This window comes from Notolabrus celidotus, chromosome 11 (assembly GCF_009762535.1).
Source record: "Notolabrus celidotus isolate fNotCel1 chromosome 11, fNotCel1.pri, whole genome shotgun sequence".
In the NCBI taxonomy this organism is placed as follows: Eukaryota; Metazoa; Chordata; class Actinopteri; order Labriformes; family Labridae; genus Notolabrus; species Notolabrus celidotus.
Genome location: NC_048282.1, coordinates 5,906,116 through 6,149,212, shown reverse-complemented (window position 1 = coordinate 6,149,212; position 243,097 = coordinate 5,906,116). Strand labels below are relative to the sequence as shown.

Here is a 243,097-nt window from a genome sequence, read left to right as displayed (position 1 = left end):
CAAGAGCAAATGAACAGCCAGCCTCATGATGATGGTGATCCAGGCTCAGTGAGCAGATTGGTTTCTGGTACAGGCTCCTGGTTGAATGATTTTATCTTTAATGATCATGTTTAGACTTTTGTTCAGTGTATAATAAAAGCAGCTTTAAGGACGCACAGACTGTGTGAAGTGGTTTCAAAGAGGATATTTTGTTGCACTGTGTCTGGCCAACAAAGCCCTGTATGTTAATATGAAGACACGTAATGACTGCCTTTAAAACAGTCAGTGTTTATATCATGTGTTGCTACAAAAGTCTGTATTTTTCTTTGTATAAAGAGGACCAAAGCCCTGATGATGTAATTCAGTTTCTATATCTAGAGATGTTCAGGTATTCAGATGTATGTACAGCATATTTACAGCCACTCTCGCCTTCGACCTTCGATAGCAGCTTTGTAAATGTAACTTTATGTCAGCATGGACAATCATGTTTTTACTCACATACACAAACAAAGAGAGAGAGAGAGAGATAACTCTGATGAAAGGAAACATGAATGTGAGGTTCTAACCTTTAATAAGTGTGTGTGTGTATGTGTGTGTGTGGGCGAGGGGCTGGCGTGTGTGTGTTTTGAGGGTTTTTAGGTGAATATGTTGAGTAAGGTTTGGTTACGTCCCAGTTTAAAGAAAAGTATGTGAAACGTGGAAAAAGCAGGACGAGGAAGGACGTAGAGATATCGAGCACACCATTGCCGTGAAACATTTAGTGTTCATTCACTGATTTTAAGTTCATAAAAACTGACTGATACACATACAGTAAACAAAGCAGGCAGGTAGACACACAGGTGAGGCGATGAAGACTGATGTATTTAACCAAAGAAGAAGCACTCTTGTATTAATAAGCTTTTATCCAGCTATATTTTTGTACTTATTACTTCTTATATTTGTACTATGCATTCATTTAGTGTGTTGCTGTTTTTGTTAAACCCATGATAAACACGACTTGTATTACAGTGATAATATATTGTGGTCTGTTTCTTGTTCTCTATATTATGTAGTAATATATTTTCACAAGCAGCTATAGGACAGTGTGTGAGACATCAAAAAGGAACAATGTTTGGAAAGGATGTTCTGCTCTTTGTATGCCAAAAAAATGAAGAATAGGATTAAACTGAAATTATGTGGTACCTGAAGCACTTCTGGGTCTGTTGTTATTTGGTGTTAATCTATAAAAAAAAATGAAAAAAGAGGATTAGACTGAAATTTTATTTTTACAATTTGAGAAAAACAAATACTGTGGAAACTGTAAAAAAAAAAAAAAAAAAAAAAAAAGTACAAAAACAGATAGAGGGTGTTAACATGGAAAGAGGAAATCGAGACAAATTCCTTGGTGTGATAATAGAATACATAAAGCATGTCCAAACTAAAGTCTTAGTTCGCTATTAAGATATGAATTAAATAAATAACCATTAGTTAATAGAATTAAAACTTTAAATTACATTTAATAATAAAGGTTTTAATGAATAAAAATTATTTAACATAATTAAAAAAAACGTTAAATGATGTTTAATAATGTTGGTTTATTAAATGAATAACAATAATTTAATATAATTAAAAAAAACTTTAAATTATATTTGATAATGATGGTTTATTTAATGAATAACAATTATTTAATATAATTTTGAAAAACATTAAATTATATTTAGTAATGATGGTTTGTTTAATAACAATTACTAAATATAGTTTAAAGTGTTTTATTATATTTAATAAGTTATTCAGTAAATAACCAGTTTTATATGATTAAAAAAACATTAAATTGTATTTAATAATAGTTATTCAGTAAGTAGATAACCATTATATAATATGATTAAAAAAAGAATAAATTATATTCAATAATGTTGATTTATTTAATAGATAACCATTATTTAATATCAGTTATTTTATGATTTATATTTAATAATGGTTATTTATTCAATTTATTAGTTATTATTATAGGCTCTAGTTTGCTTTAATTGCTATAATTTTCTTTGCACTGTCTACTTGCTACTGTGACACTTGAATGTCCCCGTTGTGGGACGAGTAAAGGACTTTCTTATCTTATCTTATCTTATAATAATTTAAAGCCTCTATTTTATTGAAAGTAATGCAAAGACAACATAAGAAATGCTCAACTGTTGTATGGAAAATGCTTGCTCATTTAAAACATACCAGCAACAAAATTCAAACTAGTTGGTAAAGGAACATGTTTACCATCGTGTGGCATCAACTCTCTTTTTAACATCACTCTGTAAATATCTGGGAAACAAGGACACCATTTTCTGGAGTTTGGAAAGTGAAATGTCAAATTCTTTTAGCTGCACAACAGAGCATATCTTTGTCCCATGAGGTGCAAACTGTTTTCAATGAGTGAGAAGTCAGGACTGCAGGCAGACCAGTTAAACACTTGGGACTCTTCTACTACAGAGCCATAGTGTTGTAATACCTGCAGAATGTGGTTTGGCATTGTTTTGCTGAAATATGTAAGGACTTCTCTGAAAAAGGGATCGTCTGAATACATACCTATTGTTCAGCATTAATGGTCCCAGACTTGACCGAGACTACATACTAAATAAACACAATCAGTCAATGAATTAATCAATGGTCCTTGGGTTGCAGAAAAAACTCAATTATTTTTAAATAATTTGCAGATTAAATACTTCATTAAATATCCATTTTATGTTATTAGGTGAAGGAAACAAGAACAGGCTTTGGACAAGGTTGGTCCTTTTTGCAGAAAAATGTTACAAATCTGAATCAATAGATTTCAATAAATATCTTTCTTTATTATTTTTTGTAAGTCAATTAATTGTTGCAGCTCCTAACATTTTTCAAAAACAACAACAACAACACAGCTGTTTGTTTTTATTACTTTTATTATTCACAACTCATTTTCACATCTATTAAGAACTTTTAAAAACACTAGTAAAATTGTTCATACAGAAATTTACAAACTATCCCTTTAAAAAATAATCACAATTCTTCAGTCCATTTGTGAGAGCCATGAAGTCAAACTTATGAGAGAGATCTAGAAAGAACAGAGGCTTTAAGAGAAGTCCTTGAGGAACACTTGGTCATGTAAAGTCAGAGGTGATGATTGGAGCTGCAGGAGGAAACATACGAGAGAGGGAGATGCGGGATGTATAAGTGTGGTGGGATGCAAAAGAAAGTTTGAGCACAGTATCTCTCTCTCTTGTATGAACCTGAACTCTGAATCTAATATGCTTATAGTCGCTGTCATGAAAGGTTTCAGGAATTACCTTATCCATTCATCGTTCAAAAACATCTAACTTGTTCAATGCAGTTTCCAACTCAAGGAGCAGGTAGCAAATTAATGTGTAACAAAATGTCCCAGTTTCAAGGTGCAAATACTAAATAATCCCTGCATTCATTCCAAAACAGAACCAGCAGGTCGGCTCCTTCTCCATTCAGCAGCCTCTAGTAAACACAGTGTTATAATACAAAGGTCATTCAAGCTTTGCAGAAGAATTTTTTCCTGATGTTGCAGCAGCATCATCAGCAGCAGCAGCAGCAGCAGGAGGAGGAGGCGCAGACAGAGCTCTGCAGTGTTTTTAAAGGGATGACAAAAATGCTGTCCGCGTCAGCTGAGACTGTCGCCTGTTCTCCGTGAAGAAAAGCTCCTTTCTGACATTACTGCCTACTAAACAAGGCCACAGTGCTCGCTGGCAATGACTCATTCAATCTTCTTCTTCTCTGGTTTTACCGCTAGAACATGTAACTCATTCTGTCTGAAACAGCAAACATTCAGGCGATCATGAGCCGAGCTAACACGAGTAAAAAACAACATCTGATGCTCTGTGGAAGGAAATGTCTAACAGCAACCAAAACAAACCACTCGTCTGTTTCCTCATCCGTGTTCTGCCTGAGCTAAAAAGGAAAAGCACCTTTCATATTTCTGCTGCTGGTGGAGAGCAAATCCATCCTGGAGTGTGCACCATCATCTCTCCAGCCTCCGTCCGAGGAGTGACCCGCCTCCCTGCAGGGCTCACGGCAGAGGGGTGCCGGAGGTGCTGGCGGTTAAGGCAGGTGAGAGGGTGGAGGTGTGGTGCTGCTGGACGTCTGTGGTGTTTGAGCCGCAGTCGATGTAGCGATACGCCTCCAGGCTGTTCATGGTGGTGTGCACCATGTTGGCGGTCGTCACAGTGGTTCTGAAAGCAGGAAACGGGACACAGAGAGTGAGACTACAGACAAAACAAATGCAGAATGTGACAAAAGAAATGGTTTTAAGACGGATTTTCTGAGAGCTCTGGGTTTCCACACCGCCCCGCCCTTCAGCCGACAAGCAGCAAGTCTCCGGTCTGAATGTGAGCTCAGGTTGTGACACTTTTTCCACCCTATAATCACCAAAGTAAAAATTGGACCTGCGTTTACCAACAGTGGGTGTTCTGAACATTTGCAAACTTCAGCATGTTCAGGACAGAAAACACTTCATCTCTACAAACTGATGTCTTCATGTCAACCCTCTAGAACACAGCATGCAGGCCTGCTCATCATATCTTAAGTCTCTAAAAGTAGTATGGGAGGTAGAACCTTCAGTTAATAAGCAACTCTCCTTTGGAATCATCTACCAGTCAGGGTCCAGGAGGCAGACACCCTCTCTACTTTTAAGAGTAGGCTTCAAACTTTCCTTTTTCTTTTTTTTTTTTTCATTTATTGTCTGACTCACTGGGTTCTTTTTTATTAATAGGTTTTTATTGGTTTTATATTTCTCTCTATTTTTATAGGTTTCCATTTTTTTACTCCATGACATTTATTTATTACTTATTACCACATGAGAATGTATTTATTGCAGAGACCTGAGTTCTGCATTTCGTTCTTTCACGTCCACATGGTCAGAATGACAAATAAAGTGTCCTTGTATCCTTGTATCACTCCTTGCTTTATGAGTGTGTTGGTTGGTCTTCCTTGTCTTCATTTAAAAAACACATGGCGTATACTGATTCATAAGTCTACTGCAGATCTGTTTCTGTCATACCTTCAAACCTACATCAGACAGAAGAGAATGAAAATTTATATCTCTAGTCCCAGTATCTTTTGTTATTGTCCGTTACAAAGGTTAGGACTGAGATGGGAAAAAGGTATTTAAGTTTGCTTCCCCCTTTACCGAAGGAATTACAAAAGAAGCTGAAACTTAAGGAATTGATCTCATTGGATGCTTTTAAGTGAAACTTTCCTTTTTGATAAAGCTTATAGTTAGAGTCCCTGAGCTCCCTTATCTCGAATGTTCCTCTGGATCTCTGCCGTAGACGGCCTGCTGCTGCAGACGTTCCAGACTCCAGCTGATACAACTACTACTATCTGTCTCACCACTATCATCTCTCTCTCTCTCTCTTCATCTCCCTCTATCCCTCTCTCCAACATGGTCTCAGTGTGTCTAACATGAGTCTGGTCCTGCTGGAGGTTTCTGCCTGTTAAAGGAAGTTTGTCCTTGCCACTGTAACTTGCTAAATGCTGCAAAGTGCTCTGCTCATGGTGGATTAAGATGAGATCAGACTGAGTCCTGTCTGTCAGATGAGACTGGATCTGATCCTGTCTTGATGTTGGGTCTTTGTTAATAATAGAACATAGAGTACGGTCTAGACCTGCTCTGTTTGGAAAGAGTTTGAGAATAACATTTGTTGGGATTTGGCGCTTTATAAATAAAGATTGATTGATTGAGATTGATTGATGCAGGTCTAGTGCACAATCAGTTGTAGATCAAACATTTCAATTTGAGTGACACATTCCCCGACTATGTCAGCAAATCAGCCTTTGAATTTCCCAGTTTCCTTGAACTCCTCAGATGCCGTCATCGACTCCTGTTTAATGAATAAGTGTTTTAAAAGACGTTGTATTTTTCTCTAGAGGACAGGCCTGACAACATCTGCATTATACCTTTTAGAAATCTCACTTTTACATACACTTTTTACTTTTACAAATCTGCATCAGGATGTTATTTTGACAAAGTTTAGAGCCTTCATTTAAAGTAAACTGAACTACATTAAATCATGTTGCTTTTCTGGATTCATATCATCAGAGTGATCATGAGTGGAGCCTCCGTGTAACTATATATCTGCAGATAAACTTAGACCTACTCGTGACAGATGAGGGAGCCAAACTCTGAGGATGTAACGGACAAAGAAGTGATGGCGTTCATTCTGCAGAGATAAAAACAGCTCAGGAAGTCTGTGCTGGAAGTCGTTTCACTCGAACTGCTGACTTCACCAGAATTACTGAAAAAGTAAGCATGCATCCTCAGAGGAAGATCACAGATCAGCATCAGCTGAAATAAAACATAAAGGGTGTTCAGTTTTTAATTTCTTAAAGTTAACCTAATTCTTTCACTCAAAATGCTACCACTCACTTTGGAGCTGAAAAAGGAGATATGATGGATCTCAAACATGTCACATAATGTGCACAGCTCTGAGTACGTCATGTTTATTATAGAGAAGCTTTTTTTTCACACTCATTTTGTAATAATTCACTACTTTCAGTCACTTCCATTCTGTGTATTCATGGTTCCTTCTGCCTGAACCCTGAGACAAATTGAAGTTCTGTTTCTCATCCAGTCATTTCCTGCAGGAAGTCTGATGTTGTAAGATCGTCTCGTGTGTTTGCCTGCACGACACATGAAATAAACCGTGCCTCAACCGTATGATGAAAGTGAACGTTGTGTTCAAACTGGGGTGTGAGAAACAGAGAACATTTGAAGCACTGTACTAAACTTGAGTTCAGTTTTCCATTACGTTTCTACTCAGCCACATTCAGAGGTTAATAATGAGAGTTTTACTCAGCTATGAAAGAGAGACCCTGGATATTTACAGAAATAAAACATATTTATAGAAGATGATTTTCTAAAACAAGGAGTGTTAAAATGCTTCTTATAAAGATGTTCTAAAAAAAGAGAAATTCTCTTCAGTAACTTTTTAAAGTTCATTTAAAAACTGTCTGTGGGGTTTAACAGCTATGGAGTGAGGTGTGTTTTATAGACTGCATTTCTTTTAAAAGATAAAAAAACATCTTTCACATCAAGTCTAAGGAAGAACCAAGCCCACTGGAGAACAAAGATGGCATCAAGCTTGCCAAAAAATTCTAGCACAAGGCCCAACACCTCCTCGGACCACTGTGTCACCATGAGTCCAGACAAAATGACCCAACCCTCACCTGACACTAAAAACTGTCGACACAAAGGTTTAGACAACGTCTACATGCACCTACCTGACTGTTCCTAAACCCAACAACCATGTGAGTCACATTGAAACAGCAGTAAAAGAATGAAAACAACATGTTAATAAGAATGAAACGTAGCAGTTTCTCAGATGAAGGAGATACTTACTGCATGAGCACCACGATGTTGTGGACCTTAATGCTGGGCATGGTGCAGAAGGCACTGAGAGAGAGAGAAACAGAAGAATGAGGATTTCTACACCGACGTCTTTACAGGACTGAAGAACAACTCCAACAACAACATGTTCAATTCAGAGACTGCAGAAATAATGGATGTAGTATCCGTGACGTCACCCATCTGTTCCTGAGCGCCCCATTTTGAAGCCAGTCGTCGGCGGGAGCCATTTTGGAAATACTGAACTCAACCTAACTTGGTGTGATGTAAAGAGGCGGAGTTTGAGCCTCCTTGCTAACAGCTATGTGTTGCCGCCTGTCAGTCAAGTCAGTCATGTCCTTATTTGGGCAAAAACTGGTAATCTTAATATCTTCTGAACCGTCACGTTAGAAAAAAATTCACCCCCCGTACAGTGTGTGCTGATAGAGAAATGAGCTACGTAGACTGAAGCTGTTTTTTGAACCAGGCTGTTAACATGTTTATTTCTGCTGTAAAGATCGTCTTCTTTGAATTGGTGTGTATGTGGTTTCCTGTGTTTCTGCAGCCAGCCTCTAGTGGACGCTTGATGAATTGCAGTTTATAACACTTCCGCATGGGCTTCATATTTTGAGACCGGAGGTTGCCGACTGGTAAAATCATAGTTCTTCATCTTTACTCTCTTTACCTGCAGTGTATGTCAGATTAGATCAGATTCCTTTATTGTCATTGTTATTTCATACAACGACACTCAAAAAGGGTCAAGGTACAAAGTGTGTCTATTTTCCACCTTATTTTTTAGCTTTAGTTAAAGGGACACTTCACAAAATATACCCATCAGTCCACTAGTGATGAGTGAGACTGGACCTAGGAGACAGTTACCTCAGTGGATCTGACCGGATCCATTTCAAAGCCTGGATCTTGATCTCAGAGGACGACGGACATATATAACATGACAAAACTGCTTTACGAATCTCAACATTACATTTAGCATTTCTGCCTTAGACGGCATGCTGCTACAACTATTACTATCAATCTCATCACTATCATCTCTCTCTCTCTTCATCCCCCCTCTATCCCTCTCTCCAACTCGGTCTCAGCAGATGTGGGTCTAACATGAGTCTGGTCCTGCTGGAGGTTTCTGCCTGTTAAATGAAGTTTGTCCTTGCCACTGTAACTTGCTAAATGCTAGACCTGCTCTGTTTGGAAAGAGTCTTGGTATAATTGGGATTGATGGAGTGAACTGTCATATTCTGTTTTTTTTTTTACATTTCAAAGATAGGAGATATGGAGAGAGTTGCATTATGGGAAGTATCAAGAGTTTTTGGAGCCTGTCCCATACTCAGGACTTGAAGTTAGGATTATAATTAAGTCTCTGCTGCCTCAAATTTGACTGTTCTTTGAATAATCCATCTCTCACATGCTGACCCGCTTTTTGAAGCCTTTGACTAAAGTAGTTGTGTTTCTGTTTCAGCCACAAGAACACGCCACCCAGTAAGACTCTGCACACAATCTGTGTTTCTACATGACGCCGAAAAACTGTTTGGACAAAGTCTGAGCAGAGACACTTACTAGACATACGGTGCGCTGGTGCCGATCTCCACAGTGACTGTGTAGTTCATCTGCAGGAGAGAGACACATGACAAACAGAGCAATGTCAACATTTCATCATCTGGAGACACTAACTCTATGATCAACAAATACATCCTCTATCAGCTGAGAGACGAGGGGGTGAGATCATGTCTAAAAGATTCATCTGAGAGCAAATGAATCAACCTTGAGAGAGACATGTCAGAGTGCAATGATGCAACGTATATTTAAAATTCAGCATGCTGTTTGTTGCTTTGAGCAAAGAGGAAACACTCCACTGATGATGTAAACCTTCAAAATATACCATAATGTAAATCATCATTTGAAGAAAAGATCCAAAAACATCTGCAGCCTTCATCAAAAGTGACAGAGACAGATATAATTACTGTGTACGTTCTATCTTCAGCTTCAGATGTGTGGTTCTCGTGAGTATTCTGAGGAGCAGGGTTGTGCTTTTGAACCAGTGTTTAATAAACCACAGCTCATGAATGCACGATGATCAACAGTGTGGCTAAATATAAAAAATGGAGCTTTCACAACACATAAAACTTGTGTAAGTCGGATTAAGTCATGCTTGCTTTTGTTCTTTCTTTCTTGGAATTTGCTGGCAGGAGGAGTAATGGGATATTTGCAGACACAGGTCAGGGTGAGTTTGTGTTCTCGTTCTAAAGTCTTCGAGCATGAAAACCTTGAGGAGCAGAGTTTTTACAGTAAAGCTGCGAGCTCATATGCGAGTCTTATCAAACAGAAAACACATCCTGTTCCAGACACACCTACACGTGTGCTGCACAGTTATGATACCTTTGTTTGCTCGCTGAACTCTGAACGTTCACCTCAAGCTGCAGCTGTTGTTGGTACTACGCAAACAGACAGTGTTTACACTGAAATATAAAGAGTCTTATTTATAGGACAGGGCCTTACATAACAGCAAACCTGCCCAGACTTTCCTTTATTAAAGTGTTACAACTTTAAATCTCTACACACCTCATTTAGGTTGTTTTTTTTACTCATTCATTCACAACAAGATGTGCAGGTGAAGCTGATCTTTGTAAGGAGATAAAATAAAGCTCTCATGGCTTTCACATTTTTACTTATAAGTATTTGAAACCATTTACTTCCCTTTGTTTGGATACTTACTGGTTGGTCTAATACTTATTACCCTGATATGATCAATTTTAATTTGAAGCTGTTGCATGACACCATATATAAAAGCTTAAGGGGATGAATCATAGACTGTATAAATAATGGACGTAGGATCCGTGACGTCACCCATCTGTTTCTGAAGCGCTGTTTTGAGGCCAATCATCAGAGGGAGCCATATTGCTGTTGTGGAGCTAGTGTGAGATAAAGAGGCGGGCTTTGAGCCTCCTAGCCAACAGCTACAGTGTTCCACCTGTCAATCAAGTCAGCTGTGCCTCTCATGATGGGAAACTCGTAATCTTAATAACTTCAAAATTGCCGGGTTATGAAATGAGCTATCCAGACTACACTTGTCTTTTGTAGCAGGCTGTGAACATGTTTCTTTCTGCTGTAAAGATCAGCTTTTTTAAATTAGTGTGTATGTGGTTTCCGGTACTTCTGGAGCCAGCCTCAAGCGGACACTCGATGAACTGCAGTTTTTAGCACTTCCGCATTGGACTCATATTTTTAGACCGAAGGTTGGCGCTTGGGCTGAATATAAATGTGACACAATGTAGTGTCTCTTTTCTTTGGCTAGAGACTTCTGCTTTATGAATTCATCTTCTCTTCTGTACCTGAATGTCACTGAGCGGCAGGAGCGTGGTGACGTTGTGTAGCTGCTGAGTCCCGATCACCGTCTTCATGTAAAACACCCGACAGCTCACACTGTCCACCCACACCGAGAAGAAGTTTGGGTTGCTGAGGTTCAGAGTGCTCTGAGGACAAAATAATTAATTTCAATAAACATTATGCAACATGTTTTTGTGACGATTGTTTGCTCAAATGAAACCCAGAAGTTGGGTGTGGTGGTTGGAAGAACATTTCAAAACAGAGCAAGTAATAAAAACTGTACAAACTCCAACAGTCTGCTTTCAGTGACACAGGAGGAAGAAGGAAACATTTGATTCAGCAACACTGCATCACAACACAGGTTAGAGCTTAACTAGTGTATACATTAACTCAGGATATATTCAATACATCAGGCGCAGACTGTGAGGTTGTTCTGTATCTCTGAAACGTGCTTTCCACTCTGCTAATCATTAATTTGTCAACACATGCAAAGTAGCAGGGAGAGAAAGATCAGGACTGTTCTGAAAGCTGATGACTGACAGAGGATCTAAAATATATCAGAGCAGCTTTGGTCATATAGTGGTGGAGCCTAATGTGAGTTTATTTCATGGGGCCAAAAATCCCTGGCATCTCCCCTGCAAAAAAGCACTTCTGACAAAACTTAGCAATAAAAACAATTCAGTATAGCAGCTTCATTTCTCATTTCTTCAAACAGTCTCATCAGTTCATCACCTGATCATAAAACCTATCATCTGAATGCATGAAAACAAACTGAACTGTACATGACCTGATATCTGTCAATCAAATACGATTTCTTATAACGCAAATATGAGCAAGACCCGGGAGGAGCTGGATGGCGAGCGTCTGGTGGTCAGGCGCTCCTCCATGGGGCCCGGTGAGGCTCAGCTCGAAAGAATAAGAAGGAGCCGCCACCCTGTGGGCCCACCACTCTCAGGTGTAGGCATGGGGGTTGGGTGCGTAAAGGGCCGGGTGGCAGTCTGGGTATATGATCTGGGCATGCTGATCCTCGGCAGCATAGACAGCATCGCTACTGCGAGCTATCCGATCCCTGTACGACCAAAGTGAGAGCTGTGTCCACATACTTGGCACAAAGTCAGACACGTTCTCACTTTGTGAGTGCGTGTTGGCCTCCGCCAGGGTTGCCCCTTGTCACCGACCTTGTTTGTAATTTTTATGGATAGGATCTCAATCGATCTCAAGAAGGTGTTGCTGGGGAGAGGGATGTCTGGCTCAATTTGTTTGGACTGCTACCTCTGTGACCCGACCCCAGATAAGCGGAAGAAAATGGATGGATGGATGGATGGATGGATGGATGGACAAATATCAGTTTGAGTAGAGCTGCGATAGTTATTGTACCAGTCGTCCTCTATCAACTTAAACTCTAAATATGATTATGGATTGAGTCTTTGAGCCAACTGATTCAATGTTCTCAAACTTTGAATGTTTCTCCTGAGTTCTCTTTAATCAGTGTTTAGATTTCAGACAAAACAAGTACCTTGAGGGTTTTTCTTCGGCTTTGGAGAACACCAATCAACTTTTGTCACTATTTCCTGACATTTTGCAAAACCAGCACATGACCAGATATTCATGAAACAATCCTACAGATAACAGAACAATAAAAAAACCAGACAGTATCTGCAGCCTGAAGTTTTAGTTGATTGAATTTCAGAGATGTGTTAATCAGACTTTTAATTGGAGGCTGCAGTTTGTTTAAATGTCAGTGTTTTGTTCACTATACAGTTTTAAGACAGCCTCCAAATGAAGTGTAATTATAGCAACACCTCTTTGAGAGATTTCCAGCCTATAACTGGACTTTCAAACCTTCATTAAATATAGGAGGAATTCTGGATTAGACTTCATTATTTTCAGATTAGCTCACCTAATAAAGCAGCAACAAGGTGTAAAGAGCTTTAATGAGCTGACCTACCGTCATGTTCATTAACACCCTCTGATTGGAGGTGTCGAACTGTACAGTGACCGAGTGTATCCCGTCATCTACGACCACCACGGAGCGAGGGAAGAGGAAGAAGGCCCCGAGCGAGGACGCCAGGAGACACAACACGATGGACAGGACCACGTACAGCTTCCTATGACACAACAATGAGCCGTACTTAGTTTGTCTGATAAGCAGAAATCAATGTACCAAAGTAAACACAAAGACACAGATACATATGGGAGTCTGCTGACGTACGTTCTTTGGGGCTGCAGCCTTTGGTCGCTGTATGGGATCAGTGCAACCAGTTCATTCACTTGATCTATGAGACAAAGAACAACAAGTCATGCAACACATTGATTAGTGTTTCACCTTCATATGTTTGACTCCTGGTTTAACCTCTGAAGTTACATAATGACAGTGTATTCCTGAACACTAGAAATGCAGAGACTCTTATTTTGAAAGCAGTGTAACAACTTCACTGGAATAAAACACGTGCAACGATGAGACCCTGACTTCTTCTAAATTAGTGTGAAAAAGTGACATGATGAAACACTTACTGTTTTTGTTTGTGATATTATAAAAATAAAAACTTGAGATTGATCAGCTTGACATGTTATTTTTCAGCACCAATCAATCAAGCTTTGTTTATATAGCACCTTTCAGAAAAAACAAATGCCATTCAAAGTGCTTTACCCCAATTTATTGTTTTTAATCTCTCTGTAAAGTGGCCTTGATGCTGAGAAAGGCACTTTTAAATTAAATATTATTATTATTATTATCATTATTATTATTATTATTATTATTATTTACAGCGGTTGAAAACAAGAAGCAGAAATAAAATAATGGCAAGACATATTAAAAAACAAACGTGGATTTTAAAATAGAGACTAATGCACACCAACAACAATAAAATGTGTAATTAAAATAAAAATACATTTCAAATCAAATCAAATTAACATTAAGAATATAAATAATTTAAATAAATAAATAAATTAAAAGGGTAAGGATACAAGTTGAAAATAAAATAAAGGCTTAAAATATCAGGCATAAATAATAATCATTAAACAAAATCATTAAAATCAATATAAAACATTACAGTGATATATATTTTTAAACCCTGCATAAAATCCAGACTGAAAAAATACATTTTTAGTTTTTAGATTGTGTCAACTCCATAAAAACTGCTCTTTTCCTCTTCCTCTCAATCAGCTCTGCAAGAAAGTTGTGTCCTTTTTCTGGTTTTCCTACATGTTTCATATTCTTCAGAGATTTGACCTTTGCAATAAAATGTATCTTTCATATATGTGCAATGAATTATTTTGACCTGAAATCAAGTTTACAATTCAGTTGCATTTGGCATGAATTAATATATTTCCACACTCATAAGACTCTAAATGTGTCCAGGTGTTTATTACAACTCCTCTAAGGCTTTTTTATTCCCTATAATAACATTACACATCTGTTGTTTCATAGATTTGGATAGATTATTATAGATTAATTTATTTCCATAGATTATTGAAATCAATTCATGTCATTGACATACTGCCCAGGACCAGCTCTGGGAACAGCAGCTCAGTCTGTAGGGAATTGACCCGAGGGTGGCAAAGTCTGGAAATGTAACATGTGGCTGAAAAGGTGCCATTTCACACCCTGAGCTGAGCTGTCCTAGATCAGGCACTTAAAGACCTGATCACTGGTCCCTGTGCAGCCCCCTCACTCTGACATCTCTGCATTAGTGCATGTGTGTTTGTATTTCTGTCTAGTAAATTAATGGATTTTCATGACTTGAAATAGTGCATTAAGAGGTCTCTACAAGTATGATGTCCTCTCCTTGTGTTAGGGAATATGTTAATGATTCCAGCAGTCTGTACTTACATGATATTCGTCCCGTGCCCTGACATGTTGGACACGTTATGCTGTCCCTGCCGGTGAACTCCACATATGGAAACTGTGCTATATCCTCCTGTCTGCTGATCCCATCCAAAGAGTCGTTATCGGAGTCTTTGCGCTCTTCTGTCCGACCACTGTTCTTCCTGTCCGGGAGGAGCGACAGGCTGCTGTCGCTGCGGGACCACCTCGCCCCCATGGTGGATCCACACCAGAGGATGGGTCAAGCCAGAGTTTCCCTGCCGATTACAGCCCGCCTGCAGGTGGATGGAAACAAGATATTCAGTTCAATACAATTCACCTGCAAATGACAGAGAAACCCACTTTGTTTACCTTGAGCTGACTGAGACCTGCTCCTTTAACCCACCTGTTATGTTCGTTTCTCTGGAACAGCAAGAATCTTCCTGGATCAATTTGATCCGGGACATATTCAATTATCCAAAAGCGTCAGAACCCCAAAAAAATCACAGTAAACACATTTTATAAATCTAGTTTTTAACTCCATTACTAACCATTTAAATCAAGATTTAGTCCATCGGTGTTCTTTAATTCTCACAGATCATGGTTCAATGACGATAACTCACTCATTTTTCATTCAAATTCATGTAAAAACTTTTTTTTAATGTACATTGGAAAGCCCTAAATATAAATACAGCAGTTTTACATGACATAGATTTTTGTTTATTTTATTTTACACTTTGAATGTTTTATGTTTATGAAGTGATGTTGATAAATTAACACGACACCTCTTCTGCCACATGCTGCCCAGATTTGTATGCTGCATTTATCTGGTTTGGAGGCACATATTGTCTAAAATAGGCTTTTAAAAGGGTCAATTTGACCCGCAACACAACAGGAGGGTTAAACCAGCTGACGGATTCAATTTTAACGGTAACGAATATGAGCAGAACGCTGTTCGAAGTTAGCTAGCCGGCTAGAACAAGATGTTCAGCAGGTGAACCGTTCAGTGTGTGCATGTCTGTGTGGTTTTTAAACGTTGTACGTAAAATAACACAAACTTCACTCACCTATTTGTCCAAACCTGTTACACGTTGCCATTCTGGAGTGATCTAAGACCCGGCGCACTCCGCGCTCTGTGTTCTTCTTCTTTGTCGTGTTGACGGTGGTTAAAGGTGCGTTACCGCCACCCTCAGCTCTCTGTCGCTCCAACGTGGAGCTACGTTCATAAGCTCCCTTCATGGGCTGTCGAAATAATCGGACAAAATGGTTTCCCACTGGGATGATTCACGTGGAGGCTCTTAAAACAGCTGAGTCAATGTTAGAATCCGACTTGCAGAGTTGACAAATTTGGCATGATTTGTCTCAGAAACATGGCGGACTTAAGTCAACATTTTCTTTATCTCGCATTAAAATGTTGAATTTTGACCACCTTTTCTTTTTTTTTCTTTTGTTTTATTAAGCTTCTCCATTATACATATATTATGGAAGCCCGTTTCTGCCAGCTAGCAAAAAAAATATATAGGAAAAGTATCAAATAAATAAAAGTTAAGTCATAATTATGAGATACTTTCTCATAATAATGAGATACTAAGTCATAATAATGAGATACAGTCATAGTTATGAGATACTAAGTCATAATTATGAGATACTAAGTCATAATTATGAGATACAGTCATAGTTATGAGACACTTTCTCATAGCTATGAGATACTTGGCCATAATTATGAGATACTAAGTAATTATTATGAGATACTAAGTCATAATTATGAGATACTAAGTCATAATAATGAGATACTAAGTCATATTTATGAGATACTTTCTCATAATAGTGAGATACAGTCATAGCTATGAGATACTTTCTCATAATAATGAGATACTAAGTCATAATTATGAGATATGTCTAAATGGGCTTCCATGTGTGTTGTGCCGCAGCTACAGTTTGAAGGGGCTGAGACAAAGCTTTGCAGACCTTAATGGATTTCATCATTGAGGACTACTTTAGAAGTGGATTCACAAATGGTGAAATAACCTTCTTTAGGGCGTCCATTGTTTTCAGTTAAAGTATCAATTAAATAACCCACGATGATGAGGGGTTTATTGTTACTTTTGTATGCTTCTAGTAATATCATTTTGTGGGGTTAAATTGTTGAGTGATGCCAGTATGCATTTAAAAGCTTGTGATTCACTTTTGTAAAAAAAAAAAAAAAAAGGTTTGCAAAACAGTTTTTGAAGTCTATAAATGTTCCTGATTTGCTTCTTTTTGGTTTTTGTGGTTATTTTCTTTACACTTTGGAAGCTGTTAGCTTAATTAGATAGAAAATGTAGGCTAGGCTTAAATAAGCATTTTGCTTCTGCCTTTTTAGTCATCACTTAATTTTTGAACTAATAAATATCATGTCAACTTCTTCATTTGAGATATACTCACCTTAATTTGAGTTGTATTGTAGCAGCACTGATCTAGGTTTAAGACCATCATGTACTTGAAATAAGATTACAAAGTTTAATTTGAGCATTTTGAGATATAATGTCTTCTCATAGTTATCTGGATATACTAATATTCAGTCAAGTTGTTTTTTAGGATAAGCCAGCTATGCTCTAAAGTAGGTGTTTCAATGTGTGCATGTAGTTTGAGGATGTATATTTTAATCTGATTTAGAAGAAACAGTGACTGAAAACTGTAACCCATCCTTAAAAAAAACAACTTTTCTTTCTTTCTTTCATTCATTCTTTTATCAATGGAGCTGTTTTCTGATAGATTCTCCAATAAAATGCATTTACTTAAATGAAGTTAAGTGTTTGTATTAAATGAAGATCATCTTCAACAAATAAGATCTCAGCTTTAAAAATGTATGAAATGTAAAATAAACAAAGTGTGAAAGTGTCTGCACTGTGAAAATGATTGTGTTATTTAATGACTGAATAAATTCTACTACTATCACATTATGTACTTTGAAATGGTATAATTTTTTTCCTGCTAAATATTAGAGTTGTTACCATTTTATTCATGTTCTTTTAAAGAAAAAAAAATTACAATAAAGAAAACGTGTAAAACATAAAGCTGGATGTCAGTTGTCCTTCAGTGTATATGTGATGTGATTGTTGGTGGAGTTGGTTACAACACAAGGGGCACCAGTGGAGACCTTGCCTAGGGCACCAAGTCGGTTAGGGCCCGGCCGGCTCTGAGTGAGGCACATGTACAGACCTTCACAACAACACTTGACAAAACAAAGACAGCAACATAGCACTATAAGTCCACAGACCAATGTGTATCTATATACCACCATATCCATATCCACCACCTTTATTTATTCAATGATTTGCCAAATCTTTATTTAGATAAAAACAGTGCAGATTATTAATTACAATAACATATTTTGCTAAAAAATGTATCCTTTTATCTTGGAAAAGTCATTCCCCCCTAAACTTTAAGACATTCCTTGATCAATTGGCACAATTTTTACCCCTAGAGAAATTGAAAGATGGAGCAAAGACAAAACAGAGGACACATTTTTCAAGACCTCTGGTGTTGGCTCCTCTCCAGTCTTGGGGAATGTTTCTAGAGGAAACATATAGTGGGGGATATGGATTTGGCCACCCTATCAATTGCGTCGTGGTATAAGATTATAATTGTTAGCAGGAACCCACTTTAAGTTCCCTAGCTCACAACGCTAGGAACATATTCTTATTGTCTCTGTGTTGTTCTTACATTCAGTCCATAAACTAGTGAATACACTGGAGTCAGAAGACCGTCCGAGGAACACGTGAATGCAGCATCACTTTGTTGCCTTCAGGTGACCTACGTACTTTTAAGTATCCAATAAATAAATGACCATAAAATTGTTGTTATTATCAAAGTTTCACTGCATTGGGGAGCTGATTTGGCTAGGTTCATGGAGCAGGTACACTTTGTTCAGTGTGCTGTGCTGGTCGAAGGATTGAGTCTCAGTCCTGACAGGGTGAGGTGCATGTCCTCTCCATCTGTCCCCACATTTCCTGTCTCTTTCAGGATTTCTTATCCAGTAAAGGCTAAGAGCCCAAAATCTTATCTTGAAAACAAACAAACATTGCTTTGTATCATATTTAAGTAAAGTCAAGTGTAACAGAGTTGGAAAGCTAGGGGTGCAGGTTCTATTATTATCCAAGCAGTTGAATACAGATTAAACATTCACAAATCTCAAAAGCTAGTCATATTCAAAGTTGTTATTTGGTTTTATTATGAGTGTACAACAAGTACTTTGAATGATTACGACACTTTGCGCAGCATTTGAACGCACCATGCTTTTTGCCGTTCGATAAGATAATATTAGCTGGAGAGCTCACTGCTGCCCTCTGCTGTTATGGAGAGATGTCTAAAATTAATTTAACATTATATATTTACAAAAGGGCTGGACAGAAAACAATTTCTGAACATATTAAAACATGTTTTTATTAATTTTCAACCCCAGCCTTCATTACATCTGTTTGTGCATTCCTCATTTCAAAAACATGATGCTACATTAAACCTCAGTCTGTCCTTGGAGCCTCCTCTTCAGCTCCTCATTCTCCCTCTGCAGCACTTTATTCTGAAAGGAGGAGAATGAGAAAGAGGAACAACTGTTGATAACTGCACGAAAGAGAATGAAAACATTCACATTGTGATCAATTCACCTTTATGTCAGCTCTTAACCTGACTTGAAACCTCTTAAAAAAAATGTGTTGTGCTAAATTAGGATACAGTGAGAGAACTGGAACTGATATAACAGAACATCTAAAGTCAAATTCAAAGTGGAACTGACCTTATGTCTGAGTGCTTCCACCTTTAGGTCTCGTGCTCCTCTGATGTTTTTGGTCTCTTTCTTTGAAGCTCTGAAGGAGTCCCCGATTAACGACACCAGCACATGAGACTGTGGAATATTTAGAAATGCACATAAACCACTGAACTGTTCCTGGAGGGGATGCAGAGCTGTTAGACTGATACTTACAAACTTCTTGCTCTGGAACAGATAGCAGTGATATGTGTCTGCTGTAGGGGGCTGAGCCACAAAACCAAAGACTTTGGGTGACAATGGGACCACGGCACAGAAGGAGATACTGGACAGAGGGCACGAGTACAACAAGAACTGAGAGGGGGAAGCAAAGTCAGAGTATCAGTGATGATTCAAGGCCAGAGACAGGGAGAATTAAAATGTAATTCCTCGCAGTAATAACATGATGAGAAGTTTTCACCTTGGTTTTGTTTTCCAGAAGGTCGATCCCGCTCAGGGACAGGAAGAGGTGGACTTTGCTGTTCTTGGCAGCCTTGTCTGGGTTGTATTTCTCTGGTTTCTGATGATGAGAGAGGATTGATTGCATCGTTGAGTCAACACTTGTACTAAATAAGGTCACATACAGCTCTAAACAAACTGATGTTTTCCTCTAGAACACAAACAGTATTGATGTCTAGATGAAATACCAAAACTTACAGAGCATTTTGGATAACAGTTTGAGATTTTAGCTGACTACACCTTGATTTATGGACAAAAACAATGACAGATGTATGATATCTTGGGCACTAAAAACAACACAGAATACACAACATTTGCTGAAATATTGGAAGCTCAAACATCAGCACATCTATTTTGGAACCAGGACAGACAGCACAGAGGGTATGTGGTTGTTACTGACCTTTAGGCTCTGAATCGCTTCATCCAGGACTTCTAGTCCAGCAGGGCGATCCACCTCAACTCGACCAAGAAACTTCAGGTTGGAGAAAGAAAAGCATGTGAAGAAAAATGAAACATGGTGTTTTTATTTAGGTTACATGTGGGCCACAGAAAAAGACAGCTCTGTTATGATGGATTAACATTGATGGATAACAAAATTAGTCAACTTGGTACTGGCCATGTACAGTCATGGCCAAAAGTTTTGATAATGACACAAATATTACATTTTCACAAAGTCTGCTGCTTCAGGGTTTTAGGTGTTTTTGTCAGATGTTTCTATGGTATAATGAAATACAATTAGAAGCATTTCATAAGTATCAAAAGCTTTTATTGAGAATTACACAGAATTCATGCAATAAGTCAATATTTGCAGTGTTGAACCTTCTTTTTCAAGACCTCTGCAATTCTCCCTGGCATGCTGTCAATCAACTTCTGGACCAAGTCCTGACTGATGGCAGTCCATTCTTGCATAATCAATGCTTGGAGTTTGTCAGAATTTGTGGGTTTTTGATTGTCCACCCGCCTCTTGAGGATTGACCACAAGTTCTCAATGGGATTAAGTTTCCTGGCCAAGGGCCCAAAATCTTAATGTTTTGTTCCCCGAGCCATTTTGTTATGACTTTTGCTTTATGGCAAGGTGCTCCATCATGATGGAAAAGGCATTCTTCATCACCAAACTGCCCTTGGATGGTTGGGAGAAGTTGCTCTCGGAGGACGTTCTGGTACCATTCTTTATTCATGGCTGTGTTTTTAGGCAAGATTGTGAGAGAGCCCACTCCCTTGACCGAAAAGCAACCCCACACATGAATGGTCTCAGGATGCTTCACTGTTGGCAAGAGACAGGACTGATGGTAGCGCTCACCTCGTCTTCTCTGAACAAGCCTTCCTCCAGATACCTCAAACAATCGGAAAGGGGATTCATCAGAGAAAATGACTTTACCCCAGTCCTCAGCAGTCCAGTCACTGTACCTTCTGCAGAATATCAGTCTGTCCGTGATGTTTTTACTGGAGAGAAGTGGCTTCTTTGCTGCCCTCCTTGACACCAGGCCTTCCTCCAAAAGTCTTCGCCTCACTGTGCATGCAGATGCACTCACACCTGCCTGCTGCCATTCCTGAGCAAGCTCTGCACTGCTGATGGCCCGATCCCGCAGCCGTAACACCTTCAGGAGACGGTCCTGGCGCTTGCTGGACTTTCTTGGGCGCCCTGGAACCTGTTTGGCAACAATTGAACCTCTCTCCTTGAAGTTCTTGATAATTGGATAGACGGTTGACTGAGGTGCAATCTTACTCGCTGCTATAAACTTCCCTGTTAGGCCCTTTTTGTGCAATGCAATGATGGCTGCACGTGTTTCCTTGCAGGTAACCATGGCTAACAGATGAGGAACAATGGTGTCATGCACCATCTTCCTTTTAAAGTGTCCAGTCACTCAATCATGACAGATTGATCGCCAGCCTTGTCCTCATCAACACCCACACCTGTGTTAATGTGTGTGACACCTGTGTGTCATTGAAATGATGTTAGCTGGTCCTTTTGTGGCAGGGCTGAAATGCAGTAGAAATGTGTTTTTGGTGATAAAGTTCATTTTCAAGGCAAAGAGGGACTTTGCAATTAATTGCAGTTGAGCTGATCACTCCTCATAACATTCTGGAGTATATGCAAATTGCCATTATAAAAACTGAAACAGCAGACTTTGTGAAAATGAATAGTTGTGTCATTCTCAAAACTTTTGGCCATGACTGTAGACCCAAAGGTTCACAGAGACTCTAAAGCAGAGCCTTCACTTTAAGGACTTTAGCATTTCTACTTTAGAGAGACAAGAAAATAACAAATAGACGAATGAGATCACGAAATGGCAACAAAGAGATTCAAAATGAAAACGAACGGGCAAAATACAAATCATGAGGGGACTCAGAAAGCAACGAAGCCCTAAAAGGACATGATTACAGAAAATTATATTTTCTCTGTTTTCACAAGATAAAAAGTTAATTTTGTCATTATCTCGAGAAAACGAATCAAGAATCAAGAAATCTGTATTGCCAGGTGAGCTTGCACACACAAGGGATTTGATGTGGTGAATGGAAGACTGGTACTTCACAACAACACAGTAAGGACATAAATATAGCAACCTAAAAACTAACCTTAAAAATTCTAAGTAAAAATAAAAATATCATCGGTACAAAGAAAGTTATAGAAGTACTTTTTAAGACATGAATAAGTTAACTTAGCCTAAGCCAGAAAAAAAGTGTGTTTTCTCAAGATCTCAACTTATTTTTCTCGTGATAATGGGATCATTTATCTCATTTTATCCAAAGAACAAAGCTTGTTTTTTGTGTTTTTGATCTTCAACCTGTAAGATAAATGTCTCACAATGTTTGTGACAAAAAAATAAATAAAAATAATGATAATTAAATAAACTGTTAGCAGGCCTTTCCTATTACCTGAAGTTTCTTGGTAACCATATGTATAAATGTGCTCCTTTTATGTTTGGTACGGAAGCCCTAAAAGGACATGATTAATACATTTTATTTTCTCTGATTCCTCATCTTATTTTTCTCGTTTACTCAAGAAACAAAGCTTGTTATCTTGAGATAATCAGACAAATAAGTTGGGATCTTGAGAAACCAAGTGAAAATGATATGTTATTTATCATGTCCTTTTAGGGCTTCCATAGAAAGCCACAGAAGAGTCCATTAAATAGAGAAACAAACTGAGCATAAACTTCAGCAAAACAATAATAAAGAGACAAATTAACCACGAATGAAGCAACTGCAAGTTTTCTCTATGATCTTGGAGGGATGGGGCCTTTTCATGTCTGTGCCCAAAACTTCAATGTCTCCCAATCCGCCCGTGTACATTGATGTCACATTAAAGTATGACAGAATAAATGCGGTGTCACTGACAGACTGGATCAAAAAGATGAAGCACTGAACATTGTTTGACTGTCTTTAAAAATCACAAATTAAAAATCAGAAAGAGACTTTCAGCCTCCAGAGTCGTGTTTACCTTCAGGGAGAAGGAGATCTCGTTGTCGTCCTCTGAGGTGTCGCTCATGGTGACACTTTGATTTCCAAACTTTACCCTGGAGCAAAATGTAGAGATAAAGATTAAAGATGAACATAAATGTTTCTATCACTAAATTCTTAATCATTTATAAAATACTTGAAATGTTTCTCACCTTTCACAGAATGACTCTGCTTCTTAACGCATTACAAATGCTGGAGTGTAAAGTCTGTTGGAGTTAACCAGTAACCAGCATCTCTTCCTTATTGCCTTTTATCAGATAAACGGGTATATCCTGGAGCTGCCTTTAAGTTTATGATGCATCAAACGTCCATTAAGCACAAACGATGTTAAGAATAATTTTAAAATGAGTCTAAGATTCTTAATCTCTTCTTTTTAAAACCTTCATACTTTGATTTAGTGTTAACTCAAAGAAAAACAAAGAAGGAAATTGAAGAGGACGAAAAATCTGAGAAACACTTGATAACCACGATGAGCATTAATGATACATATTGATTTTCTCTTGATAAATTGATGATCAAAGTGGTTCAGCTGAAGTATCATCAGGGTTTGTTGTTTATAAGTTCGTTTATGTGAGCTTCTTACTTCTTATGAAGGAGTAGTTGCATAAATAAAAACTGCGTGTGTCCTGTAAAAAAGCACATTTATTTGTAAGAGCATCCTGGTCACTGTGAGGATGTTTGAAAACTACCAGGGTTAATTGCTAAACACTACCAGTCAAAAGTTTGGAAACACCTTCTCATTCAAGAGTTTGTATATATCTTAATTACTTGAAACACTGTAGATTAATACTGAAGACATCTAAACTATGAAAGAACATATATGGAATTATTGAATGATAAAACATAAAAGTGTTAAACAAAGCAGATTCTGTCAATCAATCAATCTTTATTTGTATAGCGCCAAATCACAACAAACGTTATCTCAAGACGCTTTTACAAACATAGGAGGTCTAGACCACTCTATGTCAAACTATGAACAGAGACCCAACTTCAAGACAGGGTAAGACTCAGTCTGACCCCACCTTAATCCATCATGAGCATTGCACATCGCAGTATTTAGCTAGTTACAGTGGCGAGGCAAAACTTCCTTTTAACAGGCAGAAACCTCAGGCAGAATCAGACTCATGTTAGACAGCCATCATGCCTTGACTGAGTTGGGTCTGGAAAGACAGATAGAGGGGAGTAAGAGAGAGAAGTGATAGTGATGAGACGAGTCGTAGAAGCTGTTGCCGCTGAAGTCCAGCACGTCCGTATCAGCTGGAGTCCAGATCGTCCGCAGCAGGAGGACGTCTACGGCAGCTCAGAGGAATCTACGAGACAAGGGAGCTCTGGGACTCCAGAAAGGTCTATGGTTAGTAACTTTAATGGGACAGGGAGAGTTAAAGTAAGTGATGAAGGGGTTGGGGGGAAGGGGGTGAGCTAGGATCCCAGTGTGTCAGTGTGCCAGTTCCCCCGGCAGTCTAGGCCTATAGCAGCATGACAAAAGCTGGTCCAAGCCTGATCCAGCTCTAATTATAAGCTTTATCAAAAAGGAAAGTTTTAAGCCTACTCTTAAAAGTGGAGAGGGTGTCTGCCTCCCGGACCCTGACTGGTAGATGATTCCAAAGGAGAGGGGCCTGATAACTGAAGGTTCTACCTCCCATACTACTTTTAGAGATTTTAGGTACAACTAGCAAGCCTGCATGTTGGGAGCGTAGAGTTCTAGAGGGGTAATAGGGCACTATGAGCTCTGTAAGATACAAGGGTGCCTGATTTTTAAGGGCTTTGTAGGTTAAAAGAAGGATTTTAAATTCTATTCTACATTTTATTGGGAGCCAGTGTAGAGAAGCTAGCACTGGAGAAATGTGCTCCCTCTTCCTAGTTTTAGTCAATACTCGAGCTGCAGCGTTTTGAACTAGCTGAAGAATCTTTACAGACTTATTGGGGCAGCCTGATAAGAGGGAGTTAGAGTAATCTAACCTGGAGGTAACAAATGCATGGACTAGTTTTTCTGCGTCGCTCTGAGATAGGTAAAGTAGCCCCCTTTTTCCTTCATGACAGCTTTGCACACTCTTGGTATTCTCTCAGTCTGCTTCATGAAGTGGTCTCCTGGAAAGGTTTCTAATTAACATGAGCCTTGTGAAGAGTTCATTTGTAGAATGACTTTCCTTCTTAATGTGTTTGAGACCATCAGTTGTGTTGTTCAGAGGTAGGGTTAGTACACAATGGATAGCCCTATTATGGCAAAACCAGATTATTTCATAGTTTTGATGTCTTCAGTATTAATCTACAATGTTGAAAATAATTAATGTAAATAAAAACAATTGAATGAGGAGGTGTGTCCAAACTTTCGACTGGTAGTGTATATGTTTCTACTCTGCTGCTTTGATCTGATGTCTGTTAATCTGAATGAGGTTACCCTGTTAACCTGTCTTTGGTTGAACATGTTGTTAATGTAGGATACAATAAGGATTTAAAATACTGATACTGGAGGCTGCTGAAGTATTCCTTAGGAAAGACATACAGATACAGACAGGCTCCATCACCTCCAGATAAATCAAAGAACGTATACCTCACAGTAGTTTAAAGGTTGTGTGAATTGAAATAATTTATTTTCAGATCTTCTAATCAGTAGTGCCGTCCTTTCTTGTAAAAAGTGAAACCTAAAAAAACAGCTGCTGCGACTGGAGACTGTTTTCTGTTCTTCTGCAAATGTCACGTTTCAGGCTGAGCTGTTTTTCATTCCAGTCTTTTCTTTCGGTTTATTTTTAACTTTAACATGTTCAGGATGAGTGAAAATAAAAATATGGTCATGAGTGACTCCAGCCAAATATGTGGCTAAATGCAGCGTTTGTTCATTTAAGTTTTCATAAGCATTGACAGATTAACTTGGATCAGCTCGTAGTTATGTTGCTATAAGCTTAAGACTGCCAGGGGAACTGGGACACTGGGATCCTATCTCTCCCAATCACTTCCTTTAACTCTCCCTGTCCCATTAAAGTTACTAACCATAGATTTTTCTGGAGTCCCTGAGCTCCCTTGTCTCATAGGTTCCTATTGAGCTCTGTTGTAGACGTACCCGACTCCAGCTGCTACTACTACTACGACTGCTATCCATCTCATCACTTTCATCTCTCTCTCTCTTAGTCTCCTCTATCCCTCTCTCCAACACGGTCTCAGCAGATGTGTGTCTAACATGAGTCTGGTCCTGCTGGAGGTTTCTGCCTGTTAAAGAAAGTTTGTCCTTGCCACTGTAACTTGCTAAATGCTGCAAAGTACTCTGCTCATGGTGGATTAAGATGAGATCAGACTGAGTCCTGGATCTTATCCTGTCTTGATGTTGGGTCTTTGTTAATAATAGAACATAGAGTATGTAAAGGGTCTTCAGATAACATTTGATGATTTGGCGCTGTATAAATAAAGATTGATTGATTGACAGATACACATGAAGAGACACACAAAGAAGTTCCATACCAACTGTATTTAATCTGATGTATTTAACGCCCAATCATTCATTTATATATTTATATATATTTGTATTAGCAAGTGCTTACAATGTCGATGTCTCAATCAGAAGCTCGTGGACAGCCTTATGTCAACAATGACGTCAAGCAACAAAGATGGAGGATGATGATGATTGTGGTTTGAGAGGACGTGAAGCAAAGCCTAAAACAGAGGGGAAACTCCAACACCTGATTGTTTGGATTACAGTCGTGAGATTAACTTTGACAGGAAAGAACCGACCATGTTTCACAGAGGAGATGAAGGTTTTGGTCTCAATGATGAATAATGAGGAGTTATACAAAAACCACACCTTTCATCGACACTTACACCCCGAAAGTTCAGGAAACAAACATTCACCTGTTATAACCTGTGGTTTTATCTGCGCTACGCTCCCATCTCTCCAGAGAGGGGAGGTGGAACTCTAACTAAATTGCACTGCTGTCTTTTATTGGTTTGATTTAGGCTCGGTGTTGCTGCACATGTTTGAAGAGGACAGAGACAGACAGACAGGTGGTCAGTGGAATCTGTAGATGACTGAGAGCACAGAGGTTTCCCTTTTTTAAGTGTGCTTCAAGTGGATGGGGGTAGAACTGCTGAGATGAAAGCACCGTCCACTCAGATAGAAACAGACAACACAGAGCCTTCACTACGTCAGGTTTTCTAACAGATGTGACCCTCAGTCAGGACACACAAGGCTCTGCTCCGTCAGTTTCTATCTGTGCAGCCGGTGACGTGATCGTACGCTCAGATAAGTCTATGAGTCGTTGACGGACATGCCGTCCATGGCGTTGGGCAGGTCTCCCTGCTGCTTCTTCTTCTTCCCTCCTTCCTGCTGCTTCTTTGCTTTCTTTAACATCTCCTGATCGATGGGAGCGGGCTTCACAAACTTGATCATCTCTGTTAAACCTGGAGGAGAGAGGGCAGAAGATGGTTAGAAGAGAAGAACATTTAAACCCTCAAACAAATAAAAAAACTCAAATACAAAGATAAAATTAAAACAGTGAAGAACGTAAACACCTCAAAACGTTTCACATAGGAATATTATCCTTTTTTCTATTTTACTCTCTAACCAGCACATCTCTCAGACTGTATGTAGTTAGCGTGAAGCTAAAGCTTGTCAGCTCAGTGTAACACAGAGAACATCACTTTGGTGCTACATTTTATTTTTCATACACCAGCTGATGAATCAGCGGCTTGACTCAGCAGTGTTTCTCTGACTTCTGTGCTGTAGTCATTGTGAAGAACATTTCATAATGTGTCTTAGGAGCAGACATCATTATTCTGTATTAGGAGAAGAGATGTGTGCGCAGTCATACTACATACTACCTTCAAACCAAGTTTGTAGTATGCAGTACGTACTGCATACTACATTCGTAAGTAGTATGTAGCAGGTGGTTTCGAAAACAGCCATAGTTTGCCTGCAGACTCTGTGACCCCGTGTTTAACCAGACCACTATCAATTTCTGATAGTTAAATTCCCACTAAACAACCAGTCCACTATCTGTTTGGAAGACCAGGAAATCTTTTAATCTGGAACTCCCCTAACTAGGATCATTAAAGTTTATTTTGCATAAAAGAAATAATGAAAAAAATGTGATCATGTCTTCACGTGAGACTAAAACGCCACCAGAATTACATATTTCCTTCACCAACTACCCCCTCATTGTGTAAACTTTATTTTATGAACCAAATCCTTTCGTGTCATTTCTCTTTTTAAGTAAAACACAAGATGTGAAGTCGTTCTTACCAGGAGGCATAAACTGCCTGAGCACCTCTGGAATAACGATGCCCTCTTCGGTCTGGAAATTCTCCAGGATGGCGCACATCACACGTGTGGTGGCGCACATGGTTGCGTTTAACATGTGAACAAACTCCGCCTAAAGAACCAAACAAGGACAGGAAGTCTTAAGAGGATGCAGCTACAAGAGGAACAACACATCTGTAATAAGGTGAGTTAAATCATGTGATACAATGAGCCAGAGTCACATTATGGATCAGGTATCATGACAGCAGTAATAACGGAGCAGGCTCACCTTGTCCATCATCTTCTTGGTCTGCCCGTATCGGATGCGGAGACGTCTGGCCTGATAGTCCAGGCAGTTTGAGCAGGAGACCAGCTCTCTGAATGCACCAGAGCCGGGGAACCAGGCCTCCAGATCCAGCTTCTTACTGGCTGCATGATTCAGGGCACCTGTAATGACAAAGACCAGCGTTTAGAAGGCAGCGTGCAGCTAACCCTGTGTTTCTGTGAGGGTTCAAGAGAAGCAGAGGAAGCTGATAAGTAAACCCTCACCTTTACAAGAATGTATTTAACACAATCAACTAATTAGCGGATGATTTTCTGGATTAGACTTCAGAGTCAGTCGATAGAAGTGTCAGAACATCAAGAATAATGCTCATTTGTTGATTTCTTAAAAAAGCAGCACAGTCTCATATTATAGAATTTAGAAGGACTTAAAGGATCAGAGTTTAGGCTTTAGTGACATCTAGTGGTGACTTTACAGACTGAATCAAGGCGCTCTCTAGAGCAGGTGTTCCTAGAAAGTAACTGTTGATCTGCACGTTTCTTCTTAAGACTCGTACAGGTTTTTCTTCACGGTGCATTTTGTTCATTATGGTGTACCATATATGGCGCACACTTAGAAGGATTAAAAGTAAAACACATTCTCCCTGGACACAAGGGTTCAGAGTCATTAAACAAAGTTCAATGTTGATTTGTTACTGAAGTCTAAACCATGATTTTTCCTGCAGCTGTTAAACTGTGATCATTGTGAGGCTCATGTAGTGAAATGCTCTGAATCTGCTTTTATTTAGGTGCTAACACTATTTAGCTGTGCTGGACTGAACACAGAAGCATTTTAATCATTTAATTGGCTAATTGTTTCAGCTCTTTCTACGCCAAGTACATCAGTTCTTTAAAAGTAAGTTCATTAACAGCAGGAACCTTCTTAAGTGATTAGTGGTGAGTCTCTGTGTCAAACTTTTTTATTCTGATACAAATTTAGCCCTGAGAAAAGTTGTGCAGAATCATGGAGGAACAATCAGGCGTTCAGAGTTTAACACAGACTCCACCAGATCCGTGTCCGGTCTGTCTCTGATCTGCTGCGGTCCGGCACTGTGCTCTCTTGTCTGTCAACACCCACCGGTTGAGTTTTCAGAATGCAGCACAGAGCAGGACCGCAATCACTGAATCAAGGATTCTCCTCCTCCATGTTGTCTTTCTGGTCCTCTGAAAACCTCTGACCTGTTGACTCCAGGCCTGGCTCCGCTCATCATGACGTTTTGTTGTTGTAGTTAAGTGAAATACGATCTGGTGATAACACAGAGTCTTTTATTCTGAAATTAACTGGATGTTTTCATTTTGTTTTGGTGCCTGACTTCCTGTCCCACTCCATCTGCTCTGTTGAGATTGATGCGTCGTGCTCCGGCATCCGGGAAAAATAGAAGTCTTGCTGGAACGCAATGGAGCGGATCCAGTGGAAGTTAACACATTGACTAGAATAGAAACCTATCAGATCCGGTGCCGTGATTGATCGGAGACAGATCAATTCAAAACATTCATGTCTTGTATAAGTCTTCATTGTCTGTCAGACTTACCAGAGACGATGTTCACAATGCGATAAGGAATTCCTAGAGACTTATAAAACTCCTCCGCCGTCCCGATCATCTCATCGAACATCTCCCATGACTTGTCGTCGTGTGGGGAGGCATAGACAAACTGCTCGATCTACAAGGGAAGAGGGATCACATTACTTTGGTTAATTAAAAAATAAATGTATTACCTATCACACTTCCTGATTATCTATCTACAATCATTCTGATTCAAAACACTGAAGATGCTCCTTGCAAAGACTTATAATGTAAATTCATTCATCTGGAAAACTGAGATTTAGAATTTTCCACAACTGACCTTCTCGAACTGGTGCACCCTGAAGATCCCGCGGGTGTCTCGGCCGTGGGAGCCCACCTCCTGTCTGAAGCAGGTGGAGAAACCTGCGTAGCGGATGGGCAGGTCCTCGGGTTTGAGCCACTCGTCCCTCAGGAAGGCTGCGATGGGCTGCTCTGAAGTGGCGATGAGGTACTTCTCATCGATGGAGGAATCGTCGGACTTCTCGCTGCCCTTACCGATGACCTGAAGGGAACACGAAAGAGGGACAATAAGTTCAATAACAGGGTTCACGCTGTCAAGAAAGTCCTGGTTCAGTCATTTTAAATCACCAGTAGGTTCTCAGAGATGGTAAAGTTTTGGAAAAAGTGACATCCAGACAGTTTTAGAGAGAAAAAGGAGGAAACTGGATTTATAAATAGTCTGTCATCATCGACTCTGTGCATCTTTTTGAAATCATGCATGAGGAAAACAGTCCTACAGCGTGTGTCTGTAGTGCAGTGTGGACAATAAAATGAGTTTCAAATAAAGGGGGTGAGGTGCTGCAGAGGTCCTTAACACTGAGACTGCTAAACCACCTTGCTTGGGAAATCCTTATATCACATTACAAAGAAATGCAACACATGCATCGTGATATTTATCCTACCCATAACTTCCTGCACTCAGCCCGACAAGTTTCAAAATCTAAAAATATGATTTGTCATGAGTCATGAGACAATAATGCTGCCTCTCCAACTCAATGATCTCAACCGTGACTAAGCTCCTGTAAACAAGCCACACTTTAATATGTGCAGTAGTTACGGTTGACATAGAGACAACAAACAACATCGCATGGAGACAAACATAACTGGTTCTTTGGTTTTGATGAGGCTGCTGTGGATCTGTTGAATAGTGAAACAGCGCCCTCTTGTGGCTGATAAAAATTGTCACATTAAAGCTTCACGGTGGCAGGAGGAACAAATATAGTCAGTACGTTTGAATTAACAGAGTACAGGAGTTGAAAAACAGGTTTAGGTCGTATTCAATAGATAGGGAGGATCAGTTCTTTAAATCCAAACTCCAATAAACTCCAAGATTAATTCAATCTAGGACTCTTTGGATTTGGAAAATCTTTATTGTCCCCAAGGGGCAATTTGGTTTGCAACAGTAGTCCCACACACTTCATACACACACAAACAATACACATAATAACAAACAAGCTCACACATTTAATTTAAATACATAACTACATAACTCCTGTGGATGACATCATTTTTTCTGCATATGAAACCATAGGTGCCACAATCCTATGTGGAATGGCAACAACTCTACAGTTTCAGACATGATGTCTACCAAAACTACACTAACAGAGCATGGTTATATGGACCAGGGTGAGTCTCAGGTCTAAACAATGGTTCTTGTGTAACGTCTAAAAATTATAGAATGTATAAATAATGGATATAGTATCCGTGATGTCACCCGTCTGTTCCTGAAGCCCTTGTTTGAAGCCAATCGGCGTCGGGAGCCATATTGGAAATGTTGAACTCAACATAACTTCTGTCGAGCGAATGTGATGCAAAGAGGCGGACTTTAAACCTCCTCACTAACAGCTACAGTGTTCCCGCCTGTCAATCAGGCCAGCTGTGCCTCTCGTAATGGAAAACTTGTAATCTTAATATCTTTAAAATTGCTGCGTTTTGAAAAAATTCACCCCCCCTACCTACAGTGTGTGCGGATCAAGAAATGAGCTATCCAGACTACACTTGTTTTTTGTACCAGGCTGTAAACATGTTTATTTCTGCTGTAAAGATCGTCTTCTTTGAATTGGTGTGTACGTGGTTTCTGGTACTTCCAGAGCCAGCCTCAAGTGGACACTCGAGGAACTGTAGTTTTTAACACTTCCGCATTGGCTTCAATTTTCGAGGCCAGAGGTTGCCGCTTGCTAAAAATTCATAAGAAATGCTTCATCTCTTTCTTTTAATGTTCAATGTGGCACAATTCAAAACCCTGCAGGACAGAGAAGTCTTCTTCCTCTTAACATTGAGGTTAAACTGAAGACAGACCCAAACACACAGACACCTAATTGAAAAGTTAACCAGAAGAGTTGAAAAATCCAGTTCACGTTTCTCACCTTGTAAAGCTCATCGTCAAACTGGCTGAGCTGCGCGACTTCCTGCATCACCTCCTTCCTCATGAAGAAGGGCGTGTAGAGCATGGTGTAGTTCTTGCTGTGCAGTATCCTCAAGGCATAATTGATCAGAGCCTGCTCCAGAAAAACCAGCGGCCCCTGAACACAACAGAAGAGAGGAAAATATATCAGCAGCTGTTTTTTAATTTGTGTATCTCAACGGCTCGGTCACGGTATTTGATTCAAGAATAAAAAAACAGGATTATAAATGTGAGTGATTGTTCTTCTCTTCAGTGATTTGTTTGTTTATGTCCTTTATTTTAAATCTGAACTCACCTTCAGAAAGTAACCTCTGCTCCCGGCTACAATAGCTCCCTTCTCCCCTTCAAAGCCATCGATCATGACCACCAGGTCAACATGAGAGTACTTCTTCTGCACAGTGCAGTCACCCCAGGTACGCTCCACCTTGTTGTCTGCGTCCTGTCAGGAAGAAACAACAGGGAAAGTAAGAAATATAAGATTAGTATTTAGAGTTTGAGGTAACATAGGTACTTATGCACTCATATAAACCTCAGAAAATAAAGCAAACAAGGGAAATTACAAATGTAGGAAAACTTTAAAATTAAACTTCATATCAGATTTTCAGTCAATCAGTCTTAATCTACATATTTAAGCTATCTTATGAAACTTTGTAAACCATATACTAACATATTTAGAGATGATAGCCTAAAATATTAAATGTGTTCCTGCAATCTGTATCAAAAAATGTCATTATTTCAAGTCCCTTGAAAACATAACCATGGATGCACATCATGAAAACAAACCAGAAAAGTACAGATCATAAACTGTAGCACAACTATTAAATACACTGCAGCAGTGATCGGGCAACATGAGTCTGTCTTGAATATTACATTTTTCTTTTGAATTATTTGTAAAAACACGTTCTATATTTAAGACAAATGCAGGGGCCATAATGTTGATTTTCTTGTCTTATTTGTTAATCATGATTATTTCCTTCTAAGGTTGACTTCAGTTCCGGTTTTGGGTTCATGGGTGTGGTATACCTTTTATCTACCTGTGCAGTTGTGTGGCGGGAGGCATACGAAGAGGGTGAGTGGATTTGGATATATTTGTTGATCGCCATCATCATCATCATTATCACTGTTTATTTAGATCTTTTTTGGTATTGAATTATTTTGAGTCTTTCGTTAATAAATAGAAAAACCTTTCATGGATTTTGATTTTGATTTATGGCAAGACCCGTCATAAACACGAGCCCACTTAGTCTCAGCGGCACTTTTCAATCTTAGCCGCTTCAACAAAGTTCGCATTTTTTAAAACCAAGGTGAGCACAATCTTTCTACAGTGTAAGGAAGTATTAATGAATCTCAGTTTTTTTTTCAGACCATTTTCATTTAAATCCCCCCAAGAAATCCTTGTACGGGCAGTACTGTAGTCTTTGATCCATAAAGCTGTCTAAAGTCTGATCCTTTTAAACCTGTACCTGTATCAAGCTCTTACCTCATCATTGCTGATGGGTACAGATGGATGCAGAAGGTTTCCAATCTCCCTCAGGTACTCGAAGCGCTCTGCCTCAAACTTAAGTCTCTCACTGTCCGTCTTCTCCACGGCCTCATCCACCAACAGACGCACCTTCTTGATCTGAGTTACAGTGAGGGCCTGACAAAGAAAAATGCAGACATGTTAGAGGAGGAGGAGAAGAAAGAAGTCAATCTGTTAACCTCTGCAGAAAAACGCTGCCACGCAGATTAATTTATGGACGGTCATACCGACAGAGTGTCAGCCGTTAGAGACTCCAGGTTCTGCGCTTCTTCAGGTACGGAGTCGTCATCTCCAACTGGTTCCTTTCTCTGCGTTAACAACATAACAAAAGAGTTAAACAGAGGAACATGAAAGTTAAATTCTCAGGTGTAGTTTGTAAACACATCTTTTCACTCCACAGAAGAAAAAAAAACTAGGGATGCACCGAAAATTTGGCCATCGAAAGATTTTTATTACCGAAACAGAATGTTGTGATGACGCAAGCAAAAACCGCGGCCAGTACGCGCTTGTCTGGATCAGGGCCAACATGTCTGCATCCATTCTTCCTTTAATTGCAGCACTAAAGCGTCTTCTAAGTAAAGAGGGTGAGACGGACCACAGAATGAAAACAATGAAAAGTTCACTCTTAGAGTCTGTCAGCACACGTTTCACTGAGATCTATTCAGATCCTCTGCACTTCATCGTGACTCTACTTGATCCGTGTTATTAAGATCATTACTTGGATGTGGGAATAAAGCAGAGCGCACGAGAAATGATCCAGGCCGATCCATCAGAAAAATGGGCTCGTCTCTCTGAACCAGATGAGGGTCATGCACCCTTGTCGTCTGATATGTTTTTTTTTTTTCCTCAGAATCAGCTTTATTCGCCAAGTATGCTTGAACACACAAGGAATTTGACTTTAGTAAACTGTGCTCTCTTTGTACAAGGCATAGGAATAGGAATAAGAATAAGAACTACAATACAAAATAAAATAAAAATATAATAACAATAACCTTAGCTATAAATACAAAGAAACAACAAATAGGCTTGACTAATATGTACAGGCTAAAATAATATGATAAAGTGCAGTGGTGAGTTGCAGAGGTAGTTTTACATTATAAAAATAGAAGTTAAATAGTACAAAAAATAGAAATATGGAATTCTGCTTGGAGAATTGTTGCATTGTGTATTTACATGTATATTTACAGAGAGTATTGATCTGACAGGTATGACACTGTTATGGTTTAGTGTTCATCAGAGTGACAGCCTGGGGGAAGAAACTGTTCTTATGGCGGGTTGTTTTGGCACACAGTGATCTGTAGCGCCTGCCGGAGGGGAGGAGTTTGAAGAATTTGTGTCCAGGGTGTGAGGGGTCAGCAGTGATGCTACCTGCCCGTTTCCTGGCCCGGGACCGGTACAAGTCCTGGATTGGGGGCAGGTCGACACCGATGATTTTTTCTGCAGTCCTTATAGTCCGTTGCAGTCTGTGTTTGTCTAGTTTGGTTGCAGAGCCAAACCAGACAGTGATGGAGGTACACAGAACAGACTGGATGATGGAGGTGTAGAACATGATCAGCAGCTCCTGAGGCAGGATGTACTTCCTGCGTCAGCTCAGGAAGTTCAACCTGCCCCAGGAGCTGCTGATCATGTTCTACACCTCCATCATCCAGTCTAATGTTTAATGAGATCATAATTTTAGTGAGGTTAGGTAACAGTCAGAGCCATAAATGCAATGGTAGGGGAGACCGGGGACAGCTGTAACATTTTTGACATTTCTGTCTGTAACTTTGAGCTCTTTTAACCCAGTGTTTTCAAACTGCTATACAAACTAGCTTCAAGTGTCTGCAAATAAATGGCATAGAAAATGCCTGTGCAAAACAAACAGAAAATGCATAGCTTAGTCTCAAATCCAAGGAGTGAAATGTTACAACTGTCCCCGGTCTCCCTACAACTAATTGGCGTAATAATTTATTTCGGTTTTCATCCGTGGTTTCCTCATTTTCGGTTTTCTGCCAAGAATTTTCATTTCGGTGCATCCCTAAAAAAAAGCAACTATTTGAGTGTCCAGATGCTTTCTTACTTTCATTTTCTCCCCGATGCTCTTGCTGCAGAGGTTCTTAGCCTTGTTGAGGTTGTCTGCAGTGAAGCGGCCTGTAAGGAGATGACAAACAGTGAGTGAGAGAGTGCATGGGACAGTGTGTGTGTTTGTGCCTGTGAGCTGCAGAAGCACCAATAACCAAGTGACAGAAGCTGGAGGCAGTGCCAACATCGACATTCAATAAAGAATGATAATAAAAAGGTGATTAAAACAGGAACAATGCACTGATAACATCTTTCATTATCAGTCTGAATCAAACAGAGTCTGTGTCTGCACCGCAGGGCGAGGTTGACTTGGCAGGTTGGAGGCTGGGATTGCATCAGATTGCACGTTCTTACCCGGCATCGCTAAGCTAACCTGGCATAAGCACGTTTTGTGTTTATATCTCACATTAAAGTTACCCAAAATACAGAGCCTGGAAGCTATGGATTAAAATCCTTATAAGTAAGTACAATTCACTACTAAGTGGGAACCATATGGCTCGTGAAGGTTCCCTGAATGATGCTAAGTGAGGTAGCATTAGCCCCACTGTTCTCTTCGTATGTTTGAACACAGCACCAGACTCCCATTAAAATATGCCTTAAAAATGTTCTGTAACTTAATAACAACTTGTTTCGTCCTTTAAACTGGTGCTTCTCATATAATCATATTATGTGATGTCCATTCATAAATACGGCACACTTTATAAGCAGCAGGATGATAGCTGTCCTCATAATCAGTTAACTTTGTGAGTGAACTCTGCAGTGAAGCTATCATCATTCAGCGTTGACGTTACAGCAGGAGGAGCAGGAGGGTGAGTCTAAATCTTTATAAAGATGTTATCATTAAAGGATTTCACAGGATTTAAAGACGCCGGTATATAACAGTGTGTTCAAAGTATACAAAAAGTATGTCTATGTTTCCATATAGGATGTTAAAATGCTCTTTATTCCGAGATCAAAATAAAGATGTGAAACTTTGAATGGAGTTCTGCGAAAGCTGACGTCACTTTAACATTAGCATTAGCCACCGCGCTAACGTTAGCTGCTCTGACTGGAGCAACAGGAACAAAAGGGACACTCACATTTCCTCCACTCTGTATCCGAAGCGATCAGTTTATCAACCAGGGTCACGTCTTTGAACCTCTTCCTCTGAGTTTCACGGACGGCTTCAGGGTCGCCGCCTTTGTCGGTCCGAAACAGGTCCAAGTCGAGCACCATCCTTCCGATCCTTCCACGCTGTCTGTCAGAGGAAGTGTGGAGGTGCTCACTACGCCAGGGCGCATGCGCATCAAACAGGGTTGCCAGATCTTGTTGCTCAAAACTGCCAATCCGGAATTTCGACTTGAATGGTTACTGATTCATACATAAAGGCCGATTTGACTTGATTCAATTCGATACAAACTTAGAAAAGAGTATGATAATTTCATAGTTTGTTTTAAAGATAAACTATAGTTAATTATAGTTATAGATAACTATAGTTATGTCTTATACTGTATATGAATCTATGGTTTGATATATAGTATATCATATACTAAATGAGTTTCCATATGTATTAATAAACTAATATTTAAGTGAACATTCACACATCCAAAACATGTTTTTGCCTTATTTGCACTGTTAAATATCTATTGTACAGAAATATAATAATATAGCACTGATATCCTTAATACATTAGGGGCATATAAAAAATAAAAATCAAGAATTAAGACTACTACATGTTTATATTTCAGAGAGGAAAAAATATATAGAAAGACATACAGAAATAAATAAAGAAAGAAAGAAAGTAATACATACACACATACAAACAGACACACAGACCGACCGATAGACAGACAGACAGACAGACAGACAGACAGACAGAAAGAAAGAAAGAAAGAAAGAAAGAAAGAAAGAAAGAAAGAAAGAAGATTGCAGGTTTTCCTCCAGCCTGGCAACCTCCCTTTATCATTAGAATGACACATTAAACAAACAGTCATAACTTGTTGAATATTAATAATTTTATGATCCAGTGGAAACTTCTTTCAATCAAATTTTATTAAATGACAAGATAAAGAAAATATACATTTTATGAAAATATAATAATAAAAGAAACATTTATTGACATCAGCGTGAAACAGCCAGGACCTCTGAGTCCACCATTATTTATGAGAAGCACACATGTATGAATAAACTATAGACATGATTGTAAACATGCATGCATAAGGGTTTGTAATGTACTTCAATGCAAACATTCTCAAAGGATAACTTCAATAATGTACAATACTGAAAATAAACATATTTACGTCCTAATAGCTTTTAATGACTTTGAAAAAATAAACCTTTCAAAAGACTAAAATAGCTTTCATGAGCATTACTCACATTACTGGTGAAAATCCTTCATGCACGCACACACAAATGAAGCATGTTAACACATTTCAGAGGTCAGAGTGCATGGGTGCTGCTTCTAGAGCCATCAGAGGCGGAGGCGATTAGGAGGTTTGCTTTAGGAAATATTAGCAGCGACAGTCATTGCACTAGCCACCCTGTGTGGGTGTGAGCTTATGACTTCTTCTGTTTGCTGATATGTGTGGCCATAAAGTCTGTGGCACATCATAAATGTCTTTGTTCTTTTACACGGCAGAGGACCACCAAGAACACAGACAATATGAATATGATGTGTTTACTTCCCTGCCTCCACAGGGTGACGCCTATTTGACCTCCTTTCCACCCCGGCCTCGTGGATCGCCTTCTGAAGAGCTGCTCCAGCCGGCAACTTGTTAAAGCCTTCCTCTGAGATGCTGCTTATCTTCAGGAAACCCCCCGGTCTGTGCAGAGCCACTTTGTGAAGGTGAGAAAAGAGCAGCGGTAGGTCTCTTGCGAGCCTGTAGTGAGACACCAGCCTCAGCTCTGTGGGGATGTCTGTCTCTTCAGAGTGCTCAAAAATGACTGACATGTATTTGGAAAGGTCCTGACCCCTGGCTTTGGCTCGGCCCACCTCCTCTCCGACAAGCTGCACGGCTACATCAGAGCTTAAGGTGCTGGGCCCAAAGTCTAACCATCTTTCTGCCTCTTCGTCTTCAGTGCCGTCCTCTTGCTCTGGAAGCTTAGGTTTGATACTGAGGCCCTGAGAACAGATGACCAAGATGAAGTCGCTCTCCCGGATCTGTCGACAGTACCAGGCCATACTGCCCTCCCCTGCAACGCTCATAGAGTCCCACAGATCCAGAATCACCTGGGAAGGAAAAGAGAGAACAGCTGAGCATCAAAGAGATCTAATAACAAACGTAACCCAATGCATATTGTGGTTTATACTTCTGTGATGATGATTACCTGAGTGGCCATGTGCTGCTGTATAAATGCCCCTAGCTGCATGACAGCGTTGATATGAGCAGGGCCGTCATTGCTGCTGTAGCACATCAGAAGACGAGGGGGGCTCAGCCTTTGACTTGGCAAAGCCACCACTTCCTCCTGAGTACTGCTCTCTCGATCCTGAGTTATAACATCTGAGAGAATGACAGTAAGTGAACCTGTTGGCATTTATTAAATACAACATATTTTACATGAAGTATTTGGTCTGTCTTTGCACCTGGCTTTATGTTTAGTCTCTTCATGTGCAGTTGGGGCCTCCTTCGAGTGAGAGCAGCCAGGCAGACTACAAGTATGGCCACCACAGCCAGACACACTGGAAGCATCAGAGCCAAGGAGGGAGTGATGGAGAGTGGCGAGGTTCCTCCTGAGGATTAGATCATTCAAAGACAGATGTTGAAGAAATAATCTGACATTTTGGGACATTTGCTTTGGATGTAGTGAAGCCTAACTTAGCAAAAGAAACATGAAGCCTGGCTCTTATTTAAACATGCATACCAGCGCCTATAAAACCAGCACACTGGCATGAAATGATATGCAAAAAATATTTACAGTACATAACTCTGTAAAAATGACAGACTTATTGATGTGTGTTGTCGTAAAAAAACTGCTACAAGAATAATCCTTGATACCTTTTTTAATATGCAGGACCTGAACATTGAATTTCGTCCTCACTGCGTCCACCTCGTTGGCTGCAATCTGTGACACAAACATGTTGAGCAGGAAACTTCATTACTGACTTCTGAAACTGCAACAAAATAATCTTAAACCTGCAATTATTCAACTTTTTGCCCACTTGGGGGCAGTGTAACTCACTTTCAGAGTGATAACATTTATAACAGTATATTTGTTAAATGTGTTTGCAAACAGGAACCATTGTTTCTTTAGGTTCTGAGTCACATTAGCATAAATTTGAAGCACCTGATGAAGGAATATTTAATCTCCTTTTAGCTTTGATCAACTCTTGACTGAGAACCTGGGTCAGGCTTTGTTCACTTGCTAGTTGTTAACCTCTACAAGGTTCATGGTATCTCTTTCTGAGATTAACACATGAACAGCTGACTGCTGCTAGTAGTTCCACAAATTTAAGCAACAACAGAGAAACAACGCACAACGGTTCTGGACCAGCAAACATATATGAAGGGGATTAAAGATGAGAGGAGCCACAACACTGAGGGAAAATGAGTTTGGATTTCATGGCGTTGGAACACTTTGACAGTACATGTCATATCTTATCCACTGTTCATGTAAATATACTGATAGGTCAGCTTTGATAAAATGTCCATCCTCTTAAACACTTTCTCAAGAGCTTTCAAACCAGGATTCACAATATTGGATCTTTGCACATACCTGATACCTCCCTCACTACCAACACATCAAGTCTCTCCAGTAGCTGAATAAACAAATTCCAATCTTGAACCTGCTGAATTAGTTTTAATTTAAGAAGGTAAAAAGTAATTATCAGAATTAGTTAAATATAATTATCAACTCATTTTGGATCGCAGGTCTTTGAGTAATTCAGAACCTTGTGTCTTGAATTAAATCCTCACACATAACCCACTTAACAGTGGTCCCCAAACTACGGCCCGCGGGCCGGATACGGCCCGCCTCCACATTTGGCCGGCCCCCTGAACAATAGCCTACCAGAGACGGTTATTTGGTTATTATTTATTTCACAAATAGTATTATTTATTTCCTGACTTTTTTCTGTGAAGATCCCAGAGAGGGTTATTTGGTTATTATTTATTTCATAAATAGTGTTATTTATTTCATTAATAGTGTTATTTTTTATTTCCTGACTTTTTTTTCTGTGAAGATCCCGGAAAGGGTTATTAATATTTTGTTATGTGTGGCTTTCTGGAAAACAATAAATGTTTTACGTTTAGGCACCCCTGCGATCGTCACACTTTTTCTGTTACAAACTGACCCCGGCCCCCATCAGAGAAGGGAAAAGTTATGTGGCCCTCACAGGAAAAAGTTTGGGGACCCCTGGTTTAAATGAACTTAATTTGATTTTCCATGCTCAGGGTTCTTTTTGCTGCTGGACCAATTCAAATCATTCAGATTTATTGCCATTGAGTTGAAGAAAGTTGTCTGCCATCCATGATTTTATTTCTGCAAGACACTTGTGAAGGATTGTCATGTTTGACCGGTCACCAGCTCGGATAGGGAGGTAAAGTTGCATGTCATCAGCATAAAAATGGAAATTGACATTATAATTGATATTACATTGTCTGTTGCTTTCCTGATGGAAACTTTTTCTACTTTACCTAGACATAAATGATCCTTTCTGTTGAATTTGCTCACTTCTAATCACATGACATTTTTTATAATAGACAAAGTGTTTTCAAAGTGGACACATGCCCAGAAGAGCAGAAAAAAAAACTTTCCATGTTGGTGGAAAAAAGAGACAATTATATTCTTATTGAAGATTTCTAAACATGCAGACTGTTTGTGTTATGAATGGTATAACGTCATCTGAATAACAGCTCACCTATTTCATTTTAGTCCAATATTTATTACCTTGCACTTTGCACTTCATTTGGTTGTACATGTTACAATGACAATAAAGATATTCTATTCTATTGATGCTCGATTTTAATAGCTTTTCGGCTGATATAAATGGCGCGCACCTCTATAAACAAATGTGTCTAATCCCTGCAGTGGTCAATAAATGACACTGTGTCTTATCACAGGACGCGGTGGAAAGCTCCAGGGACAGTCTGAAGTCAATCTTTTGGTAAAACTAAGTAGATAATGCATATATCAGTTTCTTTGGTTGAAACCAGTTGTAGTTTTTAAACACATCCCAGCCACTACATAGGGTATAATTGATTTTTATCTTACCTCACAGGTGTAATTGGTTCCTTCTTGAAGGCCCTTCAGCTCGTAGCTGTGGTGAGTTTTGTTTTTGGATGAACTCTGAGGAAAATCAAATTAATATTTAGATCACACAAAATAAAAATATATAAAAACAGTTAAACCAAAAAGCAATATCAATGTGTGCAAAAGCTGAATCCACTCACAGGAGTGATGTCGGTGTATTTCTTCATGCCGTTAGCGTAGCACAGTGAGAAATAGCTCCTGATGCCCAGGTTTGGGGGAGCCAGGTTAAAGGTCACATTGACTTCCGTCCCTTCCTGCTCCACCTTGATGTGTTTAGGGTACCAGTCTATAAACCAACAAGAAGATGTTGAGGGATGAAAAGATGATGTTACAAATCAGAAGAATCATGAACTCATTAAACAGAATTCTTGCTCCAAATGTTTGTTCAGAACTTTGAGAAATTAAGAAATTGACAAATATGTTAGCTCACCTTTTTTGCACTTCTCCAAGCCATTCTTCTCTGCACATGCTGCAAAATCACAACATGCTTGTTACTATAAATTCACCACTGTTCCGACAATATTAATGCTTAAATACATGACAAAAGAGGAGAGTTAAGAGAGGACATAGTGTATGATATCATAATCACTGGGCTTTTTACCCCAGCTGACACATGAGGAATTTCATTTTTATTTTTTACCCTAAAGCGACCATAAACTCTGGGAATCCCACTGAAACTGCGTGTGTTCTCTTTTAGTTTGAGTGTGTGTGTGTGTGTGCGTGTGTGTGTGCGTGTGTGTACGATTATTGGAAGGAGTCTCACATCGTGTGGAGAAGATCTTGCTCTGGTAGAACCTCTCCCACTTCTCAGGCACAGGCAGAGCCATGACGGTGATAGCATACTGAGAGCCCAGAGAGAGGCCGGAGAAGGGGTCGGACTTGTAGACCTGCATAGTACAGGAGGGATCATTTCCTTAGTTTTCTGTACATACACTCCATGCTGTCTTCACATCAGGTGGGATACACATTTCCATGTATAGATCATTAATAGCAGAGCAAAACATGCACTCATGTAAAATCTCATATATGACTATTACATACAGATATGACAACAAGGTATATTTGAAACATTAGATGGGCCAAACTAAGTTTGTGATGATTATCAACACTGCTGATAAAGATAAATGTTGTGTTTGATGGTTTCCTCTTTTTAACAATGCTTTCTACAAAGACACTGTGTATCGTTTTAAATATTGTATCATGTTGTTTTCAGTTTTCTACTATTTAACAAAGTAATTTATGCCTCTAATACTTCATTTATTTATTGTCTTTTGTTTGTGCATATATTTCTTACACACAAGACATTCCTTAAAAACAAAAAAAACATTGTGTTATAGCTGGTTGTGCAGTAAAACAATGGCCTGATATAATGTGTAACATTATCAGAAATTATGTCCACTTATGTCTTTCATGGGAATAGGTTTTCTTTTGTGTAATGAAACATAATCACTGCTGAGAGTTTGACTCTATCTCCTTCAGAGAGGGAGCCTGGGGCTCCAGAGTTTAAAAATGTGGTTATTTGATATTGTGCAATCATCCCCTGGTGAACACTGATAACACTTTGTTTTTATGTTTTAGAGCTCCTCGTCATTTTTTAATAGGACATTTGTTTTAAGGATATAAATCTATTAGATCTGATGTTTAATATCTTCATACAGCTCCAAGTTAACACTTTATTACAGGCAAACAAGACACTGTATCTGATACTGTTATGTTTCATTACATTTTCTCTTTGGCATCATCTGATTTTAATTGCATCCCCCTCATAATCATCAGTGAGTGAGGAGCTTCACTCAAGTTTACCTTTTATTGTGGGAGTTGGCCCATTGATCAGATATATGCAGGTTGAGCTGTTTGTGTGAGGGCGCACAGCTGTGAGCACAGTGTGATGGCGTGTATGAAATGGTATGCAAAGTCCTCCAGGACATTCTCATAACGAGAAACTACAAAAATGAGAGGCTCCTCTTCTTATGTTTACAACTCTGTATGATCTTTAGTGTAAAATGTACAGCTGTTTCACTAAAGGAGGATGATGTCACTGTGATCTCAGCCACAATACAGCAGAATTTTACAATGATCATTGTGTTATTTTTGAGTATGTTATTCAAAAGATGCCAAATGTCTTTTCTGTAAACACTGGTGGAAAAATACCAAAATATTAATGTATTCACAAAGCAGGTCAATCTTTGTCTTTTATCAAAACTCAAAATTATCCATAAGCAATGCTGTCAGTGAGAGCTTCCAAGAGACAAAAACAAAACAAGTGGGCCCCCTCTTACCTTTTGAGCGTGTGACGCCGGGAGGGAGAGGTTACGATGGAAGAGAAAGAGCTGACAGGCAAAACTCGACCCTCCCAAAGTCTGTAATAACACCTGAAAGCCTCGCAGGAAGGCGATCCCTGCAGCATCAACAAAAGAACAGAGAGAAATCAGTGTCACAGTCTAAGCGGCGGTTCATCTTTCAAGTGGTATGTATGCTTCAATGTCAGATACATGTGTGCTACATGTGCCACACTGTTTCAGTGCATGCACAGTCAATTTAACCGTGGAGAAAAAGAGCTGTCAGCCATCAAAGCCTGAGTCATACAAGGGCTTTTTGAATGAGCTGTCTCGTACTTTTATTTAATTACATTTAAACACTATTACTTAGTGTGCCGCCATGAGAGACATCTTGTTTGTGTCAAACCCTGATATGAAAATTACCATGGATGAGGTAGGTTTGACATTTTAAATTAGTTTCAAACTGGTTCAAGACTTAAAACCAAACAGACCACACTCTATTTTAGGACAAGCTGTGATGTGCGTGTTTGAGGTTGAATTTTAATCATCATACCATAGTAACTGGGCTTCCAGGACACAACAATGGTGTCAGATTTGGGGTTTGACTCTTGCACTAGCTCAACCTTCACATCATTGGGTGCTCGGACGTAGTGCTGGCAGAGTTCAGGGTCTTCTTTTCCAAGCAGATCAAAACATGGCTTTGGAATACAACCTGAGGAGAAAGAAGAATGAAAACACCGGACTGTCAAAGAGAGATTTTCAGAATATTGTGATCTCTAAACAGAAGCTTTCATTTGTGATATGAAAAGAAAGAGGATATCGAAGCAAGGTCTCAATGCTTGCATTAAGGAAATATGATTACAGTTGCAGCAGTGACAATAAGTTGGAAGCTTCTCAAACACTTGTCGTTGGATTTCATGAGCTGTAAAGTCATAACACAAGTAGTAATTGTTTCTTCATTGCTCAGTGGTAACTGATCCGTCTGTTCTTTCTCTGTTTGCTTTTGAGGCTTACCAAATCCTTAGAGGAAGTGCAAACAATGTGACTGCGGCTAGTTACAAAGCTCATACTGTGAAGTGCAGCTTTAAGGAGGGCATGCTGGATAAAGACCTTTAGGGCAACATGTCCCTGCTGCAGTTATATGATTGATCACTGAGCACAGTCAATGCTGTGACACACTTTCTCAGTATATTAAGTCAACAGACGGTGAAATGTAAACATATGCTGGTAGCCTGGGAGAGGACGGTCTGTTTGAATCAATCTTACCTCCAAACATATCAACCGTCTTAAAGCCCAGAGCCGTCTTGACGTCTGATGTGGTTATTCTGCAGTATTCACATCCAGGTTCTCCCTGCAGAGCAAACAATAAACAAATAAACACAAATAGAAGAATCAGTCTTGGCACTTCTCTTGGTTTTTGTAGGATCTGATGTTTAAATCTGAGAATGCATTGAACTGGAACATATTTATGATGATAATGGAAACCCTGTTATGGAGATATACCAAAGACAACATGAAGATATGTTTAATTCAAACACAACATTGGATTAAATCCACAGTGAAACAACTGGACTGTGTGTGTGTGTGTGTGTGTGTGTGTGTGTGTGTGTGTGTGTGTGTATGTCGTGAGTAATGGATATTTAAGACATCTCCCTCAATCATGTGGACAGAAACCGAACACCCTCCTGTCAAACAACTCCTGTCCCAAGATCCAAGTCAGAGTGACTGAGGCCAGATAAAATCAAACTTATTATATTTTACATTTGGAGCAGGTCTTGACTTATTTTTTTGTTCAAGGCAACAGCAGAGTGAGAGCTCTCCCTTTTAACAGGCAAACATCTCAAACTGAATCAGACTCATGGTGGACAGCAGTCTGCCTTGACCGACCAGCCTGAGGGAAGAACTTTTTCAACAGCTGCATCAAAACCTGAAGTCCTCTCTATTCAGTTTTTTATGTTTCCAACCCCTGTTCATGGTTTTGTAAGATAAAATGGAGAACACACTTCACATGAGAGCTTCAACCAACATGCTTATTGGATGGGTGAGGGGAACATCACTTTATCTGTATTTTATCTGATCCAGGACATGAACCAGCAGTACTGATACCTATCCAAAACTCGTACTGATACTGACCTCAACTCTCAATCAATCAATCAATCAATCTTTATTTATATAGCACTTTTCATACAAATAAAATGCAACCCAAAGTGCTTTACAGCGACTGAAAACAAGAAAGAAGCAGAAATGAAACAATGGCAAGACATATTAGGGAAGATAATAATAATAATGATAATAATAAAAATAATAAGAATACAAATTAAAAATAAGAACAACATAAAATAAAATACAATAGAGACTAATGCACACCAAAATAAAATATGTGTAATTAAAATAAGTTAAAGCATCAAAATTAAGAATAAAAATAGTTAAAATAAATAGATTTAAAAGGTAAGGATAAGAGTTGAAAAGTAAAACTAAGGCTAAAAATATCAATAAAACTGAGTAGATAAATAAAATATAGAAAAGTTTAGACTTTTAGACTTTAGACTTTCCCCAAGGGGACAATAAAGTCTAAACTCTACCTCAATACTGACACTTTTCTTTAGCATTTTTAGCTCCAGTAGTCTTCTGCTGTATTGAACCAAATAGGCCAGCCTTCACTCCCCATGTGCATTATCGAGCCTTGGCTACCCATGACCTTTTCGCCAGTTCACTAGTTTTTCTTCCTTGGACCACTTATGGTAGGTCCTGACAACTATGAACCAGGAACACCCCATAAGAGCTGCAGTTTTGTAGATTCTCTGATAACCAGTCATCCAGCTGTCACAGTTTGGACCTTGTTAGAGACGCTTATATCCTTACTTGCTCATTTGATAAGGATAAATCAAGATAATGAATGCTGTTGACTTCACCTGTTCATGGTCAGAATGGTTTGGCTGGTCAGTGTGAATGCATCATTAGCACATCAGGCCAAGTCTAAAGACATCTAAGTAAACGCAGGCACAGAGCACTGAGGTGCATAAGGGCACGCCTTGGCAGAAGCCTGATCCCTGCTGTCATAGCGAGCCTGAACAAAAGGCCTCGCTGAATGAGTGTTGATGTCGTGTGGATACTTTGTTGAGCTTAGTGTATGCACAGTGTATGTGCCTGTGTTTGTCTATGACTGTGGAGATGCAGAAAGATGCTGTGGAAAAGAATTTCCCCATGGGGACAAAAGTCTAAAAGTCTAAACTCTTATATATTTTACAAATGTTGGCAATCACTGGACAGACGGTTCTATAGTTCCGGTTCTATCTTTTTAAGCTATTACCACAACTATGTTTTAGAATAAACCATGAGGTATCATCATAGACCTTTCTGGAGTCCCTGAGCTCACTTGTCCCATAGTTTCCTGCTGCTGTGGACGTGCCAGACTCCAGCTGCTACAACTACTACTATCCGTCTCACCCTGGTCTCATACTATCATCCCTCTCTCTTCATCTCCCTCTATCCCTCTCTCCAACACGGTCTCAGCAGATGTGTGTCTAACATGAGTCTGGTCCTGCTCGAGGTTTCTGCCTGTTAAAGGATGTTTGTCCTTTCCACTGTAACTTGCTGCAAAGTGCTGTGCTCATGGTGGATTAAGATGAGATCAGACTGAGTCCTGTCTGTAAGATGGGATTGGATCTTATCCTGTCTTAATGCTGGGTCTTTGTCTATACCTGCTATTTTTGTGTAGTGTCTTGAGATAACCTTCGTTGTGAATTGGCACTTAAAAATAAGTAAATTAATAAATAAATAATTTAAAGAAAAATAAATAAAGTTTGATTGATTGACTTGGTATTGTGGTTTTAGTTTACCCATACCAAGTCAATCAAACTTTATTCATTATTTATTAATTTATTAAATAAGCAGAGAAAATAGGACATTTTACAGACACAAAAACTGGAGTCTATCCACTCTATCTGTCTCCAAAATGAAAGGTGGCACATGAAGTAAACGTGATGGAGCATCGTATTATAGGACTGATGAATGGACATTAAAATATCACAGACTCTGACAGTGAGGAGGCAGAAAAACAGAGTCAGGAACAGAGTGTTCCCTGTTTGCCTTGTTTCACATCACCATCAGTGGAAATGTTCAGCTTAATGTGACCTATTGCACATATAAAGAAGGCTACAGACCTGATTGTTTATATTGCACAAGCTGTAGGTGCAACAAACTATAATCAACTTCAGAAATATAACCATTTAAATCAAGTTTAAATGACTGATTTCTTCAGTCAGCAGCTGTGTTATGAGTGGGATGGTGTATAGTGAGTGGGCTGTTATAGCCAGGGAACCCCTTCCTGAGGCAAGACTTTAAAGCAAACCGCTCACTTACTCTCCATTATCCCTGTTGCACCAGTCTGCCCGTCACCAGCAGGTATTTGGTGGTGGGAAAGCAGCAGGGCTCTTATGTCTCTCTCTCTCTACTTCTCCGTTTTCACTTTTTAGCCGTTATCAAGGACATATTTCTGTCACAATTTATGAGTAAAAGCAAGTGCTACACTGTGAATGCCTGGAAGGAAAGACTAAAATTTGCACTCTTATCACCATATTTAAGAATCACCTGGTGCCCCCACCCTGTAATAGCAGGCTTTTTGTAACTGCTTGGAATGTGACAGTTTTAAAAAACTGTACAGACTTTTGCCCCGAGATGTGATCCCTTAAATATTCTTGCAAGCTTGAAACTAACATACAAAAATTCAACAGTAGTTTTCTCAGGGTTTACATGTTCATACTTGTTTGTCACCAAAAATACTAGAACTAAAAATTATTTATGATGATGATGATGCTGCTTGGGTTTTTGACAGCTTCTCAGTCGTTGCTCTCATTTAGGATTTGTGAAGACGGGGGAGCTTGAGAGCAGGGCTGGGAGGAATATCAAACGTATATAGTTAACTTGAACTGTTTGTAAAGAGTAAAGTTTCTCTGTTGTGTAAATCATTCCAACTTTAGCAGACCAGACTTGGTAGAAATGGAATAAGTATTAGACTTTAACATCTTCATAAGGAGCAGGCCCCCTCTAGGGAGGCCGCCATCTTGCCTGGCCATGTTCCTACAGTCGCACAGAACGAACAAACTAGTTTGTGTTATTGTGTTTAGTGAGTGGCCACTGAAAATGTGGAGACAAATACGAAGAGAGTGGTTGATGTGCGCAGAATAATTTGTATCTTTACAAGTATTTGATTCTAACACAGGACTTCCACCAGATCCATGTCCGGTCTGTCTCTGATCCACTGCGGCCCGGCTCCGTGTTCTCTCATCTGTCAACACCCACCTGTTGTGGTTTCAGAACGCAGCACGGAGCAGGACTGCCAGACAGCTAGAATCATGTGACCGACCACTGAATCAAGGATTCTCCTCCTCCTCCTCTCCTCATCCATGTTGTCTTTCTGGTCCTCTGAAAACCTCTGACCTGTCGACTCCAGGCCTGGCTCCGCTCATCATGACGGTTTGTTGTTGTAGTGAAGTGAAATACGATCTGGTGATAACACAGAGTGTTTTATTCTGAAAATTAACCGGATGTTTTCATTTTATTTTGGTGCCTGACTTCCTGTCCCGCTCCATCTGCTCTGTTGAGATTGATGCGTCGTACTCCGGCATCCGGCAAAAATAGAAGTCTTGTGTATCTGATCCGGAGGACTCTGACCTGCCGGATCAGAGACGCAGCCGGAATGCAACAGAGCGGATCCAGTGGAAGTTAACACATTGACTAGAATAGAAACCTGTCAGATCCGGTGCTGTAATGGATCAGAGACGGACCGATCACGGATCTGTTGGAATTTGGCAGTGAAAAGGATCGTATCTATCATCCAGCTTTACTTCTGGAACCTCACCAACAGGAGGGGGGAGTAAGGGAGTTTTTCAATCTGGAAACTGACCGCTACATATTGTTGAATATTCAGATTTCTACACACTGTACCTTTAAGAGAAGGTCTGACAAACGCACTGTCTTAAACAAAGTTTGATTTGCAGACATCTGCACACAGTCTACTTTACTGGCTTTCATCCACACTGACAGCCCTTTCAGAGAAACATCTTTAAGCAACACTGAGCAGATAGCTTTCCTGTAATCCTGGATACATGTGAAGTGGGTCCAGCCCAGCGTCAGCTGCTTCTGGTTTCTGTCCTGAAACTATTGCTGTCAGATCAGGAAACTGAAGCACTTGAAACAAATGTTAAGTAATGAAGGTATCAATCATGCTGTATGTTTAGGATACTGTGATGATTGAGCCAAACCAGATGGAGGAGGAAAAAGCTCTCATGAGTGTATCTTACGTCCAAGACAGTAAACACTGACGCTGATGAGATAAGACATGTACTCACTGTGGGAGGAACAAAGAGAGCACAGCAAACATGTTTTTCTCTGGTTCTACTTCTCATACATTTGTGTTTGAGTCAAATAAAAAACTTGTATAAAACAGTTGACTGATGGATGACTTGTGAGACGTGAAGCCAAAATACAGGCTTGATTGTGCTGGTACTGACGTCACACCATTTGTGCTACCCGAAACACACATTGAACATACCGATATAACATTATCGGTCCTTCAGGTCGGTACAGTCCACAGCAGAACAGTTTCTTTTGTTGATTTGAAGCAGACACTCAGGGTTGTAAAAGGCCAAGGACTCTTGTGTTAGCGTTCATTATGATTTCTCTATTTGTTCTTCCTCTGCTCTGTAAATCAGGTACAGGATGCTGCAGGAGGCCACATAGCTGCCAATCCATCAATCTATCTTCTTTGATGCATCAAATAAATAATCAAAAGTAGATAGTTCTGAAAATAATGAACACTTGACCTGTACTTTGATTTTCTAGTTTGACCCAGGGGGGAGCTCTGGCAGTTTTGGCTTCAGTCAGGGTAGTCGTTCCATTGTCAATGATTTCAAAGTCTATGTTCACATTTCTTCCAGTTTCCAAAATATGAAAAAACCTTTCAGCTCCTGTGATAACAAAAGACACAGTATTTTCAGACTGCGAATCATGCAAAGATCAAACGAGTTCAAAGTCATTCTAAAACAAATGAATACTTATTTTGTAGCCTGGGGAGAGATCAGGAATCAATATTGGGCAGGATAAAAGTCTGATTTAAATTCAGCTTTCATGCATCTTCACGTGTTTTCTTTCCCAGCACGAGCTGTGCCTGTGTTGACATTCAACACCCACATGGATTTACTTCTTTTCATGTAGAGATGCTAATTTCAGGAAAATGTTGGAGTGGTTTCTTTCATTTTTCTGTAGCTGTACTGTATGTATGCTGACAACTTGCCCTGCAGGTTTAGAGACCATAACTTGAACAACAGGCGGAGAAAATAAGAGAAAGAAATACTGCATCTGCCTCAGGCATGTTTGTGTGTGTGTGTGTGTGTGTGTGTGTGTGTGTGTGTGTGTGTGTGTGGTTAACATTGGTAGCTGAACTGTCAGGTTAGGTAATGACCGTCACAAAGTCTTTGCAACCTAAATGGTCTCTTGCACGCAGACGGACGAGTGAACATAATGGACCTGCTCAGCATGTTAAGAAATGTCCACTGAAACACACACAATGTGGAAAAACTGCTCAACACACACACTCACACACAAACTGCATGACTACCTCTGGAGGCTCATTTAGTTCGGCTGAAGCAAACTCAGTCACACGCTCTATTCACACTTTGATCCTCCTGTTTGTGTCTGATTTTGAGAAATGAATATTGACAAAAGTATCGCACACATCAACACCTGGAAATATGACTTTATATAAAACCTTCTGTGGTTACACTCACACAAGAGATGAAAGAAACCTGATACAGAATCAGAGAAGCTGGCACACGGTCAAATCATCTGTGTGTGTAATTCAAACTGCACGTTAGCTTCAAGAGTTCAGCAACAGTTGTCAACCTCAAACCTCCCTTCACGGTTTTACTGACGCTGAGCGTAAACAACTCTGAGACAGAGACTGCAAAACAATATTGAGACTCAAGTATGTGTCATTAAACTTTCTGCCTGAAGCTACTCTTTCAGGTCTTTGTTGACGATATTTATAACATTTTGCACGGAATAACAGCAGCTCAAAGCCAAACATGTGCAAGGAGAGACATTTTGTCCTTTTCAGCGTTGTCATGAAAAGTGTCTTATTAAACCGGCAAAAAAAGCAATGCAGGAAGACGAAGGAAGTCCTGCACAAGATATAGTGTCAGCGTCCTTCTCTGAACCTACCGTGAGTTTTAACCCTGATGCCAGAACACATTATGAGACTGTTGGGAACATGATTGACTGTTTTTATGTGTTTGTATGCGTCAAGGTAAGACGCTTAGATAAGGCCATAGGGGCTGCCAACATCAATAAAACATGTAAGAAACTCAGAGCTGCTGAAAGCTCTATAACAGAGCGTTCGGTTTGTGTTGATTTTGGCGCCCCCTGTGGACAAAGCAAGCGGCAACCTCAGGTCTAAAAATATGAGTCCAATGCGGAAGTGTTAAAAACTGCAGTTCATCGAGGATTCGCTTGAGGTTGGCTGCAGACGCACAAGAAACCACATACACACCAATTCAAAAAAGACGATCTTTACAGCAGAAATAAACATGTTTACAGCCTGGTTCAAAAGACAAGTGGAGTCTGGATAGCTCATTTCTTGATCAGCTCACACTGTACTGGGGTGAATTTTTTACTAACACAGCAATTTCAAAGATATTAAGATTACATGTTTCCATTATGAGAGGCACAGCTGACTTGATTGACAGGCGGAACACTAGCTGTTGATTAGGAGGCTCAAAGCTCGCCTCTTTACCTCACACTAGCTCTACAGAAGTTAGGTTGAATTCAACATTTCCAATACGACTGCCACCGATGGTTGGCCTCAAAACAGCGCTCCAGAAACAGATGGGTGACGTCACGGATACTATGTCCATTATTTATACAGTCTATGGGACAAAGTCACACCTCTAATCCTTTTCTGATCTTATCCTGTACCAAAACTCTCAACCTGCTGTCTTTTTATAGTCAAACGTATCACTTGCGGTAGACATTTGTTGTTTATAACATTTTTAAAAAGCTGTGTCTTCAGAATGCTGTCAATATAGAAACCAGAGCTCTTGTTAAGGGCATCTCTTTGTTGTGTATCACAAGACATTGATTATTAATACGTTTTTCTCTCTATGCCTTCATCTTCATTAATGATGTATTGATCTTTATTTAAAGCTCCAGTCTGTAGTGGAGTACACACAGCCTTTGTTTCCTTTTTCACAGCAGAGTTTCAAAGAGTGATACATTTAAGTGTTAAAGAGTGATACATTTAAGTGTTAAAGAAAAGCAGGATGTGATTGTTTTTTTCTGTTATAAACATGACTAACACATGTACAGGACAAAATGAGTACAGAAATATGAGGTACAGCTTTGTCCACACGTCACAGGAGCTTCAGAACTCCTGGCAGCCACTGGCTTTTTAAGTCCCTAATTGTGTTCTTGTGATAATTTCAGCTTGTTGCATTTATTGCCTATTAGACATTTACCCCTTCTAGTGTGATTTTAATAACTTATTTATTTATTTTTAAGTTATACTTTTTTGGCACTCTCGCCTTTAATGTACAGGACAGCTGAAGAGAAACATGAAATGCGGGGAGCAGAGAGTGGGGGAGGACATGCAGTAAATGGTCAAGGCTGGAATTGAAACTGCGACCTCTGCGACGAGGACTATAGCCTCTGTGCATGGGCAGGGCTTGGACCGCTAGGCCACCAGCACACCTATAGTGTGTTTGTAATGAATGAGTGTGTTTTACCGCTGACTGCAAAAACAAACCGCCCCTCAAAGGGTTAATAAAGACAACATTGAAACTTGAACTCTAAACATCACTGCAGCAGATTCAGCCAAGGATTCTTTTTTCATTAAGAGACTTTTACATCTCTTTCATTGATAGTGCTTTCAGAGTTAATCTGTCTGGGCAAAATCATTCATCATAAAGTCACTGACATATGAAGTATGTTTTTATTCTGCACACACCATTAGGTTTTGTTCTGCTGCCTCATAAGAGATCCAGACCACCAGGTTGTGAACCACAGCTGAAGATTCAGTCCAAAGATTGTATAAAACAATGGACAGAACAACAGCTCCCCCAAAGTGAAGCCAGAGGTTTTAGAGCCCCCCCTGGTGACTGGCTGTAGTATAGGTTTTCATGCTCACCTCCTGCACTATGACAGATGCAACATGGGTCAAACCAGAACATGAAAATATATGCTTATAGAAACATGCTTTCCTTCGTAGCAGTTAGCTGTTATCATCTCGGTTTATGAGCAAGTGTTGAAATTTTGAAGGAGTTAAGTTTGAATTTGTTAGTTGATGTCAAAAAGACGATTGGTTGACGGCTCTTTTGCCAAATACAGACTCCTGTCGCATTCTCTGGATCAGCAGAGTAGAGGAGTGAGAGAAATCGAAACAAACAAAAAAATCAGAGTCCTTCACCTTTCAAAAGTCACAACAGTCCACTTCAAACGAAGACATGAATCTGTTCTACTTTGGACTCTACTGACCTGAGGGATCTTTGCCGTTTCATCGATACATTAAATGTGAATTTTTAGCCAGATTGCTAAAAACTCATAATATACAGTAAATGCTTGAGACCAAATTCAGCAAGTTATTTTTGTTGCTTCCTTTTTTCTTCTTAAATGAATACATGATGAAATAAACTATCACTTGTCTAAAGACTTCAAGTTTCTCAATAAGATCTGTCTTCATCTGATCAGATGTGTTGTGGTATCAATGTGAAGCAGCCACAGGCTGGGATTGTTAGAATTAAAACATACCTGGCAAGTCTTCTAACCACAGTTATACTTTGTATGTTGCAGAATTTATAAGACCAGAGCCAATATTAACATAACCCAAGCATTACGGACATGAATAAATTAATCTAACATCAGCTTCAAACACGTTTTATGTTCTTTAATTATCAAAACACTAAGCTCTGGTTGGTTGTCAAAGCTCTGAAGTGCTCAGCAGCTCATCCATAGCAGAACAATGTAAATATGCCGATGGAGAAGCAGCACGTTCAAGTTCAGGTCAGCTGTCATCTTTAAGTGTTTTGAGCCCGACTACTTAGAAACCCCGAGGTGAAAGGAGGAAATGAACGTAGTCGCTTAAGAGGACAAGCCTGCTTGTGTCAACAAAGCAGAACCCGTGTAAATGCACACAAGTTGTAAAATCCGGCTCACCTGTCGTATACAGTCCAGGCTGCAGTCCTGAGGACGGATGACAGCGTCTGTAACATCCTCCTGAGCCTGGAGCGGCCACCCAAGAGCCGAGAGATGGTAGAAAATTAGAGCTGCCTTCCACATGCTGCTAGAACCAGCGCCACATTGTCCAACTGTGAGCTCCAAGAACTCAAACTCTCATTTATACACACTCAGACTGGACTGAACGACTCTCAGAGCAGCAGAGAACTGAAATCTAGTGTCAGCGTCGTTGATGGTGCGTGAGAGAGTGACAGGACCCTGAGAGGAAGGAGAGAGAAGGAGGAGGGGAGTGGTGTCTTTAGGCTACGGGTGGAGGCTCCCTGTACATGTTTTAACAGTGACGTTGCCAGACTTGTTCATTCTGTGCTGTACGAGCAGAAGGCAAATGGCAGGTTTGGCTCTCAAGTGCAATTCATGATTAGAAGCCTGAGCCAGAGAGCAGTCTTCATTTCACACTCAAAATAAACATAGAAATAATCACAGCTTTTCAACAGGAGGGAACAGCCTCCAAGTTTCAGCGCCAAATGAATAAACGTTTGTTTTCAGTCCAGAGAATAGTCATAGCCAGGGTTCATTTATTAAGCACAGATGCTAAATACACGTTTATGAGCTATATACACATAAATGAGGGGCTGTTTTATTTCCAGGAAACTTTGTATTAATCCAAACAGGAACCACTAGCATTTGAAACAACTAGTAAAACTATCCTTTAACAGTTTCCCAAAGCTTGATACAATATGTTACATGGAGGAAAACAGGCTGCAAATATACATCAAGAGGTTTGCTGAGGGGATTCCAGAGAGAGGAGGAGACGGCTGCTTCACCGGATCTGTAAAATAAAACAAACAAATTAGAAGAAGAACTCACGGGGATTAAAAACAGGTCAAAACACAAGAACATGAGACGTGTCCCCGCGTCACCTCTCTTCTGGAAATGATTTGATCACATCAGTTGAATAGTGTAATATGATTGCAGCTGTGTTGTAATATCTAAGCTTCAGAGAACAGTATGTATTTGCCAGGCATCTGGTTAAACTGCTGCTCTGTCATGGCGTGCCCGAGTGGAAGAAGTTGGCAGCTTCACCATGGCGGGGAGGATTCTCTCCGCTGCTCGATGGCGCCACACACAAAGAGCTGTTTATCCAGTTTCACCACGGGAATAATTAAAGATCATTCTTATAATAGTTTCATGAAACATTTGTTACGAGCTTAAACACAGGTTAAGAGTGCAGATCATTTCAGTTTCACATGAGCGTGCCATGTGCTTCTTAAACTGCATCTTCTTACACTTTAAATCCAACATCAGGATCACTCTGTAGATATTAAAATGCCCAGGGATAGTCGGTATCAGCTCTTCTAACGTGGACCACATGCTGGAAGTAATTTCACAAACAGAACTGTTCCTATGTGGTGCTCGCAAGGTGGTCCAACAGGATGTGTTTTGCAGGCAAACTTAGGATTTGTGTTGGAGAGAAACATAAATGTGGTCCACAGACACCGACACTTTTAAGTCTTTCCAAAGATACCCTCTGGAAATTAAGACCTGGCATTATTCAGATATCCCGTATGGATCTTTTTAAATTAGGCCACAGGAAAGAGAAACCCTCTGATGAACCGTTCCCCTGTGGCACGCAGAGAGAGAGAGAGAATTGATGTGCCGTCCAGACACCTGTCAGACAGGTAATTTACAGATAGACTCTTTCCACAGACCAATAAAACACACGCCTGACCTGAAATCTTACTGTATTCTTTTACATTCCTGAACGTGCTCAGAGCTGAGATTTAGACGTATCATGAGGCCAAACTGAGCGTGAAATATATTCATTCAAATACCAGCATGATCACCATAGCTCTGGAACTCACAGACTGCTTTTAAAGTTTATTGTACTGCTTTAACTCTTAGACTTATTGGATTATAAATGTTACCATGTTGGTAGATTATCATAAAAATACCATAATATAAGGACATGGATTATACAGTAACTTCATGTCCAGTCTGGAGGTAAATGACAGTTGTTTTTCCTCCCTGCCTCTCATTTGGCTCCTCCAGCTGGACTTAAAAGCCGTCTTTACTCTCCATCTGTGTACCCTGGAGCTCCTCAAGGTGTTTCACCCCGATACAGAAACATGACAGTGAGGTTTCAGAGAGGTCAGAGTCACACAGAGGTTGAATTCCTCAACATTTCAGAAGAACTGAAGACGCCCTTAGAGTACGCAGCTTCAGTCTGTCGTAACACCAGCTGCCTCTGAGTCACTGAATATCTGCACAACATTATTAATCTTGGAAAAGCAAATTATCAATTAGTCGAGGAAATCAGTTCTGGATTTTATAGGAAACACGTTCCAGGTGTTTTCTTTGTTTGAAGAACAGATTAAACATGCAATGGAATAATCTGAGTGATGCATGAAAACAGCTCTCACCGTGTATTTGTCCCATTTCTTCTCCGGGTCGTACGGCTCCCAGCGGCTCGCTGGGAAGATGTGTTTGTTCTTCTCGTACCAGCTCCTCAGCACCACTTTACCTGCGTGAGACTTGGGGTGAAAAAGGAGCCCTGGGTTAACATGACTTATAAATACCAGCACAGTAAAGTGACAGGATACTTTACTACGGGGTCACACAGGTGTTCTCCACAGGGCGTCTTAATTTCTTCAACATCTTGACAGTTGATTTATTTGTATTTTTTGTTTTGTAAGAGCTGCACACAAGCTGAGGAATATCTAATATGACTCAGTGAGCATGGAGGGGACATCAATCAGCTGCAGCCTGTCATTAGCTCATTGCACAGTCTTTGTGCAACAAGTGAAGAAGAATGAACTGGATATCAATATTAGTAACACACATCTGTCACAGGGATAATGAACCAATGTTATTATTATTATTATCATTATTATTAATAATAATAACTCCAAAATTCAGCTGCTAGAATGCTGACAAAGACCAGAAAGAGCGCCCACTTCACACCAAAAGTCTCTGCATTGGCTTCCAGTATCTTTTAGATTTTAAGATTATTTTATTGGTTTTTAAATCTCTTAATGGTCTTGCTCCTTCTTATTTATCAGATTTGCTTTTATCATATGAATCAGTGAGAGCCCTCAAGTCTTCAGGTAGTGGACTTTTAATTGTACCGAAAGTTAGAACAAAGACTCACGGTGAGGCAGCTTTTTATCATCACGGCCCAAGCCTGTGGAACACCCTACCTGAAGATCTGAGGGCTGCACAGAGCATCAATATTTTTAAAAGGAAACTCAAGACCGACCTTTTTACTTTATTTATTTATTTGTTTATTTATTACCTTGTTAAAAAATGTGTCACTTTTTATCTATTTTATTTTTATTTATTTATTTATTTATGTTATTTATTTATTTTAAGTAAGGCATCTTATTTTCTTTTAATGTTTTAATATTTTAGTGTTTTATTATCTTAGAAATGTATTTTACTTTGGTGATTTTAATTTCCTGTGTTGAGTTTTAACATCTTATTTTACCTCCAGTGTTTCCTCACTAAGATATCATGAGAGTGTTTCCTCAGTTCGTTCAGCAACTTTTTCTTTCTGTTGCGTATATTGTGTTCTTAACCTTAGGATTGTTGGTGTGGGTTTGGGGTGGGGCTGGGGTGGGGCTGGGATTAGGATGGAGGGGTCTTTTTATTTTTATATATAAATATATACATATTTTTTTTATTTATTCTATTCTAAGTTGTTTTTATGTTCAGCACTTTGTGTTACAATGTCATTGTATGATTGGTTGTGTCACAACTCACACTCCTTTCAGCAACATGGCACTCAGTTTAAAATGAGTTTTTTTTTGGATGGCAGAAAATGTGCATGAAGAAAACACAAATAAACATGAAGGAGAGCGACCATGAAACACAGCGGGGTGAGGAAGTGAACCAGGGAAACAGACCTAAACAAGGGGTTCTGATGAGAGCTTGTCCAGTTTATAATACAACATGTGAAAAGAAGTGTGCTTTCCATTTGGTCATTATCTGGATATGAATTCTTCTACATGCTGTACTAAAAAACTCTCAGAAAGCTCAGCTGACAAGTCAAAAGTAAGATGCACAAAATCAAAATATCAACAAAGTCCTTCGAGTTTGAGCTGCCCCCTTCGTGCTAAGCATACAGGTGCAGCTGATCAGACTGACGTCAGTGAGAAACCACACAACAGAAGCTGTCAGAGAGCTATTTTGGTCGCGTGTGAATCACTACAGATCACCTGTGGATGACACACTTTGAAGCCATCTCCTGCCTCTCTACCTCTCATTGATGGTGTTATAACACCATCAGGAGCATCAGTGCAGCATGTATTTGAATTATAAATCTTAAAGTCAAAATCATGAAGTAGTTTTCATTTCATTCGTTTGATTAGTATTACATTTGAACATGGACCTAAACATTTTCTGAAATGTCAAATAATGGGTTTTTAGAAATTAATTATGATCATGATTAAGTTTTGAAAATCTGTGATTAGTTATTATATTAAAACAATGAATCCCCTGAGAGCCCGGATATGAATAAAAAACACTGTTTGAGGTCACTGTAAAAGTCTGGAGGCCCCTGTGAGGAACTTTGTTTGTATCAGTGTTGGCGCCCCCCGGTGGACAAAGTGCTAACTCTAAACCCTGCAGCTCTTGTCCTGCACACCTGTGCAAAAACCTCTCAACCTGCACCCTTTTTTTAAACACCCCTCATCATGCATTCGTTCAGTGGAAAATCTGTGCTCCATGCTGTAAAGTGCCACACCTCACACCTACCCCTTCTCAGCAGATACAGGCATTCAAATCAGACATGTTGCTGATGGTCTAATTTAGTTTTGTAGGTCATAAAGAGGCATTACTGTTCTTTTCAGTCTGTTTCATGTCCAGCTTAAAAAATCAGCACAGGAGCTTTAAGAAAATTAAAACAGCTTTCCTGCATGTCAAACGAGAAATGACAAAAATATTGTAGTAATCGTTTGAGAATCCACATCTCACATTTAGTTTAGTTAGCATGTGGGTCAACATAAGTCATGATCCTTCTTCCTGAAAATGAAATCCTCACCTCGTCTTTCTCCACGGTGGCGTCATTCACCAGCCGAATGTCATCGTGGACGTCAAAGCTAAAAAGAGGACCTGGTGAAAAAAAGATGAACTGAGTAAAAAAGGCAGGAAGAGACTTCACAGACAGAAAACAACAAGTGAAAACAAATTAAAGTATAACTAATGTCTGTGTTCACGTACCGGATTTGCCTCTGGCCTTGGTCACAATAAAGTCATAAAAACTGTGGTGCTGGAAAACATAAACACAGGAAGTGTGATGAAATTCATGATGAACACATCTGCTGAGAGAATACAAAAACAATACTTAAAACAGTTATGACAGTGATCAAAGAGTGAGTCTGAGTACACAGTAATCCTGCATCACACCAAAGTCCGGAACTCAGAGAACAAAACTGAAAAGACATCTTGGCCTTTTCTTTTTATCAGTGTACTCAGCGTTACAGCTTCACTTGTGTCTGAAGGATACCTGTGCACCAGAGTGAACGTACAGAACAAACACGTCAGCTGGAGGTGTGAAATCAGCTGCTTCACTTAAACCATAAACTAAGAGGAGTGACAGAAAAGTCAACACATTAACTAAACAGAGTGAAACCGGGTTAAACCCTGGACACACAGGGAGTATGTAATGTACACACATAATACTTACATGTGGGATTATCAAATCCTCTTTGATGTACATCAACTGCTCAACTCCAGCAGACCTACACACACAAAAACACACACACACACACACACAAACCGATTTTAATACATAGTCCACTATTTTCCAAGTGATAGTAAATGAAACAAAGTTGGAGTAAAATAATAATAATAATAAATAATAATAATAATAATAATAATAATAATAATAATAATAATAATAATAATAAAAACAATGCATTTATTTGAATAGCACCTTAAAAAACAAATGTTTACAGAGTGATTTGACAACCAAAGCATGGCAGAACTCAGATGACAAAGGAGTGTAGGAATACTAACAATACAAAGGTTAAAAAGAATACATGCAAATTAAACAGAATGAAGTGCTGAGACAGTAGACCAATATATCATTATTAAAGAGGTTTTTAAAAAATAAAAAAAATAAAAAAGTAAATAAGAATAATTAAATAAGTAAATTTTTTAATAATAAGTAAACAAGTATAAATAAGTAAATACATAAGTAAGAATAATTAAATAAGTAAAGATAAATAAATAAGAATAAAGAAGTATGAATAAAGAAATAAATAAAAACAATTAAATAAGTAAAATAAATTAATTAATAAAAATAATGAAATAAGTATAAATAAATAAATACATAAGAATATATAAACCAGTATAAATAAGTAATTACATAAGTAAAAATAATTAAATAAGTAAAGATAAATAAATAAGAATAATGAAATAAGTATAAAGAAATAAATACATTAATAAATCAATAAGAATAATTAAATAAGTAAAATAAATAAGTAAATAAAAGCATTAAAGGACAATACAAAGGTTTTAAGAAGAAGAAGACATTACATCAGAGAAAATAGAAAATGGAAATGAATAGATTAAGAACATTAAAATAATAAATGAAAAAAGAAATAATAAATCAATAAATAACCAATTCAAATTCTAAGGCCGCGGGATGGCTCGTATTTAGTCAGTATTTCCCCAATGTAGCTCGAGGTGAAATTAGCTTTAATGTGGTCAGTCAAATCTTAAAATCTATTCTAAAACACAGAGGAAGCCAGAGGAGAGAAGAGAGGAGAGTAGGGATGTGGCAGGAGAGTAATTTATTGGTGATACCAGTGAAAAGGGAGTTACAGTAATCTAATCTGGAGAAGATGAGTGCATGAATGACAGTGGCTGAGGAGGGACATATGAAGTGTGTCTGTGCTGAGAGAGATTCATTAAATAGCTCTGTACCTTCTGAGTCCCTAATTAAAATCAGAGACTCTTACATTCAACTACCTCAAAGAAACACTGACGTGACCGAAGATTAACACAAAAATTGTAAGAGGACATTTTAGGTCTGGTTATATTTCTACACTGGCTTCCTGTCTGTCAGAGAATAGACTTTAAAATCCTGCTGATGGTTTATAAAGCACTGTTAGGCCCAAAATACATTGCTGATCTGCTACTACTTTATGAACCACCTCGACCTCTGAGGTCATCAGGTACTGGTCTGCTTTCAGTTCCTAGAGTCAGAAGGAAACATGGTGAAGCAGCGTTTAGTCATTATGCACCAAATATCTGGAACACACTCCCTGAAAGCTGTAGGTCTGCTCCAACTCTCACCTCTTTTAAATCAAAGACTAAGACCTTTTTATTTGCCACTGCCTTCCTATCTTAGATTATTTTAACCCACTTTAAATTAAAATTTTAATGTAATTTTTAATATATTTCTAATTTTCCTTTTCTTTTCTGTTTTATCATATTTGTCATTTTAATTGTGTTCTTTTATGCCTGTCTGAATGTCTCCAATGCTTTTAATGTTTTAATGTAAAGCACATTGAGTTGCCCTCGTGTATGAAATGCGCTATACAAATAAAGCTGCCTTGCCTTGCCTTGCCTTACTCCTAAATTACCAACATTTGACAGGAGAGACAGCTGTGGGGGACGGCTGTGACTTTTCAAGACCATGTGCTTTAAAACAGTACAGTCTGTCATTTTTTCGCTTGACAGTAATAAACAAAGAAGACGAACCAAAACCATTTTAACTTTCAAATTTTTAACTGAAAGCAGCTGTGAGCAGAAAAGAGAGAGCGAGCAGCTGTGGTTGATTGACGGGGAGATAAAGTAAAGCTATTGTTGTGCTTCTTCCTGCATGGCGTGTGTCTCTGCTGCACCCTCCGTCACATCCTCTACGTTAACTGTTATCAGGTATGTTTAAATCTCTTTGGCTTCTCTTCAGGATGAGCATGTCACATCTATGTTTGCTGCAGACATACTGAGAGCAGAGAAGAGAGACAGCGATGTCACCTGGTCTCTGTCTGTATTTAGTCAGTCTGGACCTGAAGACTGTTGTCAGGGAGCTTGCAGCAATGTTCACACACCTTTTCTGGATTCTGAATAATAATTCAGGGGGAATATTGACTTTTTGGCACGCCATTCTTCCAGGAAATCGCTTATTTTGCCTTTTATTACTATCAGCAGTGCGCCAAATGTTGGTGGGTGTTCTCTGACTTTCTCTGGAACAGCGCTGTGCACAGCTTGAAAATTAAATGAAAATTAAATGAAAATGAACCCTTTTGAACGGAGATCAATTCGTGTTGCCTTGGTATCAGAACAGGCATCAATATTGTTTGATTTCTACTCTTGATGTATCAAAGTTCAGAGTTCTGGTATCATGACATCCCAGGGTGTGACAGCCCAGAAGCACTGAAGGTCCTGAGCCAGAAGAATAGTGTGGAGTTAAAGCGCTCATATCAGTTCACTTAAAACTTTGCCTGGAAACATTTAAACACCGTTATTACCCGGCTGTCTTACTGATCTTCCGATTGTGTAAGATACCTTGATTCTGATTGGTCAAAAGCCTTTGACAGCGGTTATTAACTTTCACTAACATGAGCAACACCAGAGAAACTGATCACACGTCATGTCAAATCAATCCTTGGAAAAGAGTTCAGACTCATTTAGCTTAGCTTGTTGACACCATAGACCGTAAGGTAAGGTAAAACCGTTAGCTTCCGTTAGCATCATATTGGTAAACAATGAGGCTAAAACGTTAGCTTCAGTTAGCATGCTAAATCAGCTACGGATGTTTACATATTGGATCCGGTCCATCAGTATGATGAAGGAGCGGAGCAGGTGAGAGAAACTTTAGGTTAGCGATCTCTACAAAGAAACTTAAACCATGAGCGGTGGTGATGATAGCAGCAGGGTTCAAAGTTGTGACATTAGTTTCTTTTTAAAGGTGTGTGAACCACAGAGCTCAGAGAAGAAGGAGAGCTGAATGAGGACAGTTTCATGTTTAATCCACCGCAACAGGCAGAGAAGAATCCATCACCATGGAACGATCACTGAGGAGGAATCACTGGGACTATTTTTAAAAACTGTTAACATAAATCATTTAAATCAATAAAATAATCTTTAATCATGTTTTTACCAACGTGTTTGTATTGTAAGTTATCAGCCGGGTAATAAGCAGGATAATGTATGTATGTAACCATACATTATCCCTTTCATGTGACCAATTAAGAACTACAATAACCAACAAATATTCATCCTCTTTTCATTCCTGCATGATGTTTTTTTTCTGCCACCCACTCATCAGCCTCAGTGTGGCATTCATCGAGTACACTGTGTTTTAACTGACTGTTTCTGCATGAAAAAGCACAGCCCCCTCAATATTTCTATGTGACTAGTCAAAACCCAATCGACAACAGCAACACTGCAAAGGGCTGTGATGAAAAAGTACATGATTCACTGGCCCCCATTTAAGAGGCTGCATTTCTAACGTTCACTCTGTGGAGGAAAATATGCTGGTATGATGTCTTGGCTAAGTTAAAGTGTAATGAGATCCTCTGTTTTGAGGTATGATAAGCTTTCTGGCTCATGGACCTGTGAATCAAACTGAACCTCCCTGTTTGGACTACATTGTTTATTACAACACTTTTTTCAGTCTCAATCCGAACATACTGCCAACATCATCTTCATGCACTCTGAATCTTGTTTTTTATGAAGGACTCTTATAGTCGGGGGATTTTAGCCCATATATGGCCAATCTGGGAATAAATTCCATACCAAAAAATGTCTTCACCAATGTGTTCATAAAGGTCTCTAATAACACATATTAAAAGATTTAATCTCAACTCCTGTAGCAAAATTATTATTATTGGTGAAAATTGAACATGTTTAATTCTGCCCTCAGCAGTGTGTGAGGGGTCAAACTAGGGGTTATTTGGGATTCTGAATTCAGTGCAAACATTTATCTTGCACAAAACCATAGTGACCACCTGATCAGCACTCTGTATTTCACTTTCATCACCTGTTGTAACTGATAGATTCCTCAAGTCTGACATCTACCTCAACGTCATCAACTGTCTGATCATCAGTTTCTTCATCAATGGTTCAGAGAGAGACAGAAGCACTAGAGATGCTGACTCCATTCTTGTCACTGAGGAAGCAGTGTTTATAATTTTATATCTCTGCTTAGTACTTGTTACTTGCAGCTGCAAAGCCTCCATACCAATTTCCAAACCCATGACTGGATGCAGGATCCCGGAGACAACAGATGAATAGAAGGGGTTCACAGTCATGAGCCAGTTCCAACACTAGATCTAGTGGCTGTTAAAGGAGTTCATCCAATTCACAAGCTGTATTTGTGATGGAGGACTGCAGCAACCATGCAGTTGCAAAAATAATGGTGAGAAGTGTATCTCAGCATGCAGAAGTTGTACAGGCAGTGCATGATAAGACCCTTTCCATGATGTAGAGTCTGGAGCAGACCAAAACCAAGACTCTTGAGATATTGGACTGTGCTGTTTTTTGACAGTATTGTTTTGTAACTAGTATTTGAGATATTGAAATAAACACATAGAACTACTTTTGAATGTGTATGTAAAAGTGGGCGTGGCTGTTTTCCACCAAGGAGTGTTTTTTGTGCAAAATAAATGTTTGCAATGAATTCAGAATCCCAAATAACCCCTAGTTTGATCCCTCCACAAGCTGCTGAAGGCAGAATTAAACATTTAAAATGTTTCACCAATAAGGTTCCAGGTACCCAAACTTTAAACAGATTTTGCTACAGGAGTTAAGATTACATATTTTAATATGTGTTATTAGAGACCTTTATGAACACATTGGTGAAGAAAATTTTTTGGTAAGGAATATATTCCTAGATTTTCACAATTTTCCCTAACTATTATGGATTTGAGAAACAGATAGATTGAGAGTACTTCTCCATTCCTTGAAGGTTCGTGTTTTATTAAGAGCCCTTTCCCCCCCATGCCTCACCTGAGCTCACTGAAGTCCTTTCTGAGGACCTCCAGGGCTCTTTGCAGGAAGTTCTGGATGGTGTTGCCCTTCTTCATCTGCCAGAAAAACACACATAAAGACATGAAAGAAGGCTTAAAGAGAGGGATATCTATGTAGGGTTCATTTGTAGTTTCAAGAAAGTACTATTTTTCACAGCATGCAGCTCGTCATGTTATACCTTAACAGTCTTACGATGTCCGGAGCCATCCCAGTAGCTGAATGTGATCTCAATCTCCTCGCCTGAGGACAAAGATGCACGCTTAGCTTGAAGAGTTACTGTGCATGTATATGTTTATGTTCAAACACACACACAGAGGGAAGGAATAACTGTCATAAAAACAGGGATGCATGTGCTTCTGTCTGACACTCACTCTTAATCTTCTCCTGTTTGAGCTCCCATTCCTGCCTGAGCTCCTCCCTGAGACGATTCTCCTCCTCCTGAACACAAAGGTAGAAGAAAGGAGAGGTTTTCATGTTAAATTAACACTTCCTTACAGATCAGATAAAAAGAGCCCGTAAAAGTCTAAGATTTACAGCTTCAACACTGTATTAACCACATAGACAGCCCTCTGAAATGATGTGTAAAACCTCTAGCCACAAGTGCTTCATGGGAAAAGTTTTTCAATCACATTTTTTTCGCTATGTAAGATTTACTCTCCACAGAGTCTGTTTGTTTTGATAAAATACAGCTGAGGGAATGATTGCGAAAGGATATTTCTGGTTAGCCTGGTTTCCACAAGTTAGTTCTTGCCCTCATTATCATTCGGTTTGTGCGTTTCTTTTGCAGCTTTCCAGATGAAGAAGGAGCCAGATTAACACGTCATTATCTGCCTTTTCAAATTACACTTGATTAATCCCTCTGAGGCAAAGTCATTCTTTCTCACTGATGTAAACACGAGAAATATTTGGATGTAAAGATATGCATCAGTGAATTCAGAGATGCAGACCAGAGGTAATGGTCTTTAGCTGTTAAGAGCCCCAAAACTTTGGAGCAGACTTCCAGGGAAGATCCGACGTGCAGAGTCAGTCCTTTGTTTAATTTCATTACTCGAGGCACATTTCTACAGAAAAGCTTTTATTCATTTAATTATAACTTTGATTTTATTGGTTTGTTTTATAAGTTTGAATGCTTTCAGATTTATTTTATTTCTTGGCTGCTTTTATAGTTTGCTTTTCATCAACCAATGTGAAGCTCTTTGTTAGCTGTACTGAAAGTTTATAAGCAAAGCTTGGGGTCATTGTCTCACTCAAAGGCAGATCAGCAGTGTTCAGCGCCTTCAAATCTACAGCTTAATACTCCAATCTGATTGGTTTGTGGTGGACATGACCAGGCCATAATATAGACTCTATAATAAATGGACGTTATATCCGTGACGTCACCCATCTGTTTCTGAAGCGCTGTTTTGAAGTCAATCGTCGGTGGGGGCCATACTGGAAGTGCTGAAGTCAACATAACTTCTGTAGAGCTAGTGTGAGGTAAAGAGGCGGGCTTTGAGCCTCCTCGCCGACAGCTACAGTGTTCCCGCCATACAGTGTGGGCTGATAGAGTAATGAGCTATCCAGAGTACACTCGTTTTTTGAACCAGGCTGTAAACATGTTTATTTCTGCTGTAAAAATCAGCTTTTTTGAATGGGTGTGTATGTGGTTTCTGGTACTTCCAGAGCCAGCCTCAAGTGGACACTTGATGAACTGCAGGTTTTAACACCTCCACATTAGCTCCAGTTCTCATGGACGGAGGTTGCCGCTTGGGCCATACTCAGGGTTGAGACAAGTCCACAGAGACTGAACTACTTCAGACCTCAAACCACAAAAAAAAAAAACAGAAAACTTAGATTTAATGTCCCACAAGTCTTTCTTTGATTTGTAATATAATTATAAACAGCTTCATGCATCTACAAGACCAGAGCCAAAAATCGGAATAAAAACGAGTCCATACTCAGTGCTCTGGTGAACGATGAACTGAACCGCTCAGTTTGCAGCTCATGAATGGGAATGTGATTCACTCTGGAGGCAGAGAACGACCGCTCGGCATCGAGAGTTACCAAGAGTTACTGAGTGCTGTGTTTACTGTAGCTGAAGTCAGGTTTACAGCAACTGATAGGCATTCAGCATGGCTTATGCGTCTAGTAATCCAGATGTAGTGAGCGGTACCTGTGAAGCAGCTGTTTAAACATTTGAAGGAGTTTTATAATTGAATCAGGACAGACTTCAACGTGCTTGTCTGGTTTTAAAGAGGTGTAGCTTTTAGAGAATGAGGAATAGTTCACTTTAGTGTTTGTTCAGAGTTTCTTTCCCCTCAGCTCTTCTATTTTAAAGGATGCTCCCCATGTATCGGGGCGATAAAATCGGATCCTTTAGCCAAATATTCAGCTGACATGTCAGAGAGATAGATGTGTGTTTCTAAGTTTTCATAGCTGCAGATCTTCTTGTCTGTTACTCTTTATAACAGTCTATAATTCTACATTAGAATACATTAATTCATGTAGTTTAGCAAATGTCAGTGATTAAGGGCTGGAGACTGAAGCACAGGAGGCTCTACTGAAAGAGAATATCAATGCAGCTAAAAAGTTTTACATAAAACTAGTTTATTTTTTGGACCATGAACTTAGTTGCACATTTAAAAAAAAAGAACTATGAACTTTAAATAGTTCCTTTTAGTGTGAACTGGCACAACACTGCCCATAATCACAATAATCTGATGACATCACACGGTTAAAAATGACTAAAACGTGTGATCTATCCCTCCGACAATGAATGAATGAATAAATAAATAAATAAATATAGTGGTGAACTTCCGCCTCACCTCTCTGTCTCGATCAGGAAGGAAACTCGTGTCCACGTCTGGATTTTTCCCCAGTTTCTTCTTCTTGACTGGAGAGTCTGTGAGACAAAGACAAACTTTAATAATCAGCCGGTCATACCCTGTTTGTTTAATCTGTACAATAATCTAAGTGTAAATCAATATCAGGGGATTTCCAGATTCTACGATCAAGGACAGTCTGAAGTTAATCAATACTTATTATTATTATTATTATTAACTTGTTGATATTTAAGTCATATTTAGGGAGTGTTTGAGGTGGAGAGAAGAGGACAGAGAGGATTCCAGATTTGGCTTTTTATTTTAATGATCACTTAGAATCTTATTCAGACTCCACAGATCATATAACATTTACCATTTCATTACATACTGAACAAAAAACTCAAGCATTTGAAACCCCCTTTGGTTTAATACTCACAGTCCTCCTCCTCCTCCTCCTCTTCTTCTTCTTCTCCTTCGTCATCAGGATTAAAAGATAAACTGGCTATTTTCCTCTTCTGTTCCTCCTTCCTCTTCTTCTCTTTCTGCTTCTCGAGTTTACTGCAAACAGGAAAACACAGATCAGAATGAAGGTAGTTAGCAGGTGACACGCTGCAGAGCGGAGTATTGATAAGGATGTAAGTCTTCTTATTTTGAACCCTGTTTGATGTAAATTTAACGATCAGTGCCTCCGTTCTTTGCAGACACAAATATAAGAAACAGTTAAGTATCAGAAGCCAAATGGAACAGGGTGTTTTTCTCTTGGCACCTGGTGATGGATTGTCCTGTATCTTGGCTCTGTTGTGCGAGTTGTGACGTCGGCTGGACTCAAATCATTGTTTGTTTCTACGATTGCCTGGTTATGACTGTTTTCACTGGCAAAACAGAACTTGAAGAATGTTACTCCACGCTGCGAGCACCACAGCAGCTGGGGGAGCAGCGTCAGTGCATGTAAGGACAACATACTGGAATCCGAGAACTTGGTTTTAAATGAGAGGAAGACTTGGAAACAGGCACAAAAAGATGAGAAGTGTGTCCTTGGAGCCCTCTCCATCTCCTCTCATTTTATTTAACCGGAGCAGAGCCCTTTGTTTACATGCTTTGATTTTCCATAAATCATCTTTAATGTCAGTCTGTGTTGAGAGGCCACACTAAATATGGAACCGCTTTGGATGCTTTTAAATCCCTCCTTCTACACAGATGTCCGTTGTTCTGAACACCTTTTAAATAATAAACATATGACAGTAATGACTTCAAAGGCCTTGCACAGAACTGTACAGGGTCTGTGCTACATTCATATTCTACTGTCATTATTAATGCTGCAAAATAAATACTACTTCATCATTCATGTTGTTGTTATTGTAATAAGAGGGTTCACATAAACTCCTCGCAACAGATGAAACATATTGTACGTGCTTTCTCACTTAGCAGACGTACATTAGCCTTTTGTATGGAGGCCTGAGTGTAATGTCCTTACTTTCACATCACTTTGATGCAGTCAGATGAACCTCAAGCTAGTTAATCTGTGCTGATTTAGTGATTTAGATTAATTTTGGATTCAGGAGGGAGGGAAGTGTTGGGAGCACAGGTGTTGAGTAATACCCAAGCGGGAACCTAAGGTCTTGAAATATGAAGCCCATGTGGAAGTGTTAGAAACTGCAATTCATTGAACATCTGCTTAAGGCTGGCTGCAGAAACACTGGAAACCACATACACACCCATTCAAAGAAGTAGATCTTTACAGCAGAAATAAACATGTTTACAGCCTGGTTCAAAAAATGACTTTGGACTACGTAGCTAATTGCTCTATCGGCACAACCTGTACGGGGGTGAATATTTTTATAATGCGACGGTTCAGAAGATATTAAGATTACGAGTTCTGCCCAAATAAGGACATGACTGACTTGATTGAACACTTTAGCTGTTAGCTAGGAGGCTAAAGGCCCGCCTATTTACCTCACACTAAGTTTGGTTGAGTTCCGCATTTCTAATATGGCTGCCACCACCGCTGATTGGCTTCAAAACAGCGCTCAGGAACAGATGGGTGATGTCACCGATACAACGTCCATTATTTATACAGTCTATGATAAAACCTGAAGATCAGCAGATAGACATAAACACTTTGAGTCAAACTAATATGCATTTTTGACATTTCTTGATTTGATGCACTTCTAATTGTTGTCACAATGTTGAACAATGTAAAAGCACATCACACACTGTTCTAAAAATGTGGAGGCCTAGTGTCAGAGCTGCTGGTAAAGAGCTGAAATGAGTTTGTTGGGAGACTTCCCAAAAATAATATTCTAATTCATTTTAAACTTCCTAAATATCTATAAAAACTAGGGCTGGGCGATAATTCGATAACGATAATATGGTGATATCATTTCTCTCAATGTAAATATAACAAATGTTCAATAAAAATTGGATATAAATAAACCTGTTATTACACCCCTCAACCACTTAGACAGAAGAAGAAGATGGCATTGAACAGCCAATCATGTTGCAGGGTGGGAGGTAGGCGGGGCTGAAAGACGTTTGGAGCGGAATGTAAACACAGCTGAGACGAGACAGTTAAATATACTTTCAGGATGTGGGGAAAGGAAGAGCACAGAGAAAACTTCTGCTGTGCATTTCTCACACGTTTAATGTCCACTATGACCGTAGGACAACTGAACACTGAATAACCATGACGCATTCACTGCACTGTGGGAAACAACATCACTCTCCCTGTAACCCTTAGTAATCTTAAAGGGGAGAGCACAACTCAAAACAATACTCTACCAAAATGATACACAGTACACAATTTGATATATCATTGTTGTATATTTAAATCAAGTTGTGTAAATTATCTGAAAAAAAGTTGAATCTATAAACTAAAACTTCACAAAAATCTCATCTTACATTAAAGACCTGCTTCCTGTTAGCACTGTCAGAAATGATGGATTCAAGAAGTTTATCAGAAAACTAAATCCAGATACAAACCAACAAACCGTCTGGTATCTTCAACTTTCACTCAGGAGCAAAAGTCTGACTTTAAATTTAAATGAAATAATGATTTGATATTTATTGGGATAATTATCAATATCGACTGTTCTGAAATATCTTATTGTGATAACATCATTTTCAATATCGTCCAGTACTAACAAAAACACACTGCATGTATCTGCATGTGCAATATTTATCACAGGAAAAAACCAACAACTGTGAAATGACATCAGAACAGAACATCTTACTCTGAACTCCAGCCGGTTGATCCCCTCAACCCCTCAAACCTGCACTTTCACAACATCCCATTAGAGGAGACTGCACACATGGTGCATAAACAGTGTGGTTACTGTATTAGAAAAGCAAAAGTAAGGGGTGATGGAGGGGTCAAAACAGGAGTGCCTTTAATCTGTAAGTTTAGGGGTAACACCACCTGTGTCTGAAGCATCTGTCAAGTTTGTAACACAACTTAACTATCATACACAGCTAACTAATTTAATAACTATATTTAACTAAGTATCTAGATCTAACCAGACTCTGAATGTTCCCAACATTAACCATGTCTCCAACATGCAGGTATGAGGACAGGCTGTGGGAGCACTTATTTAGAAAATGCAGAGCTGTACAAGAGCATATGATTCAACAACCTCTCTCTGGGTTGGAGTCAGTGCCCACTTTGTATCCATCACTAACTGATAACCTGACATGCATACTCACTGCACACAGGGAGTTTAGATTACTGTAGTGCAGCTCCATGAGAGTACTGTTATAGAGGAGCATATAAATGGACTTTGTAAATGGTAAATGGGCTTGTACTTCTATCTCTTTTCTAGTCTTTCTGAGCTCTCAAAGCGCTTTTAAACTTCTCATCACCCATTAACACCACATTCACTCACTGATGGTAGAGGCTGCTATAGTAAGGGACCATCAGTGTTAGATAATCTCATTCATACACATTCGCACACTGCCGAACAACAGCAGGAGCAATTGTGGGTTCAGTGCCTTCCCCAAATCACATCTTCTGTCATTTATGCAAACTGTTATATGGAATAACACACCACAGTTCTTCTGTGATAGACTAAAATATTCTGGTTTTAATCACAGGTATACGACACGTCGTCATGTGAGTACTAATTATCTGCTAACACCAAGCCCTAGAACTAACTGTATGATGAAATCTGTTCTTTTTAGAGGTTCCTCTGCCTGAAATCTGCTCCCCATCCACATTAGATCAAAAACAGATTTATTTTGAAAAGTCTATAAAAGAAATGCTGATGAATCTCTCATGTATGTTATCACTGTTTTGAAACTTTTTGATTTACCAATTTTTGGTGCCAGGTGTTTGTGATAATTTTGTTTTTGTTTCCATTTCTTTGTTGCTTAAAGCTGGGGTTGGTAATCAGATTTAGATACACTTTTTGTTATACTGGTTAAAATGATCTTTGTGTCCCGATGGCGATCAATACATAATGTGTTCTTAAAAAAGAGGTAAAAAAGCTGCTATCTACAGCCTGAATAAACCTGGGAAAACACCAACCAATCACCGTTTTTTGGGTGCCAAAATTTCAAACCATTCAAATCCTGTCCTGCCGTTCTGCCCGCCTCCTGTGCGTACATTTCCCCAGCGTTCACTCTGAGTCCCCGTCCCCTGCCTCTGCTTCCCCTGACTCTACTGACTGCCCCTCTCGCTCGACCTCAGGCCTGTCCCCTCTGACCTGATGAGGTGGTTTGCTCAGGACTGTAGTCCGGAGTCTAAAAAGCTCTCACCACGGGGGCTCTGACAAGCAGAAGAAGAATTAATGACATTTAGTAAGTCCTACTGAAAATGTAGATGTACTGTAGCGTCCGTCCGGGCGCTGTAAAGATGATGAGCCGATTCGTGAACACGTTGAGTTTTACTAGCCGGTCACTGTCGGCCGTGATTACGCCAACCAACAAAACAACAATCAATGTTTGAATGAATGAAAAACTTCTCTTGTCTCTCCTCTCTCCAGCTAGCACACTCTACACCTCTCCTGATGCATTCACTAACTGTCAACACTGTAGGAATTAAGAACATCTACACTGAACATGTTTAACAAACAGTAGAGTTGTTACAGTTTTATATGTGTTATAACTTTTCTCCTGGTATCGTGTCACCAGTACAACTGGATAATGCTAGAATGACAGTTGTGAGTACTAACAGCAGCCATGTTTGCTTATGTTTTTAACTTTCACTATGAGAATGACTGGTTTTGAATCAGTCACCATCATATGGTCACAAATTAGCACTCATGCATGTGAGCGGGGGGGCGCCGTTTTGGAGGAGCCCCAAGGGAAGGAGGGGAGGGGTCAGACGGAGTCCTGAAGACATGCTACATTCAAATTCATGCTAGTTCTCTGAGACTACCAACCCCAGCTTTAATGCTCCTCATCGTTTATTTTCTATAATTGGCTGCTATTGTATTTTTGTTTTATGGATAATGTGTGATTTTAAATGATTGTTTTTCTTATTTTTGGCTTGTTGTGTGGACCCCAGGAAGACTAACAACCACACTGTGGAAGCTAATGGGGGTCCCAAAACAGAATAAAGAATAAATGATTGACAATCGACTCTACCAACTGAGCCACAGCCGCCCCACCACTCCAGTCTGCAGTGTAGTTCACTGAGCTGCTCTGTCCCAGCATGTTGTCATGATTAAACGGTTACAAATCGCTTTTAATAATCACTTTTATCCAAATCATCACACCCTCCCTTCCTCATATAAACTCTCTTTCTGTGCTGCATGACTAAAACTCTCTTTTTCATCTTTTAACACATTTCATAAACATAAAAAATGGTCGTTTATTTGCATGAAAACAGGAGGTGAGATCACAAACGATCATGTGGAGGCACATGTTGATGCCAGATGTAAACCAAGGTACTTAAAATTGACCATAAACCTGTAAACATGTTCGTTTTTAAATCATCTGCACTACAGATGATATGTTTTGTTGTGTTTTTTGCTATGGTGACATCTGTTGTCTGATGTCGTCTGTTAAATGGACCATTACTTCATGATTGGTCTCTGTATTCAGGGTGTTTAGAATACCTATGATCAAACAGCAAAGAGCGTCATGCTCTTCGTCAGCAGCTAAAGCTAAGTGGAGGTGAGGGTCAGTCGTAGTAATAACTCACAGCATGAGCTCCTTCGACTGCTCCTTCTTAGCCAGCTGTTTCTCTCTCTCCTTCACCAGCGCCTCCTGCTTGGCCTTCATGTCATTGAGTGTGACCAGACCTGATCCAGACATAAAAGACAGACAGGAATCAGGTCCCAATATTCTCTCACTGATGTTATTGCATATCAAAAACACAAGTCAGTACAGTGATTAAGAATTGTGATGGTTTCAATAACAACACCTGGACTATCTGGGTGACTCTTAAAGACCCTTTCAGACATTTTATATGTTTAAAAATCCAAAATTTAAGAGAAACAGATGGAATGTGAGTGTATTTATGCAACCAGGTTGAATTAGCTTGAAAGACAGTTTAGCAATTCCGTAAAAACATCTTTATAAACAGAAAACACTTTCTAATCGTACACTCGGTCTGACATTTAAAAATGTGAGTATTGTGTTTAAGTTGAGCAGTGTAGTTTAAATAAGGGGATGTATACATACCAACAGTGCTGGATTTGAGCTCGGCCTCGACAGCATCATAATGAGCTGAGAATTTCTTATCAATATTAGACTTCACCATGTTGTCCTGCAAACAGAAACACAGACAACATGGTGTTCACAGTTATTATCAATCAATCAATCAGACTTTATTTATAAAGCACTTTTCATACAATGATATTGTAACACAAAGTTCTGTACATAAAAATAATAAAAATAGAATAAATTAAAAATATCAAAAAATAAAAAAAGACAAAATAAGAAGACCCCCACAATCCATATGTAAGGTTAAAAAAAAGATATATGCAAACATAATAAAAAAAACAACATTTTTTAAATTAATTAGAATAAAAAATAAATAAATATAAAAATATAAAAAATAAATAAGAAGTTGCTGATGAACTGAGGAAACGCTGTCATGATAACTCAATGAGGAAACACCGGATATGAGATAAGATGTTAAAACTTAAGATGGGAAATTAAACTCACCAAAATAAAATACATTTCTAAGATAATAAAACAGTAATATAATAAACCAGTAAAAAAAACTAAGATGCTACACTAAAAGTAAAACAGAGTACAATTATTAAAATGCTGAGAGGAAATCTTTAAAAATCATAAAATGTTAAGATCTATTAATAACTAAAGTAAATAAATAATAAAAAAATAACCAAACAAATAATATACATGCGTCTATAATAATTTAAAATAGGACAGTATATAACTAAAAAAATAATTAGAATTTGAACTAGATAATGAATAAATAAATATAGATGAAATAAAACTGTTATAAGAATAAAACTCAGTTCAAAGTGAGACTAAAAAGGTCGGTCTTGTTTTTGTTTTTTAAAGATGTTGATGCTCGGTGCAGCCCTCAGATCTTCAGGTAGGGTGTTCCACAGACGAGGACTGTAATGATAATTATGAAATGCAACACGTGTTTTGGAGTGGAAGATGAGGGTCTTTTAATTCTACATGTAAATTATTTATAATTCACCTCAATTTAGCTGAGATGTAAGGCCTCAAGTGTTTTTAAAACCCCAGGACATTGACTAAGTTTACTCCAAGTGAATGACTGCTAGGGTTAACTACAGTGGCTGGGAAGTGCAATGCAAATTTACAAAGGATGAAACACTTTTACAAAGATGAAGACAAATTTACATTTTATATAATAAATGTACAAAATCAGAAACACTTTTACAAGCGCCGGAACATTTTTACCAGTCCCTAAACAAATTTACAAACTGCAGATTCACACAGAGATGGAATGTACCAACGATTTTCAAAATAAAAGCTGTCTCTTATATGACAATGTGCAACAGCCAGGGAATTAGGCGACGTGTCCACTGCCGCCGTTCGATTCCCTGGCAGCGCCTGTTTTCTATGCTTACTCTATGTGATTCAGTGTTTCCAGCGCTCAGTGCCCTCAGCGTCAGCTGATTTTAGTCACAGCGCTCTCAGTTAAAGACAGTTCAACCGACCAATCAGAAACAAGAAAGAGCGGGACTACTGCAATCATCTTTGTCAACATAATTGGAGGAGGTCCGTGTGGAGGAGAAAACACTTGTCTTCTGGAGATATAATTTCCTGGTTTAGAGCTGCTGGTGATGCTCTTGCACAATTTGTATCAATATTTGTTTGAATTAGAATGCCTTTATTGAATGAGCAAAGAGAAAGCGAGCCGGATGCGACCCTGGTGGTGAAGCTTTCAGCAGTGTGACTGCCCCCTGGTGGCTGGCAGCAGTATAGGTCAAAAACTCTGTCTCCTCCATTCATTTGAATGGGGGAACAGCCAAACTTTAAAAAATAAATACACGTGGTACGAATGTTTCTCACATCCGTATGCTGTGGTGATATGTAGTTAGTATGTGACTGTTTTGTGTTCAAGGCCTCTTTTTTCTGAAAAGTTTCTTTGCCGTTAGTTATTAGAGTTTTAAAAAACGGGGTTTTACTTCCGGGTTTGCTTTGATTCACAGCCGCCATAGAGTGAAACTTCAAAGGACACCCAGCGTCTTGTGACGTTACGCTGTAGAGCGGAGCTTGTTACAGTGGCTTTACAGGCTCTGGCTTTACAATGGCGGCGCCCAGGAGGGGGATTTTTTGGCTTCAGAACCGTACAACGGGAAGAGGCGGAGCAACGCTGTCCATTTTATTTACAGTCTCTGGCAAAGAGCTGCTGCACCCGTGCAACACTGCCATCTTCCCTACTTTGAAAGTTTCATGGTTATTAAATTAAAGCATGTATGAAGCATACAGAGCACTATTAAAAAAGACCTAACGGGACTCGGAAGTGTCATGTGACAACCTTCGTTACCTAGCAACAGTAAACGCTGGTGGGAAGCGTGGGAAGCGCTCTGAAATTGAGGTTATGGGTGCTTAGTGGAGACTAAATAATTGACATTAACAACTTCAATATGTGTTCCTGACAACACAGCTATATCTGGTTTGGAATTTCAAAATAAAAACCATTGGAAATTTAGCTCATACATTTATTTTGAAAATCATTTGTACATTCCTTTTCCTTCAGAATCTACTGTTTGTAAATTTGTTTTTGGTATATGTTTTTGCTCATGTTATTCTAATTTATAAATCAGAGCTTATAAATCAATAAATTTGTCTCCAACTTTGCAAAAGTGTTTCAACCTTTGTAAATGTGCATTGCCCTTCCCAGCCACCGTAGTTTAGTTAAGGGTTTGACATTAAACTTGGTTATGGTAAAGACTGAGAACCTTCACAGTTAAGGTAAACACTAAGAAGTCTTCATTGAGTTGGTGGACTAAGTGGTGACGTAGTGCCGTCGCAAACCACAAGGGTCTTAGAAACGCGGTCCCAGTAATGGGGTCCTGCATCTGCAGTTTCCGGGTCTGCAGAAACAAGCTCAGAGTCTCCAGAGTCCAGCATTTTGGGAACAATGCCATTCACTCACGTAAAACCATCCAACCCATCTCGAATAAAAAGTCCCAAACCTCAGCGATCTTCTGCTTCAGCTGTTCGAGCTGCTCTCTCTCTTTCTCTCGTTTCTTCATCAGCTGCATGGCTCTCCCAGCCTCACTCGCAGCTCCTTTATACTGCGCCATGTTGGTTTCTGTGTCTCTTTCTTCCTTACACGAAGTTTAAAGACACTAACAGCGCAAAGAAAGAAAAACTTCAAAGAGAAAACACTTATTTAAGCACTACTGTGGAGGCAGACGATTCGGTAACAGTAACAACAAGAAAAATGGCTGCAGCGAAGTGCATTGTGGGTATTATTTATGATGCATTCACGGGAGCAGACAAGCTCGGATTTTTTTGTTTTTTACTCAGTGATATCTGTTGATATGGTTATATTTATAATGATCATTACAGTCTATGATCATAATGCATGTTGTTCCAGTCTGCGGTCCTCTGCAAACACATGACACAAGGGGAAAACAAATAATTACAGGGAAAAAACGAAGACTTGCCTAGCCTGAGCGTATACAGTCTATGGTGCAGAGCTCTTATAAACTTTCTTATATGTAAGAAAGTCAAAATATTTATAGAAAGAAGGAATAAAATTAGATATAAGTAAAATAAAATAAAGATAAAATACAATAGAATAAAATAAAATACAATGAAATAATAATAATAAAGTATATAATAAAATGAAATAATAAAATAAAAAAATAAAAAATGAAACTTAAAATGAACTTAAAAAAGCAGTTGTTGTCATTATATGAATAACTGATGTTACTGTGTACTCATGTCCATCAGTGTATACTGTCGCCTTTTTATTCATTTTTTTTTAATCGAACCTGTATTTTTAAATCACCTGATGCTGGAATGTAGATAACTGGAATGTGTTACCTGTTTTCCCTGTTTGTTTTGGTCACCAGGTGTGCTCGGGCCTGAATTGGTTTTATGATCGAAGGCTCATGATCTGTCATTTTCTTTTTGGATCCGGAGGTGCCTTATGGTGCTATACACTCCATGCCATTGAACTAAAGTGGACTAATGTAGTGTTTAGAGACTATTGTGTTGTTTGTTGTCTCATTTGTTGTATTTTGTGAGATGTGTTTTACTTGTTATCATTTGTTTTATGTTGGGTCCCCTACCAAAAGCTTTTGGAAGCTTATCTGGGATGTCCCTTTTACAAGTCTTTATTTTCTTCAGTTGACTTTTGGATTGGTGTCCAAAGCAAATCAAATCAAATCAAATCAAATCAAATTATGAAATCCCAAGGGCACTACTGAACAAAGACCCAAAAATGGCAATGATGTTTCCATAACTCAAATGATTGAGGCAGAATGCAACAGAGACAAGGCCACCTAATTAATCAAGGTTGCAAGGAAGTACTTACGTCCATACTTACATTTGTAAGGATACAAGTATTTTCTAATCCTCATAAAGTTCTAAAAAAGTTTTTACAATGAAAAAGAAAATCTTGTGTTGAAAAAAAGCCCCCATCCTTAAGACTTGCAGTGTAATCTATATATAATTTAATTTTCATAAAATCCAAACACTATTTTACATTATGTAAATCACTGAATGACAAGAAAATGAAGAATGTTTACATTTTGATGATCTTATTTAGTGAAACTTTTTCTTTACATCTTTGGGGGTGTGTATAATCATAAATGGCTTAACTAAAGTATATCTCATCAGAACAAAAATGTAGATTAGTTCCCTTAAAATAAAGACATAAATGACGTTTATCAGACTGTTTTTATTAAAAGCTTTATACATCTTATCTAGACTTATTACTACTACTATTACTAAAACCACAAATTCTAATTCTGATTATCATAATATTTGGCTCACATGTAGAAAAAAATGAAACAGCGTTAACATAACAAAGTTGCAGAGTAATACCCATTAAAAAAAAAGCTTAAAAAATAAAAGACATAAATATAAAGTCATACTCTCACATTCACCCATTCACTCACTCTCACACAACGACTCTCTGTTTGTCTCACGTTTATCAAACATGCTCTTTCTCTCTGATTGGACGCCAGTCTTTTTTTGACAGCAAAATGTTGATTTGACTAAAGCAGAGTGCCAGAGACGTGCAGAAGGGAGAGATGAAAACATTCACAGCACAGAAACACAAAGACCGCACACATGGAAGGAAGGTGTGGCTCAGCTCTATGCAAGGCACCAGAAACCTGCAGAGAGAGAGAGAGAGAGAGAGAGAGAGAGAGAGAGAGAGAGAGAGAGAGAGAGAGAGAGAGAGTTAATAAGATAATTCTGTTACAAACCTTTCTGCTCTCTGTCAGAACAGACGCAGGAGAGAAGACAAACATATTTATCATCAGACGTGAATCTCTTGGCCATGAAAACTTTAAGCTTTGTCTAAAGTGCATGGTTCAGATGTAGAGCATATCCAACTGCATTTTACTATCTATATAGTGCAAATCTAGGTGCAAAGAAGGATGCAGAACACAAAGTGATTGTTTTAATGGAACATTTGAAAGTAGGGCTTAAATCCACCACATACATTATAATGCACCATGTGAAAGAGAACTTGGCTTTAAAGGGAGATTATACTGATTGATTTGATTATTAAACCTCAAATTCTCCAAAGACAATTAATACAACCCCCCTGCATCTAACGTTGGACCCACACACAATCAAACCAAAAGTAGTATGGGAGGTAGAACCTTCAGTTATCAGGCCCCTCTCCTTTGGAATCAACTACCAGTCAGGGTTCGGGAGGCAGACACCCTCTCTACTTTTAAGATTAGGCTTCAAACTTTCCTTTTCGATAAAGCTTATAGTTAGAGCTGGATCAGGCTTGGACCAGCTCTTAGTTATGCTGCTATAGGCTTAGACTGCCGGAGGGAACTGTCTCACTGACACACTGGGATCCTATCTCACCCCCAACCCCTTCATCACTTACTTTAACTCTCCCTGTCCCATTAAAGTTACTAACCATAGACCTTTCTGGAGTCCCTGAGCTCCCTTGTCTCATAGGTTCCTCTGAGCTGCCGTAGACGTCCTCCTGCTTTCGACGCTCCAGACTGCAGCTGATACGGATGTGCTGGACTCCAGGGGCAACAGCTACTACTACTCGTCTCATCACTATCACCGCCCCCTCTATTTCTTATTCTCCTCTATCCCTCTTTCCAGACCCAACTCGGTCTCAGCAGATGTGTGTCTAACATGAGTCTGGTTCTGCTCAAGGTTTCTGCCTGTTAAAGGAAGTTTTTCCTAGCTGCTGTAACTTGCTAAATACTGCAGATGCAATGCTAGTGGCGGAGTCTTATCCTGTCTTGGTTTTGGGTCTCTGATCATAATTTGACATGGAGTGGTCTAGACCTCCTATGTTTGTAAAAGCGTCTTGAGATAACGTTTGTTGTGATTTGGCGATATACAAATAAAGATTGATTGATTGATTGAAACTACATAAAAAGTGTAACTACGTAGCTTTTAAAAAAAGTGATCTTATAATTTATAACAGTTTGGTATTGTGTTAACATAGTGTATTCCTAATTGACAGTATTTTATGAGTGACTGAGCATCTTTCTGTGTCAGACTCTGTGTTGATGCATGACGGAGCTTTTTTATTTCATGGTCGTACCAGACGTGTAGACAGGCGAGAACAGCCAGGACCATACCACAGAGGAGAGCGAAGGGCACCGCAAACAGCAAGGTGAGGCAGTGGTATGTACAGATACGAGTCTTCTCAAAGCCAGCGACGCTGTAAAGCCACACCCGGTCATTACTCTGAAGGGAGGTTGGCTCCACCAGCACGTTACTGACCTCCACCTGCAGACAAGGAGACAGACAGAAGGTGGTATAAATCAAGTCCAATCTGTTTTCTAAAATGCAAATTAAAGACAAGATAGTTCACTACAGTGCTCAGCAACAAGTGGGACAGATATGTGATTGACTTTGGAAAAGATTGATGCAAAGAGAAAAAGAAGGCTACAGTAGTTTAAATTAAATTAATAGGATGAACAGCCTTCCTTTAGTCTTGATTTCTTTATTTTTTTAATTGCACAACTTTACCTTCCTATTTCATAATTTTCACATGTTATCTCATAATTATGATTTACTTTCTCATAATACTGAAATCATCTTTCTTCCCGACACACTCCTCATTTTAATGCACAGCGCCCACCTTGTGTAAGTAGTGAGTGAAGTGAGCCCACATTAGCGCCTGTGGGTGTGTTGTTCTTAAAATGAGGAGTTATCAGTAGCAGAGGTGGTGCATTGCCGTCTTGAGGAAGCAGAATGCACCTGGGCCTTAGACCAACAAAAACCTGGTCCAAAGTCTATAGTCAGGGGTGCAGCACTTTCCTTTCTTTATGATTTGAAATGTATTAGTTTTTACAAACATTCAATTAAAGACACACAAATAGAGACAATACAATAAAAAACCAAACATTGAACAAAAAAAATGGAACAAAACAAAAGACAGAGCAGAACAAACAAACAAGAACAAAAACTAAATAATTCCAGAACAAGCAGACAAAAAACATAAAATTGACAGATTATTTACAGCAAGAAACAGTGTGAACATAGCAACTTGTCTAATGTGAGAAAAAGATCATACCATGTATATACCTATACACAAATTCATAATTATGCACATAGGCACATGTATATGTGCACATATTAAAGAAAATTGAAAATAAATAAATAAAAAAGGGGATGAGGGGTGGCTCTATTGGTTTTAAACACTTTTAAACACAAAGAGAAAGACAAAAGAGAGAAAAGGGGCTACTACGTCCTCATTTTTTTCCTTACGGGCTGTTAATATGAAGGAGAAATTTTTCCCACTTAGTACTTTCCTGATATTTGGAAGATGCATTGGTGACATAGTAAGATGGGTGTAAGAGTTCACAGTGCACATTCCTTTGCTTTTTTAAAAAGTTAAGAAAAGCAGAGCAGCTCTCCCACTTGTGATAAAAAAACACAGAGAAAAATATCTCTTTCTGCAGTTTGTATGGTGCTTAGACGGAGTCCTGAGGAAATGCTACATTCAAATTCATGCTTTTTTTCTGTGACTACCAACCCTAACTTTAATTGTAGGCTGTCGATTTGATATACAACATACCCTGCCAACATATAAAAAAGGTGGACATACAGAGCTGAGTCAATGGCATCTCATTTTTTCATACTTTACACCTTAAGTGCAGTTAAAGAAACCGCTGACCTCAGAGATAAAGAAGTCATAATTTAGGACCGACACGTTTTGTTTCTCTTTCTACACTAAACCAAAACAGTTCCACTGCTGTGAAAGACACCACAGGTCGATAGAGAGACATAGAGTTAAGGAGAACCTTTAAGTGCTGGTTGATGCCATAAGGGTCTCTGTTGACAGGCTGAGTGGGTGTAGGTGTGGGTGTGGGTGTGTGGATGGATGTGGCAGTAGATGTGGGAGGTGTCGGAGGTTTGGGCCCTGGAGTGGAGGCTTTGGATGCAAACTCTGGAGGAGGTGGAGGAATTTTGATCTCCTCTTCTTCTTCTCCTTCATTGTCTTCTTCACTGTCATCATCGATCTTACACTCCACCAGACAGTCATCGCTCACCATCATCATCCTCACTGAGGGGAGAGGCACATGCAGACGTATGAGGAAAGATGGAAATAAACACCAATTAATACTCAGGGATACACGCATGCTTTCACACTCTTCTGTCCTGTATTAAAATACACACACTCATAATGCCAACCAGTGTACACACACACGCCCACGCCCACGCCCACACACACACACACACACACACACACACACACACACACACACACACACACACACACACACACACATAAAACACTTCTGCAGCAGATTACAGGCATGTTGAGTGTAACAGCAAGCTGAGCGCTGGTGCTGCCACCTGTTCTTAGCCCCCAAAAAGAAGCCAGACCAAAATCTGTAAATAGCTGCTGGTTATTTTGAAACCCCTTTTTTAAATGAGAGCGCTACAGAATAATCACTCTGTCAGTTTCCATACCAATATTTGTATATTTTACTTCAGATTTGAGATACTCTGAGTTGATTTAATAACTTTAATGAACTTTCATTCATATGATTAAAGCATACATCATAGAGAGCAGGAGCTGCAAAGTTACAACCACGGGCGTTATTCATTGTCACTGAGAAATCATTGTAGTCCATATAAGATAAAGACAGTGACTGTAGTAAAGGTTAAAGAATGTCTGACCTACCTTATTCAGTGTGTAACCTAATCTTGTATTAATAAAAGAGAGGGGCAGGGAGAATCCTGCTGAAAGAGCTAATCCAAAAAGTGAATGCGATCAGTTCAACCTCCTAATCACAATGATCCTCAGGGCTTATGAGAGCTCACACAGACACCTTCAGTGCGCTTGACACTGACTTAGAGCAGCAGACGTGCTAATGTGGTACAGTGCCCCTTATTACTTGTGTGTGGGTGGTGTGTGTGTGTGTGTGTGTTGAGTGGCTGTGGGAAGGGGTTATTTTAGGAGGAAGGGATGGGTCTAAAAGATCACCTTACAGTGCTTGGGTGCAGTTGTGACACAGAAACTGAAACAATGAGTTACACACACGCACGTGCACAAAAACATGCACACACATACACGTGCATGAATGCTTTGCACAAAATGATGAGTCAGAAAAAAAGCAAAGATTTTTCTAAAGGCTGGCACAAGGTTTTGGCTCGCTGCATGGGAGGGTACTTGTTGGGGATCCCCTCATAAAAATACTAAATACACTGCAGGAATACAAAAGAACCACTCAGCTTCCGAACATGATATTCTTCTTCTGTGGTAAGTTTCTGGACCGTAACTTATAAAAATAGAGAGCAAACATGCCTTGAGATCCTGTAAGATTTTTTTTTGGCTCAGTCCCACTTAAGGGACTTTCCCCAGGGATTAAACCTTTGGATGAACTCACCAGTTCCCAATGAAGGACCAGGGTCTAAATTAAGTTCTGCAGACATTATTTTCCCTTCAAAGAGTTCCTGTTTGACGGACAGTCCAGAGGTAGCCGATGAATGCATCTCTTTATTAAGAGAGGCGCAGTGTGCATTCAAGCATGTCAGGACTGGTCAGGATCTTATGGTAACAAATTAAATGTATTTCTACTCACACTGAAAGTCCCACACAGTCAGTCCAGATTCATAGTTTGGAGTGAGGCAGTCATCCTCATATTTGAGTAATGGGGACTCAAATTGGACTTGACTCTAGGGAGTCTCGACAGACTCAAGGTTTGGTGACTCGATAACAATGCTGGTCGTAAGCTTGCACACAAACATTGTGTTAAAACAACGTCTGCTTTTCTGTACTTCAGCAGACTTCTTCACTTAAATTTCATTGGATGTAACACCATGGCTTTAACACTTTTTGTCCCTAAAGTAGACTAAAAGTTCCAGAGGGGTCCAGCTGAAGACATTCACAGCTGAAGTGGGCTGAAGTGATATTATTTGTTGTAGTGATTACACCTGGAGACAATAGTTGGTGGCTTATTCTTAGGTATCCAAAACAGCAAAAAATAAGTCTTTATGATCCAAACTTCAATTTTTCAGTGCTGTTTGCCTCTGGTCTGGAGCTTTTATCATCTTTCACAGAATAAAATAAAATAATATACCTGAATTAAAGATGAGGGCTTAAATAGATAAGTTTAAACTTGTTATTAGATATACAGTGATGATTGAACATTGCATTTAATGCATTAGTTATAGGAGCTTGAACATTTTGGGATCAAGTCCCATAGATCAGGGGTTCCCAAACTTTTCAGTCTGGGAATCCCAAAAATATAGGTGCCAGAGACTCGTGACCCCCACTGTCCCTCAAAGTTATTTAATGTGGCTTCATTTAGCTGGTCGGCAGAAAATGACCCTACCTATATGAGCATGTGTCTGTGTTTCCTGTACCGTTATGAATTAACGTACTGCTACTGATGCTTTTGATAATTCACTGTTCACTAACCCTAAACTTCAGAGTCATCTGGCAAAAAGAAAGGCAGAAAACTCATTACATTTTCTATTTTCAAGGTTTTATTTCAAGGTTTTATTTTAAGGTTAGCTACTATTTTTGTCGATGTCTTTATTATAATGGGTAAAATATACTGTTTTTAGATAACTTAAAAAAAATAATTCTGGAGGACATCTCACGACCCCCCATTTGTGCCTCGCGAGCCCTCCAGGGGGTCCCGACCCACGCTTTGGGAACCCCTGCCATAGAAGAGGCAGCTGTCCACTGCAGATCCACCCTTGGATTATAGTAATTTAGCTGTTTAAATACACAGACAACCTGTTAATCATTCATCACTTTTTCATCTTTATTGAATTCATATTTTACCACATATACAGTTGGACACAGTAAATTTAGTGACATCATCAAAACAGTGATCCAGAATAACAGGATGTTAAATCATAGAGGCAGAATCAACAAAAAGATAAAAAGGTTTCAACTCCCATGAAGCCAATACTGAAACACAACAGATGAAAGATGCCGCATGTAAAAACATTTCAAATGCTTTTGGAGTCAAAGTAATTTCACATGAAACTGCAAACATCCTGTAACACACATTTGAATGGTAATTGTGCATAATGCTTGTCAGGGGGGCAAAATGTATATTTGAAAGAGACAAGAGTTTCAATCCTGGCTCCAAATATCGTTGTTGCATTCACAGTTTAAACCAGATGAGGTCATTAGATCCTCTCTCTGACGCAGGGGCCATTTTGGCTCTTGAGGCTAGGGCACAGTTTCCAGTTGAAGAGTCAGTAAAACCAAAGCCCTGAGTAAACATCTCTCACTTATACCAACAATACCAAACCTGAGCTAGCCCGTCTCTAACTCTGCAAAAGCCCTGAGTTTTGGCCTTTCATTGGGCCATGTATCACATATGAAGGGGAATGTGTTTACATCTTTCTGTGTGTATGTGTGTGTATGTGTGTGTTTGCTAGTACTGCATGCTGCTATTAAGTATTAACCTAACTGCTTACACTTCTCCCATCTTACATCTGTGACCCAAAATGTTCAATATTAAAAAAAATCTAATCTAAAGTTCATTTTCACATGAATAAATATAAAAATAATCAATTTGTGATTATTGATGAAAGAAAATTTAGATAAAATCCAAATTCTTATAACACTATAGGCCTATATCCTCCTTTCACTGATAAGAATGACAGATTAAGTCAATCAAAGCCAGCTGCCTGATAAACTAGCAAGCCGACTGACTGCTGTATCATGTAGCCAGCTAACTCCTGTTAGCTAAAACAACAATGTCAAAATGATTATGACTCAACTATCTAGCTGCTTCTGTAAAATGACAAAGTAAATAAGATCCTGTTATTCAGCTTAGCAAAGATTATTCGTTGTTTTCTCCTGTGCTGGAAAACTAGCTTAGCAGGGTTGTGAACTTGGTGTAAGTACACATGGCTAGTTAATTAGCCTTGTTAGTTGACCAGATAGCTAGGTAGCATGCACAGCCTGGTTAAGCAGAGGCTCAGAGTATTTCAGTTGACTGACTACTGTTGCTTTATAAATAACTAAACCAGTCAAAACTACACTGTGAGTAAGATACTTCGATTTAAAATGCTTTGACTTTGTTGTTGCTAACAGGGGCTAACTGGCTGATCTGGTTGCCGTTGTTCAGCTAGCTAACCATTTTCATGACCTATGATATGATATAAAATGTGAACTGATAAAAAGTAAAATTGTAAAGTACAGATGATGAAAATAATAATATCCATGATAAAGTAAACATTGGAACTAGCAGGAATTTGTAATAAATAATGCAATTACAATTTTTAATATGTGGAATTTTTGGAAGTTTCAGAAAATAAGGGTTCAATTTGACCTCATTTAGGCAATTTATGACTCTTTGGTCACAAATTTAAGGTTTTATATTGGAGATGCACCGAAAATTCAGCCACCGAAGTGCATTTTCGGTTCTCGGCCGAAAGACTTTTATCACCAAAACAACACGGCCGAAACAGAATGTTGTGATGACGCAAGCAAAAACCAAGGCCAGTACGCGCTTGTCTGGATAAGGGCCAACATGTCTGCATCCATTCTTCCTTTAACTGCAGCACTAAAGCGTCTTCTAAGTAAAGAGGTTGAGACGGACCATGGAGTGAAAACAATGAAAAGTTCACTCTTAGAGTCTGTCAGCACACGTTTCACTGAGATCTATTCAGATCCTCTGCACTTCATCGCGACTGTACTTGATCTACATTATAAAGATCATTACTTGGATGTGGGAATAAAGCAGCGTGCACGAGAAATGATCCCGGCTGCAATGGATGCAGAGAACCCGCTTGGAGACGGAGAAGCGCACAGTGGAGGAGAAGAAGAACAGAGCGCAGAAAAAAGGACTGGTCTCTCTGAACCAGATGAGGGTCATGCACCCTCGTTGTCTGATATGTTCAATGAGATCCTTGATTTTAGTGAGGCTAGTACACAGTCAGAGCCATAAATGCAATGGTAGGGGAGACCGGGGACAGTTGTAAAATTTTAGACATTTCTTTCTATAACTTTGAGCTCTTTTAACCCAGTGTGTTCAAACTGCTTTACAAACTAGCTGCAACTCAAGTGAGCATGTGCAGAGTGAGTCAGGTGATTCCTAACTTGTTCCTGATTGGAGCACGTGCAAGTGTTACAACTGTCCCCGGTCTACCTAGAAATAATTGGCATAATAATTTATTTCGGTGTTTCAGTTTTCAGCCTTGGTTTCCTCATTTACGGTTTTCGGTTTTCGGCCAAGAATTTTCATTTTGGTGCATCCCTATTTTATATTGAACACTTTGGGAGAACATAAAAAGGTCACATTATTTTGTTTTATCACAATGCAGAGTTTTAACCTATCAAGTATTTTCAAGTGAAATTAATGTGAAAAGTAAAAGATGTAAAGGCACTCAGGCCCGGGATGAGTTCTCATTTTGTAAAAAAAATATCACTGTTAGGGTGAGCTAGTCTCAGATCTGCCACTATGGGGCAGTGTAAGTCTTTTGTTGATGTATGGCAACTGCTTTAAAAAGTCAGTCTGGTGGTATCACTGTTGATGTCACATCCCTGATTCTCCCAAAATTGCAAAAAGCTTCGAGAACAAAACCAGACCAAAACGTAAAACCACCAAAAACCAGCTGGAAAACAGACACACTGGACATACAGTAACACGGCACCGAGACTAGTGGCACTATGAGATGGCAGAGACGCAAATATTATACACCTGTCAAAAATAATTCAAGATCTTCCCCAAATGTATTTCTGGCATCAGTATAATTATTAATTTTAAACAATAATGATTCCAGTCATCCTCTCCTCTCTCTTAGTCCACCGGTCTGAATAGGGCTCGTCCTCTGAGGCCAAATCCTACTTTTTTGGCACTGGGGCCGGCTTGAGGAAGAGAGGAAGTGGAGGAGGCAGAAGATGGAGCGGGGACGGCAGGGGTGGCGAGGGCGGCGAGGGCGGACTGCTGCACAGGAGGCTGGCGAGACAGGAGCTCCTTGAACACAGAGTTCATCTGACGGCTGATCATATCCTGAGAGAGCGAGAGAAGAAGAAGCAAATGGAGAGAATAATCAAGACATGTAAGGTGAAAAAAATGAAGCCTAAGGGACTTTTATTTAGCGAAGCCTGAACCGCAACAAAACTACCATCCAACACTGGACCTTCTCTGTTCCATTAAGAACTTCAAATCATATTGAGCTCATCAGAATATAACAATAAGACACTGTGGCCAGATTTACATTTGACCAGGCCTTACCATTTCATGTTTTATATAGCTGGGGACTGTGCAGAGGGGTCAGGTGTGGAATAGGCCCTCATAAATTCTAATACCATTGCAAATTGCTTCACTCTGATTGAATATTTGCCTTTTTAAAGGTGGGACTTGGGGATTAAAATCAACTATTTGGGCTTTTGTTATTACTTAAATAGTAACTTTGGGGGGCGCCGTTGGCCTAGCGGTCTAAGCATGCGGCCCACATACAGAGGCTATAGGCCTCATCACAGCGGTCACAGGCTCGACGTTTGACCTCTACCATTAGCTGCATGTCTTCCCCCGCTCTCTGCCCCCCACATTTCCAGCTTAGAAGATTTGTCATGGGATAAAGGGTAACAAAAATGGTTGGATATTGTGTTACTTTTGAAAGTTAACAATTGACCAGCTCTTCTTTATGCTAGGCTTAGACTGCCGGGGGGACCGGCACACTGACACACTGGGATCCCATCTCCCCCTCTCCCCCCACCTCCCCATCACTTACTGCAACTCTCACTGTCCCATAAAAGTTACTAACCATAGACCTTTCTGGAGTCCCTGAACTCCCTTGTCTCGTAGGTTCCTCTGGATCTCTGCCATAGACGTCCTGCTGCCGTGGATGTGCCAGACTCCAGTGGCAACAGCTACTACTACTACTATCCGTGTCTTCACTATCATCTCTCTCTCTCTTCATCTCCCTCTATCCCTCTTTCCAACATGGTCTTAGTAGATGTGTGTCTTAAAATGTTACACTGCTGAGCTCCTTCAGATCTACGTTTACTTCGTTTCAAGCATATCAAAATGTTACAAATTGTTCAAGCCACCTGTTTAAATGTACAATATCCTGCTGTGCTAGCTTGTATATCAGGATTTCAGTCGTGTATATATCAGCTTGCTTTCACTGAAGAAACAAAAATAGAAGTCACAGGGACAAGTGCTGGAAAAATTGATTTAAAGAACCCTGCATCTCAGCTCTAAGCACGCTCTGAGAAAAACCCAGAGCCAGCTCCTCAGAAATGTGTGTGTGTGTGTGTGTGTGTGTGTGTGTGTGTGTGTGTGTGTGTGTGTGTGTGTGTGTGTGTGTGTGTGTGTGTGTGTGCGTGTGCGCATGTGTGCGTGCGTGCGTGTGTGCGTGCATGTGTGTGTGGTGGGAGATTATCTCACTGAACAGGTCCTGTAGTTTAGAAAAAACTCTAACTAGTGTTGTCGACATCCTCAGACAAAGTGTTCTGAGTCTGGTCCTGCAGGAGGTTTCTGCCTGTTAAAGGAAGTTTGTCCTTGCCACTGTAACTTGCTAAATGCTGCAAAGTGCTCTGCTCATGGTGGATTAAGATGAGATCAGACTGAGTCCTGTCTGTAAGATGGGACTGGATCTTACAACAGAACATAGAGTACGGTCTAGACCTGCTCTGTTTGGAAAAAGTCTGAGGATAACATTTGCTGGGATTTGGTGCTTTATAAATAAAGATTGATTGATTGACTCAAAGTAATATACCATCTGTATGATAATTAAACATTAGTAGTTAAGTTAGACATGATGAGTGTAGCTAGAAAGAATAAATACATTATTTTTATTTATGTGCGCTCACACACATACTTCATGCCACCCCAGCATAAGTCAATGCCTCAGTTGGGCCACCTCAATCCAAAATGTTCTTACAAACAGATGCCTTTATAGGTGATATTGAATCTGTTGAGTCTACTGGATTTCAAGTATTATGGTCTGAAGAGTTCTCAGTCTTTCTAGAAATAAGGTCCTCAAAGGTGATGTGTTCCCCTGAGTCCTCTGTCCTTTTTTACTTTGTGACATTATGATGAATCACTGACCTTGTCAACAGGTGCTCTCTCTGCCTGACCAAATGGAGGTCTGTCTGTAGGTCTGAAGCCAGCCTGTCTCACAGTGTCCAATGTGTGTCTTCTCTCCTGAGACCTAAATGACAAAAGTAATAGAGGTAAGAGGAGACAGTGATAACTGACCTATTAAAATAAACAAACTTTATCTGAACCACGTTTGATGCTTCTTTAGGAACACGTTTTTCTCATTGTTAAAAATGTCACGATTCATATCATTAAACATTACAGCTACTTTCTTAATGTCTGTCACATATTACATTTAGACCAGACTCTCTCACCTGTCATTATTTGTCTTTCACAGCTATTTGGCAAAACTGTCACTACCACCACTGTAATGTAATACTATTTCCTACTATCTCACTGTGCACAACACTGTGAGGGTGCTTTTCATTAGCTGCTGTGAATTAATTACTCTGCAAATTTAGTGGGAATGGTGACTCAGCATTTCTACTAACTAAGTGTTTATGCTTTCCAACTTGCAGTAATTTCTTGGGGCCAATTTGGTGCAGCGGAAACAAACTGTCTCAAAGTGACACTGACTGAACTTGCTCGTGAACTTTTGCCTTTAATAAATCTTGCAGAGAAATTTGACATCAACACTACTTTGGATTTTTTTTCCATCCATCTGATAGATGTAGTTTTAGCAACTACAAAGAGCCAAAATTTGCTGAGAAGCTGAGGTTGGGCACAGTAAAGTGTCTAACTTTAAAAGCTAAAATCACTGATGTATAAAAAAGTAAGTTTAACCTTTTATCAATGAAAAAGGATAATCCACTCGTGATGAAGTGCACAAACAGATGATTAAAGTGATCAAAAGAAAATAGCATTAAAAAAAAACCACGGAAAGCCAGCTCACCCCCTCTCTTTGGGAGCGTGCCTATGATCCCACATTTTGACATCTACTGTATAAGCTCTGCTTCAGCCGAAACCCTCTCCGATCAGCTCATCTTATTTTTTCTTGTAATGATTGTGATTGTGACGATTTCTGCTGCTGCTAATTGGAATAAAATTACTCATTCATCCATTCATTCATTTACTATAAAGTGCTTCCAAAAAATCTTGTGGCAGGATAGGGCTTCAATTTGTGTAGGAACACAAGACCTAATTTTGAAAATGTCTAGAAATGTGGGACATAGGGCTGTGGGAACATCGGGATGACCACCTTCCACTCCAAACAAAAGAAAACAGGTGGCCTAAATGAACTGAATATCCCCGCCCCTAATACATGACCCATAAACAACCTAATTAACTGACCCCACAATAAAGTATATCATAAACAAACAACAAAAATAACACCACAAAAAATAAACAAACAAAAACCTACCCTAAAGATATTTTAAACACTTGAATCCTTCATGGCTCCTACAGTAGTTAATATGTGACTTCTCATGAGTGAAATATTAAATATAAGTTGCTAAATACTTCAGAAGTTATTTGAGCTTAGAGCAAATTTAGTTTTTGTTGGTGGTGATAAATGCCGAACATTGGCTTTCTTGAGCTTTTGCACAGAAAGCTGATGGGGGTGATGAAAGTGTGCAAAACAGTGCAAATGTTAACTGTTCAGAAAACAGAAGCTGAAAGACACTGTGTGTGTGTAGTGTTTCAACATTAATAGTATCACCTGCAGGATATCCTGACTTTCATCTTCGTGATAACTCAACCATATCCTATTTTCATGAATTATACAAACAGACATGCTTGGTGTCCGAGGTGTGTGTCAGTCTTACACTGGCAGGTGTCGTGTGGCGGGGGAAGTTGGCTGCTTTCGATTGGGGCTCCCCTCGCTTCCTCTCTGTCTCCCGGGCAACGAAGCACTGTCACTGTTCACCCGCATCCTGTCAAGATGTACACACGGGCTTCGTAACTTTGCATTCTGTGCATTCATGTGCGAGAGTCCGTACGATTGTGTGTGCGTGTGTGTGCCGTGTGCAACAATGTGAAAGTGAGCACTTCTGTCTGTGTGTGTATTCTGCTGTCTACATCTATTGCTACATGTGTTTGGTGGTGTGGATGCACTTATACATCGCAGTGTGCATTCAAGTATGTTTGCCTGTGTGAGTGTGTGAGTGTGTGTGTGTGTGTGTGTACCGAGTTGTGTTCTCCATCTGTGGATCTTCTACTGTCAGGTTTCCAGTGCTGCCTCCTCCTCCTCCTTCTTCTCGTTTCCCTCGCTCTGACCTGAGGGAGAAGAAGCAGAGAGATTTATATAAAGCTTATATTTCACTTCAGAAAGTACAACCAGTGCTTGTTTATATATAGGATACACACTGAGTGACATGTAGCTGTAGGTGGAAGCAGGAGCAGGAGTTAAATTAGGAGTGAACCTTGTCTTTACATAGATTTTATTTAAACAAAATGATTAAAATAATTATTTTAGTTGTCCTTAATTTTAAGATGAGTTTGTATTTTTGTGAATTTGTCAACTCCTCGTTAATACAACATGCACTAACCTGTGTGAATACTGTATTAACATGGCCAGAGTAGAGTGTGCAATGTATTTCAATGCAAAGTGAATTAAATATGCTGTTTAAAAACCCACACACACCAGAGAGAATATAAAACTAAAATCAGAACACTTTGTCTGAGGATGTCGACAGCACTTGCTCAAGTTTTTTCTAAGCTACAGCACCTGTTCAGTGAGATAATCTCCCACCACACACTCACACACACACACACGTACATACACACACATTTCTGAGGAGCTGGCTCTGGGTTTTTCTCAGAGCGTGCTTAGAGCTGAGATGCAGGGTTCTTTAAATCAATTTTTCCAGCACTTGTCCCTGTGACTTCTATTTTTGTTTCTTCAGTGAAAGCAAGCTGATATATACACGACTGAAATCCTGATTTACAAGCTAGCACAGCAGGATATTGTACATTTAAACAGGTGGTTTGAACAATTTTGAACATTTTGACATGATTGAAATGATATGTTTCTCAATACTTTTCAGGGGAACCAATATCTGGAATATTTATTCCAATATGTCTAAAAACGGTTAGTCTTCGTTATAAACAATGCTTGAAAAAACTTTTAACAAGTGTTATTTAATGATACTCATTATGCTCAACCACATACTCATAGACAGGTATCCACACACATCATATTAAAATTTTGTACCTTTGAATTCTGTTGATGTTATAACTGTATTTATATTAATTGTTATTTTGGTATACTTTTGTGTTATTTTATTTTATTTTTAGTATCAACTTTTGTCTTTATGTGTGTCAATTGACTTTATTTTAGTTAGTTTTAATATTAGAACACTATTTGGGTGGAAGCTTCAAATAAGCTCTGAGTTTTCTGTCTCTTCCTGCACTGTATATTATTTATCTTTGCTCTTTGTGTGTGTATTTTTTTAATTGTGCAAATATATGAACAATTAACTAGTAAAAGAAGATAATTTTTTGTCTTTTTTAAGATCTTTTGGGGCTTTTTGGTTTTATTTTGATAGGACAGCATGAGAGAGACAGGAAATGTGAGGAGAGGGAAGAGGGAATGACGCGCCCTGAATAATGCCGGGACCAGTAATTGATCAAATATCCACAAATGTGAAATCAGTGCAGCTCAAGTTGCTGCCTGAATGAGCTTGTAGGCATCGCTCCATAAGATGAATAATAATAATAATTGATAGGATTTGTATAGTGCTTTTCTTGGTACTCAAAGTCGCTTTACATAAAAAAAAAATGAAGCAAATAAATCAAACAGAACAAAGACAGAGGTGGGGCGGGAGTAGAGGCTATGCGTTGTAGGCTTTTTTGAACAGGTAGATCTTGAGGTGGTTTTTGAACGAGTGAAGTGAGTCAGAGTTGCCGTTGTGTGGAGGGAGAGAGTTCCAGAGTGTTGGGGCAGCGATGGCAAAGGTTCTGATAAACAGTTTTGATTACTCTTATGAAACCTGCCACTCTAATAGTTACTCTTTCTGATGCAATAAGACCACAGTCCAACAATTTGCAGACTTTATATGAATATGAATCAAACAGAGATATACAGTGCTCAGCATAAAGGAGTACACCCTCTTTGAAAAGTAAGATTTTAATACATTTCTCAATTAACACAAGAATCATTTCAAAAATGTTGGCAAAACTGAGTGTCATAAAACATTTGCTTAACTCATATCATTAAAATAAGGTTAATAATATAACTTGGATAACAAAATCTTCAGTTTTACTCAAAATAATTGTAGCAAAAATGAATACACCCCACAACAAAAACTGCTATCTAGTATTTTGTATGACCTCTATGATTTTTAAGGACAGCACCAAGTCTTCTCGGCATGGAATGGACAAGTTGCTGACATATTGTTTCATCAACCTTTTTCCATTCTTGGAGGATGACCTCTTTTAGTGCCTTGATGCTTCATGGAGAGTGATGCTTAACTTCTATCTTCAGAATTCCCCACAACTGTTTGATTGGGTTCAGATCAGGAGACGTACTTGGCCACTGAACCACTTTCACCCTGTTCTTCTTCAGACATTCAGCTGTGGCCTAAGATGTGTGCTTGGGATCATTGTCATGTTGGAAAAGTACACGACGACCAAGGGCACAAAGTGATGGCAGCAACTTCTCTTTCAGTATAGAGCAGTACATTTGTGAATTCATGATTCCATCAATGGAGTGAAGCTCTCTGACAACAGCAGCACTCATGCTGCCCCACATGAGGACACTGCCACCACCATGTTTTACTGTAGGCACTATGCATTTTTCCTTATACTCCTCACCTTTGCAACGCCAGACAGTTTTGAAGCCATCAGTTCCAAAAACATTAATTTTGGTCTCATCACTCCATAGTACAGTTTCCTAGTCATCTTCACCATTATCAGCGTGGGCCCTGGCAAATGCTAGGCGGCGTTTTTTATGCTTGGGCCTTAGGAGAGGCTTCCATCGTGGGCGACACCCATGCAGGCCATTCCTCTGCAGTGTACGCCGTATTGTGTCACGGGAAACGGTCACTCCAGTTTGACTTGCTACCTCTTTAGCCAACTGCAGTGAACTTGCATGGCGGTTTTCTTCAACCCTTCTCATCAGAAGACGCTCCTGATGGGGTGTTAACTTCCTTGGACAGCCTGGACATCTCTGAGAGATTATTGCAATTCCATCCTTTTTATATTTCTGGATCACTTTTACTACAGTATTCTGACTGATGAGTAAAGCTTTGCTACTCTTCTTGTAGCCTTCACCTTTCTTGTGTGAAGAAATTATTTTCTTTCTCAAGTCTTGTGAAAGTTCTCTTCCATGTGGAGCCATTACTGACAGCATAAAATGGGAGGGGTTTTATTTGTTAAGTAAAGCCCTTTTATAGTCAAGTGTCTGCTGATGAATTATTAGACTCACCTGGGGTTGAATTCTTGTAAATTAGAATTAGTTCAAGATTTAGCTTTGCTCCTAAGACTTTCATTGGGGTGTACTCATTTTTGCAACATGGTCTTGGATTAATTTGTTAGAAAAATTACTTTTTTCTGTGCTCAAATTAACAAATCTTATTTGCAATCAATGTCCCACATGTGTGGGAGTATTTCATAGTATTGTATCCCAAAAAAATACTGATCCTGAAAAAAAACTAAAGGTTTTCGAACAAATCTGTTAAGGGTGTACTAATTTATGCTGAGCACTGTAGAACTCAAAATCCACTGTAATATCTGCTTCAGTCATTAAGGAGTCATTAAAGAGTAGAATCGTCTCTCACCCATCCAGCACGCTGATGTACTTGTGAGGGATCAGTCCCTTAACTCCTCCAACTTCTCCTCTCCACCAATCACAGGAGGCCTTGCTGTGAAGGATGATGAGTTCTCCCAGCTTGAAGGACAGCTCTGCAGGAGACCGCGCCACGTAGTCGAACATGGCCACTGCCTCCCACTCTGTACTCGCATCCAAACACACAACATGATGACAGTCAGATTAGGCACTCCTTTATTCATCCTTGTTCATGAATGCCTTTATGGTTTGTTTATGCGCATGACATTTCTTTGGAAATGGTAAAACAGTATATTTATATAAGGTTTGGTTTGCGTGCACGCATGTGTGGTGTAGTCAGTGATGCATAGCCCATGTGTAATAGGAATGTGCCTGGGATGTGGGTGTGTGTGTTTGTGTGTTTGTACTGTATGTACTCACCATCCTCACTGGGCAGATGCTCAGTCTCTCCATCTCCCTCCTCTGTGATTGGCTCACTGCAGACAGGCAGAAAAATCTGAGTCAGTGGTCATGCATTGTTGCTCTTCTGTTTGACACTCTGTCATCCCAAAGCGCCTGTTTAGACGAGCCTTCATGTTTATGTAATTGCACATAATACCTCATATTGCTGTGAGTTTTCTCGTATGACCCTAAAACCTCAGTGTTTAACACAAAACAGACACACAGAGCTTGTTCATGAGGAGATTTTCATGTTACTGCAGACTAACATTCCCCCAGAGCTGTTTAGTGGGTGTTGGAGATTTTCATGGACACTGTCGATAGGCTGGAGGCTCGTGTTCGATTGAAGTGAGCAATCAGCTTAATAGTATTAAGCCATTTTTACACAAAGCATTGCAGTCTGTGCAGAGATGCCTTTGGCATGGTGTAGCATTATGGTACAAGAAGATGAGCCGTGAAAGAGGAGCGAAGGGGGAAGCTGCTCTGTGTTCTTGGATTCCTCTCAGAGTTGAGTCTTAAACATGACCAACAAATCTCAGGAGCAACACGAGGCTGCTGCCAAGAGCTAAATTTACTGCAAGGCATCCAAGGACATAAAGTATATTCTAAAAAAGCAAAAATTAGATTTAGTTTTATCTTAAAAAGGAAAGCCAGTTTGATGGCATATTCAGGTTAAAGTGGTTTAACCATACAATCAATCTTACCAACTTATTATAGACAATCTGGTAAAATTCAAACAGACAAGTTGAAAATAAAACTACATCCAAAACAATATATAATAATCATCATTAAGCTATTAACAGGGGGTGAATAAATAAACAAAAGGTAATCATTCCCTTTTAAAAAGTGATACCTGAAAATCGCAGCATTCTGCTGTTTTCCTAAATTAGGATTAGCTAACGGTAACGAAGTTATCAACATGTCTCTCCAGCAGGGGGCGACTCTACTGATGGAAAAAGAGTTCGAATTGGCCAGACATGGATGAGAAATGACCATTCTTTCCTCTCCCCCTTGATCTACATCCTGTACAAATATTTGCCTCATGATTTTGTGGTCTGAATTGCTAGGTAGAAGTTTTTTCTTACACAGTGTTTGTGTCAGTTTGTAGTTCATGGTTAGCATGCACATGGAAAACTACTCTCTAACATTTGGTTCTAACACCAGACACTCTCAGGAGCTGGATTCCTTGGTATGGATGTTTCATTTACAGACTTTATTTGACACCTAAAGTTAGCATCCGATTTGATATGTTACTGAAAGACTAACATATACAGCCTGTTAGCTAAACTGTGAATGCTGCTAGCTGATTACTTAACGTCTGCTATAGCCCCCTGCTCATTTTCAGCTCCCGCCTCAGGAAAAATATACAACCATTACACTGCAACAATGCTGAAGGCAACGGGAGACGTCATGGTGGCTTCTACTTATATTAAAACTATGATTATAATCATTACATCTTGTTGTTGGGTTTAAGGCTGTTTGGATCACATGTTTGATTGTCTCCCTGTTTGGTGTTTTTTTTGCTATTGTGTCTTCACATTATCACATTGTTTGGATTGTTTTGTTGTCTGTTGGCTCTTCTGCTTTTTTCTCATGTATGCTTTTGCTTATATTGCAAAGCACTTTATAAACCCTTGTTTTGAAGGTGCTATATAAAAAGTGATTGTTATAATAAATTTATCGATTAAAAAATAATAATAACAATTCTAATTAATTTTATGAAATTATACATTGAAATGGAAACCTCTTTTTTCCCAATCCCTACATTGTGACTATTCAAAAATGAGTTGTTTACAATGTTGGTGTTTGACTTGTGAGATAATTCAGCTGCATCATGACAATGTCAGGGCTACATACTGACATTTAAAGCATTTATCAGAACTAATCTCCATGTGGACAGATGTCAGAATGTACAATCCGTCAGCTCTGAATTTTGTAATCAGAAGTGTTCTGGTTTTCATTTTAAGTATAAGTCATTGATTGCTTCCCAGACTTTTTCTACAGGGCCACACGCCATACACACCTACACATAAACATGTTCATGTACAAGAAAACACACTATCAGACCAAGCTGCAACCTCCGGCCACGTGAATTGAAGCCAATGCGGAAGTGTCCAAAACTGCAGTTCATCAAGTGTCCGCTTGAGGCTGGCTCCAGAAGTACCAAAAGCCACATACACACCAATTCAAAAAAGCTGATATTTACAGCAGAAATAAACATATTTACAGCTTGGTTAAAAAAATTGGTGTAGTCTGATAGCTCCTTTCTCAATTGGCACACACTGTACGGTGGGTGAATTTTTTCATAACGCTGCAATTTCAAAGATATTAAGATTACAAGTTTCCCATTACGAGAGGCACAGCTGACTTGACTACAGGTGGGAACACTGTAGCTGTTGGTGAGGAGGCTCAAAGCCCGCCTCTCTACGTCTCAATCGCTCGACAGCAGTTATGTTGATTTCCGCATTTCCAATATCGCTCCTGCTGACGATTTGCCTAAAAACAGCGCTTCAAAACAGATGGGTGACATCACGGATACTACGTCCATTATTTATACAGTCTATGGACCAGACACATCCTTTTCTAACAAAGTCTGTATATTCAGGGTTATTTGGAACATTGTCTGCTACAGAATTGAGACTTCAGTGTGTGACACTGAACTGAAAAACTCTCGTAGATGGAGGTCAAGCTGCGGGCGAGGAATGACTCATCATTATTTCTTGTCTCTGTTATAGAAGTAGTGACATTTAGTGTGGGTTCAAGTCAGCCAGCAGTTCTTTCCTAAAGTTATCCATGTAAAGCTGTGTGCATTGTTTTTAATAAGTCTTGCCATAACTCCAGGCGCCCCCTTGGGGTGACATCCCACAGTTTGTTTCAGAAGTATGTGCAGTATGCCTGAAAACAGAGGGTTGGCTGAACAATGATTTAGCTCTGATGTCTTCAAACACTGGATGTTAATGCGGCTGCAGCAGATCTTAGCTGCTGAGATATCATCATAACTAACTAACCACTTATGTCAATGACGGCTCATCTCTCACCAGTACTCCTGCTCCAGAGTCATGTGCTTCTCATAAACCGGGCCCGGCTGTTCTGATTGGCTGGGGAAGATGGCATCATGTTGGAGGAGCATGGTTTTGACAAGCTCATTAACCTGCGGCTGCCTGGCAACAGCATCATCAGAATCCAAACCCCTCAGCAGGCTGGGACCGAAGCAAACAGCCAAGTTGTAGGGCTGCATCATGTTCTCATCACTGTACTGAGACACACTGGGAAAACACACACACACACACACACACACAAACACACACGCACACATGCAAAATGTTATCTCATTTCAAGGGTGTTAAGTGTAACAACATAGCAGGTATAAGAAGTAACTGAGTATTCCACACGGTGTTATCTTGAAGCTTACTGATTGAGGAAAGCGAAGAGGTAACGCATCACGATGAGGAGTGGTCGTGGGAACGTGGAAACAATCGCTTTAATCTGCGCCGCTTTCTCGGTCACTTCCTCAATTTCTGAGCATGACAGAGAGAAAAGTAAAAAAAAGATCCAGATAACAAGATGAGTAAAAACCAAAAATAAAGCAGCTTGAACAAGTTTTGTTTGTTGTGGTTACAGTTTCGCCTACGCCTGCAGCATTTTAAACCGTGTCAAATGCACAAATCACCTAAAATTCTGACTGAAAGAAACACTGTGACAAGCATTTAAACTACTGAGATGAGGTGCCTGGGCTGATTTATTAGGCTGCTGAGGTATTAACAAGATTTAAACAACTTGCAGGCAGGTTCATAACCTTGATAAGCCATGCAAATTGTAGCTTAGAGTTTCTGTTTTTGGAAAATAAAATCATTTACATGCCGACAGGAATAGCAAAGAGACAGTGAGAGAGGTAGGAGTGGAGCTAAAAAGACTACGACTATACGGAGGTGATGAGGGTGTCAGTATAGCTGCAGTCACCCTTTAATGCCGCTGTTTAAGTAGAAAGCTTAATCAAAATTAGCATGTTTATTTTTTCGTGGTATATTTTCAAGGTTTACCCACAATCTACCTCACGTGACACGATAAATCAGGCAGTATAAAAGCTTTTAAAATCCAAAAGATCCACAAAAATGTAATGACTGAAACAGAATCACTGACACAGACGTGGAGGTTACATAAGGGGGTCTTACGGACACACTCCAGCAGCTGAGAGTAGCTGTCATAAGGGAAGAGAGGAGGCTCCAGGCCCCTGAAGTACAGCTTCAACACGCCAGCCACAGAGTCCAGGTCACACTCACTGTCAGACAGAGGATCGTCTCCTACAGGGAGCAAAACACAGGAGTGTGAGCGGGACAGGATCCATGTAGAAACAGAGGACTGGGACAGCATTCAGTGCAGGAACAAGACAAACAGTTTACAGCTAAGAGCAGTGGGCTGGATAAAAAGGACAGGATATTCCCATATGAAGGAAAAAAGTGTTATTTGAGTTATTTTTCATGTTTTTAACTCATCTGTCTGCCCTGTATGTTTCATCAGGTGTTCCTTCCTCTGAAGTGTTTGATCACTGTGAAAGATGTTGTTTCATAGTTTATTACAGGACTTGGGTAATGGCTATGCTGGGTTCAAACACATTTTTGAATAAAAGTTGAAGAAACACGCAGATCCAAGCCTAAGAGGGCAGGTGCTGAGTGTCACTGAACAAAACAAAGACAAACACAGCTCCAATGTTCCAGACAATTTATTTCACCAGGTTAGTGACGTATCGAGCAGTTTTGCTCTTCATCAGACTGGAGTAACTTTGTACAGCGCCATCTGCTGTGTGCTGTCTTTGTCTTGCAGTTTTGTGTTTTTTTTGTAGTTTTTAACTCTTTGTGGAAGTGTTAAAAACTGCAGTTTCTCTAGTGTCTGCTCGAGGCTGGCTCCAGATGTACTTGAAACCTACATGTTTACAGCCTGGTTCAAAAAAATTGGTGTAGTCTGATAGCTCCTTTCTCGATCGGCACACACTGTACGGGGGGTGGATTTTTTCATAATGCAGCAATTTCGAAAATATTAAGATTACGAGTCTTCCAATGAGAGGCACAGCTGACTTGACTGACAGGCGGGAACACTGGAGCTGTATAGGAGGCTCAAAGCCCGCCTCTTTACCTCACACTAGCTAGATAGGAGTTTGGTTGGGCACCAGCCAACGATCGGCTTCAAAACAGCACTTCAGGAACAGATGGGTGACGTCAGTGATACTACGTCCATTTATTATAAAGTCTATGGGTAAAAGGCGATGCCTGTGCTGATGAACCTTTAGAAAACAATCACCAGCTGTGTAGTTTCCCTCAGCTCCAGAGAGCGTGTTTTAGTGTCTTTGAGCTCATTGTTTTGGCTCACTCTCTGCTTTCTAGGGATTGCTTTCAGCTGAAGTGTGCAGATATTCTCAGTGATAACCCTCCAAAATCACAAAGTCTGCAACATGTCCAGCGCCAAACAGCAGGCAGAATAAAAAACAACAACCAAAGCGGGACTTGAGTCGTAAAAAGACAGATATTTCACTCAGGAGTTAAAGTAGAGCCAAACAGAGCAAAGACCATGAACAGAGACATGTACAGTCAGACACCAGTTTTTCTCCTTTGTTCCTGATAACTTCATCTAAAGGTATTTTTCAACAACAAGAACTTTACCCCTGAACTACGTGCATTTCGACCGGAGGAACCAGGGTCTAAATTTAGTTCAGGGGTAGATAATCTCTCCCCTGAAAAGCCCCTGCAAGGGGGGTAGTACTTTTCAAAGGTCCCAGTACTTTCGGAAAGGATTTTAAAGCCGTGTTGAAACGTCTTTGCTACTCGCACTTATCTCCTCTCACGTGTTGATTCAGTGAATCCATCTGTGATGAAATATAGCACCATCTAAAACAGCGCCAGCTGAGTCTCTTCATGCTAACAGGCTAACTGTTGTGTCACCTAAAGCATCTGTGAAAGGGATAAATGTTTTAAATAACTTGTTACATACTGCCAAACTTAAACAGTAACACTTTGTTACATAACACACATGACATACCTTTAAATATGCTCATCATTAGATCTTCATCAGTGCTGACTCATTTGATATGCTTTATTTAAACCGCTGCTTTTCACCGCCCAGTGAACGGACTCATTTTCAGACTTTAAGTGACTCTGAATTTCACGCCAGCCAAATCAACTATTCAGCAGAAGTCAGTGGAGCAGCGACGAGGTCATTATCCTTCACTTGCTTCTCACCCCCTGGTTACGTTCACTGAAGCATACAACCATGTTAAAAGTGTTACTCCTGCAGGAGTAGGCCCGGGTTTGGCACAGTCACCACCTGGGTGCTCCATATGTTGGGAGAATTGGAGACAGTTTTAGAGCCGAGTAATAGAATTATGAGTGTGAGATTTCAGGGGCTTGTTCAGCAGAGCGTTCTCTTACACGTTCAAAATTTGTAAGGTAATCCTTTTATAGACATTAATCCATTCAAGTGGTTAGAGAGGCTAAGAGAGTGAGCGCCTGAAGACGTGAGTGTGAGATCTGGAATATTTATGTAGAAATGAATAAATAAATCTTGTCTAGTGCAAAAGTGATGCAATCTCAGAAGCTCATTTACCTCGTTCAAATGCATCTCTAATGAGGTTAACTTCCCGCTGTGACCCAGGAACTCTGAAGATCCCTTCATGGTGTAGGCCTGTGAACACACAAACACACACACATCATATTCCATGGTCATAGGTGGCCGATCTTACACACACACAGTGCTGCACACACATAAACAGAAGCTTCCACATACCCATTGTTTGTGCCCAAAGCTCTCTCAGCACGGCTCATTGCTAATGTTATAAAAACTGACTCACCGTGAAGGTTTATGAAACGGATGCAGCTTTCAACCACCACAGGAATCTGCTGCCCAGAGCTCTGCACAAGAACAGGTGAACAGAGAAGGAGAGATGAAACACTGAGAAACAGAGTGCAGAAGGAGGAGGGGAACAAATAGCAGCCATTATGTGGGAAAGTAGCAATGCAAGAAAAATTAGGTTAAAAAGGGAAAATTAGAAGGGAGCTAAATAATACTCAAAGGAGTTTTTGTGTGTTTTGGTTGAAACAGAGTGGAGGTAAAATGCTTCATGGCAAAGACCCCTTTGGTCAAAATGGACGAGTTCTTGAAAGAAATTCAACGAGACTTTAACTCGATTGAAAACAAGTTAATAGTTTGGTTGCTTTTCAATGAGATCCATACTATGTAGATATTCAGAAAACCTGATGAAGTTTGCTGCAATTTTTTGACATCTAAAATAAAGAGAGTCTAAAAATACTGAAATCAGTCTTAAATCATATCTTTAGTTTCAAGAAATAGGCCTAAGAATTAAGAAATCAGCCCTTTAGATGGTGTTCTGATCTTTTCCATGTTTTATGTTGTGTTTAATGCTGAACAGTTGCATGATGGGTAGTGTTCAATACATGTCATATGTGGTTTTCACTGGCATGTGGTGCCCTGTCTATCGATTTGGATTAATGTTGTTACTGTTTTTGATTATTAACATTACTGAGGAAGAAAAATGGGTGGAGCACTTTAGGACGAAATTTCTGGAAGAGGCAATAATGTGTATTGAATTGGTCGTATTATATTGTATCGAACATATCATATTGTAATGTATCAAATCATATCATGTCCATTTGTATCAAATTGTGTCTCATCTTATCATTTCAAATTGTATCACATTAAATTGTATCGGGTCACATAATGTCATATTTTTTCATACCATATCATAACTCATCGTATCATAACATATTGTATTGTGTTGAATCACATATTATTTGGTATTGTCTCATGTGCATAGACTGTATTATAAATGGAAGTAGTATCAGTGGCGTCACCCATCTGTTCCTGAGCACTGTTTTGAAGACATCTGCGGCGGCAGCCATATTGGAAATGCTGAACTCCACCTCACTTCGTCCGAGCTAGCGTGAGGTAAAGAGGTGGGCCTTTAGCCTTTTTGCTAACAGCTACCTGTCAATCAAGTCAGCCATGTCCTTATTCGGTAAAAACTTGTAAGTTTATTATCTTCAAAGTTACTGAGTTATAAAAAATTAACCTCCTGTACAGTGTGTGCTGATAGAGAAATGAGCTATTCAGACCTAAACAGTTTTTGTACCAGGCTGTAAACATGTTTATTTCTGCTGTAAAGATCGTCTTTTTTGAATTGGTGTGTATGTGGTTTCTGGTGCTTTTGCAGCCGGCCTCAAGTGGACGCTCAATGAACTGCAGTCTATAACACTTCTGCATGGGCTTCATATTTTAAGACCAGAGTTTGCAGCTTGCTCATGTGTGGTTGGGGGGTAGCTACACACTCTTGTAACTGTGTATTGATATGAGGATAACACATAACCAGAAGTTTGTTGGCTTTTTTTTTTTTGTAATTCAAGCAACAAATATACAAAATAATTTGATCTTTTATTTGGCTGGCATAAACTTTTCCTCCTTGTCAAGTGTGGAATTTCAGAAATGTCAAAAATAACCGAACATAACAAAGTGTCATGTTTGACAGATTTATAAAAATTTTATTTCATGAAACACAATGATATTCAGAAAGCCCCCTAAAATTTGGAAAGTATTTAAAACATTCATAAACATGTTTTTTTTTTTTAAGTTTTTTGTTTTTGTTTTTAAGTTTTTGTGTCTCAATTAAATATTGTGTACTTTTTTTACACAACTTTCCAAAAAATTATTTCACCAAAGTCGTTGCTTTTTTCTGAAACAGATTCAGTGAAAAATATTGAATTTTCATTGTTGCACTTTGAGAAGTTTTACTATCTGAAAAATTTGCTATTTTGTTGTATAAAAAATATATATATCTTTTTTTAAATTAGTATTTATTGCAATGTTAGGGAATGTGAAAATTATTATTTTTTATACATTTTGCTATGCCTGCATTTTTTTTCTGAAATGTTTTGGATATTCCGTTGTGTCCTGTGAAATACCTTGTTCTTTTTTTTTTTTATTTCATTGTATTTATTTATTTTTTGTCCTTTTTCTGAAATGTTGCTGCGTCCATCAAAGCCAAATCCCAAAATGTGCAGACAACAATCCGAGGACAAAACCTCAGTGTCTTAACGTGGCTCTGGTAAATATGGGGAACAGCCAACAGCCAGCATGTGGTATCTAAGATTGTGCTTGGTACCTGTGTCCGAGACATTCTCCTTCTCCTCCTGCATGAAGCCGAGCACAGCAGAGACGAGACGGAGAAAAAGCAAGAGATTAGAAAAGACGGAGTAAGAAATAAGTGGAATAAAGATTAAGAAGCATTGGGAAGAGGCGCACATAAGCACACACACACTCAATCGAGGAGTTGAGAGAGGAGGCAGCAAAGAGGCCAGTGAATTTTAATCCTTTTCACCAGAGAGGAGGAGATAAAGGGGGGGTTGAAAGGAGAGAAAGCCAGCAATAAGCTATAAGCATGACCGTACACACACACATGAAGGCAGCAGGAAGTACACGGGGGGATGGACTGTCAGTTTGTGTGTGTGTGTGTGTGTGTGTGTGTGTGCTGTGAGAATCCCCCTCCAATTCTTCTCCTCAGTGTAACAGGATTTTCTAAATAATTTCCTCTGGAGGTTTGAGCAGCGGTGCGGTGCGGTGCAGCAGGCAAATGAAACCAGGTAAAAACAGGGAGTGTTTCAGCTTCCATTCAATTTGCATGTGAGTGTGTTTGACTGTTACCTGTATGTAGGAGACTATGTCTGTGGTGAAGAGTGTGTGGCAGAATTGGGAAACAGGTCTGGACTTCCGAACACGCACTGACCGAGCACATTGCGTTCTGGGAAATATAATGAATAAAAAGCTTAATGCCAATTGACACTTGGATGTCACCACTCAACATAGACTTGTTCTTGCTAATTGCCTTCATCAGAAACACTTTCATCATCTCCCCCGTACAAAAAGAAATCTCTTTACATGATTGAAAAGAGCCAAAAACAGAAGTTCAGTTCAAATGTACTCATAGGTTTCCTCTCCTCCCTGTCCTCTCTGCTCTCTCCATGTCTCTGAGCCTCTCTCAGTCACACTCTCTTTAGTCTTGGTTTTGTAAATGCTCCTCTTACCTTGAAGGATCACTGTCCACAGCCTCGGCTGGGAGAAACATAAAGAAAAACAGGTGAGACAGGAATGTTTGGTTCAGGCACCAACAATGCACAGAGATTCTACACTGCAAGGTCTATCTCTAGGGAGTACTAACACAAACATTGCTGAAGATATATATAACCTGTGCGTGTAAAGACTTCAAGATATGAAATGTAAGAAACTCTGAGGATGTTTACTTACACACAGTTTACAAAAGCTTGTCAGGCCTCTATAGCCCACTCTCATCTCTGCTGGAGACTGAAGACTCAAAGCTATGAGAGCTACTATGAGCATAAATGTACCCAATTAGCTTCACCTGTCTCTGGTCAGGTTGCTGTTTGAGTAATGAAGGATGGAACTGAACAAGGAAGATAGATAAGGTAAATAAAAAAAATAACATCTCTGCTTCTGCTGCCATCTTTTGATACTTCAAATAAATAGATACATAAGTTAATAGCACTCTGGGGCTAACAGCCTTGCTTAAAAGAGTTCAAACATTTTTTTTTAAATTTAAAAGTGAAAATCAGTGCTGTGGAGCTAGTCCACTTGGATCCTGATTTTGAGTACACAAGCCTATTTATTATTTTAAATAGGTCAATTTCATTGTTTTTTTCTTTGTTTTTTTCTTTGTATAAAGCCCTGATCCTTTATCAGTTTTGCACTTGCTGACATGTGTATTCACTTTTCATCTTTTTCCTGCCAGAATGTCTGCAGAGACACCACATCTCTACAGCAAATTAAAGAAAGAACTGTGTAAATTGTTGGATCTGTAAGAGTACCATCGAGAAGACTGGGACAACCTCAAACTTAAACAGACATCTGTACTGGATGCACCCAGAAAGGTAAGTGAGATGCTAAAGCTAGCCTACTTGGACTGGTGATAACGTTACTGTGAAACAACTTCAAAGTGTCTTTGCTGTTGCTCTCCCTGCCTTGGCTTTTCATGTATGCACATTAGAGAGAGAGGAGGTGTGCTATCCCTGCCTCAGGCTCTGGTGTTCCATGTACGCACTTGGAAGGGTGGGGATCTCTCAGAGCAGAGTCATACAGCCAAATAAAACGCATAACATGCAAAAAAGTTGCTGTCGTAGTGGACGTTCCAGACTCCAACAACTACTACTACTACTACTACTATTATCCATCTCATCACTATCATCCCTCTCTCTTCATCTCCCTGTATCCATCTCTCCAACACGGTCTCAGCAGATCTCTGCTCATGGTGGATTAAGATGAGACTAGACTGAGTCCTGTCTGTAAGATGGGACTGGATCTTATCCTGTCTTGATGTTGGGTCTTTGTTAATAATAGAACATAGAGTATGGTCTAGACCTGCTCTGTTTGTAAAGAGTCTTCAGGTAACATTTGTTGTGATTTGGATCTATATAAATAAAGATTGACTGAAATAATAATTCTCTTTGATGAGAGTAGTTCTGAATGAATGTTAATTCATGAAATGTGTGTTCTACAGTTGTATAAAGTTCCCACTCAGTCAGCCCAGGATCATACAGTGAATAGTTTGGAGGGAAACAGTGGTCTCCTTATATAGCCGGGAGTATAGGAGGCTCTATTCAAACTGGACTTGGATTCCTCTTTGGTGACTCAGACTGGACCCAAACTCAAGGTTTGGTAGCTAGACAACAAACAGGGGCCAAAGCTACTAATGGCATCAACACAGATCCTCTATATATTTAAACAGTGGCAACATTCCAAGAATTAGCTCAAACATCATGTGACGTGTCTGTGTGAGAGTACCTTTCTGTATGGCATCATGTAGAAGATCATGTTTGGCTTGAAGTTTGAAGGTCAGAGAACTGCTGATGAGGAACTCCTTAACTTTCTGTGAGAACATACCAAACAAAGTGGTTAAACATTCCAGTTTACCTTGAGGAGATTAACAGTACGCTGCAGAGACAGACTTTGTTTCTACTGTTAATAAAAGTAGAATTAATCTGCAGAGGTAAACTCACTGCTCTGTCCACAGGGAGGCGCTAATATCAACACAAACTGAAAGTTCCTCACAGGAGGAAGTATTTCCATAGTGCTGCACCCACTTTCAGTTCACTTTCCAAAAGCCTCGTGACCTTAAGTTCAATGATCTGGAGCTAATGTATGAATTTGTGAACTCACAGTAAAATAGTAAGTCTCTGTCTCCTGCTGATTGGCTCGACGCTTGGCAATGGTGAGTTTTTGGATGGTGTTTCCTCCGGGGGGCTCGTGTGATAGGGTGCTGGGCACGTCAGGGGAGGGGTTGGTGTCACTCTCACACATGGTGTCCAGCAGGGCGCTGAGTGTGGCTTTAAGGGTTTTACTGACCTAAGAGAGGTAAACAAAGTCAGTCATTCATTATGTCTGATATTGTCTCTTATCCTCGAGACAGACAGACAGACAGACAGACAGACAGACAGACAGACAGACAGACAGACAGACAGACAGACAGACAGATAGACAGACATATGGAAATAGGAAGTGAGGATAAATAGCTGACCTCCTCTGTTTCCAGGGTCACGGAAGCGAGTCGGGACTGAAGCTGTTGGAATCTGGTCTCCAGCTCGTACCTCACCTGGCTCTCTGCACTCACCTCACACACCTGAAACACACGCACAAATTAACATTTATCAGCGTGACAGGTCATCAAGTTCAAGCCAACAGGAGTTCAATTTGAGAGAGAGAGAGAGAGAGAAAGAGAGAGAGAGAGAGAGAGAGAGAGAGAGAGAGAGAGAGAGAGAGGAAAAACTGTGTTGCTGTCAGTCATTGATGTTTAAAGTGAAGCTGTCTTTAACAGCGTCATCTGCCTGTAGTCTCTGTAAAATGTAATCTATCTGACTTCCTTGGACCTCGTACACCTGTATCCGAGGAACCCTGGTCTCACCTGGTCTCCTTCATGTGGATGGTAGTTGAATCTAAATGGAAGGCAGAAGGCGGAGTCATGTTGCTGTAGCAAAGCATCTCTGTCTCCTCCCTGGTCCAGGGACGTTACCGCCGCATCCAGCTGCCTGAGCCCCGTCTCCTCCGTCTTCTGAATGCGCCACCTACTGGACAGGTAGCACCTCATCACCCTGTCCACGGAGAGGTGGAACCCCAGGTCACAGCACTGCCAGGACGGAGGGAGAGAGGAGACGGATTGAGGGATGGAGACAGGAAAGGAATAAGAGAGTAACGTGACAGGGATTGATAAGTTGGGGAAGGAACAGAGGATAAAAGATGAAAGTAATAAAAAGAGATTTTTTTTTTTAGTGGCACAAAGAGGTTTCTCAGAAGTCCTCCAGGTGGTCTGAAAGTCTCACACTGAGGCAGGAGCATAACACAAATTGCATGTTTCTTACGTCGATGAGAGTGCTGACATCCTGCAGGTAGTACTTGTTCATGGCTGCGTTGGCTGCTGCGAGATTCAGCAGGTAGTCATTACGAGCCTTGGTACACTTCAGCTGGGTTTCCTGCACTCTGCCATGCCTCTGTGCAAACACACACACACAGATACACACACAGATACACACACAGATACACACACAGATACACACAGATACACACACACACACACACACACACACACACACACACACACACACACACACACACACACACACACACACAAAGTAAGGGAAGAGAACACAACCAAGATTAAAAAGTGATCTTACAATGTCTGGGTGCTTTAGGTTTAATTTTCTGCATGTAAGTGAAAAACAGACACATAAGGGGAAAAATGCATTAACAGCATTTTGTATTCTGTGCAGATAAACATGCTCAGAAAAACAACAGGAAACTGTTCTGTAGAAACCCGCTTCAAAACTTCCTGTGATCTGTTATCCCTCCGTCTGTCTTTCTGTCTCACACACCCACACACTCATTACTTCGGAGGACTTCACATTGACTTATACTCACATCCTGGGGACTTACTCTAACCGTAACCAGAACCACAATGAGCCCAACGTAACCTCTAACCAAGCTGTCACCTTAAACTTTGAATAGTTTAAACTTTGGGGTCCCTGTTTAAAAAGATTTATGTCACCAGCAGCATTTTCTCACTTTCTCCATTAATCTCTCAATCTTCTTCACCGAGCTCCGTCTCTGTCCGCTCGATTGGCCGAGGCCGAGCTCAGCTGACTTGCCGGTGTGTCTTTCCTCCAACCGCTCGGCTTCCTTCAGCTTCCCCTCGGCGATCAGACAGTCTGTGTGGTACTGGTTGTACGTCTTCAGAGCCTTCATGACACATAACAGAAACTCAACATCAGCACTGTCAGCATGCAAACAGTATCATTACTTTATACTGAAGTATTAAAGTCACATGAAACGCTCACCATCTGCAGCTCTGTGGTGACCTTTAACAGTTCATCTTGCATCTGAATGCCCACTTCTTTGCTCTGAAATTTGAAAAAGATTGCAAAAACATAAGACGCCCAGAATATACAGGAGCAATCATGCTTAAGCAGTGCTTTGAATCCTAAATACACACATATTTGCTTTTCTCTGGTTTGCATCTGCCAGTTGTAGCCTACTAGTTAACCCTCTATAAGCTCTACCTTCATACTTACAGAAAACAGAGTGACATGATCTCATCTAACCCTTGGCAAGAAATGATGATCCAAAAGTACTGAACTGCTTCTTCAAATTGAATAATGGACGTAGTGTAACTTTAGTACAGAAGCCCCGGGAGGTATAACAGAAAAACTATTTGGTGATCAATTCTGAAGGTCTTATCTAAACAGTTTTCTCTTCCATGTTAATGACTTATGATCAAATGAAGAACAAAGAGTTGTAGAACAAGTTTTGCCACTTTGGTAAAAAGAAGGAGTTCTTGAATCATTACAAGGCCACACAGAGGAGAGACTAACCACACTCATTGTACAAGCTGAGTTTCCGGATGTGCAGCTGCTACCAATGCCACCACATGACTTCTATCTATAAGTGCTGGGCGACAACTTCCGTGACCCTGCAACAGTAATGCTGGTGAGAAGATTGAGGTTGTTGGTGCTGCTAGCACAAACAATGGTGTTAATGGACACATGCCCTTATATTTTTGCATAAAGAAAAAACACCTGAAAGAGTTTTTTATGGAGGATTTCTATTTTATTTGGTTGATTAAAACATAAAGAGAAGAGAAAACATTCCAGAAGAGTAACTTTTGGTTTTCCATGCTCAGGTGTGTTGTTGTGCTTCTCAATGAAGCCTCCAAATGCTTCAGTTCACATTTGCTCCTGGCTTTTAAAAAGGACTAAAAAATTGTATTTTTCCCTACAGTAAAGTTTCATTATTTCAGCAGAGCATAAAGCAGCTAATATTTCTTAATGCATGATAGCAGGTTACAATGTTTCATACAGAATAACGCTGTGCCTGTTACAGAGGAAGTGAGTATGAGGGAGAGTCTATTGATGATATTGAAATATATCACCCCATTTATTCTGCTTTATTACAGATTTCATATGAGCTTATTCTATATATTAAAGGTGACATATCATGCAAAATTGACTTTTTAATGGTTCTTTACCTGAAATATGTGTCCCTGGCATGTCTACAAACCCCCCCGAGAATGAAAAAAATCCATTCTGCCCCTGTTCTGATTTCTACACCTTTCTGTAAATGTGTGTGAAACGAGCCGTTTCAGACTTCCGTGTTTTTGTTACGTAACAACAATATCCGGTCTGTCACGGAGTCAGAGCTCGGAGCTTGTTCAGCCCATAGACTGTAGTAGCTGTGTACCAAGACACACGTCTACATACTGACAAATAAAACAAGAAACACTAAATCTGTGACCAATCCTTCAGAAAGGTCCTGCTACAGGCACATCTCCGTCAGGATCAGATTCTGGATCAGATTCAGAGGGTTGAAGTGATGGGATCTCTGAGCAGCCGTGTATATTCAGCCAACATGTGAACATTAGATCAACATGCAGGAGAGCAAAGGGCACACCCACTTCCTGAGGGGGCGTGGTCAGAGAGAAAACAGAGTGTTCTGAGGAGGACTGAAGAAGAGGGCTTTTCAGGCAGACCAAAATCTGATTTCAAAGTGTTTTTTTGAGCATAAACTTTAAAGACATGTTTTGGGGACCTCTCAGACCGATATATATTGATGAAAAAAGCGTGATATGTCACCTTTAATCGTGCTTATCTCCTGCAATGTATTTCAGTGTGTTCACAAACTACTTTATTTTGCTCATCTTACAGCCTTTCAGTTCTTTACAACACACACACAAACAAACACACAAACACAGCAGTGTGTCCTGCCCTGCCTCCTTCCCTTTCTGTCTGTCTCTATGTGTCTGATGACAAAAAATTATCAGCAGCAATTTATATTAACATTCATATAACACATAATGACGCATAATCCGTTCCCACACAACAACACAACATGCATATTTGAACGATCCAACAATGATCCAAAAGTAAATTAGTGCAACATGAGCACAACTTCTAAACCAGTGGTATGATGAGTTGCAGGTTTAACATGAGACGGCTTCCGTGATTGAGTGAACAGGAAGGGCGTACTGTAGCACCTCTCTGTCTTTGACCACCTGCAGCAGAGCATGTCGCCAGAGACGTATAATGTAAGAGTCCAAGATGAGGTGAGATCATCATTCATCACGGATTGCAGTCTCATTTGGATGAAAAATATAAAAAATGTCGACATCGTACAAGTTCTTATGAACGAGGGTGCATCTCTCTTTTGACCGTTATACATTTTAAGATTTTTCTCTCACTTGCCTCTTTGTGCTGCCATGACTGAAACATAGCGATGACCAAATAACTATTTGAAAGCAGCAAAAAAATATAACATTTCACGGTTGATGAATGATATTTGGTGTAATTCAAATGCAGCCGTTGCCTCTTGTAGTCTACTTGTAGTCTTAATTGGTACACATGCATGGACCCACTTTGATGGCAGCAACAGCAGACTCAATACAGTGTAGAGAGTGATTTTGGTAATGCTCTGCTTGGCATAGCGCCTAACAACACCTCTTAGCTGCTCTGAAGTGACTGTTATGGCTTAATTAAAATTCTGCTCACTTGTCAACTATGAGAAGGTACAGAGAGCGTGTCTGACAAGCTGTAATTTTTAGCTCAATGAGTATGTTCACGTTTTTCAGATGAATGAGACTGCAGATGCCACTGCGGTACAAAGACAGATAACAGGAGAAACACACGGAGGAGGTTCAGAAGAAGATTTCTGTTCAGGGTCTGTTCAGTATTGGCTGGCAACTTACAAGTGGAGTTATTTCAGTGTTGTGCTGTAATACAAAATTAATCCGGCAGCACTGAAAAAAGTCCATGTTTATGAATTTATGCATAGAGTCTTAGGCTTTCTAACAGGATGTAGAGCTGACAGTGTTTAGCACTCTGGTTGTTTATTAGTGTGACTTGATGTTCGTGTAATAATCTGCTTACCCTGTCGCTGACAGTCCTCAAGAAATTCCTGAAAGTAAGTGAAATCATTTCTGCAATGTTCGAAAGAAACAGCTCCAATGTGAAATTAAAAGAATCCTTCAATCTTATAACCTTTTTAAAGTGTTTTATGCAGCCTGTTAGTATCAGCAGTGACATGTGCAATCATTTCTTCTGTTAATTCTATTTCTAGCAGAGATATCTGAAACACAGGAACTCTGTTGGACACATCTCTACTATGCATAGCCACATAAAGGTCAAAGCTTAACATTGGGTTAGGACTCCAAAATGTCCTTGACATTTATAATGGGCGAATTTTAACGACATTCAGCTCAGTTTTTCCTCTCAGACTCATAAAACATGTGGCCAAGTCTCCCCTCTAAAGCAATAAAGCCGCCCCCTGAGGGAAACAAGTCCAATCATCAGCCGAACCCTGAAGCAAAATAAACTCCCATTCTGCCCATTGAAACTCTGTGCTGCGTTTATGAGCTGCTTCGATGAATCTTTAACTCGTATGCTTAAAAGAAAAAGATGGACAACATGACAGCTTCCCAAAAGAGAAGCCAAAAGATTAACCCCCAATTTATACAGGGAGCGTGTGCGCCACGTTCCATCAGCGCCATGGGTTTGCTTCGACTGACGGCACGCGCCCTGCTACACAGGACGCGTGTTTGGAGCATAGCACAGCTCAGAGCAGCCAGGATCAGCTGGGTCCAGTATAGAGAGAACAACATACAATCAACAGGTTACAGAAACTTTCTGTGGTTGAATCATTTGGAGAGTATTCCATTGCTTTGGTGCTTTAATCATTTCTGAGAATGCTGCATAACTATAAAGATTCGATTTTGCAGGTTTAAATGACTTTAATATGAATTATTCTGCTCTATTTTGTTGTTCTGTTACCTTCTGACACAGTTATCATCTTAAAGTCCTGATGTGGTCGACATGGATCTGTTGCTTACATCCATAATCGATGAGTATTTCTGATCCATACGATCTTTTAAATGGTCAGGAGTCTGTGTGGTGTTTTATTTTGAAGGTAAGCAGATGTTGAATGCGATCCACATGCCTGATTTCCTGTCCAGGTCAATCTTCACTGTGCAAGTTTACGCGTGCTGGGCATGGGCTCTGTCAAAAAAAGACTCAATGCGTATCTCTGGCGGAGCAGTGCCGAGGCATGCTCCTGAGACAGAGCTGAGTGAACAAGAGCGTTGACTAGAATGGAAATATTGGCTGTGCCGTGAGTGACGCGGCGCATCCTGTACAAATTGGGAGTTAGAGCTCTCCTTATGGACTAGCTGCAGTAGCTATAACATGGGATTTCCACCATATCCCCTGCGGTCCGGCTCTGTGCTCTTTCGTGCGTCAACACCCACCGGTTGCGTTTTCGGAACGCAGCAGGGTTCATGTGACCAAGGTTTCCCCATGGCAATCACTGAATCAAGGATTCTCCTCCTGGCTCTGCTCATCATGAAGGTTTGTTGTTGTAGTTAAGTGAAATACGATCTGGTGATAACACAGAGTGTTTTATTCTGAAAATTAACCGGATGTTTTCATTTTGTTTTGGTGCCTGACTTCCTGTCCCGCTCCATCTGCTCTGTTGAGATTGATGCATTGGCAAAGATGGAGGTCTTGTGTATCTGATCCGTTGCGTTTCGACCTGCTAGATCAGAGACGCAGCCTGAACGCAATGGATCCAGTGGCAGTTCACACATTGACTGGAATAGAAACCTATCAGATCCGGTTCGTGACGGATCAGGGCTGGACCTGATACGGATCTGGTGGAATTTGGCCGTAAGTCAAGAGCAGCCTCCTCCATATCAACGAGGGGGCATGATTTCAACTTTTCAATCAAAATACATGTCAGTATAAATTGGCCTTGGCCGTGGGAAGGTAAAGAAGAAGAGAGTGGTTGATGTGCATTGATGGACGTTTTTGATGGTGAAAACTTGAGAAATTGAAGATCATACTGATCATGCATCACAAGAGATTCTTGTCCTCAAAAGCCACCATTGTGTTCTGTCAGGAGGGGTGAGCAAGGGAGCATTTCTACGGTGGCCCTGAAGTGCAAATCACAACTGCAAATCAGAAAACACTACGACATTAACAACACCGGAAGAAGTAGGTACCCTCGGGGTCAAAGGATAGACCAGTCCAATCAGCGACGAGTCATGTACCTACTTCTTCTGGTTGGTTAATGTCGTAGTGTTTTCTGCAATTTTGCAACAACTGAGAAAATACAAGGAGGATTACAACCAAGGAAAGGAGTGATGACCTTCAAATAAAACTCAGATTTGCATGGATTGTTTGCTGTGAGAGGGGGACTGATGTGATCACTTCCATCTCCTCTGCGCCTTTCACTGACTGTGTTGCATGTTTTCAGTGTTTCTGTTTCTACATGCGTGTGACCTCACACCAAACATCCACTCACCCGTTTGTGCAGGCGGTGTGTGTCCTCTGTGCTGTGTGCCAATCTCTGTGTGAGTGTGTTGCAGCAGGTGTCGCCCAGTGCTGCGTGTTCCCGGCTCTCCAGACGAGTCTGAGTCAGCAAGACAGACCAGACCTGACACACAGACTGACCCCATTGCTCCTTCCTGGAGAAAAGCAGACATCCTCACTGAGATATGAATACGAACCCCTCTGAATCTCTCGAGTAATAGAAAAGATACATTAAAGTTCACACACTGCGCACACACACACTCACTTTTTAGTCTTGTGGGTGAATCTCTCTGTGAGTTTGTCGAGGGCTCGCGCATATTCAGCCTCGATGTCTCCTCGACGCCGGAGAAACTCAGAGAGGTCTGAGAGCTGCTGCTGTTTCACATCCACCTGAGAGTCTAAAATCTTGATCTGGTCCGTCAGCTGGGCCCGCAGGTCTGACACAAACACAGATGGACACGTAGAGAGAGATATAAACACATGGAGAAAGGAAGGAAGAAGACAGTAATTTAAGCGAGGACATGTTTATAAGCCCGCAGCTGTAAAAACTTCTGATCTTATCTTCTGTCTGAAGTTTAGTTGGAAGACTCTGAGATAAGATTTGTACAAATTTTGTATCGGTGAAGAAAATCCTCGCTAACTTTAGGAATCCTTTCTTATCTTTCTTCATCCTGTCTTATCTCAGTCTCACAAATCTGAAACACTCAGCACTGCTGCTTATCAACTCTTTGGTCTGTCACCTAGCAACACTGCTTCGACTGTCTTACCAAGATAAAAAAAAAAAGGAGTCTTAAACGAGAAAAATCATTCATTATCAAGACATTTTGTTGGTTTGAGTAAAACCAGAGCTGAACAAAGGGATGAATAATTTATCTGAGAGTGTGTGATTGAAAGTGAAGGTGAGGCAGCTTCAACCTACAAGTTACCTTACAAGACGAACATTACAGATTAAGATTTTTAATTGAAATATTTCAAAATGTCAGGCTTTTGACTCCTTACAGAGAAACATTACGACATTGTGCACAAAGAAAAACAGGACTTATGGGGCACCTATTTTGCTGAGGCGTAAAAGCGTGCACACATGAACCTTAAGGTGCATTTTGACCAAGAGTTCCAGGGTCTTTTAGCCCCCAGAATTACTTTACCGGGAACTAAAAGGTTCCTGTGCCCCCAATGGTGTCTGCATTTTCACCGCGGGCTAAAGTCCCGGTTAGATTGTGCAAATCAGGCCAGTGACGTAGTAAGTAAGTGCACTACACCACCAGACCAGTAGAGGGTAGTAAAACAAAGACAAATGCCATTCATCACAGATGACACCATAGAAGCAGACGGACAGGCAGGTATCATTATGAGCTACACAACAGTTAGCCTGTTAGCATGGAAGAGACTCAGCTGGCGCTGTTTTAGATGGTGCAATTTTTCATCACAGATGGATTCACTGAAGACGTTTCAACACGGCTTTAAAATCCTTTTTAACTCAAAAAGCCATGGCAGACGACCCTGGTCTCTCCTGTCGAAAGGCACGTGGTTCAGGGGTAAAGTCCCTAGTTCCAAGGTAAAGTTCCTGCGGCCGAAAAACACCTTGTCATCCCAGTTCACATCCAACTTTTCTACTCTAATCCACTTCCCTATCCTCTGAATAAAGGCATGACGGAGACCAAACATAATCTTTAAAAAAGGAGAAAAGAACGATTCATGAAATAGACACAGACATAATTTTGTCTGGGATGTATTCTTTATTAAATCAATCAATCAATCATTATTTATACAGCGCCAAATCCCAACAAACGTTCTCTGAAGACTCTTTCCAAACAGAGCAGGTCTAGACCGTACTCTATGTTCTATCATATCAACAAGATCCCAACATCAAGACAGGATAAGATCCAGTCTCATCTGACAGACAGGACTCAGTCTGATCTCATCTTAATCCACCATGAGCAGAGCACTTTGCAGCATTTAGCAAGTTACAGTGGCAAGGACAAACTTCCTTTAACAGGCAGAAACCTCCAGCAGGATCAGACTCATGTTAGACACACATCTGCTGAGACCGAGTTGAAGAGAGTGATAGAGGGAGAGGAAGAGAGAGATGAAACGCAATGATGTATGTTTATGCATGCATGAGTGTGTTGGTATTCAAAATTGTAATATACAATGCACAGAACAACAGCTATTTTGAGTGAAGCCAAAACTTTGAGAGCTCCCCCTGGTGGCTGGTTTCTGTATAGGTCTCCATTATAACAGATGGAACATGGGTCGAATTCAAGTGGCTGCCTCTGGCCGCGAGAACTGAAGCCAATGCGGAAGTGTTAAAAACTGCAGTTTCTCGAGTGTCCACTTGAGACTGGCTACAGAATTACTGTAAACCACACACACACATTTTTAAAAAGACAATCTTTACAGCAGAAATAAACATATTTACAGCCTGGTTCAAAAAACAAGTGTAGTCTGCAGAGATCATTTCTCTATCGGCACACACTGTACAGGGGGTGAATTTTCATAACGCTGCAGTTTCGAAGATATTAAGATTACAAGTTTTCCATTATTAGAGGCACAGCTGACCTGATTGACAGGCGGGAACACTGTAGATGTTGGCTAGGAGGCTCAAAGCCCACCTCTTTACCTTGACAGAAGTTTGGTTGAAATCAACATTTCCAATATGGCTCCCGCTGACGATTGACTTCAAAACAGCACTGCAGGAGCAAATGGGTGACGTCACAGATACTACATCTATTATTTATACAGTCTATGGTCGAATAAGAAAATGTCAAATATATTTTTCTCAAACGTGCTTTCTGTCACCATAGTTAGTTCTTATTATGAGTCATTCAATGTTAAAAAGATAATTGATTGACAGCTCTGTTGACAAACAAAGCTCCTGCAGTGTTCTTTAGTGGATTAGAATATTACCGCAGGAACGATGAGAGAGAACGTAACGCACACTCACACACGAGTCATCAAACTTTCCAAACTGTGAGTGTCTGCTTCAAGAACCTCTTCCGCTGTGGACTTCACCCTCCTGAGGGATGTTTGATGTTTTATCTTTTAGTCCAAGGTGTGTTTTGGTTGACTCCATCATTATAAAGAAGGTATTTTGGAGCTGGAGGTGGACTGTGCATTCTAACATACAGTCAATGGCTGTGTGAATCTGAATGTATGCATACTGTAAGTGTGTCTGTAATGTGTGCAAATTACCTGTAATAAATATTGAACAAAAAATAATTCATGCATATCACGCCTGCTCCCACTTGCAGATGCATACTTGCATTTAAAAAAGCGTACAGTATGGATTCATACAGTCTGTATGAATAAAACATAATAAGACACTGTACTCACTCCTTACTCTTACTGCTGGAGCTGGTGGACAAGATGACAAACATGTTTTTGTGGAATATAATCTAACTATAAAGAAACTTCATTGAAGAAGATATGGTAATTTCTCCTCTAATCCCATATGTCCCTACATAATTGCGTAATCTACACAGTCCCTCAGGGGGGAAACACAGGGAGCATCATGCTGTCACGTCTAGGTGGGACTTCCTGAGTTGAACTGAGATATTTGACAGAAAGATACAGATTACTGCACACAGCTCACAAGTAATAACCCAGCATAACCTCATTTTATACACATGAGCTTGTAAGCAAACACAGCTCGGCCAGCAGTGACTTGGCCCTGCGCTGCACTTTGGTTTGAAAAGGCTAATACAAACATCCCACTCTCAAATAACATCCCCTTCTCTTTACTCTCCATCCTCTTTCTCTCTCCTCTGTTACTACCTGCTTGTCTCTCTCCCTCTCTCTCTTCTTCCTCCCTAATCTTCCGACCCCTGGTCCGCCCGCTCCCTCTTTCCCCTCTTTTTACTCCTTTTCTCTGTCTCTGTGTGAGTACACAGCCTAAGGCTGACTGGATGTGAGGAGACAGCATCACTAATACTGGCTATAAATACATTCTTGTAGTACAGTACAGAGTGCTACCCAGCCACGGCATGCATCCTCAAAGACAGAGCATAAAGAAAACGTACACACGAGAAAATCTTGCAGCAGTGATATTAATGGTTCTCATGTTTTCTTTGATTGAGAGTACATTAGCGCTGCAATGATTAATCGATTGATACAATTGTCGATGAGAAGAAAATTAATTAGTTTCATAATTGATAAGTCGCTTCAGGAATTTTTTGATTTGTCAAATATTTCACAAACATCAAACCTTTGTTTGCTCCAGCACAATAAATGTTCAGATTTGTACTTCTCCTTGCCATTCTTAAAGCTCCTGTGAGCGACTTTTGGACAAAACTATATCATCTTTCTCTTTGATGATTTTGTCATGTGTCAGTGATGTGGTTCAATAAAGTTATTCTCACAGGTGAATTTCACATGTAGTCAATGTAAGGACCTGATTAGATGCAAGTTGTTGTCTGTATCAAGCAAACGGAGCAAGTTATTCACGCGACACAAGCAAGCAAACACAAAATATTCCACTGTTCAATATGTTGAAATTAGATGTGTGTCTAACATGAGTCTGGTCCTGCTGGAGGTTTCTGCCTGTTAAAGGAAGTTTGTCCTTGCCACTGTAACTTGCTAAATGCTGCAAAGTGCTCTGCTCATGGTGGATTAAGATGAGATCAGACTGAGTCCTGTCTGTAAGAATGGGACTGGATCTTATCCTGTCTTGATGTTGGATCTTGTTAATAATAGAACATAGAGTACGGTCTAGACCAGCTCTGTTTGGAAAGAGTCTCCAGGTAACATTTATTGGGATTTGGCGCTATATAAATAAAGATTGATTGATTGAAATAAGGCAAGCAAGAAATGGTATTCCGTACAATGTGAATGTTGGGAAATGCTACTTTTTTCTAGGCTGCATAAACATTATACAGAAGTGACAGCATGGACAAAGGAGACACCAGACAGATCGTTAAATCAGCAAAGGAACCTATGGCAAATTGAAAATGTATGAATACGTTAATTCCGTTTCCCTGTAATGCATGCCATGAAAGTATCCAGAACTGTTACCTGTTTACTGAGATACACTGACAGAAAGAAGTGTATAATGCAAGTTATGGATAACTGTGGAGCTGTGGGTGGAGGTTACACTATAACTGCAGCTAATCGCACTTAAGCTGATACTTAAGCCAAGTTGTCATACTCGGACACCGATATCTTGAACAAGATATTGAACGCTAATAACAAGGTGTGAACACATCAAATCTCCCCCTGCTTTTCTGAAAGAGTCAAATGTGTTGCTCACTCAAAATTAAAACATGCAGTGAAACACTGTAAACAAGAAAGAGGCTGTTCTAGCAGCATGCTCGTCTGACACCTACCCTGTGGCAGCTTTTACAGGAAATGAAAAGAAGGTATATAGAAACTGTCAATCTTGTTCGTAATGATCTTAACTGCCTTTACTTCCGCTCGGCGGTAATGTGAATTTGTATTGGGCGCTGTTAGTACCAAAATAGAAGCTTCATAAAGCGATACAGATATCCTAGTCGGTCAGACTTCTACGGGTTACTAGCTGGACTGCCCCCCGTAAATGTTTTAAAGATAGTTATGGAGGCCAGTAAGAGATTTCACAACACTCAGAGACAGTAACAAAATTAAATGTGAAGAAGATCACAAATGTTCTTGTAAATGTGATAAAAAAGTGACTTAAAATTCACCCTACATTTTTATGACGTTTTGGAGCTCAAGGTGGAGAAATGTAGCAGTTATTTTCAGTGTGCACAACTTTACAAATGGAGCCCCATATGCTTATGAATGAATAGATTTCATATTATTTAAATTGATACTTGAAACACATTTATCTCCAACAAGGAGTTCTTTTCAAGATGGTTAGAAAAAATGTAGTACAACAGGAACACATCAAATCATCACAAAACTAAATAAAATATATAAAAACAATGAATACGGCCAGACGAATATCAACACTCTGTGTCTAAAGCTATGATAAAATACTGAAGAGCAACAACACTGAAGAATAAAACTACACTGAGCTGCACAAATGTGCTGCAGCCCTGTGTGTGTGGTCGACTGCAGAGCGGCTGCTCACACTCATGCATGAATGCTCATGTGCTGCCTTATATGCATTCATGCATGCAGGTAAGCACAGCTGAACAAACAGAAGTGGAATAAGGGATGCAGACAAACACAGACGTACCCATGATGTGGACACATGCACATGCAGAGTGTCTTACCTTTCATCTGAGATTCGTACTCTGCCAGACTCCCCTTCTCCCTCCTCAGCTTTCCGTGTGCTGTCATCATCTTGACCCCCTGACTCTTGTTTGTCACTGAGACCGTCCTTCCTGAACCCTGATTCTTCTCGTATCCTCAGTCAGCCACTTCTGAAACCCTTTAACCTCAGCGCCTGCTCCGGCTCTGTAGTCCGTGACCTTTCACCCCTGACCCCTTGGCCTTGATGCTCTACAGCTGCGTGCAGCGCATCGGCATCAGTGTTGATCTGCTGCTCTCTGTGGGGATGTCAGTCGGGTCGATATGTTCAAGGAATCCCCTGGGTTGCTGATATGAGTGCTGATCCATAGGTGAGCTGGCCTGAGGAGAAGACAGAGGGATGAGAGGATCACGGTAAGAGAAGAAGAGGATATGAATTACAAGGGGACAACGGGGGGGCATGAGAGGGAGATTTACTGAGACCAGGATGAGAAAATGAGAGAGCCAGAGGAACGGGACGAATGAGGCCAGGGTGACAAGACAGAAAGAGACAGTGACACCAGAGAAGGGAGATTTAATAGGATGGACAGCAGGGATGGGGGGCAGAGCGCATAATGGACAGTAAGAGGGCAGAGTGATGGGGATGAGAGGGAGGAAGGATGAAGCATGGGGGAGGGGAGGATTAGAGGTGATGAGTAATAGTCATAATGAAGGTCTTTCATTGCCTTGAGGACTGAGGTGGGGGATGTCCGTGAAGGTAATGGTCTTATATAGAAACAAGGATCTCCATGAGTTTTGTTCACATACTGTACTGAACTTCACATTATTTAAAGAAGTATGAATATTATCACAGTACACTGTAATGATTACTCTTTGAGGGCTCAGATACAATCAATATTTGATTGCAGAAAAGGGAAACCCCACCGCTCTCATCCTTCAAAGTAAGTTGACAGAACATGAAAAATACTTTCCAGACGGGGAAATTGTTCTTTTATATTTCTTTAGATTCTGGAAAAACTTTGATAAGTTTGAAAATTAAACTGCAAAGTGTAAGTATTTCCACCCAACTCTTGTTGAAATGTAAGCTTCTTCAGTGTCATGTAACGGCCATTATAACATACATTTAACATTATAACTTTGTTTAAGAGTAGATTGATTGATTGATGTACTACATTACCCATGAATCTCAGCTGCTGTTATAGAGGACGAGTCTTTAAATGAGAGCTTTATCAAATATCAAATTCAAATGGCTTTGTCGTTGCAGATAAAACATACATGAATCATTTAAACTGAGGATTGCAGTATCTTTAAGAATAGGTTTTAATATTATTTTATTGGTTTTTAAATCTCTTAATGGTCTTGCTCCTTTTTTATCAGATGTATCATATGAGCCTGTGAGAGCCCTCAGGTCTTCAGGTAGTGGACTTTTAATTGTACCAAAACTAGAACAGAGACCCACTGTGAGGCAGCTTTTTATCATCACAGTCCCCATCTGTGGAACACCCTACCTAAAGATCTGAGGGCTGTGCAGAGAATCAACATTTTTAAAAGCAAACTCAAGACCAACCTTTTTAGTCTCGCTTTTAAATGGGTCTTACTATATATATTTATTATAAAGTTACAATTTTTGTGAATTTTAAAGTCATATAATGTCTTATTTTAAATTACTATGCACACACATGTATTATTTATTCAGTTAAGTTCTGAATTTGTATTTCTTTTTTAATTTAATGTTGATCATTTCTTATTTATTTAATTATTAATCAGATCTTATCATCTTATAATTCTTTACAGATGACCTCTCAGAATTTTAATATTTAATTCTGTTTTACTTTTCTGTATCAACTTTTAGTGTAGCATCTTCATTTATTTTACTGGTTTAATCTTCTAGTCTTTTATTATCTTATTAATTTATTTTAATTAATTCTTATTTTATTTTGGTGAGTTTAATTTCCTGTGTTGAGTTTTAACATCTTATTTTACCTCCAGTGTTTCCTCATTAAGATATCATGAGAGCGTTTCCTCAGTTCATCAGAAACATATTTTTATTTTATTTATTCATTTAATTTTTATTATTATTACTATTATTATTACTTTAGATTATTATTTTAGTATTTATAATTTATTCTATCGTATTATTCATATTATGATTTCTATGTACAGCACTTTGCGTTATATTATCATTGTATGAAAAGTGCTTTACAAATAAAGTCTGATTGATTGATTGATTTTTTGAAAAATCTCTAGTTAGCTCAATCTCTATTTTTGGTATATATTACAGCATTCTGAGATCTTGTGAGATTTTTTGATTTGAAATAACCAAACGACTAGTATTCAAGGACTTGGGTTATGTAGGGTCACAACAGGTCGACTGTTGGTTGCTATGTAAGCTTGGAGGCAGAGACAAACACTAAGTCACAGTGCAATACTTAGACTCCGTTATAGCAAACGTCTGCATAGTCAGCACACTGGGGTTCCTTTAAAATAGCTAATCAAAAATAGTCAAGTGGTAAACTTTGTGTGACTTACCAAAAATGAAAGTTTGCTATGTGTGATTGAGCATCAGATTAGGTTAATATTCAATCCTCTGTCAGACATCCATCCACAAATAATGTGCCGTGCACTGATGTGAATAGTTAAAGGTGACATATCACGCTTTTTTCATCAATATATATTGGTCTAAGAGGTCCCCAAAACATGTCTTTAAAGTTTATGCTCAAAAAAACACTTTGAAATCAGATTTTGGCATGCCTGAAAAGTCCTTTTCTTCAGTCCTCCTCAGAACACTCTGTTTTATCCTCTGACCACGCCCCCTCCGGAAGTGGATGTGCCTCGGCTCTCCAGCACGTTGATCTAATGTTTACATGTTGGCTGAATATACAAGGCTGCTCAGAGATCGTACTTCAACCCTCTGAATCTGATCCAGAATCTGATCCTGACGGAGAGGCGCCTGTAGCAGGACCTTTCTGAAGGATTGGTCACAGATTTAGTGTTTCTTGTTGTTTTATTTATCAGTATGTAGACGTGTGTCTTGGTACACAGCTATGAACATGTAGCTATGTGGCTATGCTAACTAGCGCTAGCACTTATCCATGATAAATAAAAATCATCCACTAGATCTTCAAATCTGCAGACGTGGGGAGTAAACCCGACCTTTGTGTTTATTAAGACAGCCTACAACAAGCATGCCTCCCTCCTAAACTCCTTGTTAGCACACATTTGTGCAGGTAATGAAAAACGGGGGAGGGATTCAGTATTATTTTATACAGTCTATGGGCTGAACAAGCTCCGAGCTCTGACTCCGTGACAGACCGGATATTGTTGTTACGTAACAAAAACACAGAAGTCTGAAACGGCTCGTTTCACACACATTTACAGAAAGGTGTAGAAATCAAAACAGGGGTAGAATGGATTTTTTTCATTCTCGGGGGGGGTTTGTAGACATGCCAGGGACACATATTTCAGGCAGAGAACCATTAAAAAGTCAATTTTGCATGATATGTCACCTTTAATGTTATTTGATGTGTGCATTAACAAATGCTGGTGAGCTAGTACACCTAACTGATTCAGAGAGGAGGTTTTAAAAGGGCAGAAGAAGTCACCCGTTGGTCACTCTGATTTGTTTTCATGGTTAAAAGTGAAAGAAGACGTCTGCAGTGTGGGAGAGTTACACGGTCTCTGAGAGAGATCAACCACGTGTTTGTCAGACATGTTCCAGTGACACTTCAGGAGGAGGGACATTTTCAAAATCTATTTTGAAAAACAAACATGAAGAACAATCCAGAAGAAGTAATGCAAAAAAAACAACAAAAAAAAAAAACTGTACAGGAATTGGGAACTGGTTTAGTTGTTATTTCAAACATTGGTGTCTGTATCGGCCCTGATTTGCACAATTGGTCCATCTCTATCTGCTACGCTCACAGTGGAAACAAACCGTATGATTTAATTATGTGACAGTAAGACAATTAGATTACGTTACATTAGCTGTGATTTCATGCATCCATCTTAACTCTGATTGAAGATGTAGCATGGATGGATCGTGCGTTAGTCTTTTTCAATTACTTCCTTTAATCACCAACCAATTATTGTTTGATGAGCTCCCTGAAGATGGACATCTTTTTCTGTTCATCACTGTTATTGTCTCTATTATGTGTTTTTTTTTTTGCTTTAATCGAGCAATTTGACCCTGTCTTTGGACCATGATGGAGGGAATACACAGTAAGAACTAGTCAGGAAGTAACCAGGCTACATGGTTTACCCAGTACATTTCTTTTACCACTCTATGTTTTGACTCACAGATATAATGATGAGCCAGATTGTTGGCTCCATGCAAACATAGAAATCTTCTGAAGACTTTTATCTACAGAAACAGAGGTGCTGACAGGGACCCCAGCCCATTTCACAGCTGTGTTCACTTTATTAACGGTAAGCATCGTCGTAAAACCAAGAGGAACCGGTTTGGAGAAAATGTAACATGTGACAAATCATATAAAATTACAGGTGATGTAGAAAAGGGCATGTCCAGATTTAAAGACTGAGGGCACTGACTTATGCAGGGGTGGGTTACAGTATGTATGCACACAGACATGAATGGATAGCATTTATCAACCCTTTGTCTCTCCACTGATCACATATTACCTTAAGATATTATAAAGTGTTGGTATCTCACAGAATTTATATTCATGTGCAAAATGTTTAACTTTAAAAAGTAACATAATACTCAACTCAACTTTATTTCTATAGTACCTTTCATACATACAAACATGCATCCCAAAGTGCTTCACAAGAGAGAGACAGAAAACAACAGCAATGGTAAAATTATAAAAGGCATGATTATAAATAAAATCAATACAGTAAAATAACAAAATAAGTAGTAAAATAAGGTAGAGTTAAAAAAATCTGATGAATACAAGAAGTGAATGGATAAATAGATAAATAATTAAATAAGATAACTAAATGTTAAAGCAATGATTATAATAATAAAGTAAAAGAGTGGCAACATATAAACATTCTAAGTTAAAATGTTTCAGCCCTCATAAAGAAGATATATGTTCAAAATCATTTTATAAAGTACTTAAAAAATGTAAAGCGTTGGTCCTGAAACTTAGCCAATAAATGTATTTTTCAAAGTTTGTGCATCTGTCTGATGAAAAAGATGTGTGAAGTATTTTTCAACAATTCAAAATACGAACAAAAGAAAATGTGTAACATTTAAATGCAAATACAATGACAAGCCGCCTGTTGTAACCCTATCAAAATACTTTATTGGCCTGAATACAAGATGACCTCACTTCAAGACTTATTTAAAAAAGGACCCTCTGATATCAAAGTGTACTGCATTCATTTGTGAAAAACCATTCCTGTTTTTCTTAATTAAGAAAATAATTATCTCAGAATTACAAGAACATTTTTTGAGAAAAAATGAAAACCTGATTTTGTATTCCCAAATAACAAGATAGAACACCTAAGTTGCATTATATGGGTAGCTATAGTGTTTTAAACTTAACGCAGTCGTCTCTAAAAAAACACATAGCCAGACTGATATGTTTCTATTGCATCATCTCACATCTATGAAGCTTACTATATTGTCTCAGCTGACCCTGGAGAAACGCTTCAACATCCTGCAGATCAGAAAGAACCTTATGAATGAAAAACTGCAGAACCCTAATGCGCCAGTGCAACATCAACAAACTCATGTTATTATGATTTTTGGTATAAAAAAAGGATGATCAAATAAGCTTGGTTAAAATGGTGTTAACATTGAAAGAGTGTCAGAAGCTATATTTCTGGGAGTGATAATAGATGATAAACTGACTTGGAAACCACATATAGATTATATAAAGAGGAGAGTGTGTAAATGTGTTGGTGTTTTAGGCAGGGCCAACGACAGTCTGAATTCTGCTTCTCTTCATATTTTTGTACTGTTCACTTGTTCTTCCATATTTTAGTTATTGCTCGGAGGTATGAACACTTATATGACTTATATTAACCCTTCGTATGTGTTACAGAAAAGATCAATCAGACGTTACAAATGAGGTGAATGTTAGAGAACATACTGAAAGTCTGTTCATCAGCTCACGTGTTGAAATGTAAAGATCTAGTTAACCTTAAAACATTATTAGTTATGTTTAAAGTCAGAAACCGATCATTACCTGAAAACTTACAGAAGTTGTTTGTGTTTACATCTCATGAGGAGGCTCATAGACGGGAATTTAATGACAAAAGTCCATACGCACGCACTGCATTAAAGCAAATGTGTGTTTCAGTTTATGGAGTTAAACTTTGGAGTTCTCTGGAGGATGATATAAAATGCTGCTCAAATATTTTACAGTGTAAAAGAATGTTTAAAGGTAAAGTAATGGGGAACTACAAACTCATCCAGTAAATCTGTATTTGATTGTTTCAGTGTTCATTGATGTTTTGTGAAAAGAGAAGGCGATCACTAACGGGTTAGCTGTTTGGTGTACAGTAGTGGTAGGTTATGTTGTAATTAGAGAGGGGCAGGGACTATACGTTCTTCTTCTTCCTGCTCCTATTTGTTCATGGACAGTGAATACACTACTTTGTGAAGATGTGTATCAAATAGTTGTGAAACACTGAAGGAAGCAAATACAATTCTAATGAATGAATGAATATTAATACCAACATTAACAATACTATGTTACTAAAAGACACGAGTATCCCGCAAGGCCTAAAACCCCAAACCCAAAATAATATTGTAAGTAACACTTCATCTTATACCCCCCCGGTACTGTAGAGGTGAGTGACACCTGGTCTCAGATATGAGGGGTGCACTTGCTTCAAGCATAAGTGGCACCGTTTACTTTTGTAACAAATACTGACATTTAATTGTTGCACCCCAAATACAAGACAATCCTCACTTTTTCAGGTGTATGTCGATGGAAAAAACTGTCTTATATTCCGGTCAACACAGTATTGACTTTAAGAGAAGTCCTGTCTCTAACAAGACTAACAGCCAACCACAGTTTAGGAGTTTGGGGGGTCACCTGGGGTGGCCAGTTATATTTGGAGAGACCAGCCCCTGAGTGTAGATACAGAACCTATGAGAATGAACGGAGGACTTAAAAATGGGAATATTTCAGACTCTGCTGCATCATTTGGATCATTTTTAATAGGTCTTTTGCAAGTCTCCATGTTCTCTGGTTAATATAATTATATACTGTTAATGAAGTTCTAAATTACTGGAGGCTTCACAGGAAATGAGGTCTTGTTTTGAATTACAAAAACTTTGATGCTGTTAAATGATTTTTAAAAAATGAAGATGAACTCCCAAACAGCTATTACAGGTTTATAAAACAAGTCCTTTGTGCACATGCCCACACTGAATACTTACATCGCTGTGCACAAAGGAGCTTGCATGGGTGTTTATTAGACAGCATATAAAAAAAGAGAAAAGTTCACACACAGTTTATTTAGCTTTTTACTTTCATACAGGAAAACAAAGACACACACAAAGACACACAAACACACAAAAGCAACTTCACTGCCCACATCCTGTGGCAATTTCACAACAGGTTTCAGCTCTCTGCAATGACTGCCAACGGGTGCCGCTTTCACTGGGAACGTTGTTCCGCAATCTGCCTCGAGCTATAATTTGGGTTTAGTTAACACCATAAACTGACCAAAAAACAAACTGGCTTCAACACTAACTTGGTTTAATGTGGCCAAAATCTAACCTGATGTAATGCAGCTGCAGAGATTAATATTCAGTCAGTCAGTACAGGTTTAAAAAGGGGGAGTTTAAAATGATGATGATGTTGTGCATCAGTTTCACTTTGAACTAAAGAAATGCTGCTGGGTCTGCAGTCTCGTTTCCTTTCCCAAAACTGTGTGTTGGATGTGATCCAGACACACTTCAGAGACAGAAATAGCAAGCAAATTGAGAAGGGCAGAGAACAAATGCAGAGAGATATCTGCAAATGAGACTGTGAGGGCCCCGAGACCTCTGAGACTCCGGGGGCCTTCATCAACGTGCGACCTTAATCTGCACAGAACAAAGCCAATAAAAATGATCTGAGGGGGAGAGAGAGAGAGAGAGAGAGAGAGAGAGAGAGAGAGAGAGAGAGAGACAGAGAGAGAGAGAGAGAGAGAGAGAGAGTGAGAGGAGGGTGAGAAGAGACTCAGCTAAAGACCAGGGAAAGAAAGGAGAGAATGCAATTGACTGAGAGGGGGGAGGAATGAAAAGGGCAATGAGGGCGGAGGGAAGGAGGTTGTAGGGTAACCGTGTATTGTACTTAAAGCCAAGGTCAGTGTGAAAAAAGAGGACGTTTGGTGCACCGTGTGGATATGCAGCACATTGAAGATAAGAGAGGATACGTGGTGAAGAGTGCAATAGATCCTTATTGCTTCTGAGGGGATTTTCTGTTAATTTCACTGAAGGAAAAAAAAAAACAAGCACCAAGCAGAAGCAACACAAGTAGGACATTGTGTTTGAAGTTATGGTCGATAATATATGGGGATTTCCTGACACCACTGAGAGCCAACCACACTGTGCCAAATCAGCCCCGTTGCTGTACAGAGTGTTATCTTGTGACATGTTTTTCCAGATCCTCTTAAAAAAAAAAGTTCTCATTGTTTTGAGCAGCTGTCTCCTGATCCCTGAAAACTCTGGACAGAACTAAAACTGTCCAAACGCAGCATGAAAGGTCAAAAACAAAAATGCATGGGTGTTAGCGGGACCCTCGGCCAAATGATCTCATTTCCTGGTTACATGACTTTGGGGAAGTATGAGGTTTCAGCAGCACAGACCAACATCTCTATCAGTGCAGCATGATCACAGATAAATGTGAAATGTTGAAAGGATGCATGAGAGCGACGAACACGATCTTATGCTAATCTTTGCTGTCAGACGTGCAGCAGCTGTGCTATCAGTGCTCTCCACACAAGTCAGGTAGAGTCAGGTGTGACACTTATTTGTGTGACAGACTGATTGAAGAGGCTCTCAAAGACACAAACATGAACGAGAGGGTGCACGATGCAATTAATACTCCAGAGAGGAGCAGGGAGATGAAGAGGAAACTCTATTTGATGTACATGAAATGCTTTTATCATGAAAGTATACGACAATAAAGAGCTATTGGTACTGTGTGTGAACTGTGTAGGATGTAGCGTAGTTATATTGACATGAAGCGTAATGGAATTAGCTTGAATAATCACCGACAACCAGAACCTGTGCTGTCAGAGTTACAGGTTGCAGACCTCATCATGACCTGAAATTGTTTCAGCAGGAGATGAAAATGTGTTTAGTTTACAGAAAGGGAACAGCGTCTTGGATCTGTCGTATTGCATTTAAATTCAGTTATTTCAATAGGCATACAGCATCAGCGTCGGTGCAGGTGCCTCCAGTGAAAGATTGTTAATTCAAGGGGATACTGAATCTATTTTACACATCAAAGTCGGTTCATGCAACTCAGCAAGTACCGCTCAGCCTGAGAAAATACTTGCATAATGTCTGCAGGGAAATCTCCAAAGCCTAACAAAATTAACCTGATAGGTTATCTTCATTTATAAACAAACAGAATATCAACAGAGCGAGTGGCACACATTGATCAGTTGTCCTTCTATCCACTGCTGCCAAAGGAGTGAATGCATCTCAAATATGGACCAGACCGTCATGACATATCGCTAACAACAAGAGCTACATAGGAAGATAGTTTCAAAAATAGATGGAAGATCACTTTAAAGCTAGGGTTGGTAGCCACGGAAAACTAGCATGAATTTGAATGTGGCATTTCCTCAGGACTCTGTCTAACATTATCATAGTGAAAGTTAATAACACAAACAAACATGAAATGTACGCGCAGGAGGCGGGCAGAACGGCAGGATGGGATTTGATTGGTTTCATCATTTGGCTCCTGATGGCAGGGATTGGTTGGTGTTTTCCCAGGTTTACTCTGGCTGTAGATAGCAGCTTTTTTTCACGTCTTTTTTAAGAACACATTATGTATTGATTGCCATCGGGACAGAAAGATCATTTAACCAGTATAACAAAAAGTGGATCTAAATCTGACTACCAACCCCAGCTTTAATTCAAATCTGAAACAAATGTCTGATGATTCTGTTTCTTTAATGTTTAATGTCCTGTGTTGCTTTTCTTTCACCTATTTCAACCCTTAGTATCATCTTTGACTCTCCCCTCAGTTTTGATAAACACATAAATTCCATTGTCCAATCATTCTTTTTTCAATTAAGAAAACCATCAAAAGTTCTGTCATTTTTATCAATCAAAAACCTGGAAACAGTAATTCATGCTTTTATTCCATCCAGGTTAGATTTCTACAATTCACTTTACTCCTGTCTCTCACACAATAACCTCGATTAACTTCAACTGATCCAGAAGGCCACAGCCAGACTCATAACCAGGTCCAGCAGGAGAGAACACACCACACCTCTTGACCTCTTGACTCCCTACAAGCCTTCATGTAACCTCAGATCCCCCAGTAGGTCATTACTAACTATCCCACACTCAATCCTAAAAACCAAAGGTGATCGAGCATTTTCAGTTCAGGCCACGAGGCTGTGGAATGACCAGCTGGAGGAGATCCAGGAAGCTAACACACTGTTGTCTTTTTACAAACTCACTATTTTAGACTTACTTTTATTGATTTTATGGTTTATTGCTTTGATGCCTGTTTTATTACTACTGCTGGCTAATGATGTGTTCTTAATTACTGCTTACTACTTTTTAAAAATTGTTTGTATAGTGCTTTGTAATTTGTTTTGAAAAGCGCTTTATAAATAAAGTTATTATTATAATTATTATTTTACAAACTTCTACCAGCTCCGTCTCACCACTGATCAGACCAATTCAAACAGTCTAAATCCAGAACTGACAGGACAGCTGAAGAGAGACAGGACACGTGGGGAGCAGAGAGAGGGGGGAGACATGCAGCGAATGGTCGGGGTCGGGAGTCGGGCCAGGGACCGCTGCAACAAGGACTACAGCCTCTGTACATGGGGTTCGCGTAAACTGCTAGGCCAACCGGCTCCCCAGCGATGATAATATTTGTGCACGAAAATCCTAATCCTGCTTTTTTTTATACGTCAAGCATCCTTCCAGTGGAAAATGTAACCCATAGGTTTTTGGGCAGTGATCTGTTCATCACTTCTTGTTACATTCACCCCGTCGCAGCAGTTTCAGTTAAGAAAAATAACTGTACAGAAATAATGATCTTCTTGTTGATGGTTTTGTTTGTTATAATAGGTGACAAAGAGTCATCTGTATTCATTTCAGTCTGTTTCATCCATCCATCCATCCATTATCTTTACCGCTTATCCCGTTCGGGGTCACGGGGGGCTGGAGCCAATCCCAGCAGACTTCAGGCAGAAGGCTGTGATGGGCAAACAAGGCAAACATGGAAAGGCAGACAACCATTCACACACACTCACACCTACGGGCAATTTTAGAGTGACCATTAACCTGGTAAGCATGTTTTTTGACTGAGGGAGGAGTTGAAGTACCCGGGGAGAACCCACGCATGCACAGGGAGAACATGCAAACTCCACACAGAAAGGCAACTGCCGGACAGAGGACTTGAACTAGGAACATTCTCGTTGTGAGCCAACAGCGCTACCCACTGCACCACTGTGCAGCCCAGTCTGTTTTATAACCAGCTCAAAAATACTCACAGGAGCTTTCACTACAACAACCCCGATCCAAACACAGCTTGTGTAGAATGTTGAAAATTAATTTAATTTTATACAAATTTAAATCCTATATTTCATTGAAATTGGTGCAAAGACAACATATCAAATAGTGAAAGTGAAAAATATATCTTCATTTTAAATTTGATCCCTGCAACAGGTTTTAAAAAGTTGGGACAGGGACAACTAAGCACTGAAAAAGAGTGTAATGCTGAAAAAACACCAGAGGGAACATCTGCCTACTAATGAGGTTAATTTGAGGTTAGTAACATGGCTGGGTTTAAAAAGGACACATCAGAGAGGTTGAGTCTCTAAGAAGTAAAGCTGTTCACCGCTCAGTGAGAGACTGTTTGAGCACACAGTTCAGTAACTTCAGAATAATGTTCCTCAGCTTAGAATTGCAAACAATTAGAGGATTTCATCATCAACAGTGTTTGATACCATTACATGATTCAGTGAATCTGGAGACATCTCTGTACAAAAAGGACAAGGACGAAAAAACAATACTGGATGGCTGTGATCTTCAGACCCTCAGGCTGCACTGCACTCAAAACAGACATGACTCTGTAGTGGAATTCACTGCATGGGCTGAAATCACCTTGAAAGGCTATTTTTTTGTGAACACAGTAAACGCTGCAGGTTAAAACTATACCATACAGAAAGACCGATATATATAAACACCAGCGACTTCTCTGAGCCTGGACCTATTCAAGATGGACTGAAGTGAAGTTGAAAAACTGTTCCGGGGTTCAACAAAACTAAATTTGACATTCTTTTTGGAAATCCTGGACACTCCTTCTGCTGCTCAAACTGAAACTTTTATTTAACAAAAGGATTGTAGGCTCGAGCTAAATGCTTCTACACAAGGTTAAAATAGGTCAACTGTGTTAAACAGAAATATCTTTGTTTAGTTTGCTGAGATTTAACACACACACACACATACCGTCAAACCAGCTTAATCACTGTGATGAAGTGAGGGAGAGTTTAATTTATTGCTGACTAATTTAACTTTCATTTTGAAGAGGAAGAAAGTATAACTTCTTCTTTAATGAGTCACACTGGCTCACTTTCAGATGAAATGTACACGACAAATTAAATTCAAAGCTTGTGTTTTCCCGAAGGCATGCTGCTGCACAACACTGAAGCCGATCTGCTTTGAAGCCCTGGAAGCTAATTCACTGCCAGCTCGTTCATTGGCTGCTGGATTGCAAAGCAAATCTGAATGCAGCTCGTATAGCCAACCTGATTGCACTACAACAGGTAGAGCGCCCTCATACTGGCTGTGGCCCCGGGTTTCATTTGGAACGTGTTGTGAGATGTAGGGCGATGCAAGATTAGCTATGCAAAGTAGCAAAATCCAGATTCATCTTGTCACTGGCAAACTTTGTGTCTTGTCAGTCTCTCTGCGTTCTTCTGTAGCTTTTCACTTGTGCTGCAGCTGCTGCTGTAACAAACAGGAAACGGTATCATGGTACGCTTTACAGAGGTTTTTACTCTGGCACCATCTGTACAGAATTACTCTGTACCTGCAAATCCCTCCCAAAGTTTTCAGCAGCCGCTTAATCCTGGTTCTCAACACTGCCAAAACAAACACCAGAGGGACGAGTAGTTTCAAGGTGGCAGTGAAGAACTACACAAAATGCATCACATAAGAAAAAGTGCAGCTGCCAATAACTCAAGCAGTGCACACATAGTGTAAGGGGGAAATTTATCGAGAGAGGGTGGACATTAACTGTGTCTGGCATTGCAGCGTGATAGGTATGTTTTACTCTAAGTATAAGGTGCCTTTCAGATTCTGGCATGCTACCTAATTGCAGCAGCTCTGAGGACAATTTGGCATCAGACTGAGCTACAAATTAAAGCCAAAGGACACAGAAAAAAAAAATCCACTGCAGTGGACATTTCTGGGGTTCCGCTGTGGTCAAGTTTATGTAGAGGGTCCTTTACAGGTAATGTTGTTGCATGCATACCTGCAAGTCCTTGCAGAGGGCAAAAACAGGGAAAAAAGCCAAATGAAAACATTTGTGGACAGTTGAGCGCTGTGAGCCCGAGGAGCTGAGGAGCCAACAGGCCGGCCCCATCTGCATCTCCTCAGGCTCAGTGGAAAACACCTCTTCCTCTTCATCAGCCTCTCCACTAAACTCTCTATGGCAACATTCATAGAGGTCGTGTTAGATTAGATTGAACTGCCATTTTGATTCCTGATTATACTGTAGTGCTGGTTCCATGAGAGGATCTCATTGTAAGAAATAAAGTTGGGAAGAGTAACCAGAATATACTCTCAAAACTGTACTTACAGGGACGTTAGAAAATAGTTATACTTCACCCTTTTACCATTTTCTGCTACTCTTAGTTTTGAAGCCAAGTTTTGCATCTTTTACTTGATGACATTTAAATATAATGCAACACTCAGAATTTATACTAGGGATGGGAATCTCATGGTCACTTAAAATAAAGTGTTAAACAACACAATACAATATAATATGATACAAGATAGTGCTACACCATGATACAATATGATATGATAACTACAAGTACAGTACGATACTTTATGATACGATCCAATACAGTACGCTACTTTATGATACAGTATGATATGGTACAATACGATACGTTACGGTATGATAGTTTATGATATGATATGATACGATATGGTATGATACTTTATGATACGATACGGTACGATACTTTATGATACGATACGATATGATACTTTATGATACGATATGGTACGATACTTTATGATACGATACGGTACGATACTTTATGATACGATACGATACAGTATGATACGGTGCAGTATGATCAAGGGAGAGGTTCCAGTGGCTGGTGGTGAGGCTTTCAGCAGGGTGACTGCCCCCTGGTGGCTGGCTGCAGTATAGGTCAAAAAATCCATCCAGTCAAACTTTAAAAAATAAATACACATCGTACGAATGTTTCTCACATCCGTATGCTGTGGTGATATGTAGTTAGTATTTGAATGTTTAGTGTTCAAGGCCTCTTTTTTCTGAAAAGTTTATTTTTCGTTAGTTATTAGAGGTTAAATAATTAGGTTTTACTTCCGGGTTTCCTTTGATTCACAGCCGCCGTAGAGGGAAACTTCAAAGGACACACAAGACAAGGACACGTTACGCTGTAGGGCGGAGCTTATTACAGTGGCTTCACAGGCTCTGGCTGCACAATGGCGGCGCCTAGGAGTGGGATTTTTTGGCTTCAGAACCATACAACAGGAAGAGGCGGAGCAATGCTGTCCAGTTTTTATTTATAGTCTATGGGTATGATACGATACGGTACGATATGTTACGATACGGTATGATACTTTATGATACGATACAATACAGTATGATACGGTACGGTATGATAGTTTATGATATGATATGATACGATATGATATGATACTATATATGATATAACTACAAATACAATGCGATACGATTTGATACGATACAAAACATATTAATAAGGTATGATCCAATTTGTTACAATATGATACAAAGGGATAGGCAACGATACGATACAATACATTATGATTCGATACGATACGTTTCAATACGCTTGAATAGATACATTTCGAACATACAGGTTTATACAATATGATACATTAGGATAGGATACAATATGATATGATATGACACAACACAATTCATACATGGCCAACAATATCACGAGACAGTTCTTCTGCACTTAATGGCTAATTGCAAAACATTCAACAATGGAAGATCACAGCTTCTCATTTGCAGCAGATGTCCCTAAAAAGTAAAATGCTAAGATTCCTCAGTGCCCCATGAGGAGTACTTTGGAGTCTTTCTTCTCTAGTTATTAGAATATCAATATTTGGTGCAAGGAACGCAATTATTTTTTTACCTAAGTCATCACAAGAGTACACTGCTGTATCCATATTTTGTCACATCCTAGCGTGTATCATACAGAAAGCATAAGTGGACACATCCAGATTCCAGTAAGAAATATTTTGAGGCCTACTAAATGGCTGGTGAAGTGGTTCTGGAGAAAGACAGTGTTCATATTGATGACACATATATATGTGTGTTTATAAAACCCTTTCCAAGTGCAGTAAGGAACAATCGCATGATTTTGAGTTAACCAGATCATAGCACCTAATCTGACATAAGTCAGCTTGGTTCTGGGTTTGCAAACTGTTGCTGCAGAGCCAATATGCAGAGAGGACAAGATGGTGACACAGAGCCAGCTCAAAGACAGCATTACTCTCATGCTACTAAAGTTAACATCACAGCAACAACATCTTGGCATACTCGAAAGTAAGCCAAATGTCCGTGGGCAAGAACTGTGACTCGCTCCAAGCCACTTTGTTTGTGGCCCACTTACAGAGCCAGGACTGCGTAGGCTTGGAGACAGGACTTTTTTTTGCAGCACACACAGATTGGACAATAAACAGGCCGTGATGCAGAGACCGCCTGAATCGGTGAGAGTGTTTCGGATATAAATTGCATACCCTACCTTCAATGTAGCTTACTAATTATTATAACTTAAAAGAGGTGCAACATTTCACAACCCCTCCCTCCTCCTGATAACTCAGTAAATAAAAAGACAAGGCTGAGTGTTTGACTGATTTGCTCATGTTGCATCAAATTTTGTGGAGATTTTTTATTGCAGTCTGATTTTTTTTAAATTCATAATGCCTTGAAGAAAGAGCTGTTCAACTATTATTCAGCAGCAGACTATGCAGACTTGTTTTTTTATTTAGATGGGGATTTTCAAAAGAGCAGCACTTCATCCTGTGAGCCGCATTGTTGTGATTAATATCAGTGTTGACAGTAAGCTACAAGTCAACAGATGGTGATTCTCCTACTGTGTGTTTAAGAAACTGCACCTGACGCTGAACCTCCCTCTGGGATACAGGTAAAGAGGAGGTAAACTTCAACTCATCAAATAAAAGAGAAGCTTTTATAAGAGCTTCACATGTTAGAAGGCTGCTCTGTGTCATTACCATCACAGTCTTTGTTGTTGCAATGGCACAAAGGAACGGCTACTTTGTGGATGAGAGGGCTGTTTAACCATTTGCTCATTTTACAACGACAAAATGTGCGTTAGCTATCAATAAAGTGGGTGATAAGGAGTGCGTCCAGGGGATGAGGGGTAGAGGTGGTGTGTATGTGTGTGTGTGTGTGAGGGGAGGGGGGGGGCATAGGGAAGCCCAGGAGTATTGAGTTATATTTACATTGGCCGTAAATCACCCCATATGGTCAAGGCACTGTAGCTCTGCTCCACACAATGGCCACATAAACACCTCAGCATCATTACAAAAGCATGTAAACACACACACACGCACTTACGTACGCACACACACACACACACACACACACACACACGCACTGAGCATCAACACTGAAAATGGTGCACACATATTACATAATTGATATCACTGACTGTCAGTGGCCACATCCATTTGTCCACTTAGAAAAGCCCAAGTGAATACAGTGTCCTCTTTAAAAACACTAAACTAAATATAAACACATTTACTTTAGTCACGCATGTACACACGCATGCATGCAGTTTTACACACACACACATATAAACACACAGGTTGTTATTGGATTCAAAAGCAGCATGACAGCCGTACATACCTCACTTTGTTGTCCTCTGTGTCTCTCTTTCTGTTCGTCAGTTCTCCTCCTCTCCTCTCATCCCTCGTTCTCTCTATCACACACACAGAGAGCAGTGTTTGAATCTGACAGATTTCTCTCAGCTCAGTACACCCCCCCTTTCTCTCTCTCTCCCTCTCCCTCTCATTTCACACACACACACTCAAAAACAGCCCTCCCTCCTTCCTTTCTTTCTTCCCTCTCCTGCCAAATATGCCAAATAGCCTCTCCTCTCTCGCTCTCTCACTTGCCTCTCTCCTCCCTGTCCCTCCCTCTCTGCCTTGTGAAGCACTGCTGAAGCCACAACCCAAGCCACGCCCCCTGCTCCCCCCTCTCCTCTCGGCAGCTATAAATACCGCTGCTGCTATGAATATACTGTCTTCCTCCCTCAGCATCCCTCCATCGCTCCAGCTCTCTCTCTCTCTCTGGTCTCCATCCATCCATCCCTACACTCCTGCACTGCCCTCCCTCCCTCCTTTTGCTTGCTCGCTCCATCCCTTTCTCTCTTGCAATGTTTTTCTGATGACCTTGTATTACTCGCTCTTACGCCACAATCACATGACAGCATCCCTTCTCTTTGCATCGTCCAATGCAAAATGCAACCGTTTACACACACACACACACACATACACACATGCATGCTTCATGGAGTCATGTCCTCAAGCAGCTGCATCAATGCGCACACACAAAAAGAGCCACACACTTGCAGAATCACATGCACAGACGGCAGCGTGTCGTACTAACTGTCTCCTGTGTTTCCTGTCTGTTGAGCCGGATGTGGCTCTTTTTCCTTTGACAGCTGAGAAAAACACTTTGATTGAGACACAACTCATCACCTTGTACTAAACCTACATCTTCACAAACTCACTGTACCTTAATTACTAATTGTGCTGACACCTGTTCAACCCTGAATGTAGTGAAATGAATGGACGTGACTGTCCTTGTAAATGCATTGAGTGGGAAATACATCTTTAGTATCATCACGTTAAATTAGAAATGAGTGATCAAGGTCTTCCTCCGAGCATCCTCTTCTCTTAGGTAGATTCTGCAACCTATTTATCACACACTGAGGTTTGAATGCTTGGAGAAAGACCCATTAATCATCTTGTACCCCTGTACGATTTAAACCACTACACTGTGCAGGTTAATTCACCTGCAAAATAAAACAAACAGTGGTTGGATTCATTTTGTACACTTACAGTAGGTATCATGAACATTAGGACAGCATCATGTCTCTGCTTTTGCTCTCTGCCAGCAATATTGTCTGGGAATGAGGTTACTAACATCTGGTGCAGGAGCGTTATGCGCACCGAGGGTACACTTTAACGGAATCAAATCTTCGCCCGTAGGCTGTATAGTATGTCACGGACGTAATTAATCCTTGGATTGCACCAGCGCCGCCGCACTTAGACTTCACAAACAGGACCAGTGAAAATGTGAGCAGCAGAAAGACAGAGAGGCTTCTACCTGATAGAAAGGTGGTGTTTTTCTGCCAATATTTCATTTCATTTTTTTTCCATTTAATAATTTATCGAGTTGGGACAATGCACATTAATCAACATTAATGCATTGAGCATCAATGTTAATGTGCCTGACTTAGCACAGATGCTACATTAGATCTGTAGTCCCAAGGCAGGTACCTACACAACATAGACACAGTAAGAGTTTAAAACCTGACAGCTACAAATTATACGTTAGACAATTACAAAACAAAACACAGGCAGACAAAATCAAGACTAACAAAAACTGGCAGACAATATCAAGACTAACAAAACACAGGCAGACAAAATCAAGAATAACAAAACACAGGCAGACAAAATCAAGACTAACAAAACACAGGCAGACAAAATCAAGACTAACAAAACACAGGCAGACAAAATCAAGACTAACAAAACACAGGCAGACAAAATCAAGACTAACAAAACACAGGCAGACAAAATCAAGACTAACAAAACACAGGCAGACAAAATCAAGACTAACAAAACACAGGCAGACAAAATCAAGACTAACAAAAAACAGGCAGCCAATATCAAGACTAACAAAATACAGGCAGACAAAATCAAGACTAACAAAAAACAGGCAGCCAATATCAAGACTAACAAAACACAGGCAGACAAAATCAAGACTAACAAAACACAGGCAGACAAAATCAAGACTAACAAAATACAGGCAGACAAAATCAAGACTAACAAAAAACAGGCAGCCAATATCAAGACTAACAAAACACAGGCAGACAAAATCAAGACTAACAAAACACAGGCAGACAAAATCAAGACTAACAAAATACAGGCAGACAAAATCAAGACTAACAAAACACAGGCAGACAATATCAAGGCTTACAAAACACAGGCAGACAAAATCAAGACTAACAAAACACAGGCAGACAAAATCAAGACTAACAAAATACAGGCAGACAAAATCAAGACTAACCAAATACAGGCAGACAATATCAAGACTAACAAAACACAGGCAGACAAATCAAGACTAACAAAACAGAGGCAGACAAAATCAAGACTAACAAAACAGATGCAGACAATATCAAGACTAACAAAACACAGGCAGACAAATCAAGACTAACAAAACACAGACAGACAAAATCAAGACCAAAAAAACACCATCTGACTGAATTTAGTCCCAGGCCTAGGTACACTTCAGTCTCCCCCAGTTATAGAACTTTAAAAATGAGACAAACGTCCATGAAAACTTGGTAGTTATCAAGGTCAAGAATGCTAAACTTTTTTTTGAAATATTACAATAATAAAAATGAAAAGGTTTCCTATCCAAAATTTTAACAGCCTTCTTGAAGAGACACTTGATGGGTTTCAAAGTACATTCTAGAGTTTTAGTATACAACAGGGTGCAAATGCATTACCAAATAAGGTCACACAATCTGGTTTGATGAAAACATCTTCTGTTTTATTGTCAGGTGTGAACTATCCTGGGTGCTGATGCAGATTGCATGATACAGAAGAGCCATGTCCAACCAAAAATGTATAACAAACAGAGTTTTTTGCAGTATTATTAATAAGAGTAACAATAGCTTCCATAAAAAAGAAAAAGTTGTTATGTTGTATAATAAAAACGGCAGAAAATGTGAATTTAATGGAGTGTTAATGATTTTATTTCCAGCTCACATTTTCTCCAAACTGTTTGATGCAAAGTAGGCAATTATGAGTCATCATCTGAGCATCAGTGTGACAGTGTGTGTCTGTGTGTGTGTGTGTGTGTGTGTGTGTGTGTGTGTGTGTGTGTGTGTGTGTGTGTGTGTGTGTGTGTGTGTGTGTGTGTGTGTGTATTTAGGATTAACTTTGTGAGAAAGATTGAGTCAAACCCTGCTGATGGCCAAACTGAATCTATGAGCTTGTTTGAGAGGATGTTGCAGGAGCACGTGCAGGTGTGCTTTCAAAACGTTTCCTGTTTGCCTGCGTCAGCGCGAGGGCCGCTCTCAGGTCGTGTGCTTTGTCTGCGTGTGTCTTCAAAGAGTCTGCGAGAGCATTGCGCAAGTCCCAAGGGGCCACCAGGTTTAGACGGAGGAGAAAGTCGACCAGCTGGGAGCGAGCGTTGCCGATGAAAGAGTGTGAGAGGAACGATGGGAGGCCTTTTCCTCCTCTCATGGTGTAGAGGGGGACTCGGACCATGCCTAGCACCTGAACAGAGAGAGACAGAGAGAGACAGAGAGAGAGAGAGAGAGAGAGAGAGAGAGAGAGAGAGAGAGAGAGAGAGAGAGAGAGAGAGAGAGAGAGATGGAGAGGGAGAGAGGGAGAGGACAGGTGATGAGGAACAGAGCATGAGATTGGGCAAATGGCTGCAATCAGTCACTCTGCAAGGAGGACACACACACACACACACACACACACACACACACACACACACACACACACACACACACACACACACACACGTTACCTCCAGTCCATGATCTGTCGCGGTGGAAGCAGACGCTCTCTCCATCTCTCTAATCTGCTCCTCATCCATCTTCCTCACGTAAAAGTGAGTGATAAGACCAGAGAGGGGTTTGGAGGAGGATTTAGAAGGGGCATAGCGGGCATCCACATGATCCTCCACTGACATAGGAAGTGCCACGCCCACCTCCTCCAACAGTTCCCTGCTAAGCCCCGCCTCCAGGGTCTCCTCCTGTGGGTTAACGAGCCTGAGGTGTGGGAGGAGGGGTCAAAGGTCAGTGTCAGCTGTATTTCTCCCGAGAGACTCCTCATGTGCAGGAGTGAATAAATCAAGCTGATTGAAAAGCTCATTGAAGTCTAGTTTGCTGCTGGTCCCGCCTTTGGGATTGAGCATGACCACAAGTCATTGGAGAGTGAAGGTTCCAAACGGTCACAGTCTGGGACAACACAACACAAGATGAACAATATGAGCATGTGTTCAACTTAAGAGTACAAGAAATGAGAATATAGCCGTCAGTGAGAACGTATTCTGAGGAGTTGGATGCATGCATTAACCCAAATATGTCAAAGAACCCTCTTCCTATCCGTGCATTTTTCTATGACCTTTCCCAATCAGCATGTATTCTTTGCTACCTTTCTATTAGGCAATATTAATGTATATCATACTGTTGGGCAACTGCAGAGTCTCACAAGAGCAAGCTAGATTTTTAACCCTCTGTAAGCATTAGCCCATTTTCGGTCATTCTCAATTTGACGCTATGTTTTTTCAAAGCTAGCGGCGTGATTTTGAAAACTGTGGAGTTTTTTGGATCAATTTATTTTTAAACAAGTTATATGATACGTTTATTGCAATCAAGTCTGCACAATTTACTCATGATGGTGGTGTTAGGACAAAAATGGCTGCATTGAAACCAAGCAGAGAATTGAAGCCCATGCGGAAGTGTTAACAACTGCAGTTCACCAAGTGTCCACTTGAGGCTGGCTCCAGAAGTACCGGAAACCACATACACACCAATTCAAAAAAGCCGATCTTTACAGCAGAAATAAACATGTTTACAGCCTGGTACAGTAGTACAAATAGACAGTCAAAAACTGGCATATAAAAAGCTTAAAATTGTGAAAGCATAGTTTGTTTCTATTCATGTTGATGAATGTCATTCTTTGAAAGATATTTTTCCAAAAATTAAAAAATATATCATTCTATGGCATATTTATAACAGCTTAAAGCACTGCCCATTTTTAACTTAAGGCCAAAATCGTAACTTTTTAAGATCTGCTAAAATAATGAAGTCATACAATGCGTGTTGTATTGACTCACAAAAAAAAAAAAAATCCAGTTTTAATTTTATTATGCAGGAGATAATACTTTTTTTTCATCCCAATAAATTCCCCTCTCTGGCACTTTAAAACGTGGTAATTAAAAGGGTAAGTTTAAAATAAGTGAATTTTCACTTTGTCTCATTAATGATTAAATTGATTAAACATTTTTTTTCTTTAATTGGAACGTTTCATTAATGTATGACATATTTAGATCATGTTAATCCTAGAACACTAACGTTGGGTGGTTTTCACCCATGAGATTGTGGTTATTTGATTTTCATTATGTTGCTTCTGTCTGAGTTGCATGGGTCCATGGATACCTTAATGCTGCTCCGATGTCACCCAAGGTAGGCCTGTTTCCCTTCTAACATCCCTGTTTTTTTCAGCAGGCACATGTTCCAGTGATTTTCACCCAACGTTAGTGATTGAGAGTAAATTCTTTGTTTATCTCTCCCACAGTTATCAGTGATCCAGGGAGACTGTGCCTTCACTGGATAAGGCTCAAGTGTCCCAGGAATGGGGGGCTCAAAGAACAAGTTCCCAGCTCCATTATTTAAAAAAAATAATAATCATTATCATTAATGATTCCCTAATTTTTCACTAATTTTGGAGCATTTGCATGACATTTTTTTTGCGTTTTATGAGATGTTTTATATTGGGAAATACAAGAGGAGTACTTCAATTTGCAATGTATTGTTGTACTATGATATATTTTGATGTGAATTACTTTTTATCAGATATATTATATTGGGTAAAATATACCAGATGTTAGTGATGGTGTTACTAAATGTTACGTTAGTGTTCTAGGGTTAAGGCAGAGACCATTTTTGTCACCATTAAGAACTTTAACATTATATTTTCTTAGGGCTTACAGAGGGTTTTTAAAATATACATTCAAAAAGGCACCCTATAAATAAAAGGCCCCTCCTAACTTCTGGTGCAGGACGAGTTCACATTGGAGAGCCGTAGAGATGAGTGCAGGGCATTGTCATTGTCATATATCAAACACCTTTTTCTGCCCTTGTGTGACCAACCCTCCAGCAGTATCTCATGGAAGACTGAGCTTATGCACAGGGAGGAGGGGATAGGACGAGGGCTAGAGGTGAGCAGGCAGGAAGATAGGAGGGCAGGGAGGTAAGCTATCTAATCATTTCAGTTAGTCTGGATTAAATTAGAACATGAAACATATTACAGCCACAGACAGGTGAGTCCTTTCAGAGCATGATAATGACTAATTTCTCCTGGGATGTAAATATAATTTTATAGACTCATTTAGAATCTTACTGTCATATCCACACTACACACTGCCACTAAGCTAGTATTTAAGTATTTTGTGCGCCAACCGTGCATGCAGCCAGTTAGAGTCGCTCCTCTTCGTTCATTCTTCTTTCTGATTGTTCTTCTCTTTCTTCATCAAACTTTGTTGGATTTGTTGAAGTTGTGACCACTTTTGGCTTTTCTTGGTGAGAGTTGTGGACTGTTTTTAACGATGAAATCACCAACTTTAACTTTTACTTGCATTACTGATGCCCGGCAACCCTGCTTTGTTTTTGTTTTTGTTTTTACTCATGCTCAGCTGGTTGAGCTGAAGCCAGCCGGCTCATCGGCCAAACCGCTGGATATTCCTGCAGAACTCTGGAGATTTAGGACGCATAGAGGCAGAGGAGGCATAGAGCTACAAGGGAGGAGAGCTGGTTCAAGAAGACGGAAGTTTATGGAGAGGAGATAGAAGCCGTGTCTCTCCTCTCTCATCATGGGCAAAATGAGATCTCTGGATAATAAGATGGACAAGCTAACTGGACTAGCCAGGAGTCAGACGGAGTTTCACGAATGTAGCATGGTGTGTTTCACAGAAACGTGGCTGCATCAGGATATTCCCGACCACAACGTCTCCATTGACGGCTTCCAGACTGTCCGGGCAGACCGGGATAGAAGCAAGAGCGCTGTGGGCCTCCGAACATATTATCTGCACAGGGAGATCTCACATGTCATACTGGTAGCAGTTTACATCCCCCCTCTGCCAACCCGACTACGGCATCCAACGTTCTCAACGCTGCCATAGCCAGACTCCAGACAGACCCCCAGAGTGCCCTCTTCCTCATCTCCGAAAATATTTATTTTCTACAGAGCTTATTATTGTATTTGTATAACTTATTGTGTATACAGCAACTGTAATGACTGAATCTCCCCCTCTGGGATAAATAAAGTATTTCTGATTCTGATTACTTGAACATACTCAACAGCCCACAGAATCACTTCTGACCATTCTTCACATTTGTTCCTCTCATTTTTATCCCATTTGCATGTTATCATGGTTTCTTTGAACCATTTGTCTGCCGATTTACATTATTTCACTCTGTTAGAGATTGATGTCCAAGAAGATTTGGCAGTGAGTAATAGAAATCACAGATACAAATGCAGTTAGTACATTTATATTCAGCAGTCTGGTAATTACAGGTTTTGATGACATGTCAAGGTAACTTTTAGGAGAGACTGTGACTGTGTGGATGTTTGTTGTCTGTACTCTAAAAAGGTGTGCATCATTTGTTCAAACTCATGTGGGACGAATATACGCTCACAAGCTTTGGATAAACATACCTTTTTCACATTAGAGGATAAAACAAAAGCTGCACCAGGAATGACTCACCCGCCAGGGAAACCCAGCAGACCGTCAAAGCGCATCTGCATCTGTGGGAAGTGACAAAGTAAGACTCACACACTCACACTCACACTCACACACACACACACACACACACACACACACACACACACACACAGATGCTGAGGGAGACAGAGGAGGTTTTTAAACACGAACAGACAGGAACATTGAGAGCAAAGGTGTACAGTACTTGCACATGCAGGGACATACAAAACACACATTCATACACACGGACCTTACCAAAATGATATGTTTAATGGGAATTCTCTCAAACAGCAGAGTGTTTGTGTCGCAGTAGAACAGGACATGGCATGCATGTTTGCAGCTTGAGTTTTCCAACGCCTCCTCCCTCGACAGCTTTCCATTCTCCATCTACAAGTAAAAACACAAACAAAGTAAATTACTCACAATCACAGCTCAGTGCAAACCAATCACTCTGCATGTCTGCCTATTTGACATGTGCTGACAATGTAACATACTCACACTTGATCTCTATGTGTTTCTTCTCTCCTCCATAAGCTGAAAACAGAGCTGACTGAACCAACTGGCTCAATACTGTGCAATACTTTGGAACCAGGAAGCTTAAAGGAAGCGATTTATGATTCAGAAATGTTTTGGCTCCCTCTGCTGGTTTGGAGTAAGCTGACAACCAGGAGACTCCCTGACCAGGACTGAGTTTTGTTTGTGATCTATTAATTCTTTAACCATTAAACAAATATTTCATAACTTATAGAAGACAGAGTATTTGTTTGAGTATACTTTCATATCATTTCTTCCATTTAAACTTTTTCTTCTCCTCCTCTTTCTTTAAATACTTTTATTTTCTTTGTTATATTTTTGGGCATTTTTGCCTTTATTGATTGGACAGCTGTAGATAGACAGGAAATGTGGGGAGTAGAGAGTGGGGGAAGACCAAGCAGCAACCTCAGGTCTAAAAATATGAGTCCAATGCGGAAGTGCTAAAAACTGCAGTTCATCAAGGATCCGCTTGGCACAGCCTGGTACAAAAAACAAGTGGAGTCTGGACAATCGCTCGACAGCAGCAATATGGCACCCACTGATGATTGGCCTCAAAACAGCGCTTCAGAAACAGATTGGTGACGTCACGGATACTAACTTCATATTTTATACAGTCTATGGGGAAGACATGCAGCGAATGTTCGTGGTCGGGAGTTGAGCAGCCGAGCAGCCGACCTCTGCAGCAAGGACTATAGCCTTTGTATGTGGGGCGCTTAGACCGCTTGGCCACCAGCGCAGCAAACACTTTAACCGGATTAAAAATGTTGCTATTTAAAAACAACCAGTGGTTATAAACAGTAGCTTTAATTTTTTTTTTAAATACCACGTTTAAACCGCTTCATCAATGGTATTTAACAAAATATGATCTGCATAAAGCATAAATTAACACTGATGTGTCTATTTCTGTCAACTTTATGGAGAAAAACATCTTTATATCTGTTTTGGGGCTTATGTATGTTAACAAAAAGGCTCTTCTTTTTTTGGCAGCCACACCAAATGCTATTGTTCAGTTCATTTTTCATTGTAAATTTATATGAAATTTTGAGATGTCTGATTAAAGATAAAAAAAACAGTGCTTGTCTTGAGTGTACATTTCTTGTAAAGTTTTTTTGAACAAATAGGACACAAAGAGTGAGCGTCTGATCAGTCCTGTTCCTCCACCGATTCTCCACAAGAATGTGTACTCTCGCCTCTCTTGTTCATCCTCTACACAAATATGTGCTGCAGCAGTAGAGAGGATAGAACCTTTTTAAAGTATGCAGGTGATTTTGTTGTTGTCAGTCTGCTGCAGGACAATGAGACCTCCGATAATCAGTGGTATTCTTCCGTGGTGTGAGGACTCTTTCCTACAAATCAATATCTCTAAAACTAAAGATATGATCATTGATTTCTGAAGACACACCCACAAACAGGAAGTCACGACCATAAAGGGTCAAAATGTAGGGTGTGTCCAAACATGCAAGTATCTTGGAACTTTAATAGACAGTAAACTGAACTTTGATAGTAATTGTGAAGCTGTGTGTAAAAAGGGACACCAGTGATTGTTCTGTTTGAGGAAACTGTCCTCCTTCCACACAGATACAACCTTGATGACCTTTTTTTATCGTGCTTTTATTGAATCTGTTTTATCTTTCTGTCAGGTGTGATGGTTCTGGAACCTGTCTGTGAAAAACAAGAATACTTATAGTCAAATTGTGAAATGGTCCAGCAGGCTGATCGGGGAGTCACAGCTTTATCCAGAATCCCTTTACACCTGTCAGGTACAGAGGATGACTGGCTCTATTTTAAACAGTGACTCCCACCCATTAAATCATGAATTTTAGCTTCTCCCATGTAGACGGAAGTATAAAGTCCCAGCATGTTCCAACAAAAGACATAAAAACAGCTTTGTTCCAGCAGCCATCAGTATTATCAACAAGTTAAAGTACAATCAAGTTCTGTACTATTCATGGATCTTTTTTAAACCTTGTTTTCCTTTATCTTGTTTTCTTCTAGTGGCACTTTCTCACTTGTTTTTATTGACTTATTGTCTTTGTTCTTATTGATCGCTCATTTCTTGTTTTTATTGAGGGTTACCTTTTTTATTAGCCTACTGAGCACGTTGTCACTTTGTTTGTCATGATTTGTCCTGTGCTGTTTGTTGGTTTGATGTAAAAAGGAGGCTGACACACTGCAAACAAAATCTACCTACGGGTACAAAAATAGTAACCTTGAAACTTGAACAGCAAAATTCCATATTTACACAAATTGTATCAAACAAATCACCATTACAATTTACAAGAAGATTCAGAAAGAGGCCTAACTAAAATGTATCAAACCATATTGTTTTACTCTTAGTTGTGCAAGTTTTATGAGATTAACCCTCCTGTTATGTTGAGGGTTAAATTGACCCATTTAAAGGTCAAAATCTAAAAAAAATGTTAAAAGTATTATTTCGCTATGGAACTTCTTCTGCTTGGCTTAATTAGCGTAAACAATATATATAATGAAAATGGCTCAATTCACACAGTTGCAACATGTACATTTGCACTGCATAAAAAAATTCAAAATGTAAAATAAACAAAAATCTATGTCATGTAAAACTATTGTATTTATATTTACAGCTTTTCAATGAACATTAAAAAAAGTTTTAACTTGAATTTTCACAAAAAACAAACAAACAAGTGAGTTATCCTCATTGTACCATTATCTGTGAGAATTACAAGAACACCATTGCATTAAATATTGATTTAATGGTTAGTGAGGGAGTTAATAATGAGATTTAAAACATGTTTATTGGGATTTTTTGGGGGGTTCCGACACTTTTGGATCACTAAATATGCCCTGGGTCAAGTTGACCCAGGAACACTATTGCTGTCCCTAAGAAACAAATATAACAGGAGGGTTAAAAACAACTTTTATCAGAGTTTTCTAAATGATTTTATCATTGTTGGAAAAATTACAAAAAAAAAAATGTTAGGTTGTTTTTAGCAAAGACAGTAAACAGTTATCTGCTTTGGTCTGACAACAATATAACACTTGTACTCTTTCATGTATAAAAAAAAAAACCAAGTGTCATTCACAGAAATACACACCTGCAAAACAAATAACTCTACTCTACTCTTCTCATTTGACTGAAGTGCTTTCTCATACTTCAGTCAGCACTTTTAGCACAGTAAGTTACGTCTGCCACTGCTTCACCGGACTTTGAGAGTGGTGACGTACTGAGCTCTGATTGGCTGAACAGCGGAAGGGTTTCCGTCTGACCAATCACAGCCCTCGACAGACCAGCGTGTAGGGGCTCGTGAAGAGGAACACAGCAGATGTGGACTTTCATACATTTCAGTCGGCTGTGTTGATACTCCTCCGGCTGGAAGTACGCCTCACCAGGTAATGTTACTCAGTTTTACACACGTTCATTGTGTGTTTGCAAGCCTTTCGAGCTGGAAGCTAAACTCTGACAGCTAGCATGAAGTCGTATAGCTTATTAGCTGTCGTAACAACCTGCCTGCTGTTTACATTAGGTCGGTGCAGGTCGGTGTTAGCTAGCCACCTGGTGAAAACTCGGTTAGCAAAGGAGTGAAAGGTGCTGTTATTCTACTGTACACACTCATATAACACAATTATTACACAGGAAGCAGAAGTTTTCGTTATTCCACAACATAATTGAGCGATGCATGTGACTTAAAACATGTGAGATATGTTCATTATAGTGTATTTTAATTGTTTTAAGTCGTTTATTTCTCATTGAACTCAAACTAGCATATCAGCTCTATTTCCAAATTGACTCAGTGTTTGAATACAACAAAACAGAGCTCATCATTTATATGAATGTATATAATAATGTTTCCCTTCAGTGATCTGTCATAACATTGGCTACATGGTTTATTTACATCATTACATCTTCCTGTGTGTCATATTTCAGGTAAATCAGAATGGCTCAGGGGATTCCAGACAAGATGATGATGAATACAGATCTGATCAAGGAATTGGTGGATGTGGCAAAAGATGCAGCACTTCTACACGGTGTGCTGATGAGGATCAAAGAGACCCCCAACTCCTCAGAGGTAATGACTGGTTTAAGCATGAATGATGTTTATATGTTACTAGCCTTGTTCAAGATGTCTTCAAGCAATGCGAGAGAAGTCTTCTCCCCACAGCTGAGGGGGGAAAGAAACTTGAAAATCCAGTTTATATACCAGATTATCAGCCCATTACTCTGTCTTCACACGAAGACCACATACGGCATTGAACTACACAGAATATGAGATTTAAAAAAGTCAGAGTTTTCCCAGTCGAGTGTGTGTGTGCAATTTAAATGACTTAATTTTCTCCTTGCTTATAAACAAAATCCTTTAACATGTTATTATAGCAGAATGAGACACGCCTATGACTGCAGGGCATCGCTTCCTCAGGCAGCTTCAGTGAAAATGTTTCATTGAAGTTTTTTTTGGAGCTTTTGTTTATAAAGGCAGGAAACTTCTGCTGAATTCCTCACATGCCATATCCAGTGATTGCATTTTGTGCTGCAGCTCTCTTACTTTCATTTCCACAACTTGTTTTTCAGTTGGTGACCTATGCTCCATTCACGCTCTTCCCTACACCCGTGCCTAAAGCTGTGTTCCTCCAGGCTCTGGCAGTGCAAACTCACTACAACATTCTGGTGGACAAGATCAGTCAGGATCCAGACTTTCTGCAGGAAGCTCTCGAAAGGTATCATATGAGCCCCAAATAATCATCACAACTCCAGCTGTGAGGAAATATGGATAAACTGTACAGTTTAAAAAAACAGCACAGCATAGAGTATGAGAAATTCCCCTCCAAATCTCATTATAGTCACATTATCTGAGTGAATCTGTGGAAGCTTTTGTAAAAAGAATTGCCTCTTGGTTTGAAGACTTTAACAGTGTGTCACTCTTTGCTTTTCAGCACTATTACAGTTGATGATTTCACAGCAAGGTTGTTCAGGATCCATCAACAAATCCTCAAAGAAGGAAGGTCTCAGGTAGGTCTACATTTCTTAAGATTGATTATGTAGAGCAGGGGTTCCCAAACTTTTCAGCCCGCCACCCCCAAAATATAGGTGCCAAAGACTCGTGACCCCCACTGTCCCTCAAAGTGATTTAATGTGGCTTCATTTAGCTTGTCTGCAGAAAATGACCCTACCTATATGAGCATGTGTCTGTGTTTCCTGTGCCATTATGAATTAACCTGCTGCTACTGATGCTTTTGATAATTAACTGTTCACTAACCCTTAACTTTGGAGTCATCTGGCAACAAGAAATGCAGAAAACTCATCACATGTTCTATTTTCAAGGTTTTATTTCAAATTTAGCTACTATTTTTGTCTATATTTTTTTACTTTACCGGGTAAAATGTGCTATTTTCAGATAACTTTGAAAAAAAAAACATTCTGGAAGACATCTCATGACCCCTCATTTGTGTCTCGTGACCTCCCATGGAGTCCCTACCCATACTGTGGGAACCGCTGATGTAGATTAGCAGATCAATTTGAAGTACTTGTAAATGGCCCAAACCCCTGAAATGAAAGATTTACTATCGTTTAAAAAAGGGAGAACAATCTCCATCCTTCTGTCCTGCTAATTGCTTCTCAGTGATCTGACTAGCTCTTCCCTCTCCTGCATCCTAGTCTATTGTCTTGGGTCTTAATCGATCTGACTACATGCTGGACCAGAGAGAGGACGGGTCGTCTTCTCTGAAGCAGATAGAAATCAACACCTTTGCTGCCAGTTTTGGAGGTCTCTCTTCAAGCATGCCAGACGTACACAGGTGAGTCTATCATTAGAACATCACAGGAGAGGCTTCATGTGTGTGTAAAAATACTGAGATTGATGAAGGAACTCAATCGATCAGGAGTGCCAATTAGGGAGTTAAATTTCAATTATTTCCATGATTGATCTTTGGAAATGTTAACGATCAATTATCGATTAATCATTTAAAAAATGTAAACGTTTTCCATCAAAAATAATGCCAAATGCGTTTTTTCCCCTGAATCAAATTTTCTTCATGACACAGCGTATATAACTGACAGCATTGAATAGCTACGGATCATATTGAGGTGTTCAAAATGTTGAAACACGCTGAATATCAACATGTGGAGCAGGCTCATAATCTCATAACATGCAGTCATAAAAGTGAAGACTCAGACTTCAACAAGTGAACTGAACAGAAACATATTTCAGACTCACAGTTAGACCTGAAGATATTTGTCCGAACCCGAACCCGACCCTAATTGCTATCATTTTATACGGGCTCGGGTCGGGCTCGGGCTTGCACGGTAGATGAGCGGTCAGGTGAATCTGGACTCCCCTCAGCAAGCAGTCGTGCGTCAACGGCACGAGCACAGGCTCGCACGTAAAGGGATTATATAGGACCTGTATAAGATCGCATCATTCCTCTGGCCCAAATTTAACCAGCTGAGAATGTTGTCACACTCAGACAGGGAGGCCGTACATGCTCATGCCCGCTCTCTTCTGCAAGCTGTGCACGGTGCTGCAGGTGCACAACGAGATGTGGAGACTTGAGACCCAGAGCTCTCCAGAGACGAGCGCGCTCATCCTCCGGCAAAAAGAGCAAGTTTTGAGGAGTGGGAAAATGTACAGCGAGGTGACTGGGAAGACGACGAGGTATCTCGCTACATTAAAACGACTGTCATGGAAGATGAAACTGATGTTTTTGGCTGGTGGAAGATCAACAGACCTACCCAAAACTCGCAAAATTACCCAGATCAGTAATGAATAATGTCGGGGCAGTCGGGCTGTAAACGGGTTCGGGCTTTAAAAAAATGTAGGTCATTCGGGTTCGGACGGGTTCGGGCAGAATTCTGTCGGGCTCGGGTCGGGTCGGGTCTAACTTTTAAGGCCCGACTACAGCTCTACTCACAGTGTCCAGTTTTCTGTCTACTCGTTCTTATTGAGAAAAATAAGCATGTGAACGTGGTCAGGTGTCAGCCGGGAGCGCAGCGTGGTCAGAATCAGTCCGGCGGCGGAAAAAGGCGCTCGTGGAGACCTGTCATTCAGCTGCAGCCACGAGCTGAGCGTCTCCGCTGTGCTCAACACCTTTAGTCAGCTGATTCACATCCAAACATGCTTTAAACTTAAAACACCTCCCTGATAGCTGAACCAAATATGAGACCACATGGTGTTTGAAAATCAAAACAACAAAATGTGTTTGAGGAAGTTCTTAACAATCACTACTCGATTAATTGTTGACATCCCAAGTGCCAATTCATTATAAATGCTAGCTCACTGCACTTTACAGAAAGAGCGACTCAAGTTTATTGTAACATTTAGTAGGGTCTTAAAAATAATGTGTCATCTTTGATAATCAGTATTTTTCCAATCAAAGTGGGTCATCCCAGGCTCAAAGTTTCCCCAGGCGTCAGATTTGGTCTACTTACAAACATGTCGAACAGTCTGGTGCCCCTTTAGGCCACTTCTTGTTGTGTGTTAAAAAAAAAGTCTTTTCTAGTGGCAGTGTGAAATCTTCTGTCACAATCTGTTTTCAAATAATTTCTATTTGCTCTTACGTTGTTTTTATTTTATTGTGTATTATTTCTTTTATTTTTTGTGTGTTTTTTAATAATTAACAGTTTTATGTTTTTTTTAAATGATTTTTTTTATTTTAATCTATTTTATTTCCTGAAAGCGTTTTATGTTGTATGTTTTGACTTATTCTACCTCACTGTGCAGCACTTTGCTAAACTTGATTTAAATGTGCTTTATGAATAAAGTGGATTGGATTGGAAATAAGAAGTAATAACTGTCAGAGGGAGAATCAAAGACATGTTAGAGAGACATGACGTATAATTAACCGGGCTTAATATTTCCTTTAATATTTTTCATGCTGCTCTGCAGACACATTCTGGGGGTGGCTGGCAGACTGGAGGAGAGCCAGTGCATCCTGGACAACAACCCTGCAGCTGGTCTGGCCAGAGCTGTCGCCAAAGCCTGGGAGCTGTATGGATCAGAGAAGTAGGAGCTAATTACTTCCACTGTAGACGTTCTCATTGAACTCCATGTCCTGTCTTTTCATGACACTCAATGTTCACTGTAATTTGCATGATATCAAGTGCTGGCAACAGTGACGGTACTGACTGAGTCCAGAGTATAATCATCTGTCTTTATGAATATTCATACTGTTAATGTCAGCTCGTCTCACTAATACCATCACCAAATGTTGGAAGGACTGTAAAGTTTGTCTGATAGAATATTTTGAGTAACATCAGACTACATGGTGAGGGCTGAGTTTGATTTGTTTAGAAATCCATATTTGATTGATGCTTGAGCTGAAACCGTTTGAGAGAGAGCGTTCTTATAGGAGTGATTGTTTTCATTTTGCAGGGCGGTCGTCATGTTCTTGGTAGAGGAGTGCCAAAGGAACATCTTTGATCAGCGATACGTTGAGAGCGAGCTGTGGAAGAGGTAAAAGGACACAGGCCTGTCTTTGTCTGATGCTTCCTGAGCACGAGGAATATGTTCGAAATGTAAAGCAGTCGGTCTGTGCGCTGAATTGTTTCACTGTAATCAGCTGATACCGTAAATGTCTTTCAGAAACATTCCCACAAAGAGACTGCGGTTTGACGATGTTTGTAAAACAGGATCCCTTGATGAGGACAAGAGGCTCTTCGTGTAAGTCTGTTCATTTTTGTTAAGAGTCATTAATAAATGAGGTTTCATATTTTATTGCTAAATTAAACTGTATGTTTTATAAAGCAAATAGAAGTAATCTTATCTGTGCATTGATGTTCCTTTTTTAGTGATGGTGAAGAGGTCGCAGTGGTGTACTTCAGGAATGGCTACATGCCCCAGAACTACACATCTGAACAGGTCCGAGCTTTAATCCTTTTTTGTGGCTGCACTCGTTCACATCCTGTAAACATTTAGCTGAACATGGACATGAGCTGTGGTCTGAAACACTGACTTTTCCTCTCCTTTGGTGCCACAATGGATAGAAATTGTCAGAATAATAACTCCTCTTATTTTGCCAAATGTAAATAAATTATCAATCAATCATCAATCAGACAATGACATTGTAACACAAAGTGCTGTACATAAAAACAACTTAAAATAAAATAAGAAATAAAAAAATGATCCTAATCCCAACCCCAGCCCCGACCCCAAACCCACCCCGTAACCCTAAAGTTAAAGCTGGGGTTGGTAATCAGATTTAGATACACTTTTTGTTATACTGGTTAAAATGATCTATATGTCCTGATGGCAATCAATACATGATGTGTTCCTAAAAAAGAGTGGAAAAAAAACTGCTATCTACAGCCGGAGTAAACCTGGGAAAACACCAACCAATCACCGTTTTTTGGCTCCCCAAATTTTAAACCAATCATATCCCGTCCAGCCGTTCCGCCCTTCTCCTGCGCGTACATTTCCCCGGCGTGCACTCCTCCGAGTCCCCGTCTCCTGCCTCTACTTCCCCTGACTCTACTGACTGCCCCTCTCGCTCGACCTAGGGCCTGTCCCCTCTGACCTGATGAGGTGCTTTGCTCAGGACTGTAGTCCGGATCAGAGTCTAAAAAGCTCTCACCAACAAGCAGAATAATTAATGACGTTCAGTAAGTCCTACAGAAATATATATTTATTGTAGTGTCCGTCCGGACGCTGTAGTGATGACGAGCCGATTCGTGAACACGTTGAGTTTTAATAACCGGTCACTGTCGGCCGTGATCACGCCAACCAACAAAACAACAATCAATGTTTGAATGAATGAAGAACTTCTCCTCTCCTCTCTCCCACTCACACACTCTACACCTCTCCTGATGCCTTCACTGACCGTCAACACTGTAGGAACTAAGAACATCTACACTGAACAGGTTTAACAAACAGTAGAGCTGTTACAGTATTATATGTGTTAGAACTTTTCTCCTGATATGGTGTCACCGGTACAACTGGATAATGCTAGCATGATAGTTGTGAGTACTAACAGCAGCCATGTTTGTTTGTGTTTTTAACTTTCACTATGATAATGTTTTGGTGAGGACCAGTCACGATCATATGGTCGAGAATCAGCGGCCCTCGTGCATGTGAGCGGGGGGGGGGGGGCATTGTTTTGGAGGAGCTCTGAGGGAGGAGCTCTGAGGGAGGAGGGGAGGGGTTAGACGGAGTCCTGAGGAAAAGCTACATTCAAATTCATGCTGGTTTTCCCCCAGCTTTAAGAACACAATATATGCAATAATAATAATAATAATAATAATAATAATAATAATAATAATAATAATAATAGTAAAAATAAAAAAGATAAATAAATGAAATATAAAAAAGAAGTTTCTGAATGAACTGAGGAAACGCTCTCATGATATCTTAATGAGGAAACACTGGAGGTAAAATAAAATGTTGAAACTCAACACATGAAATTAAACTCACCAAAATAAAATACATTTCTAAGATAATGAAACATTAAAATATTAAACCATTAAAAGAAAATAAGATGCTATACTTAAGATAAGTAAATAAATAAATAAAATAATATAAAATAAAAAGTGACTAAAATTTGAACTAGATAGTAAATGGATAAATAAAGTAAGGTGATATAAAACTGTTATAAGAATAAAACTCTGTTAAAAGTGAGACCAAAAAGGTCAGTCTTAAGTTTGCTTTTAAAAATGTTTATGCTCTGTGCAACACTCCTGCAGTCAGTGTGTCTTACTATGTGTAATAGAACATGTGATTTTATCTGACTCTGTATAAGCATGTTATTAAAATATATGGTTCAACAGTTGCTTCAGATTAAACTTGCTATCAGTTGTCCCCGTGATGTAACTCTTAGCAAAAATCAGGCATTACAAAGGAGTAAACTTTAAAGGCACAGGCAGGTTTAAGCAGGAATAAAAACATTTCTTCACAGCTTCAAATTTAAAAGAGAAAGAAAGAAAAATAATCAAGTGTCCTTAGTTGATTCTGCTGGCCCTCCTCTTATCTAAAATAGATTAATAAGATAATAAAACACTGAAATATTAAACCATTAAAAGAAAATAAGATGATATACTTAAAATAAATAAAATAAATAGTGACTAAAATTTTAATTAAATAACAAATAAATAAAGTAAGGTGAAATAAAACTGTTATAAGAATAAAACTAAGTTAAAAGCAAGACTAAAAAGGTCGGTCTTGAGTTTGCTTGTAAAAATTAAACGCATTGTTCAGTTGCATAAATTTGCATCTAATTCATAAACACAGAACTATAACACACTATTAAGCTAACATCACTGGTGGCTATTTCATCAATGAAATAACATGAAATGATGAAACCTGACTGAACATGAGAGGACAAGAACCGACCTTAGAGTTCAAAGTACAAGGTTCACTTTATTGTCATTCAATCATGTTAAAATAATCAGGTATAAATTATGGACGTAGTATCCATGACGTCACCCATCTGTTTCTGAAGCGCTGTTTTGAAGCCAATTGTCAGCGGGGGCCATATTGGAAATGTTAAACTGAACCTAACTTCTGTCGAGCTAGTGTGAGGTAAAGAGGCGGGCTTTGAGCCTCCTCGCCAACAGCTACAGTGCTCCCGCCTGTCCATCAACTCAGCTGTGCCTCTCAAAATGGAAAACTCATAATCTTAATACCTTCTAAATTGCCGCGTTATGAAAAAATTCACCCCCCTACAGTGTGCCGATCGAGAAATGATCCAGACTACAGTCGTTTTTTGTACCAGGCGGTAAACATGTTTATTTCTGCTGTAAAGATCGGCTTTTTTGAATTGGTGTGTATGTGGTTTCCGGTACTTCCAGAGCCCGCCTCAAGTGGACACTTGAGGAACTGCAGTTTTTAACACTTCCGCATTGGCTTCAATTCGCCCCGCTGGAGATTGCCACTTGATAAATACGTAACCTATAAACCTAGAGTAAATGAATGAAAAAAACGTTGAAAACATGCATGTTAAAAAGAAAAGTGCAGTTGTATTTGCATGCTGTCACAGCCGGTAAATGAAGAGGACAGACTTGGACAGACTTGGACAGACTTAAGTCGAGAGTTCAGTTCATGTTTCTCTCTGAGCAGCTTGAAAACTCTCTGGTGTGAACACTTCCTGATAGTATGACTGTGTCCAGCTCTCCGACTCAGTCGTCTGTCACTGTTGTAAACACAAGGTCACATGTTCTCTGCCCACCAGCGAAGGAAAAGTAAACTTCTTTCTGCTCTGCTGCGCCTCTGTTTGGTTAGGAATGTTGTCAAAGCAGGAGCAGGAATCTAATGCATCAAGAAGGCATTCAGTCAGAAAACTGTGAAGTCCAGATTGAGCTTCTCTAAGCTTGCAGCCTCAGTGGATGCGGAAGCACTGTAGTGCACACGGATAGATTTCACCGCTCTGTGACGTTATCACAGCAGCAGTCTTTATTTTTGAACTGAAGGGAAGTTAAATACAAACAGTGGACAGACAGCCTTTGTTTCATGGCCTTGTTTCTTAGCACTACTCATTTCTTTTTTTTTAGCCCCTCTGGGTGAAGTCTTATTCCTCTCCGGCAATGAGCAGTTTGATCAGCAGAGCCTCCAAATTCCCAGAATGCCTTTCACTCAACTCAACTTTATTTATATAGCACCTTTCAGACATGTGAACATGCAGCCCAAAGTGCTTCATAAAATAACAGAGAGACAGAAAACAACAGAAATTGTAAAATTATAAAAGACTTGATTATAAATAAATTACTTAAAAATAAGATAAAATCAATGTAGTAAAAATGATAAAATAAGTTAAAGTGGAAAGAAAGTTTTAAAATGATGTAGAGTTAACAAGATCAGATGAATACAATAAATAGATAAATGAATAAATAATTAAATAATATAAATAAATGTTAAAGCGAAGATTATAATAAAAATGCAGTCCAGGGCTAAGAAAAAACATTACTCCAAATTAAAGCCAGATTAAAAAGGTTAGCCTTAAAGGCACTGTGAGGAGTTTTTCACCAGCTGAGAAACAGACTGAAACCAACACTGATGCCTCTTTATGACCTTCAAAAGCAAACAACAACACTGATACCTTCTCTGTTATCATTTTTAATGCCTTATACCACTCAGTGGGGGTAGGTGTCAGACCACATGATTGACATTTGACTTTAGAAACATCCTTTTTTCGGCTGTTTTCATGGCAAATAATCACATTGAGTGATACATCTGGCTGTTATAAGAGAACAGGGTGAGGTTTTTGTTGAAAACACTACTTTTGCATGTACAGAACAAGAGATAAGAGGTATCACTTTGTCCACAATGGGGCACCAACATTGATATTAATCAAAAGTTCCTCACAGCAGCTTTAAGTTGACTTTTTTACATTTTTTTAATTTTATAATTTTTATTTTATATGCAACAGTGCAAAGATATAAAAGTGCTCGATATTAAACAGAACATAAAATAAAAGAAAAGGTAGTTTTTGAAAGCAATAATTAAAATAAAGTTATTTTTATTTTTATTACACGAAAAAAGGTTAGAAATAGACGTTAGATTGTCAAGAACGAGAAAAGAGAAAAACATAAGAGAAGAGAGATTTGTGAAGGGGAATTCTGAGTGTGTGTGCAGTTCTATGAGTGTTGGTGTTTATGAGCATGTTGTAGTTTGATAAGTAGTAAAAGGTATTCATATGTGGACTCTAGAAAGCTTGTGTTCTGCCACTGCAGATGACGTGAGGGCGTGGTGGAGGGAGGGGCTGTTGGTACCAGCAGGCTGGTATTTGTCAGGCCTGGCTCTTAAAGCTGGGGTTGGTAATCAGATTTAGATACACTTTTTGTCATACTGGTTAAAATGATCTTTATGTCCTGATGGTTATCAATACATAATGTGTTCCTAAAAAATAGTGAAAAAAACTATCTACAGCTGGAGTAAACCTGGGAAAACACCAACCAATCACAGTTTGTTGGCTCCCCAAATTTTAAACCAATCAAATCCCGTCAAGCCGTTCTGCCCTCCTCCTGCGCGTACATTTCCCCGGCGTGCACTCTTCCGAGTCCCCGTCTCCTGCCTCTACTTCCCCTGACTCTATTTACTGTCCCTCTCGCTCGTCCTCGGGCCTGTCCCCTCTGACCTGATGAGGTGCTTTGCTCAGGACTGTAGTCCGGATCAGAGTCTAAAAAGCTCTCACCAACAAGCAGAATAATTAATGACGTTCAGTAAGTCCTACAGAAAATGTGTATGTATTGTAGCGTCCGTCCGGACGCTGTAGGGATGGCGAGCCGATTCGTGAACACGTTGATCTTTAATAACCGGTCACTGTCGGCCGTGATCACGCCAACCAACAAAGCAACAATTAATGTTTGAATGAATGAAAAACTTCTCCTCTCCTCTCTCCCACTCACACACTCTGCACCTCTCCTGATGCCTTCACTAACCGTCAACACTGTAGGAATTAAGAACATCTACACTGAACACGTTTAACAAACAGTAGAGCTGTTACAGTATTATATATGTGTTATAACTTTTCTCCTGATATCGTGTCACCGGTACAACTGTATAATGCTAGCATGATAGTTGTGAGTACTAACAGCAGCCATGTTTGTTTGTGTTTTTAACTTTCACTATGATAATGATTTGGTGAGGACCAGTTTTGAATCAGTCACGATCATATGGTAGAGAATCAGCGGCGCTCGTGCATGTGAGCGGGGGGGGGCGTCGTTTTGGAGCTCCGAGGGAGGAGGGGAGGGGTTAGACAGAGTCCTGAGGAAATGCTACATTCAAATTCATGCTGGTTTTCCGAGACTACCAACCCTAGCTTTAAGTTGACTTCTTAACTTTTTAAAAACACCCGGAGAGCTCGCTGTTCTGATGTCCAGAGGCAGAGAGTTCCACAGCTTAGTGGAAAAACTGAGGCAAGAAAGGCTGCACATATCTTGGTTATTAACATGCAAATTGAGAAAATCCTTTAATTATCTTATTTTGATGGAAAAGAAAATGTCATCACATCATAAAAGCAGACATTTCAGAAAATGTCTGAAAATCCACACCCCTTGTTGATCTTTCTAGAGAGCCACTATCCAGTCAGGTGCGATCCTAAACCCAGGATCCGGGTAGGGTGTTGGAAATGAGTCCTCCACTGGGAGTGTGCATGCACTCAGCACACCATCATGCTTCAGTTTGACCTTTTTTAACCCTGTGGTTTTTTTGTCAGCTGTCTTTGTTAACACAGCTTTCGGTCAACGAGGCCTCACCCTAAAGAATGAAGGGAACGTGTTTTATCCCGCACAGCCACTGTTACGACCCCCTTTTGAGTTCAACAGCCAGACGTGATAGTATGCAGTACTCGTGTTGTGTCAGTGAAATAGCTACCTTATGGTTTGCTGTGGATTCAAAACTCTGAATCCAGAGACAATCTATCCTACAGATTTGATAGTTTTTATTTCTCATGTGATTAATTTCTGTGTTAAGTAGAAACTCAATAGATCTTAAGGAGTCAGTTGCATTCCACAGAATTCTGTTTCTCTGCATTCCAGTATCTGTGAAGCAGGTCTGAAGTTGTTTGGAGCTCTTGGCTCTTTAAAATTCTCTGCTTGTATCAGAGACCTAATTTTTGTCTCCCTTTTTAAACCATAGAGTTGGGATGCTCGACTTCTGATGGAGCGCTCCCGGGCTGTGAAATGTCCCGATATCAGCACTCACCTGGCAGGAACCAAGAAGGTCCAGCAGGTTCTCGCCAGACCTGGAGTTCTGGAGAAGTTCTTCCCCGACCAGCCAAAAGTAGTGGAGCAGATCAGAGCGACGTTTGCTGGCCTCTACACTTTAGACATGGTGAGGAAACAACACAAACTACACTGTCACTGTTTGTATTCTTGTTGTGTATAAAACATCATATTTTGAATTACCATGCACTTTAAAACTTAAGAGTATCATGCTGGTGCTTCAGTTTCCTCATGCTTGCCTGTGTTTTATGTCCTCTGTTGTTGTTGTTGTTTTCTTCAGGGACCAGAGGGGGACAAGACCGTAGCAATGGCTTTTGCAGCTCCAGACCGATTTGTCCTGAAGCCTCAGCGAGAGGGAGGAGGTACGATGACAGAGACATCTGTAGAGATGAATCGTGCAGCAAATCCAAAACCACAGTTTTCTTCAGCACATGACAAATACTTCATGAACGTTTTAAAGATTGGAAGTTCAAGTTCAATCAATCAATCAATCAATCATTCAATCTTTATTTGTGCAGCGCCAAATCACAACAAATGTTACCTCAATATGATTTTACAAACAGAGCAGGTCTAGACCGTACTCTATGTTCTATTATTAACAAAGACCCAACATCAAGACAGGTTAAGATCCAGTCCCATCTTACAGACAGGACTCAGTCTGATCTCATCTTAATCCACCATGAGCAGAGCACTTTGCAGCATTTAGCAAGTTACAGTGGTAAGGACAAACTTCCTTTAACAGGCAGAAACCTCCAGCAGGACCAGACTCATGTTAGACACACGTCTGCTGAGACCGAGTTGGAGAGAGGGATAGAGGGAGATGAAGAGAGAGATGATAGTGGTGAGACAGATAGTAGTAGTTGTAGCACGTCCACAGCAGCAGGACGTCTACGGCAGAGATCCAGAGGAACCTATGGACCTAAAGGTCTATGGTTAGTAACTTTAAAGGGAGAGTTAAAGTAAGTGATGGGGGGGGGGGGGTAAGTCCTGGAAGGTTGATTGCAAGTCCAGTCACTAAGAGTAGGTGTCAAAGTCTCATTATGACAGCTGTGAAGTTGTCAGAATTCTTACTTAAAGCTGGGGTTGGTAATCAGATTTAGATACACTTTTTGTCATACTGGTTAAAATGATCTTTATGTCCTGATGGCAATCATTACATAATGTGTTCTTAAAAAAGAGCGAAGAAAAACTGCTATCTACAGCCGGAGTAAACCTGGGAAAACACCAACCAATCACTGTTTTTTGGCTCCCCAAATTTTAAACCAATCAAATCCTGTCCAGCCATTCTGCCCTCCTCCTGTGCGTACATTTCCCCGGCGTGCACTCCTCCGAGTTCCCTTCTCCTGCCGCTGCTTCCCCTGACTCTATTTACTGCCCCTCTCGCTCGTCCTCAGGCCTGTCCCCTCTGACCTGATGAGGTGCTTTGCTCAGGACTGTAGTCCGGATCAGAGTCTAAAAAGCTCTCACCAACAAGCAGAATAATTAATGACGTTCAGTAAGTCCTACAGAAAATATATATTTATTGTAGCGTCCGTCCGGACGCTGTAGTGATGACGAGCCGATTTGTGAACACGTTGAGTTTTAATAACCGGTCACTGTCGGCCGTGATCACGCCAACCAACAAAACAACAATCAATGTTTGAATGAATGAAGAACAACTTCTCTCCTCTCCTCTCTCCCACTCGCACACTCTACACCTCTCCTGATGCCTTCACTGACCATCAACACTGTAGGAATTAAGAACATCTACACTGAACACGTTTAACAAACAGTAGAGTTGTTACAGTATTATATATGTGTTATAACTTTTCTCCTGATATCGTGTCACTAGTACAACTGGATAATGCTAGCATGATAGTTGTGAGTACTAACAGCAGCCATGTTTGTTTGTGTTTTTAACTTTCACTATGATAATGATTTGGTGAGGACCGGTTTTGAATCAGTCACGATCATATGGTAGAGAATCAGCGGCGCTCGTGCATGTGAGCGGGGGGGGGGCGTCGTTTTGGAGCTACGAGGGAGGAGTGGAGGGGTTAGACGGAGTCATGAGGAAAAGCTACATTCAAATTCATGCTGGTTTTCCAAGACTACCAACCCTAGCTTTAACATTATAATAACAAGAATAATTACTATTATTAATTAAGATAATTCATTTGTATATCACCTTTATGAAACAAGGGATGTTATAAAAGTGCTTTGACATTTCAAGCAAAAACGTACATAGGAACAAAGCAAGACTACTGTCGTGAGCTACATGAGCTCTGAAGTCCTGCCCTTAAAGGTATGCCACATTAATTATCCCATGTTTGTTTTAGGTAACAACATCTATGGATCAGAGATCTGCCAGGTCCTGGAGGGAGTGAAGGAGAGCTCAGAGAGGACGGCTTATATTCTCATGGACAAGATCAACCCCGCACCGTCACAGAACTACCTCCTGAGACGAGACACTCCTTTAAAAATCAGCAACTGTCTCAGTGAGCTGGGAGCCTTCGGAGCTTATGTCAGGTATGTTATCACTTTAATATAAAATGATGAAGATATTCAGAAATATATATAAACATTCACTACCATTATACGATGTTTCTCTGTTTCCTCACAGGCAAGGTAAAGACGTGGTGATGAACGAGTGTGTGGGTCATCTGCTGAGGACCAAGAGTTCAGAACACTCAGACGGAGGCGTAGCAGCAGGAGTGGCAGTGCTGGACAACCCTCTCCTGGTCTAACTCTCACCTGCGGGCGGAGGTTCTGACGAGAAAGGGTGCGGATGGTTGATGCCGACAGTCTTATCAAGGCAGCACTTTAAAAACACACTCTTCTCCTGCTACGACATGAAACACACTCGGACAGTCTAGGCCCCGTTGCTGCTCAGATTATGAAGGTATCATTCTTCAAGAATTCCTCCTTTCATCAGAGGTGTTGTAGTAAAAATATGTCAGTAATATTTCTAGTGCAGCTGCCGATATTAACACCTTCAGGGCTCCAGAGGGGTTTGTGAGGACCATGTTTGTTGGTGGTTTTTGATATCATGATGTTTCAGTTCAGATGTGGTGCTGCTCTTCAATACGTGCCCAAGAGATTAAACACAACGAGTTTAATGGAAGTATTTTTTTATTCTCTGCTTGGCTTCACAATCAAGTCCCCTGATACACAATAAATGCTGGAGGCTTCATTTACCTCACATTTAAAGATTGACTGTTTTTATTAGACATTAAATTTAACACATCATAAATCAATACTTTTGAATTTAAAGCCACTTTCTTTTATCCATCACTATATCCACAAATGAATTGACCTCTCCTGGTAAAGAGTCTCCATCTTGTGGCTCTTCACTGTTAGTACAACATGTCAGGTTGTGTTCCCAGGAAGCAGTCTAAGCTCAGCTTCTCCTGACACTACAGCGTATCTCAACACTCCTGCAGTCCCTGAGCTGTTTCTGACGACGTGTAATAGAAAATGTGAGTTTATCTGAGTCAGTATGAGCCTGTTTTTAGAGTAGATGGTTCAACAGTTGCTTCAGATTAAACTAAATTAAGCAGGAATAAGAACATTTATTTACAGCTTTAAAAAAGAGAAAGAAAAGTAATCAAGTGTCCTTTGTTGTTTCTGCTGTCCCTCCTCTCATCTTTATGTCTCTATGCAGAGTGCTGCTCCTTTCATGATTAAAATGAGCAACTTAAAACCATTCGTATTAAATAATTCCTTTCAAAACTTTAGTATCATCTTTTAAACTCTTATATACATTTTTTAAATCATCTTTCAAGCTTTTGAGTTATAGATTGTTTGTTTTTATTTACAAACGTTGTCGTTGAATTATCTTTAATTTGAGGCTCATAACTTTTATTTTGAAAAACCTAAATAGGAATGTGAATTTCGATGCTTTTATTTTGAAGTTAAAACAGCATCATTGTATGATGGCAACATTTATTATGATTTCTTCACCCTGTAATCATTTAACTGGTTAAAATTCTCTGTCACTTTTGAAAGTTTGAACAACAAGAAGACGATCATTTATTTTTATAGCTCCTCTTATATGATACATGTAGTTCAAAGTGCTGATTGCATTCAGCATTTACAGATTTTATATTTAATTTAGTCCATAACGGTTTCATTAAGGGTTAAAATAAATAGTTCCAGTACATCCAGGATGCACTCCAGGATTACTGATGTAAATGTGTTGGAGAGGGAGATTTTTATTGATGATCTTAATATATTTGATGAAAGGAACTGTTGTACCAAATGTCACTGGACCAAAATGTTTTATTCAACATGTTGAATAAAAGGATAAACCCTCTGTGCGCAGCTGTTCTTTCACCCTCACATATTCAATAACCATTACCATGTATGTGCTGATTAAATACTGTATTGAGACCACTTCATTTACTACCATACTGAATGTTGATACTCTGCATCTTCCTTATTTTACATCAGTTATTGGATATTGGACGAGGCATGTTAGCTAAAATGTTCAAGCTTTTTTTCTATTTCTATGTTGATGATGATGACCTTTACAGCAAGTTAACTTCAGAAAAACACAAAAATAAATCATTTTTTAATTTTTGTATTCGATCTTTGGAAATATTCTAATAATTTGGATAGATTTCTGATTTCCATGAGCTATAAGCCATAATCAACAAAATTATTACAAAAACAGCCTGAGATAATTCACTTAGCATCTAATACAAATAGAATATATGAAACTTACCTTTTACTCCTACTGTGAAGAGATTTAAGTGTTTATGAAACAGACTGATGTTAACACTGATGCCTCTTAATGTCCTCCAAAGCCTGAGATAAAAAGGACAGATGGGGAGCGAGAGCCAGCACCTCACTGGGGTTATCAAGTGGCCTCCTCTTGTCACTGAGGTTTCCTTTAGTTTAGCCGACGACACCTCAGAGAGACTAAACAGTTAACTCTGGCATCCCAGAGCAACTCCCCTCCATGCCAGCTCCCAATGTCCATCATATTCACTCGCAGAACACCCCAATTTAATAACCCAACCCATACAGTACTGCCACGTTCAACAGACCCAGGCTCTGTACATGCAAGCTCCTGGTAGTGACAACACCGATACTACCTACTCCACCACCTGTTCCCTAGAAGCACCCATCACCCAACATACAGCAAGAAGAGTCGCAGTCAAGAGTGCAGATAGATATCAGAAGACAGGGGAGGCAGAGCCAAGATGAGATGCCGGTCTAGGCTATCACTCATCCTCGCTGGCCTAGGCTGTGTGCTCTATCTCCACCTACTGAATATGTCCCTAATTCTGTTTTGGCCCCCAGCTGTTATTACTCCTCATCCAGATCCACTGACTTGTTTTCACTGCTTTGTCTGACATTTCCTTTACTGTCTTTCTGAAATTCTCTGTAGTGAGAGAGTTGATGCTACAAACCCTCTACATCCTACTTCTATATTTTATATGGTATATATATATATATATATATATATATATATATATATATATATATATATATATATATATATATATATGTATATATATGTATATATATATATATATATATATATATATATATATATATATATATATATATGTATATATATGTATATATATATATATATTCTAGACACTTCCTATCTCAGAGCGATGCAGAAAAACTAGTCCATGCATTTGTTACCTCCAGGTTAGATTACTGTAACTCCCTCTCATCAGGCTGCCCCAATAAGTCTCTAAAGACTCTTCAGCTAGTTCAACTAGCAACGCCTCAGCTCGAGTATTGACTAGAACTAGGAAGAGAGAGCACATTTCTCCAGTGTTAGCTTCTCTACACTGGCTCCCAATAAAATGTTGAATATAATTTAAAATCTTTCTTTTAACCTACAAAGCACTTAAAAATCAGGCACCCTCTAATCTTACAGAGCTCATAGTGCCCTATTACCCCTCTAGAACTCTACGCTCCCAACATGCAGGCTTGCTAGTTGTACCTAAAATCTCTAAAAGTAGTATGGGAGGTAGAACCTTCAGTTACCAGGCCCCCTCTCCTTTGGAATCAACTACCAGTCAGGGTCCGGGAGGCAGACACCCTCTCCACTTTTAAGAGTAAGCTTAAAACTTTCCTTTTTGATAAAGCTTAGAATTAAAGCTGGCTCAGGCTTGGACCAGCTCTTAGTTCTGCTGCTATAGGCTTAGACTGCCGGGGGAACTGGCGCACTAACACACTGGGATCCTAGCTAACCCCCTTCCTCCCAACCCCTTCATCACTTACTTTAACTCTCCCTGTCCCATTAAAGTTACTAACCATAGACCTTTCTGGAGTCCCTGAGCTCCTCTGAGCTGCCGTAGACGCCCTCCTGCTGTGGACGTTCTGGACTCCATTTGATACGGATGTGCTGGACTCCAGCGGCAACAGCTTCTACTACTCTTCTCATCACTATCACTTCTCTCTCTTACTCCCCTCTATCTGTCTTTCCAGACCCAACTCGGTCAAGGCATGATGGCTGTCTAACATGAGTCTGGTTCTGCCTGAGGTTTCTGCCTGTTAAAGGAAGTTTTTCCTCACCACTGTAACTAGCTAAATACTGCCATGTGCAATGCTCATGGTGGATTAAGGTGGGGTCAGACTGAGTCTTATCCTGTCTTGAAGTTGGGTGGGTCTCTGTTCATAATTTGACATAGAGTGGTCTAGACTTGCTCTGTTTGTAAAAGCGTCTTGAGATAATATTTGTTGTGATTAGGCGCTATTCAAATAAAGATTGAGTGATTGATAAAGATTGATTGATTCTACTGGACAAACCCTGACCTTCCAACCTCGCTGAGCTCTGTTTCTGCTGCCAACTCAGAGTACCTAAGCTTATTCCTTTGATACACCTTCTCCGTGACTTCCTCCATGTGTTTGTGCACTGGTGTGAACGGTCCGTCCTCCAAATGAATGTGGTCAAAACTAAAGAGATGTTTATTGATTTCCGGAGGAGAAGGCCCATCCCTTCTTCTTCTTCTTCTTCTTCTTCTTCTTCTGCCCCACCCCCATATGTGATTAAGGGTGAGCTAGTGGCAGTAATGCAGGAATATAAATATCTCTGAACTGTGCAAACCAGCAGTTTTTTTTTTTTTAAGAAAGTTGTGAAGTTTTAACGTGGATCTGACTCTAATGAAAATGTTTTATTCTGCTTTTAGTGAGTCTGTTTTAACTTTTTTTATGATCTCCTGTGTTTGCCCCCCCCCCCAGTATTAAAAACAAGACGAAGCTTGTCAAACACCTCAGGCAGTGCTGCAAGATCACTGGTGCCTCTTCTAATGACCTTCATCACATTTATAAAGTGAGAGCCATCTCCAAGGCAAAGGCTGTAGTTATGGGCCCCCAGCACCCTTTACATGAGAAGTTTCAGATGCTGCCGTCAGGGAGAAGGTTCAAGAATCAAGTAATGTAGTAGCTTCATTTTTACTGGCCGCAACCATTTCAATTCATCATGTACGTGGTTAGGTGTAGACTCCAACACTTTTCTGTTAGTCTCTGGAGTTTGACTGAGTGAAAGATTTAAAAACTTACATAGATTAATAAAATACATCATAATGAGAGAAAAAAAAATGTATCAGTCTGACAATATAATATAGCAACACAGAAAAGGCAATCAAAAATATGTTTAAATGAGTAAAATAAAATTAAAAAAAGATAAATAAAAGAATACAGATTTAAAATATATACAAATGTTACAAATGGTTTAAATAGCGGTAATTACAAGCAGTATTAAAGATGTTTCAGTAGTGACAGGTTGACATGGTTTGATTATGGTTGTTCATGACAGATTAAGCAATTTAATAAATACATATGGTTATGTAATATGACTGTATGAAGAGAATAGTAAAAATGTACTATATAATAGTACCATGATCAGTTGCAGTAAACAATAATAATGTAGTATGACATAATATAATATAATATAATTAATTGTATATAATAATATGATGTAATATGCTGAGTTGTCTTTAAAAGTGTGTTTTCCACTGATGTGTTTGTAAGTGGATGGCTGACCAGCAGGGGGCAGTACAACCAAAAAAATGCTCAGCATCCGGTATAATCATATCAAAATATCTGCAGAGTTCATACCAGGCCAACAATGCAGCAGGGTTCATGAGTCATGTGCATCGTGCTCACCATAAATGTCAGCAGTGTATGCATATTTTCAATTCAACAGTACACCCCCCTGATGCATCACTAAACAAGGAATGATACTCCATTTCAGATCCAAGCGGCTCTGAGAGACCTTTCTTAAATGTAACTGATGCATTTAGAGTACTTTGCATATATAATGTAAATCTTTGACTGGTTATGAAACAGGGTACACTGGTGAAGGAAGCAATTTGATCCTTTGGAGAAAAAGAGCTTACATTTGATATAGCTGATGTGACGACGTTAAGACTGATTTTGAATGAGACTGAAATGAATACTGATTTTTCTACATGAGCCGATAAAGACCAGGAGTGAAAAGATTGATTATTTCCATGTAATAATGTGCAATGCTTGTTAACGTGGTCACTCTGTTGGTGTCGGCACGCTGCTAATTCAAAACTTGATCCAAAAAGGCGACTGGACTTGGTGTAAGACGGCTCAGTTTATACTAAAGAAGTTCAAATATCTCTCAGCCAATCAGAATGTACCGTTTTCGATGGTGATGATGTAAAAAATCCTCAGCTCCTCCGGGTGGTTCCTCTGCGTCATCCATTTAATCCTTGAATTACACAATACCTGGTATTAACCGTAAATCCAAATACACCCCTGCTCTAAACAATAGCACCCATTGAACCTGAAGTATTCCTGCTCCTTTGTCCCTCTCTCTGTTCCTCCTCAACAATAAGAAATCTTTTGTTTTTTAGCAAGTGTGACACATTCCAGGACTCGGCCCAGGTCATCAAACAGAGACAGAGGTCATTGTCAGTGAGAGCCGTCAGCACCGGAGGATCTCCCACAGGAAACTCTGCCAGGGTCTCAGAAAAATACCTCTGTGTTTTGTTCCCTGAAGCTGCTGTTGTCCCGTGGAGAGGGTGAACGAGAGGCTACGGATCTGAATTTTGGCAATTAGCCTGGTTTAGATTAGTGAAATTTGGACAGCCTTAATCCTCAGTGTCATGTGAATGTTATGGGAAGTGAAGCCGGTATAAACTTGGGAGTCTGTCATCATGTTTTATTTGTACTGTCAGGACGCGTGTCTGTATAAAAACAAGAGACTGCACTCATAAATTACAAACCAGAGTCAAATAAGGACAGCGGTCATCGGCCTGCTAATGGATTGCATTATGCTCCTCCTGATTTCCACTGAATTACATTTGTAGGGTCTGTAGAGGGAAACGCTTCAGCAGAAATTCAAATCAATACAACATTTCCTCCCGAGACTCCAGCACACGGCTCTTAGCGCTCACAATCCAGCTCCAGACCAAACATTCACAGTGCAGTAATCCAGTTACACAAGCGTTTGGCCAACTTAACCAGTGACCTCTGTCAGTTAAGTGTAAGCAGAGTGTGTGGATTAGTGTTTGTGTGTGTGTGTGTGTGGTGCACAGGCGCAGGGCAGCGGAAGAGTCACGATGTGGGTCATGGCAGGATGGAAGTGGGTCACAGTCACCCTGCTCTGCAGAGAGAAACGACGTCAGCAGGATTTGAATGTTTGCACTAGTGTGAGACTTTACATAATCAAAAACAGCTTCTTTTAAAAGCATTCCTCTGATTCCTCTGTATAGAAATCCTAAAGCACATAATGGTTTTATTCCCATCTCATAACTGTCTCTACCTCCCTTCCTATCACTTGGACATCCTATTAACAGGAATAGCTGGGAGTCAAATCGCCCCTGTCAGTGCTGGGAACATGTGCCCCACGGCTGTCATTGTACCTTTCCCATTTACACCCTTACTCCCAATTTCCTCCAGCTATTCCAGTGATGCTTTTCCTCTCTGTGTGCTTAAAAAACATTTATGAATGAAGCTCACGGCTGATGTCAGTTTTCCTCTCATCCAGGAACATGCAGTATTACCGGCAGCACACTTATAGCTGTGCTAAAATAAGCCCATTCCTTGAAAAACACAAACACTCATTGATGTGATTGTACGCCAAAACTGAGCTGTAACAAGGAAATCCTCTGCAGTGACTATAATTATTTTAGCTGTGCCTGTGGCGTGGCTTCAAGACTTTTTTTGAAGGAGGTTGAAATAATAGTCTGTTATTAGTCAATCACATTAAAAACAAATGTCATGCACATCAAGGCCATGAGGTTAACATGTTTGACTGAATGGACTTTTACTAAATCTGGTGCAGACATTCTAAGTCCCAAGTTGATGACCCCATGTGACTTCGATGAACTCCTGACCTTTCCTCTAGCGTCCCCATGAGGTCAACTTCTGTACTTTGGGGGGAAATGTGACACAAACTTCTGAATGGATTACTCTAATATTTAGTCCAGATTCATATTCCCTTCAGGATGGATCGTAATGAGTTTTTGGTCCCAGGGAGAGAGTGAATGCAAGGTTACACATGTGAATTTTGGCAATTAGCCTAGTTTAGATTTGTCAAGTTTGGATAGCCTGAATAATCCTTATTCAATGTTCGATGTCATTTGATCATTTTTGGAAGTTCAGGTCAGAATCTTGGGCTTTCTGTAACCTTTAATCTATTTTGTGTTTATTGCATACAGCCCTAATATTTGAATCTTTTTTTTTTTTCAATTAAAAGCTGCAGTTCATCAAGTGTCCACTTGAGGCTGGCTCTGGAAGTACTGGAAACCACATACACACTAATTACAAAAAAGCCTATCTTTACAGCAGAAATAAACATGTTTACAGCATGGTACAAAAAATTAGTGTAGTCTGGATAGCTCATTTCTCGATCAGCACACACTGTACGGGGGTGAATCATTTCATAACGCTGCAATTTAGAAGGTATTAAGATTATGAGTTTTCCATTATGAGAGGCACAGCTGACTTGATTGACAGGCGGGAACACTGTAGCTGTTGGCTAGGAGGCTCAAAGCCCGCCTCTTTACCCCGACAAAAGTTAGGTTGAGTTCAACATTTCCAATATGGTTCCCACCGACAATGGGCTTCAAAACAGCGCTTCAGAAACAGACATCCATTATTTATACAGTCTATGGCTGCAAGGCTGTGAACCTCATCAGTCCTCGCAGGTTAACGTACACAGAAACTGAGGAGTGATGAGAAAATAAAACGTTTAAACGAGCACGGGTACAGGGGCCGTGGTGGCATTGAAAAAACAATGCTGTTGGGCTCTCTTAAATGTGACATCATCATCAGATGATCAGCCCAATGGGCAGGCTCTGCACACCAATGTGCTAAACCTAAACGGTAAAAATTGTAAATGACATACCTGCAATACAACAGCATGCTAGCATTTCATTTTTGGTGATGGTTATTACCTTTATACAATGCTGTGTGTGAATATATGGAGTGAGGGTCAGAAATGGTAGAGGGCAAGTGAAACACAGGATGTCATCAGTTAGTGGTTCTCCTCAAGACACTTACAAGAAATTGCAGAGGAGAGATGCTGACTTTTCAAACTGTGGTCAGATTATGTGAAAAAGAAAGAAAAATGATTACATGATGTTCTGGAAAAACAAACAGAAGAAAATGAAGTCACATTTAAGTGGAAAAAATCTGACTTTGTTTTCTCAAAGGATCTTCCTCAGTTGCTACATGTCATGCAAACATGCTCTTAGAAGCCTGAACAAAACTTTGAACTTTGAACACACAGAAGGCCACATCTACAGTGGCTGCAAAGTCAAACAAAACACCTGATTTCTTCATGTGTCAATTTGTAGCTTATGGAGAAAAAAAATCTCCTTTGAGAGTTATGGAAAACACAAGTCTTTTATATGACACCCTAATGTGTAACAAGTATTGTCAAACTATTATGCAACTCTTGGGTTCACTGTTTTCCGGTGTAATCTGCATTAGTGCTCTGCCTTGACAGAACAGAGCGTTGTGTTCATGTGCAGAGTGATTCGACACCACTGAGTGCTGATCAGCTCAGCTTCCTATCAGCACAAAGGTCTATTTTTAGGAGCATTGTCTCCTCCGACTGTCTCATTATCACTGTCTGCATTTATTGCCTTCACTGCTGCGAGAGTCTGACAGGACAGTACGTTTGTGTGTGCATTTCTTAATGTTTTTCACTGATGATATCTTCACCTCTGTGCATGGTCTGTGGGTAATTATCACTGTCTGCTCTGTCACCACTGTGTGATAATATCCTGCCTACTGTTGTGAATGGAGCCACGAACAGTCAAGACTGTGACAGACATTTCAACACATTGGGACTCCCAGGACTCTCATGTACTTTCCAGCATCAAAACACACGCACACACACACACACACACACACACACACACACACACACACACACACACACACACACACACACACACACACACACACACACACACAAACAAAGCTCTGCCCACCTGAGTTGGCTCAGGGGAAGCACACACACACAAACACACACACACAGCCAGCAGGAAGAGTCAAGGTCAGTTCCTGTTTTTGTACCTTTTGGAGTTCTTCATTACTATAAACTGCAGGCCTCACAATCCCCTGTTTCCTCTTCTATTAGTGGCTGATTAACAAACAGCCTGATGGAAAGTTCAGGGAGTTTATTCAGAGAGCTTTATGTAAGTGATGGTCAGCAGTGCTGCTGACAGACTCTCCCTGCTCAGCAGTTACTGTCAGCCCGACTGGAGCCTGAAACACTGCACTCTCTGACTGTGTGCGAGCGGGAAATTCATTACATTATCTTAATCACTGCTGGAAAATGAGTCATTAAAAGAGCGGAACAAAAGGTGTTTAAATGTGCCGGCTCATACAGCTGGATGACTGTCAATGCTCTTATACAGTAAACCACAAGCCAAACACTTATACCACACTCTAAATGAATGCTCAGCTCTGATCGGCTACAACCTGCAGGGTTAAATACTCGATTCTGATTGGTCCAAATCCAATTACAATGGTAATTAACTTGGAATAGCAAGAGTGACACCAGAGAAAACCAGATCACACACGTTAAAGCAAATTGAGCCATGGAAAGGAGTCCTGCATATTTATAAAGTTTAGGATTTCACCTTTTCCTGTTGACTATATGGCAAAAACGTTAGTCTCCTATAGCATCAGTTAACAACATGGAGGATATACTCTCAATTTATCTTGAGAGCAAATGAGACTCTCGGTTTTCAGCTGACCAGCAGAGAAAAGAAGATGACAGAATGATAACTAGCAAGGGAGGTTAAAACTATAGACTGTATAAATAATGGACGTAGTATCCGTGATGTCACCCATGTGTTCCTGAAGCGCTGTTTTGAAGCCAATCATTGGCAGGAGCCATATTGGAAATGTTGAACTCAACCAAACTTAGTGTGAGGTAAAGAGGCGGAGTTTGAGCCTCCTAGCCAACAGCTATGTGTTGCTGCCTGTCAGTCAAGTCAGTCATGTAATCTTAATATCTTCTGAACCGTTACGTTAGAAAAAATCTCACTCCTCGTACAGTGTGTGCCGAAATTAGCTACGTAGCTGTTTTTTGAACCAGGCTGTCAACATGTTTATTATTGCTGTAAAGATCATCTGAATGGGTGTGTATGTGGTTTCTGGTGTTTCTGCAGCCTCTAGTGGACCCTCGATGAACTGCAGTTTGTAGCACTTCCACATGGGCTTCATATTTTTAGAACGGAGGTTGCCGCTTGGTTAAAATACACAAGTAGCCGAGTGAAAGAGACGTCAGTCAAATTGAAGAAAACAGACACGAAGCAACCTCAGACTGCCACACGGTATGAGTGAGAGGAAACTGCAAACAGATTCGTTATGGTGCGATTATTTTTTACATCTGTTAAGAATGCAAACAGAAAAATGCTAATGTTAAGACTTTACAATGAATGAAAACATCCAGCTTAATATTAATTCAACTTGTGATAAGCTGATCAGAACACCGATACTATGGAAGCGTTACCAATCATGACATCTGAGGGATTATTATTTAAGCTGCATAAATAAATCATTAATAAATCATATTTGAACCATACATAACAGACACCTCCTCAGCAGCTCTAGTAAAACTGTTTGTTCTGTGTTTTAAATGAATGTTTCCTCACATCAGGGGGTTCCTTTAGTGAGTAAACATACAAACAGGAATGCAGCAATTTAGGAAACTTGCTAACCTCATATTACAAAAGTAGAAACAAACGTTTCTTTTAACCGATTTGTGTAATGTAAAAATGAGTGTGTTTACATGGACTAAAGAAGAGTTTGTTTTAGTGTTGCATGTTAATGAGAGGAGCGGTTGTCTGCTTTGCATTCTCCGTCTCTCGCTGCATAACGGCGTCCTGTATTTTGCACACCCTGATGTAATGCATGATCAATGCTCCACACGCTGTAATAAACATTACAGTTTATTAAAGCAGCACAGTTATGACACATTACGTGGATCTTTGTTATGGACGTTGATCTCTGTGTGTTGTTTCTCTCTGTAATCAGAATCTCCAGTCTGCTGTGCAGTCACTCTAATTCAAAGATAAACCACAGAACTGTAACAGCGGGGACAACAGGGTACACATGATCAAAGTTTAATGTCATGTCATCACTTCACTCCAGGATCACACACTCCTTTCTGCTGTTCCTGCAGTGTGTGTGAGAGAGAGACAGCAGCCTTCGCCCTGTGTTGGCAGAAAAGTCATCAGGATCAGAGTACAGTACAAGTTGGATGATAACCTTTGAGGTTCCAATATCAAGAATTTATGTTCATCAGATGGCGCCGGCCGTCATGACTTCCATGAATTGCTGATAGTGGAGCCCTTATCAAGGCATTATTCTTGATATGCCCATGAACAAATGATAGATAAAGAAGTATTTATAACTTCCAAGGGAGCCACAACCTATCTCATAAACTACTTCAGATATCTTGAAAAAACCTGGTCACAATTCTATTGTGCTTAATTATGTATACACACTCATATAAAGGACTCTGACTACTGACGCTCATACAGGCAAGGTCATATCTGTAACGGCTTGAGGCCGCCATTGAAGTATCATTTCAAGTCTTTTCTCTTTCTGACATGATTTACAAGAAACAGTCTGCTCAGGTGAAGGAATTAAACACCTTGGTTCAGTTACAGAAACACATCATGGTGAGAGGTGTAATAAAAACTTGTTGTTGACTTCTGTCAAGGAGAAAGTGAAAGTTTTGCATGAACCTGTTTACAGCATTTCACTAACACCCAAAGCCTGTGGCTGTTTTTCCATTTGGTCATAAAATTGCACTCTGCATTCTGGACGGAGGAAGACTTTCAAGTTATTGTTATAACTACTCGTTGGAAGGAATGGAGAGTTGAAAACGTCCCAAGTAGAGCTACAGGATGTGGATATTGTTGGGCCAATAACAATAACTGATAAAAACATATTCCAGATTAGATTAGAGATTTTATGGGGCACTGTTGGCCTTGCGCTTTGAGCGTGCATTACTTGAGCCTCATCTGTATTACTGCAATATCATGGTGTAACACATTTCCAACTCACATAAAAAAACGTGAGACTCTCCAAATGAAATTCATGTGCCGTATCATGGTCTGAGTTCACTTGTCCTACAGGAATACTTTTAAATCGTTATAATCTTCTGAGGCTAACCGAGTACAATGACCTCCAGAATGCCTGTATAATGTACCAGACTGTCCACAAACTGAACCAGAATTGTGTGAGCTCATTCTAATCTTTATACCTATGCACAAACATGCCAACAGGAATAAAAACCTGATTACTGGGAGAAAACGAAGGTTAAAATGTACCAGTTTTAGCATTGTATGCAGAGGGCCACAGATATGGAGTGAGCTCAACGATGGGTTAAAAATGTGACATTCCATCTCCACCTTCAAGAAAAAGCTAAAACTGCAACTTCTGGCAATGTATGATTAATTTACTGATATTATCAATGCACCCACTAATCTATGTATGTAACCACTAGGGGAGACCCCAAATAGTCGAATATTCGACGATTCGTTCTAACGAGCCTTAGTCGACTGCCAATCTCATAGTCGAATATTTGCATATGAAACATGGATCATTCCATTCAAACCATGGGGGTGCTCAATGTCTAATTTTACATTATTTTCCTGTTTCCTGTAAAAATAGTGTCTCATTTAGCCTATTTTGATATAAATATAGACTTATTTAATGAAATTCTGAGAACAGCTCTTGAAGTGTTAAATCTCCTTAAAGTGGTAATTAAATGTGGACCATTTAGCGGGACCTGTGGAGCAGTCGTACCTCAGCTGGTCTTTAAATCTTTCTACGTTCATGGTAGCTCAAAATGTCAGAAAATAAAACTTCAGATGATCCTAAAAAATAGTGATGAAGATGAGGAGTAGCTTCATGAAGAGGGCTGTGAGATCAAGGATTACCGGACCACACAAAAACTGTACGGGGCCAAACGAACGAGGAGGGATACCCAAAGCTGTCCGAAGCCTCAAAAACAATCCACAGCATCCCATCCACCTCCACGCCATCAGAGAGGATATTCTCAAAGACAGGATTTACAGTCAACAAAGCAAGGAGCGCACTTCTGCCCGTACACATGATGGTTTCGTCACGTACAATTTGAAAAGACTCAAGCGGACAAAGACACGATGAAAGACTGTTTTAAAAGGTTCTGCTAAGAGATTTAAAAACCCTTTAGCTGGTTCAGGTTTGATTTTGAACATTATACAAATGTTAAGGCTTTAGTTGGACAAACTACCCTCTGCAGTGCTGCTCTCTGCTGTGTGAACACTGTTTAAATATCTCCTGATTCCTTATTCTATAACGGCGTGTTGTTCCATGTTTAACAGATGGCGGCCTTGTTTGAGTTTTCTCTCCTTCATCACCTCGTTGTTTTTGCAATATAGATTTAAAAAATCTAAGTTTTATACTTATAATATTCTGTTGTCCCTTTTACTTTAAGCTACGAGTCTCTTAATTGTAAAGGGTTATGTGTAATACTGTCATGCGGTCACCATCATGCAGACTTTGGGTCAATAAGGAAAAACAACAAACATTCGACTATTCATCGACTATGGGCAAAATCTGATGAATCAGATTCGACTAAGCAAATCCTTAGTCGGGCTCACCCCTAGTAACCACAATATTGGGATTGTCTGTTGTGTGTTTGTTGTATGTCTCTTAGTATGTTGTTGTTGTATCTTGTCTGTTGCCACTTTATTTGTGGGAAATTGGGCCCCCTGTTAAAAGCTTTAAATAGCCTCCTTGGAGTCACCACGTTCCACACATCCAACCATTGTGAAAATGTTTACTGAATATAAATAGATGCATATTTGTAATGATGTGTGTGAATAAACTAAACTATACTAATGTACAGAGGATTTAGTCCTTGTTGCAGTGCTCGCTGGTTCGACTCCCGACCTAGACCCTTTGCTGCATGCTTTCCTCCACTTTGTACTCCCTACATGTCTTGTCTCTCTTCAGCTGTCCGATTAAGTAAAGGTGAAAATGACCAAAAACATGTGGAGAAAAATAAGATGAATGATTGTATTTTAAAACGTGATCATCATTTTGCAGAGAGCAGCTGTCTCAAATCTAATTGGATTAGCCGGGTTCTTTTCTTGCAGAGATTCTTTGTGTTTTTTGAGATAATTTTTAGTTTTATGTCCATTTTTGTTGTTATTTTTGTTTATTGTCATGCATACTACACAATGTAAACATTATACTGCTGCCTCTTGTCAAAGAGTTGGCAAACATTACAGGAATTGTGACACACACAGTTGTATCACATAAAAACCTGTTTACCATGCCTTCATCACTTACTGCAGAGTAGTAAATCGTAAATCATCACAGAATCCGTCACCTGTGAGTGACATCCACTACAAAACAGTTGAGAAATGCAGGTCATCAACATCCGTGCCGAGTACTTTTATGTCCCAACACACTCTCACTGAGAGTCAAGCCCATAAAGCTAGCACTGGCAAGCAGAAGCTCGAGCGTTGCCACATCAGTGTTCTTTATTAGTTTTTCAGGAATGAGGAAGTGTGTGAGGCAGCATCTTTACGGGAAGGCGGCAAGTGTGTAAGGGAGGGGCTAATGGGAATGCATGTGGGCAGGGAGGTTATGACAAATATTTGTTAAGACAGACAGGAAGCGAGGGAACAGAAGGAAGGCAAAGTGCAAAGGTGGAGAACTTTAATTACATTTGAGGCCAAGTAATCTCATTTCTCGTCTTCCTCACACAGCCGGTGGGTCACCGTGGTTGCTGTGTTACTGCTCCCAGCCTCTTGGCAAACCTGCTGGTTATTATGAAAGTAGATTTCATACCAGAGTCTTATTTGGCAACCTGAAGGATTGTTCAAAAAGGGAATTACTGTGGCTTTGGGCAATGATACACTGTGTTCCCTTCTCTCCACTTTGTCATAGAAATGTGGTAAAATGTGTTCCAGATGAAATCTTACACAGTAAAACTCTGCAAACACACAGCATGACTTCAAATATACAAGCAGCATAAAGTCCAGGATGATTCACAGGTCAGTGACACACACACACGTGCCAACACCACACTATTGATCTGTGCAGAAGGGCAGTGTGTGTGTGTGTTTTCTGTAGCTACCGGAAGTCTCCTCACATGACTCCCTGCATTGCATTGCAGTGACTGAGATTGTTTATCATAACAGTCCTTATCTCACAGTTCTGAGTCTATCTTCTCACTTTCCGACTCAAACTGACCTTTTCCCTCGAAAACCCTCGCAGCAGCTGGCACAATGTGTGAGCCGGTGAGTCAGCCAATAGGAATGCAGAACTCCCTCTGTGTTTTCTGGAAACCTCACACAGGTTTTCATCAGAGACATGGGGAATAAAAATGGGAATCCTGCAAAGTCATTGCAGATAAACTGATGATGTTAACCTGTCACATTTCCTCCTGGCTCCTCTGAAATCTTTGGGCTCTGTTGTTGCCAAATTTCTGTTATGATTTATATGTTCCAGTAATGTTCTGTTTCACTCATAATAACATGCATCATGTTCAGTATTGTGCAACCCTGAAAGTGAATAATAAAAAAAGAGTCACAATAATTCATACACGAACAACAAAGCAAAAGAAAAAATAGACAAAAAGAAGGCTGAGGGTTAAACAAATAATGAGCAATAACAGAACTACCAGGGAAACAGAAAGTCCTCCTTTTACAGACTACAACTCCCCTGAGGTTGATACCAGCAACACACACTCTGTCCTCTCCCCTCTGAACATGCAGTCTGTTTCCTGTTTGTTTATTCCTCACGTGGCGCTCTGACCCTTAACATGACAACTGTTCAGTTGAAACTCATCATTCATTTCCCAACGAGATTTTCCCAAAGACATTTGAACCTGGTCCACCTGGTCCACCTGGTCCACCTGGTCACAAACCTGCTTGTTGACCCCCTCGGCTGTTACCACTCCCTTCTCCTGAGATCTGATCTCACTCTGCAGGTTAGGATCTGAATACCAACACATTTACGTTCACTGGAGGGGAGCTGCTCTGATGATGCTGAAACTCACGTTAGCTTAAACGAGGAGCCTCTATCTTGATTATTGTGGCATCAATGTAGCCTGGGCTGTATTTGGAGGGTTGAGGAGGAACTGGGTGAAGAATCCTAGCTGATGCTAACATTACAGTCTTTGAGCTATAAGTGAACTTAATGCTTCGAACCAACACAAGAAGCTGTCCCGCTGTGATAAGGATCCCTCAGGTCTACACACGAGGGATCTTTAACACTATGTTGATGCCAAGTTAGCAGGAAGGGTAGGATGTCAATACCACAGCCCCATAAGCTGAGTCTACTGTGCAGACTCCAAAAACATCACCACTGCAAGATGCCAGCACCTGTTGACGGTGTTTTGGCATCACTTTTATCCATCAGAGGAGGCACAGACACACCGTCCATCTCCGTATCTAGTCTAGTGGTCATAGCCAGGAAAGCTGTTTCCAGTATAAACTGTCCTTGTGTGAAGCTAAACTAATCCCCTAAGTGCACAAACTATATATGCATATCCCACAAATGCAATATCCTGTTGTTAGATCCATGAAGGGGTTGCATGTTGTACAAAACCTTCTTTTACAGACAGTGTCCATGTTTGGACCTTGTTACAGGAAAGAGGATGATTTAATCTGAATGATCATCATGAATGCAGAACAGAACCCTTTCTGGAGAGTTCAGACACATTCATTCTTTCAAGCTTCCTCAGCCTCCCCTTCCCATAACCTTTCAGTTACAAGAATCTGCTGCCACCCCCTCCCACAGCCTATCAGCTGCTCCGGGAATCAGCCAAAGAGAAAGTCAGGGTCACCCCTGGCTCAGACTTGTTACTCCCACTACCCTGGAAACCCAGCAGGCATCCTGGAGACAAACACAGACCCACTGAGCCTCTCCTGGACTCCCACACTTCTGAGCCAGGCCTGGGAAAAATACTCACTGAAGATGTTTTAACTAAGGCAAATAAAGAGAGGAGACTGTTGAAGTGTGGTCTGTGAGAGGCTTGGACGGGCCCGTTGTCTGTGTCAGCTCTTCATTTCCCACATAAATATCCTCTTTGCTGTTTTTTTCCACTTCTACCAGCTTCTCTGTGGGTGGTTAGTTGTCTCTTGCTCAGATGCTGATTTGTTATCCTGCCAATCAATATGTTAAAGCTGCTGATCAATACATTTACATTAACAATGGGTCAGTTGACTGTGTGTGCTGCTTTTACCGATGTGATTCACCCCCAGGCTGTTCAGATCACGTTGTTGTTGTCTCAAGTTACTGTTTTGGTTTTACACCCTCAATGTATTAATACTCAAAGTATCAGCATTGTAATGTGTGACCTTCAGTACCCGCTCTACTCCCTGAGCCCAGCAGGAAACAACAAACAGTTAGCAACATGATATCAAATGTACCGCCAGTTATTTCTGTTAGTTGGTGGAGACCAAAAACAGAACTAAAATTGGGACATGGCTTCAAACAAGTAAAACAGAGAAGAAACAGCATGGCCAGTTTTACACTGAGGTCCTTTCACAGCACCATAATGAAGCTTTGCCATCACTGTGCCTCTGTACTTGTACTTTGAACCCTCCAAATGAGTAGTGATGGTGTCCCAATTAGCAACCTCTGTTGTTGAATAATGATGCCAATGCAGAAGTGCAACAAACTGCAGTTCCCCTTTAGACAAGTTAGCCACAGTCTTCTTATTCAGCCTGAATGAAATGATATGTCTATTGTAACAGATCAGCCTCCATCAACTATCAAACCAGCCCATTTCCTTTGATTTTCCATCTGTTCCAGTTGAGAATCTTTTTATTGATTGTTATGTTAGAGTTCTGCCATATTGGTTGGTTTGTTGATGTTGTTGTATTGATTCCAATTAGTTTTGTACATGATTTAAGAAAGCTAATGTTTAGTCTCTGTAACATACTTTCTTCTATGTGTTTCCGATCTTTGCTCACCAGAGGATCCAATAATTCACTGACATGCTGGCAGCCAAAGGACAAATAATAATGATGGAAATCAGGTAGCTGTAGCCCACCTCTTCATTTAGGTATAACTCAGGCTATTTTTAGTCCTACGTAGGTTAGCTCAGATGTTTTAAGGTTTGTATTTTTGACACATGTGGTAGTGCAATGATTATTAAGTGGTAGTAATTAACACTTACTCCACTTAACTTTGTGTCCAGAAAGTGAACCATAGTGAGTAATAATGTGATGTGAATGTAACTGAGAGAGGAGTCCACATCAGATAGATAAAGAATGATGTCATCACAGTATAGTGAGATTTTGTGTATTCGATTTCCAATTTCTATGCCTATAATCTTCTTTTCAGATTTTAATTTTTCTGCTAATGGTTCAATGATGAGGTGTATTTTAATACATTGATTGCTGCTGGCATGTAAAGAGCATTTAAACAAATATAAAATCATATGCTTCTGAAATAAATTGCCTTACTTACCTTGAACATGCAGCAGTTTTTAAAGTCTTGATGAACTACCAGCTCGTTATTAGCTCTTTTTTTACTCTTTTTGTAGTAATGTTCGAATACTCTAGGATATAAGTCATAAGGCATTTTTCGATTGGAGGAACTTTACCCCTGAAATACGTGCGTTGCGACTGGAAGAACCAGGGTCTAAATTTAGTTCAGGGGTAGATAATCTCCCCCCTGAAAAGCCCCTGCTTGGGGGTAGCACTTTTCAAAGGTCCCGGGACTTTTGGGGGGCAGGGCCTGCAATGCTGAACGTGTCTGATTGGTAGATTAACCACAGTGTTTTTATTCCGCCTGCCGTCCACAATAACATCCACACATCTGTGATTCACTTGATTTCTCTTTCTTTCATTAGTTTTTATTTGTTCTATCTTTTTTGTATGTGTGTGTAATTTTCAAAAGAAGAAGCTGTGATTCTCTTGATTTAGCAGCTTGTAACAGTAGTCTTCTCTCAGCCCACCATGAATGCGTCTCTCCCGGTGTTACGGTTTTAAAAGTGCCCCTGTAAACTGGAGACTTTCACCTGAACGTGTCAGTGTTTGTGGAGTTTACACAGCTGTTGAAACACAGAGGGAGTTCCTGGGAATGCAAACTAGTTTAGTTTTTATTAAGATTTCAAAATATCCTCATCAGATATTTAATGATCGTCTAAAGACGTTTATGAGGGATGCATCCGGCTGAAGGTCTCCAATTAACAGGGTCGCTGTTTAAACCAAAACACCGGCCGATCTCTGCCACGGCTTTTTGAGTTCAAAAGTATTTTAAAGCCGTGTTGAAACGTCTTTGCTACTCGCGCTTATCTCCTCTCACGTGTTGATTCAGTGAATCCATCTGTGTTGAAATATAGCACCATCTAAAACAGCGCCAGCTGAGTCTCTTCATGCTAACAGGCTAACTGTTGTGTTGCTCATAATGATAACTGCCTGTCCGTCTGCTTCTATGGTGTCATCTGTGATGAATGGCATTCCTATTTGTTTTACTGCCCTCTACTGGTCTGGTGGTGTAGTGCATTTACTTTTTATTTTCTCCATACGTCACTGGCCTGATTTGCACAATCTACCCGGGACTTCAGCCCGAGGTCGAAACACAAACAACAATGGGGGCACAGGAACCTTTTAGTTCCGGGGAAAGTAGTTCTGGGGGCTAAAAGACCCTGGCACTCTTGGTCGAAATGTACCTATAGGTTTAGAACATTGTTATTACTAACAGGATGTTGACAACAGAAACCAAAAGATAAAGACCAGAATTATAAATCAGACATGTCCTTTAAGTCAAGTTATATTATTTTTTTTTATCCCAAAAGAAGCAAGTGAACTAAAGGGATTGTCTGATCTTGAGTATTAATATTCAGAAAAGTTATATATTTAAAAAAAGATCTGTCATAAGAGAGTTTTAGTCTTTTCTGTCACAGTCACTAACATTTTCTCATAATTGTCAACGTGACAGTGGACGGTCTTTGGTTCCCATAAACTCTTATCAGGTTCTCAGGTATTTTTCTTGTGAACTTCAACGGACAAACTGGTGGGAAAACAGTTGCAACAGGAGCCCTTGCACAACACGGCGGTACCTGTGTGTTTATAAAGCTTCTCATACCGCAAGCCTAGATCTCCTCGCTCCTCCGTGTCCAGGCTTGTCAGTCACTGAGGTGTAACGTGGCTGAGGACGGGCCACAACCCTGTGAGATTTGGAGTAGCTGTTGAGAGAGTGCGTAGGTGGGGCGGGGAGCTGGGGAGCTGTCCGCCCTCTCTCTTATGATGGAGTCTGAGTCATTCATAAAAACGTGAATACAAAGTCAACAGCTTCATGTGACTACACGTCGACAGAGAGAGAGAGAGGATGAGTTCCTGCTGTCTTCTCATGCAGATTAAACGGCAGGAGGAGTTTACGCAGCGCACAGACAAGAACATTCTTACTTAATGAGGCAGTAAATAACTCCACCATGGGAACACCACTTGATGAACAAATGCAATGCTGTTGTGGTTCCTTTAATTAATTTCACACTCTGCTGTTTCATATTTGTATTGAATCTGCAGATGGAACTGAAAAAAAGCAGTCATCATCATTATTGCTGTGGGAATATGTTACTGCTCTGTGTCAATCCGTGAGAAACATGAGTAAAATTGACTTCTGCAATAAATTTCATTAACCGGATATTTTGAAATTTTGTTTTAAAACATGACAAATGCTGCATTACAGCAATATCCTGCTGCATCTGTCAGTCCTGTGTACACAGATGATGCTTCTCTTAGATGTTTGTACTTTCTATTTTCTTTTTATGTGTTGGTTTTATTCTGCTTCAGGTAGCAGGTGGGTGGGGCGAGCTGACAATGCATAGTAAAACGATAAATCACTGAGGTGTGCTTCTCGTAAGAGGAGGGGCCTTTCTTTGACTACTGTTTGGCCTCCAAAAAAATCCATGCACTGGCTAAACAAGACCTGCAACCTTCACGGGGGAAATGCTTTCCTGAAATTGATTTCAAAATTGGCATTAAAAGATTGTTCACAGGTTGAGGCGCTGGTGGCCTAGCGGTCTAAGTGCCCCACATACAGAGACTGCAATCCTTGTCACAGAGGTCGCTGGTTGGACTCCCAGCCACGACCATTTCCTGCATGCAACCCTGTTTTTATTCTTACTGCCCTTTTATTATTTAACAGCACTTTGAGATTTGCTCCAAACATAAAGTGCTGTTAAATAAAATTCATTATTATTATTATTATTATTATTATTATTATTATTATTATTATTGTTATTGTTATTGTTATTATGTCTTCCCCCTCTCTCCACTCCCCACATTTCCTGTCTCTCTTCAGCTGTCATATCAAATAAAGGCCAAAAATATACCTTTAAAAAAAAGAGATTGTTCACAGGTGTCCAAATTATATTATTACCTCGCTGGGTTAAATACTTGATTCTGATTGGTCTAAACCCTCAAACAAGGGTGATTGATTCTCAAAGAGAATCCAAAAGCAGTGCCAGGGACATCCTGTTCTCACATGTCATATCAAATCAACTCATGTAAAGGAATCCGGCACATTTCACCTCTGCCTGTTAAAACAGCGGCAAAAATGTTGGTTTCCATCTCAGGCTGGTCTTTAGAGTCAGGAAGTAATGACAGTTACTGGGCGCAGATGTGAGAGCAGCCTGAGGAACTGCTGGGCCCCAAACATCTCTGATAGCGGAAAGTGGAACAACATCCTGCCCTGCAATCCAGCCAACGGCAGCAGATCATCTCTAGGCTGCAGATCCCTACAAAGTAACTTTAACCATAAGAGGTAATGATAATAATGCATTTATTTATATAGCACCTTTTAAAAACAGGTTTACAAAGTGCTTTACAGAGTGCAAAACATAGTGAGTGAAAACACAAAAGCACATGACAATGGTTAGGAGAACTAAAATGAGTTGAGTAAAAGACAATAAAAAAAAACATGCAGAAATAAAAAATCTGCGATGAGTTAAGAAGTAAAAGCACATTTTAAAAAGTGTGTTTTTAAAAGAGATTTAAAAGAGGATAAGGAAGTGGCTTGCCTGATCTCCTCCGGCAGGTCATTCCAGAGTGACGGGGCCCTGACTGCAAAGACCCGGTCACCTCTGGATTTTAACTTCACTCTAGGAAGTTCCAAGAGGGACCTGCCGGAGGATCTCAGGCAGTAGTCGGGGACATACATTTTAAGGTATTCACTTAGGTGCTCAGGGGCCAGTCCATTTATTGCTTGAAAAGTGAGAGTTAAAATCTTAAAATCAATTCTAAAACCCACTGGCAACCAGTGAAGAGAGGCTAAAATGGGTGTGATGTGTTCCCTTTTCTTGGTGTGTGTGAGGAGTCTGGCAGTGGTGTTTTGGACTAACTGTAGTTTTGAGAGGTTGTGTTTGCTTAGGCAGGTTCAGAGTGAGTTACAATAATCTAATCGGTAAGTGATGAATGCATGGATGACAATTTCTAGGTTATGGTGTGAAAGGAAGGGCCTGATCTGAGAGATTTTGCACAGCTGGTAAACAAGACTGAACTGTAGTTTTGATATGTTGGTTGAAGTTAAGGTCTTTATCAAAGGTGATGCCAAGATTCTTGCAGTAGGGGGTGACAGGAGAACCAAACTAAAGTGAGGAGAGAATCTATAAGCATGATTTCGGATTTGTCTGTGTTGAGTTGGAGGAAATTGTGCGACAGCCATATTTTAACTTCATTCAGACAGGAGTGGAGTAAGGACAGTTGGTTATGATAAGAAGGATCAAGGGAGAAGTAGAGCTGTGTGTCAACTGCATAAAAATGGAAATTTATATTGTGACGACGGATTAAATGACCTCGGGGAAGCATGTAAATTGTAGAAAGCAAAGGACCAAGGACTGACCCCTGAGGAACCCCGTACAGCAATGATTGTGTGGACGATCTGCAAGTACCGATACCAATGCTAAAAGTCCTATTGCAGAGGTAATAATAAAACCAGTCTAAAAAGGTAGTGGTGATACCAGCAATGTAGAAGTTGTGTAAGGTTCCTCATTCATTAAAGGTGTCAAGAAGGAGAGCTGTATGAGGACAGAAAGGTCAAGTTCAATAATCCTGCAGAAGTTCCATTCACTCTATACTTTGATGAGGGTGATCATTTTTACAGTGAGAGTGCTCTCACATCCAAGATATTAAATCAATGTGTTGCCAACACCCCATACGCACAAACACAACTATGCACATAAACGCACCCACGGGCACACACACCTATCCCCACAGTTGCTCACAGACACGTGCATAAAAACACATTCCGGGACATTTTTTATTGGTACAGTGTAAAACAAAAGATGGAACAAACCTGCCTACAAACACAACTCTGAATATAACATTACCCGCTGTGCAAACAGTGAGCCAGTGCACACAGGACCTGCACACACGCAGAAATAAAACACCTAGCCTTTGCTCAGACTCGAAGATCAAACAACATCAACAGTATGCCATTCAACATCAAGCAGCAACCTCTGGTCTAAAAATATAAGTCCAGAGCAGAAGTGCTAAAAACTGCAGTTCATCAAGTGTCCGCTTGAGGCTGGCTCCGAAAGTGCTGGAAACCACAAACACACCAATTCAAAAAAGGCGTTCTTTGCAGCAGAAATAAACATGTTCACAGCCTGGTGCAAAAGACAAGTGTAGTCTGGATAGGCTCATTTCTCGATCGGCACACACTATACGGGGCGTGTGAATGTTTTCATTACGCGGCTATTTTGAAGATATTGAGATTACAAGTCTTCCAATAAGAAGCACAGCTGACTTGATTGACAGGTGGGAACACTGTAGCTGTTGGCCAGGAGGCTCAAAGCCTGCCACTTTACCTCACACTATAGCTCCACAGCAGCAATATGGCTCCTGCCAATGATTGGCCTTAAAACAGGGCTTCAGAAACAGATGGGTGACATCACGGATACTACGTCCATTATTTATACAGTCTATGTTCCACATTCATTATATAAAGGAGCAATAATTCGGCCTACAGAATTTCAAAACGTGCATCAAGCACCAAATGCATTGAATGTATGCACACCAGCTAGGAAAACACACACTTAGTAAGTGTCTTCATAGTAGAATAGTCCTTCTGTTGTTATGGTTGACCGTAAGACCATGGGTATGTTTGGATATCTTGGACCTTCACGGGGATGACCGCTAAAGTCCGATTCCTCAACAGAAACACAAACAGCACCTTACTTGGATCACCATCTCTCTCCTTTGCTGTTAATACGTGAGTCTCAACCAAGCAGCAACATCCGCTCTTACCTCTCAAGATATGAAGCCGATGCGGAAGTGTTATAAACTGCAATTCATCGAGCGGCCACTTGAGGCAGGCTGCAGAAATACAGGAAACCACATACACACTCATTCAAAAAAGACGATCTTTGCAGCAGAAATAAACATGTTTACAACCTGGTTCAAAAACAGCTTGGCTCTACGTAGCTAATTTCTGTATCGTCACACACACTGTACGGGAATGAATTTTTTTCTAACGCGACGATTCAGAAGATATCACGAGTTTTGCCCAAATAAGGACATCACTGACTTGACTGAAAGGTGGGAACACTGTAGCTGTTGGCTAGGAGGCTCAAAACCCTGCCTCTTTACCTCACACTAAGTTAGAATGAATTCAACATTTCCAATATGGCTGCCGCTGCCGATTGGCTTCAAAGCAGCGGCTCAGGAACAGATGGGTGACATCACCGATACGACGTCCATTATTTATACAGTCTATGGTCTCAACATGTTTAGAGAATACAAAACGGTCCATTGTGATACACACTGTTGCTTAACTTGGGAAAAATGGCGCTTCAACACAAAAGTGTACATACAGTAGGTCAAAGGTTTAACGATTGCTGCTCCATTAGCTGAAAATAATCAACTGATTCGGCTTTTCATTTCATTTAAAAAAACCAAAAACATTTCAATAAATGTTCTGACTTTAATAGAAATATATATGACTATAATCTTTTTTAGCTGTATTAATAAAACATTTTCTAATCAGTTAAACAATCTTAAAGTCAACATTTAGTGTCAACTTGTTATTAGAAGTCTTTAGTTGTTAGCAGGCTTGATAATGTCTTACTCACCATGAGGGGATTCTCATTCAATATCCACCTGCTCACTATACATCATCCCTTACTCGGTTCACTGTCTATGAAAAGATGCAGCTGAATAATCACAGTTAATTTAAGATTTATAGAATTCATTACCTTCTTGAGTCTTTAATTATGCTGTTGACTTACTACTTATTGAAATGAGAACATGTCCTGTGTTGCATTAAGTGAATCTGTTGTCAACATCCCAAACAAATATTGTGAAATGTTTACTTCCTCTCCCCTGCTCCTGCCCCTGGTCACTTGAGGTGAACACTTGAAGTGAGGACTTGGGTGAGTATGGGTGTCAAGATGTAAGATGTAGATATAGTTCATGTTATGACACAGATGGAGGCTGAACCCTAACAGATGGTGACAGATAGGTGGGTAGGTGAGGAGAGGAAGACAGCGGGCAGAGTGGAGGGGTAACTGAGCAAAGATAGACAACAAGAGACACCAACCAGTCATACTGAAAGACTAAACATTAATCTAAAAGTAAAAATACATAGATGAGTGTTGCAAATGGGTGTCGGGTTGAGGGATATATACTTCAATTATTCATAAAAATCAATCAATAAGCCCTAAAACTAAAGATTCTAAATTATTTTTTTGTCTACAACATTCACAAACTGAATCACATTTTTTAAAAAGTTACTCAAAGTTTACCGGCACTATAAATCACTACAACATCACTCCCTGCTCTGTGATGATGAGCAGCTGCTGGCCTCAGTCTAACCCACCTTCATCCACTACATCACCGTGTGACTCATCTTTAAAGGAGGGAAACTTCTCATCCCTGGAAAGTCATTTATTTTAAAATCTGGCATCGAATACAGCAGCCACCGTGACCCGACAGTCTGGTGCCTGAGATCCTCCACACACACACACACACACACACACACACACACTGAAACACAAAGTGTGGATCAGCTGTTAAACAAACACTGAGGATGAGTAGAGGCAGAGCCAAACGGTGACATCTGGAACACGGAGTTGCTCCAGGCAGAGGCAGATCATCCTGACCTGTGCTGGATCATCGCACCCTCAGTTCTGCTGGAAGGAGTGACACAACACCGGCTGGCCAAGATCCATTTCTCACTTTAAGTTTCTATGTCAGTGCGTCCTTCTCTTTATGAGGTTAAAACAACCTCAAGTTGTGCAGAATTAGGACATCTTGCTGCTCCTCACTTTACAGAGTGTTACTCTAGGGTTGGGATTTCTGTAGAAGTTTATAGGAGCAGTAACAAAGTTTATACAGGTGTAGTTCAGCAGTTAAATCTCATCCCTCATGTCAAAGGCTATTGTCCTCAGAGTGGACGACCTGGGTTCTGAACCAATCCACTGCCCTTTGCCACATGTTGTTCCTGACTCTCTCCTCTCAGTTACTTGTTCTACTCTGCGAAAAATCAAAACTGAGCAAGTGTTTCTGGCTTATTTAATTCACATTCATGTGACAAGTCCAGATAAACATCTTGGTGTAAGATATTAGAAGTAAAAATTTAGACTTTTATTTCAATTAATCCACGGAATGATCCTCTGAATAAAGACACTCAGCCCAAAATAGTCTTGTAAAAATAAATAAAATAACTTCAAAGGAGTACCATGTCTGTGACTAAAGTTTTACATCCTCATGACAGGCTCAGTTGAAATGTATTGTTCTAGGCTATAATAGTAGGGATGGGTTGTGTTTGTTTAATAATTATTAATCATTAAACATTGGTTAAATACAGTACAAGCATGGCTCTATGAAAGCTGCTAAATAACAAAAGAAAAAGAAAGCATGAGCGTCAGTGTGGCTCAACAGGTGTGGTGCTGTGAGATTCAGACATGGAGAAAACTGTAGAGACATCTGTAGCCATCAAAGAGTTTAAAGTGGAACTTCTTTTCCAGGTAAAACAAACTGATCTAGATCATAACCATAGATACTGTATATATCACTGGAGTAGTCATGGGTCTTTCTCTCTCTCCAAACTGTATTATTGCTTGAATGCCCATCTCTATCTTATTCTATTTTGTTATTTTTTAAGTATTTTATTTTATTGATTGATTTTTAAAAAAAATCTATTTTCTGTTTTTTTAGTATTTCATATCACATTCCTCTATCTTGTTTTAGTCTTGTATCATTTTATCTGTTGCTGTTGTTTTCTGTCTCTGTTCTTTAGTGAAGCACTTTGGGCTGCATGCTTGAATGTTTGAAAGGTGCTGTACAAATAAAAATCAGTTGAGTTGACATTTAAGCTTGTATCAGTCCCTAACACTCAGGGCATTTTTGTTTTCTGCTGCGACCTGTCTTCCTTGTATCTGTCTCTTAACAGTCCTCACTTTTGGATCTAGTGTACTCGAACGTTCCTCTTAGACAATGGCCCGATTATATCTTTTTTATTGTCGACTTGGCGGAATGTAGAAAAGGGGTCCAAAACTATCCTTAAATGGCATCTTAACAGCCCAGTTTTTAATAACTACTCCTTACTCACTGGGAGGACTCCTTTCTCATCACAATCATGGTCTTCTAAAGGCGTACACAAACTGGCAGATATATTTAATTAGAAAGGACTGAGATTATTTAATGATATCCTTATGTATTATGACTTACCTGGGTCATCATTTTTTCTTTATCTTCAGTTAAGATCATCACTTATGGTGTTCCATGGAATGAACCACTAAAAACACATCACCTGCACTCTGTTCTGAGTACACAGGGTCAAACTAAGGGGTTAGTGTCTAAATTATATACATTGTTATCTGTTTCTTCATATAAACTTTTGACTTTTGTGTGGACCAAAGATCTTGAGCATCTGACAGTACTCCAACCACTGGACTGGGACAATACCTGGAAACGTATAACCGAATCCTCCAAGAATCCCAACCACAGACAAATTCATCTCAACTTCTTACATAGAACCTATCTCACCCCCAGGAAACGTTTTTTGATGAAACTCATCCCATCACCAACTTGTACACTCTGTACGGATGGACTTGTCGGATCTTTTATGCACATGTTTTGGACTTGTAAAGCTGTATCCTGCTTTTGGAACTTGGTTGCCTCCATACTTACAAAAATGTTGGACTGTGAAGTGCCCTGCACCCCCACCGCCCTGCTTTTAAATGATTTTTCTGTGCTTAAAATTTCTAGACCTCAAAAATGTACATTACTCGCTGGCCCAACGGCAGCAAAAAGAATGCTGACACTACGGTGGAAATCACCACATTCCTTGTCAAGATCTCAGTGGCTTAATACGTATCTTGATATAGCTGTTATGGAGCTCTCAGTGGCCAAGATGCACGGAGCCACAGGAACCACTATCTCATCCTGGTTAAAATCCATAACTAAGATCAAAGAATATGTCTAACTTTATGATTTAAATGAGCATTATTACGGTATTACTTGACCATTTCCTTTTGTTGTTGTCTTTATTTTTATTTACATTAATGTTATAAATGATGTCATTGTCACTATTCACTTCCTTTATCACTATGAATTCCCTGTTGTTATCATACGGAGATCTATTCTGAGGTGGGTTGGGGTGGGTGTCGTCATACCTTCTTTTATTTTATTTTATTTTTTCTTTGTTTTACTTCATGATATGCCTCGACTTATCCTATACAGTTGATATTTCATCGTGTTGCATATCTTTAAAAACAATAAAAAATAAAAATAAATAATTTGATCACAAAAAAACAGTCCTCACTTTTATAATCAACTTTAAATCCTGAAATGTCCCTTTAAAATTGAAATACAGATACGGTGTGGGGTGCACTAGCTTAGGGAGAGTGACACTTACCTCAATTCAAACGTTTTTTTGCAACAAGAATGTGTCAATAAAGTTGATATTTTTAATTTCAAAACACATTTGGTTCAGAATATTAAAGCTCCTGTGAGGACATTTTTGTTGTCACAATGTTGGCGATCCATATGGACAAAGTGATACATCTTATCTCTTGACTGATCTTGCCCTTTTACATGTGTAAGATGAGTTTCCTGTTTTAAAACTCACGTGTCACTAACTGAATATTTGCTGTAGAAAACGTTAATACAGGCTTTATCTTCAGCATGCTGTCAATCATCTGGTCTGACACCTACCCCCTCCCAGGGATCACAGGCACTAAAATACATCGGCGTACTCAGGCTGTTTGAGGGCCAGGGGGGAAAACAAAAAAAGTAGAGACACCTACAAGGTGGAAACTGAATTATGAAAAAGGAAAACACAATACTATTGATATGTTTCTATATTATTGATTACATTACATAACTAACATAACCTATCATAATAAACTACAAGGGCAACAAGAGGGATTTTTTTTCTTACATTGAATTCACTGGAGGGGCATCCAAAGGACACTTGTGTGCATTCAATCCAATGAAGTGGAACCCAGAGAGCACTTCTTAACAATGAATTGACTGTATGCATCCAGGAGATTTTTTGTTCATTTAGTTCCATAGAAGTGCATCCAGAGGGCACTTTTGTTAAGTTTTTGGTATTTGGGAGGCACCCAGAGGGCACTTTTAAAAAACATTTTATACATTTGAGGGGCACCCAGGGGGCACTTTTTACATTTTTGACATTTGAGGGGCAACCAGAGGGCACCTTTTCATGCAGTTCACAATGAAAGGGCACCAGAGAAGTCAATTTGTAATGTTTTATATAAACCGAGAAGGCAATTTCTTTTCGACATGTGGCATCAGGGGGGGTTGCCCTGAGTACACCACTGCTAAAATATCACAGTATAGGAAAGTCTATCTTGTAGTGGATGGTCTTGATTGCTTTTCTAGGTCATAAAGAAGCATCAGTGTTCATTTCAGTCTGCTCATTACCAGCTACAACTCCTCACAGGGGCTTTAAATTATGACTTATTATTGGTTAGGCAGCACCTGAAGCTGTATATACTGTGTTATGGTTTTATCTTTGAGGAACAGAAGGAAAGATAATCAAAAGGGCAAAGCTTCTAGACCATCACTCAGACACTATCATTTGTATCTCACCTCTAAAGGTCAGTCTTTCTGCAAACTCCCTTTTGTCAGGACGAACCTGACAGTCACCTGACACATGACATTTTTAGTAACTGGGACAAATGTTGCCAACCACAGCTCTCCGGACGTTCATCTTCAAAGACATAGAAATGTAGTCCATACAAAGAAGACTAAAAAACATGTCAAGCGGTAATAAAGCAAGGATGAAATACATTTTGAGGTCATGTAATTCAGTGTTTGAATCGTGTGAATCCTCTTTCAAGATTGAGGTATGATCAACTTTCTTGATTTGTTATATTCCCTTTAATTGGCTGCCAGTTTTATCTGTCACATGGTCTTTAATGGATAGCCAAACACAGCCTATTTCCCACCTGATGCATATGATGTGGTGTGTGTAATGGCCTGTTTCTCAACATCATAATTAACAGACTGAACCAGTGCACACATGATTTCCCATTCATATGATTGTTTGCAAACCTTGCCTTTGTGTGCACAGGAATGTGAATGTGTGTGCTTGAGGTTTATCGTGTAGTCAGACAACAGGAGGACAAAGACATGCGGATGGAGACAGACAGGGACAGAGAGGGGGATCGATGGAGGTGCAGGAAGTTCCTGATAAGTTACCAAACATCTCAGTGCCTCTGCGCCTTACAGTTGGAGTACAGAGGAGGGTGACGCAACACAGCAGCTGGGCTTTCCAAAGAAGAAGGTGCAGCACTTGAGTTACGAGAACAAGCCAGAGATGAGCCAATCAGCTCTGGTTACGAAGTCTCATGTGAACAACGCATGCTGAGAGAGACAGATGAGAACATATTGCAGTGCAGCGTCTGTAATGTGATCAAAACAAATGACACCCTCATTGAGTCATTATTACACATCAGACCTCTCCAAGGAGACACAAATGAGGTATCAATATGTCTCATTTACTGAAGCTAAACATAGGCAGTGTTGTTCTAAAATGTCTCTGGTAGATATTTCACTGTGTCCTTGTTTTGTGGTGACTCAGTGTTGAATCAAGACAGTCAAATGAACTCTGGGGGGGAGAGAGTGACTCACCAACAGTCCATGCAAATAGCCAGCTCTGTATTTGACTCTGTAGACGGTTTGCATGATCAGTCCTTCCACATGTGTGGGGAAAACCGTGGTCAAAGGTAGAATGAACAATAGGAAAGAACAGCTCACTGTGGTGTCTGAGAACAACTCCTCACATTGTTTTTTATTCAGTATTTAAGGGAAGAGTAATGACATGTTGGGAAGTACACTTGGTCGGAGGATCCAAGGGCCCTCCATGAAGGATGCATTCGGTGCAATATGGCCATATTGTCATGAGTCACCTTTGTTTTGTGTTGTATTTCGGTGTTGTTATCCTTCTTAGATTTCTAGTTTATTTTGTAAGTTTCTGAGGTCCTCCTTATGTCTTGTGGTACCTTGTCTAGTGTTGTATTCCTAGTGTTCTATCTTGTAGTTCTTGATCCCTGTGTGTTTGGTTTTAGTTTCACTTCCTGCTCTTGTGTGTTTCCCTCCATTTTGATAACACTCATTAGTTTCACCTGTGTCCTGTGTTCCACACCAGTTGCTTATTGTCCTGTGTATTAAGTTTCTCTGTGTCCCCTCTCCTGGGTCGGTTAATTGTATATGTATGCTGTGTTGTGTCAGACCATAGACTGTATAGATAATGGACGTAGTATCCGTGACGTCACCCATCTGTTTCTGAAGCGCTGTTTTGAAGCCAATTGTCGGTGGCAACCATATAGGAAATACTGAACTCAACATAACTTCTGTCAAGCTAGTGTGAGGTAAAGAGGTAGGCTTTGAGCCTCCTAGCCAACAGCTACAGTGTTCCCGCGTGTTAATCATGTCAGCTGTGCCTCTCATAATGGAAAACTCGTAATCTTAATATCTTCGAAATTGCTGCGTTATGAAAAATCCTCCCCCCCCCGTACAGTGTGTGCCGATCGAGAAATGAGCTGTCCAGACTACACTTGTTTTTTTAACCAGGCTGTAAACATGTTTATTTCTGCTGTAAAGATCGCCTTTTTTGAATCTGTGTGTATGTGGTTTCCGGTACTTCTGGAGCCAGCCTCAAACGGACACTCGATGAACTGCAGTTTTTAACATTTCTGCATTGGCTGCAATTCTCTTAGCCGGAGGTTGCCGCTTGCGTCAGACCTGTTCTCAGTGTTCTCGGTTTGTTTCCAGTGAGTTTGTTTCAACTTAATGCTAGGGTTGGTAGTCACGGAAAACTAGCATGAATTTGAATGTAGCATTTCCTCAGGACTCCCTCTCACACCTCCCCCCTCCCCTCGGAGCTCCTCCAAAACATCGCCCCTGCTCACATGTACGAGCGCCGCTGATTTGCGACCATGTGATGGTGACTGATTCAAAACCTGTCCTCAGCACATCATTTGTGTTTTGCACTACGTCAACTCATGTCTCACTCAGCGGTAAGAAAACACCAAAACATTCTCATAGTGAAAGATAAAAACACAAACAAACATGAAATGTACGCTTTGCAGGAGGCGGGCAGAACGGCAGGACAGGATTTGATTGGTTTCATCATTTGGCTCCTGATGGCAGGGATTGGTTGGTGTTTTCCCAGGTTTACTCCGGCTGTAGATAGCAGCTTTTTTTACCTATTTTTTAAGAACACATTATATATTGATTACCATCGGCACATAAAGATCATTTTAACCAGTATAACAAAAAGTGGATCTTAATCTGACTACCAACCCCAGCTTTAAGTTTTATTTTATCTCTTGGTTTTTGTTAATATAATCTGTTTCATTTTGAATCTGCACATGGGTCCTCCTCATCATTTTTTTCGTTATGACACCTATCTTGGTCAAACCCATCCAGAGATTGACTGGGCACTAATTGAAACGAGTTAATGGACCCTCAAACCATCTATCAATATACTTTTATATGTTAGATATTGGTTTTGACTCAATCAAAAAGCTAAAAGGCTTTGAAACTTCAAATTATCTCACAAATTAAAACTACAATAAGGAGTTTAGCTGGCTATAAAACAGAGTGAAATGAATTTGGATACCTTTGTTTGCTGCAAAAACAAACCAGACAATCAGTATTAGCCGGTCATGGGGTTTGGTGCCAGTTGTAGTGATTAACAGCAAACTACTGTAACAACCTTCTTTTTATGTTTTCAATAACAAAGGTTTCAAACATTTTTACTTTGAGTTCAAGCATGTTGAGACTTTTAAAAATAAACTACATAAAGTGTGTTTTGGGGTCTATCAGAGGAAGAAAGGTTTCAAAGACTTCCATTGCTTTCAGCAACGTGCCGTTTCTATGCAGATGTATAGCTCTTCCTCGTACCATCTGTTATCGTCCACCCTGCCAGCCACGCATATGGCAGTTCAACTCAGCCTACGGTGGCGTGGGTAGTCTTTAATTTAACCATCTTCAATCAAACCAGCCACCTACAAGGTTTATTTACTTGTTAGTATATGTAGTGGCGTTTCCTCTGGATACCAAAGCTATGAAAGAGCTGCGGGCATGATAACGTGATTTCCAATGCAAATGACACAAAATGTGATCAGGTTTTAAATCTTTTAATGAAAAATTGAAAAATCACATGTCACATGGTAGAAAAACTGTGTGCTCTGGCACCTGGCACAGCTCTCTGTCTCATTCGCTCACTGCATGTGCCAAGTGAGTCAGTCATTAACCACAAAGGGAGTGACCCAATCACATTAACCCCTTGTGCACTGGATATTATTTCTTTCTTCAAAAATGCGCAAAACATGAATTTAAAACACTTTTTTTTTCAATTAACTTAAATTTACACATTATAGCTCTTCCAGTATACAACAGTTTCTTTCAATGCATTATTTTAACCTACTGAGGGAGAGAAGTGTTAAAATAGTGGCGCCACCAAACTGCTCATCCTCAATATGTATCCAGGGTGATTTGAGCACTGAAGCGGATGATTTCTTCTTGGAGCAATCTTCTGGGTAAAACACACACTGGCCACACCAATGTACAGGAGGGATCTCACTTTTTTAGATGACAACAATGTTTAAAACACGCTGAATTTTACTGCAAGCTGCTGAATGGCCAGCTCGTTGTTTACAGTGTGTGGTAGACAGAAGGCATGCATGGGGTTTAAACTTCACCCTTTTTAACTGTATATAAAAATAAACCTAATGTGTTGGTTAGTCATCATTATTTGCATATTGTAATGTGAAAGGCTGTAGACGTAGCAAGTTGAACCATCATTACATGCGAGACAAAGTAAACCCAACTCTCAGGTTTTCAGACATTGACCTCTCAGCCGTCTGGTATTTGCAGCACACACGTTCACCTCCTCGGCTGCTTTTTCGGACTTTCATGAGAACAAGAGCTGACATGCGCAGTGTGATGTGGCCTGTGGTTCTCAGAATGAGAGGGGAAACGAACGTTGGGGTTATTCGCGGAAACTACCTGTGGTCTCAACGCACTGTAATCTCTTCAGGGAAATTGTATGTTGTCTGAGTACCTGCAGAAGAAAGGCGAAACCAGATCAAGGGGATTACTTGAAGACTGACACTTCAGTTTGAATTCATGCTGGAGATGACATTTTATTTTTAGGGCTGGTTTGCTTTGATGACATCAGTCTATAATTATCTGATACAAAAATACACACTGTGAGTTTTACAGAGGCACAGCTGGACTTTATTGTTGTAACACGTGATTTGAAATGAGATGCTTGAGAATCCGTTATTGACAGATGATGGACTGAAGGTCAAAGCTGATAGGGAACAGATAGAACAGGAGCATGAGCACAAATGGAGAGTAAAAACCTGAGATGATCTTTGCTCATATCCTTTATTACAAATGAGTAAAGCTGTCTGTAAGCACTGTCCTGATGTGTTGCTCATGCAGCTCTGCCTGATCTGGATCACCAACATGAGTCGTGCAAACTTTTACAGCAACTACTCCAAACATTTCAAGACGAGATTGTAACCCAGAAAAATCAGAGGACTTAAATGAGGATTAAAAATTCCAGCTGGGGACCAAAACAAAGTTAAGAGAAAAGCAATCATCTCCTTTTCCTCTCCTCCTTCTCTCCTCTACCCGGTGGGATGGAGCTCAAGCCCAAAGAGGTTTCTGATCCTGGATCTGCCTTCCCTGTTCTTGTTCTTAGATCTCCTTGCAGACTCTCTGCAGGGGAGAGGCAGAGCGTACAGCCTAACCTGGCAGAGGTGAGATCCAGCCTGATCAAGCTTCTTGCCCTGGCTCTGCCCTCCTTGTCCTCTCTCGTCCTCCTTTCTTTTCTTGCTTTTAGCGTAGGTATGATGGTGAGGTGAGAGTTGCCATGAAGGTTCCAGAGTGCTGGACCTTGCTGTTGAGCCTCCCCTGGTTGTTGTGGGCCTAACTTGAGGAATCTATCTTCATGTCTGGGTAGAGGGAGACAGTAAAGACTGTGTGGTATGTTAAGTAACTTACAGTGAGCATAAATATTTGGATAAGTGCATAATGGGGTTGCATTCTTCACAGAGTGCTTATTCTTTTCATTAGAACACAAAACCTTGGGTTTGTTTTAAAGTCCTGTAGGCACATATTTGCTATGGCTAAGATGTATCTTTAAACGTGCGTCAGTTCATATGTTGGTCACACAGACACAGAAGGAACAAGCTACAAACAAAACTATCCCCATCAAGTGTTTTTTTTTGCAACAACACACCTACTTACATGTGGACAATGAGCAACTTCATAAATGACCAAGAATCTTATCCCAACAAATCCAGTGGTCGCTCTACTTTTGCCTCTGATTTGGTCCCTACCTACCCTTGGTGGCTAACAGATACGCAGTTTGTGTGTAAAAATGAGCTTATGACTATAAAACACAACAATAACAATGAGAGAGTTATCTTTGGCTTTATGGTCAAAAGCTTTTTTATTAATTCACATATTGTAAATCAACTTTTAACCTGAATCAACGAATGCCAGATGGAAAACTGTTTTCATATTTATTTTGCTGTCAACATATACACTACCGTTCAAAAGTTTGGGGTCACTTAGAAATGTCCTTATTTTTGAAAGAAAAGCACTGTTTTTTTCAATGAAGATAACATTAAATTAATCAGAAATACACTGTATACTGTACATTGTTAATGTGGTAAATGACTATTCTAGCTGCAAACGTCTGGTTTTTAATGGAATATCTACATAGGTGTATAGAGGCCCATTTCCAGCAACCATCACTCCAGTGTTCCAATGATACATTTGGCCTTTCTTTGAGCTAGTTGAGTATCTGGAGCATCACATTTGTGGGTTCGATTATACTCTCAAAAGGGCCAGAAAAAGAGAACTTTCATATGAAACTCCACAGTCTATTCTTGTTCTTAGAAATGAAGGCTATTCCATGCGAGAAATTGCCAAGAAACTGAACATTTCCTACAACGGTGTGAACTACTCCCTTCAGAGAACAGCACAAACAGGCTCTAACCAGAGTAGAAAGAGAAGTGAGAGGCCGCGGTGCACAACTGAGCAAGAAGACAAGTACAGTAGAGTCTCTAGTTTTAGAAATAGACGCCTCACAGGTCCTGAACTGGCAGCTTCATTAAATGGTTCCCGCAAAACGCCAGTGTCAACGTCTACAGTGAAGAGACTCCGGGATGCTGGTCTTCTAGGCAGAGTGGCAAAGGAAAAGCCATATCTGAGACTGACCAATAAAAGGAAAAGATTAATATGGGTAAAAGAACACAGACGTTGGACAGAGGAAGATTGGAAAAAAGTGTTATGGACGGACGAATCAAAGTTTGAGGTGTTTGGATCACACAGAAGAAGATTAGTGAGATGCAGAACAAGTGAAAAGATGCTGGAAGAGTGCCTGACGCCATCTGTTAAGCATGGTGGAGGTCGTGTGATGGTCTGGGGTTGCTTTGGTGCAGGTAAAGTGGGAGATTTGTACAAGATAAAAGGGATTTTGAATAATGAAGGCTATCACTCAATTTTGCAACGCCATGCCATACCCTGTGGACAGCGCTTGATTGGAGCCAATTTCCTCCTACAACAGGACAATGACCCAAAGCACACCTCCAGATTATGCAAGAACTATTTAGGGAAGAAGCAGGCAGCTGGTATTCTATCTGTAATGGAGTGGACAGAGCAGTCACCAGATCTCAACCCCATTGAGCTGTTGTGGGAGCAGCTTGACCGTATGGTACGCAAGAAGTGTCCATCAAGCCAATCCAACTTGTGGGAGGTGCTTCAGGAAGCGTGGGGTGATATTTCTTCAGATTCCCTCAACAAATAAACAGCTAGAATGCCAAAGGTCTGCAATGTTGTAATTGCTGCAAAGGGAGCATTCTTTGATGAAAGCAAAGTTTGAAGGACAAAATTATTATTTCAACTAAAAATCATTATTTCTAACATTCTCAATGTCTTGACTATATTTTCTATTCATTTTGTAACTCATTTAATAAATAAAGTGAGAGTTTCATGGAAAACACAAAATTGTATGGATGACCCCAAACTTTTGAACGGTAGTGTATTTTTTGGTGTGAATCATTAGATAATCTTAATCCTATTATTTATGTTTTCACTTTAAGACATACACTGAAATTGGAATAATGACTTTCCATCTTAAAAACACCCAAACATTAAAGATGCTGTCTGAAAACTAAAAGGCAAGCACTGGTAATTGCTAGGGTATAAGGCTAAGATCCACATACCTGTATTATAGTCTCTATCTATCTGCTCGTGTCAAGTCACAGCAGGTAATAGCACTTCACATTTACCTGACAGGCACTAAACGGGGCTGATGGGAGCTGCAGCGTTCCCATCCTCTGTGTAATTTACTTGTGTAAATCCTCATTTTGCTTTAGGTGGGATCCCAGCAGTGCTGTCTCAAGGAAGATTAGCAGTGAGGCCAGGAATCCCATGAGAGCATCACAACTGATTAAACCTACAACTCTTATCTGTCCGGTAGAGCAGATCCATGATAGCCCACTGCCTGCTGCTCACTATCAATGTCTACTGTAGATTAACCAACAGGAGCATCTGCAGCCTTTTAGTCGGATTAGACCCACGAAGACGAGCAGTGACCCATATTTACAGCTGTGAATTAGCAGAATGATTACTATAACCTTAAAACCTGACGCTAAGAGTCGTGGTGGAGGATTTCATTTTCTACTTTTTTTTGTTTTAGGTTTTTTATTTTTTACACATTTTATTCTTTTACTGAGAGAGAAAGGACAGTGAGTAAGAAGCTTGGAAGAGAGAGAGAGAGTAGACATGACATGCAGCAAAGGGGCCGCAGGTTGGGGTCAAACACGGGCCATCTGCTTTGAGGACTGTAGCCTCTGAAAATGGGCCATGCGGTCTAACGGCTAAGCTAACCGGTGCCTCCATTGTCAACTTCTTTGCTTGGAAAGGGCAGACATTTATCTTTATCTTTGCATTTATCTTTGACTTGTGTAGAAATCAGAACATTTAGCGATATTAAGCACATTAAGAAGGCAAGTAATTATTCAAATGAACTCTTGACACGGCTCATGTTAATTAGAAACCATTCCAGGAGACCACTTCATGAAGCAGACTGAGAGAATACCAAGAGTGTGCAAAGCTGTCATGAAGGAAAAAGGGGGCTACTTTACAGAATCTAAAATATAAAACATATTCTGCTTTGTTTAACACTTTTTTGTTCATTCAATAATTCCATATATGTTCTTTCATAGTGTTGATGTCTTCAGTATTAATCTACAGTGTTTACAATAATTACAATAAATACAAACCCTTGAAAGAGATGTTTCCAAACTTTTGACTGGTAGTGTATGAAACGCTCATTCGGAGTTATTTATTTATATTTTTGGGCTTTTACATCTTTAATTCGAGAGGACAGTACAGTGAATAGAGCAGGAAACTGAGAGAGAGAGTGGGGAAAATACATGTGGGGAAGGGGCGCAGAGCTGAATCCGGGGCCGCCTTCTATTTGGACACGCAATTTAACCACAAGGCTAAATCCACTCATTCTAAATTAACGAAACAAAATGATATTCAGGTGATTAAACACTGATTTAAAAACATAAATATTATACTCAGTCTCTAACAAGTCTGTTCTGCTAGATGCCGCTAAGTTTTACATACTGTACCTTTTAAATAGAGAGGGGTACAGAAGTAAGATCTAAGTTTTTCTAGCACCCCTTTGTCCCCTTTCGTTTTCAAAAAATGAGAACGAAAGCAAGGTGCAGTGAGGGGTCCGAAACTCTGAAACCATTTGCCCAAGGAGATCAGGTCTGCTGAGTCAGTGAGCACTTTTAAATATTTCTGAAAACATACATTTATTGTAGAGCATTTTCTGATTTTACTGAATTTAATTTAGTTACGTTTTATTTTATTTTAACCGTTTTAAGACATATATTTTAAAATAATTGTATTCCTTTAGAGTTCTTTTATGGGGAATTTTATGACTTTTAAAATATGTTTTATTTCTTTATCTTGACTTGTGGGATTTTATGTACTGCCTTTTTTATTTTGCTGCCCATGTGAAGCACTTTGTAACTTTGTTTTTGGAAAGTGCTTTACAAATAAAATTATTATTATTATTATTATTATTATTATTATTACTTTCATTATTATTATTATTATTATTATTAATATTATTATTATTATTATTATTATTATTATTTATGAATGAGAGTATATTCCAGTGCTGCTAATACAATGGTTAGCGATTTCACATCAGTAATGGAGCAAAGAGATGGATAACACACTGAAGTAAGAATGTGGATGTCTATTGACTTAGCACGATTTGTCTCAAACATCAGATGGATGTTTATTGTGGGAATGACTTGAGCTTGTTTTCTTCTGTACGCCTGCACCCTGCCCCTGTTTTTCTAACCACCTGCCTCTTCTTATCGCTTCATCTGCTCCCTATATCTGCTGCATTTCTAAAAAGGTGACAAACAGGAAACCTGCTGACTGAATTGTATAACCTTCTGCCCTAGAAAATTCAGCTCGTGTTACAACACTGTCTGTGCTGCTGCTGTCGCTTCAAACATTTATATGATTAAACTTCACCAGGAGACATATCAAAGAAGTATCAGTTCATGACACTTCTCTCTTTACCTGATCTGTGACGTGACTTTGTTGAGGTTGATACAAGCTGTCAGTGTTGCATCAAGTAATGCGAGTGAGTCAGAAGTCATAGTTACAAAAATATTTATTGAAATTGTATAAAAATAGTTTCTAACATAATTTACAATTCTAACTTGAACGGATGAAAAAAACAACAATCCAAGCTGCAATCATTGAAACCAGAAGAGTTCTCTCAGTCACACATCTCTGTCACACACAAATACATTCACACACACACTCTCACACACACACACATGCATCCAACATTCAGATTCCACTTGCTCCCACAGCAGACGACAGTGTAACAAAACCAGTTACCATCAGTAGACGTTCAATGTTTACATACATTAACATGGAAGTGCTCTCAGGTCTATTTACATGATATTTACAAGACATACACAAACATAGACACACACATCTGCTCTGTTTTAAAATTTCAAGCCATAATAAATATGGTCATAAGATTCATCTCGTCTTTGTCTTTCTGTTTAAATAATCTGTGGGCCCTTCAGTGACTGTGGAATGAAATACATTAAGTACAGCCGAAATTCTCTCATAAATAAATAAATAAATTCTGTGCTCCATGAGTGTGAGAAAGAAATCACAGCAATAATAAATATCATTATTATTATTATTTACAATTCTCGTCTCAGTCAAATTTTAAGACCTGTGTGAGGCACTGTTTGAACGTAAAAAAAAAATGGAGGCGAAGAGCAGAGGATGTCGTATTTCGGTATGGTTAGGTTTGCATTGTGGTGTGCGTTCATGTAGATGTGAACCAGCGGTTGCCGAAGCCTCGTGTTTGTGTACAGTACACAACACGAGGAGAGGAGGAAGCGGAGGTTGTAGCGTACGTAGAGGTGGTAGTAAAAGAGTGAGGTAAGTCCAGTGTTTTTATGATCTGTTTGCACAGGTTGCTGCCAGAGCTCTGAGGTTGTCTGGTTGCTAATGACATTGGAGGAGTAGTGATAGTAGTGGTTGTAAAATGGCATAGGCTTTACTGATCTAGGCCCATGAGAGGAAAAACAGCAAAAGTATAAAGCCGAGTACAGAGTAAGGAGCAGATAAAGGCCGTCTTTAAGTGGAGCCTTTCTGCTTTTATAAATTCAAGTATTCTCAGGTTCCCCAACAATCTCACAGAAGGCACATCTTTAAAATCCTCTCTGCTGACGCCTCTGCTCGTCCCTCAGAGAGAAAACAGAGGGAGAGCAGAGTACGGCGTTACAGCATGAGGTTACATAACTCAGTGTCCACTTCCCATTCAGAAGAATAGAAAGCACATGTACTGTGTTTGCTCGTCGCAGGTGTCCGCGACTTCAGAGCCATGCCCTCCAGCAGACTAGTCAACACCCATCGTCTTCATCAGAGTCCACTGAGGATGACGTTCTGACGGACGCGGTGTTGGGATAATCAAGTAGCTGTGGTTTGGAGGTTGGAGAGGTTCCAGCCTTGCAGGTTGAAACCAAGTTGTGATGATTTGTTTCAGCTTCATCTGCATTCAGTCCTTTTCACCTTTCCCACTTCAGCAACAGGACTGCAGGTCAGCCCTCCCTCCTTTCTGTTTCAAGTCTGTTACATAAGTCTTTTGTAATAGTCTCAGTGCAGGCCAGTTCAGACCAGATCAGCCCGGACAGAGCTGTTTTTGCATCCATCACCGAGCCACAGCGACAGGAGTGGGTGTGAAGGCTGTTGGCTCGTGGCCGATGCTGTGAAGTCTGATCTCTGTGGTGGTCTTCTCCGTCTGCACCGTGGAGGGGACTACAGAGGAGGATGTGCTTTGCATCCACGAGTGGTTGATGATGTCCTCAAAGGATGGACGGTCTGACGGCCGCAGAGACAGACACCACTTGATCAGCTGCTGGCATTCTGAAAGAGGAGGAGGAGGAGGATGAGCATAAGTAACATGTCTAGAGCTCTAAACTGAGTATGACAAATCAAAATAACGTAAACAAATGTGTTGCAGAGTTATTTACCTGCTGAGATTCTTCTCCTGAAGAGGACCTGTGCTCTCAAGATCTCCTCGTCTTGTTCAAATGGGATGTCCCCACACACCATGTCGTACAGCAGGACACCCAGGGACCAAACTGTAGCAGAGCGTCCATTATACCGATGATACTTGATCCACTCTGGAGGGCTGTACACTCTTGTGCCTATCAGAGGAGAGGACAGAAAAGAGAAATGCCTGATTAAAAACAATGCAACACAACATTTCACTTCAACTTGACATAACCTCTCAAAACTGATTATTACTAATTATTGTATTCTTAAATAAATGTGTAACAAAGTGTAAATTAATCAGCTGAGCAATGTTTCTAAAGTGATTCTCTGGTCTCAGGTGCCAGGGAGCGTGACAGGCAGTGAGAGGGAGAGGTGTGTGTGTTTGGGTGAGGGAGGGGGAGCAGACATGTGACATTGTTTACAAACTTTGAGTTGTAAAAATGCCCCTCTCAACCTATGGGGGGCGCCAAAGCAAAGCCAATAAGTGCTCAGCGTGTGTTATGAGGCTGCTGTGGGGGATGTCAGATAAGACACGACCCAGGATTCTTACTGGTGAAGTGAAAATCCCCATGAGGTGAAATATTTCTAACTATATTTTGAATAAATGTCAGAGTTTGAGGTGTGTTTTGATATTTTTTTTAGATACATAAGAGTGTGTTGTGCTCACCATCAAAGTCTGTGTATATGGTGTCCTTCAGCAGAGCTCCAGACCCGAAGTCTATGAGCTTCATCTCCCCGGTGCGGAGGTCAATGAGGATGTTCTCATCCTTGATGTCCCGGTGCACCACCCCGCAGTTGTGGCAGTGCCGCACGGCCTCCAGCACCTGGCGGAAGAAGCTCCGAGCAAGCTCCTCCGGTAAGGCACCTCTCTCTGTGATGAAGTCAAACAGGTCTTTCACGTTTTCTGGTCTCTCCATCACAATGATGAAGCTGTCCGGTCGCTCAAACCAGTCCAGCATTTTGATGACACCCCGGAAGCCTGTGCTGACCTTCTTCAGGAGCACAATCTCGATGGGGACCCTGGAGCCATTAGGCTGAAGAGAGACATAAACATTAATATTTTTGATGCAAACTATTTTAATAAAAGAAAGTGTTGTATAAATTTTGAATAGTGTGTTAAAAGTCACTAAAATGTGTTTCTTACCAGCTCCCCCCACTCGGAGACTCTGTCCTTGGCAACATGCTTCACAGCAACCTAAAAAGATAAACAAGAGCCGTGTCACTTTAGGGGTATCACAACACCAGCATATATGAAGCAAAGGGTTAAAAGTGTAAATATCTTTGAGTGAAAACATGTTAAAAATACTAACCGGAGCTCCGTCAGAGATCCTGGTGCCAGAGTAGACTGTGCCAAAGCCCCCGCTGCCCAGCAAGGCTCCAACCTGATACAGCTTCTCTAACGGCTCCCTCTCCTTCACTGTGGGGCAGAAACACAAAGGCCGTTAGTACCACAGAGGAGACTATACAACACTTTAATAACATAAATCACATTCATATGACTAATGTGTCGTTTAATAAGTAAAGTAAAGGTTAAAAGGAATGATTAAGTAGTATGAGCACGGACAGGGGCGTCACCAGGAATTCTGGCCTCCCTGAAAAGATATCTCAGTGGGCCCTTCACCACAGCCAACCCTACAAAATATAACATTGCTGCTATAATACTGGTTTATTTGCATTAAACATAAATATATGCTTGAATCTATCCTGGTTAACTGACTCCAATCTAAGCTACACATCAATATTATTATTTTTTTTTTACAATTTCTCCAAATGTAAATCCACAATATTGACCTTCAGACTGTCCACGTCTTTAAACAAGATTATTTGAAGCCAAGTGACTTGTTGAATAACAACAAGGGGGCGTTATTTGGTATAATCTAACCTCATGAAGTAAAATAAAACTCCAAAAACCTACAGATTACTTTCAATCAGATTCAGCCACATGAAAATATGACAATTCCCCACTTTAGGCATAAGATACAGAAATTCCAGAAAGGAATTCTGAATTTTTTTTTTATTTATTCAAAACATTTTAGTTATCTTTTTGCAGTTCTAACAAAAGAAAAGAAAAGAAAAGCGTATAGTAGAAAAGACATTTTATTTAGTCAGTCCCACTTCCCCCCACTACGACGCCCCTGAGCGCGGACTGAGTCCCGGTAAGCGGTCTGCCAGAAGAAGAGGAGGAAGAGGAAGACTAAACACCCACAAACAGCTGACATAAACAATCCCCTCATGTGCAATATTTATAACTGTGCAATAATATTCATATCAAGTGCAATACCGGGAAACTGTGAAAACTGTTCATATACTGTGCAATATCCTAAACCCACATACCGCCTCTCCCCACCTGACTGTATATATTTGACATGTGTTTTATATTATTATTACTGTATTTATATTGTCTTTTATACATATTTTCTACCTGTTTTTATTTTATTTGTATTTATCTCATGCACCTTCAGGAGCAGCGCTTCTAATTTCATTGCGCACCTGACAATGACAAATAAAGGCTATTCTATTCTATTCTAAGAAGAAGGAGAAGAAGGAGCAGGAGGAGGAGGGCGTCTAACCTTGATGAACTTGGTGCTGGATCTTCGCAGGCATGTCTACGGTGGAGATGTGGGCCAGAGAATTCAGCTTCGACAGCAGCATTCCTCTAAAGGTATCCACCACAGGTCAGGGACGGGTCTTCTTCGTCTTCTGGCTTAAAAGAGAGATTTAATTCCGATAATGGGACTCCTCTCCGGTGTAAAGTCCGCGTTGGAGGAGCAACAGAAAAGCAGTCCAGATCCTTTCATCCAGAGTCTTTGTGTTCCAGGAAATAATAAATAAAGCCCCGAAACTTTGTTGAATATGTGAGCTCACGTTAAAAACTCACGCGTCCTCAATGTTTTGTAAACAGCTGAGTAGATCCACGGTATAAACAGACGCACAGACCAAAGCCTCCGTGTGTCACCGGCTCTTTGGAAACACGAAGCTGGGGGGAGGACGGTTTATAAGGCAGTAGTAAGAGGGCGGGGACAACGCGCTCAGACGTCAACGCGCCCCCGCCTTCTTCCGGCCTCTAAACCAATAGGAGCGCACGTACGCATTCCAATGATGGTGTCAATCAAGGAATGAAAATAAAGCCAACCCCGAGCCAGACACAGACGTGGCGGGAATAAAAACGCGCTAAAAAGGGGGGAGTCTAAGCTCACTATTATGAATACAAGGTGGAGGGAAATGCAAATTCAAAGCCAAGTCCCCCCTCTCTGTCTCCTTCTTCCGCGGGAAACTGAGTCAGGGGATAGAAGATATGAATAGACTTATTATTCACATGATTATAAATACACAAGTTCAATGAGTTTCAGGAACTACTTCTATGTACACTACCGTGGAAAAGTTTAGAAACACCTCATTCAAGGGTTTGTATTTATTTTAATTATTGTAAACACTGTAGATTAATACTGAAGGCATCAACACTATGAAAGAACAAATACGGAATTATTGAATGACCAAAAAAGTGTTAAACAAAGCAGAATATGTTTTATATTTTAGATTCTGTAAAGTAGCCCCCTTTTTCCTTCATGACAGCTTTGCACACTCTTGGAATTCTCTCAGTCTGCTTCATGAAGTGGTCTCCTGGAATGGTTTCTAATTAACATGAGCCTTGTCAAGAGTTCATTTGTAGAATGACTTGCCTTCTTAATGTGTTTGAGACCATCAGTTGTGTTGTTCAGAGGTAGGGTTAGTACACAACGGATAGCCCTATTTGACTACTGTTGTAATCCAGATTATGGCGAAAGTAGATTATTTCATAGTTTGGATGTCTTCAGTATTAATCTACAATGTTGAAAATAATCAAAATAAATAAAAACCATTGAGTGAGAAGGTGTGTCCAAACTTTTGACTGGTAGTGTAGTTCTGTTTTTGTTTTTTCTGAGGTTATAGTCTTGTTGTGTTGATGAAGTGATACTTCCTGTGTTTTCTTGTTGTTCACTTTTCTCTTCACTTCATTCCTAGTGTGCCTGCATATGAGAAAGTAAACAGACAGTTCCTTTTATTAGCACTGACTCTTCCACATGCCTTAATAAAGACATTTTACCTAAGAGACAAGCAGGGCCCAGAGGCTACAACCTGAGAGCAGTTCATCAATTGCATTCCTCCTTTTCTGACCCCTGCCATTTACCTGATTAATTTCACATTAAACACAGAGGTTTATTGGCTGAAGTGAAGTCCAGGACTATGGTCTTTATTTGAGTTGCCTGACAATGCCTCTCAACTGGCTGCGCATCAAAGCGAGCTGGGGAGAATAGGCACATTCCACTCATTCTTTCAAATTGGGTGGCCGCGTTTGCAGCCGTTCACAGGATGTGGGAAACTAGAGATAAAAAGACTTCCATTTACCCCCTCCTCCTCTCTCTCTCTCTCTCCGCTCCTCCCCTCTCCGCCCTGCTTTTCCCGCGCATGTTATTGTCTGAAAAGCATGCTCTCTGTTCCCCCCTCCCCTGCCTAAGTTATGTTTTGCTTTCTTTTGAAATGGCATGGGAAGTTGTAAATGCTGATTTTAAACTGTGTGAAATGTGAGCGTTTCTCTGTTAAACTAGAGGACAGAGGACTTAAAGAAAAGCAACATTAGTTCAACTTTTAGTACTTTGAAAGCTGCAGCAGGCCTTCAGTTTAAAAAGAGAATTTAAGTTAATTTGAAACAAACTTTTTAAAAGTTATATACTTTATAAAAATGCATTCATGTTCAATGGGATCTGCCAACAAAATGAAAGCGAACCAGAACTACAACATTATAGTCATGAAGAACTTCCAAACAAACTTAGTAGACTATTTCGTAACCTATTTGCATGCTCCTGTGTCTGACTGAGAGGAGAATGACAGCACAGGAGTGTTTCTACATGCTCTCGGGACGCCCAGGGCAAATTCCTTTAATACCACAGATATGTTTGAAGACAATATGCAAATCTGGTGCTGCACTACGTAAATCCTGACTGAGCAGAGTGCCAACATCAATCAGTACATTTGAGAATGTGAGTTAAAATAATACAAAAGATTAGCACACTGGGGCAAAAGGCAAGCAGACCCTGTTTTTCTAGTTTGAAAGTGAGTCACTTTTTATGGGTTCCCTTATTGCTCTACATTTGCTGCAGATTATTTCTAAGATGTTGTTAAGCTACTGTAGTAACACTATAGCAATAACAGTAATCCATGCATGAGTGGTTTTCAAGTGTCCTGAAAGGTTCAGAGAGGAGTGTGAGTCCATGCTCAGTCAGGGGCATTGGAGAGGTGTGTGAAAGCAGAGAGGTCCGCAGCGATGAGTGTGACAGTGACCGCAGGCCTATGAAATGCCACCAGTGAGCGCATCGCTCGGGGGCTGCAGATATCCCGGCCTGCATGATCAGCAAGGCTCAAATGACAGCCATCTAACCTCATCTGTCAGAAGGACAGATTATTAGTTGCACTGCTCGCTTTGGGGGCCAGCTGCTCAGTCCAATCTCTGGAAGTCTCATTTCCCCCGCAGGAGGGGAGGGCAACAGGTTCTTACTGTAGAGCATGTGCACCCCAGTTTTTATTTCAGAGTCGTGCATGCAGCCTAAGATCAGAGGGGCTTTTGTCACAGTCACTCAAGTTTTTTGGTCCTACTCTTCTTTAAGCCCTGCACAGCTCACTGACACTTCAGAGGCTTCAAAGGACAATAGCAGGGAAGCAAAAGATTTGGCTTACATAATGCTTCTATGATATACTTCCTCTTTCTTGATAAATAGAAACCCTGCCCACAGGAAAGTTTCACAACTCAACATTATATTTTATCATGCACAATACAATGCTAAGTAACTAAATTTGCAATGTTTTAAATTCACTTTTTTTGCTTGTTAATTTTTGTTTTTTTTAATATGGGACAACCTGATGTGACTCTGGTAACAAAAGCAAATATTCTTATTATGTGCAAGCCATTATGTATCAAATAAAGAGTGAGTATGTTTCACTAAATGTAAAGTGTTTGTCATTTTAAAGATATTGATGCATGCTCCTGTAGGACTATGCCCATTTACAGGCTCATTAACTCAGACTGTTCTGTCAATAACCTCCTTATAACTGCATGATAGCAATTATGAAAATGTTTAAGTGTTTTGATCTTAATATTTTTCGGAGCCGTTCAGGTCCTCTTGAATTTTGCCAATGCCCTGAATGATTGTTGAGAGTGTCTTTTAGTTTGAAATCTCTTTGTGCTCATAAAGAGTTGTGCATTGTGACTTTAACTCATCTGATCCACCTGTTAACACCTCATGTGCACTTCATACTTTGTCTGTTTTGTGCAATTTTATGTCTTCATTGATGTTGCAAAATGAAGCTTCCTATAAACTCTGTTATCTGCTTGACCCCTCAGCACTCCCTTGACCTGCTACTCCACCTCCTTTCATCACACAGTTATGACACCTCCAATGTCACATATTAACCAAGCACACATTGTCTTCTCTAGAGATGATTCACTGTCTCCTGTGTTGCCTCAAAGCTCTGCTGAAGTCTCTTTCTGCTGTCTTTTAGCTTTTCTAGCATTTCTTTTCTGGCTTCCTGTATGTCATAACAGGCTCTTACACCTCTCTGCACTTAAAACACTTCTTCATCCATCATGATGGCTGGCCAATCACCTCTCTAGCTGTCCTCAGATCCCACCTGCCGCCATTCTGTAAGTGGCAGGAAAAGTAATTATGGAGACAAGTGTGGGCTTGCACGGGGTGTTAGATGGCTCTGGGTACCCCCAATGGATTGAACAATGGATGGTGAAAGGCACATGGCCTCTGTGGTCACTCACATGCAGGCGTGGAATAATGATACAAAAGGATTTATGGTTACAGGATATTTTGTTTTATCTGCTCTACAACAAGCCTTGTAATAATTCCTAATAACTCGTCTAGTTTTAGTTTTTTATTATTAATTTGAACTGTTTATTTTATTTGTATTTATTTATTCATTTATTTTCTAATGTATCTACTCTGTTCTATTGATATATTTAGCTTTCATTTTATTTTCAACTCTTATCCTTACCCTTTTTAATTTATTTATTTTAACTATCTATATTCTGAATATTATTCTGATGCTTTAAAGCTGGGGTTGGTAGTCAGATTTAGATCCACTTTTTGTTATAATGGTTAAATTATCTTCATGTCGCGATGACATCAATACATGATGTGTTCTTAAAAAAGAGTGAAAAAAAAGCCGCTATCTACAGCTGGAGTTATCCAGGGAAAACACCAACCAATCCCTGCCATCAGGAGCCAAATTATGAAACCAATCAAATCCCGTCCTGCCGTTCTGCCCGCCTCCTGCGCGTACATTTCATGTTTGTGTTTTTAACTTTCACTGTGAGAATGTTTTGGTGTTTTCTTACCGCTGAGTGAGACATGAGTTGATGTAGTGCAAAACAAAAAAGATGTGCTAAGGACCGGTTTTGAATCAGTCACCATCATATGGTCGCGAATCAGCGGCGCTCGTGCATGTGAGAAGGGGCGATGTTTTGGAGGAGCTCCAAAGGGAGGGGGGGAGGGGTTAGACGGAGTCCTACATTCTCCTACAAATTCATGCTAGTTTTCTGTGACTACCAACCCTTGCTTTAACTTAGTTTAATTACACATATTTTATTGTTGTCTGTGTGCATTAGTCTCTATTCTAAAATCCATCTCTGTTTTTTAATATGTCTTGCCATCATTTTATTTCTGCTTCTTTCTTTTTTGTAATCACTGTAAAGCACTTTGGGTTGAATTTGACTTGTATGAAAGGTGCTGTATAAATAAAGCTTGATTGATTGATAGTTGGTTTGAATAAAGGCGCACATGTCTGTCTATAAAATGCACACTGTGGTGACTGTTCTATGTTTGTGAACTTACTCTTTAATTTTCCTCATTATCAGTTGTGTAATATATTCTACAATTCCTTGTCATTTGTGACATTTGAATTAAAGCACATGATTGAACTGCATATGTGTAAATATTTCCAACCAGAAGATAATTGCTTTCAACTGCAATGATGGTGTTGGAGATAAATAATGTAGGAGGGTGTGAACGACGTAAAGCTTTTTTGCACCGTTTCATTGCCGTAATTAGACTTCATGCATGCTTCACGCATCCTTAACAACAAATGCATGGACTTTTAATAGAAATATGGTCGAGAAAATTGGCTACTGTCTTCATAATGAAGCTTTTATGTCTCTGGAAAGGTTATTTCTCACAGGCGTAATAAATGGAACCATTAAGCCATCATCTCCTCCAGCGTCAATATTAAATCACTCAGAGCGCCCTAAAAGTCATCAGTGGGCTCTTCACTGACAGCACATCAGCCTGGACATGTGACGGGCAGTGTGGTCTGCAGCAGTGGAATGAAGCCAGGTGTCTCATGCTGTTGTGTGTGTCTTGACAGTAACTGACAAAGATAACCCCATAATTAGAGGAGGGTCGTAACTCTGCCCTGCAGCTCAGCAGGAGGAGCCGCCTCGCTCCTCTCAGGCAAACAAAGCCTGCCCATGTCAGTTATGTTGATTGGCTTGCCAGACAAATGAGCCTGTCAGGGTTAGCATTTCTTATTACTTTTGATGCATTGATCAGTGCTCATAATCATGAAGACATGTCACAAATCACATTAACCTGCCCTGGTCTTGATTTTTCGTGATTTTGCATTCGAGTAATCTCTGATTGTTACCTCGTGGACCATCTCAGCGCTGATGTCGCTCAATAAACATGCCTGAGGAGAAAGTTATAGGTGGCAGCTGCCCTATCTGAGCGCATGGGATAGAAGTCTCTAACCCGACCTCCCCTGATGATAAACACTTAAACATACACATACACAAATAAACACAAAAGCTGAAACATTATCTGCCACACTTCCAAATTAGCTGCGAAGGCTTTTTCACTCTCCCCATATAAGGAAAGCCTCAGCATGTGTGAAAGTTTGTGTGTGTTGGGGGACTGAGGGGGTATATTAGGGAGGGTGAATTATTTTTAGAGGTGCTTTAAAGGATGCAGGGGTTAGCTGTGTGGTGGGTAGCCTCCGGTGTGGTCTGACCTCTCCTCAGGTAGCCTCTTAACCCCTCCTCTCCTCTGGTCCCAAGAGGTTTCGACCAGTGGGGGCCATGAGAAAAGGCACCACTGGACATCAAAGGCCGGGGCCTATGTGGGAAAGCCCCACAAGGGGCCTGTGGAGGACCCTAAAGGTCACCACGGGTCATCTTTCATGTCAGCACTGGCCTGGTGTAGGTCAGAGGTTATTAGCATACCTGTCCAGCGCCAATCAGACTGTTCATCCAGGAAATGATCTCCACTTGTCTCAATTAGGGATTCCACTACTAAAGGGCCTGTGTAAGGTTTGTTTATGGCTATTGTTGGGCTTGTTAAGGAGGAGGGTAAATAATCTGTGTTTTAAAATGGCAGGATGCCTTCAAGGTTGCCAGCAGATACAATAATAGCACTGTTGTCGGTTTAAGAGCTGTCCATATGGGGTCTAGATCTGAGGAAATAACACTTCCTAGCTGATCCCCCTGATTCCGGTTGATAATGACGCTGCTGACAGAAGTGATTAACGCCAACTTTCATTCCATTAAGACATACTTTGTTAAAGATATCGTATTGTGAGTAATAACATTGAGCATGAGAAAGTTCTGGAGTGTTGAAGTGAGCTGTGTTGTGGACATCTTTTGTTTGGTTCACTAAGCCCCTCTCGCAAACAACGGTTCAAATGGCTGAGCCAATACAAAAGCAGCTTTTGGACTCTGAAACACAAGATCAGAAGTATGAGGGAAGGATCAGACAGTGTTTGTTGACTCCAGCACAAGTTGCTAACAAAAAAGCCTGGCTAGCTAGCTTGTAATATAGCATTCCAGTCGTCAACCAAAGGTATCGCTACACATCCAGTAAACTGGGGAAACTAGTGCAACAGTTTAAAGCTCATTGGAGGAGTTTTTAAGCAAACCCTTAAATAAATGACGTCATCACTCCACCCAGTTGCTAACTGTGAATTTTCCTGGCTTTGACCTCCTGCATTCATACATCAACACATCCAGACTTGTGGAAATCTGACTGGCGGTCCTGTAGGAAAAAGTCAAATAAGATGAAGATGGGGAGAAGAATTTGGCTGTTTGCGTTCACACATGCAGCTCACCTGGATGATATTGGAAAATTTCAGGACTTTGTGCAAAGAGGATTAAGATAATGCAGGGTATCTGCAGCAACACCTTGTATTTGCACTAACATGTCTCCATAAGCCTTTTCGATGGTGTTGGAGGTGTTGGCTTGAAGAGCCACTAAGGAAGAGGCTGGATTTGGGGGGAGTGGGGGAACCATGTGCGAATAAGAGAGGGAAAGGAATGTGCTGAACCAGGAAGAAGGCTGCTGGTGTCACCTTCCCACGGAGGCTGAGAGCAGAGAGGAGAGGAGGGGTCAGGGCGGGGGTTGTTGTTTGGTGGGGGCTGTACACATTTATCCACGTGGGAAACAGACAGTAGTGACATATTAAACTGGCGTCACACAAACAGCCCAGTGACACTGCTGCCAGTCACTGTTCAAGAATGTCGGTGTTGGGATTATTTCAAACTTCCCACAGGGATAGAAGAGGGGGTTTCGTCTTTGCTCTTTCATTACGTTTGGCAATCAGCTGGTGTGTTGTGATTCTGAGCAGGATGGATGTGCCAGCTTTTCACGTGAGAATCAGCATGACAGGTTATACTGATGCCACCTATAAATAACCTTGTCCCAAATAAACAACACCCCATGGCGAGGTTGAGAAACACTTAAAAAAAGTCTCATGACTGGAAAAAAACATGCAGCTAGTTCTGCATTCACTTTCCATTGTAACTTTGTAGCTGCTCTATTTTGTTTCCAGCCCCCACCCAACTTTCTCCCTCTTTTTCTCACCCCCACCCCCTCAGTCCCACTCCCCAACACTGTTTACAGTTGATTTGCTTTGTGGCCCGGCGAACCAAGCAGGCAGTTATTGTTGTTGTCGTGAGGGCAGAGGGGTTTTCCCACCAGCTTCTCCTACTCCTCCGGCGGAATCAAAACACCTCTGTGTTGCTGCCGGTGATGTCATGGCCCAGAAACAACTCAAAGCTGCTTCCCTGGGAAACCCCATATCAGGAAGTCCAGATATTTTTTTCCCCTCTTCTTGATTGTTATAGCAGAGCAGCTTGGAAGAGACTGAGAGGTTTTTCTGATTAGGTTCCCATACACTGCCGGTCCTGACGGCCAGCGTGAACCCACTGAACTCAAACAAAAGGAGCTGTCCTGGATTTTTCATTGTTTTATTTTAGACTAAACGTGGATTGTCTGTATTTGCTCACACATAGCCTTCAGGAAGAAGCAGTGAAGAAACAAAAGTTGTAGTTAGGTCACCAATTTAAATATCCCTCCACTTCAAATTGTAATGTAAATGCAACATCTCCCACATAATAGATGGGAAGCATTTGTCAACTTTTCCAACTCTAATGTTATAAAGAAATTGGTAATGCATTTTTTGATGTATCTAAGTTCTACTTAAGGTAGGATGGAAACTAATCCCAACACCCGATACCTTTACTTTGTGTTATTTCTGGATCTCTACTGTGTTCACCTTAGCAATAGCATTTTTGTAGACCTTTATTTGCGAATGGACAGCAAAAACTGGCTGTTGCTAGCACCCCTGTGGTCCTAACTCTCTATATATGACACACCTGATACGCCTGTGTGGTCATAGCTGTTTTCAGGGGGTCAGGAGGCGTGACGGAGGCTCATTCCCTTTTAGTGCAGCAGGCTGACACGCTCTCACTGTGCATGATAGTACTAATAGTTTGAATAATTAATTAAAAGTGTTAAATACATTTTTGAGATTTCAGTGTAAGGTTTTTTTTGTGTTTGAGCTGCTAATTGTAGGTTATTAGGCATGTATAATTATGTAGAGCTTATGCCAGAGAGTCGTCGCATATGGCTGGTGTTCTCATGTTAACAGAATCTGTGTTTTGACAGACATATGTTGAAAATGTTGACCGTTACTTGAATGTACTTATCATTATTCATCACTGACGGTCAAAGAGACTTAACAGTAACTTTCAGGTTGTTAAAATGTACTGCATGTACTATTAAAAACACAAAGTAGGCCATCCTTTTTCATCCTCTTGCAGTTTTTATGCACAGAATATGAAAGTCAAATTCTAACACTAAGAATTCAGACACTTTCACTGAAGAATGTACGTGAAAGTAGTACAGTAGAGAGTAACTTTAGCAAAGAGAAGTTCTGAAACTGAATTGTTTCCAGATTAGCGGTTTAGTGGTTAACCTGTAGCTGCAAAGAAAGGAGCGATGCCACCATGAGTGACAAAAACCTAACACCTTTAAAGCTGGGGTTGGTAGTCTTGGAAAACTAGCATGAATTTGAATGTAGCATGTCTTCAGGACTCCGTCTAACCCCTTCCCCCCTCCCCTCGGAGCTCCTCCAAAACGGCACCCCCGCTCACATGCACGAGCGCCGCTGATTCATGAACATATGATGGTGACTGATTCAAACCGGTTCTCACCAAAACATTATCAAAGTGAAAAACATAAACAAACTGTCATGCTAGCATTATCCAGTTGTACTGGATAATGCTAGCATGACAGCGTGACACGGTATACTCAAAATGCTTTGTAATTGTATTTCAAGTACAAGATGTTCTTAAACCTAGAGAAGTGCTGCTACAATACAACTCAAATTAAGGTGAGTATATCTCAAATGAAGAAGTTGACATGATATTTATTAGTGCAAAAATTAAGTGATGACTAAAAAGGCAGAAGCAAAATGCTTATTTAAGCCTAGCCTACATTTTCTATCTTATTAAGCTAACAGCTTCCAAAGTGTAAAGAAAATAACTACAAAAAACAAAAAGAAGCAAATCAGGAACATTTATAGGCCTCAAAAACTGCTTTGCAAACTTTTTTTTTTTTACTTACAAAAGTGAATCACAAGCTTTTAAATGCGTACTGGCATCACTCCACAATTTAACCCCACAAAATGATGTGGCTAGAAGCATACAAAACTAACAATAACATTATCAAAGTGAAAGTTAAAAACATAAGCAAACATGGCTGCTGTTACTATTCACAACTATCATGCTAGCATTATCCAGTTGTACCGGTGACATGATATCAGGAGAAAAGTTATAACACATATAATACTGTAACAGCTCTACTGTTTTTTAAACGTTTTCAGTGTAGATGTTCTTAATTCCTACAGTGTTGACAGTTAGTGAAGGCATCAGGAGAGGTGTAGAGTGTGCGAGCGGGAGAGAGGAGAGACAAGAGAAGTTCTTCATTCATTCAAACATTGATTGTTGTTTTGTTGGTTGGCGTGATCACGGCCGACAGTGACCGGTTATTAAAGATCAACGTGTTCACGAATCGGCTTGTCATCCTTACAGCGCCCGGATGGACGCTACAGTACATCTACATTTTCTGTAGGACTTACTAAATGTCATTAATTCTTATGCTTGTCAGAGCCCCCGTGGTGAGAGCTTTTTAGACTCTGATCCGGACTACAGTCCTGAGCAAACCACCTCATCGGGTCAGAGGGGACAGGCCTGAGGTCGAGCAAGAGGGGCAGTAAATAGAGGCAGGGGAAACAGTGGCAGGGGACGGGGAGTGTACACCGGGGAAATGTATGTGCAGGAGGCGGGCAGAATGACGGGACAGGATTTGATTGGTTTAAAATTTTGGGACCCAAAAACGGTGATTGGTTGGTGTTTTCCCAGGTTTACTCCGGCTGTAGATAGCAGCTTTTTTTCACTCTTTTTTAACAACACATTATGTATTGATTGCCATCAGGACATAAAGATCATTTTAACCAGTATAACAAAAAGTGGATTTAAATCAGACTACCAACCCCAGCTTTAACGGGAACATGCCTCAAAGTCAGTGAGTGCTTGAGGGTGGACATTGAGATTGGGCCAAACTATCAACTGTTTATCCATGAGTAGTCCTGACAACCATGAGACAATGCTTTTTTTTTTAGCACCAGAAATCTTTAGTAAGAGAAGGAAGCTCAAATACACACAAAGTCATGCTTTTGTAACATTTTTCCTCTTTTGGAGTTGAAATTAAGAGTGGAATTTAAGAAAAACAAACATGTTAAAGTTAAAGTTTGAAACTCATCTCAACAGGTAGTCTTTTTTGTCTTTTTACAGATAAAACTATTGTTAGGTAATTGATTCGTTATTGGGGCCTCCATGTGTTTACATTTGAATCAGAGTTCATCTTGGAATGTGATGATGCAGGGGTGAAAAACAATAGAGGAACAAATGGAACATCACCTCAGGAGTCTCATTGTGATGAAACAAAGTGGAAAGGATTCCATACCATCTGAAAGTCTTCATACAGGAGAGGTCTCAGACATTCACATCATTGCAAACCTTTGGATAAGTGTGAGCACTGTGAGAGATAACCTTGAGAGACAACATTTCCTTAACGCTAAATCTACCAGCCTAAGAAAATGCAGAGAGCAAACAACCTAACGGATAAAAGGAGGACCTATAGACAACGGGCCCCAAGAGGAGCTCCTTACAACAACCTGTGGGAGCTTGAAAATCTCCGATCAGACGTGAGCCGGCTGAACGAGATGCTCAACAGGGAGAGACAACACTGTTTGAGTGAGAGGAATGAGAGGATGAGGATCAGTGTGGCTTTGGAGGACACCAAAAAACAACTCACCAAGCAAAAAGCCCTCAAAGAAATGTTTATCAACAGAGGCAAAGAAACCAGGAGGGAGCTGGAGAGGCTGCAAAAATACAGCTCTGCAGAAACTCTCTCTAGAGCGAGGATTGCCACCAAGGTGAGGGACACCAACAGGCATCGAAAGAAGAAGCAGCTTCTTGTAGATTATGAAGAGCTGAAAGTTGCTCACCTGATTGGAGACGAGGAGTCTGCAGCTGAGCTCCAAAGAGAGATGGAGAAAAACAAGAGTCTGCAGGAGGAAGTGGAGAGACTTAAAGTTTCACACCATGAACCGAACCTCCGGTATGAGACCGATGTCCTCACTGCAAGACAGCAGGTGGAGGCGCTGCAGTTGGAGTTACATCAGCAGCAGAATGCCATGTCTTTGCAGGCAGAGGAGATCTCTGTCCTGCAACGGAAAGACCTTGAGAAGGAGAAGAAGTTCTGCACAGAGCTGGAGGAGCTCAAAGCCCAGCTGAGTGTCCAGGCAGTCCAGATCAAGGCTAAATCAGAAAAACTGTTGGAGAGCCAGGGACTTATCTTGAACATGAGGGTGGAACAGGGTGCCGTGCGCCAAGAGATGGCTGGAGAGATGGAGGTCCTGAATCAAACCCTCCAAAACATGGAGCTCAAAAACCAGCTACAGACCGGCAGAGAGGACTTCATGCCTCCTATAAGACCTGAGGAGAAGCAGGAGGACCAGCCGTGCATGGAGGTGAACCTAACAAGTACAGCATCAGCTGCTCCTGAGCCTGAGTCTGAGCCTGAAGCTGAACGTGACCCTGAGCTTGAATCTGTGGATTCTGGGGGCCCTGGCGACAATCTTCCAGCGGCAGCAAAGAAACCCTCTGTTTTCAAACAAGCCCGACACTTCCTCGGGTTGAGAAAGCCCAAGAAGTGGAAGAAGTAATTCTTCCCTCCTGCAAAATGAAAAAATAAATAAATATTACATATCAGCAAGTAAAGTTGCATTGTGTTTTAAGTTGTTTTGTAATGGAGTTAGGAAGAACGTGGTGTTACACGTCCAACTTTGTCTCTTTAAAGTGCTTCTATGTTGTCAGGTTTACATTATTTGTCAAATGTGGTGTTTCCTGTCTTGGTTGGTCTTTCCTTTCTTGATAGCTTCATCTACTTTTTAAATATGTCAAACTTTAAAGAGTCAACCTCAGGAAATAGTTGTACAGTACAAATCATATATCAAACTTTGCATCATTGTCTATGATCTCAAAACTTCTTTGTCGCTGTTGAATATAACAAAATATACTCCAAGTCCAATAATAGATACAGAAATACAGATATTTACAACAAAGATCTAAAAGAAGTGTAAGAGTAACAACTACAGCAAGAGTTCTTTTTAAGATATATTGGCAAAACAATGTACAATCAATGTGAACTTTAAATAGATTGTTAGTGTTACAATGGGTGGTGTACAAAGAAATGACCATGGGACAATTTTTAATGAAGTGTTGAAGAAAAGGAGCAAAAAAAAAATGTCTGACACGGTCGCAACACTGCAAAAACTCAAAATCTTACCAAGTGAAATTGTCTCATTTTCAGTCTAAATGTCTTATGCCATTTCATTTAAGATAAATTTACTTAACAAGTAACATATGAGCAACATAGAGGGACTTCTTTTAAGACAATGCATCTTAAATATCTTGTTAAGTCAAACAATCTTGAAATGATCTTGTTTTGAGTTGTAATTTAGAAGAAACATGGTTTATTTTATATTTCATATATTTTTCAAGCTGAGATTTTATTTGTAGATGACGGATAATCAGATAATTGGACAAACCCTTTACTTGATTTAAGTAAATGCATTTTATTGGAGAATCTATCAGAAAACAGCTCCATTGATAAAAGAAAGAAAGAAAGAAAGACAGACCACCTAAATCTGACTACCAACCCCAGCTTTAACCTCAGAGCTCCTCTCCTACCAGTGCAGGCCGTGATTATCTAGGATGACAGCGCTTAGTATCCCTCCTCTCTTCTGTAGCCACACTGAGCTTTGTGAAGTGAATAGTATTTTACAATGTGGGTCATGAATCTGTTGTAAAACGTCCCATTCACCCTGAAGAGGTGAAGCTTGTGTACCTACAGTTTTCCCTTTTTGCTCCCTGATGAGCGGATTAACCGTTGAATGACTGGAGACACAAAACATCGCTCTGCAGGCCTCACCCACGAGGCCTCGGCCCCCTCTCTCTGCTGGCCCTTCACACATGCAGCCAGCACATGCAACTGAGGGGCCTCCCAGCATGGCAATTCCACTCTTTAATGTGTGTGTGTGTGTGTGTGTGTGTGTGTGTGTGTGTGTGTGTGTGTGTGTGTGTGTGTGTGTGTGTGTGTGTGTGTGTGTGTGTGTGTGTGTATGTGTGTGGGTATGTGTGGGGGGTGTGGTAGCCTTGCAGGAGGAAGCATGAGGAGTCGTCTGGTTGTGCTGTCCCTGGAGGGAGAGGCGGGAATGCAGACAAAAAAAAATTCCTTTGCTCCTCACCTCTTCATCCCATTCCTCCACTCTTAACCCTTTCCTCTCCACTCTCCCTTTCTCTTCCATTCTTCCTTTATCTGTATTGCATGCTGTTTTCAAGGTACCACAAGATTACACATAAGCTAAGTTATTCACATGTGATCTTTTTCCACATCTGATAGAAATGAAAGAAATACCACGTGCTAATCTGGTAAATAAACACAGTGCTAATTACTGCCGGGCCCAGAAGACATGTTGTCCCGTATCCTCTCCTCTGCACCCAATGTTCAGAGATCACAACATCCGCTGTTCTGTACACTGACTGTACAAGATGGAGAGATTTTCCTCCCGATGTCCTCTAGAGAATGCGTTGGATTTTCATAGTGTTAGCTTGAGAACACAAAAAGAACCCTGTCCTTCTTTCTGTCTTTGCAGAGCATGTCCTTCACTCCTGGCTCGCTGTCACTGAGCAGCCTCTTTATGGCTCTGCTGACCTTGTGAGTCACAGTTGGAGTTAATGATAGAGAATGCACATGGTGAAGCACAAAGTGCTGCAGCAGTTTACTGACTTTACAGCAGCTGCTCGGTGCGATGAACGACGGTCGCTGCTGCAACTTCAAATGTTTGTTTTGTTTAGACTTGCAGGAGTTTTAAGGATGTGGACCCTTTTTTAAAATCATGATCACTCTGCTGATAAACAGATTACAGTAACCGGAGGCTTATCTAGATCCAAGTGATCTAATCATCATGATAGGCTAGAATGCCACATGTGCAGTTAGCTGTTGTTAGATAACATTTTTAGTGATTACAATTATATGACCTCTAAAAACTGATATGGAGTCAAAATAAATTAGAAAGTTAGTTAGAAAACATAAAGTTCCTGGTGGTTTTGAGCATGCGTCTTATGTACAGAGGCTACCGTCCTCATTGCAACGATCGGGGGTTCAACTCCCAGCCTCAACCATTTGCAGCATGACTTCCCCCGCTCTCTGCTCCCCACATCCCCTGTCTCTCTTCAGCTGTCCTATCAGACAAAGTAAAAAAGACCAAAAATATAACTTTAAAAATATACACATACAGTACATATAAAGCTATTATCACAGACAAAAGTTACAGAGCTTTTTGCATGGGATAATTTGCAGTGATCAGCTGGTTATGCAAGTCAGAATCCATAGCCTTATAACTCCAGCAGGACTCTGGGGTCCCCTGATCAGGGTTTACTGGTTGTGCCTCATACCAGGTTAAAAACTAAAGGAGACTGTGCTTTCCAGGTTGTTGGTCCTAAACTCTGGAACAGTCTTCCTCTGGAACTGAGAACTGTGGACACTGTTTACAGGTTTAAAAAGCAGTTGAAGACCAATCTGTTTAGACTTGCCTTTGTTTAATCTGTCTGTTTTTATGTCATGTTTTTGTATTTAATTGCAATCTCTGTTTTGCCTTTTAACGTTTTTCTGTTGTTGTTGTTGTAAAGCACCTGGTGACCTCTGTTCTTGAGAAGTGCTCTATAAATAAATCTTACTTACTGACTTAAGACCTGGACAGATTGACACAAAATATTGATTTAACAATGATGTATGTATACAGATAAAAACACTCAGTTTGGTATGATTCACATTGAACTGAACATTTCTACTGAATGTAACGTTGAATAAGATGAACAGGACTTCTGTAGGAAGATGTATGTTGACATTTCTGTCCTCATTCAGCTCTCCTTCTTCTCAGAGTTTTGCAGTTGACACTTTTCAACTCTGGTTTTAGATCCTGTCCTGCAGCAAAGTATCCTTTTTTTTTTTTTTTTAGCTTCCTGATTTAGAATGTCAATGGAAACTAAGGTGTTTGCCACAGTGTCAACAGGCAGAGGTGATTTGTATGTGACATAATGTTCGTCGCTATTGCTGTTGAGAATCAATTTACATTTTTTTTTAACAATTTTAATGAAGTATTCTACGCAGCCTGGTAATAAATAAAAAAATAATATACATAAATAATTCATGAAAGAAAAAGTGATCAGTTGAGAAACAGTTAAAATATTTTAAAACTGACACACAGTAACAGGATACAATAGATATAATTTAAATTGAATGCAGGAGTGTAGAAGTGTGGATTGAATTAAAATGGAGTCAGTGTGTTGTGCAGGAAACACCCTCTGATATTATTATTGTTTTATGACTGTTTTATCAGATAAATGGAGCGACGCCTGCGAGCTAGTTCAGGCAGACAACTCGAGCTGCAATGCCATACACGTCACATGTCCCACTCTCATAACCATCATCCAATCCTGCCCTCTGCCTCTCAAATTGGCGGTCTATTGAAACTGGGGAAAAATCTCCCATCTCTCCCTCTGTCTGTTAACGCCTCTTCTTCTGCATGCCATTGCTGATATTTTCTTCTTCCCCGCCGCCTCCCCAGCTTCCACCTGCAGGCTCCGGGGGTGTTTAGTATGTTTTGCTCATCACTCCTCAAAGTCTGCATGTAAACTTATCTGCAGGGAGTGATGAGGCCGGAGCCTGGGTGCCAAACATGAATATGTATTTGCTGCTACAATAAACAATTTAAACATGAGTTGTCTGACTGAACTGGCATTAATGTATTTATGTGTCAGCAGTGTTTTATGGCTGCAGCTGGTCAAGGTCGACTAAAGGGTCTACTGTCAGGTAGTTTGTTTATTATCTACATGATAGGTCATATTTTATTGATCCCTGATGCTGAGTTTATGATCATTATCAGCTAAATGATATGTAACTATAGCTGATAAATACACGAAACAGAGTGAATGTTTCAAAAGTCTTATACATTTAGAAGAGTTAGTGTAAATGAGGTGATCTTAGTATTAACCATAACATTGTTCTGAAGCAGAGTACTGTAAATGCGCTCTAAGTTAGATTCCACCACTCCTTGATAAGATATAAAAGCAAGATTTTATTTCCATGATTACATAAAAGATGAATTGTTGTGCATGACTCTTTACTTTATGAGGAAGTCGTTCACTTTACGTCAGAACAGCTGTTTACTTTTCTCCTCTCCGCCTGCTAAACTCACACTGCTTCAGAAAGTGCACGGGTCAAACAAAAGCTCGGACTCCCGGCTCAGCCCTGTGCAGTCAAGAGTCTTAACGCCACACACGGATGTGTAACTTTCCTTTTATGCTCCTCACACGCCATCGCAGCCACTTGTGCGCAGGGAAGCCTTCTATAAACACCGGCCATTAATGTGAGGGGAACGTGGGAGAGGCCCGGCCTGGAGTCCCTGCCTCTGTTTACATTCTCTGAACCTGACGTCAGAGCAGAGCGGAGGGCTCGCTGGATCAACAGGCAGCATGGGAGAGTTCTGTTTACTTTACCTGGGAGAATTGCTGTATGACTCTGCTGCATCTTTAGTAAACAGAGGAGGGAAACAGGCAGGATGGGAGAGAGAGGGCGGAGTGGGTTCATGGGGAAAGCATTGCGTGTAGATGAACACAACAAACAACTATGAGATGCAGGTAGGGGAGAGGAAAAACACAGGGGAAAGCAGGCCTGATGGATAAAGCCAGGTTTATACTTCTGCATCAAATCAACAATGTAGCATAATTTGTAGCTTTGAGCAGCACTATACCTATGAAGAACCTAAGTGTAGCCCAAGCGGCAACCTCCGGTTCCACAATATGAAGCCCATGAGGAAGTGTTATAAACTGCAATTCATCAAGCATCCACTTGAGGCTGGCTGCAGAAACACCGGAAACCACATACACACCCATTCAAAGAAGACGATCTTTGCAGCAGAAATAAACATGTTTACAGCCTGGTTCAAAAAACTGACAAATAAGGACATGACTGACTTGACTGACAGGCGGGAACACATAGCTGTTGGCTGGGAGGCTCTAACCCCGCCTCTCTTTTTTTTTTTTTTTTTTTTTTTAATTAAAGTGATGCCTAACGCTACAAGACAGGTGAGAGACATGACAATACCATACACAATATACAAAAAGTGAAAGACAAGACAACAAGTGAACATTACAGAAATTGGTGCGCATATATGTGCGCGCGTGTGTGTGTGCTTGTATGCATTTATGCGTGTGTGTTCATTTTTTGTGAGTCCGTATGTGTGTGTTTGTGGGCATTTGTCTCCTCGTATGTACAAATGCATCAAAATAGGACAGTAGTTTGGGACAAGCTGAGCGGGAGAAGGCAGCGAAGGCAATTCGGGAGGGGGGGATAACATCCAAAACCAAATCATTAGAATTATAGATAAACACAATCAATAAAAAATTAAATTAAATCAAAAAAATAAATTAATTAAAAAAAACCGCCTCTTTACCTCACACTAAGTTTGGTTGAGTTCAGCATTACCAATATGGCTGCCACCAAAACAGCGCTCAGGAAAAGATGAGTGATGTCACGGATACTACTTCCATTATTTATACAGTCTATGGTATAACCTGACATATGTCTCATCAAAAATGTAACTACACATTGAAACAACGCAGAGCAGAAGCCCTGTGATTGGTCCATCGAACATACAAAAAACCTTCCAGCTCGCACTGATTCAGCAGCTGTACAATCCGACATTATTCCAACGTCTTTGAGGTAATTGCAGTATGATCAACTGCTGCTCAACATTCATTATCCGACATTGAACACTCAGATTCAGTAGCCACTCTTTCCGGTGCACAAACAGGCAGAGAACACATCGGAACCATAAACAGGTGATATGACTATAAAAATCGCACAGCCAACTAGTGTTTAAGTGAAGTACTGCAGAGTGACGCAGCCACTCCAATTCGTGCTCACGACGGTGTAGAAGTTTAGTCTAGGCTTACATCAGATTCTTTTACAGCCTAAATCCATCTCTATAACTGTTCATAAAAATATAAAGATAATAATAAATGTCTTCCAATGAGAGGCGTGACCTCTGAATCTTTTACTGCAGCAATACACAGCCAACAACAGATCATTTCTCCAGATATCATGATTATTAGAAGATCATTATATTTGTAGACTAGTTAGCCTTGTCATTAGTTTGTTATTTAGCATAGAAAAAGATATTTTGTTAAAATGTTAACTCAGGTTATAGCTAAAGGGATTTAGGGTAGTTAGACTCAAGAAAGTACGACTGCATCTTTGTTTTCATGTAACCAACATCCTTTTTGTCTCCTATTTCATGAGTTCGTCTTCATCTGAATTTTATTTTATTTTATTTTAACCGTCTTAAGAAATATATTTTAAAATAATTGTATTTCAGAAGAGTTATTTTAGGGGAATTCTATGTCTATTAAAATGTTTCATTTCTTTATCTTGACTTGTGTGATTTTATGAACTGCCTGTTTTATTTTGCTGCCCATTTGAAGCACTTTGTAACTTGGTTTTTGAAAAGTGCTCTACAAAAAAAAAATCGTTATTATCATTCGACTGTTTACATCAGGGGTGTCAAACATGCGGCCAAAACCGGCCCGCCAGAGGTTCCAATCCGGCCCGCAGAACGACTTTGCAAAGTGAATTTTACAGAGAAGACAATGCAATTTTGAAATAAAAGTAACTACTATTTCAAATTTGTCCTCTGGGGGTCGCATAAAATCAAAGTGCTGACGGAGCGCACCTGAGCGGCACTTTTTTTTCCTGGACTTTTTTTCTCAAAGTAAGGAAATAGATGACTTGCTGTTTGCAAAATCAAGTTGAGATTCATAAAGAATTGTTCGAGCACTATAAGATGATCAACTAACTACTAACACTAGCACTACACCCCTGCATACAAACTGTTACTGTTGGAGCTGAGGGGTCCAAAATAGTCAACTTTAGCTTCTTTATTATTATAATCTATCTGTTCTTTTGATGTAAACATTTCACTCTGTGTCAGGTGAATGGATAGCCTGTGTGTTCGGTGTGTTTGCAGCAGGTTTCAGGGCTTAAAGAAAAAGATATTTGGCCCACTATGAGACTCATCATGGCAAAAAATACAACAACTGTTTTTGTAGAAAGATAGTTCATTAAATGTGAACATTTTCATGTACTTGTATTTTTTTGCACTTCAACAAAGGGAAACATTTAGAGTTGTTGTAATTTATAGGTTAATATGTTTAATTTTACAGGTCCGGCCCACTTCAGATCAACTTGTGCTGTATGTGGCCCCTGAACTGAAATTAGTTTGACGCCCCTGGTTTACATATTGAAAGCTGTGTAGCTGTATCAGTCTAACATGGATATTGTAGATGTCTAACCCCTTGTTGCTTCCTTATTTTAAATGTGTCCCTCATAAAAGAGGAACGGAGTGGCCATGTCTTACAGGGTGAGCATGCTAAACAAATATAGCCCGTCACAGCACAGCGCTGCTGCGTCAGTCCTGTCAGTCCAAGTAAAGCTTGTAACCTGAAACTCTGTCAGACGTCAGCCGCTGACACAAGAGATTTCCATTTTGAAACTCTGAGCTCGACTAAGCACCCTTCACTCCCTTTGGTTCTCACTCCTCGCCTGCGTGCTCTGCATCTCCGTCATGCTGTCCTGTCTGTGGCTGGCTTTTTATTTATGCGCACATATTGATGTTTTGCCCTCTCAGTTGTCTCCACCCCTCGTGTGTCGTCTCTTTTAGATTATTTATTCTGATTCGTATGTAGGAGCAGCGACAGTCTTGCCACTCTTCCACTTTGCCCTGCAGCAGCTCCATCAGTATTCATGACACATGTGACATTTATGGTACGTCTGGGAGGTTCTGTCCTCGGGACGCGGTGGGAAGCTCCTGGTTCTCATGACAGGGGGCCTCATCTGTGCAATATATGCTGACAGCTGCAGGCAATCCAACAAGCCTCTGGTTTACCTTTAACTTTTACTACAGGTGAGCTGCTCAGGTATGAATAGACTTCAGAGGCTGGCCGCACCCAAACTCTCGCCACCTCTGCTCCCTCACAGCGATCACTCAGAGTCAGATGCCATACATTTCTCAGAGTGCTTCCTAATGCTTTTAGTCTTGCATTGTAATCTCTGATTAAACAGGAATCCTGTGCAGGCAGGTGTGGACGCTTGAATCAGGTCTGAACTGTAGTAACACTCCACCATCATCTCCTGCTCCCTGTTCAACCTGCTCTCATCACTTCAGACCCGAGTGCTAACCATGTGTCAGGTTATGTAACGTAGGTTAAGCTAAGGTCTGTGTGACAGCTACAAGCAGCAGTCACTCCCAGGATCTCAAAACTCAGCCACAAATAGAACAAGGAACACATTGATCATTTTAGTGTTCATTATTTCTCTGAAAGAAAACAGAAATATATTTTACCCAAATCTCTCCACAGGTCATCTTTGAAGAACTTTTTAAAAGATTATTTTTACACATAAACATGATTATTTCTCTAAGTCTAATGAAAGTGAACAGGGTGGCATGTTTATTTACATGCAGAGCAGTGACTTCTGACCAAAAGTGATCACTGGAGACTCATTTGAAGATGCAAGATAACACCAAGTGTGAGCACTTTGTATTTCCATCAACCGGTCCGACTCACTTTGGTTCAGTACGGTCAGTAATTATTTGTGTTTCCACTGTCAAACGTTCAGAACTGTACCAATATAACAGGTCTGTAACATCCTACTTTTTTGGCATCCTTGTTGGAGTACCAAGTGAACCTATCCCGCCCTAAAGAGTGGAGCTAGCTGCTTTCTGTTGATTTGTCCAAAGATTTGTCACTTCCTGTGCAACAATGGTAATAATGGTCAAACCATAGACCATAAATAATGGACGTAGTATCCGTGACGTCACCCATCTTTTACTAAGCGCTGTTTTGAAGCCAATCGTCGGCAGGAGCCATATTGGTAATGATGAACTCATCAAAAAGAGTGGGAGGTAAAGAGGCAGAGTTTGAGCCTCCTAGCAAACAGCTATGTGTTCCCGCCTGTCAATAAAGACAGTCATGTCCTTATTTGGGCAAAAACTCATAATCTTAATATCTTCTGAACTGTTGTGTTAGAAAAAAATTCACCCCCGTACAGTGTGTGCCGATAGAGAAATTAACTACATAGACTGAAGCAGTTTTTTGAACCAGGCTTTTGAACCAACATGTTTATTTCTGTTGTAAAGATCGTCTTCTTTGAATGGGTGTGTATGTGGTTTCCGGTGTTTCTGCAGCCAGCCTCAAGTGGATTCTTGATGAATTGCAGTTTAGAACACTTCTGCATGGGATTCATATTTTGGAGATTGCCGCTTGGGTCAAACCCAACAGCACCCTGTTTAAACATCCAGCGGATTTCAAGAGAGTGATTGCATGATTGATCTCTTTCACAGCCTAACACACAACCGCGCCATTAACAGTGTGTCTCCTCTCTGCTTAAAGGCCACAGCAGCTTTATAAAACACAGAATGTAACTGATCAGCAGCTTACATACCCTACAAGGTCAGCAGTGCCGGTAATAAGTCATTCATGTGGACCAACCAGCTGCAAGTCAAGGCTGCTGTGGATTGTTTTCTTCTGTAACAGAGTTATGTGACAAGAAGCATTCAGCAAATGATTGTGAGCGTCCGTGTCTTTGTTTCTGAAAGCCCATACACACCCAAACACAACCATGAAGGTTTCTTTCAGAGCTCTGGATTTCTGTGGAAACAAGTAAAGGTTGCAAAGGTTAAGCTTTCTAAACAGACATATTTGAGTGTGAATGAATAAGTAAGCCCACTAGCTATCGACTGATGATGATAAAGTAGCCTCTGAGAGAGGCGTCCATCTTTTCTGGGCTTCTGAATCATCCAGGGGTAAGAAATGATAGACTTCCAGCCATGACTGGTTTTCCATGCTTTGCCTTTGTTGAACATTAGTGAAGTGGGAGTTCAGAGATGCCTGAAAGCGAGTTTTTTTCTGCACTTGGGATGAGATATAAAATGGAATATAATAATTATAAGTATGTGTGTAAACACCTGAGTATGAAAAGCATTTTGTTTACTTAGATTTTAGATTAGGCTTTTATATCCTCATTAGGAGCAAGTTCTATGGGGGAATGCTGTCTTGCTGTGCCATGTTTCTATCAAAGCAGTTTTTGCATTTTTGCATTTAGTGAGAGGCCTCAGAAATGCACCTGTTGGAAGAGGAATTTATACTGATAGACATCTATGATGGTAAAAACTTGACACCTGGAGGATCATACTTGTCACGCATCACAGCAGCTTCTTGTCCTTGAAGGCCACCAAACAGAGGGGCGAGAGAGATAGCGTTTTGATCAAGACTCAAGACTGCTAGACATCACTAAATATTCACATTTAACATATTAAGGCACGGTCTGGTGTTTGGCAGTATTATGACAACAGTTCAGAGACACTCAGTTCTTTACGGCAGGTGTTGTTATGATTTTGCATCCAGGAGATAAGAATGGAAATGGAATTTGTATTTCATAACATTTGGGACTGTACTCGAGTAGCTCCATCATTTAGTGGGCTGCACAAAGCATAAATATTTTTAAAAGCTAACTCAAGACTGACCTTTTTAGTCTTGCTTTTAACTAAGTTTTATTCTTATAAAAGTTTTATTTCACCTTACTTTATTTATTAATTAATTTATTTATTATCTAGTTCAAATTTGAATCACTTTTTATTTATTTTACTTTATTTTATTTATTTATTTTAAGTATAGCATCTTATTTTCTTTTAATAGTTTAATATTTTAGTTTATATTATCTTAGAAATGTATTTTATTTTGGTGAGTTTAATTGCCTTTGTTGAGTTTTAACAATTTATGTGTCCTCCAATGTTTCCTCATTAAGATATCATGAGAGTGTTTCCTCAGTTTGTTCTGCAACTTCTTTTTATTTTTCATTTATTTATTTATTTTATCTTTTTTCATTGTTATTATTATTATTATTATTATTATTATTACTGTTGCATATATTATGTTCTTAACCTTAGGATAGTGGGGTGGGTTTGGAGTCCGGGCTGGGGTTGGGATTAGGATGGGAGGGGGGGCTTTTTATTTTTAATTTTAATTTTACATGTATCTTTGTTTTGTTTTTTGCTTATTTATTCTGTTGTAAGTTGTTTTTATGTACAGCACTTTGTGTTACAATGTCATTTATGAATAAAGTCTGATTGATTGATTAGAAAGTTTTGTACCTGAAATCATAGAAGCAACATTTCTCATGTTGTCGGTGAATGGATCCTGATTTTGTCCCTGATTATTATTCTCTGTGATATAAGACATGAGACTGTGACACACTGTGCACCACTCTAGGATAAAAACTCCCTGCCCTGTACTTTTCTCTCTGAAACTACTTGTTCTTCATCACAGAGAAGTCTTCACACACAGCTTACTTTGTGAAGAACAGAGAGTTCATTTCCCGCTGTAGCTGTAATGAAACAGAGACACATGGTCGGATAAGATAGGCAGAGCACGCTCCGTCTCAGTGAGCACAGTGTTCCTGACAGGCATTTAGGAGGACTGCTTTTAATGTGTAAGACGCTTTGTAATAAAAATCAGACAAAATGTGCTAAATGGAAACATGCTGGCCTCGCTGACATTTAGTCCAGTTTCTGTATCTGTGTGACCAGATGTAATGAAAGCAGTCAAATATGCAAATACCACACATTCAGAGAATAGCTCTGTAGATAAGGAAGTATGTGAAGGTGATATTGTGCAAAAGTGAAATTTATGATATCACGTAACACCCTTAAAAGCAGAAGTACACAGAATCCAGCTCAGTTCCCTCTGTTCAGCTACAGGTGTGCTTTACAACCTCACAACAACCGGCTGATTGCCTGCAGTGCTGTTTGTTTGTGTGAAGAGAGAGAGCATGTGTGATGGGGGAGGCAGGGGGAGACACAACAATATGAAGTAAAGGGGGAGGGGAGTTCATTCCAAGGCAATTGGTTCATGTTATCTATAATACATGCAGGATTACCTCTAACTGTACCAACCCTACCTGAAATGTGTGTATAATCTGCAGTAACATTCTTGGTCGTCTCTTTCCTTTTAAAACGCCTGCTCAAGGCACAAACTTTCAACCTTTGTACCACCTGTCTGTTCACTAAAATAAGCCTCTTTAACAAATCCAACCCTTTAATTTTCCAAGGAATTTTCAGGATGAGCACCCCTGAAGTGCATACATGCATGATCCGGTTCATTTCAAACGGCCACAACAACAGATTCAATGGACCTCCCTGTAGTGGAAGCTGCCATCTTGGTTGTTTACGAAAAGGCAGCACTCCTGTGTCGTTGTCTTAAAGAACCCGCCCTGTTTCTAGATAAGGGGCTATGATTGGTCGAGAATATCTGAGATTGGCAGGAAATTGTTTTGAATGACATCAGCTCCAGATCCTCGAAAATTTGATAATAATAAATTGATAGGATTTGTATATTTTACTCAAAGTCGAAGTCATTGGCAAACATCAAAGAAATGAAAAAAATGAAAATGGAAAAAAACAGCAAGAACTGGCAGCTTGTTACCGTCCAATCACAGGGAATCATCACCTGCTGCAGAGGGTGATGTTGCTGCCTGACACTCTTGTTGTACATCACTCTGGAAGCCAGCCTTGTTGTTTTACAAGTCACACCTGTCACACCTCTTTTGCTTGCAGAGCACGGCAGAGTGTTTGAAGTCACACTCTGGTGTGGCGTCAAACCAGCCTTTTTCACTTCACTGTAAAAATCCAGCATAATGACAGGACCGCCTGGCACTGTTATAAAGAGATCTGTTTAAGGACCTACTGGAGATATTGTTGTTAGCATGTTCACCACAGTGAACACCGTATTGTGTTGTCTTATGTTTGACTGATTCCACCGTCATGAATCAGAACTGTTTGGGATACTTTATGAATGATTCATCACCGCCATCTCAACACCATTCACTACAGAGTTTTTTATAATAAGAGTTCTCAGAGTCGGAAACGATACCAGTCCTCAACGTGAAATAGTTAATTTAAGCTTCCTGAACTTTAGTCCCAGAGCTATGAATCACTACAGCACTGGTTTACTTAAAATAGCTATCATTTGCAGACACTGGAAATCCTGCTGTGGTGAAATGTTGGTATTCACATGTGCTGGGCGGAGGAGGAGGAGGAACTGGGTGGAGAGCGGACGCAGTAGTATGTAAGTGGCCTGTGGGTTTGAGCTGTTACAGTAAGTCTATGGCTGTCAGTGTTTCCAAAATAATATCATCCACACATGAATCCTGGACTATTTTCAGAGAGTTTTAGGACATCACGGTCCAGAAATGTACCGGAATTGCCTTTTACAGACGTCCCACACAGCGAGAGAATATCTGTGTCGAGCTGTCTCTGGGTGAATACCACTACGACAGACTTATCTGCAGTACAAAGTCATCGGTAGAAAACATAATACAGACAACTAAGTGAGAGGGAGTGAGAGTATTAACATGAACAACCTCATACTGAACACTCACCTACCTCAGGTTAATGTTCCAGGCTAATTTGCTTTCGGCTAACAAGGCTTCGTTCACCCGTCCAGGACAAAGTGGGAACATCTTCAGGAGAGCAGTGCACGTGAGAAAGAGGCCTCAGCCATCCACGTCCATACATTCGTATTAGAGTTCCCTGTAGCCGTAAAGTTGAACCTATAGATACACAAAAGCTCAATATTTGTTTTAGTTGTTGTAGTGTCAACGTGTAACGAAAGGAAGTGACAATGAGAACAGTGAGCCTGTCTTATTTCAATTCCTCTGAGGCAGCAAGTGTCCTTCACGGTACACTCAGGCCCTTCTGTCTCCTGTAGCTGACCCTGACCTCTGACCTCTGACCTCTGACCTCTCTGTAAAAGAAGCTAAGTGAACACAACATGTCTCCTTCAGGGATCAGAAAAGTGAATGATGGTGAGGTGGTTCTTCTCGGAAATGAAGCAGCTCTCTGGGGAAATTCTTCTCGGCTTGCCTCCTTTGGGGTCAAGCGTTAAATAGGGTTGTGGGCCTATTACTGACGGATCCCCTCATGGCTTTATGTTTTAATGAGGATGGAACCAGGGCAAGAGACTGAGCTTCAGATATAAGATGAGATGGTATTTATTTATTAATTATTCAATGATGTAACTGTCATTAATCCCTGACTCTGAAGACCAGCCTGACACAGAAACTTAAGTTTTTTGTCACAGTGTCAACAGGCAGGTGTTAAATGTAATTATTTATTCAATATGACGTATGTGATCAGGTTGTCATTGGTGTCACTTTTATTGATGAAATGTATCACCATTGTTATGAACTCCAACACAGCTGGGTAGTAATAATCTATAACAACCCACTCATTATGAATATCTTTTTATTTATCTGAGCATTTGGATTTGATATTTTATGACAGGTCACTGAACTAATCTCACCAGACAGGTTGGTAAAATTACAATTACATTACAATCATTTGCAGAGACAAGCAGAACGACTTGAAAAGGGTGTGGCCAGACTACCAGTGTGTACCTAATTAGCCTCATATCATCAGGTGTGGGTAAATGTTTCTATTTTCTATTTTACACACCTGATGCTATGATGCTGATTAGGTGCAGACTGGTAGTCTGGCCACACCCTTTATAAGTCGTTCTGCCTGTCTCTGCATACTGTGAGCCTGATGAAGGTTTAGGACCGAAACGTTGCCATAAAAATATTATGCAAGTCGGACAAGGTGTAGTATTTTTGTTATTTAGGAGCTTCTCACTCCTCTGCTCCGCACCTTTCCCATGAACTACACTACCAGTCAAAAGTTATGAAACACCTTCTCATTCAGTGGTTTTTATTTATTTATTTTTTAAACACTGTAGATCAATACCAAAGACATCAAAACTATGAAAGAACATATATTTTAGATTCTGTAAAGTAGCCCCCTTTTTTCCTTCATGACAGCTTTGCACACTCTTGGTATTCTCTTAGTCTGCTTCATGAAGTGGTCTCCTGGAATGGTTTCTAATTAACATGAGCCTTGTCAAGAGTTCATTTGTAGAATGACTTGCCTTCTTAATGTGTTTGAGACCATCAGTTGTGTTGTTCAGAG

At 40.1% G+C, this 243,097-nt stretch overlaps 10 protein-coding genes and 1 long non-coding RNA gene across 13 annotated transcripts; 2 read left to right on the top strand and 9 right to left on the bottom strand.

The window, feature by feature from the left end:
• Nucleotides 1-2,865: 2,865 nt before the first annotated feature.
• Nucleotides 2,866-15,707, bottom strand: tmem106c (transmembrane protein 106C). The gene is made up of 8 exons (XM_034695946.1): nucleotides 15,539-15,707; nucleotides 14,499-14,767; nucleotides 12,879-12,942; nucleotides 12,615-12,774; nucleotides 10,672-10,812; nucleotides 8,900-8,949; nucleotides 7,346-7,399; nucleotides 2,866-4,178 (listed from the first exon to the last, which is right to left on the bottom strand). Exons 2-8 carry the CDS (start codon nucleotides 14,707-14,709, stop codon nucleotides 4,016-4,018), a joined length of 843 nt encoding a protein of 280 aa, XP_034551837.1. The 5' UTR covers nucleotides 14,710-14,767; nucleotides 15,539-15,707; the 3' UTR covers nucleotides 2,866-4,015.
• Nucleotides 15,708-18,870: 3,163 nt separating this feature from the next.
• Nucleotides 18,871-23,452, bottom strand: LOC117821873 (PTB domain-containing engulfment adapter protein 1-like). The gene is made up of 7 exons (XM_034696414.1): nucleotides 23,328-23,452; nucleotides 23,156-23,231; nucleotides 20,114-20,185; nucleotides 19,676-19,774; nucleotides 19,432-19,569; nucleotides 19,246-19,353; nucleotides 18,871-19,032 (listed from the first exon to the last, which is right to left on the bottom strand). The coding sequence occupies exons 2-7, from the start codon at nucleotides 23,201-23,203 to the stop codon at nucleotides 18,967-18,969; spliced, it is 531 nt and encodes a 176-aa protein (XP_034552305.1). The 5' UTR covers nucleotides 23,204-23,231; nucleotides 23,328-23,452; the 3' UTR covers nucleotides 18,871-18,966.
• Nucleotides 23,453-26,620: 3,168 nt separating this feature from the next.
• On the bottom strand, nucleotides 26,621-37,548 carry sars1 (seryl-tRNA synthetase 1). Its single transcript, XM_034695935.1, has 11 exons — nucleotides 37,355-37,548; nucleotides 36,274-36,344; nucleotides 34,442-34,522; nucleotides 34,173-34,331; nucleotides 32,988-33,131; nucleotides 32,655-32,810; nucleotides 30,569-30,790; nucleotides 30,256-30,385; nucleotides 28,692-28,849; nucleotides 28,406-28,535; nucleotides 26,621-27,564 (listed from the first exon to the last, which is right to left on the bottom strand). The coding sequence occupies exons 1-11, from the start codon at nucleotides 37,488-37,490 to the stop codon at nucleotides 27,413-27,415; spliced, it is 1,539 nt and encodes a 512-aa protein (XP_034551826.1). The 5' UTR covers nucleotides 37,491-37,548; the 3' UTR covers nucleotides 26,621-27,412.
• Nucleotides 37,549-38,295: 747 nt separating this feature from the next.
• On the bottom strand, nucleotides 38,296-56,110 carry si:ch211-207e14.4 (interleukin-17 receptor D). The gene is made up of 12 exons (XM_034696766.1): nucleotides 55,988-56,110; nucleotides 46,049-46,133; nucleotides 45,336-45,494; nucleotides 44,783-44,901; nucleotides 43,267-43,390; nucleotides 42,934-42,972; nucleotides 42,644-42,789; nucleotides 42,465-42,539; nucleotides 40,250-40,316; nucleotides 39,838-39,984; nucleotides 39,582-39,754; nucleotides 38,296-39,483 (listed from the first exon to the last, which is right to left on the bottom strand). Exons 1-12 carry the CDS (start codon nucleotides 56,108-56,110, stop codon nucleotides 38,932-38,934), a joined length of 1,809 nt encoding a protein of 602 aa, XP_034552657.1. The 3' UTR covers nucleotides 38,296-38,931.
• Nucleotides 56,111-56,561: 451 nt separating this feature from the next.
• Nucleotides 56,562-79,639, bottom strand: fam50a (family with sequence similarity 50 member A). Its single transcript, XM_034696634.1, has 13 exons — nucleotides 79,374-79,639; nucleotides 76,411-76,495; nucleotides 75,929-76,028; nucleotides 70,226-70,347; nucleotides 69,793-69,869; nucleotides 67,360-67,426; nucleotides 67,167-67,228; nucleotides 66,968-67,044; nucleotides 61,692-61,746; nucleotides 61,226-61,274; nucleotides 61,047-61,117; nucleotides 58,429-58,539; nucleotides 56,562-56,837 (listed from the first exon to the last, which is right to left on the bottom strand). The coding sequence occupies exons 1-13, from the start codon at nucleotides 79,482-79,484 to the stop codon at nucleotides 56,829-56,831; spliced, it is 996 nt and encodes a 331-aa protein (XP_034552525.1). The 5' UTR covers nucleotides 79,485-79,639; the 3' UTR covers nucleotides 56,562-56,828.
• A 1,707-nt stretch (nucleotides 79,640-81,346) lies between these two features.
• Nucleotides 81,347-84,911, bottom strand: zgc:158296 (uncharacterized protein LOC791212 homolog). Its single transcript, XM_034694859.1, has 3 exons — nucleotides 84,654-84,911; nucleotides 82,946-83,133; nucleotides 81,347-81,530 (listed from the first exon to the last, which is right to left on the bottom strand). Exons 1-3 carry the CDS (start codon nucleotides 84,909-84,911, stop codon nucleotides 81,347-81,349), a joined length of 630 nt encoding a protein of 209 aa, XP_034550750.1.
• Nucleotides 84,912-87,607: 2,696 nt separating this feature from the next.
• Nucleotides 87,608-142,529, bottom strand: arhgap4b (Rho GTPase activating protein 4b). Its single transcript, XM_034694865.1, has 24 exons — nucleotides 142,391-142,529; nucleotides 125,147-125,504; nucleotides 119,221-119,392; nucleotides 118,948-119,110; nucleotides 113,439-113,501; nucleotides 113,167-113,340; nucleotides 112,467-112,595; nucleotides 112,013-112,234; nucleotides 111,629-111,730; nucleotides 111,271-111,456; nucleotides 110,896-110,980; nucleotides 109,125-109,152; nucleotides 108,745-108,841; nucleotides 105,881-105,941; nucleotides 105,637-105,714; nucleotides 103,215-103,343; nucleotides 102,455-102,560; nucleotides 102,081-102,308; nucleotides 99,025-99,080; nucleotides 98,597-98,768; nucleotides 95,004-95,093; nucleotides 94,643-94,750; nucleotides 92,889-92,991; nucleotides 87,608-90,842 (listed from the first exon to the last, which is right to left on the bottom strand). The coding sequence occupies exons 2-24, from the start codon at nucleotides 125,214-125,216 to the stop codon at nucleotides 90,630-90,632; spliced, it is 2,835 nt and encodes a 944-aa protein (XP_034550756.1). The 5' UTR covers nucleotides 125,217-125,504; nucleotides 142,391-142,529; the 3' UTR covers nucleotides 87,608-90,629.
• LOC117820921 lies at nucleotides 90,791-93,494 on the top strand. The gene is made up of 3 exons (XR_004632876.1): nucleotides 90,791-90,896; nucleotides 92,900-93,013; nucleotides 93,398-93,494. It is a non-coding gene; the product is annotated as an uncharacterized LOC117820921 (long non-coding RNA).
• A 2,773-nt stretch (nucleotides 142,530-145,302) lies between the features above and the next one.
• zgc:103759 (U8 snoRNA-decapping enzyme) lies at nucleotides 145,303-150,894 on the bottom strand. Of its 2 annotated transcripts, XM_034696779.1 has the most exons (5): nucleotides 150,773-150,894; nucleotides 150,530-150,661; nucleotides 150,278-150,318; nucleotides 146,315-146,558; nucleotides 145,303-146,055 (listed from the first exon to the last, which is right to left on the bottom strand). In XM_034696779.1, exons 2-5 carry the CDS (start codon nucleotides 150,659-150,661, stop codon nucleotides 145,762-145,764), a joined length of 711 nt encoding a protein of 236 aa, XP_034552670.1. In that variant the 5' UTR covers nucleotides 150,773-150,894; the 3' UTR covers nucleotides 145,303-145,761. The 2 variants fall into 2 exon arrangements, with proteins under 2 accessions (XP_034552670.1, XP_034552671.1); XM_034696780.1 differs by lacking the exon at nucleotides 150,773-150,894 and having other exon boundaries at nucleotides 150,278-150,411; nucleotides 150,530-150,646.
• A 3,154-nt stretch (nucleotides 150,895-154,048) lies between these two features.
• On the top strand, nucleotides 154,049-170,718 carry gss (glutathione synthetase). 2 transcript variants are annotated; one of them, XM_034696624.1, is made up of 13 exons: nucleotides 154,049-154,177; nucleotides 154,713-154,854; nucleotides 155,355-155,500; nucleotides 155,717-155,792; nucleotides 156,438-156,577; nucleotides 158,665-158,781; nucleotides 159,151-159,231; nucleotides 159,361-159,438; nucleotides 159,567-159,636; nucleotides 166,342-166,536; nucleotides 166,708-166,789; nucleotides 168,743-168,932; nucleotides 169,027-170,718. In XM_034696624.1, the coding sequence occupies exons 2-13, from the start codon at nucleotides 154,723-154,725 to the stop codon at nucleotides 169,148-169,150; spliced, it is 1,431 nt and encodes a 476-aa protein (XP_034552515.1). In that variant the 5' UTR covers nucleotides 154,049-154,177; nucleotides 154,713-154,722; the 3' UTR covers nucleotides 169,151-170,718. The 2 variants fall into 2 exon arrangements, with proteins under 2 accessions (XP_034552515.1, XP_034552516.1); XM_034696625.1 differs by lacking the exon at nucleotides 154,049-154,177 and adding an exon at nucleotides 154,276-154,373.
• Nucleotides 170,719-210,089: 39,371 nt separating this feature from the next.
• Nucleotides 210,090-214,996, bottom strand: pim1 (Pim-1 proto-oncogene, serine/threonine kinase). Its single transcript, XM_034696457.1, has 6 exons — nucleotides 214,591-214,996; nucleotides 213,331-213,437; nucleotides 213,165-213,215; nucleotides 212,688-213,054; nucleotides 211,996-212,172; nucleotides 210,090-211,888 (listed from the first exon to the last, which is right to left on the bottom strand). Exons 1-6 carry the CDS (start codon nucleotides 214,670-214,672, stop codon nucleotides 211,674-211,676), a joined length of 999 nt encoding a protein of 332 aa, XP_034552348.1. The 5' UTR covers nucleotides 214,673-214,996; the 3' UTR covers nucleotides 210,090-211,673.
• Between the last annotated feature and the right edge of the window lie 28,101 nt (nucleotides 214,997-243,097).

What these genes read in the sequence shown, in the direction of transcription:
- tmem106c (XM_034695946.1), bottom strand. Translation starts at nt 14,709, where the DNA reads ATGGGGGCGAGGTGGTCCCGCAGCGACAGCAGCCTGTCGCTCCTCCCG. An exon ending in GGGTGTTAATGAACATGACG is followed by an intron (nt 10,813 to 12,614) that starts GTAGGTCAGCTC and finishes TTTTGTCCTCAG; the next exon opens with AGCACTCTGAACCTCAGCAA. An exon ending in TGCCGCTCAGTGACATTCAG is followed by an intron (nt 8,950 to 10,671) that starts GTACAGAAGAGA and finishes TCTCTCCTGCAG; the next exon opens with ATGAACTACACAGTCACTGT.
- LOC117821873 (XM_034696414.1), bottom strand. Translation starts at nt 23,203, where the DNA reads ATGAGCGACACCTCAGAGGACGACAACGAGATCTCCTTCTCCCTGAAG. An exon ending in TGTTCCAGAGCAAGAAGTTT is followed by an intron (nt 19,354 to 19,431) that starts GTAAGTATCAGT and finishes AATATTCCACAG; the next exon opens with TCTCATGTGCTGGTGTCGTT. An exon ending in TGGAAGCACTCAGACATAAG is followed by an intron (nt 19,033 to 19,245) that starts GTCAGTTCCACT and finishes TCCTCCTTTCAG; the next exon opens with AATAAAGTGCTGCAGAGGGA.
- sars1 (XM_034695935.1), bottom strand. Translation starts at nt 37,490, where the DNA reads ATGGTGCTCGACTTGGACCTGTTTCGGACCGACAAAGGCGGCGACCCT. An exon ending in GCATCGGGGAGAAAATGAAA is followed by an intron (nt 34,523 to 36,273) that starts GTAAGAAAGCAT and finishes TTGTTAACGCAG; the next exon opens with AGAAAGGAACCAGTTGGAGA. An exon ending in CCAAGAAGATGATGGACAAG is followed by an intron (nt 28,536 to 28,691) that starts GTGAGCCTGCTC and finishes TTGGTTCTTTAG; the next exon opens with GCGGAGTTTGTTCACATGTT.
- si:ch211-207e14.4 (XM_034696766.1), bottom strand. Translation starts at nt 56,110, where the DNA reads ATGTGGAAGGCAGCTCTAATTTTCTACCATCTCTCGGCTCTTGGGTGG. An exon ending in GCCTGGACTGTATACGACAG is followed by an intron (nt 46,134 to 55,987) that starts GTGAGCCGGATT and finishes TTTGCTCTGCAG; the next exon opens with GGAGAACCTGGATGTGAATA. An exon ending in CTTGGAGAAGTGCAAAAAAG is followed by an intron (nt 42,790 to 42,933) that starts GTGAGCTAACAT and finishes GTTGGTTTATAG; the next exon opens with ACTGGTACCCTAAACACATC.
- fam50a (XM_034696634.1), bottom strand. Translation starts at nt 79,484, where the DNA reads ATGGCGCAGTATAAAGGAGCTGCGAGTGAGGCTGGGAGAGCCATGCAG. An exon ending in CAGTCGAAGGAGCTCATGCT is followed by an intron (nt 70,348 to 75,928) that starts GTGAGTTATTAC and finishes TCCTGTTTGCAG; the next exon opens with TAAACTCGAGAAGCAGAAAG. An exon ending in CAAGGCCAGAGGCAAATCCG is followed by an intron (nt 61,118 to 61,225) that starts GTACGTGAACAC and finishes TTTTTTCACCAG; the next exon opens with GTCCTCTTTTTAGCTTTGAC.
- zgc:158296 (XM_034694859.1), bottom strand. Translation starts at nt 84,911, where the DNA reads ATGATGATGGTGAGCGATGACTGTCTGGTGGAGTGTAAGATCGATGAT. An exon ending in GCATCAACCAGCACTTAAAG is followed by an intron (nt 83,134 to 84,653) that starts GTTCTCCTTAAC and finishes CCTTGTCTGCAG; the next exon opens with GTGGAGGTCAGTAACGTGCT. An exon ending in CTCGCCTGTCTACACGTCTG is followed by an intron (nt 81,531 to 82,945) that starts GTACGACCATGA and finishes CTCTCTCTGCAG; the next exon opens with GTTTCTGGTGCCTTGCATAG.
- arhgap4b (XM_034694865.1), bottom strand. Translation starts at nt 125,216, where the DNA reads ATGATGACAGCACACGGAAAGCTGAGGAGGGAGAAGGGGAGTCTGGCA. An exon ending in GTACGAATCTCAGATGAAAG is followed by an intron (nt 119,393 to 125,146) that starts GTAAGACACTCT and finishes TGTTTGTGTCAG; the next exon opens with ACCTGCGGGCCCAGCTGACG. An exon ending in TTCACCCACAAGACTAAAAA is followed by an intron (nt 119,111 to 119,220) that starts GTGAGTGTGTGT and finishes GCTTTTCTCCAG; the next exon opens with GAAGGAGCAATGGGGTCAGT.
- zgc:103759 (XM_034696779.1), bottom strand. Translation starts at nt 150,661, where the DNA reads ATGGAGAATGGAAAGCTGTCGAGGGAGGAGGCGTTGGAAAACTCAAGC. An exon ending in CTGCTGGGTTTCCCTGGCGG is followed by an intron (nt 146,559 to 150,277) that starts GTGAGTCATTCC and finishes CCCACACCTCAG; the next exon opens with GCTCGTTAACCCACAGGAGG. An exon ending in CGACAGATCATGGACTGGAG is followed by an intron (nt 146,056 to 146,314) that starts GTAACGTGTGTG and finishes CTCTCTGTTCAG; the next exon opens with GTGCTAGGCATGGTCCGAGT.
- gss (XM_034696624.1), top strand. Translation starts at nt 154,723, where the DNA reads ATGGCTCAGGGGATTCCAGACAAGATGATGATGAATACAGATCTGATC. An exon ending in AGCATGCCAGACGTACACAG is followed by an intron (nt 156,578 to 158,664) that starts GTGAGTCTATCA and finishes GCTGCTCTGCAG; the next exon opens with ACACATTCTGGGGGTGGCTG. An exon ending in AGAACTACACATCTGAACAG is followed by an intron (nt 159,637 to 166,341) that starts GTCCGAGCTTTA and finishes TTTAAACCATAG; the next exon opens with AGTTGGGATGCTCGACTTCT.
- pim1 (XM_034696457.1), bottom strand. Translation starts at nt 214,672, where the DNA reads ATGCTGCTGTCGAAGCTGAATTCTCTGGCCCACATCTCCACCGTAGAC. An exon ending in TCTCCGAGTGGGGGGAGCTG is followed by an intron (nt 213,055 to 213,164) that starts GTAAGAAACACA and finishes GTCTCTCTTCAG; the next exon opens with CCTAATGGCTCCAGGGTCCC. An exon ending in CATATACACAGACTTTGATG is followed by an intron (nt 212,173 to 212,687) that starts GTGAGCACAACA and finishes CTCCTCTGATAG; the next exon opens with GCACAAGAGTGTACAGCCCT.